We start from the raw sequence: 267,277 nt of genomic DNA, 5'->3' as shown, positions 1-267,277 counted from the left end.
AATTTTAAGGGTTTTCCCCCAAAGGAAACTGGAAAAAGTGAGATTATGATTCCTAAAAGCTCCTCCCCTTTGGAGCCGGAGCCTCCGGATTGGTGCCAGCAGTAGAGGGAAGATCGCGGCTACGCTCCACGTCCACCCTCCGTATCCAAAGGGCTGGACTGGAGCAAAAGGCTCCCTTAAAAGGAAAGGACACCACATTCCGGGCTTTTAGAAACGCGTGAAAAACGTGCATAACGTGCTAGAACCCAAAGGAATCATTGGGAAGCAGAACGCTGGAATGTTGGAGGAGACCAGTGAAATCATTAGGCATTAGAACCATTAGTGTCAATTTTTTAATGTCAATTTATTTAAAGACCAACCACCTCCACGTCCTCCTCCTCCCAGGAGCTCAATGTGATGCACTTGATTCTGCAACTCTCCGTTTTAGTCTCACAACAGCCCTGCAATGGAGATGAAGCTGACAGGCAGCGACTGGTCCAAGGCCCACCCCATCATGTGGGCGAGTGGAGAATACTGTCCATTGGGTTTCCAGTTGACAGGCCAAGTCGGCCCCCTCCCTGGCCCGCGGAGAGGCTGCTTTGCTAGGGCGGCCCGTTCCGCTCCTCCGGCCGGCCCCGCGCAGGGAGGCGCCTACGCGGAGCCGGAAGTCAGGGCTGCGCGGAGCTGCCTCACTTGCCCTTCTCTCTTGGGGAGCGCCTCCCTGGCCGGGACTCAGCCGAGCAGAAGACGCGCGCTCTCGCTCTCCCTCTCCCACCGCCACGTCGAGATGGGGCCGGGGCGCGTTCACGTTGCGGGTAGGAGCGGGCAGACGGGGGGGGGAGGTTCAAGTTCAGGCCTCTCCGGGGTGTGTGCTGCGGAAGGGCCCCCCAGGACTGGCACCGTCTCTCCCCATGGCAAACGCACCGCGGTGGGGCGAGGAGGGCAAGCTCTGCGTTCCCCTCTTTTAATTCCCCCCTGTCCAGTGCAGCGCTGGACTGCTCGCCTTTGAGAGTGAGAGACAACCCGGGATAGCCTTAAGCAGTGCTTTTTCTCTGGGGGGACGCAGAGGTACGCATACCCCTAAACATTTTGTGAATCTAAGTTTGGCCTCATTGAGGGGTAGTATTTCAATATGAGCAGGAAAATGAGAGTACTTCTAAACATGTTTTAAAGAAAAAAAGCACTGGCCTTAAGAGAGTTGTGTCTCACTGGTCGCTGCTTTGCCCTTTTAGCTAGCAACCAGATATGCTTTTTATTTTAAAATAATAAGATCAACCATATATGTCTTTTAAAAGCTTAGAATAATAGAAATGTAGAGTTGGATGGGACACCAGGGGTCATCTAGTCCAACCCCACGCAATGCAGAAATCACAGCTGAAGAATCCCTGACAGATGACCATCCAAGCTCTGCTTAAAAACCTCCAGGGATGGAGGGTCCACCACCTCCTGAGGGAGTCCATTCCACTTCATTCACTTTTATGGGGGAAGGAAGTAAAGGGTGCAATGGAGTACAGTCTTGGGGGGGGGACTGAACATTCTACACTCCCCCCACCCCAGCTCAGCCTGCTCCTTCCTGCCTGGGCTCTGTCCCTTGGTCACACCAGAGTGTAAGGACAAGACTTGGCCAATATGTGCAACAACGTAAAGTAGGCAGCAGGGGGGGGGGGGGATTTTATCAACGGCCAATTTGAACTTGCTGTGTGTGCCTACCAGTGTGCTGGTTTTCAAAATGCAGATTCTCCTATTCCTTTGCCGTTGGCAACCTCTGGTCTCTTTAATTTGTGAGGCACCAGAATTATACCAGCAGAGGCTACTTTTCCTGTTAGAAGGCAGTAGCTTCCTCTGTCCCCAAGTAACAGAAAAAGTAGCCTCTGCTGGCATAATTCTGGTGCCTCATAAATTAAAGAGACCTGAGTCAAGCTGTCTAGGGCACCATCTACATGAGAACATAGAGAGAGCCTGCTGGATCAGGGGGTTGCTGAAGGACTCTCGGCCTTCACCCTTCACAAACTGCAGCTCCTGGGAGTCTTTGGGGCAAGCCTTGACTGCTTAAAGTAGTTTGATATGGCTTTGCTCAGTATTGTTCAGATTTGGGTCCATCTCAGTCGTACTCAGCAATTCTGGGATTGAACTCAGGGCTATTGCATGCAAAGCAGATGCTCTGCCGCTGATCCACGACTCTTCTTCTTCCTCTGGGGTGCAGCTGCCATCCTTTTCATCTTATTTTTGCAGGCACTCAGATGTCAGAGTCTCCCGCCAGCCAGAAGAGGCACAGGAACAAGGAGGAGCCACCTGGGTCCTCAACCCTCTGCAGCTGGACCAAGCGCCTCCTGGGCTTTGAATGGGCCGATCTTTCCAGCTGGCACCACTTTGTCTGCTTACTTAACAGGCCGACTGACCCTGCGGCGCTGGGCATCTTCCGCTTTCTCTTTGGTGAGTCTCTTGCCTTTTTGAATCTGAGTCAAGAGTGCTGGCCCTGGGAGGTCGGTGTGGACTGGAGAGTGCTTGTAGGCACCTCAGAGTATTGAGATGCTTGATATCTGTAAGGATAAATCCTTTTGGCATAGGTGTAGTTTAGGAAAGATTCCAGGATGTTAACTGCTTTCAGAAAGATGCTGATCTGTGCCCACAGCAGCAGCTTTCCACAACCTAGTCCTTTTGGGATATTTTTCGGATTACAACTCCCCTTAGCTAGTGGAGCACAGACTGCATATTTGCTATCAGGATGGATTTAAGCTGCTCATTTTGGTATATCAAGCCCTTGGTAGCCAACCTGCTACTTGAAGGAGCACTTTGCCCCATTGCTTACCTTAAGGTGGAGAGGTAGTGCTGATAGTGTCATATCTCTAATATAGCAGGGCCTCCTTGGTTACAGCTCCCAGGATATGGAACACCCTTTCCTTGGAGATAGATTTCCTTTCTGATGCATTCAACACTAACCTAAAAAAAAGAACAGCGACAGCAGCAACATCTGGAGGCCACCAGGTTGCAAAAAGCTGATTTACAGTGTTCCAACAATTTCATATCCGCAAAGCTCCCTCTCCTTCCTCCATGTGTGTCTAGGCTTGAGTCCCAGTTGACACCTGAGGTTCTGCTCCATGTTGCCTTCAGCAGTAAAGCTCAAGAAACAGGGTCATTGGGGTCATGGTGCCACACGTGTGGCATTCCTGCCCCAGTTGCTGCCTGTCTCTAGGAGCAAGGGAAACATCTCATCTGGATCTTCAGAAAAGCTGCTGGAAAACCCTGCTGGTGGCAACCATCATTTTCTTTTATAGAAATAGGAAAGCAATTATAACACTAAGAGTAAGGTAAAGGTAACGACTCTGGAGTTGCTTCGCTCATCTCGCTCTATTGGCCGAGGGAGCCGGCCTACAGCTTCCGGGTCATGTGCATGACAAAGCCGCTTCTGGCGAGCCAGAGCAGCACATGGAAACGGCGTTTACCTTCCCGCCGGAGCGGTACCTATTTATCTACTTGCACTTTGATGTGCTTTCGAACTGCTAGGTTGGCAGGGGCAGGGACCAAGCAACGGGGGCTCACCCCGTCACAGGGATTCGAACCACTGACTTTCTGATTGGCAAGCCCTAGGCTCCGTGGTTTAACCCACAGCACCACCCGCATCCCAACACTAACACTACAACATGGTAACAAAATAATAATAATAATAATAATAATAATAATAATAATAATAAATAATAATAGAACAGTGAAAGTACAGTTGCTTAATAATAATAATAATTTTAATAATAAATATTTTTTATTATTTATATGCCGCCCATCTGGCTGGCCTTCCCCAGCCACTCTGGGCGGCTTCCAACAAAATATTAAAATACAGTAATCCATCAAACATTAAAAGCTTCCCTAAACAGCTTCTATGAAAAGGATCAGGTCCATTGCAAGGAAGTACAAGAGGGGAACTCGGATAATCTGGGGGTTTAGAGGCTCCCGTCTTTCTTCCTTGAGAGAGCACTGCAGAATTAGCAGGAGAACATGATGCAGAGGACACTTGGCATCATATGCCATCTTATTTGTGAACTAAGGGCCTCCAAAAGTTGAGGTGTGAGTCAGTAGGCTGGACATGACTATCTGCCTGACTAGCAAACACCAGAAGAGGCCACCAGGTCCCATCAGAGCTGGGATTGTTTCTTTGTGGGCCTTTCCTTTCCTTTCTGCTGTCCTGGAAATTTTAAAAAATGGTATGTTGTTTCATTCTCTGGTACCCTCTTGTCACAAGCCACGCGCTTGGTCCTTTGAGGCTGAACATGGAGAATGAAATACAGGTACAAAGCCTGGGGTGGGGAGGACAGGTGAGCAGCGCAGGTGCAGAGTGTGCACTGGTCACTTTCTTGCTCTTGTCAGGAATTGATGCTGAATTGACCCAGGCAGGCTGAAGATTCCACATTTGCAGGAAGGTGCAGGAAGTCTTGGAAGAAATGGCACTTTCCTTTCCAAGGGATGCTTCTGAGCACCTTGCTGCAAGTGCAGGAAACTCATCTGAGTCTGCCCTTGGGCTGGCAGGCATAAGATAGTGCTCCCTGCTAGTCCACTCTGTGTGCTTGGTCTTCCTGATGCATCTGAAGTTTGCCACAGTTGAAGCCAGGAAACATGGCTAGATTTATTTGATCCACCAATGCTGATGTTGTGCTATATGCTCTTATCCTCATTGCATCATTTGATGTCCACTGCTTTCTTTGGAGCCTTTGAACTTGTGAGGATCTTGAATGCACCCTGTATTAAGATGTAAATGCATTAAGGCCTAGAAAGGGTGATGGGTAGAGTTAAGAGAGAGCATGGCCATGTTGAGACCAGGAATGGATGTCCTCCTATCCTCCTATCCTCCTCCATGCTGTGTTTGTGACTTTTTGGGAGATGCTGGGTGCAGGATTCGTAACTGCTTTTTCTCTGGATGTGATGGGCACTGCTGCCCTCCTTTCACACACTCTCTGCCATATCTCTTGCAGAAGGAATGTCTGTTCCTACACGCCTCCTTCTTTTCAAAGCTGCCCACAGGGCCTGTTTGCCAAACAAAATAGACAGGCTGGTTTTCCTGAGAGCTGTAGGGGAAATAATTTCATGGCAGTTGCAATCCAGTTCAGTGCACAGGATGTGGAGGAATGTGCTGCTTTTTTAAGCTGTGGTGTTTCCCTCCTGTACTGGAGCCAGCTGGTTTTGGTGGCAGCTACAGAGATGCCACATCCGTAGCTGGCAGCAGCTTTTGGCTTCTCATTTTGGGTCATTGCTGCTGGCCTCTTTCTTATCAGCAGTGATGGGAGACTTTGGACTTGGCTAGGAGAGATCAGGGTGTGATCCCATCATGGGCTGCACTGGATGGTTAGTCCTAAAAACTAACAAGGTGTGTGTGTGTGTGTGTGTGTGTGTGTGTGTGTGTACAGAATGACTGGCCTTTCCTTTGAATCACTGCTGCTTTCAATGAAAAAAAATTCTACTCTGTGTTTTGAAACTCTCTCTCAGCCTCCTTCACTCTTCATTTGTGGCACACATCTGACAGTTCCACCGTTATAAGTCCACATGACCCTCAGCATTTTCTGGAGTGGACTGCAGTAGCACATAATGTACCAATGTGGTGTACTGGTTAGAGTGTTAGAGTAGGGTAAGGTAAATGTAAAAGACCCCTGGATTGTTAAGTCCAGTCAAAGGCAACTATGGGGTGCGGCGCCCATCTTGCTTTTCAGACTGAGGGAGCCAGTGTTTGTCCACAGACAGCTTTCCTGGTCATGTGGCCAGCAGAACTAAAGCACTACCAGTACTGGCGCATGGAGGACCATGACAGAGGCCAGAGTGCTTGGAAACGCTGTAAGAGCCAAGGGCTCAGATCCTCACAGCATACCTACCTGTTTCCTTCCAGTGTTTGACCCCATTCCACCCCACCTCATTCTTCTCTCTGACCCTTGCTTAGGTTTGTTGATGGCCTTGGACATTCCCCAGGAGCGAGGCTTGAGCCAGCTGGACCACAAGTACCTGGATGGGCTGAAGGTGTGCCGCTTCCCCCTCTTCAACTTCCTGGAGCCCCTTCCGCTGGACTGGATGTACCTTGTCTACACAGTGATGCTGCTGGGTGAGGACGCTGGGAGAAGGCTGGGGAGGTGGGGTGGACCACAGAAGCAGTGTTGGCTCCACCTTGTTTCCTAGGCTTTTGGGCCTTGTTGGGTTGAGTCCGGCTGCAGAAGGTGCTCGGGGGACCTGACCTTGCCTGCCTCACTGCAACAGGTGCTTTGGGGATCATGTTGGGCTGTTTCTACCGCCTCAGCTGCCTGCTCTTCGTGGTGCCTTACTGGTATGTCTTCCTCCTGGACAAAACAACATGGAACAACCACTCCTACCTCTACGGCCTCCTGGGCTTCCAGCTCTTGTTCATGAATGCAAACCGCTACTGGTAAGGGCTACCCCTTTCCTTTCCTTTCACCCAACAACCCTGATGTCAGGTTTTGCATTGCCTCCTCTTTGCTCACAACATGCTTATGCCAAGTAAACACCTTTCCCGGCATTTCAATTGCACAATTTCAGTTTGACACTTGAACAGCTTGTGTCAGGAGCAGGTCAGCAATGAAAAAGCACCAGTGTCAGGGAAGTTTGCTCTTTATTCCAGGAAACCAAAACAGTGCAGTGATCACAGCAGCTCCTCCCAGTAGGTCTTGCTACATTCATGGCTGTTGTGAGGAGTGAAGGTCCCCGGGGCCTTCCCAGTGCCTCTCTAAGGTCCCTCTTCCCCCAGTTCCTTCCCCAGCAGCCTAAGGCTCCTTTGTCTTGTCTCTCTTGGCTCCACCCTCTTTAGCAGCTGGAGGAGGAACATGAGCAGGCCTCTTACTTGCTTTATCTCATAAAATTTATATGCCACTTGATTGGAGAAAGAAATCTCAAAGCGGTTTACAAAAAAAGAGAATTAAACAGTGAAATAATTGGTAGAAATAGTTAAAAACAGCTATTCAAAACATTTTAAAAATAATTAAATGATAAGCTGAATACCAGATTAAAACACCAGCCAACGTTCTACATACAGTATCTGAGCAGGCTTGCCAAACAAAAATGCTTTTAGCAGGAATTGAGAAGTGCACAGTGAAATGCGCTTGCCTGGTGTCAACAGGCAGGGGGTTCCAAAGTGTGGGTGCTGCCACACTTAAAGATCCATGTCTTGCATTTAGTTTGTAACTCATAAATCTTGTGCATGTCGACACCAGCAGATGTTGGTCTTGCACTGCAAGGCATTGGCCACATTTCACATTAAGTCACAGTTGAACATTAACTACGGTTTAATGTGAACAAGTAACCTGCTGGCGCGCACTGCTCAAGGGCTCAAGGGCGTCTGCTTTGCTGCTTCCCAGCTCCTGCCTTTGCCTTAGGAGAAGCAAAGCATGTGCCTTGGCTTAGTGTTATGTGAAAACCTGACCTTATTTCTCTCTGTACAAACCATAGGTAGTAATCCAGTAGCAACCCTTGGCTACCACTCATGGCTTGCTTGGAGGGCAACAAACTACAAATCTGGATTCATGGGTCATGGCCTGGAATGTGCACCTTCACTGCGCTTAGTTTGCCCATGGCCGTCTCCAAACTAGCAAAGACAGATTCCAGGTGCCAGCTTTCTGAATGAGTCAGGGTGCTCATTAGCTTTTCCCACCCCTGCTGCCACTGGAGAAGTGACTGTGGCTTCTGGGTTTCAGAAAGATTTTGTGGACCTCTTGCAAGACCTTGCCAGAAACTGAATAATGCAGCTGTGTGAACCTAGCAAGCAAGGCTTCAGTGGGGGTGGGGGGTGGGTGGGAGAGGTGGCAGATTCTCAGCAGGCAACGGAATTGGATGGGCTGCCCCTGACAGCACCACCTTTTAAAAAAATCTGTGTTGCTGAAAATAATATTTCAGAATTCTTAAGTGCCATCACTCAGGAGGATGCCTTAAGCAGCCAGAACGCCTCTGGTACTGACTGAGCTGATTTGAACCCCCCCTTGCCTCGATTTAAAATGGTCCGTGGGTAGCTTCTCAGTCCCGCTGGAGGCCCCTTGGTAATGCCTTTCCTTTAGGTCTATTGATTCTTTTAGGTCTATTGAATCTCTTTCCTTTAGGTCTATTGATGGCCTCTGGAATCCACAGAAGAGAAATGCGCATGTTCCGTTGTGGAACTACACACTGCTGCGCACACAGGTAAAGCGTGGCTGTTATTTCCCCCTACCCCCCACCCCAGTGTGCAGACTCCTCTCAGTGTCTGCACTGATGTGTCCTCTGGAAACAAGGCAGCCTCTGTAGAGGGATGAGCCAGGACTCCCCACCCCCACAGAAGCAGCCTGAGCTCAGCATTGACACAGACGGGCTGTGACTTTCTAGGTTTGCAGGCCAGAGTCTTTCCCAGCCCTCCCTGGGGATGCCAGGGATTGAACCTGGGGTCTTAGGCATGCAAAGTGTGTGCTCTGCTGCTGAGCAAGAGCTCACCCGCTTCATTGGGGGATATGTAGCAGGGTCCTTTCCTCACCCTGAAGGTAGTTTGGAGATGGGCACTCCTTTGCTCCTGCCTGACTAGTTTGCTTCAGAATCTAACTCACAGGTTCTTGGCCTTGTTCCCGAGCAGATCTTCATTGTGTACTTCATTGCGGGCATCAAGAAACTGGATGCGGATTGGGTAGAAGGCTACTCCATGAGCTCCCTTGCTAACCACTGGCTTTTCAGCCCCTTCAGGTGAGGAGGAATGAGAAGGAGGGAGGGAGGGAAGGAGGGAGGGAGGCGGAAGCAGGGAAGGAGGAGAAAGGTCAAGGAATCACACAGGTGGAAGGTTCCAGCCCCTCCCTTTTGCATCCTTGATTTGGGAGGGTGGACTTCCCATGAAGGGTCTGGCTTCAACTTGGAATAATTCTTATTAGTTTTCAATTACAATCCAGTAATAACCACATTATAACCATACCAATTTATAATGCAATTATTAATACCAATTGTTCAAATACCAAATTACATAATTTAGATAAACTGGCCCCTGTGTGCTAGATTTGATGAATTGATTATTTGCTTTATTTCTGTGTTCCAAAATCTTATTAATTTCCATTACATTCCAGTCATAATGATAATCCCTTATACAACAATTGCAATATTAATAACTTCTATTTGTGTTGACACATTCAATGATTTATAAGTCTACAAGTAAGGAACTCAAATTATATCCTTGTTCTTCCTGTGTGTGGCAATTATTCTGTCTGTGGTGTTTCTTCCTGTCCTTGTAAGATGTTATGTCTTTCTTTCCCCCAATTTGTTGCTGTTTTCCATCATGCCTTGGGCGGAGCTGATATCCCATTGTTCCAGAAATTTCTCCATTGCTCTGTCTTGTGCTTTGTTGTTTTACAACTTTAGCAACAGCTGCAAAAGTCACTCTGTCCCAAAAAATAACCTGTTTTCACCATTTTCCCTCTCAGTCTGGGAAGAAGAACGGTCTGTTGAACTGCAGATGACTGAGTAAAGAACCTTATCAGTTGGCAGTTCACAGACACCTTTCATCCTTCCTTCCAACTGAAGATATATGAAATATTATACTTCCAATTAAATTAAATTCCAAGTCCTCTTAGCATTATTCAGTCCTTGGGGGGAATTTGCAAGGATAATTACCCTCAATCATCCTTGTTTTTCCTTTTCCTGCTGTCGTGGAGTCTGGCTCCATTAAGGCAGAGCGGAACCTGAAGCCCCATGGTTTTAAGCTTGCTAATGAGTTAAAACCATGGAGCCACCTGGAATGAACAGAGACATAGGATTCTTATCTCATCATACATGATCAAGCTTTCCTTAGCACTTCAGCCCTTGCTCCCCCCCCCCGCAAGACCAGTTGCAGTCATTAACAGTCGTTAACAGTCATCAACAGGTTTACCACTCCTATCAGCCCATCACCCATTCCCATCCCCCACCCCACCCTCTGAATATACATAAGGGTCTAGTTACTTCTGTTTCAGTGTATCTGATGAAGTGTGTATGCACACAAAAGCTCATACCAAATAAAAACTTAGTTGATCTTTAAGGTGCTACTGAAGGAATTTTTTCATGCCAGGTAACCCAAGCAGACATGGTGTGAAAAGAGCTTGGTTGAAATCATGTGAGTTAAATGCATGGACGATTTGATCATACTGTATATTTAAACAAATATCTGCATGGGCTTTTTTTTAAAAAAAGAAGAGACTTGTGAATAAACACATAGAAATTGACATTGCTGCGCATCCCTAGTCCTGAGCATAGGCTGTTCACCTCCACCCCACCACTTCTCAGTTCTGCTGTGTCTTCTATCTCAGGTTGGTGCTTTCAGAGGAGATGACCAGCCTGCTGGTAGTGCATGGTGGGGGTCTCATGCTGGACTTGACTGCTGGCTACCTGTTGTTTTTTGACGCCACCCGACCCATTGCTCTTGTCTTTGTCTCCTACTTTCACTGCATGAACTCCCAGCTCTTCAGCATTGGTAAGTTCTCCAGAAGTCAAAACCACTCTCTTCTTCACAAGAGGGTCAGGAGCCCATAACTCCTTTCTTGTTTGGCTTTGGCTGTTAACTCCTGCTTGTAAGAACCACACTCCTGCTTGCCTGTGGTGATTAGGAATCCCTTCCGGGTTTACTAGGCAAAGAAGTTTTTTTCTGTTTGGAAAAAAATGTGGGTGGTTCCTCACACCACCACCCTTCATTTGCTACCAAGGAGTGTGGTGGAGTCTCCTTCTTTGGAGGTCTTTAAGCAGAGGCTTGACAGGCATATGTCAAGAATGCTTTGATGGTGTTTCCTGCTTGGCAGGGGGTTGGACTGGATGGCCCTTGTGGTCTCTTCCAACTCTATGATTCATAGTATTAACAGGCTGCAAATTGCTAACATAGGTTCATGCAGAGAAACAATCTTTTTTGGGGGGAGGGGGAGATTGTAGCTTTTGCAGATACCTGCAAGCCTATGTTAATGCCATTTGGTAATAAAAACTTCCTCCTTGTCTTTGTTTTTGCAAGGTGGTGGGTGGGAGATGGCAATTGTACCTAACCTTAGCATTGGGCTGGTATTGCAAACATCTCCTTCTCTGGCCTCCCTGTCCCAATCCATAGATGTCCAATTTCCTGGCTTTATTTCTTGCCCACAGGTATGTTCTCCTACACCATGTTGGCCACCAGCCCACTTTTCTGCTACCCAGACTGGCCGCGCCACCTGATTGCCAAGTTCCCTGCCTGCTTCCAAAGCCTCCTGCCCCTTTCAGAGGCTCCACAGCCCAGCCAGGAGTGTGTGTATGGAGGAGCAGGGCAGCAGAGGTCAGGCAGAGCAGTCCAGAAGCTGGGGCTGCGGCAGAAACTGGGGGCCATCTTCACAGTGCTGTATGTGCTGGAGCAGCTATTCCTGCCCTACTCCCACTTCATCACCCAGGTGAGACAGGCCTGCTTGGCAGAAGCAGCCAACATGGTGGTGCCTTCTTCTGGATAGCCTTGTGTTAATCATGTTAATTCATAAAGCTCTAAACAACATTAGCCAGACCCCACCTGGAGTCCTGGAACAATTTCTGGGCACCCCAGTTTAAGATGGATATTGTCAAGCTGAAATGTGATCAAACTGAAATGGAGGCTGAATGAGGAGGTAAAAGGTCTGGAAACCAAGCCTTATGAGGAAGAATGGTTGAGGGAGTTGGGGGTGTTTAGCTGAAGACTGAGAGGTGATAAGATAGCCATCTTGAAATATATAAAGGGATGTCATGAGGAAGATGAAAGAAGTTTACTTTCTCCTGCTCTGGAGGGTATTGTGGGGTGTTTCTTAACTTGCAGGTGTGCATATATATGGGTCTTGGAGCAAAAGGTGCTGGATGTTGTCATTGGACAGATAAGATTTTCCTTGACGTGGGTCCTCTGGGAAGCAGAAGATGATGGATCGGGGCTAACAAAGTGGGACCCCACCTGAGCCAGTGCATTTCTTCCCATGGTCCATTTCTTTCCCAGCATTCCTGCAAGCTCGAGAGGTTCCCTGGTCCAGAGCTACATTGAAATATATTTGTGCAGGATAGTAATGGCAGAATCTTAATCAGGATTGTGAGGTGGAACATCTGGTTGCTGGTAGCTTTTAGTCAGAAAATAATAGTCCAAAGTGGCAGCTCGGTGCATTGTCCATGACTGTCAGGCTGGGAGGGTGAAGGAAGAGGGAAAACACCATCCTTTCTGGGAAAAGTCACCAGATTCCCCTCAACTCCTTGTGCAGGGCTATAACAACTGGACAAATGGACTCTATGGCTACTCATGGGACATGATGGTACACGCACGCTCCCACCAGCATGTGAAGATTACGTACCGTGATGGTCTCACTGGGGAGATTGGCTACCTGAATCCTGGGGTCAGTTTCTCTTCCTTTTCATTTGAAAGGGGGGCAGGGGCAGCTTTGGGCTACTTTACTTGGGCTGCTTCCCACATGGCAAACTGCAAATCAAATACAGTGGAGCTTCAACTTACGAATTTAATCCATTCCGAAGGCACCTTTGTAGGTTGAAAAATTCGTAAGTCGAAAAGCACCATTGGAAACACGATTTCCCATAGGAATGCGTTGGAAACGGAAAAATTCGTAAGTCGAAGCAACCCCATCTAAAAATTCATAAGTCGGAAAAACCCTATCTAAAACCACCGTTGTTTCCGTTCAGATGTCGAGAAATTCGTAAGCGTGCGGCCATTTGCCCCACTCGTAAGTCGAAAAATCCGGTTGCCGATTTGTTTGTAAGTCGAGGTACCACTGTTAATAGAATTGTAGAGTTGGAAGGGACCCTGAGGATCATTTAGTCCTGCAAAGCAGGAATACACAGCTGTTCCATACAGGGATTGAACATAGGGATGTTTTTTCCATGCAGGGAATTGCATGTCAGGAACAGAGGCGCCAGCTTGCGAGGGCAATAGGGGGCGGGTGGGCAACATTGCAGGTGTGACATCCAGGGCCATCTTAAGCATATCTGGCATCGTGGTGCAAAGCTCCCTCCGGCACACCCACCCCCATTTCCCAGAGTTGCCCACCTTTTTTTTAGGGAGGATGGTGCTGCCGGTGCAGCTGGAGGAGGCGGGCAGCGGATGGAGGGCGGCTCCTCTGGTGGGGAAGAGGCGGAGGCTGGACGCGGTGCCTCCCGGCTCAGCTGGACGCTTCGTGCAGACGGAGGCTCCGGGCACGGCGCTGCTTTGGTGCAGCATAGCGGAGGTGGGCGAGGGCGGCGAGCCTCCGCCTCTTCCCTGGCGCCCTCCAGAACTTGGCGCCCTGCACCACTAGCCTCTATGGGTAAGACACCCCTGGAAACATGACTAATTAGTGCAAGTAATAATCATAATTGGGAGGATCACTGCACAGCCCACCCACTTGAAAGTGGTTTCCTGAGGATCCCAGGAGATGGGAAACCTCCAAATAGTACTTACAAATAATTACTTGTTGATGCTTGTGGGTTTTCTGCCATGTTTATATATACACACAAAAATACATGCTGTTTCTTAGACCAAGATGCATCAATCTGGGATGCCTAACTTTCTTTTGGAATAAAAACCCAGCTTTTAGAGATAATAATAATAATAATAATAATAATAATAATAATAATAATGCCACCCATCTGACTGGGTTGCTGCAGCCACTCTGGGTGTTTCATCAGCCTCAGCTCTGAGGTCCATGCAATTGGAGCCAGACAGTCGATAGCCCTGGTTAACCCAGGGTTAATCCAGTGTGCCACCAGGGAATCGGCTGAGAGGCCATCAGAAAGGGATAATGCGTCTCCTTTGGAAGCCATTTGGATCCATTAAGTGACAGGGGCAGACCATTTGAATTGGTCCCATCTCCCTGCGGAGGGGAAGGGTTGTGGAGAAGTCTAGTTGCACCGGGACCATGGCACTTCTTTTGTTCCATTGAAACTTCATGTCAGATCACCCACATCCACAGAGGTAAACACCAGCTCTAAGGTGTGTTCATGGCTATGAGTAGGGCTTTCCATGAAGTCCCAAGCAACCCCTTGTAAGGCCATGTCAGCATGGATGTTAAAATCAACCAGGATCACCAAGCTAGGTGTCTCCAGGAGAACATCCAACATGACCTGAAGCCATTTGGGCAGGGAATCCTTGGTGTAGCAGGGAGGTCAGTACACCAAAAGGAATCCTGTACTGCCCCTATTGCCCAACTTCCAGAACATACACTCAGAAAACTGTGTGTCCCTAATAAGATGCCTGGTGAGAAAGAAAGACTTCCTAAAAATCACTGCACCCCCCTCCCTCCCCACCCACATGATCTGGATTGCTGTGCGTAAGAGAAACCTGGTGGACAAGCAGTAGCAAAAACAGGCTCATCTACCTTGTCCAACCAAATCTCTGTTACACATGCCAGGTCAATTCCTCCATCAAATCATGGATGGCAGCGGTCTTCTGAATCATTGACCTGGCATTGCACAGTACCACCTTGGAGTCTTGTGGGTCACCTGTAGCCTTCTCGTCAGGGCCAGACCTGGAGGTAGGGATAGTCCTCAAACAACTCAACCTTCCTCGGCAATGATGTGGTCTGGTCCAAATTCAGCAGCTGCAACAAATAATGCATCTTAAGTGCAGAGAGGTGAATGTGCATGAGCTGCATAATCTTTGAAATCTTCACTTTTCTAGCTGCAGAACTGTTGGGATTTTGGGTACTGATTGCTAGACTTTGCTGCTCTTAAGACCTCTCACGGCAGCAAGCCTGTCCTTCTGCCCTCCCATTCTCCTCTTCCCTGCACCCCCCCATCAGCCTGCCACCCTTCCTGTGTCCCACCTGAGACTTGCATCTGTTAGGGCAGGTCTTCACCCAGAGTCGACGCTGGAGGGACCACGCAGACATGGTGAAGCAGTATGCCACATGTCTCAGTCAGCTGCTGCACAACTATAACATTTCAGAGCCGGAGATCTACTTTGATATTTGGGTCTCGATCAACGATCGCTTCCAGCAGAGGTGAGTGGGCTGTTCCAGCAACTGAAATGCCCTTGAGATTGCTGGTTGCAATGACAATAAAGCAAAATTGGGGAGCTTCCAGCCTACAGGCCTAATCAGGTTCTTCGGTCTTCCCCAGCTGGCCTACCAGGCTGCTCTGGCCTGGCCATGCCAGCTGTGTGGCTGGTAAAGACATGGTTGAGCCAAAAGCGGGGCTGCCAAGCACTTCCTGTCATCTAATCAATGCCACCTGCAAAGCCCTCTGCACTGTACAGCTGATCACTGGAGCTTTCAAAGCACAGCGCCTTTGCCTGGTTGATTTGATTTCAAACCAGGTAAGGAGAAGCAGGTCATTTGATGTCATTGTGACATCAGGCGATTGGCAGGTGAACTGTCTCTTCACCTGTCATACTTTGCTCATGGGAGGTGGGGAGGGGGAACACCCTACCCCTGCAGTAGGGAATTATATAAGCTGCCCTAACAATTCCAGTAAATTTGGAGTGCTGTACAAGTGTTGAGGGAGGGAGCAGGTGTTGGGGAGGGTGGGGGTGGAAGTTAGGATGTGGCTTCCCATCATGCAGTTCCTTCATAATCTCATTGAGTTTGAGAAGACACTGGATAGAACACTGAAGGGCCGTCTGTCCTTAAATGAGTAAACCTCTTATAAACTCAAGCTGAGCCCATCCTGCACAGCTTGGTGATGAGCCAAATCATTGTGGTCTGTGACTTTTCAAATAGAAAAGTGGCTCAAAAGATATTCTGGAATTGAGTGCATGGAAGGAATGACAGCCATATTGGATCAGAGGAACAGAGCCATGAAGGCAGAGCCCTCTCCCTTGCTGGTTATATTGACAACTAGCTGTCCCAGCCACGCGTTGCTGTGGTTCATCCCTGTGACTCCCCCCCCCCAACTCTGTCCCGCCCCATGACCTATTCTGTCACCCCCCAACCCCCGGCTCATCCCTGTGACTGGCCACACCCTGTCCCCCTCGCAAACCCCTGCAGCCTGGCCGGTTCCCCCAGGTGTTGTTTTCTGTTAAAGGCCCATATTCAGTTGGTTGGAATGTTCTGTTGTGATGTCACTGATAGTATGCAGCCAATGGCAGCAGGTGAGGTGTATGTTCCTTTGACGTCCACTGGAGGGTGCTATGGTTTTTTTTGGAGAAAATTCTGTTTTGGCACGTGTGGAATCTAAGGTTATGTTGGCACTCACATATTGGTACTGGACGCTGTGTCCAAATTTGACCGCAATCAGTCAAGCGGTTTCCGAGAAAAGTGGAAAGTCCCAAACATGGACCCTTTACGTTTTTATATATATCAATGGCTGGGGTCCCTCTGATTTGGGTATCTTCACTTTGCCCATGTCACTCCCCTCCTTAGACTCTTCGATCCACATGTGGACATTGTGAAGGCTGAGTGGTCCCCTTTCCAAAAGACAACATGGGTGAAGCCTCTGCTGGTTGACCTGTCACCCTGGCGGAAAAAGCTACAGGATATTGAGGACTCTCTGGACAACCAAACCGAGGTGGTCTTCATTGCAGACTTCCCAGGTACGTCTGTGCTGTTTGCCTTCTCCTGGAAACTGTATCCCTGTTTAAGCCAAGTCTACACAGTACTCTTTGACATGTTGCCTTTTGCCTGTGTGAACATGTTGCCTGTCTCCAGCTTGACCTGCTGACTGAGCCCCTTTTAACTGCCTGTGTAGGGAAGCCATTGCAAGAGACTGGTGAATCCTCACCTGGGGGTGATCTTGGGGTGTCAGAGCAGCAGTGGTCTTGGGGTTGCTCCTAGGCGCTCTGTTGAATCCCAGCTGCTCATCTCCCAGTTGTCCCACATGGCAGGCCTGCATCTGGAGAACTTTGTCAGTGAGGACCTTGGCAACACCAGCCTCCACTTGCTGAAAGGGGAAGTTGCAGTGGAGATTGTCAACACGCAGAAGAACCACACGCTGCAGGAAGGAGACAGGATACAGGTGAGGAGAAAGAGAAGGCTGAGAGGCGATATGATAGCCACTTTCAAATATCTGAAGGGCTGTCCCATGGAAGATGGAGCAAGCTAGTTTTCTGCTGTCCAGAAGGGAGGACCTGAACCAATCACTTCAAGTTACAAGAAAGGATATTCTGACTAAACATTAGGAAGAGCTTTCTGACTGTTTAACTGTGGAACGGAGTACCTGAGAAGGTGGTGGACGCTCCTTCCTTGGAGGTTTTAAAGCAGAGGTTGGATGACCATCTGCCAGGGATTCTTTAGCTGTGATTCCTGCATTGCAGGGGGTTGGACTAGATGGTCCCTGGGGTACCTTCCAACTCTACAATTCTATGGTTCTGTGAGGGCCAAGCTGAGCCCTCAGAATTGGAGAGCAGGAGAGGGGAAGCCTTTTCCAGCTTCCTCCAGGACCATCAATTATCCTGATGCTCTGCCCCCAAAGCACAAAGGAAAGGCAATGGGCATCCAACCGCCTCTCGCCCACCACACACACCCCGAGCCCACTGAAGTATTGGAACTTTCACCCCATGCACAATATTTGCATGCACTGTTGAAAGGCTCAGACTTCATGGTCAGGCACATGCTTTGCATGCAGCAGGTCAAAGGTCCAGTTCCCCAGTATCATCTCAAACAGCAGCAGGGCTGGGAAAGACCTCTGCATCCTGGGACCCAGGAGAGCCACTGTCAATCGGGAGGGGGGCAGCACTGGCTCAGATGGACCACTGCTCTGTCAAGCCCCACTTCCACTTGTCCTGAGCCTAGAAAGGATGGGTCTGAATGGTTTTCTGCTTAACTAAATGCTTTCTAGGTATGGGCCTGAACACTTTCCATGGGAAAAGCCTCTCTTGAGTGTCAAATTAGAGTCAATGACCACACTAAACTGCTGCTATATCATAAAAAGCTGACTATCTCAACTTCAATATAGCCCATTTTCTCTTTTGAACTGAATATAGCCTCTCTTGTGCCTTGTGGCAACTCAGAATCACAAATACAGGACAAACAAACCACGACCAAAGGAAATAGTTTTGAAAGTAGTAGGAGCAGAAAAGCTTTACAAAGCAAGAAAGGTGTTTTGCTCTAGGCTTTCGCCTGGTCAGTCATAAATAAGCAGTTAACATGCTTGGAGGAACCTGCTCCAGCACTCCTCTGCCTCATAGCACACACACCCCACCCCAGTAATAGGGAGTACTGCCCATTTCAGGAACCCCTGCTGTGGATGGTGGGGCCCGAGCAAAATGAGATCAGGGCCCCCTGTTGATATTTCAACTTTGCTCTCTTCCTCTTGGACACAGCTGCCACCAGGGAAATACCACAAAGTCTTCACAGTGTCCCAGGAACCATCCTGTTACATGTACATGTACATCAACACCACAGAGGCGGCTCTCGAGCAGAATTTCACTCGGCTGCAGGAGTTGCGGGAGAAGGTGCAGAATGGGACAGGTAAGGCTGGTGGGGCAAATGAACAGGGGGCCTCGGAAGCCTCTGTTGACACAGTCCTCCTCTATTTCATGCCTGCTGCTGGGACAGGCCAAGGACTGGCCTTGGGCTCTTCAGTCTCAAGTAGAAAGTTCAAGGTGCCTTCAGGTGCTTTCAGAAGAAATCATGAAAAGACTTGCCGGTTTCTTCCATCCAGTCCAGCATCCTGTTCTCGCAGTGTCCAGCCAGATGCCTGAAGGGGAATCCCACAAGCAGGGCAGGAGTGCAGTAGCCCTCTGTAACCTGCTCCCAATCTCCCACAAACTGCCTCTGAGGTGAAACATAGACATTGTGGCTAATAGCCATTGCAAGCCTTACGCTCCATCAATTTCTCTAATCCTCTTTTAAAGTTGGTGGAGATCACTGCCTCTAGTGGGATTGAGTTCCATTGTTTGACTCTGTGCTGGGTGAAGAACTCCTTCTTTTATCTGTCCTGAGTCTTCCCACATTCAGCTTCATTGAATAATGAAGTTTATTCATTGAATAATGAAGTTTTAGCATGATAGGAGAGGGCTCCCTGTCCACTTTCTCCACACCAGAGATAATTTTATACAACCTGCCATTTCTATCTCTCTCTCTCATCTCCCCTCCCTGCCGAGTCCCAATTTTTTCTAAACGAAACGGTCCCAAACACTGCAGTTTTACTTTGAAGAGGAATTGCTCCATCCCCTTGATCATATTGCTTGCTTTTTTCTGAAACAATTTCCTTTTTTTTAGGTCCAGCACCTGAAACCACATAGAGTATCCCAAGTGCAGTCACACCGTAGCATTATCACACACATGATAGCATTATTTCATTTTCAAGTGACTCTCAGTCTTCTGATACTAAGTCCTGATATTGCCCCCCCACCCCCAGAAACGGAGCCCCTCCCTCCAGAGCTACAGCCCATCTTGGACAGCTCCATAGAAAACGTGACGCAGGTGGACCCTGTCGTCGAGGCCTTTCTTCGCCGTCAGTGGCGCATGGAGGAGCTGCAGAAGCGACGCAATGCCACACTGGCCGAGCGCTTCCACCGTTTCATCACCAAGAAGTACTTTGTCTTCCGCAGGAGGTGAGAATAGCCTTCTCTTTCTGCACAACGTTTGCCCATCCCTTCCATTTCTTGCTGGCTTAACCTGGTCCACTTTCTGGCTTTGGCAGCTGTGGGTCCCCTGTAGTCTGGCTGCCAGGGTGACTGCGATCCTTTATTTACTTCATGTTTTTGATATCCTGCCTTTCTTCCGATTCAAGGTAGTCTCCAACATTTAAAAATGTTGTTATAAAATACAAAGTAATAAAAGCAAACTAGTTAAAACCAAAAGTTAAAATACACCAGAACACATTTAGAGCCAGCAGTTAAAATATAGTCTGCCCTGACAGCAGCCAGTGGTCAGCATTGTCTGCACATTGTCTGGTTTTTAAAAAAGGCCTCTCTAAACAGGAAGGTCTTAGCCTGCTGGTGGAAGGATAACAAAGAGGGAGCTAGCCTAGCCTCTCCTGGGAGGGAATTCCACTGTCTGGGAGCAGCCACAGAAAAGGTTCTCTCTCGTGTCACCTCCCCACTGTGCTTCTCCTGCTGATGGGACTGAGAGAAGGTGAGCTCACCCAGGCAGGTTCATATAGAGAGAGATGATATTTTGAGTAATCTGGTCCCAAGACATATAGGGCATAACCAGCACTTTGAATCGTGATTGGAAATGGCCTGGTAGCTGGCAAAAACGCTCAAAGGGTCCTTTGCTTTTCTGGCAGTTCCTCTTCACAGTGTCTGTTTGTCTTACATTTTAGAAAAGGCCCTTCCCTAGGCACACATGGTGGCAAAAATGCACAGCTTATTCTAGGGCTGGGGAACTAAATCCTAACCTCCCGCACAGGCCAGCTTCAGTCTGTGGGTGGGACTGTCCACCTGTCAGTCACCAAACGTGATGCCAGCGGGAGAACAACCTCAAGGGGGCTCTGCTGTCTGAGAGCACCTGGCCTTCGCTGAGAGCAGTCTCACTGGCTGAACCAAATGGGCAGAGCTTTCCAAACTTTTCAGGATGACGACACACTTTTTAGACATGCATCACTTTGTGACACAGTAGTTCAGTTTTAGTAGGAAACCAGAGCTTAAACTAAGAGCATTCGCTCGGCACACCTACACATTGCAGCCAACGGACTAACGTGTTGTGGCACACAGTTTGGAAAACTCTGCTCTAGGGCCACAATGTCATATGCTGATATTATAAAACAAAACAGCAACAATGAAACCCTCAAATCAGTTTACAAAACAGATAAAACAATACTTATCTCTATATGCTAAGAACCAGAAGGTAGCTTTGAGACTTTTTCAAATGAAAGTCCTCCCCCTTCTTTTGGTGGGTATCTTTTTGGGCTCCCGTAGGGATTTTCTGAAACTGGATTCAATCCAAACGAGATTTCTCAGAGCCATTCTTAGGATTCCTCTTTCCGTAGCGGGCGCCGGCTATGAGACTGGAGGTCGGTTGGCAAGCCCTACGGTATGTAGCCCTGAAGACGAAGCTTTGGCTACGGCTCAAGCTTTCCTTTGAACCAGTGGGTATCGCCCCCTTGATTTTGAGGGATGATTTTCAATCATCATGGGAAAGGGAAGTCACTAATGAGGTTCAATCCTGCGGATTGTCACACCTTTACTTCGAGTCTATGGTGTACATTCAAGCCAGAGCTGTGATCACCTGGAGACTGAGTGATAAATCTAGGCATGAAGATATAGCCCAGCTAAAACCAGGGATGTTTCTAGGGGACCAGATCTACCAGATCATACCAGCCCCCTACCTTGCGGAAATCCACTATGTCGAATACCGTAGACTTCTTACAGTGGCTAGATTAAATGCCCTTGATTCTGCGGTACCGTGGGGAAGGTATGGGGGCGTACCATACGCCCAGGGAACTTGTCATTGTGCCATGGCTGTGGTTGAGTCCACCGAACATATTCTCCTAACTTGCCCTTCTTACACAAAGCTTAGGCAAAATCTTATAGCTCCACTTCTACTCCAATTTAGCTTTCTACCCAGAGAAAATCAGGTTTTATACTTGCTGAATAATGCCACTAGAAATGCAGCCTCCTTGGTGGCCAAATTTCTTTTTTTTAGCTTTTCTGACTGGCGGTCGAATAAAAGGATGATGATGATGATAATTATAATTATCAGCAAAAATTAAAAAAACTTTTAAGACTTTCAAAATGTTAAAATACTAATATATTAAAAGTATATTAAAACCCACATCAACTTACTAAACATCTGCATAGGCTTGTCTAAACAAAAATGTAGTTAGCAGGCACCAAAAAGAGTACAGTGAAGCCACCTGCCTGGTATCAATAGGCAGGGAGTTCCAGAGTGCAAGTGTTAGAATATTGAGTTCTAACAAGTGTGGAAAGGGTCCTATGTGGCACCTGTTCCATTGATCTAAGCAGTTGACTGGGCATGTACAGGGTGAGACGATCTCACAGGTAAACCTGTCCCTAATTCTGAAGGGCTTTATATACTAATGGCAACACCCTGAACTTTTGGCAACTGATGTAGATATTTGAGCAGAGGTCTTATATACTGACAGGACCCCATTCCTATCAGCAACCGTGCTCCAGCATTCTGCGCGTAACAATAGCTTCTGGATTAAGTGCAAGGGAAACCCCACATAGAGAGCATTGCAGTAGACTGCTCTTGAAGAAACCATATGTGGTGATGAGGTGAGTTCTTTCTGTTTCTCTGCCTTCTCAGCCTCCTGATGACCTGGATTTCTCTGCGGAACTTGTTGCTGGGCCGCCCACCCCTGGAGCAGCTGGCACGGGAGGTGGCCTATGCCAACATGCAACATGAGGAGGTCCAGACACCCAGCAGTCCAGACACAGTGCCAAAACAGCCAGGGCGTTCTGAACTCTGAGCAGCAGCCGTCGCTACCTCAGGTGCCAGCAGCAGCAGCAGGGAGACTCTGCCAGTGGGGCCAAAGGATGGGAAGTTGGGGGGAACACTCTGAGCGTGCAAAAGAGCCACTTGCTGCACTGCGTGGCTTGCCTTCTCTCCCTTTTCTGGACTTCTGCTCTTCAGCCAAGGCTCTTGTACTGGCTTGCTGAGACCCATTGCCAACTGCCCATCTCTACTAGCCTCTGCCGCTTGGAGACTGGTGCATTAAGGGGCAATGCCCCACCAGTTCCCCCTTCTCAGTCTCAGTGTTGCCTTTTGTAGATTCAGCATGGAGGAAGATGATGGGGACAAAGCCAGCATTAGTGGCATAGATTTTCACCGTCCTTTTAAAAACACCCAGAGGTAACCGCTGTCTTGTTCCAGAAGAGAAAAAAACTCCAACAGCCACAAACTGGGCAATGCATTTGCAGGACCAATGGAAATGCTGCAAAAGAGTGAGCATGTTTTTGAGGTTTCTAGAGCTGTTCATGAACCTAGATGTTAAGCCCAACTGTTAAGAATGTTGAGAGTTTCCCAGTGTTACTACCTGAGATTATTTTTCAGCTAATGTTGGTTGAAGTTAAAGGGGGGGGGGTTTGCCAGGCAGTGGCCTGGCTGGGCCTGATGGGAGATGTAGCCCAAAATATCTGGAAGTGTATTAGGTTGGGGGGTGGCTGCTCTACCACTTGAGCTCTGGACACAAAGAGTTCCAATTTCACACAATTGGAAAGGAACTGGCAACCTTCACTGCCTTCCGGGTATCTATTACAGTAGGAGTCCTCAGGTTTGTCTAAGAGCCTTATAACTAAGTCTAGAAAAGAGAAGGTCGTGGCGAGCTCCAGTGTGACCAAGATTAAAAGTATTCAATTTCTATTAAAAAGTACATTTTATGAACACGTGTGTGTCATTGATTGTCTTCACTGCGAGAGCTCTTCACTCACCCTCTTGAGAGGTGGTTTGACAGCGCTGTAGGCAAAATTGCCACTCTGGGTCTTTGTGGCATCAGGAAGGGTGGCTTGGCTTGTGGATACCATCCCTGTGTATACTCTGACTCCATGCGTGGTTCCTACTAGTGGCTTATACCTCTCCTTTTGTGTGCGGTGGGTGTCTGTGCTGTGGCATCCCATGGCAACAGCTGCTTCGTAGCACTTGAATTCGGGACCACCCAGTGAAACTGGATTTGGGACAGAAGGGAGGAAGTAAGTCTTAGCTGCAGTCCTAACCATGTCCATTCAGAAGCAAGTCTGTTGAATTTAAGGAGCTTCCACTCAGGTAAGGGGTTAGGATTCCCACTATGGGAACTGAGTGTCAAGTTATGAGATGACCATTGGCTTAGATGGCATAGAAGGGGGATTGGACAAATTTATATCACCTGTAACTCTTCACCATTTCTGTGCTGGGTTGGATGTTGAAATGAAACTAAGTGGTAATCTATGTGTGAGAATGGAATGCTGATTTAAAGAAACAGGTGCGTATTTCTGGAAGCAAAGACTGTCAAAGGGGAGAATAATAAAACCCAAGATGGCGAAAACACTGCTGAACACTGCTGAGCAAAAATTATTAGATGGACATCTGATAGATTTAAGAGTTGTGTGAAATGTTAAAGGAGATTAGATCAGAGAAATATCAGACTAAAGAATGCACAGGACCTGTGGAAAAGGTGTTGATCCAGAACTGCCTGAACATGAAAAGGTAAAGGCAAAATGGACCGCAGCAGACGTTGGAATGGAGTGGACATCCCCACAGCTGTCTGGAGGACTGGATCCGGCAAAGGATGCTGTTGTGACTCTGGGAGAAGTGAATGGAATTATGAACAAAAGCAACTGGAGATGACAGAGGCTGAGAGAGAAAGGCCCTTGCGTGCAAGCTGAAGTGAACACAGAAGAAAATGCTCCCAAGATTTTGGTGCCTGGCTTGGAAAAAGAATGTGAAAAGGGGGAGGGGGAGGACTTTCCCTTTTTTCTTTAAAGCAGGATACGGAATATGGCCAACAGGAAATGGGACTGGAATATATTATTGTTACATACATATAAATGGCAGACGCAGAATTAGAAGCCCCTTCAGTTCTTTTTCTATCTTTTCTATGTGTTTCCTTTTTCATTAACTCTAGATTTACGTTTTGTTTTGTAATTTGAAGTTCTCTGTCTTGGCTAAAGGAAGATACAGGATGGTGATGAACAGAGAATGAAGGGCCCTGAATGAAGGGCAGAGGAGAAAGGGTCTCCCAGGGTGGGAGGCCGGGGAAAGAGGGGGAAGCTCCCAGGAGAGAACTGAGAGGGTTCACTCTTCTCTGTGTGAAATAAGGGTCAAGATTTAATCTTGATAAAAGGATTTGTAATTCCCTTTTGTTCATCTCTTCTTTCTCTTCATTTCTTTCTTCTTTTTTCTATTTTTCTTTTCTAGATTAGTATGATTTTAATTGTATTTTAGGTTGAAAACTTTGAATAAAAATGATTTTAAAAAATCAATGGCTCTTCCCTGAGAATTATAGCTTTGTGAGATCTGAACTTGGACTTTTGAACTGGGACTGCCCATCACTTTATAGTCACTTTCGAATAGTCAGATTGTTACGGTTCAGTTACCGGTAGTTATAATCTTTTCTTCATACAACGTAGGGTATTTCTGGTTCCTTTTTGCCAAAGACAATTTTATTTATTTTCACAGGACCCATAGTCCAGAAAGCACGGTGCAGAATTCTCCCTCTCCTCAAATAACAGAAATAATTACGAATATCCTCCCTATCTGCTTGTGTTGGCCAGATTGTGTTTATAACACTTGCTTTTATTTTTTTGTTCATGCAGCATAAGGCCTTACCTGAAAGCAATTCCTTTCAAGGCAACTAGTACAAGCAATGAAGACTAATACAAATGGCCAGTATTATGGGGGGGGAGGGGAGGCATTCATTTGCAAACCAGAAATTTAGGTTTACAAAAAGAAGACTAACACATTCTGACACAAAAAATCCACTTTCTTTTTAAAGTCCCTTTTCAGTTAAGAAAATGGCAGAGAAATTGAACAAAAGGTATAAGATAAACAACTGATGAGTGGAAAGATGTATAACCTTCATACGAGCAAATCAAGATGAATGTCCATTGGGCTATAATTTCCCTGCCCAAAATCAGAATGCTTGCTCAATAAAGATGGGATATCATCCAAGCTGCGTGCAAGTAAATCTAGGAACACAGGGAACTGTTTTATACTGTTGGTCCATTTAGCTCAGTACACTAATTGACAGCAGCTCTGCAAGATTTCAGGCAGGAGATTCTCCTGGTCCTGCTTGGGGTTGAACCTGGGACCTTCTGCTTGCAAAGCAGCCCTTCCCTAATCTTGCTCAATAAACAGGCTGGAGGAGCCTCTCATGTTGCACTTCATTGGCTTCTCCCAGTCTACAGGTTTGTTTCCAAATGTGTGATTTATGGCCAACAATCTTCACTTGCTTCTGACTCTGAGGAATCACCCTGGACCGGTTTGCTAGGATATGGCTGATGTTAAGGTCAGGGGGATGTAGGACATGGAATTTACATTCTTGTTTAGGACAACAGTTGCACTAGATGTAATGGGAAGGAGAGCTTCCTTCAAAGTCGGGCTGTTGCAGCTCCAGCAGGTGCTGCCTGGACAGCTGCTTAAAGCTACCACAAAGTGTGCAGCATTTTGTTATATCCTCACCATAACACAGCTAATTATGTGGTGTATGGCAACCTGGCCAAATGAATCATCTGTCAGCTGTGAAAGCAGATCCCAGAACGAAACCACTTTCACAAGGGGATTACAAAGCACAGGAAATACAGGTGATTACTAGCAGGTGCCTTTGATACCTACATCCGTCTCTTCTTCTGGCCCTTTGAAATAGCTCTGATATACTGCAATTAGGGATTGCTGGGAAGAGATGGAAGGTGGCTGCTGCCTTCCTCCTCTCCTCCTCCTTTGTTTTGAAGTTGGGATCAAAGGGATTTGGAGTGTCTGGGGGGTCTGGAGAGGAAGGAAAAGTGAGGAAATGTGGCTATAAATAAGGCTGAACTCTCCAAGGTGCATGCTTTAGGTGCGAAAGGCAATCGGTGGCTTCTTCTGACAAGCAGCAACCCACAGGTTCAAAATACGGGGGTGAAGGATGTGTGTTGCTCAGTGACTTTTACCTGAGGAAGGAGAGCAGAAGGTGCTTTGCTGTCTTCTAGGGAATATAGACGATACTCTGAGCTGGGAATGGAGGCGAGGCTTCTTCTTGGGATCACTTGCCTCTGCTCCCCATTGACTGCTATGGTTCTTGACTTCAACACCATCAGGGGCTCAGCTGAAGTATCCAGCTCCAAAAAGGTGAGCACTTTGGTGTGGGCTGTTTTTCAAATAACATTTGCCAGTTAAGAGCTCCAGGATAATAAGTAACAGGTTACTCATTATCTCTGGACCCGAAAACTCTGCAGGCTATATCAAATGCTACAGACAGCTGTGAAATCTGCTTACCCAGCAATTGGAAATAATAATAATAATAATAATAATAATAATAATAATAATAATAATAATAATCTTCCCATCTGGCTGGGCTGCCCCAGCCACTCTGGGAGACTTCCAACACACTGTTCTGTAACCCTCTGACAATAGAAGACTGGTTTTGGGGTGGGGGTGGGGAGGGAAGGTCCACTATAGAAATGATTAAAATGATATAATTTAGAACTGCTTTCAATGAACAACCAAGCATGCTTTTTTGGAATGATTGTTGGTAGTTGTTATGTTCTGAAATGATTGATTTGATTTGCTATATTTCTATGCTGCTTTTCAGTCAAATTAATCCCAAAGTGGCTTACAAACAATAAATAACCATAACAAGTTAGAACATCACAAATACAGCATAAATCATATAATTAACAAATTATCACAGAAATAATTACAATCTCTGTTAACAAAGCAGCAACTAAAAAAAAGCTCAACAACTAAAAAGCAAGCCAAACATCACAATTAAAAGTAATATAATATGATAAACAAAAATCAAGACAACATACATCCCTATAATCCCTGCAATCTTGTAAATATACTTTTTCCTTTTTCTTTTTTTACAAAGTTAGGAAGCTAAACAATTGTGCAGTTGAACATTAATTCTACTGGTTAATATTTTTCACTTTTTAAAAAATAAAATAAAAAATATATATATGGATGAGGTTAAGTTTGGCAGGAAATACCATTACAGCCAGAACCTTCATATGCTGACCTGGAAGTTTAGTGGAACATATTTCTGATACGGAAGAAACTAGACTGGGCTGGTACTGTGGGAGTTAGAAACTGATGTGGATTTATTGAATGCAGTGGTAGACTGAGAGTAGCCCCAAACTCTGGTGGCTCTGACAAATTGTCTGTTATTATGGAACTGCTGCTGTCTCCATACCGCCTCCTGCCCCTTCCTTTGGTAGAAGGGACCTTTCAGTGCTATAACTTGGTCTCCTGCTGGCTGTTAGATGAGTGCAGGCGTGAAGAACCTCTTACCCAGACAGTCCTCAACTATGACTCCCATCAGCTCAAGCAAGCACACATAGCGCTCAGGGATGATGGGTTCAGTAGCATTTGGAGGGTCAAAGGTTCATACCTGAATTAGTGTTTGCTAACACAAAAAGTGCCTGGGCAGAGGGTGGGGAAGCAGGGAATAGAGTAAGCTTGTGGCTGATCAAATTCCCCACCCTGGAAAATCTGAGAAAATTGGTAGCATCAGCTTTCCAACAGGTGAGGTACTTTCATTCTCCACATCTTGTCTGGTCTGAAAACTTTGCTACTGGTACTTGAGCAGCTGAAACTTAACTTCCCTTTCAGAGAGCTGGAAGCCCCTCCATCCCTTTTAAACTACAGCCCTGAGGCAGAACTCCTTGTGCCTAAAGCTCCCCCTGTAGGAATTCCTTTGACAGGATTCCATCACCTCTCCATGCCGCTAGAGCTGTTTCCCTTCGATCCAGCTTGTAGATTAAACTCATGATATCTTGCTCTAGAATTCTAGATCCTCTTTGGGTGTAAGGATCTAAGGAGCAATGAGCATAGCAGTTGTTTCCAAAGGCAACCCTTCCGCAATGCACACAGAAAGAAGCACCTGAGTTAAAAATGAGGCCCAGCACAACACATTTTGCTGCCTGTGATGGACACCAGAATAGCCCGGCTGGATCAAGCCAAAGGCTCATCTAGTCCAACACCCTGCTTTGACCAACCAGATGCCCTGAAATTAGGACCCGAGAGCATCAGGACTTGCCCCACGTGTTGCTCAGCAACTTTTATTCAGAGGCATTTGCAGCCTCCAGCAGGGGAGGTAGAACTGAGCCATGGTGAGCAGGTCCCACACGTGGAAGCAGACTGGACATGTAGTTGCCCCTTTCTCCAACACTGCAACTTCCTTCAGCCGCACATGAAGCAGCAGACTTGTTTGGGTGGGGTGTAGAAGAAAACAAGCCATGTAGCAGATGGATCTCTTTCCACCAACAGAAGAGGCATAGCCAGCGGGTTTTGAAGGAACTGCCTAGCCCCAGCATTTGCTGTCCGAGGTGGTTCTCTCACTTAATGGTAGGTAGGGCAGGCCTGGTTGAGACTGTATTGCAGCTCCATCTCTCTCTCCCCCCCCCTTTCTCTGGACCCTAACATGACCGTGTCTTTTTCTCCACAGAGTGCCCAATGCTTCACAGACAAAGACTGCCCAGCTGGGAAGTTCTGCAACAAGGCCTGGGAAGAGCTGCCCTTCTGCGCTGCTTGCCACGGGCTACGGAGGAGGTGCCAACGCAACACCATGTGCTGCCCAGGGATGCTCTGCCTTAATGGTAAGCAGTGGCTGCAAGGCTAGGGGAGGAGATTGTTAGATGTTCCTGGCCTGCATTGTCGCCTAGCTAAACACCACATTTAGATATGCTTTTATTTAATTCATAATTGTGCTTGTTTTGCTACATTGTTGGGCTCCATTGGGAGGAAAGGACAGAAATCTAAATAATACTACTATTTATTACATTTATTTATTTTCTCCAAGGAGCTCAAGGTGGTGTACATGGTTCTACCTCTAGTCATTTAATCCCCACAACAACAGTGTGAGGCAGGTTAGGCTAAGGGGCAGTGAATAATAGCCCAAGGTTTTCCAGGTCCTAGTCTAACCACTGCACCACACTGGCTTTATTCTTGAATGGAACCTGAAAAATAGGGGAGAAATATCTGCAGAGCAACCTGTAATGTAAGAAGTCCATCTACTAATTACTGCTAAAGTCTGGTGGAGGAGGGAGTGTACATGATGGCCTGTGGTGGTTCAAGCAGGAGAATCACTTGCCGGGTGGGGCAATGAGTGAGGCAATTGTCTAAGGTTAGAATTCCCCATCAAGAGCGGAGATGCTCCACGTGACCACATTATATAGCAGTAATGTGGGTCTCCAGAGGTTGTTGGACTCCAGGACCATCAGTCCCAACCAAGCATGAGTAATGGTTGGGAATGATGGACATTAAAAAATATATCACTATTCTCTTTCAACTCAGAAGTGTGCAGTCAGACTGAAAAGATGACTCTTGTTGAAGAAAAGAAGTGTGAGAAACAGGCTGGGTTGAGTTCAAAAGCCGCAGTCCAGTGCCCGGTTCCAGCAAGCAACATCCTGAAGAAAGGAAATACTCAAACACCAAACAACAAAGGTAAGAGAAGGAGAAGTGGCAACGGCTGTGCAGCTAGGAATAGGGATGGGTCTGCCTTGGGTACAGTGCTTGCCTCCTCCTGCCTGCAGGCAAAAGGAAATCAGGTGACACTTCAGATGAGTGTATGGGATGCTAGATATGGTTCACCCTCTTAAAGTTGGTTCGATAATTCCCTAGAATCTCTATATACAATCTGAAAAACGAGCCCAGCTATTTATTGCAAAGTCAGCGAGAACGTTGGGTCGGAATTTTTGCATTCTCCATAGCTGGCCAGGGCAGCAAAATGTCTGAAAGCAGCCAAGAAAGGTAAACAGGGCCTCATCAGAGCTTTAGGGAGCTAATATAGTAAAGATGGTAGGCAGTCAGTGGGCCTGTCAAGTCTTGTTTATCAGTTTCATCCTGCGTTTATGCTCACAAAACCTGGTGAGGTAGCTTAAGGGAGGAGAATGGCATAGGGTCACCCAAGGAGTGGAGACTTAAAGCCAGGTCTCCCCAGTCTTATATCCAGTGCAAGGAGCCTTGTACCACACTGGCTTGCAATGCAAGCCACTGAGCACTAGCAGAGAATCATGTAACTTGTAGAGTTAGAAGGGATCTCTGGAGGTCAACTATTCCAATCCCCTGCAACGCAGAGCCAGAACTAGGTGTGGGCCAAAGAGCAAAATGAAGACTATTCTTATTACCTACCTTTCTCTCTAATATCTCAGGGCAGGTTACAACAATTAAAATACAATATTAAGAACAGCTTAAAGAACTTGCAATCACAGAAATAAGGTGGTTCATAAAAAATATACATGTTGTGGCAAAAGTAAAGAAGTGCTTAAGACACATCTTCTGAAAGCTGTAAAATGAAGGTGCCTGATGCACCTCTGTGGGAGTACCAAAACTTAGGGCTGCCACAGAAGAGGCCCTCTTAGGACCATGCCACAAACTTCGGAGGCCAAAGGCCAGTGGAACAACCCAGAGGACCCTCTGTGCTTATCTTGGCACCCAAGAGGGTCTGTGGGGAAGGAGGTGGTCTTTCTGGTTAAGCTAAGCTGGAAGGTTATGGGAAATAGAACATGAGAGCATAGCTTAGCAGGGCCAGTGGCATCAGAAGTTCCTTTAGTCTCTCACCCTTGCCAGTTTTCTCCTCTGGGCTTACTGAGGGAGAAGGGCAGGTAAGCAAGGTAGAGGCAGTATCTGCTGCTGCCCCTTGCTCCTATTTGCTCACCCATCCACCTAGGGAAGATCTTGCCACTCCCAGGGCCTTGGCAACTGCCCTCCCTTGCTGACCCCTGCCTGGCAATGGTCCTCTTGGGCGGCTATGCATCCTGCACAGGTTAAGAGCTCTCAGTTGGATTTCAATTGTGCACAATTTCCCTGCAGTTGAAGAGGGCGAGAGTTGCCTCCGCACCTCCGACTGTGCTGCGGGACTCTGCTGCGCTCGCCATTTCTGGGCCAAGATCTGCAAGCCTGTTCTCAAGGAGGGCCAGGTATGCTCCAGACGAGGACAGAAGGATGGCTCTCAGGGACCTGAAATCTTCCAACGGTGTGACTGTGGCCCAGGACTGTCTTGCCAACTGCCACTCAGCCGAGAGTCCCAGCGATCACGCTTACGAGTCTGCTGGAGAAACTGACGTCACTTTTATCAGTCAGCTAACACCAGAGTCCTCACTCCACCCAGTAGATCTAAACCCCCAAACCACATATATTTGCCCTCCTTACACTGCTGCTACTTTGTAGGGTAGATAAATGGCTCCCTTCAGATGAGTTGTTGCTCTCCCTGATGTGCGGCTTATTTTAGCTTTTGATACTTGAACAGTGCCTGTTTTAATCAAGAGGAGACTGGTGTTGACACTCAAAGGGCCTTGGCCTTTTGTCTGGGACAGGGTACCTCAAGAATCTCCTCTTCCTTAAGCTTGACTTTGGGTGGTCCCACCACTGATGGGAAGTTGGGTTGGTGGGACAAAGGGCAGAGGAGCCCTTTTGATTGTGTCACCCGAATGACAGAATGCTCTTCCCAGAGATGTGCTTTTTAACAGTCTGTTTCAACAGTCATCATCTGTTCTGTTTCAACAGTCATCTTTTTAAGTGAAGACCTTTTACGATTTATCGTTTGATTTTTTTAAATCACTCCTGTGTACAAACATTGCAGTGAAAGGCAGGATAGAAAATTGGTTATAAACATGTTGATAAAGACACTTGGCCATAGAAAATTGTCTAGAGGGGTTGTGGCACATGGGCAGGAAGCTGTTGTATGCTGCTGTAAACTGCTTTTTTGTTTTGCTAAAGTGTTGTACAGTACAAATTTTATGAAATAAATTATCTGTGCATGGCAAGACAGGTGCAACAGACTTTTAGATTACATGGAATGCATTTATCATGATGTGCTTCTATAAGCATGCTGGCTACATTTCCTTTGGATTTAGCATGAACTCTTAATTTTCCAAACTGACAAAGAGATGGGGTTAATAAAGGAGAAAACAAAATGAACACAAGACCTTCTTGTATGTTGATGGAAGTGACTAGACTTCACCTACCTGCAAAAAACAAAAAGGCAGTACTAAGCCATGCAGGAAGGTTTTTTGGTATCACATTTCCATAATACTCTGGTTTCTCTTCACATCATATGCCTTTTACCATAATGTGCTATGTAACATCCAATCTTTTTTGTTCTGTTTACATCTGTTAACTTTGTTATTTGTCATGAGAGAAAAATAAAAAAAATAAAAAAGGAGTATATATAAGGGGCAGTTCTGACCCAGGCATTTAGTTGGTAGAACTTCCACATGTGGACACCAGCTTAAACTTCATCCCTGGCAATGGGCTGGCTTAGGTGGCACAAAGCAAGCCGCGTGTGGCACTGGAAAGCAGCATTCTGATGCTCAGGGTGGATGCCAGAGCAAGGAAGTAGTTAAGAGCTGCCAAGGAGGTCCATCAAGTAGGGCAAGGTTGGGAAACATGTTGCTGAAATACGCCTATCAGCCAGTGATCAGAGGATGCAAATTGCAGTCCAGCAACAGCAGGAGGGTCATGTGTTCCTCACCCAGGAGCAGCTGCTGCCAGGCATGTGCATCTGGCAAGCCTACAGGATCACAGAATTGTAGATTGGAAGGGACTCTCAAGGGTCATCTAGTCCAAACCCCTGCAATGCAGGAACTACAGCTGAAGAATCCCTGGGAGTTGGCCATCAGACATATTTAAAAACCTCCTTACTCCTTACTTACAGCTCTTATTGTCCTAGTGTTTAGCTGGAATCTCCTTTCTTGTCATTTGAATCCACTGATTTGGGTCATTTTGAAAATTAAGTATGGGCAGAATATGGCCTCAATTAGATTGTTCCAGTGAATTGAATGAAATAGGGTTGACTTTGTGGACAATGTTTTTTCACACCCCACTTGAAAGAGAGGTAGAGGCCATAAGACAGTATGTATCCAGGACCACTTGCAAGGTGAATGGCATGAGAAGGGTAAAGTTCATTCAAGGATTCTGATTCTCTGTGTATGCAGAACTGAAATTGAGTACCTAGGGCTAGGGAAAGCAGTATCATATTTATTTTAGATGCAAGTCTTTACCTCTGCACTACCACCTGCCCTCCAGTCAGTCAACAAGCCTCTGTGTTTGTACTTGAATGCTGAGTCACAGCACTGGGCTTCAGCTCCCAAGCCCCTACTTGCTCCTCTAATTAAACTTTTTGAAGTTGAACTGCTAATTAGTGCTGCAGCTCTGTGTTGTGTAGCAGACCTCAGACTGCTATGTGAAAGCCTTAACTTTTCACTTGGGTCAAAAGACATCTCTTAAGCCAGATCTGGGGAATCTGTAGCTTTGTAGAAAGAAGGTAAGTCACAGCCGCTATACACCAGCTAGCATTTTAATTACAGCACACACTGATGCAAAGTTTCAAAGGCATTTAAAAATGAACCACACACCCACTTCCTCAACAGGATTAAGCAATAAATTACAGTCTCAGGCTAGATTGCCACCACCTCAACTGCAGAAATTAGCTTTTCAAAGTGCCTGGGATTGGGAGAGCAGTTATTCACTCCGCTCCTTTGGCTCGCGATACTTCCACTGGATGTAGTCAAAGATGTCCTTCTCACTGTTGACAAGGAGGGGCTCCCCAGCAACTCCTGAAAACACACACAGTGCAAATGGGGATGGGTGAGTTAAGTCTACTGGTAGGATGGCAGGTTTATGGCAAAGTACTACACTCCACACCCTCCAGAGTTAGAACATCAGTATTATGTGAACAGTATAGAAAAGGAATTGCATTTCTTGTGGACACAAATGCTATTTAGCAAAAGCAGAATCAGCAACAGATCAGCAGGTAGTGGAACCAGCTCTGTTAGAGCAGGCATAGGCAACCTTGGCTCTCCAGATGTTTTGGAACTACAACTCCCATGATCCCTAGCTAACAGGGCCAGTGGTCAGGGATCATGGGAGTTGTAGTTCCAAAACATCTGGAGAGCTAAGTTTGCCTATGCCTGTGTTAGAGGGTAACACTCCCAAATGCAAAAAGTGAGGACCAAGGTGTGGGTGGGTGGAGGGGGAGACAGGATACAAACGATAAAGGGAGGAGGGGTCATAGCTCGGAGGCAGAGTTTGGATGCATGCTTTGGATGCAGAGTTCCAGATGAAATCCCTGGAAGACTTAGGCATGAAAACCTGGAGAGCTACTGCCAGTCAGTCCAGGCCAGCCTTCCCCAAGGTGGTGCCTGCTAGATTTTTGGACTACAATTCCCAGCAGCCCCAGACAGCATGGCCAATGATCAGGTATGATGAGTATTGTCGCTCAACACGCACTGGAGGGCACACATGTTGGCAAGGCTGGCGTAGACCAGTGGTTCCCCAACTCCACCCCCACCAATGGATCACTTGCTGGCCCACTTGGGGATTTTTCTGCCTGTTGCAGCAACTGGACCGGGCTGTGCTAGATGCTGTATCATTTTTACCTGTTACTTTATGGATTCTTTTCTTTCTTATATATTGTATTTCATAGGATTCAAATTGTAATATAATCATATACAGTATGTAAGAAAAGAAGCAACAGAAGCACAGTTAAAAATCATTTTGGATATTTAATGCAATGAATGTGCCGTCTCCTGTCTTCAATCACAAATTCACAGACGCCTTCAGACCACCAGGATAAAGCTTGTGGGCCACTGGTGAACCACAGACCAATTTGGAAACCCTGCTGCTAACAATCTTCACCTAGAAGGACCAGCAGTCCAGGGAAGTGAACAAGCCCTTTCTTCTGGACACTAGAAACATGACCCTGTCCTTACCTACCATTTTTCTTCACTATCTCTTTGCAGCCACGAGAGCTAAATGTTCATTTCCAGGAAGCAGACAATGGAACCAGAAGCCAAGATTCATGGCACGGTTGCAGTCGAGACAAAGAAACACAGACAGTCTCAAATCCCGTCCCCTAAAAGAGCAGAGATGAGCACTCACCGGTGATACCCAAGGGCCGAATTGTGTATTCATTGAGGGTGAAGCCCATTTCCAGAGCATGGGTTCTCATGTTCTTGTTGAATATGTCGCTTCCAGTGAAGTACAGAACTCCACAGTAATACTGATCCCTGGGAATCAACCTGTAGAGCACAACCAAGAGAGGAAGCACAATAAGAACCTCAGAATAGCCTGCTGGGTCAGATCAAAGGGGGCCCATCCTGTTCTCACAGTGGCCACCCAAATGCCCCAATGGGAAGCCTGCAAGCAGGACCTGAGCACAAGAGCACTCTCCTCACTCGAGATTCCCAGGGGAGGTCACAGCCATCCTGGCTAGTAGCTATTGATAGGCTTGTTCTTCATCAACGTGTCCAATCCTCTTTTAAAGCTATCTAGATTGGTGGCCATCACTGCCTCTTGTGGCAGCCAGTTCCATAGTTTATGTGCTGCGTGAACAACACTTTTATTTGTCCTGAATCTTCTAACATCCACTGGCATTGAATGGCTGTCTTGTGCAGAATGGGGGCAGCATGTTGTCGAGCTTTGCCACCCTTCAAGAAAGCACCAACAATGCCACTGATACCTGATGACCATGACTGCCAACATCACTGTCTAAACCACTTTACAGCTTAGAGATTATTGAATTTAGCCATTCAAGAGTGGGATTCTAAACGTGGAGGAGTCTGTACCACCTAAATTCTCCGATGGTGTTCTCTGATAAAGTCACCTTTATTCTCTGATGGAACATTATCTCTGAGCATGAGGTAAAAGCAGTCTCATTCACCTTCTACTGTTGCTGTGTTTTAAACCATGGGCACTACAGCACCTAAAATGAATCTTTGGCTTTGCCAATATTAAAATGGCTATGTTTCTCTTTCCCCGACTCAGGCTGGCCGTGGCCGTGGTGTGCAGTGTCCGTGTGCCTCTTTCCCTGGCTTTGCAGATAAAATCGCTCAGATTTGGAAAGAGGTAAAGACTGCACCGTGGCAGCAGGGCCAGGGCTGGAGAGGGCCACAGCTGTCTAGTCAAGTTGTATGGGATCAGAGTCAATCTGCTACCACCAAGGATGTGGACAGGCTGCTAGGACAAGTGAAACACTGACCACCTGTCTCTTTGAGCCTTGCCCATCCGGGCTCATAAAAGCAAGCCAGGCAGGGCTGGACGCTGGGCTTTGTGGGGTAGTGAATGATTCAGCGGGTGAGCTGGAACCACTCCAAACACACCTGAAGGGTGCAGACTATTTGGCCCCCTTCCAATTGGGTTCAGTCCTCATCATAGGACTAAGTCTGCCCTGGTCACACTGGTTGATGATCTCTGGCGGGCTAGGGACAGAGGTGGAATCGGTTTCCTGGTCCTGCTGGATCTCTCAGCAGCTTTTGATACCATCAACCACAATATCATCCTGGACTGTGCTGGAGGGCTGGGAGTTGGCGGCACTGTTATGCAGTGGTTCCACTCCTTACTCCTGGGTTGTGTCCAGAAAGTAACTGTGATCAGACCTCTGGGGACGCACTTGTGGAGTGCCTCGGGGCTCCGTCCTCTCCCCCATGCTTTTTAAACCGCGGGGAGGGATCGTTAGGGGGTTTGGACTGGGTGTTCACCAATATGAGGATGATACCCAGCTCTAACCTCTTCTTTAAATCAGAACCACAGAAGGCTGTGGGTGGGTCCTGTGTGGGTGCCTGGAGGCTATTGGAGGGTGGATGGCAGTTAACAGATTGAGGTTGAATTCCAACAAGACAGAAGTACTGTTTCTGGGGGACAGGGGGCGGGCGGGTATGAGGGAACACCCTGGTCCTGGGTAACTGTGTTCCTAAAGGACCAGGTGCACAGCCTGGAAGTCATTTTTGACTCACAGCTGCTGTTCATGAAGGTGCAGGTCAATTCTGTGTCCAGGGCAGCTGTCTACCAGCTCCATCAGGTATGCCGACTTGAGACCCTGACTGCCTGTGCACTGTCTCCCACTTGGGACTATTGTAATGCTACCTTTGAAGGTGACTCAGAAACTACAACTAACCTGGAACACGGCAGCCAGACTGGTGACTGGTGAAGTGAGGTTACAGGGAATCTGGCAGAGGGCCTTCTCGGTAGTCACGCCCACCCTCTGGAACGCCCTCCTATCAGATGTCAAGGAAATAAACAACTATCTGACTTTGAGAAGACATCTGAAGGCAGCTGAGTATAGGGAAGTTTTTAATCTTTGATGTTTCACTGTGTTTTAATTTGCTGGAAGCCGCCCACTGTGTCTGGGGTAACTCAGTCAGATGGGCGGGGTGTGTAGTTGTACCTTGGATCCTGAATGCCTTGGTACTGTGACGTTTTGGCTCCCGAACGCCGCAAACCCGGAAGTGACTGTTCCGGTTTGCGAATGTTCTTTGGAACCCGAACGTCCAACAGGGCTTCCACGGCTTCTGATTGGCTGCAGGAGCTTCCTGCAGCCAATCAGAAGCCGCGCTTTGGTTTCCAAATGTTTTGGAAGTCAAACAGACTTCAGGAACGGATTCCATTTGACTTCCCAGGGACGACTCTGTGTTTGTGTGTGTATTACTATTTATTCCATCTAACATACCAGTGCAGTTACCACCCCCTGTCCTCCTTGAGATTTACCTGATATCAATCCTCCTGTAAGGGTAACCAGTTTCCTCATCTTTGCTTGGGAGCTGACATACTCCCTATAAGTTAAAGAGAGATAACACACACACATACATACATATATATATGCAAAGCAAGGAAAACACCAAAAATCATTAGGCACCCTTAGAGCCCAACACCTTTGATCAAACATGCCGTCCCCAGTGTACCCCATACTTGGTGTCATAGGACAGAAACTCAGTGTAAAAGTTAAACAGCTTGTGGAACAGCTTCCTCCAGAGCAGATTTTCCTTCCAAACAAATATGGCTGGGATTGTAGTTTTATTTTGCAGGTAAACCTACACTCTTCAGTTCAGCAATTCTTTGGCTTCAAAAGAACCATATGGTGATTTTCTGAAACTGTTCACGAATGCTGGGATCTGAACTGGCCTCAGGAGCACTGAAGATCTCTGGGGTGGTTGGGAGAAACTGCTTACAAAAGCAGGCTGCGGGGCTGCTTGTTTCAGAGATCCATTTGGACAGGTACAGGCAGCAACTGCAGGCTCACAATTTTTGTGCCGTGGAGGGCCAGCTAGGTTTCTCCCAGACATGTACCCTGCTTCTGAGCCATGACACCAGCCCACTAGCTTAACATAAAAGTAATAGGAATGGAACAGTATGTCAACTGAAACATGAGTTTGCAAAGGTAATAAAAGGGGGGGGTGTTTTTTCACACCCATCACATAAAATGCATTTTCTTGGTCAGGATTTAGGACAGAGGGCTCAGTCTAAATGCAGCCATTTTAGCACCACTCCCAATTAAGACATTGAGAACAAGATATCTGAGGCCTGCAGAGACACACCTAAACTGGATGTGAAACTTGATAGCACACATCCGGAGCAGGAGAACACTTGATGGTCTCTTGCCAAATAAATGATGCTTTCACCTTGTTCTTTGTGGCAAAACCCACATCAAAGGGGGATTAAGTATCTGCATCCTGACAAAGAATCTGTTGCTGAAACAAAAAACCTGAGATTTTCTGCAGCCAAAAATTCTTTCCCTACAACCCCCCACAGCTGAATTTCATAGGAACCTTTTAGGGAATTGCACTTCCACCCGAGGTCAAACATGAAAGGGGGTTTCCTTGACTTCAATACAGACATGGAATTTTAAAACTTGCTAGCATTTCAAAGAAGTGGCAAGTCTGGGCTCTGGGCTCATAAATTGGCATTCCAATTGTCAAGGACTAAAAAAAGGAGGCAATACTCAATTACTTGGGATTCTCTGTCTTCTCCTCCTGCCGGTTTGAGCATCTTTCAAGACTTGCAGAATAAAAACACTCACCATGAACTTGGTGTCTCCCTTCGAAAGCGTATCTGTAATGAAGTGGATGTTTTCCAGTTGTTCGACCACTTGATGCAAAAGCTTTGGCTTCAGAAGGAATAATATTTGTCATCATTGAGTAGATAACAAAACACACTTGTAATGTTTATTCAGATGCCTCACAAAGTTGCAGTCAGCAGGAGTCTAGAAACTGTTTCTCCTCCTGCACAGAATATTTGAGGGCTCCTGGGAGGCTCTTTTCTTGGGAAGAGCAGCAACAACTTAAGAGCCTCTGCCCTGTTGAAGACTCTTTTGCCTTGAAATAAGGCCTACTGCAGGCCATCTGGTTTCTGGTGCTTACTACAACAACTTTCCACTCAAACCTTCCTAGATCAGTTGTTAGGTATGCACTATGTTGCATCTCAATAGTCACTGTGAAGTCTGAAATACATTTTATGCTGTTTTATCTTGACTGTTGGCAGGCTATGCCTTTTTTCCCTTGTAGATGGCTTTGAGATTGATAGGTGCTAAGCGGTCTAAAATATTTACAAATAACTAAATAGAGAACAGGGATAAGGCAAAGTCATTTTACTGCCTGAGGTGGAAAGTCTAAGGAAATCCTCCTCTGGATCACAACCACTAGGAAGTTCTTTGGCACAAGCATCATTAAAATGAGGAACCCATTTCAGAGACTTTTATGTAGCAGATCTTCCCAGTGGAAGGTGCCACAATGGAGCAGATTTGTCCTTTGCCTGCTCTGGTGACTCTTATTTGTTTTGGAGGCAGCTGCAGCAGCAGCTTGCTTTTCCTACTTGTATAAGGCAAGATTTGAGGCACAGAAGAAAATTGTTCCTGCTAAAACTGGGGATTCTGGTTGTCTTATGACTGTGTTAGGCAGCAGTAACCAACATGGTGCCCCCCCCCCACTGTTGTGAACAACTCCCATCACCCATGACCACTGGCTGCGCTTGGGAGTTGCAGTCCAACAAAATCTGGATGGCACATCTGTTGGTTACCCCTTGTATTAGAGATTGGGAAGAAATATTATTGCAGGGCAGACTTAGGATCTGTGATGCCTCACCATTCTTAGGCTGGGGCTGTCCTGCCTGTCCAGATGCAACTCATGAAGTATTATGTTGGCACACCAGTATTTGCTGCTTTTTTATGAAGTCTGTAATCCAAACTCATAAATATATGTTCTGAGTGGTTTTTTAAAAATGTAATAGACAGCAGAAAGCACCTGTTTGGAGGATTCTGAAGTGAAGTTTGGATGGGTCAAAAGAATATCCATGTCCCCACTTGATTCTGCACCTGTCAAAACCAGAGTATAAGAAAATAAGAATCCTGCTTTCCAGCCAAACCTAGAAATTTTGTTTTTATTTCCTCACTTCTACCCTTCAGCTCTGCTGTGGTCTGCAAGGTTAAGTTAGATCTGCAGTTCAGGTAGGTAGCCATGTTGGTCTGATGCAGTTGGAAAAAATAAAAATACAAAATTGTCTAGTAGCACCTTATAGACCAACTAAGTTTGTTCTGGTATAAGCTTTCGTGTGCACAGGTATCTGTTATTAGACCTGCAAGTTTTACAAGTTCCAGGTCTGCCTCAGTTAAGTGACATAACTAATGTTGGGATTTCAAGGATGTTAGATTCCCCCCCCCCCCGACTAATAAATACTAAGCAGTGTAGAAGTCACCAAGAAAACACAAATAAAATTAACAAAGTTTTTAAAGACAAATATACATAACAAGGTTACATGTCCTTGCCCCAGTCAGGCATTACAGAAACCTTAGAATAAGCCAGAGAGGAGACAATTTCCCACAACAGCAAACAGAGGATGCTAAAACAACATGGAAGACCCACCTCGACGGAAACTGCCACACACTGTAGCAATATATGTGGGGTCCACTTTCTTTACCTCGCTCAAAACGATTTCCTGTTTTGGACAAAAAGAGATCAAGTCAATTGATCTTTCTTCCACAGACCCCTCATTGCCTTTTCCCTCAGCAAGGAAGATGGTGCTTTAGCTCACCTGCATCTCTAACATCTCTTTACGAGGAATTCTTTTCTCAAAGTCTTCAAAGTACCTGCACATGCAAAATAAATGAGGATAAGGAAGCAGCAGTGACTGTGTTCCTGGGCACACCAATTTTCAAGTTCTTTTGAAATTTAAATCCACTGACTCTTATAAATCCCTCCCAGTTACACAGTGCAAATTCAGGTATAATTCAAGTACTAATTCGCATATGTTCTGCTTTGCTGCCCAAGTTATTTTTACTGCTGTTTTACAGGGTGTGCTATATGGATTTTTGTATGGTTCTTACTGTAATGCATTGTTTTCTGAGATTGTTGTGCTTAGACTCTTCATGCAGCAAGTGACTAATACCAATAATTTGTCCGCTTTAGAATAAGTACTGAACAAAACCTTGTATCACCTGATAGATATAATATGCTAAAGCTATTGTTTAAAACAGAACACGTCTGACACAGGAGCAAGCAATATGCCGCAGCAAAAAATATCAGTGATACATGAATGCTGCTTCTCAACATGACTGTTATAAACCTTCCTTTTTCAACAAGCCTTTTAAGGGGAGGTTTTTTTTTTAATCTCTGTCTGTATCTGCACTGAATTTTGAAATTGTTTTTATGTGTTTCTATTGTTGCTTTTTTATTATTAATCACTTTGGGATATTTCATTTAATTTATGATTCACTTCCCACAAAACGAATAAAATAAACACACCATTGACTTGGTCAGCGGCACTACCGACCATACAATGAATGTTTCACTACTAATGGCCCATTTTGCAAGTAATTCAGTATCACAGAATTTCAATCAAGAAACCATGGAGGGCAAGTCAGACCCTCACCAACACCACAGACTGCTAAAACTAAAGCTAGCTAAAACTTCCTTGGAGATTAACATTTGGCAACAAATGAAAAATCTGCCAGTGTTGCTTCATAATGTATTATATTAAAAAGCTCTATGCAAGTGTGCCATCAAATAACTATAAATGTCCATAACTAAACCTTTAGAGGAAGAAAAGATGCAGGTCTTACTTCAATCCAATTCGCTGATGATGGTTCAGTTTGTGCTCATTTTTTTTTAGATCTAGAAGGAGCAGAGTAATGCAATCAGTTAAGCATTTTATTAAATGATGATCTCTTCCAGATGAAGCATTTACCGAGCAACTGTCCTGATTTGCTCTCACAAAACTTGCACAGAGGCTATATGCCATCTTTGTCAAATGGTTGCTCTCCTGAACAAATTACTGTATTTTCCCATCACTTTTCTGACTACAGAAGTCCAATCTTTTTCAGAAGTGTATTTGTTGTGTTGCTCTTGCTATTTATATTGTACTGTGCTGTTGTTTTATTCCTTAAAGTTGGTTATGAAGGTGTACTCTTATGATGCAAACGGCACATGGGGGCCTGTGCAGTCTAGAAGCACCCCTCAAGTGAGGAGGAAATGTTTGGCCCAACTTTCCTGGCACTGGATATATCAACAATCTGGGATCTCTGGGTTGTGATCCCAAGGAGACAGACAAAAGGGAGAAGTGGGTCACAAGCCTGATTACTGCAGAACCAATTTGGTTTCTCCCTCAAAATGTAATAGCCCCTGAAATACAAATAGTTACTTGCATTAGCTTTAGAAAGAATATTCTCTAAAATTAAGTAAATAAAATAAACCAACCATCAGTCATAGAAACAAAGAAAAACCATCCAGTTGATCTAAATGAATTCAGCCAGAGGCAAAAAATCCAACTTGTTAGTCCAAAGCTGTCCTGAACAAAGAGAAGGATCTTTGTCAGAGCAGCTTCTGAATCATAGAATCCTAGAGTTGGAAGAGACCACAAGGGCCATCCAGTCCAACCCCCTGCCAAGCAGGAAACACCACCAAAGCATTCCTGACATATGGCTGTCAAGCCTCCGCTTAAAGACCTCCAAAGAAGGAGACTCCACCACACTCCTTGGCAGAAAATTCCACTGTTGAACAGCTCTTACTGTCAGGAAGTTATTCCTAATGTTTAGGTGGAATCTTCTTTCTTGTAGTTTGAATCCATTGCTCTGTGTCCGCTTCTCTGGAGCAGCAGAAAAAAAATCTTTCTCCCTCCTCTATATGACATCCTTTTATATATTTGAACATGGCTCTCATATCACCCCTTAACCTTCTCTTCTCCAGGCTAAACATACCCAGCTCCCTAAGCCGTTCCTCATAAGGCATCATTTCCAGGCCTTTGACCATTTTGGTTGCCCTCCTCTTTACACATACCAACTTTTCAGTATCCTTCTTGAACTGTGGTGCCCAGAACTGGACACAGTACTCCAGGTGAGGTCTGACCAGAGCGGAATACAGTAGTACTATTACTTCCCTTGATCTAGATGCTATACTCCTATTGATGCAGCCCAGAATTGCATTGGCTTTTTTAGCTGCTGCATCACACTGTTGACTCATGTCAAGTTTGTGGTCTACCAAGACTCCTAGATCCTTTTCACATTCTGGTTGTACTTCAGATGGCAAAGACCATCCTAATTGCTGGGGGCAGGGAGGGGGCACACATTGTAATGGGAGGAGGAAACTCACTTCAGTTTCCTCAGGCCAGATATGAAATGGCAGGTTAGAACATATAAAAATCCAGCACCCCCCCCCCACCCATCACCCCAAAACAATAATTCACATACCAAACACCAAAGGACACCAAAAGAAATCCTTCAGTTTTCAACAGAGGTGCATCTTCAGCAACTGATAGTGTGCTGGAGCCAGATGCTCCTTTGGGGGAGGGAGTTTCACGTCCTTGTTGCTATCGCTACGCCCCCTCATTAACTGCCATCCCTCAAACTCCTGATGGTGGCAGAACAGAAAGGAGGGCCTCCTCCACTGATCTTGACCCCTGGGCTGATCTATTGGAAAGGGTGATGGTACTGGGAGACAGTACTGGATGATGGGGGAGATGGATAGGGCAGTAGAGCTATAGTTGCAGAGTCCCCCTAGCCCTGCCTAGGCATTTCCAAAGATGGAGGCATGTTGGCCTAGCAGATAAGCAGCTTGTTCCCTCAAACCCAGAGAGACAGCCGCAGCGGACTCACCTTCCAGAGTTTTAATTCCTTCGTCCACAAACTTCCTGGCAGCCGCAGGCCTACAAAGCAACAAGGTTGCTCATCACCAGTTTGAAGAGAATCTCCAGCATAACATCTCATGCAAAATTTCACTCCATGAGGATGTGTCTGCCATGGGACAGATTGCTGACCCAGGGCAAACAGTGGAAGAGTTTAAGAATTAAAATGACAAAAAGAGCAGAATCTTGGACAGCGGAGGCAGAGAATGTAAAAGCCTTCCAATGGGGAGGAAAGAACAGCTGATGGGAGTTAAGAATCCAAAAATATCTGGAGGGCACCAAACTGGGCAAGGCTGGATTATGAAACTGGGACACTGTCAATAGCAGCACCAGAAACTGTATTTCAATTTCCTCAAATTTGAGCTCAAATGCATTCAGGAGACCCAGTTTCAAAGCTCTTTTCTACCCTTGGTTTTAAAAATGCACACACATTTACCCTATGCCGCTGACTCTGGTCAGGAAATTGATAGAAGAGCTCGTATCATCCTGTCGAATCTAGAAGGAGAAAAAGAACGGGCTGTTTCCAACTACACAAATGAAAAAGATAGTCAGATTATGGCAGGGAAACAGTTCCTGTGAAGCCTGAGTGAGACATTGCTTGGTTCGCTCAGCCAAAGCAATGCCTGCCTTTGTCTCTTCCCTGCTACATGATGGGATGTGGGAGCACAGAAGGCAGCAGAGACAGAAGCAGCGGGAGGAGATTTTCCCATGAACTGTGAAGAGTCAGCTTTCACTTAAGAGCATACAAAGAGCCTGCTGGATCAGACCAATGACCAATCTAGTCCACCATCCTGTTTTCGCAGTGGCCAACCAGATGACTGTGGGAACTCGCAAGCAGGATTCGAGCACAAGAGCACTCTCCCCTCCTGCGGCTTCCAGCAACTGGTATTCAGAAACATTGCTGCCTCCAACTGTGGTGGCAGAGCTTAGCTACTGTAGCTAGTAGCCATGGATAGCCTTCTCCTCCATGAATATGTGCAATCCTCTTTTAAAACCATCCAAGTTGGTGGCCATCACTGCCCCCTGTAGGAACGAGTTCCATAGTTTAACTATGTGCTGCGTGAAGAAGTCCTTTCTTTTATCTGTCCTGAATCTTCCAGCATTCAGCTTCACATGAGGTAGCCGTTCTTGACAGTGTTTGGGAATCATTAAGGTGCCGCATGGAGGACAGATTTGGCCAAGTAGTTTCAGCAGTAGAGCAGATGCTTTGTGTGCAGAATGAATCAGGTTCTGTCCTGGGTATCTCCAGGTAGGGCAGGGAAAGTCTGCCAGTCAGTTTCACTTGGTATGCAAGGCAGCTTCATATGCAGGCATTTGGCACCACCCACAGGAAGTTTATTTTTATTCATTAAATAAATGTTTCTTAACTGCCTTACTTCAAGAGATTCCAAGGTGGTGTACGCAAGTATTAGGCAAACTATTCGCCCCGTTAAAAAACCCAAAATGACACTCCATACTCTTTTAGTAAACCTCTTTGTGGTTTTATTACAATCAAGTGGTGTATAAATGTTGTGGGTAGGAAATTTAGAAACAATATAGAAGAAGGCCAACTAAGTTGCATAGGTATACGTGAACTTTGCATATACAGTGGCACCTCTACTTATGAATAACTCTACTTACGAATGTTTCTACTTACGAATGGAGCTCCATCTGCCATCTTGGATGCAGTTTAGATAGGATTTTTTCTACTTACGAATTTTTAGATAGGGTTGCTTCGACTTACGGATTTTTTTCTCCCAATGCATTCCTATGGGATTCGACTTACAATTTTTTTCGACTTACAAATGTGCGTTCGGAATGCATTAAATTTGTAAGTAGAGGTACCACTGTACATACTTTTGGGGTGAAATATTATACCACTTGTACAAAACAGAGTTATAAAAATCCAATCAGTTACCTTTTCCAGCTTTCGTAGTTTTCCAGTAGATAAAAACTCATCAATCTTTTCTGCAATTTTAGCTCCGACTCCATCCTTTAAAAAAGAAAAGAAAAATGAAAAAATGGGAGAGCTATATATTAAACTCAGACACTACACAGGAACTTAACTTACAACAGCAAGCAGGAGAGTGAAGCACATAAAACAATGTTGTAAAGAATAAAACATTTGCCATAACAACATGGAGGGCAAGTCCTCCACCTGTTTGGGACTTGCATTCCCATTGTCCCTTGGTCAGCAAAGCCAATCTAAGTGCAGAATCCACCAGGGGGGTCTTCTGTGCTAGCCCCACTGAGACAATCAGAAGAGCACAAGACCATTGGCTTTGTTTTTAAGTTGCACTGCGCCTTTAAAACATGCTACTTTCACACATGAACATGCCCAAAGCAGCTCACAACACAACAGCAGCAATACAGGAACAGTAATGTACATCAAAACAGCATTACTACTATGGTCTGCTCCCGATAAGCTTCAAAACACAATATAGCAATCCAATAAATGACAATTCTACAACAGTTTATTTCAATCAAGCAAATGTTTAAACAATGTTCCAAGTAAATTGGAAGTTAGCATCAACAACTAAACCACAACCAATTTTGCATATTAATTGTTATAATAAAACAATACGCTAAGCCACAGCACAAATCCCCATTCTTTTTTCTCACTGTGTTTTTATTTTTTACTTTGGCAGATTAGAAGCCATAAATTTGAATAAATTTGTAGTAAAATTTGTAAACATATACAGAATCTGAAGATGAATTTTACTGATTCTGAATTATTCGCAAAAGCAATGGGGAACTGCCTGTTCTTAAGGGACTTACCAGCTTCTTTGCTTCAGCTCCACTTTTGATCTTGCTTGGATATTTCGATATCACAGAGGCTGCCTTCCTGTATGCAGCAATGAAAAATCTACAGTCAAATTTTGGCCCCCCAAAATTGCCACAAAGCATGAGATACCCACTGCAGTTCCACTGAAAAGCAACACCTTTCCAGAAATTACAGTGAATTAGAGAGAAGAAGCAGAAGACAGAAGTTCAAATATAGGATCTCTCTCCTCAGAAAGGTGGCAGACAGCAACTGTATACATCCAGGCCACTCACTTTGCAGATCTCCCTACTCTGCTCCAGTGCAATCCTGTAAAGATTTCTATTGGGCCAGGTGTCATGGTCTGCTGGCAAACAGATTATTATTTTCTTTATAGGCCACTTCATATTCCAACAGAAGTCTCTAAGCAGTTTACAAATCCCAACAAAAAGGAATGAGTATAAAAATATGATATAAATTAGACAGGCAAACCCAACATCTATTACTGCTGCTACTACTACTACTAGATTCCACATTGTTAGTACACATATCTCTTAAAATGTAGATAAATAAAATAAATCATATACAAAACATCAAAATATACCGTAATGCAAATAACACATTGTAATTACAGTATCCCATTATTAATGTTATAAAAACCCCACAATTACCAAAACCATTCACACTACATAAAACTAAACCCACAACCCACACAAAGACAATAATTCAACAGACTCCTAACACCCACTGTCACTCCATCCTCTCACTTTAAAAAGCACCTAATATTGAAATAAAGAACACTATATTTCCACTTCTGTACAGGGTTTGTATTTTGCAAAAGTAAAGATGTTCCTATTACTTTATCTCAAGAGGTGAGACCGAGTTCTCCTAAGATGCTGTCTGTTTTGCACTGATTCCTGGAGACTCAGCCATATTTTGAAGGGGAGATGGAGATGTGCTGTGAAACAGAGTCAAAATCTGGGATGGGGTGTCAAAGTACCACCATTGCAAGAAACCAAGCCCACATGCTATGAAATGTCCTTATTTCGAAGCCCTCTGTAAAACTGCTTTGCCAAAGAACCAGCGAGTTTCCAAGCCAAGGCAGATCAGATGATAGCAGAGATCTTACCTGTAAGCATTGTACTTGTGGATGGCCCTGTTCACATTCCTCTCATAGTTGGCCAGTTCTGAAAAAAATATGCTGGTTAATTATGAACAAAGTCGCATAAATTGGGAGATTCGTCAACCTTTGAATGCCTGTTGAAAACTTTTCTAAGCTGCCAGGCTTATGCAGGCCATTTAGAAAATATATTTTTTCATAATAGTCGTACCTTGGATCCCGAACACCCTGGAAATTGGATGTTTTGGCTCCTGAATGCTGCAAACCCAGAAGTGATTATTCCAGATTGCAAACGTTCTTTTGGAAACCAAACGTCCAACAGGGCTTCCGTGGCTTCTGATTGGCTGCAGGAGCTTCCTGAAGCCAATTAGAGGCCGTGATTTGGTTTTCAAACATTTGGGAAATCGAATGGACTTTCGGAACGGATTCTGTTCGCCTTCCAAGGTACAACTGTAGTTTGTTAATAGTCTCAGATTCTAATTTTGTACATGCTTTTATTATATACAGATATCACGTAAACAACTTTGATACGATATAGTGGTATATACTTTAATAAATAAATATAGGGCCCAGCTCAGGTCAAGGTCAGTATGATTCAGTGCCAATCATTTAAATGACAGAGATAAGTGACCGCTCAACTCTACTTCAACTTAAACGCATGAAAAGAGGGTGCTTTGTCTACACTGGATTGTGCCCATCTACACTGAAAACAAAAAAAGATATATATAGGGGGTGGGCATAGCAAATAAAAAGCAGAAAATTAAGCAAGCATAAACACTAAGGCCAGACCAAGAATATAAAAAGTGAGGACACAATTTCCCCTGTTGCATGTGACTATGCTGGACCACTTGCAGAGCTACACCACACATTTAAAGCACATCCAATGCATGTGACTTTCCCCAAAGAATATCGGGGACTGCATGGTCCCCCTCATAGAGTTACAATTCCCAGCCTCCTTGGCAAACTACAGTTCCCAGTTCTTAAAATGCAATTGGATGGTGCAGATCTGCTGGGCAACTTCCATCATTCTTTAGTATCAGCCATGCTGGCTGAGGCTGATGCAAGCTGGGAGTCCAACAAGCCTGCAGGGCCACAAGCATCCCTCCCCTGGGAGGAGCCTAGCCGCACTTGAAAGGCTTAAGAGGTTTTATGATGGCATAAACATCCATAGCTGTCAACCCTTATTCCAAGCCACAGCTGTCAACCTTCTCTCTTTTTTGCTGGAAATTCCCTTATTCCAGCGCTGTTTCCTGCTGCTATCCTGGATTGTTAGATATACCATAGACTGTCCCCGGGACAGGTGAGGCTGCTGATTTTCAAATCCGAAAGTTGACAGCTATGTAAACATCTGTGGACTGGAGCTCATGTAATCCAGTTCAAGAGAAAGCTTGTGAACACTCCAGAGGCATTTGACTAGCTGCTGTGAGAAACAGGTTGATGAACTGGATGGATTTATGGTCTACACCAGCCTTTGCCAACCTGATGCCCTTCAGATGTTTTGGGCTGATGGGAGTTGCTGTCCAAAACATCTGGAGGGCATCAGGTTGGTGAAAGCTGGTCCCCAGGGTACAAGTCTCACAATGAAGGCACAGCCACGAGGGGGTATGTTACTGGTTTGTTTTTATTCTTGTTTTCATTTTATTATGTATTCTAATTTTATATCTTTATGTTCTGAATTACCCTTTGACCTTCAGATTAAGAACGGTGTACAAATTTAATAAATAGTAACAGTACTACAGTAATTGTTAAAAAGTGGAATATTTCAGCACCTTGCACCCTCTTCCTACATGAAAGCCCCCCCATGCAGCCTGTTCTGTCCTTGACCGCTTCTGCCATTTCTTCCGCCTTTTCTGCTGGTTTCTCTTGATGACTTGCCTTTAATAACTACATAGTCAGGAGAGGAAGTGGGGCTTGCCAGGCGCAAGCAGCCCTGCCCTGCAGCTTTCAAAAGCCCAGAGCAGTGGTTCTGAAACTTCCAGAATAAAAATTTGCTTGCAGCACACCAATTTTTTTCTCTTATGAAATGCAGTAGAAAGTGCAACAAGGATTGTGCTTGGTATCACTTGATGCTCCTGCTCTCATTTTGAAAAGATACCAATCAATATTCTGCAAATAATAATAACGATAATAATAACAACATTTCTATACTACACCAAAGTACTTATAACCATATATGTATTTTAGATACTGTAATATGTAACACATATACCTATATACTAGACAAGCGTATAAGAAATTGCAGTTTTGCATACATGGTGATATGTTATACTTTTCATGTACTTTTCATTTTCACTTCATTTTGTTCAATTGAAGTACTTTCAATGTACAACTAAAAGAGCAGGATCGGAACACCGCCCTCCGCCCCCAGGCCTGCCCGCCCTCCACTTATGGCTCCACGGGGAGGGGCGAGGCCTTCTTCCCCAGAGAAGGGCCCCCCCCGGCAGAGAGGCCTCCACAGGGAGGGAGGCGAGACAGGCCCGCCGCCGCCCGGCCACGCACCGCTCAGGAAGTCCGTGATGCCCTCGTTGGGGTTTTCCTGTGGCACCTTCCTCTTGCTCATCGCGGGGACCAGGCCGCTCCCGCCCCGGCAGGACTCGCAGGCCCGAGGCGGCGGCGATGGGCACAGGCCCCGGCACCCTTCCGGCGGCGCTCCGAGGAAGCCGGCTTCGCGGGGCAGCTAGGCAAATTTAGACCAGTCTTCCTGGCAAACGGGGGGCCTTCCAGGAGCTTTGGACTACGATTCCCATGAGCCGCAGCGTCATTCGGTTGCGCCAGAAGGCAGAAGTTGCCTATTCGCTCCTATGAGGTTCGCGCCTCTCCTTTCTTATCTCTATGGGAGGTAAAGGAGAGAGGCGTCCGGAAGTGACGTAGGCACGGTTCAGGAAGCAGGAGCGTCAGGAGCTGCCTGAGGAGAAGATGTGAGTTCGCTGGTCTCCGCCGCCTCCTTCTTGAGCCGTCTCTGTCTGCTGTACTGCCTGCCGCTAACCGCGCTCTGTCTCCCTTTCCCCCCTCGCAGGGCCAAGGTCACCTTTAAGGTCACGCTCACCTCAGACCCGCGGCTGCCTTACAAAGTGTGAGTCCCCCCCTCTGTCGGCTACATCTCGCTTCCCGGGTGCGCATGCGCGGGCTACTGTGACACATCATTCTCTAGCGGGCGGAGGGGCGGGGCGGGGCTTTTCTCTGCGACGCTACAGGGAACTCTGCCGGGAACCGCTAGAGGGCGCTCCAAGACGGCTCAGCTGGTGAAAGTGTGTTCTGGCCGAAAAGGCAGTCTCAGTATTCTTGTAAGATAAGTCAACATTATTCCACATGCCATATTGTATTTTGTTGTGGCCTGTCTTCTCCAAGTAATTTGGGGAATTAGGTTTTGAGTGGAACTGGCTTGGCCTGCCCTTTACCTTAAATATAGTGAAAAAGTGGGATATGCAGGAAGAGCAAGTAGCAGCCTTTATTCTTCCTCCCTGCTTTTAGACCTGTGGCCGACTTAGGGAAATGTATTGGGGAAATCAGCTGCTAACTAGAGATTTGTAGCTGCTGGAATGCTTCTTTCTTATTAGTTGGGGAACTAATTAGGAAATCTTATTTATGGTTTTCTGTAGACTGAGTGTGCCTGAAAGTACACCATTTACTGCTGTCTTGAAGTTTGCTGCAGAAGAAGTAAGTAAGGTTCTTGCAACATCCAAATTGCACCTGCTATAGCATTTCTTTACATTTTTATATTTTTTAAAAATGTATTACATTTCCTTTTCAACTAGTTCAAAGTGCCTGCAGCAACAAGTGCCATCATAACAAATGGTGAGTGTTTTTCCCCCTCTATAACTTAGGAAACTTTGAGGTAGGCCTGGTGCCAGCGGCCAAGATGTTCAGGCATCTCTTCAGGTGTCCAAAACTAATCCTAGTGCAGGTTCCATCTATTTTAATAGGAGTAATGCAAGAGAAATTCCAGTTTATTCTGCCTAGGAAGTTCATGCTTACCAATGTTTGTAGGCTTCTGTGATGCAACAGCAAGCTTCCTTTGGTTATTGAGAGGAGTTGCTGGTTAATACTTACATGTGTTGATTGACTTATTTACTTCCCCCCCAGATGGAATAGGGATAAACCCTGCACAGACAGCTGGTAAGTAGTTATTTGCAGTTAGATTTTTAAAAATGTTTTATTTTTCTATGTGAGTTTTTTAATAGTCATTTCCTCAAAAGGATGTACAGTCATAGGAAAAGGAAAGGAGACCCTCTTTGAATTCTTTGGTTTTTACATATGAGGACATAATAACAACCATCTGTTCCTTACCAGGTCTTAAAATTAGGTAAATACAACCGCAGATGAACAACAGCACATGACATATTGCACTGTGTCATGATTCATTTAACAGAAATAAGCCAAAATTGAGAACCCATGTGTGAAAAACTAAGTACACCTTATGATTCAATAGCTTGTAGAACCACATTTAGCAGTAATTACTTGAAGTATTTTTTTTCTGTATGACATACCAATTGCTCAAATAGTTGTGGAGGAATTTGGGCCCACTCTTCTTTATAACATTGCTTCAGTTCATTGAAGTTTGCTGGCATTTGTTTATGCATAGCTCTCTTAAGATCCCGCACAGCATTTCAGTTTGGTTGAGGTCTGGACTGGGTCATTGCAACACCTTGATTTTCTTTTTCTGATGATAATTGCTGATGATCAATTAAACAAGGGCATTTGATTAGCAGCAGCTATCTGCTACAGTACTTAGTCTCTTAATTCCTCTGGAAGCAGTAAGGGTGTGCTTAGTTTTTCACACATGGCTTTTCCATTTTGGCTGTATTTTTGTTAAATAAATCATGACATGGTGCAATATTTACTTAATTTTAAGTAAATAATATTATTAAGTAACTATTACTACTAAGATTATTTACAGGTAGGTAGCTGTGTTGGTCTGCCATAGTCGAAACAAAATTAAAAAATTCCTTCCAGTAGCACCTTAGAGACCAACTAAGTTTGTCATTGGTATGAGCTTTCGTTTCTGAAGAAGTGTGCATGCACACAAAAGCTCATACCAATGACAAACTTAGTTGGTCTCTAAGGTGCTGCTGGAAGGAATGTTTTTTATTTTGCTAAGATTATTGTTATTATGTCCTCATATGTAAAACCACAGAATTTAAAGAGGGTGTACTTTCATTTTCCCATAACTGTATGCTGCAGATGAACTATGCAAGTGACATTAAAAAAATCTAAGCTAGACCTCTTTAGCTTTCCTGTAACCAATCTGGTAAGAATCTTTTGTTTTGTTATCTCTGCTTAGGCATTAGCAAGAGAATGCAGCAAAGGTGTCTTAACATATTACAGAGAACTGTTCACATGCATCTGCTGTAACCCGTCAGACAGGCATCCCCAAACTTCGGCTCTCCAGATGTTTTGGACTACATTTCCGATAATCCCTGACCACTGGTTCTCTTAGCTCTCATAGCTTAGATCATGGGAGTTGTAGGCGAAAACATCTGGAGGGCCGCAGTTTGGGGATGCCTCGACTAGAACAAGTTGCCTTCATGGCTTACTTCCAATAGCAGCAAGTCATTTACCCAAAGCCTTACATTGGCTTACAGTGATTTATGTTTACCTTTTTTATGTACTATGATGTAACCAATTTCTTTCCCCCCTCCCTCATCAGGAAACGTCTTCCTTAAGCATGGCTCAGAACTACGGCTTATTCCCAGAGATCGTGTTGGGAAATGTTAACATGTGTACTTATTAGATAAGGTAAATAACAGGCAAAAAGGATCTGTAAGCTTATTCCCTTAGGAATTAACCTACTGTATTATAATGCAAAATACATTGTGTTTCCCTGTGAAATCATCATGCATCAGCTGTCAACTCCTGCCAAGAAAAGAGTGGCCTCAGAGGTTGGATGGACTGCTTAGAATTGAATGACCCACAGAAATTTTATTGAAAGACTCCTATAGAGAATCGTCTTACGGAGTGGCTGGATTTTCTTCTGAGGAAACAACTTTACAAATGGAAGCTTATTTCCAGTATATGGATTGTCTTTGACTTGATCCAACGGTTCCTTGCAAGCATGGAAGGACCAGTTTGCACCAAAAGCTATCCCATTCACTAGGATTGAGCAGACACTGTCATGTGCAGTGGAAATGTGTGCTGAGCTTCTTTCTCCATTGAAGTAAACTGGGAAGTCTACTTCTGGGATCTTCCCATATGCACTCTAAGGAGGTTAGAGCCTGGCAGCTGCCATTTACAGCCATAGCAGATTGTTTGGATATGTAGATGTGATCATGTGTGTAAGACCTAGTAACATTAAATACCTGATCATAAGGAGCCCAACTAAGTAATATCACTATTAATCAAGTAACAAAATGGGAGATGCTCCAGTGTTTGTTTCAGTTACGGAAACTTGTTTGGACTTGTATCAGAATTCCAGCTCATTTTCCATTCCATTAAAAGAAATCATTTAAAGGCTGTTTGGGGACAGAAATGTTAATAGCGTTTGTATGATTTAATTGTCTCAGTCTTCGTCTGCTTGTTTTCTTCAGAATGGCATTGTCTAGCTTCAAGATGGCTCGTTTTACCCCAGATGGATAATAAATTATACTTTATATGATTAACTTGGCAGGCCTTTGCATATCAACACAAGAACCTTGAACCTGGCTCACTAGCATATTGCCTTGTAGTCAGAAACCAGGATTACCTCTACTTATGTTTTCAGAAGTGGGATTGGGGTTGCAAATATCTGAGCTCGTTTGCCAAGTTAGTCCCACATCCAAGCCTTTCTGCTGCTACTCTCCATCCTCTGACAAATGAGGTGTCAGTGAACAGACTGGCAAAAGATATTTTCCTGCAGTGGGGAGGGTAACTTTTTTGCATAGGCCTGGCTAGTGGAACAAGTGGTAGGGGGCAACACATCCAAGGAATCCCTCCCCTGCAGAAAAGGAACCTCCACAGGTTTAATGTCACATTTCTAATTGTGGAAGATGAATAAAAAGCACCTATTTGGGTAGTAGAGGCTCTCTGCACACATTGTTTTACTGTTGTGGGCCTGTCTTGTTCTTTAATGTAGGTCTTTGACACACCTAGGTAGTTCTGCAGCAAAAAAGGGATTGAGTACACAGATCTGTTAAATTCAGATAATGCTTTTTGTACTTGAGCATTATGGAGGTGGGAATCATCAGCAAGGCATGCCAATACTGCTGCTTTTAGGTATCCTACTCAGCCATGCATAACCACTAAAGCCTTTCTGTTTGGAGAGTCCTGGCAGCATGGCCTCATGAAGATGCCCCCTCCACTTTAGAACTTACTAGCTCAGGGGACAGGAATCAAGAACTGATATTCTTAATACTGCCTGTAAGGGATGTCCAGTTAGGCAAAATGTTTTGCTCCCCGTACGAGGTAAAAAAACATTTCACTATCTGTAAAATGTTTTTGTAAGAAACAAACCTAGAAGCACCCAGCAATCTACATTCAGCGCTTGTGAAGATTTCAACATTTTCCCCTTAATAGATTAAAGAAAGTTATGTACACAAAAAGATACGTTTATTAAAAGTGACAAAGGAACAAAACAGATGAATGGTCCTCTTGTCATGAAGGACAGGAATGAGAGAACAATACCCCTGCTTCCGTTGCAAAGGCCAAACAGTTCCATGGTAGACTGGCGTGATGCCTCCTTGCTATGGCTTCTGGCTGAGAGCAGGCCCAGCTGTGGCTATGATGGAAGAGCTGGTCAAGTTATTGCCCAACGTGATAAGTGTGGTGCCAGCTCCAGTGGACAACATGCCTTGTGGAAGTAAGTGTCTGTTTGCAAGACTCTCCCTGGTGTGGATGATGGTACTGCTGTCGTCCATGACAGAAGGCACCCTGCCCAGGGTTTCCACAGTCCCAAGTGCATGGCCTTTGGTCAGATTAACCTTCTCCACCCTCTGTCCTAGGGCTCGGTCACCCTTCATGGCTGTTAGTGTAGAAGTCAGTATCACCGTCTTGGATGTTGTCTGCAGAACAGGTCCCATTTTGGAATGCACAAGGCTGCAGGGTGTGCTGGCTGGGGTGGAGGTGGCGAAGGTCACAGCTCCCATGGGGGCTGAGGAGGAGCTGGAGGAAGCAACGGCAGTTTGGACTGCTGTGGGCTTCACAGAGACGGAAGCGGCCTCTGCCATGACAGATTTTGTGAGTGCAGACAGTTTGGCATCTGACATCACATACAGCGTCTTCATGGGGCTTGTGGTTACTATGCAGGAAGAGAGACAAGAAAGGAGTATTAGTTGGTGCCTAGGTAATTAAACATTTCTACAATCAAGCACCAGGGTGTCATTTACCAGGCACCACCTGCACAGACACAATTTTAGGAGAGATCCATTATCTCACTATCCTGTTGCACTCAATCTCAGACTGACCACAACCAGTGACATTCAAATCAGTGAGACAGTCAAGGCCACTATGCTCTCTAGCAACATATAGACACTTGTCTCTGATAATTTTCAGAAGACAGTATTCTCAGTAATATTCAGGGAAACCCCCAAATGGTGCAATGGGCTGGGTAAACATGAAAGTGGTAGCATTCTCTCCCATATAATTTTCTACCTTTCTAATACAGTATTGTGCCTTGGGCAAAGAGCAGATTGTAAATACTAGGGATTCACATAAAAATCTAATATGCTTTTGCAGACTCTAGAAGGTTACTTTCTAGGTACTGAGAGGGTACCTAGAAATGTAAGTGGTGGAAAAAAAACTGCCAGGAAAGCTGCTGATGTTTCAGACTATGCAGGCAAGATAAATTTGAGAAGCACTTTAAAATGGGAGGAAACCAGCCCCCTGGCTCCTAAGCAGCTCCATGCGTCGATACAGACACTTCACGTAGAATTCCTTTATGGCAGGGGTTGGCAACCTAAGGCCCAGGGGCCACAAGCAGCCCATGAGGGTTGTTTAACCGGCCCATGAGCTGCCGCCCACTTGGCGAGTCCCCGCGTGCTGCGCTAAACTGGCACAGCATGGCATTGGGACCCGCTTCTGTGGCGCTGGAAATCGCGTCTGCACAGACGCCAGAAATCACAAGTGCACATGCGATCCGGCCCACGGAGAGATCTCCGCTGGAGTGAACTGGCCCAGGCGAGGTAAACCTTGCTGACCCCTGCTTTATGGTTTATGGCAGTGGTTCCCAGATCTGGCTATACTATCCCCTGGAAGGGATCACCTTGGGGGGGGGGGTATTGTTGGGAGATTGCTGAAAGTGAAAATGACTATCAGACTTTGAAAAGTTTGAATCACTGGATCAAGGTCATTGAGTTTTAATTGTATTTTGAGTAAATGTGCAATTGTTGCCGTTTTGAATTCTACCATGTCATCTTCCTTAGTAGGTCATGCAAACCATTATTCTGCATAATACTTTTTATAAGGTATAGGGCACTAGGGATGAGTTTGTGGAACCAAAGGGGCACTGGCTCAAAGTTTGGGAACCTCTGTTCCATGCAGTATATGGGCTTTCCTTCTGCCTAGTCTAATGACAAGTATTATGTTTTAGATGAATGAAAGAAACTAGACTGAGCACACGAGCAACCTAGCTATTTGGATTGTTTCATATTCAGTTGAAATGAACATCAGTGGCCATCCGCCTAAAAAGAGGACAGCTGTTCACCGATGACTACTAAAACCAGTGACCTGCTACAAGATGTACCCCTGCAACTGGATTTCTAGACGTTGCTCAGATGCCACCATTTCTCACCTACAGATAGTGCTGGTGGTGGCGCTGAGGTTGGTTGAGATGTTGGTTCAGTAGGAGGCATCTCTATGCCGGCCTTGGCTTTGCCAAGTTCCCCCTGAGGCAACAACTTGCTGGAAGGAGTGGAGCTGGAAGCTGCACTGGTGAAGTTTCCAACTGCACTATCTGCGATCTGAAAAATGTAAACACAGAAAAAGAAGAGAAATGGAGGGCAAAGAAATGACATTTCTAGCCATAAGCAACTCAAAAATACCAAGAGTTATGAGAAAGAACCACCTATAATGCTATAAAAATGTTGTGCGGCATGTAAATAGAATTATGCCAAAAATTTCGTTATTAGGAGAGAAAGCCCTGCTTGAATGCTGTAGAAGTGCATAGCAAACAAAAGTTTCCCAAGCATACTGTTCTTAAATCTGTTTGTAAGCCTTAGTAGTGCTACTTAGGGGGTAAAGGTAAAGGGACCCCTGACCGTTAGGTCCAGTCACGAACAACTCTGGGGTTGCGGCGCTCATTTGCTTAATTGGCCAAGGGAGCCGGCGTACACCTTCTGGGTCATGTGGCCAGCATGACTAAACTGCTTCTGGCAAACCAGAGCAGTGCATGGAAACGCCGTTTAGGGTGTAGGGATACCCTTTTAACATTGTGCTGCAGTTCCAACTTGTGCATTTCTGATTCCTGGGGATTTGCCAGAGGAGGCAAAACCACCCAGGTGGGTGCTGTGGTAAACAAAGGTGACAAAGCTTAGCTTGGAGGTAGCTGCCGCTACTAAGCCCATAAGACTGGCTGGAAAACCCTTAGAGCAAGAGAGAAGAGGAGAAGGCAGAGTGCCCACGTCAAGGCTTGAAGACAGTTCTGTGACTGTTCTGTCCCTAAAGCTAGAGCTCCAGCAGGCAGAATTACCTGGGGTGGAAGTGGGGGTGGTGGGGACCGTAGTAGCAGCTGCTGCTGCTCTTCCAGATGGGGCTGGATGCTTCCCATGGCTGCCTGGCTGAGGGTCGTGACTCGGCTGGCCTGTCCCCGCAGAGTCACTGTGATGGTGGTTGGAGCTTTTAAGCCTGGTGGAAAGGAGGGGAAAAGTCACGGATGCAAGTTGCCCCAGGAACACACATATACCAGAATTGGCAGCCACAAAACATAAATTAGGAGTTAGGTTTACAATTGCCCTTCTAGGGGCAGAGACTTTAGAGACTGACATCATCATTGAGGGATAACCAGCCTCATATAACCAAAATGCTTAAGTCTAATTAATACATGAATAGGTTAATGCCAGAGTAAGATGTCTGGCCACACTTAGCTAGGTCACACCCCATCACCTTGGGAGGAAGAAAGTAAAATCTATTGTTTCCTTCAGTCTCCCATGTGTGTAGAAGTCTGAGCTCCGTGGCTTTTCTACAAACCATCATTGTATTCCTGTACCAAATAAACCAGGAACTTTCACTACTCTGGAACTAACTTAAGTTTTGCTACCTGTGTTTTCTGAATGGTGTATGGAAAACACGTGAATCTGACCTTTGAAAGTTAGTAAGTGAACCATTTCTAACTTACCAAACATGGGTCGTTTTCTATACTAGAGGAAGTTGGGAACTTTGGAAGGAATTTAGAAGGGCCTATTTTAAAGTTATAATACCCTATACAGTGGTGCCTCGCAAGACAAAAGTAATTTGTTCCGCGAGTCGCTTTGTCTTGCGGTAATTTCGTCCTGGGAAGCACATTTTGCCGCGGCAAAAAAACCAAAAAAACCCCGCCGAACAACTTTGTCTTGCGAAGTGCGGCCATAGAAAACGTCTGCTTGCGAAGCGCTGAAAACATCGCAAAACGCTTTCATCTTGCAAGTTTTTCGTTGCGCGAGGCATTCGTCTTGCGAGGTACCACTGTATTTACTTTGCTGCATGTTTCGTGATTTTAAATCTCTGCAGGGGTTATCTCACCAAAGAGTACTTGCCCCAAACCTGTATCTTGGGGCATCCAGGGAATTCTCCTTTTTTATACCTATTTTTCCCTTGCCAATCAACAGTTATGAGGCTAGTGAAGGGCAAAGCCTCAGGTGGGTTTTTTGTCGTTTTTGTTTTGTAGGCTCAGTGCTGGAAAATCACAATTGTATCTCACCCTTTCTTCAAGGAGCCCAGGGTGGTGCAACTAGGATTAGGCCACTTAATCTTAAACCTGTGATAGCAAACCCAACTTACCCCAAACTACCCAGTGAGCTTCCAAGCTGAGTGGATATTTTAACTTGGGTCTCTGCAGTCAAACACTCCGTGATGGCTCTGTTCATCAGGGTCTGCAGAAGCATGAAAGCCTCCACCAACCTCATCAGCTAATAACTGCAACACTTGCAGTTGCTGTTGACCCTATTTATACATTTATTGTTTTTGCTACTGAATTCTGATTCACACCAATGCAAGTTTCTGAATGAAGGAATACTATATCATCCTGGCTCCATGCTTGTTGTAGTTGGTGTTTTGGCTCCAATCAACTCGCTTCCTCATCAGTATTGCCATAATGACCTCAGCATACCCACTGGTGAAGCAATAATCCAAGGGAAAATGACACTAGTCACCACAGAACATAATTATTCCCTGTTCTGCCATTACAGCTGGACTCTTACCTGTCCCCTGACCAGAGATGTGAGCCAAGCCAGGAAGGCTGCTTGCAAGTTTTGCCAGCCCCCCATTGGTAAGCAGCTGGTGAATAGTGGTGGGCTTCCCACTTGCCGAGCCTCCAAGAGATGCCAAGGTTGTGGCAACTGGGATGGTGCGGACAATGGTGCCTGCACTTGTGGTGATGGTGCTCAGGTTCTGGAGTGGGGCTGAGGTCTTCAGCGCTGAGGTCTGCAAGGTGGAAAAAGAGGAACAGGTTACAAGAATGAAACATCGCTGGGCAGGAGGCCTCTCCCTTTTCCCTACTTCATACTAAGATATCTAAGGGGTTAACCACGTTTGCTCAAACTTGGGTACCCAGCTGTTGTTGGACTACAACTCCCACCATTCCTGACCACTGGTCCTGCTAGTGAGGTATGGTAAGGTAAAGGTAAAAGTAAAGAACCCTTGGACAGTTAAGTCCAGTCAAATCCGACTATGGGGTGCGGTGCTCATCTCCACTTTCAGGCTGAGGGAGCTGGCGTTTGTCTGTAGACAGCTTTTCCGAGTCATATGGCCAGCATGACTACACTTGTTCTGGAACACCGTGACAAGTGCCAGAGTCCATGGAAATGCCGTTTACCTTCCCATCACAGTGGTACGTATTTACAGTGGTACCTCGACTTACAAAGGCAATCCGTTCTGCGACGCTCTTCGTAAGTCGAAACCTTCGGATGCCGAAGCGTCCATTTTGCGCATGCGCGAAGCGTGATTTTGCGCTTTGCACATGCGCAGACCGCGCACGCCGCTTCTGCGCAGGCGCAGAACACGCGCACGGCAAAAATACTTCCGGGTTTGCTGACTTCGTAAGTCGAAACCTTTGGAAGTCGAGGCATTCGGAAGTCAAGGTACCACTGTATCTACTCATGCTGGTATGCTTTAAAACTGCTAGGTTGGCAGGAGCAGGGACAAAGCAACAGGAGCTCACTCCGTCGCAGGGATTCGAACCACCGACCTTATGACTGGCAAGCCCAAAAGGTTTGGTGGTTTAGATAGGAGTTGTAGCCCAACAGCTGGGGATTCATGTTTGAGACTGTTGGCCCACTGGTTGAGATCCAACCATCCCCTCAGAAGCTTTGTCGTCCCCAAGTGTTTCTGTCCCGCTGGAATGGGATGATAACGCCTATTTGCCTGAATAGTAGAGAGGGCTGTACATGTGTGTACAGAGAAACAACTGGCTTTTGTGTGGCTGCAATGTAGCTTACTGTGCAAAAGCAATAGTCCCATCATTGGTTTTGCCCACTTTCACCCCTAGTCCCAACCACCACAGACAGGCAGCCGGCAGGAGATTGCTCATAATGGAATGCAGGCTCTGGAATGAAAAAGATCCCCACACCCCAGTTTAAACTAAGGTCCACCTAATCTTGTCATACTAGCTGCTCAGGCCCCTGCATCACATCCAAAAAATGCCACGCATGGACATCCTGTAAAAGGCACAACAAGAGTCACTGCACAGAATGAGAAGAAAACACAACCTCTTGAATTCACCGCCCCATAAGCAAATAAATAATTGCTTCCTTATTCCCTAACCTCACCACATCTACTTCACATAAATCTTTCCAAGTTGCCCAATAACTACATGACCAAAAACCATATGTTCCTTTTTAGCAAAGTCCTTGGCTAATAGTTTCGAGTTCCTGCTATTATTATTATTAAAGTCATTTTCATCTTTAAACTGTTTAACATGGTTGCATTGAGATATATCTTTGTTTACATCAGATAATAACATGCACAAATTACATAAAATTTAAAATCAAAATAAACACTCAGATAAACATTTCTTACTATATTAACAAAGTTAATACCAAAATCGTTAGTTATTGCTGATATGAAATTATGTATAATGATTGTATTATGTATAATGATGTGTATTGCTTAGATTGGTGACCATAAGTAAAATGTATTTTGTATCAATAACAATTAGAATTTATTTATAGGAAGGGGGAGGAGGGAGAAGTTTAAAAATAAATAAAAAATCTGTACTTCATGCACACCTGTAAACTATGGTACAGTTCTACCATATGACTCATTATTTGTGTAATTAATATAGTCACACCAGACTGCACTATTTTTTCATATGTCATTGTCTCGTGGCTTAAATTTTAACCTGGGAATTTGTTTAAAAGGACCTTAATTGGTAGCCTAATAGCCATGATATTTGAACATTTTCCAACTGAATTTGAATCTCGTTAATTGTAAGCTGTTGTCCATCTTTGTAAGAATCTTCCAAATAAAACAATTATTTTTGCTTTCACATATCTATACAGTGGTACCTCTACTTACGAATTTAATGCGTTCTGAACGCACATTCGTAAGTCGAAAAAAAATTGTAAGTCGAATCCCATAGGAATGCATTGGGAGAAAAAATTCGTAAGTCGAAGCAACCCTATCTAAAAATTTGTAAGTAGAAAAAATCCTATCTAAACCGCATCCAAGATGGCGGACGGAGCTCTGTTCGTAAGTAGAAACATTCGTAAGTAGAGTTATTTGTAAGTAGAGGTACCACTGTATTATAGACTTTATATTTAATTTTGAAAACTGGGTGGAACTGTAATGGAATAATGGGTGAGAGGTTTGGGTCCAGAACCTTTGCCCATTTTGTCCAAATCTTGAAAGTTGTAGGTGTGAATGGATTTGATAAGCCAGTGTAAAGAGGTATTACTTTTATAGGACACCATCTATTTCCAAGTCCTCTAATGTGCTTCATTGAGTTCCCTTATTGCCAGACATCAGGGCTGTCGTGTTGCTGAGCTGACATGCATTGCAATGGCTATCTGTATTCAAGAGTCCCCATCCTCCAACAGCTGGGTGAAGACACAGCAAATATTTTTTAAATGCATGGACCTGCACTTTATTTCAGTGTAGGAGGCTGCTGCTGCAACCAACTTCAGTGTGGTTTGCACAAAACAGAAAAGTACTGGCTTCTCTTCCTCTCCATATCTCACCCCACATAAGGGTCCATTGTCAGTTGCCACCTCTGCTTTCTACTGATGTGCTTTGCATATTTCTGTTGCATAGCCCTTTGGAAAAAATTGGTTGGGAAGTGTTTTACAAATCCATACGCAAGACAAAGCTCTGTTTCCCACCAATTATTGACCAGGGGCCCCACAGGTTGCTCACATGGGCCTACCTGAGCCAAAGGCCCTGTAGCAGCAGCAGCAGCAGCAACACTTGTTGAGAGAGCGGCTGGCTTTGTGCCAATGTCCTGCAGGCTGAAGCTCAAGCCTTGCAGGAGGCTGCTGGCAGAAGCTGCCCCTGGAGATAAACCAGAGAGAAACAAGAGGGTTATTCATTCTGTGCTTCAAGAAACAAATTTGCTGTCTGAACCAACAATCTGATCCTGTCAGGCAACTCAAGAACAGCTTTGGGGTGAACAACCCAGGGTAGCCAGCCTGATGCACACTTCTCTCCCCATTCAACTGATAGGTCTGGACTGCACACCTGAAGCCACCCCAAGCCTCTGTGAAATGCAAGTGGAGGCTTCCTACTCATGTCACCCAGCAGCTCTTCACCAGAGAGGCTTGCCTTATGGAAGGAGAATAAAAAGGAGGGGCGTTGAGCAGGTGAAGGCTGGAATGTGAAGGTTGTGTTCGCAAGAGAACCATGAGAGAAGGATGGAACAACATTCACAAAGGAACTACTGCTATAGCTGCTGAGGACAAAGTAAGGAGAGAAAGAGAAAGGAGAGAAAGAAAAGGAAGTTGCTATGCCCTGTGATTAAAGCATTAGAAACGAGGAGAAGCTATTGTCATATATGGACACAGCTTCCCCATTGCTTGTAAGAGCATAAACGCTAGTGCTTTTTTCATATCTGGGGTGTCACCCCTCAACTACTTGCCCGTTGAGGTTGTGTCTCACTGGCCTTACAATGCCGAAATAAATGTCCTGGGTTTGAATCGATATTTCCCCAACAGCCTGGCATCAACACCATTGTCTTTTTGGAGTGGTGCCAGGTGGAAAAGGCTTTTTAAAAAGCACTGTGAAGTTTTTTTTGTATCAGCTCACCCTTATTTATTCCATTATTGATCATGTCTTACCTGCTATCCTTTTCAATTGATGGCTTACATTGTTTGTTTAATTGTTTGCTTTTAAACCTTTCATTGTTAGCCACCCTGGAAGCACCATTTGCTGAAGGCCTCCAGGGCGGCAAAGTATCCAAAAACTGAGGTCTTCTCAATCTACCTTGATGCCAGAGTGCACAAGTACTAAAGGCACTCTCAGATGCAGGTCAGAGGCAACGGTTGCTTTCTGAGGCCTGGTGGGGGTAATCTTGCCTTCTCACAGAAAGAGAGTCAGTCAGGAGTTACCTTGGACAGCGTTGCTCGGCTGGGCCTGCATACAATGTGTGCCACTTGCCACCAGCCTGTTCTGCAGAGCATGGAAAGCACTTGGGGCTGTGCTGCTAGGGATCGTGGCCAAGGGGGTGGGACTGATAGAGGGGCTGTCTGCAGCAGAACTTGGCCTGGGCAGGGGAGGGAAAAAGGAAATTCAGTTAAATAATCAAGCACACACACACACACACACACTGCACACAGATCTTGGCATGGGGTAACTGGAATTGCTAAGCCACAAATGAGATTTGCTTTTCCTGCATGCGGCACCTGGAGCCACTTGCTCTGCAGGTGCCCTTTCTGGGGTGTGTCTGCACCAGTGCTTGCAGCTTGGCTTGCATAGTTTCTTCTGTGCCATGCTGACTGTAGGCCACTTCACAATTGCATGCACTTTAAGAATGAAGTGAATAAGCTTTAAGAAGTTTTTCTCCCTCTTGTATAACACTAGCACTAGCGTGCATCCAATGAAGCTGAACAGTGAAAGATTCAGGGCAGATAAAATAAAGTCCTTTTTCACACAGTGCATAGTTATCGACTATGGAACTCCCTCCCACAGGAGGCAATGATGGCCACCAACCTAGATGGCATTAAAAGAGGATTAGACAAATTCATGCTGGAGAAGGCTATCCATGGCTACTAGCCAGGATGGCTATGCTCTGCCTCCACTGTCAGAAGCAGCAGTGCTTCAAAATACCAGTTTCTGGAAACCACAGGAGGGAGAAGGCTCTTGTGCTTGGATCCTGCTTGCAGGTTTCCCTTTGGGGCATCTGGTTGGCCACTGTGAGAACAGGATGCTGGACTAGCTGGGCCATTGGTCTGATCCAGCAGGCTCTTCTTAAGTATTTGGGTAGTCCTGCTGGACCACACCAATGACCGGGCTTGTCCAATTTGCTCTATATCCCATATTAGCCAGCTAAGTGCATATGAGAAGCCCATTATAAGGGCATTAAGGGGCTCTTCCTACTGCTTCTTCACAGCACTTAGTGTTTAGACCAGGGGTCCCCAAACTACGGCCCGGGGGCCGGATACGGCCCAATTGGTCTGCCAATCCGGCCCGCGACGACCCCCGCTGCCCGCCGTCCGCTCTTACGGCGCGCAGCGCGGCAGCGCTCTTCTGGGTCGGGAAAAAAGCGCCAAAAATCCTTTGTGCGCATGCGTATGGGCCTCTCCCGACCCGGAAGAGGTCATTTCTGGTGCACTTCCGGGTCGGGGGAGGCCCATACGCATGCGCACAACGGATTTTCAGCGCTTTTTCCACCCTGGAAGCGCGCCACCGCGCCAGTAAGCGCCCGTGCGCATGCGCACAGGCGCGCACTCCCCCGCCCGCCGGCCCGCACAGGCGCGCGCTCCCCCATCCTCCAGCCCGCCGCGCGTTCGGCATGGTGGGAACTGGCCCAAACGCCGGTAAGTCTGGGGACCCCTGGTTTAGACTCTGGAGGGAACAGGTAAGTCATCATGAGGCCCAGGATGGTATTGGTAGGCCCATCCTCCATAGATGTGTAAAATCTCCTCCTAAGGGTGGGATAGATTATTGTAATCATTTATTAAATTTCTATATCACCCTTCATCCAAAGATGACAGGGTGGTTTACAATATAAAAACACAAAAATACCTACCATATTACAATACCCCCACTGAGCAACTGACCATCATTATTACACACACTGTTTTGCAAGGAAGGGAAGATTGATTTTTAAAATGAATGAATGAATGAATGAATGAATGAATGAATGTACCGTGCATCAATGAATTCCACAAATGAAGCATTTCTCAGAGTTGGGTGTGTGAACTGATTTCCACGGGGAAAACACTGGTGATTTGAGATTAGCAAGGCAACTCTTTATGACAACTCATTCACAAATGCAGCCTAGCCCCCAAAAGATGCATGAATTGATCCTAAATGCATCGAAGGCCAGCAGATACTCACTTGGATGTGGCAAGCAATCCAGGCACCTCCTTTACAGCCAAGGTGGATGGTCCCAAGGTTGCAGCAATAGGCTTCCCTGCAGCTACTGCAAAATGAAAAAAAGGAGTAAGAGGAGTCAGGTTCTGTTGCAGTATGTCTGAAGGACTGAAAAAGACCAAGCATCAACCTCCAATAACCCATAACCTGACACTGCCGTGAAAGATGCAAGAAACACCACATCACTATGTGACTCACTCAGCACGTACAGCAGAGTAACAATTGAACTGGATTCTAGACTCCTAACAGCTTCCCTGCCTCCAAAGCACTATGCCTTCAAGTTTGGAAGCAGCAATCAGCACTCCTGCCTGCTGATTTAATTTATACTTATTTCCCTTGTTCTGTTATGCCAAAGCACCCTTCTTTCTTTGCTACCTCTTAGCACTGGCCAATCATTCATAGCAGGGCTTATCTTAAAGCATCTCTCATATAAAATACACAGGAACAGAAGCAAGTTAAAATCACGCGTTTATTGCAGTGTTTTGGATACAAATGAAAATCTGTCTTGCACATTCCACCTGTCCACGTATGGTAAGAGGGAATTCTTGTTTGGTTCAAGTTTACTTCTGCATTTCATTATTGTCTGTGAAAAGAAATAAAGTTTGGATAATTAAAAAAATTAAAAAAGACAGAGACTTTCAAAGCTGATAAATTTATGCCCCAGTAATTAAACAGAGATTAGTTAATTTGTACAGTAAAAATAAATAAATCTACTGTTGAATTAACTAAAGGGAAGATTTACAAAAGTATAACATTTTACAGCTTTGGAAGTCTCCATGTCCAGATGTGCTCAAACTGATCTGTTCAGTCCTGTCCTATGTGAAGCCTTCTTCGTAGAAGGGTTGGCTCGATAGCCCACTCTTACTTCCATTTTAAAAGCCTTAGCTGATTTATCCCCAATCAATGTTTCAAGTGTGGCTATCCAATCTCCTGGTTCACATTGAGCTTTGGCACCCATGCAAATCACTAGGCCACTCTAGAAGGAGGTTCCCATTTAGCCATGTGATGCTGCTATTATATCATGTGCTCATCAGCCAATACAGTCATTCCCATTCAGGGTCCTTCCCTCCTATGTGAGGGCAGCGAACCAAGATGTGCAATAGAGTGTACACTCATTCAGGGAGCTGTGGCCACTCCCAGCCTCATACCAGCATACTTGTATAAGCCATGCACACATCCACACAGTTGCTGCATCCAAACATGCTACAGGTTAGGAAATCATTTGCAATCAACTACATATTTCAGGCCATGAGAATGTTACAAAATAATAATCACATCTGGAAGCTGGCTATGCCAAGAAATTTGAAATCACAAATCTTCCAGTGGAAGTCAGCATCAGTCCTAGAAAGAGCTTTTCCTATGGGGGATCTTGAGCTCCCAGGTGGAAGATTTTGTGGGAAATGCTTCAACCTGTTAGTTTTGGGAAAGCTAATTATATTGGCTCAGAAACCAAATGCCATGGACATCAGAAAGAATAATATTTTTAAAAATTGAACAGACCACTGGCCAGGCCTTTAAAAATCAACATGCCCTAGACATATTCCACAAAGCTGTTTTCTGCCTCCCATCAACCAGAATCACATTTTCTGGGGAACAGCTATAAACTTAGTAGCCATGGCCCCCTGGTTACCATGCACTATGACAAGGGTAAGAGGCAGCCTTGCAAGCACCTTCCAGTGTTAGCTGAGGGCTTTCTTGGAGCTGCTGTTTGTGCCTTTCTTGCTCTCACTTTGCAGTGCAATATGCAGAAATCCATACAAGGGGCCTCAATTTTGTGATGGCCATGTCTTTCACGGCAATGCTGAGCTAGTTTAGCTCACAGAGCAACTCTAACATAACTAGATCCCAACAAAGTCTCCAACTCTAGCTTCAAAACACACCTGCATCCAAGAAATGTTAGAAAACAGTGCAGTTCCTCTTTTGTTTATAATGCTACTGCAACTCAGAGCTGCTCATGAAAAATATTAGCTAATTATTCCCTGGAACTAATACAATGGCCCAAACCTTGCATGTCAGATTGTATCATGTTTTACACACTTGCTCTGCACTGTCCTATACACTACTAGACCAAACCAAACCATTAATCCACCAACCTAGTCTAGCACTCTCCCAACCAAAGCACCACTTAAGACGATTTACACACATCTCCTGTGACCTTTAGACCCTCCCTCCTCACCTCTGGGCTATAAGTGAGCTATAATTCCCAGGACTCACTTTCTGGTGGTGCCTCTAAGGGTGCTCCGTTCCCTGTGTCAGCAGCTTCTCCATGGGAGACGATGGTCACCTTGATTTTGGCTCGCTTGGAAGATTTGCTGCAGTGAGTTGGACTGGGGGCCTGGTGCCTCTTCAGCTGCATTCGCACATCTTCTTTCTCCCTGGCCTCTGACTGCTGCTCTGAAGAGACTGAAACCAGAGAATACAAGACAGCTTGCTTGAAACTTACGTGCACAGGGGAAACCTCACAACACAAACCTGTGCTTGAGCCCAGACACATCCCTGCAGTTTCCTCCATGCTACCCTGTGCAAAGTGTCATTTTGCCTCGCAGGCGACATGAGCCCTTCTCTTTCTTTGAAGCTGTCACCTCACCTGCCAATCATCAGCATTAAATAGAAATTAATCAGGGGTGCCATTCAAGCTGCAGACTAGGAGAAGGGAAGGAGGACTTGTAGGATATGGATGGAGGGGGCAATAGGTAAAGGAAGAAGAGATCAGCTAATGGAGAGGCATTGTGAGCTGCACTCATGAAATAGATGGACTTCATTTCAAAACACATAAGCTCTTTCCTAATGGATGTACCAGATTCCACAGCAGGGCTGCAATCCTAAGCAAACTTACTTGGAACTAACTCATTCTGAAATCACCAAGACTTCAGCCTAACAATTTGTTAACTTGGTATTAATCTTATTGCTTTCAGCATGATTTATGTGCAAGTAAACATGGTTTACTTGTCAGATTCCCTCTGCTAATGCCTTCAACACACAACTCATGCTGGCTAGGTACTTTTTCCTTCTTACTGCAACACTCAGGCTTAGAGATAAAAGAGTGGTGTGTTTCAAGTCCCTAAAACCACACCCCTTTAGCAAAATTCAGAGCTCTCTTCCTGGGTCAGACCAAACAGCAAACTGGACAGATGGCTTCATTACTGGATCTTTCTGGGAACCAAATGAGATATTCACAAGAACCAACAATGTTGAACACCTTCTTCTCTGAACATCTTATAAACAGGGATTTTTTTCAAGCTTAAAGTCTACTCGCCTCCAATATGTTATTGGACATATTGTGCAGATGATAGAGAAGCCACAGCATTGAATGAGCGATGTTTTTGCATTGTTGGGCATTGATAGCTAATGGTACCAAGAACAGCTGAGAGTAAAGCTCAGTATTTGTTTGTCCTGGATGAGGAAACAACCCATGAACCTGATTCATGCCAAGCAGCCACTTTCACCAGGGCCATCAGCATGAAGTCAGTTTTCTGTTTACTAAGACAAAAAGGTAACACATTGCTTTGAAACCTGGTGCATGCTCTGCTGCGAAGTCACTTGAGACATTTTGCTGAGAATGTGGAGAATCATATTAGACAAAGCTGCAGAGGTGTGTGTGCGCGCTCAAAGTAGTTCAAAGCAACAAAGTACTCCACACACGACTCCAGAGGTGACTAGGCATCTGTGATGCCGGCTGGGGCAGATGGGAGTAGGAGTCCAAACACACCTAGAGGTTAGCCACTCCTACTCTCCTCTGTTCACCAGCAGCTCAGAGCCACCAAATTTAATGGAGCAGAAAGTGAATGCTGAGCCTGTCCCCAGGCAGAGGCACCCCCAAGAATTCTATGGGAACTCTGTTGGCTTTGCTGCTGCTCTGAGGTGAATGAGGATACCATTTTGAGACTAAACTTGTTTGTCTAGATCAGGCATCCCCAAACTGCAGCCCTCCAGATGTTTTGGCCTACAACTCCCACGATCCCTAGCTAACAGGACTAGTGGCTGGCGAAGATGGGAATTGTAGTCCAAAACATCTGGAGGGCCGAAGTTTGGGGATGCCTGGTCTAGATGGATCAAAGAAAGAGAAGGGTGTGAGAGTCTGTGTAGAAGCTAGGCTACCAAACAAAGGTAAAATTTACATTTATTGCTCCACCCGCTTTTGGATCTGGCCCTGCCAACCAGTAGAATGTGGCCCTTGGAAGGCTGCCCAGAAGGAATCACCCCCACCTCAAAAAACCACCCTTATCACCACAAGGCCCTACCAGAAATGAATTGTCATGCATTTATCAGGCCACACTCAATCACAATGAAGCTTGGGCAAGGAAAAAATCCTGGCGGATTGTAGCCCATGATGGGTCACGATCTGTCTACCAGATCTGTCCCACTTTGCCATCTTTAATTTCCAGAGTCCAAAACCCACCAGGACCAGGTGGCAGGCAGCTAGTAAAGCTGGTAAAGCTAGCCTCACTGCAACACCCCAAATTGCCCCAGCCAACTGGTCATCTCCTGCTTGTGGTAGCAGTTTGCAACTTTCAGGAGCACCATGGAAAAAGCAGGGCTGGAACAGCTGGGCCAGGCCAGGCAGAAAAGAGTTTTATTTAGGCCCACTGCAAAAACTGCCTCCAGCAGTGATGAAATTTTCAAAGCTATGTAAAAAAGTGGGGTGGGTGGGTAGGAAGAGAAGGTGCTTCATACTTTTAAGTTGTCCTCTTTAGCTACTTTACTTCAGCTCCTGCTAAAGCAACAGGAAGAGTGGGAGAAGGCAGAAGAGGCCCCCAAACACTGCCAAAGCAGTGCAAGGAGGGAGAGAGAAGGAGGGTGATGGAAGAAGAGAGAGGCAGCAGAGGCAGAAAGTGAGGAGATACTCACCAAAGAGGCATGAAGAGGTGCCAGGAGGAAGAGATTTCCTCACCAGCATGTTTTGTTTCAGAAAGGCAGCAAACTGAGCTGAAATGAATCAGAGAAAATTACAGTCCTGCAGCTCATGGGTTTTTTTTTAAGGGGGGGATCCCTCTGACCCACCATGAGAAAAGAAACTCTGTGGCTGGCTGGCAAGTAGATCCAAGAAGCATCTCTAACAGGCATGGCTGTAGCCCAGCCTCCCCCAACCCTTCAAAGCAGTGCTAGCCAGGGCTGATGGGACAGTCAACAGTTCAAAAACATCTGAAGGGCACCAGTTTGGTGGAGACTCCTATAGCATATTGCCTGTCACTGGGGCTTTGAGATCACCCACTCCACCCTGACCAGCAGAACCGGGCAGCAACTTCTGTCAGAGACAGCAAAAGCAGGTTTCTGAGTTGTTCTCTCTCTCCCTCAGTGACTGCACTTTCAGCTATTGCCTGAGCAGGGTCACTTACTAATACAAATCACATGAAGTCATTTCAGACATACTGTATTTAATTATAACTGTAAAACACTTGGCACAAACAACACGCAACACATTAGGAAGCAAAATGTGACTGCTGATTGTCATTGTTTGGGGCTCAACACAGCAGCACTCCAAGTACCCACTCTTGAATGGAGGTATGTGGCATAAAGCCTGCTAGCACTGGCCAGCTGCTACAGTAAATTTACGGCTCCCTTGAGAGTCTGAATTCTAACAAAGCAAAGGAGTGACATGCACTTATTTTGATCTGCTGCTAGGATGTGCCTAAATCTGTACAGTAATTTAGGACAATCAAAGCATAAAGCTTTATTTAGAGGGTGTTAGCACTTAACTGCTGCTTTTCTGAAGGAGTGATGTTTTCATATACAATTCAGTTTAGGTTGGCTGACAGCCACAAAGGCCAGAGTGACAAGGACCATAGGTGATCAAACAACAGGGCAATCTGTTTCAACCCTTGAAAAAAGCTGTCTCCCCCCCCCCCTCCCCATATCCTCATGTAGAAGAACAGAGGCCAGACGGAGAAGGAGGGGGACTATGAGAATAATAAATTGCTCAGCCAATCTGGCACCAGCAATTTCCAGCTGCATTGGCTTTCACCAACCTGGTGTTTTCCAGGAGTTGTAGGAGTTTTGGATGAGAGCTCCAATCAGCCCAAGTGAGATCAGGCAATAGGATGCTGGAGCTGACAGGAGTTGTAGTCCAATATATCTGGAGGGCAGCAAGTTGGCAAAGGCTGAGCTGCGATGCGCAACACAATATCATCACAGGACAGTTGTTGGTCAAGTGGCAGCCAAGGTAGCCCAACTAAGAACACAGGAAGCTCCTTAGTTCAAGTCAGGCTACCGGTCTATTTAGCTCAGTATATATTGTCTACTCTGACTGGCAGCAGCTCCCTGGGGTCTCAAGCTTTCCCAGACCCACCACCACAGCTTCATTTTATCTGGAGGGGGTGGAACTGGGACCTTTTGCATGCATACTGTAGCTCATTGAGTAGCTCATTGAGTAGTGACTCTCCACCCTTCTCTGATCAAGTTTCCTGTCCAGTTCTAATTGAGGGGATGACTGTAATGAGGATGGTATTGCTCCATTACCCTGCCCATTCACTATACAGAGTGAATGGCAGCTCATCCTCCCTCCACAGCAGGCATGAAGCAAAGAAAGGGCAAAGCTTGGCAGCGCTATAGCAGAGTCTGGGTTGAAACTCAGCAGAGATCTGCAATTAAAAGCTCAAGGGAAAGGATCTGTATTTTCAAGGACAAAGAGGAGGAGTGGTCGCTACTGGGAGCTGGCAGGTCTGTTGAGCTGCACTGGGCACACAGAAAACCAGATTGAAGATGAGAGAAAACTTCCTGCCCTGCCCTCCGCCAATCTATCATGTGCCTTTGCAATCTATCATCGGTGCTGTTCTCTGCCCTTGGAGTCACCTGAATTCATCTCACAGACCAAGCCACAAAGCACAGCCTGCACAAGCTTACCACCAAGTAGGATGAAAGGCACCTGTTGAATATCTCCATCCCTCAACATACAAGACCATCACATATGCTTCTGATACTACATTATACAGTCAACTAATGAGGACACACAAATGTATCTGCACGGGCACATTATAAGCCTACAAAAGGCACACTCAGCAGCCAGAGAGCAGGAAGGAAACAAAAGCTACTACGTAAACAGAAGACTCCAAAGGCCCATTAAAGCAGCTGTTTCTGTTCTGGAGGAAGTGACCCCTTTCTGAAAGTGGTGTTGCTTGGAGTCAAAACCTGGAATGTTGCCTGTTGTGCAGGCCCCAGTCTAAGCATTCCCAGGATGTGAAAAGCTGCCCCACAAAGACAAACAGGCAAGCTTACCTTGAGCCTGCTTGTGGGTCAGCGCTGCTGCAGCAGCCTCTGTCCGCTGCATGGACCTCTTCAGCAACTGGGTAGCCCCAATCTGACTGGATTTCTGAACTGTTGACACAGTGGCCATTTTAGCCTTAGGACTGGAGGTGGGGCTGCTGGATACGCTGGAGAGATCCTGCCCAAGGGAAAAAGCCCCCCCCCCAAATACCATTATGGGTGCACTACAATGAACATGTTTAGTAATGCTTAGGATCATGGACTTGGAAAACTAATGACATGGCAAGCAATGTCCATGGACCCCACACCTCCCTGCTCTCACGACTGAGTCCCATCCCTGCTACTGGCTCCTCTAACCCTCCAAAGAATTCTGAATCTTTGCTTCTCTACCCATGGGTCTCACTATCAGCCCCCCTCCACCATCCTTCATATACAGGACTCATTGCATCCCTCAATTCCATGCTCACATCCCACAAGTATGACAAGTAACAAGTGCCCTCAGAACCTAAGTGCCCCTTATTATAAAAGCTGGAAATTTGTTTTTTAAGAAAACTAAACGTGAGAAGGAAGAGCAGACTAAGGTGAGCACATTTAATCCATGTTTCCAAATGTGGCTGACCATGCTCCTGTGGTATAGTGTTCCAAAGGTGGTCCTGAGAATTGTGTGGACAATGCCTGGGAAAATCTAAAGCTGCACTGCGAAGGTGCCAGAATCTTGCATTCATCCAACACTATCTTTCACTTAGCTATAATTCCTGCCTTGGATCGGATGACCCTTCCAACTCTACAATTCCATGATTCAAGTTTTGTACCCTGTGCCTTTTCTTTCTCTTTTTTTTTGGCACATTCTGCTGTTGTTACTGCAACCGTTCAAGCACACATGCTTTCCCCACCACTGTCATTACCTCTGACCCAGAAGGTGAAGCCGGGACCTTGGCTGCAGGGGAGGCTGGCCGGCTGCTTCTTTCTGGCATGTCAAAGGACAGATCCCGCCTGGCCAAGTCACGTGTCGTTTTCTTCTTCTTCTCAGCGTCTAGGTCCCGTGGGTCAGAGCCCGAATGGCTGTCTGCCCGGGTGAGCACTCCAGTTAGGAAGTCAGCTATCTCATCCTGCAAAGGCATGGAGGGTTAGGTTCTTAAGAGCATTCACAAAGTAAACGTGCAAATGGTCTATTTAAACTATTTGCCATCTCTCTCTCCATATATATATATATATATATGGCCACAATTCCCTTTACACTTTACTTTTACTATTCTTATGCCAACAGAAAATTTAATGCCCTGAAATGTGCTAAGGGGGCCTTCAGAGGAATAGAAAGGATTATGTGCTGATCCCTGCAGAAGGACCTCTTCCAAAGAGGGCAATGTAGAGATTTGCTTTCCACTTTGTGACAGCACAGCTATGAAAACGCAATGCAGCCGGAAGCTGTACGAAAATTAGGGAATTACGGCAGGAGCGACCAGCCTCTCGGTAGGCTTCCACACATGACTGAGTGATGGCACTTTTGCACCCTGCTAAAACAGGAAACAGTCTTATGCTGGAGGCCTGAAAATATTTTCTGCCCAGGCACAGCATTGTTGCCACCTGCGACAACCATGGCTCCCTCCCAGCAGTGCTTACACCACTATGAATAGTCCCACTGAACTGAATGAGCACGACTAGCAGGTGAATAAATTCCAATGAGTCTACTCTGAATGGGACTGAGTTGAATAAAATCATAGAATTGTTGAGTTGGAAGGTACCCTCAAGGGTCACCCAGTTGAACCCCCTACAATGCAGGAATCCCTGACAGAGGGCCATCAAATCTGTTTAAAAACCTCCAATGGAGAAGAGTCCACCACCTTCCAAGGCAGCCCATTCCACTGTTGAAACTACCCTCTATGTTTTGGACCGCAACTCTCATCAGTCCCAGCACCATATGGCAGTACTGGCTGCAGCTGATGGGAGCTGTAGTCCAAAACATCTGGATGACATCAGGTTAGGGTTGGCTTTTTGCCAAAATTATTTAGAACAGAGAAGTGATTAGGGTCTCATAATTTATGTCATGTACTTGAGTAGGGAGATCTATTTACCTGTATACACCTGTCCACCATGCTCTGAGTCAGGCCTTCTGATTTCTTTTTGGCTTTGCTAATCCTATTATTTAAAAAAACAGAAAACCTGTCAAAGCACACGCTTTCTTTTATTTCCTTCTCCTTCCCAATTCAGTCAGAAAGCTAATAGTAGCAGATGACCCCTGAAGGTCAATCTGGTACTACAGATGTATTTGTCAACTCTGGACAAACTAAGCTGCTCTGGATTTATAAGAAATCAAGGCACTAGAAGCGACACTTGCTTTTCACCAAATACAAACACCAAGAATGCTGATTAAATCTACTGGCAAATGCCAGAGGACTAAGCTTGCCTGTCCACTATGAACTACACATCCCATTCTTCAAACTGATGTTCACATTCTGTGCCCTCATTTTCTTGTGTATCTTAGCTTCCTAACTTATGACAGTGAATTATGGGCAGATGCTTTTCGTACAGAAAGTTCCAGGTCCAGTGCTTGAACGACACTGGCAGATGGATGGAGGGACTTATCAGTCTGACTCAGTGTTAAGGCAGCTTCATGTGTGCGTTGGTGTCATTTCAAAGTTTAAATCAAGGCATACATGCCAACTCCTAGGGGCCGAGGTCCCTATGACCCCCCCCCCACAGAATATCTGAAGGGGTGGGCTACCCAAAGTTGCTGGGCATTGCCATTCAAGTGGTGTGCATGCGCCACTTCATGTGACTGATTATGAGCAACAGGGCTTACCTCCACACACACACACACACACACACACACACACTTGTTGTTGACACTCCTGAATCAAGATTTGTTTGAGTTTCTCTGCAGCAGGGGTGGGGAAACCTCCGGCTTTTGGGGGGGGGGAATGGGGCACTCAAAGCTTTCCATCACACTCTTTCCCCAGGCCACAGCCCTTACTGATCCTACTTTGCACCTTTCTTGAGAGTTTGCACCTTTGGACTCCAATAATGCCTTCTGCTGGCCTGGATGAAGGATAGAATATGTACATATAGGCTACTGTGCAAAGGTAAGATTTACATTCCTTGCTCTGGCTCTGTCCACCAACTGGCATACAGCCCCCAAAGATGGCCCAGAAAAGAGTGTGGTCCATGGGCTGAAAAAGCTTCCCCAGTCCCATTCTAAGAACCTGCTGGATCAGGCCAATGGCCCACCTAGTCCAGCCTCCTCTTCTCAGTGTGGCCACCCAGATCCCTGAGGGAAACTTGCACAAGCTCATTCTCCCCACTTTGGGTTTCCAGGAACAGGTATTCAAAAGTATTGTTGCCTCCAACTATGGAGGCAGAGCATAGCCATCATAGCTAGTAGCAACTGACAGCCCTCTCTGCCATTAATTGTCTAATCCACTTTTAAGGCCATCACTGACTCCTTGGAGAGGGGGCAAGTTCCACAGTTGTATTCATTATTTATTTATTTAATAAAGTTTATACACTGCTTGATTGTGAGGGGAAAACCAAAACCCTTGAAAGCAGTTTACAAAAGTGATTAAAAACCTCTAAGCAGGAAGCAGTTTTAACTTTGCAGGTCAACGTACAATATCCCTACCAAGGTTCTTTTTTTTAACAAAGAACCTCACGGTCTAACAATAAACTCGCCCTGACTGAACACACCTCAGATTATCATCAGCTCCTCCAACCACGACTAGGCTGTTCTCAGCTCGAAGCTTCTCCCGGAAATCTTCCATGGCTTCACTATTGCACTGGAGGGAGTTCTGACCAATCACAAAAAGAACTGGAGTCTTCATGTCCAGAAGTGGGTCATCAACATCCTGTCGCACAAAACAACACATCTGTTAGTTTTAGAAGGGGTAAGGAGGGGACACTTGGCTGCTGGTGGTGCTACTGCGCAGATTGTAAGAGCAGCCTTCATATCTGCTACATATTTTTAAAGTAGGGAACCAACATGCAAAGCATTCCTGGTATGTTGTTGGTAATGTAGCCAAAAAGCAATCCACTCCTCACGCCATGCTATAAAACCAGCTTAAAAAGGTAAAGGTAAAGGGACCCCTGACCATTAGGTCCAGTCGTGACCGACTCTGGGGTTGCGCGCTCATCTCGCATTATTGGCCGAGGGAGCCGGCGTATAGCTTCCAGGTCATGTGGCCAGCATGACAAAGCCGCTTCTGGCAAACCAGAGCAGCACATGGAAACGCTGTTTACCTTCCCGCTGTAGCGGTTCCTATTTATCTACTTGCATTTTGACGTGCTTTCGAACTGCTAGGTTGGCAGGAGCTGGGACCAAGCAACGGGAGCTCACCCCCGTCACAGGGATTCGAACCGCCGACCTTCTGATCAGCAAGCCCTAGGCTCAGTGGTTTAACCACAGCGCCACCTGGGTCCCACAAAACCAGCTTATTAGCTGAAAATTTCAAATTTAGCAATTTCATGCTTACCCCTCTGGGCCCATCCACAGTTAAGAGAGGGAATCCAAGACACACAACAGCACTGACATCCTCCATCACTGAAACCTAGACATGGAAGCAAAGGGGTCATAATTCTATGACTACTACAGGATATGTTTAGCCTGGTAAATAAAAACAAACAAACAGAGGAGATATGATAGCCATCTTCAAATATCTCAAGGGTTGCCACATGGAGCTTGTTTTCTCCTCCTCTGGAGGGTACGACACAAACCAAGACTCCCTCGGAAGGTGGTGGACTCTCCTTCCCTGGAGGTGTTTAAGCAGAGGTTGGATGGCCACCTGCCATGTATGAACTACATTAGTTGAGATTCCTGCATTACAGGGGGTTGCACTAGATGACCCTCGGGGTCCAAACCAACTCTACAATTCTATTACTCTAGGACTATGTAGCTCAACTGGCAATCCCTGTCCAGTAGTCAGGAAAGATGATTCTGTGGCTAATCTGTTACAGTTGTATTTGCTTTTCAAGTACAACAAAGAGTAAAACCAGACTTTTCCTTCCTAATGCATGTGCTCACTCTTTCCAAAATGCAGTCAGTACAGTACACTTAGAATCTTTAAGGCCTTTATATCTGCACTATACATTTAAAGCACTATCATGCCCCCAAAGAATCCTGTGAACTGTGGTTTGTTAAGGATGCTGAGAGTTGTTAGGAGACCCCTATTCTCCTCACAGAACTACAATTCTCAGAGTGGTTTAACAGTTAGTTCCTCTTCCAAGAAACCCTGGAAGTGTAGCTTGCATCATTAGAGGAGCTTAAGGCTAACACGGTGTAACACAGCTTTCCCAAATCTGATGCTCTCCAGATGTTTTGAGCTGCATCCAAGGGTACTAAAGGAGCTTGTGGTTGTAATCTCAGACCCTGTGTCTATGATCTTTGAGAATTCATGGAGAACAGGTGATGTCCCTGCAGACTGGAAGCAGGCAATTGTTGTCCCCATCTTCAAAAAGGGGAGGGGGAAGGAGACCCAGGTAATTACCGACCAGTGAGCTTGACAACAAAACCCTTCCAACTCTACAATTCTGATTCTATGAAGATTCTCTGCTAGGACAACCAAGCTGTGGTGCCCTGGGCTGATCTGTGTTGTTGTCCTAAGCAGCTGGAGGGTATCGGGTTGGGGAAAGCTGGGGAGCAGAATACTTTCAGGTCCTATGCCTTGGTTTCCCTTCTGGATTTTATCCTGCACGTACCAAACTGCTGCGCTTTCCTGCAGTAAACTAGTATAGTAACACTGAAGGTAAAGACAAGAGAGCGACATACATGACAGGCCACCAGAGCTCCTGTGTTCCAGCCAATGAGGATTACTGGTTTGTGAGAGAAATGGTTGTGGATCTGGAAAAGAAAGGGAAGACGGGAAATTCAAAGTTAAGTAATTTCCAAACTGGAAGCCACATATACCCAAGTGAAAAGTTTTGCATTTATAGAAGCTTGGGGGAAGTTCAACAGCACTACATGGATTTAGCTACTCCTGTACCCACCTCCGTAACTTTGCCTCTCACAGCACCGATCATGTGCTCCAGGCATTGCAACACTCCAACACCACTGCCGTTATTCATTAAATGGGTAGCAACAGGGATCACCTGCAAGACAAGCAAAGACAAGCAGATTAAACAGCAATTCCATCACAGTCCAATTTATAACGCAACCAAAAGTTACATCTGCGAATTTCATTGGCGGGGGGAAACACAAAGATCTGGGACTCTGCAAACTGTTGAGTTTATAAATATCTGGAATGTCTTACTCCACCTCAATATGGTTCTAGCTTTTTATATGGTGTTGGGCTGAATCCCCCCCCCATAACAGACATTTCTTGCCTGATGTGGGATTACAAATACCCTACAGAACTGTGGAATTGGAAGAGACTCTAAAAGTCATCTAGTCCAACCCCCTGCAATGCAGGAACCAAGGCTAAAGAATCCATGACAGATTGGCCATCCAACCTCTGCTTAAAAACCTCCAATGAAGAGCAGTCCATCCCCTTCTTAGGAAGTCCAGTCCACTGTCAAAAGAGTTCTTACCATCAGAAAGTTATTCCTAATGTTAAGTCTGAATTTTCTTTCTTGTCATTTGAAGCCATTGTTTCGGATCCTACCCTCTGGAACAGCAGAAAACAAGCTTGCTCCATTTTCCATGAGACAGTGACAGCCCTTGATATATCTGAAGAGGACTATCTCCTCTCAGTCTTCTCTTTTGCAGGCCAAACACGCCAACTCCCTCAAATGCTTGTCATCAGGCTCTTTATCATCTTGGCCACCACCTTCTGCACATTCCAGCTTTTCAATATCCTTCTCAGACTGTGGTGCCCAGAACTGGGCATAGTATTCAAGGTGGGGTCTTACTAAGGCAGAACAGAGTGGTACTATTACTTCCCTTGTTCTGGATACTATACTTCTGTTGATGCAGCCTAGAATTGCATTAGCATTTTTTGCTGCTGCATCACACTGTTGACACGAAGCCCAGAAATGTCCCCCATTTACCTGTTACCTGCCCAGGGTATTTCCCAGTACTTCCACTTTCATGTGTGCCTGATCTCCCTCTCCCTCAAATGGTTATTCTACACTTGCTTTCCATCTAAATCCAATCCAAGAAGGGAATGCGAGTCTACAGGAGTCTGTGGGGTCCCTACAATTGCACTGAAAGCGGGGGTGGGGGTGGGGAGGGAGGGGACATAGCCTGCTGTAGGAGAATGAGAACAGGGTGGTGAAGAGACACAAACCTTTCCCAAGCAAGAGAGTTGTGACTGCCAGAACCGATGCCGCCGAGAAGTAGGAAACATTGAATTGGAGGGTCCAGAAGATGCTAACAGGATAAGAGGAGAACCAGGCAACTTGCTCTTGGGAAAACAAACAAAGCCAAGAGGTTAAAAAAAAGAAAAAGCTGCTTCTCCAAGAGGCGCCACCCCCTTCAACAACCACGTCTCCAAACATGGTTGCTCTACTGATCAACAGTTTAAGTCTTGACAACCAAAGCTGTCTTCAGCCAAGGGAAGGCATTCTGCCTTTGGGATTTTATAACCACCAGCCGTTTCCCAGTTTAGCAGCTAAATATCTCTGCTGCCCTCCCCCAACTGACTGATTCAGAGGGGAACAAGCAATGGCCTTTTTAAACCTCAATTCTTATCTCTCTTATCTGCTAGATCTCAGCCACCTCCAGCGCTCTTCCGTCTCCTGGCAAAAGCCCACTGCAACAGAGTGCCCTTTCAGCTCATCTCATTATCTAAGCCAAGGTTTGGCTTAATGTGTTGTCTGAACCTTGTATTGTGGCTTAAGCTCTCTCCTCACTAACCACAAGCTGTAGCCAAGAATAAGGACCAGGAAGGGAAAAAGTGGCTGATAGCTCCATTCCAGGAGCTGGCATGTTTGCATGTGAACCTGCTCTTAAAATACAGGTGAAACTCAGAAAATTAGAATATCGTCAAAAAGTGCATTTATTTCAGTAATGCAACTTAAAAAAGGTGAAACCAATATATGAGATAGATGCATGACATGCAAAGCAAGATATGTCAAGCCTTTATGTGTTGTATTTGTAATTATTTGTCATTATGCAGGTCAATTATAAATGGAATATAATTAATGTAATAGCGATGTTTATTTTTGTTTTATTGTAACTATTTGTTTTATTACTGTGGAATTTCCAAAAGAAAGTGTTTGTAAAAATTTAAAGAAAAATAAATAATAATAAGTTGCATTACTGAAATAAATGCACTTTTCGACAATATTCTAATTTTCTGAGTTTCACCTGTAAAAATGAAAAACAGCAACAGCACAGAAATAAAACCCAGGACCCCCTCCTTTTCCTGATGGCCCACAATACACTTACTGGTTTGTTATGTGAAAGGACACCTATGGCTGGATCCCATGGACGCTTCAGCAAGAGGGAGAGGGCCTCAGCTCCTGCCGCTCCTGTCTTTGCAGTTGAGGACAACAGCATCCGATCAATGAGGATGGGAATCTGAAACACATTGATAAACATGTGATGGAACTCCAGAACACAGACATTCACTCCACATACCAGTAGTGCCAGGAAGACATTTGGACTTAAAGCTGGTTCGCTATTATTAGGACATCAATGGTTAAGGGCTGCTAAAGTGGGGCGGGGGATGATGATGACTAGAGACCTCCTGAAGCAAAAAGGCTCTCTAGCTTCCACTTCCCTTATAAGGGATAAAAGCTGAGAGATTTATACATGAGTAGCTCATACATGAGCATTACTCCCAAACAAACACACACAGAAATTCAAACCTACAGCATCTTAAAGGAGAGAGAGATTTGTGTTCACTCTTTTCCTAGCACTTAAGTAGCAGTAACCTGAAAGGTCAGCATTGATTTATAATTAGAATGATATGGAATTCAAATTGTGGTATAGTATGATCGTTACTTTCACGGGGGTTACGTATCACAGATGAGATGTATATGCAAAAATGTGCATACCCAAACCACACTCCTGGAACTTCCCCCATGGAACCATGCTTACCTTCCAAGCTCTCTACTTTGCTTACCAGTCCCCAAGACATCTTATGAAAGCATCCTAGAGTCCTGTAAGCAAGGCTTCTTTTTGTGCCAAGTTTTGTGTGCAATTAATTTGTGGGATTTCAACCTACTGCCTTTCGACCACACAAGGTTGAAATTATGCAAATTAATTGCATACACAATGCAGTCATACTGTACAATAAAATACAACTTATAAGAAATAAAAGCAATAAAAATACAGTTTCAAAACCACGCAACATCTAGCACAGCACATTACAATAGCCCCAACAGACAGAAAAAGGATGAAGTGGTCCACCAAGACCTTCAGAAAATTTCAAGTGGTTGGGAGGGGGAGTTTGGGAACCGCTGATTTATAAGGAAAAGAGAAGTGGCACCTTCTTTTAAGTAGAATGCTTTGTCTAAATAAGAAACATGGAAAGAAGGATTAAAAAGTGTTGGGGGGGAAACCCCCTCCCCAACATGTTCATTCACCTTTCCTTTAAGAGTCTGCAGGGCATCTAGGTAAGCAGCCAGCATAGGCAAACTAAGGGTTTCCACCAGCGTTGAGTGAAGCCACTGGATCAGCTTGGTATCCCAACTGATGCTTGCCAAAGCCTGACGGACACGCCGGGCACATTTGTCCACTGCTATCCTCCTGAGCACTGGTTCGTTGCAAGCCTGTTGGAAAACAGAGGAGAAGGACCCAAAGTGAGGTTGCATAACAAAGTGTGCCGAACGCAGAACAAAGCAGCAGTGACAAAGCTTGGAGTTACAATGCCTATGTCTCAGATGTCAAAGTAGAGATGAGACCTTCCCGACTTCATGGGACAAAACACAGAAGTGCAAAGGGCAACACACATTTAATGAAACAGCCAACCTGTCAGAGGGACTAGAAGCTCAGAAGTGGGCAGAGCAAGAGCAATGCTATTCTTACCCCTTCATTGGCTAACCGGGCCAGCCTGTCAGATTGTAAAGCTTTGAGGATTTTATTGAACAGCTTATTCTGGGCTATTGTCCAGCCAGATCTGCAAAGGAAAAAATCAACTTAGCAGTTCACCTTCCAGGTCAGCCTGAGGGCAGAATTCTCACATGCAAATCATGGGTAGAAGTACAAGCAAACGTAGGTGGAGCAATTCACATAAATGTTACTTTTGTAGAAAAGGACAGTTTCTAGATACATTTGAACACACCTCTCTATTCTCAATCCAGGCAGTCAAAACACATTGTGAGAGTTCAAAAAGACATTTCAGCCAGGCAAAAGCCACCAAGGAGGTTATGCAGTAGGCCAGTGAGGGTGTGGCCTGGGGGAGTCCCAAGGGGCAGCTAGAGAGGCTTGGAGGGCCACCTTCAGCCCCCAGAGCCTGAGGTTCCTAACCCCTGCTCCTGTTAAACAAAACTGCAGCTGGAGGCACCCAAAGAGTACTGATTCCTAAGTGTGGCCTAGATCAGTTGGAAGAGGAAACCATGGTTTGATGCTACAAGAATGGGCAATTGTGAGCCCTGGACTTGACCACTCCCCTGCACCCTCTCCCATTTCGCCTGCCAAAAATGGAGAGCAGAAGCCTGTGCTTTTAAACTAACCAGAGTTTCCTGTGGCATGTGCATAACTACAGTTGGCAAGAACAAGCCAGGACTGAACCACAATCTAAATAAACCACAGTTTTCATTCATTGATGTGATATCCAGGCAGGAAATCATCCTGTATGAAGCAGATGCAAGTTAAGCAAATGCAAAAATGTTTGGTAAACACACACGCACTGTCCCACGGCCCACTGCTAACCCAAAATGTCGACACACACATCTTGCAACAATGATCTGCATTCACTACCCAAGTATTTTGGAATTAAAGCCAATTTGCAGAACCCTGAACACTGCCTGGTCCCAAATTATCTCCAGGCTCAAAAAGCAAAAAAAGGAAATGGCACCACCAAAGAACAGGCACCACCAGTGCATAAAACAACCTTCTGTCCACTCCCCAATTTATTACCTGTTCATATGCTCCTCCCAGTCATCAGGTGGAGGTGGCGTATCAGTGTCTGTGCGGGCAAATATCACATGGCGCTCACACTCATTCATCACAGTGCGGGCCTTCTGGTTGTCGTAGAGTGGCACAGGTGTGGGTGTCACTGTTTCCACATCAATGGGAACATCTGCCTCACTGAAAACAGACAGAGCAATCAGCCTCCGTTTCCCACCCCATTAAAGCTATACATACCTGCAATACATTGAGCAAAAAGAGAGCTCTGGATAAATGGGTAAGCTGGGGTAAATGGGAAGCTGAATCAGAACAATAGTCCTGCTAGCTCAGCTTTGTCTACATTGGTTGACAGTGGATCTCCAGGATTTCAGACGGGGAGTCTTCCCCAGCACTCCCTAGAGATGATGCCTGTTGTGGGTTATTTCTTGCCAGGGGTGGCCCTTCCCATTTCACCTCAGGTAGATGCTGCCCTGTACATACTATGCACCCCTCTTGCCGTCTCTACCAAAGCTTTGCTTAGCAGTGTTATGCAGCTGTGGCTTCCAGCGAAATCTCACTAGAACTCAGAAGCTGCCACAGCCTCTTCTCCTCACTTCTTCAGTGGCAAGGCCCCTTGGATTCTGCTACCCAAGGCAGCTGCTTCAGTCTACCTCATGGATGGGCCAGCCTTGTGCCTGGGCCCTTCGGCAGGCAAAAGCCGGCCTTCTACTGCAGTTGTAACTTAGAAGTCGAACAGAATCCATTCCAGAAGTCTGTTCAACTTCCAAATCAATCGAAAACCGAATCATGGCTTCTGATTGGCTGCAGGAAGTTCCTGCAGCCAATCAGAAACCGTGGAAGCCCCGTTGGACATTCGTTTTCCAAAAATAGTTTGCAAACCAGAACAGTTGCTTCCGACCAAAACGTTTGGGAACTAAGCTGTTTGAAAACCAAGGTACGACTGTACTGAGCTTTGCCCCATCTCCTGGTCCAGCATAAGTGTTGATGCCACTGCTCAACCTTTCAGCTTAGTTTGAAAGAAGCACATGCAAAGCCTCAAGAAGAAGGGGGGCAAATAATGCAATTACAGATACCTGCACACAAAATATCCCTATGTAACTCTCACATAAGAGGAAAACAAGTGAAACTCACATGGCGTTGCTATCTTGGTGTCTCTTGGGAGTGACGAACAGCAGACGAGTGGGACGGGCATTGCTGGCATCAGGGTGGGCGCTCCATGGCTTGGCATAGCTGTGGTCCAGGAAGACCAGGTCTAGTTCTCTTTCATGGACTGACAACTGGAAAAGCAGAGAGGTCCCCATCCTCCGTGCCGAGGTTTGGAAGTCTCGCTCAGTGCCTCGGTAAGACATGTCTAGATCGTATGTCTCTGCCACTAGCAGTGGCACAATAAACTCTTACGGCTCCACATTCTTGCTGCTAGGGAAGGATAAACAACAAGTAAACAGTGTGAAATAATCTGCTTCTAACCCGGTGTTAAGCACATGTTCAGCCATCAAACGAAAACAAAAATGTGCATGCCACATAGAAGGCCTTTACCACAGAGCCAATGCCCAACCTCGTCTTGCCCCCATTTTGCTCATTTACTCCAATCAAGGCATTATCTCAATGACCTATGAACCAGTCACAAACATTGACACAAAACTATACACCATAAAACTGACGCAATTAAAAAAACCACATGCAGAGTTTTGTGTGCATCTGTTTATGTGCATATTTCTGGGGAGGGAGTCTGTGGCTTTTGCCACATTCTCCAAGAGGCCTGTGCCCAGATCAGGTTAAGAACCACTGGGTTAAAGTATCAGGCTAAGGCTGGGGAGACCCAGGTTAAAATCTCCAAGTTCATTGGATGATATGGGACCAGTAATTTGCTTTCAGCCTAACCTACCTCAGGTTGTAGCTAAAAATTATGGGATAACCCCGCCGCTCACTCCAACCTCTGACCAAGGCAACTGAAGCCGCTCAGAAACAGCCGAGAAGCGCACCCAAGTTCGAAGGGCTGCAGCAAAAAGAGCCCCTGAGCATGTACGAAGCGCCCAGAGAGTCTTCTGCCCCTCCCCCCGCCAAATCTGGAGCTTCCGTCAGAAACGAGCGCTTGATTTCAGAACCTCTTTCTGGACCCAGAGAAGGAGCAGCTATTCCTCACCCACCTCCGGCCAGAGAAAGAACGCAAGGGGCTCAACGCCGGCCCGAAGCACCGGAACCTCTCGCCAGAATCCAACCAGGGTAGGCCTCAGGCCTCGGGCGCATTTGCGCATGCGCGGCGCCCTCCCCTGTCCGGAGCCTCCCTTGACACTTTGGAAGGGACGGGCCGCGGCTGGGCGGCGGGAGAGAAGGAAAACCCGGCCGATGGATCCCGCGCTGAGTGAGGGGAAGCCTCCCTTTGGTCGGGAGGCAGGGAAGGGAGGACGATTCCAGGCACCTCGAACGCGCATAGCTCGGGCGGCCTCTTAGCCCCCCCTGGTGAAGAAGGGACTAAGATTTGCAGGCGCAACTGTTGCTGCTGGTTTTGTTCAGCGAAAGGCATGAATCATAGAATTGTAGAATTGGAAGGACCCCCGAGGGTCATCTAGTCCAACCCCCTGCAATGCCGGAATCTGAACTAATGCATCCCTGACATATGGCCATCCAACCTCTGCTTAAAAACCTCCCATGAAGGCAAGTCCACTACATTCTGAGGGAGTCCCTTCTACTGTCAAACAGCGCTTACCGTCAGAAAGTTCTTCCTAGTGTTTAGCTTGCTCCGTCTTCCACCATGTGACAATGAAAGCCTTTGCAGGCTAAACGTGCCAACTCCCTCGACCATTCTTCGTCATGGTTTCCAAACGCAGCAGAAAGCAGGCCCGCTGCTTTAGCCCTCCTCCCTTTGCTTTTTTCTCGGCCTAACTCGGTAGGGACCCCCTTCCCAGATGAACCGAGTTCGAGAGGAAGATGATTCTCGAAGCCAAATAACACCAGTGAGGGGAAAGCGACGTTTCGTCTCTGTCCTGCGAACCAACACCATTCACACATTGCGATTCCCGGCGGAGAGGTAAAGGCGCAGTTCTCCGAACTAGCCTGCAGGGGCCGCTGCTGGAGGCGGGCGTCGAGAAGGGTGTCCCCTGCTCGACGGCCCGCGGGATGACGTCATTCGAGCGCCGGGGCTCGTCGTTGCTTTGCGTGGAAACCGGAAGTGATGCAGCTTCCCGGCTCGGTAGCGGGTGGCTTGGCGTGGAGCTCGAAACGTTTGGGGGCCTCAGAGCAATGGGGAAGAAGAGTAAGAACGAAGTCCCGGACAGGTGAGCGGTACCTGCCTCGCCGGGGGGGGTGGGGTGGACGGGGAGCCCCCGGACCGGTCCTTCCGCGCTCCCTTATAGTGAGGCGTTGGAGCTGGTGCGTGAACCTCTTCCTCCTTGGTCAGCCCCTCGGGTGGGAGCTTGTATGTACTGTATGTGTGTACTGTATGTGTGTATGTTGTATACCGCTCTTTATCCGAGGATGACACGGTGGTTTACTATACAAAAACACATAACGAAACAAGGAACATAACACGAAACAAAACCAATAACTACCCCCCCAAACACACACAATATAAAAAGCCATAGATTAATTAGCCAAAGGCCTAGGATAAGAGGAATGTTTTCCTCATCTAGTATGGCCTTTGAACCACATATATGGCAGGATTCAACCATTTCTCCCAACAGTAGCAAAGTGCCCCTATCCTGCCCATAAAGTTCCATTGTCACTTGACCATACTGGGCACCGAAAAAGAAAAAACAAGAACTTGGTGTTTCCAACGGGAATTTTGCAAATGTTGACTACAGTGGTGGCTCGGTTTATGAACTTAATCCGTTCCGGAAGTCCGTTCTTAAACCAAGGCATGCTTTCCCTACTGTGGTCTCCCACTGCCGGTACCCTTCCACCATTCGGATTCCGTTCTTAGACCAAGGTAAAGTTCACAAACCAGGACACTACTTCCAGTTTTGCAGAGTTCATAAACTGAATCGTTCATAAACAGGACTGTTATTTCCCATCAGTGCCATAATGTCATTTCATCCAATCACACCCCAAAGCAGCCACATAATGATTCCTTTTAAAAAAAATTTTTTTAACGTTAGTAATTAGGAAAAGTATTGCTTTCATAGGGGTACGTTGTTATTGTTATTATTAAATTTATATACTGCCCATCATCTGAAGATCACAGGGCAGTTGACAGTATAAAAACACAAAAACACATAGCTGTGTTTTCCTCTGGAACACACCAGTGAGCCTTGTCATCTTGGCAGCCCAGGACCTGCATACAGGTAATCCTCATTTTGCACAGGGGTTCCGTTGACCTGTTTTTGAGGGTCAAACTTGCATTATCTCTCCTCCATCCTAGGGTGTATTTTATGGTTGTCTTACAGAGGAATAGATTGGGATATAGCTTTTGCATGTATAGCTGTCATTTAGATGCTGTTAGTGTCAATGGTGTTTTAATGTTACGAAAAAAAAGTTACCTGTTGAATTGTGTCTCCCTCACTGCTGTCCCCATCATATTTATGCAGAAGCAGTGAATTTCATTTCATTTCACTTTTAAGTGTAAGGTCTCTCTTCTAGATGGACTCATTACATACCTCTTGGAAAGAGAATACCTGGAACACGCTTTATTGCTTTTAAAGTTCCACTTAAGAAGGTAGGTATGGCGTGCAGTTTTTTTGGGTGGTTCTATGTGTTATGTAAATGTAAGGTTGCTCTTATGGGACGCGAGTGGTGCTGTGGGTTAAACCACAGAGCCTAGGGCTTGCCAATTAGAAGGTCGGCGGTTCAAATCCCCATGATGGGGTGAGCTCCCATTGTTCGGTCCCAGCTCCTGCCAACCTAGCAGTCAAAGTGCTACAGCGGGAAGGTAAACGGCGTTTCCATGTGCTGCTCTGGTTTGCCAGAAGCGGCTTCGTCATTCTGGCCACATGACCCGGAAGCTGTACACCAGCTCCCTCGGCCAATCAAGCAAGATGTGTGCCGCAACCCCAGAGTCATCCGCGACTGGACCTAATGGTCAGGGGTCCCTTTACTTTTAAGGCTGCTCTTGATCTGTTTGCATTGTGCTTTAGTCCAAATTCCAGATCTCATGTTTTCATCTGAGCAAAGTTTAGTGTATAGCAGTGGTTCCCAAATATTTTTGGGCCATTATTCCCTTAGTTCCATAAACATCCACAGTTCCCCATAGCCTATAAAAAGCAATATTCTGGACAGAGGTTTGCACAACCCACCAAGGAAAATAGGAACTGTTTGAATAAATTTCAAGACAGTGACAATTAATTGCACATTCATTCAAAATCAATTAAAACTATTTAGTTTAATAAATTCAGCAGAATTGGTTAACTTGATCCAGTGATCATTTGATATAGGCTTGGCATACGTCCAGATTTCCCCAGGCATATCTGGAATAGTGCAGTCGGCAGCAGTGTTTGGGCAGAAATCAATAAAACCGCTTCTCCCGCCGCTGCCCGGCACAAAGCCGACATCGGACGGGGCTTCAGAAAGGCGCAGCGCTTCTCCGAAGCCCCGTCCTATGCTCCCAGGTGTCCATGGTGTGGCGGTGGGGGGAGAAGTGGGGGAACGGATCCGTTCCTCCACTTCTCCCCCCCCCTTTCTTCCCGCGCTACAGCTCTTTATGTTCCGCTGGTCTCTGCCAGTTGCCCCTCACCGGCAGAGACCAGCGGAACACAAAGGGGAATCAGCTGCAGCGCAGGAATAAGGTAAAGGAAGATCAGCTGAGAGGCACTGACAGCTGTCAGCGCCTCTCAGCTGATCTCCCTTTGCCTTCTTTCCTTGCTACAGCTGGTTCCCCTTTTGCTAGACGAATGCCCCTTTCGCTAGGTTTTGCGATCGGAGGTTTTTATGGCCACACTTTGCAAGACGAAGCAGCAGCCATAAAAATCCTCATCGTCTTGCGAGGCAACCTCCAATCGCAAAACCTATTCATATAGCGGAAAATTCGTCTTACAGGGCATTCGTCTAGCGAGGCACCACTGTAGTCTAATTTAGCTTATCTAGTCTTGCCAGTTCCCAACTGCAGTTAAACATCCCAGTTCTTCTTGTTGTTGTTTAGTCGTTTCCGACTCTTTGTGATCCCATGGATGCCAGCACTCCTGTCTTCCACTGTTTCCCACAGTTTGGACAAACTCATATTCGTAGCTTCGAGAACACTGTCCAACCATCGCATCCTCTGCCGTCCCCTTCTCCTAGTGCCCTCAATCTATCCCACTTCTTATGACTGGCCTAAAACTGTAAAACACACACACACACACACACACACACACACCAGGTCACAAGATATTGTGATTACTGTACCATTATTTCTGGTAATTTTAGTCCAGTGTAAGATTTTGAGTGTCTTAGACTGCTGAAATATCTTTAATACTATGTGTGGTAAACGTAAGCAATACAAGACTATCCAAATACAGTTGTACTCTCCTTTGGATGCTTGTCAGGGGGGTCTAGATGCAGCATCCAGTGAAGTTCCATTTGTGCAAGGATTTCTGCCTGTGCAATGGAAAATTCATTATGCAAACTGAAATCCTTGTGCTACTTTGTTAGACACTACCCTTAGAGTTTAACAGCAACCTATAACTGTTGGTTGAATACTCTACTTTCTTTTCAGACTTTTGATTGGAAACTTGCTCCAAATGAACGTTTTTCTCCATTAGACCTTATTAATCAGGTTACAGAACAGAAAGAAGAACTTGGCTTGGTCATTGACTTAACATACACCACCCGCTATTATGAGCCAGAGGTAAGTTCAGTTTCCCAAACTTATGTGAAAGGGTCAGATCAGGGGTCCCCAAACTAAGGCCCGGGGGCCGGATGCGGCCCAATTGCCTTCTAAATCCGGCCCGCGGACGGTCCGGTAATCAGCATGTTTTTACATGAGTAGAATGTGTCCTTTTATTTAAAATGCATCTCTGGGTTATTTATGGGGCCTGCCTGGTGTTTTTACATGAGTAGAATGTGTCCTTTTATTTAATATGCATCTCTGGGTTATTTGTGGGGCATAGGAATTCATTCAATTTTTTTTATAAAATATAGTCCGGCCCCCCACAAGGTCTGAGGGACAGTGGACAGGCTCCCTACTGAAAAAGTTTGCTGACCCCTGGGGTAGATACTGTCTTTGGTAGCTTTCTCAATGTGGAATTAATTGTTAGCACTAGAATCTTGTTTGTTGAAAAATTGTCCTGCTAAGAACTGAAATGAAACTTTGAAGAAATGGATTAAAGTTCCTTTTCAGCATGCAGTAGCTGTAAACAGTGCCATGTGGACTTTTTAAAATGTGGTATGTATTTAGGGGCTTAGATGTCAAGTAGATATGACACTCTGGGGTTTTTTTTGTCAAGATGGGTGGAAGTATTCCTCTGATTTTCATTCCTCTACAAGCACCATCACAACAGGCTGAGTTTTCTGCCTGAAAAGTGGGGTGGGGTTTATAATCTATCATAGCCATAGCTGTTTTCTAGGAAGCTATAAAAAGCACGTTGGTTTTGGTTATATTTATATGATACGGTCATGTGAACAGCTGACCTATAGGCTATAGGAGTATCATGTGACTTTGCATCATGGTCTCCAGACCTGCAAGAACACTGCATGATCCAGTAACTGACCTACATAAGATGGTGGATGGCTTTAGGGCAGGTCTGGCAAACCTGCAGCCCGTGGACTAAATTTGGTTTACTGCACTGTTTGCCTAAAACCACACCCGCCTATCCCACACCTGATGTCATACACAACATCCTGCAAAAAGGAGAATCAAGCTCTGTTCTGGTTGGTCACAATCTCACCTCACCCCTGTGGGTTAACTTTGACATCTGGGTTAATCACCCACTTGTCAAAGGTGGCCCATGAGGAAGGGAGTGATAAAGATCTGACCTACCGGGCCAAAAAGATTCCTCACCCCTGTTTTAGGGTAGTGGGCAAGGCTACAGAATGAGTATTTAAAGGGTGAATTCCTTTTGTGACCCAGGGAGAATTTCTAACAGGTTTGCTGGCTTGAGTATTCAGTCAGACTAGGTGGGTGATGGGATTCCATTCTGAGCTGCCTAGGAAGAAAGTGAGTGCTGAAAGTATGGAGATGTGCGCTGCATTAAAAAAATAATAATCTCTGCATTTAAACCCGGGAATAGTCCTGTGTGGTTGGCTTGTTTGGTGTTCATTGCAGCTATTTGTGTTTCATATGTCCTTGCAGGAGCTCCTAGGCACGATGCAGTACTGTAAAATTTTAACTGTTGGCCATGAAGTACCAAATAATGAGACAGTGTTTGAATTTAAAAGCACTGTTAAAAAGTTCCTAATGGAGAATCAACATAATGGTGAGCATGATCTGATGGGTTGAAACTGGATTTATCTAAGACAGCAGAGCAGTTATGAAGGTAGCCATTAGCGATTGTGTGGCATTTCTTTTTTATTTTAGTTGGATAGATGCTTTAGCTGGTTGGCTGGCAGAACCATGCCATGGTGGAAATGTACATGGTGGAAGCAGGCAGGTTCCTGCCCCCACCAGTTTGCAGTTTAAAGGTGGATATTGGGAAAGGGAGGAAGGAGGGGAGAGAAGAGGAATTGTTCTCTTCTTGAAACATGCCAATCTACCCTTGGCAGCCAACCTGAAAGCTAAGTTCCTGCTCTTTTTGAATGGAAGCACTAGGGTACTCTTTCTACCTTCTGATGCATGGCAGAACTTTACATGAATTTGCTTTTTCAGAGTCGGTCACGACTGGACCTAATGGTCAGGGGTCCCTTTACCTTTATGTATAACTATGTTTGTGCACTGCAGAGATTAATGTTTCATCTAACACTTGACTATAAATATCATTATCTCCAAACAATTGTGGCAAATGTCAGACAGTACCTGACAAGCAACTTGATGAAGAATAAAGTTGCCTCTGCAACTGAGCCTTTGTTAAACCAGTTTGTGCTTCCAATTTCCCTAGACAAGCTTATTGGAGTTCACTGCACACATGGTTTGAATCGAACTGGTTACCTTGTTTGCAGGTAAGTTGCTCTTGAAACAAATCCAGGTCAGCAGTCTAGTTTGATAGTTGGAACACGTTATAAAAATGAATAATTGAGTATCTGCCACAAGGATTCTTGCTTCAGTGTAAATTCAATAAATCTTCCTGGATGGAAGTGTTCATTTGTTTACATGTTTATATAAAAGGGCTGTCTTCCATGCATTAGTCGGTTAAACTGGTGGGCTGTGACGTGAAGCTGGATCATAGCTTGACCAAAGATGGGTCATGTCAGCAGTCTGATTATTTCCATGTAGTTTTAATAGTTTTAAGAAGAGAAAGGAGAGATGACCATAGGCAAATTTGATAAATATAAAATATGGGCCCTAAGTTGCAGCTTGGAATTAAAGGTATGTTCTGAGTTTAAAAAGGTTGGAGAAACTTTCTTAGAATGGTTTTGTGGATTTAGCCAGTCTGTCACTGTTATCCAACAGGGTTTATCTCAATTTTAAGGTTTTTTTTTAAGCCGCCCAGGAGACCATGGAGACTTCCCAGCTGACCCCAAAACATAGATTCAGAATACCCTTCATTCAAAGCTGTATTAATACACTCCTTCAGAATAATTATGAGAGGGGATTAAATTAACTTTTACTTAGAGTAAAATATTTAATTATTTATACCCCGCACATCTGGCTGGGCCTCCCCAGCCACTCTGGGTGGCTCCCAACCGGATATTGAAAACACAATACTGTGCAGCATTAAACCTTAAAAACTTCCCTAAACAGGGCTGCCTTCAGATGTCTTTTAAAAGTAAGATTGTTGCTTATTCCTTTGACATCTGATGGGAGGGCTTTCCACAGGGCAGGTGCCACTACCAAGAAGGCCCTCTGCCTGGTTCCCTGAAATTAATGGCCATGGCTAACTTAGGTCTATTAATTTCAGTGGGTGTAGTAAAAGATAATTGACTACGACTCATGGCTTTTACTTTAAAATAGAACACAGCAGATAGCATGGTGTAGGTTCCTAAAACACTGCTGTCATTTAATTCTGTTTTGAGTGATGTTTTAACTGTTCCATTATGTGCTGTATTTTGAATGTTGTTAGCTATCCTGAGCTTCCTTTCAAGAGGAACAACAGGTATAAATCTAATGAAATAAGTTTGAATTCTATAAATTTAGCATCCATAGATAATCAAGACAAGTTTTAAATCTTAGCATGCTCTAATACCATGCTGTTTGGGTGATCAAACCAACATAGTTGGTTTAGATCTTACAAAAAAACCAGATATGTAGTCTGAAGTGATGAATAATACAACTCTCTGGTATGTAGGTATAACTCTCTTATAGACAATTCTGGGCCTTTCCCCCTTCTATTATCTGATGGTCCAAAGTGCAGGGCAGTAATCTTGGGTATTAGCATGCTAGTATTCTAGAGAAATACAGGTTTGTTGTTTTTAAAGAAATTACATACCGCCTGTTGCCTTCAAACTTTCTATCACTGACTTCTGTTCTTATGAATGCTCATTTTTCTATAGCTAAAAATCTTGCTGTTCTCTTAAGGTACCTAATTGATGTTGAAGGAATGGAGCCAAACATGGCAATAGAATGTAAGCATTGCATCCTTTTTTGTTGAGTTGGAGCATTTGATTGTTTCCTCCACCACACCCCAAAGCTGCCTCATTAACTTCAGGATGGAAACGGGTTCAACATAACTCTGTGTTAAACTAGAGCTTTGTAGTAGATACCCACAGCTCTCCTCTTGACACTGAGACTTTACTAGAAGGACACATGTAGAATTTATATTGCATTGAGTTAAACAGATACTGTATTCTGGTAGGGACTGATACACTCTTCCCAAGTTTTCCATAGGTCTCTTCTCATATGACCTGTTTTGTTTTGTTTTTTGCTTGTTTCACTTGGAACGGGAGCATTGTGCCATTAAAAATGGATTGAGAGCTGATGCCATAAGTGAGCTGGAAAGTCAGGTTTCATTTCAGCCATAAACTTTTAAAGTGGCCTTAGGCAAGCCACATTTCTCAGTGCATCTGCCCACCTGCATTTTCCAATCTGTACTATAGGGATATCTGATCGTTGGATTAATTACGATAATATAGTAGTTCTCAGGCATCCTGCTTTCAGGAAACCATTTCCGAATCCAGTCATCTACCAAGGAACTGGTGTGCATTTCCCCTTGGCTGAGGATTCAGGGACATTTCCCTGGGTACATAAGAGTGCTGGATAGGTCTTTTGGGAGTCCCATTGCCCTTAGCAAGTCTAGAATGCACCTAGACCACAGACCCAGCACTCCATTGCAACTACTATTGATTGTTTCATTGGGGAATCACTGGACTCCCTGGAATCTGCTTTGACAGTCACAGCCTTTGTGTATGTGGGAACGCTCTTCAAGTATTTGAATATTGGCAAGTAATAGCCTGATGTGGTGCTGCTTCTGGTTAAAGTGACTTGATGGGAGGAATGGGGTCTTTTTTATAGAAATAACTGTTGCCACCAAATCCTGTGTGTGATGGGGCTTACTTCAAAGCAAATGTGCATAGAATTGCACTGTAAACCTTGTTTTCTCCCTTAGTGTTTAACAGGTGCAGAGGGCACTCAATAGAAAGGAAGAACTACATTGAAGCCCTTAGGGGAGGATCTGGCAGAAGGCAAGTCGTTTTTTCTGTTCCTCTTGCTTTATTTAAATATTGCTTTTGCTTGGAAGAAGCAGGAATTAGTTGCAGAAAAAGGTTCTGTTGTAGCATCTGTCACTAATTTTGCCATCTAATTTTCCCATTTAAATGAGCAGAATACTTGTTCAGGAAACTACCGGGGTTGTAGGACCCTCAAATCAAAAGCCCTACAGGGCCTGAGTTTGGATCCCCTGGCAAATCAACAATTCCTCTTGTCTTGTGCCACAGACACAGGGCAGGTATTTGTAACAGAGGAGTTTACTAGAGAACAGACACGGTACAGTGTGCTGCAGAGGAAGTCAAAAGGGACACATTTGTAATGGGCAGAGGAAAGGAGGACACACCCCTTAAAAACCTTCCCAATCCCAGAAGGCCATACTGAGAATGTCATCTGAAGGCCTTCTAACACTGAGGATTGTTGATGTTTTACTGTCTTTGACACTAGCTATTTTTAGGTACTGTAATCCACCCTGCGGGCTTATGATGAAAGGGAGGATTTTAGATTTCTAAATAAAGGAAACAGGGTAAAAAGGTAAAGGTAAAGGACCCCTGGAGGGTTAAGTCCGGTCAGATTCAACTATGGGGTACAGTGCTCATCTGCACTTTCAAACCAAGGGAGCTGGCGTTTCTCCACAGGCAGCTTTTCTGGGTCATGTGGCCAACATGACTAAACTGCTTCTGGCGAAATAGGACACCATGACATGTGCCAGAACCATGGAAACACCATTTACCTTCCCGCAGCAGAGCTACCTATAAATCTACTTGCACTGGCATGCTTTCAAACTGCTGGGTTGGCAGGAGCTGGGACAAAGCTACAGGAGCTCACCCTGTCGTACAGATTCAAACTGCCAACCTTACAATCAGCAAGCCCAAGAGGCTTGGTGGTTTAGGCCACAGTGTCCCCTATGTTCCCTAAAGGGGCAGTTGGAAACCTGTTTGAAAGCATTTCTTGTTTCCCATAACTGTTTTAGAGATCCCTTTTTCAGAACTTTACACCACAAATAGCCCTGTGTGCTAGTAAAGTCATGCCAGTGCTTAAAATAGTCAAATTGACCCTGTCCACACGAGCAGCTAAAGTATTCACATGTATGGGAGAACCCCAGGAATTGCAGAAATACAGAAAACCTTTAGAAGGCAGATGGTTCAAAACAGCCCAGTGAAGGCTGAGCATCCTCAGGGGCAGAATGCTGAGTGAGGAATAGAAGTGGAATGGAATATCCCGAATGAAGTCTGGCTAGAAGAACATAAGCACACCACACTGCTACACGTGTGGCAGGTCCCACTTGTTAGCCTCACAACTTCCAATGGAAATATCTTAATGGCTACTCCAAGGGTTCTTCCCTCCCCATATGAACCAACTCCATTGTAAGAGGAAGCCAAATGAGACGTCAGCTTGCCAATATGTTTCTTCACTGTGGTTTCATGTATTTTTGTTGTAAACCGCTTCGATATATTTTCTGTGAAATAGCAACCTATAAATAAACAGGACCACAATGACTGCCTCTCCCCATATGAACAGACCCCACACACTGCAATCATCATCTGAGTCCCTTCTTCATGTGCCTCCTCCATGAGAAATTGGGAGGGAGGGAGGGAATATGAGAAAGGGCCTTTTCTGTGGTGGCTCATCTGACACCTTTGTTACATATATTTAGGCACCAGGCAAAAACATTCCTCTTCTCCCAAGCCTTTGGCTAATTAAACAAACTATGGCCTTTTAAACTGTGTATTTGGATGTATTGTTTTTGTTTGTTACTATGATACATATTTTTGTGTTTTTATATTGTGATCTTTGGTGTAAAGGGCAGTATAGACATTTAATAAATAATAAGAATATACCCCTATGAAAACAGTACTTTTCCTAACTACTAACATTAAAAAACACTTTTTAAAGGAATCATCATATGGCTGCTTCAGGACGTGGTTGGATGAACGGGTACTATGGCCCTGTTGCAAATCCTGGATTTCAAGCAACTACATACAGTCAGCGACATTTGCAGCAGTTCCCACTGGAAACACCAAGGTCTCATTTATTGCTTTCTAGACATCCAGTATGGTCAAGTGAAAATAGAACTTTATGCGTAGCATAGGGACACCCTGCTACTGTTGAGGGAAATGATTGAATCCTGCCATTTACATGGTGCAAAGGCTACCCTTTATGAGCTGCCATCTCTTCAGCTCCTAAGTAATATGGGTTAAAGCCAGGGTTGCCTTGCAGGAATGCAAAAAGCAACTTTGCTCTTAGGCTTAGGCACTTGGGTTTAGGCACTTGAACCATACCGTTCTTGCGGTCTTTCTCATTCTTTCTTTTACAGGCACTTCCCACCAAGGAGAGGAAGGGGTGGACAAAACCCACAGAGGTAAGAAAGTGGGGGTTCCAGGGAACTTCTGAACACATATTGTGTCTAGTCAAGGGCAGTTCATGTTCTGCAGGACAAAAAAATTACGTTTCTATCCTCGGAATAAAGCATGCAAATAATATTGGAATATGTCAGCTTAATTTGTATAAGCTGTTTCTAAAAGATGGGTTTCCTGGAATATGTATCTACATGAAATGCTGGATTTTGTCCTTGTGTTGTAGAATTTTGGAATGCCCAGAATACACTTAACCTTGCCTAAATTGCTGTCCGGTCTACTTCTCAATTGTTAATGGCAGTGTATCAATTGGACACAATTTTATATGTGCTATGCTAGTTAAAAGAAATGCAAAGTACTGCAAGGTATGAAAACTGAGCTGCTGCACTAACAGTAGATACTTTTTGCCTAAATAAAGTAGGCAGGGAGTAATGAATTGGCTCCTTTCCTACAAGCTGCAGTACTTTATTTGCACAGATATAGTTTTCCCTGAGGCAGTTCACGGACAGTGTGGAGGAATGGTTTTGTTCTGGGGTAAAGACATCTGAAATTGATCACTGACAATGAGGACCTCCTCTTAGCAGCTGGTTCCAGAGGGTGGCCATCTTAGCCTTTTGAACCAAAAGCAACAGTCTTGTGACACCTTTAAGACTAGCAAACTGGCTTTTCTTTCCCCTCGGCATTGGTTGGTAAAGCAACTGCCTGTACCAGACTCAGAATTACAGCTGAAAGCTTGTCTGTTTTAGCGTTGCTCCAATCTCTCTGCCCTGGTGAACTGCACCCAGCTCAGCTGGTGAAACATACCGTACTCTCTCAGTAGTGTAAGTTTTAAGAAGCAGACTTAGAAGGCTCCGATTACAGCATGGGCTGGAGTGTTGTGGTGCAGGCTTTTCAATACCACTTGGCTCTGCTCTGAAATTTGGTGCTTTCTCTTTCAGAAAACCCTATCATACCAGTCACAGAAACCTCATCAACTGTTATGACAGTGGTCAGCCTGTTTACCATCCTCAGTACCTCCCTACAGCTGACATCACTCAGCAAGGATTGGATTACCCTGTTAGGTCCAGCCAGGGGCTACACTATTCATCTTACCACCAACAGTTGCAAGGACATGCGGGGCCTCATTTTCCAGTGCAGAGTCCTCATTATCCACAGCAGCAAGGACGATATAAAATTGACAGACGGCACCATTGAAAACTCTGTTGATGGAAACCTAACAGCCGAGGAGGACACAGTCTCATACTAATGAACTTAAATGAATTATTGCCTTGTGATTTAGCCAGCAGATGAGACCCAACAGGTTACATCGTTATTGTTGTTTATTTATTACTCACCTTCACACTGTGGTTCCAGGGCAGGACTACTTTGTACCACATTACACCAATGCTGCGTAGTTTTCATTTTGTGATTGCTTACCAGCAAGATGTAGCCATTCCAGCCGTTAAATGAATTCATAATTGATAAGAAGCACTTATTGGCTGGTCTCCTGAAATGTCTCTTATTAAAGTCATGTTTGGGAGTTATAAGGCTCCTCAATGCAGAAGCTGCTTCCACAAACGTTAGCAAACTGACCTCATATTTTGTGTTAGATAAAGATTACTTTCCCCTGCTCTTGACATGACCCTCCCAAGAGGGAAATGGACTTGGTCCTTTCAAAATGGATTTCTGCCTCATAAATCAGTTCGACTCCAGTTTGTAACCTGATTCAATTAACTAGTTGCTGCTTTCTCCATAACCTGGGAACTCTTCCTGGGTGGTCCAGTCCTATAGGGATGCTGTCAGTTGTACCAATCATAATGTGTTTTCATATGTAACTAAAGCTGTGTGGGTCTGGAACCAGTGCTACCCTATAATGATACAGTAATCCCTTGTTTTATGCATGGGTTTGGTTCTAAGGATCATGTACATTCATCAACATCATGTATAGGACGTGATTTTTTAAAAAGCTCTTTGCACACCTGGTAACCCCAAATGAATCTGGCACAAAAAAGGCTTTTAAACTTTCTGCCTTGCTTCAGACTTGAGTTGCCCAATTGACTTGTTTCAACAAGCTCACCTTCAACCATGTTTGGCTGAAACTGTGCAGGTCAAATGTGTGTAAAATGAGGGGTTACTGTACCAGGTTTGGGAATTTTCTAATCTTGGGTGTTTCTTTCCTTTTTCTTTTGCCTTCTATTAATTACATAACAGGTGTCTCATTTGCATTGATCTATTGGAGTTGATATTTCACATATACTGTATTATTATGTCGTGTGGGTGGAGTATCTGCTCCTGATACTACCCTCAAATTTAATTGTCGTGTGCAAAACTTTTGTAAGCTGCAGTGAGAGCCTCTTGGGGCTATGGAGCAGAATATAAATGCTGTATTCTAAATAAATAATAGCTGTATTCTCCATGAATCTGTCACCTATCACAGCTAGGGTGGGAGCTACCGCCAACTCTTCTGGAAGTGAATTCCATAGTATTAGTTATGTACTGGATGAAGGACATATCCGGTGCTCATTGTTCAGTGACATTTTGGTTGGTCCCAATTAGGCTAGCCATGGGCCCTGCTTTGCAGAGGATGGGCCTCAGTCTGAAGATCTGTCAGAGGAGGACAGGCCCTCTAGTCTGGTTTAAAGATAACCAGAAGGAAGGAAAGCACAATTTTTTGAAAGGGTGGTGCTCAAAATTATCCACCACCCTGGAGAGCAGAAAGAGCATTCCTGCATCTTAGACACCTGCTCCCATTCTTGGGTTGCATTCTGCTTTTCCAACAACAAATTTTGAGCTCAAAGCAGCTTATCATCATCAATTTATTATTTGTACCCTGTCCATCTGGCTGAGTTTCCCCAGCCACTCTGGGCAGCTCACAATAGAATATTTGAAACATGACAAGACATCAAACATTAAAAACTTCCCTAAACAGGGCTGCCTTCAGATGTTTTCTAAAAGTCAGGTACTGTAGTTGTTTATTTCCTTGACATCTGATGGGAGGGTGTTTGCTCCACATATTCACAACAGCATTACCAGTAGGAGGTGGAATTGTAAACACTATAATATCAAAACAAAATTTAAAAATTCCTTCCAGTAGCACCTTAGAGACCAACTAAGTTTGTCATAGGTATGAGCTTTCGTGTGCATGCACACTTCTTCTGATACACTGAAACAGAAGTCACCAGACCCTTATATATAGTGAGAGGGTGGGGAGGGGTGTTACTCAGAAGGGTGGTGGGAATGAGTGATTGTCTGATAGGTGTGGTAAACCTGTTGACTGTTAACGATTGCAATTGGTATTAAGGTGTTACTGGAATGAATTTAAAAATTTGCAATCCCCCGAGCAACAAAAAAACCACCCCTATTTCTATGAGCCACTTTCACCTCCGCACGGGCATGTGTGCATATGGGGAAGGGGAAGCGCCTATCGACACTAAGTAGCGACCCTTCGCCTAAATATATACTGTATCTCTCTAGAAATACAATGCGGCATCTCTGTGGCAGGAGGGCCGGGCTAGAGAAGCCGGAAGTAGCCTCCCGGAAGTGGCTCCTGTTCCGTATCTGCCGCCGACCGTCGCTGGCAGGTCTGTGCAGCCCAGCCAGGACAGCCGGCCCGCGCCCCCAACCCCAGGTGAGTCCGAGGCTTCGAAGGCGGCCTAGGAGCCCCGCGAGCCGTGGCTCCTGCTTTGCTGCTGCCCCGCGAGCCTTTCTACCCCACCCGCCCCGAACTCTTCGCCGCTTCTCTCGCAGTCCTGGGGGCGGGAGGCGTCGGCGCAGCAGCCCGCCTCTGACCGGCTCACGAAGGCTCCGGGCTCAGCTGCCGGGGAGGGAGGCAGGACTGTTGTTGTTGCTTATTTGCTTACTAAATTTGTATGCCGCCATTCCCTCGAAGATCCCAAGGCTGTTCATAACAGCAAAATGCATAATAAAACCCTCCAGGAGTGGACGCCCGCCACCTACCACCCAGCGGTGGCAGCCTATGGTTAGGGTGAGGGGAGCAGTAAGAGGACAAGGCAAACCTTGCAGCCGGACCAGATCAAGGAACCGCCTAGTCCAGGACCTTTTTCTCACGGTCCTTCAGTGCCCATCAGACGTCCAGAGGTGGATTTAGAGGAGCTCAAGTTGCTCAGTAGCACTGGGCGTGGAGCCTCAAGGGCACCTGCAGCAGATGCCACAACAGTGATGTACTGTAGAATGAAAGACGAGAGGTGGGGGTGGGCGCAGAATTTTGGCAGCACACAGGGTACCCCTGTTGGACCATCACCCTTGATCGTTGGCCATGCGGGCTGCAGGGAGTTGGGAATCCAGCAGCACCTGGAAGGCATCATGTTGACTAGCCTTGCTCCAAGCTGTTGTCCTAATTGGAGTGCTGTCATTCAAAGGAGCCACATCAGCACACCCTCTGCTCACCAGAAATGATTTTTCTCCAGCTCTGCAGATATCATGACAATAATCATGTGTTTATTAGAAGGATCTTATAAGATCTCAGCAGTGAGAGAGCCAGAGTGGTGTAGTGATGAGATAGTTGGACCAGGCCAGGTTCAAATCCTCACTTGGCTTTGAAGCTCCTTGGCCAGTTACTCTCTGACAGGCTCACCACGGAGCAGCCTGCTGGATCAGGCCAATGGCCCATCTAGTCCTGCATCCTTTTTTCAAAGTGCCCAACTAGATACCTGCCAAGAATATGCAAGCAGTACATGAGTGCAACAGGACCTCTCTCCTCCTCTGGTTTCCAACAACTGGTATGTGGGGGGAAAGCATAGCCTCCATCATGGCTAGTAGTCAGTGGTCACTACCTTCACCATGAATTTGTCTGATTCTGTTATAAATCCATCCAAGTTGGTGGCCATCACTATCTCCTGTTGCAGCGAATGCCATAGGTTAACTTAACTGTAGCCCAGCATCATGTTCAGGATTGTGGTAGGAGATCCGTGTGTGATTTCCTGGCATTGGAACAAGGGGCAGTGAGTAGTTGCCCAAGGCTTGCCTGTTGTCTTGCTAGCAGTGGTAGGACTTGAATGCCATATCGAGTTTTCTTTCTAATCCTCAACACCAATTTAAATACTCCCTGTATTCAACCTGATGTTCTCCAGGTGTTTTGGAATATAACTCACAGTTTAAGCCTAAATTCACAGTTTAAGCCTAAATTCATTCCAGTAGCACCTTAGAGACCAAGTTTGTTATTGGTATGAGCTTTCGTGTGCATGCACACTTCTTCAGATACCAGTTTAAGCCTGTGCTGCTGTATGATTCTGGGCCTGATGGAAGCATTAGCTATGCTGGTTGGGACTGATGGGAATTGTAGTCCAAAATATCCCAGGTTGATCTGGGTGCCTTCAGTTGGAGGATCAGTCTGGACTTCAGTGCAAAAAGACTTTAGAAAGACGATTGTGTAATCTCTGTAGCAGAGGCACCAAGAGTAGTGTGTATAGAATGCTCATCTAGTGAATGAGAGGTACAGCACAAGTTGAGTGTCACAGTTTAGTATAAAAAGCCCACATGCACACATTACCTGAGGCAAAGCTATTTGGAAAGGTTGCTTATTATCAGCAGCTGAAAAAGGGAGGCTGGTTGGAAGTCACAGCTCCTAGCATTCCAGCATTAAAAAATGAAGGGTAGCATCATCCGTTTTTGTGCCTGCAGCAAGCTGACTACACCAGGTGGAACTATACTTAAAGGCTGCCTTTCTATCCAAGGCAGTGAACAAAAAGTACATTATTATAATAAAACATTAAAAGTACAAAAAATCCCCAATATATTAAAATATAATTTAGTCCGTATAAAAGCTATTTCCTGACCTGCAGCAATATGATTGGGGGGGGGGGGGTTCTAGTAGCGAAAGGGAGGTTTCCTACTAAAGTTAATTTAGCATTTCCTTATAATTTGGTCTCTTAAACAACTTCTTGTATCCAGTTCCTGCTTCTGAAGACACAACTGGTAGTGGAAATGCTTGTTGATATGCTTTTTATAATTAATACCTGAGGCACTGACCTTAAGGCTTATTGGATTATAGTTATAAGATGTGTTTTCACCAGCATTCTTCAGTTACACAAGTATTAGAGCTTAAGTTTATATGACAGTCCATGTCCCCATATATCTTCCAGAGATTTCTGTTAGAGGGTTTATCTGGATACAAATGATCTCAGTGCCGGTCATATCAATTCTCTCTAGAGACTGACCCCCTATGCCTGACCACGCAGATGTCAGCCTGCCCCCAGAGGACCGGGTCAGGGGTCTTATCCAAATGGGCAGCAGTGTGGAGGTGAATGAAGATGTCCCACCTCGGAGGTACTATCGTTCTGGACTCGAGATCATCCGGATGGCAACTATCTATTCTGAAGAAGGCAACATTGAACGTGCCTTTATATTGTACAACAAGTACATCACGTAAGAAATTTGCATTGCTCAGTAAAAACAGAAGAATCTCTGTTCTGATAAGCCTGTTAAGTACCTTTGTATTGTAAACCTGCTGGGCCAGATGGAGCTTAGATTCTTGCTCAGTTACTTATTGTGACTCAGGTGTGCCAGTACTGGCTTCTTCCCTCACCTAAGTTTTTAATCAGCAAGAAGAAGATGACTTTGTCTCATCCCAACCCTGAGCCTAAGGGTTTATCTAAGCAACCTGTCAAATCAACCCTCGACTGCATTTTAATCTTTGTGGATAGTTCTGTAAATCTTGATTCAAAGATGAGGCAAGTGTCCAGCCTGGTAATGGATGTGCATTCAGTGCTCATAGGTAGAACATCTGCTTTGCATGCAGAAGGTCCCAGGTTCAACCCCTGGGTTCTCCAGGTATTATTGTTGTTGTTGTTGTTGTTTTGTTGTTATTAATTGAATTTATATACCACCCTATACCCAGAGGTAGTGATGGGAATGTTGCCTGTCTGAAAGCCTGGATAGATGCCACCAGTCAGTGTTGACAATACTGAGCTAGCTGGATCAACAGGCTGGCCTATGGGATGTATCAAAAGTTAGTCCTACTTGGAGTAAACCAATTGAAAATGAAATACATGACTAACTTAGGTTCATTCATTTCAGTGGTCTACTCTGAGTAGGCCCAAGTGTCCTTTACCAGCTTTGTCTGGTTCTCCAGCTGCAACCATTGGACATTGGACAAGAATTGCCTGACCAACGTAGTCCATATATTTGTAACCTCAAGACTAGATTACTGTAAAGTTCTCTACTGGAGCTGTCCTTGGGTTTGGTTTGGAAGCTCCAGCTGGTGCAGAATGCAGGGGCCAGACTGCTGGTGGGGGCATTGGACCAAAAACATGGGACACCTTTGTTAAACCCATTGTCGTAAAAAGACTGGCAGTGATCTACCCAAAGTTGTTGAACATTTTTTAGGAAGCCAAAGTTGTGGAGCTTTCTAGGAAAGGCAAAGTTGTTGAGCTTCTTTTAGTAAGACAAAGTTGTGGAGCTCTTTTTTAGCAAGCCAAAGTTTGTTTGTTTGTTGCTTTTTTTCTTCTTCTTTGTAAGGAGATCACGGGGGGAGGGGGGATATCTAACAGGAACCCCCTGATCTACTGGTAGATTGCGATCTACCTGTTGGACATGCCTGTTATATTTTATTGCTGTAAACCACTTTAATGCAGTTTCTTTTATGTCATAGCAATATAGAAATATTTTTATAAACAAAATAAAATATGGTACAAGCACAGTGGGGATGGGGAAGATAAACGAACATGTCACTGTTGTAATGTCTTGGGCATGAAAAGCACCATGTTTTGCTCATCACTCCCAATAGTCATTAATACAACAGCTGTGGGGGGTTGGGGCTGTGTGAATGCTGTAAAAATTACTTCTGTGGGTGGGGAGAGGGACCTTATTGATTCTATTATAAGAGGATGAAAAGTCAAATGAGTTTCTTTTAACCCAGAAAAGTAGTTTTTGTAATTATCAGCAAGCAGGCTCAAGGGAGGTCTCTACGCCAGGCATCCCCAAACTCGGCCTTCCAGATGTTTTGGGACTACAACTCCCATCATCCCTGGCTAACAGGACCATTGGTCAGGGATGATGGGAATTGTAGTCCCAAAACATCTGGAGGGCCGAGTTTGGGAATGCCTGCTCTACGCTGTAGCACTGACTGCCAAACTAACAAAAACTAACTTGCCTGGATTGTTGAGTATCAAAGGATCTGCCAGGTTTGTGTGTTTAATTTATTAATTTATATCCCTCCTTTCTCCCAAACTGGGATTCAAGGGAGCTTGCAACATTTGAAAACAACATTGTAAAATACCAATGTTATAGAAACAAACAAGTTGAAAACAGTAATTAAAAAACTCTCACTGAGAGAACTGAGATTACAGGGAACCAGGCAAAGGGCCTTCTCAGTACTTGCTCCTGCCCTGTGAAACACCCTCCTTTCAGATGCCAAGGAAATAAACAACCATCTGACTTTTAGAAGACATCTGAAGGCAGCCTTGTTCAGGGAAGTTTTTAAGGTTTGATGTCGTATTGTGTTTTAATTTGTTGGAAGCTGCCCTGAGTGGCCGGGGACATATAAATAACAAACTATCACCACCACCACCATCAGAGCACATTTAGAACCGGCAATTAAAGTGCAACTTGCCCTGACTGTAATTGTCTGCACCTTAAGTTTTTAAAGGCCTGTCTGAATAGGAAGGTCTTAGCCTGCTGGTGGATGGATAGCAAAGAGGGAACCAATCTAATCTCTCCTGGGAGGGAATTCCACAAATTGGATGCAGCCACAGGAAAGGCTGTCTCACCAACCGACCTCCTTAAGTTGATGGGACCGAGAGAAGGTGCTCACTCAAGAATCTTAGGGAGAGACAATCTTTCAGATAGCCTGGGCACAAGCCATAACCAACGCTTTGAATTGTGCTCAGAAACAGACTGTTAGCCAATGAAGTTAGCTGTCTGTAACTGGCCTCAAACAGCTGTCTGCATGGCCACATATATTGACATGTAGCTTCAGTTCCTCGTTCAATTCAGCTTATTTCTTACTAGGCCAAAAGAATCCTCCTCCATTCCTCCCCTGGGAAAGAGGACCTTCATTTTCACTTGCTGGCATTCACTGATTATTGAGCCGTGAGGTTCACATTTCCCCTTCAGTGTTTGAATGAAAAGCTGCTAGCTGGCTTAGAGTTGCAGTTTAAGGTTACCCAATCAAAGGCCTGTTTTTTATTGTTAAGATGCCACATATCTTCTAAGTTTGCTTTGAGAGATCTGGGAGTCAAAGCAGGGTGGAGGAGTGGGAATCTTCATACTCCTAGGAGACAATATCAAATTTCTAGTGAGCTGTGCTGTTGGGGTTTTTCCAGTAACATTAAAAGTTGCTTTACAGTTCAGCCAGTTTTTTAGTAGTACCTCAAAATCCTCCCTCAGGATCCGGATTCCACAAGAGCAGCCTTCCTTGTAGCCAAGAAGGGATATTGGCACTCTTCATAGGTGGTGATGTCATGCATATCGCAGGAACCTCCCATGCAGTTACACGCTTTCACAACCTTTACATTCATTCAGTTCCCAAGCAAAATGCCCTTTCTTTCTTGTCTTGGATGTGTTTGGCTGCCTTCCTCCAGAGTCCAGTATATTGCATTGAGCTCCTCCACCCCACCCCACCCCCTTTAGTGCTGTGGGCTAGTTTGTGGCCTCTGGGCGTTTACTCAGAAGTAAGTCCCACCAAGTTTGTTAGGGCTTACTTCCAAGTAAGTGTTCATAGGGCTGCAGCTTTAGGGTTTCAGGTGCTGTTGAAATCCTTTAATATGCTGAAAATCATCTTCACAGTTTGTTTCAAAACTTCTCTAAGCGAATGTTAAATTCTTGGTAGTTCCAAAAATGGGAGTAGGGGGCTGGTATGCGCAGCCTTCTCTCCTTTCCAATTGCTGTGGCTGCCACCATTACCCAGGCATCTTCTGTGCACAATTTTCCTGCTCCAGCCCCATTACATTCAGTACATTTTTTCCTGATTAGCATCACCTTCAGCCTTGCTTAACCTTCCATGCTTCCTCTTTTATGGGCATTTCTGGGAAGAGAAACTGGCCAAGGGACCTGCTAAGTGTAAAACTTGGTGGATCCCTTCCAGCTCTGCTCCCTCTTGGCAGCCACGTAAGCCTCCTTTAACTAAACAAATCCTCAAACTGTGATTCTGCCATTGCAGTAACAAATGCAGGAACAGTGAGGAAACTGTGTGGATTGCAGTATAAATGGTGTTTCTGTTTTGTCAGGCCTCGTACCGGGCTGTCCTTACTGTGAGGGAACTCGTCTTGAAGGACTAAGCATAGCTTAGCCTAAATTATCCATTTTTGGAGGGTTGCTCAGTAATCAACCTGATCCCACCAGGGATGCTCAGACTTTTGAATGAAGTTGGCACAGCCATGGCCAAGTGCTTCATAGGTGCAGAGCAAATTTGCTTAGATGATGGGAGGTTGTACTGTAATGGGGAGGTACTGAGAGGCAAATGTGCTTCCCAAAGGGTCCTCTCCAGAAGGCAAATGCAGTAGCAAGACAATAAAACTGAGGTAAACCTAGAAACATTTTTGTTTACTGTGTTTTCTTTAGAATTTGGAGGGGTTGGATAAAGTTGTTTGGAGACTGAACTCCTGGTTGACCAATCCTGGCCTAAATCAGCATCAGAATGAAAGTACATTTAAGTTGCTAAAATAAGATTGCAGCTGAAAACTGAATTGTCCATTATCTGCAGGAGCTTGAACCATTTCCATTTATGCAAACTTGTGCCTGAAGTAGGCTTGAGCTTTGCTTTGATGCTACTTGGCAGGCCAGTTTTTCCCTTGAACAAATAATCCCCATGGTCTTTGCTTGTGTGGAGGAACAGACTATCCAGATTTGCAAATTATAGTCTGCTCCAGTACCTGACTGGTGACCATTTCCATTAGAAGAAGGAAGTGACAGAAAGCTCAGCTTTTGCCCAGGGACTGTTTTGTATGCAGAGAGCCAAATTTCTCTTGGGGAGCAAGATCCTGTGACCCAAAGCTCTAGATGTTATATTTTGAGTCTGTTTGTGATGCAGTTTCCTATGGAGTGCCTCTGCTGGAAAAGGGATGTCTTTAGTTTGTGGTGGAGAGCAGGATTGTGTCTTGGAATTCTGCTGTAGAAAATGTAAACTGAAATTCTGATCTAGAGTCCCCCCGTGATCAGGGTATGTAGGCCTGATCTTAGCCACACAGGATTATTGTAACAGAATAAAAAAAATCATTCCAGTAGCACCTTAAGACCACACCTATCAGCCAATCACCCATTCCCACCACCCTTCTGAGTAATACCCCTCCCCACCCTCTCACTATATATAAGGGTCTGGTGACTTCTGTTTCAGTGTATCTGAAGAAGTGTGCATGCACACGAAAGCTCATACTAATGACAAACTTAGTTGGTCTCCAAGGTGTTACTGGAAGGAATTTTTTTATTTTGTTTCGACTACAGCAGACCAACACAGCTACCTACCTGTAACTAGGATTATTGTATTGGGCCTAGAAATGCTGTAACATCCCAAGTTTGATCATGGTTCTCCTTCCTACATCTCAGCTGCCTGTTCTCACTTGCTTTGTCCTCTCTATTCCCAGGCTCTTCATAGAGAAGCTCCCGAAGCATCGCGATTACAAAACTGCTATCATTCCTGAGAAGAGAGACACAGTAAAAGTGAGTGGCCACACTGGTCGTAATGGGGAACATCTGTTGTAAGATTTTCCTAGAGAAACGCTGCTGCACTTCCCAGGTACTGGCAGTGAGGAAGAAGCTGTTAGTCTATCACAAGCATATATAGAAACTATTTTGCAATGAATTATGTTGCAAAATGCAGGCGTGCAGGCACCCGAGAGAGAGAGAGAGAGAGAGAGAGAGAGAGCGCTAGCGTTAAGAAGTGTGTCACCCTTCCTTGTAAGTTTCTGTGCTGATTCCCTCTCCTTGCTGTGCTCTTGCACAGCTCTGATTTATTTTAGTGGGGCTTGCCTAGGGAAACATCTTGGCAGACTGTCCCAGGCCCCTCTAATAATGGTTCATATTGTCACACTGCTACTGATAGCAGCTTCAGTTTGAGTTCTAAATAACTTGATTTTCATCCTTACTTTCTCTCCACCCAGAAACTAAAAGAAATTGCATTTCCTAGAGCTGAAGAGCTGAAAAAGGAGCTTTTAGAAAGATACAACAAAGAATATGCAGCGTACAATGTACAAAAAGTGAGTAACAGGAGGAGAAATGCATGAGCTCCAAATTGTGCCTCTGAAGACCACAGCTTGCAGGGAATGATGATTGTTTGGGGTCTGTTTGTGTTTGGTCCTGGTCAAACAATGAAGCTGACATGCTATCCCAGCACTGTACCCCAGCCAGGGGTGGACAAAGGCATTCCGGCACCTAGGACGGCACCATGGGCGTGCACCTGGGGGCGGGGCATCGCCACGCAGCACGCATGTGTGGTGTCCCCGTGCAAGACACGTGCATCATACGTGCATGACACATCCACCATACACAGCGGCTCCGCACATGCGTGCTACACAGCGGAGCCGCTGGCTAACCGCCTGAGTGCCGTATAGGGATGCTGCTGCCCAGGATCCTCCGCTCGCGGAGCCGTGAGCGGAGGATCCCAGCACTAGAGCCTGCAGCTTGCTTGCTCACCGGCTTGGTGCGCGCTTTGCTTGTTCCAGGGTGAGGGGCGGGCCAGAGCACGTCCGCCCCAGCAGGAAGAAGCAAAGCGCGCTCTGAGCAAGTGAGCGAGCAGTCAGCCGCCAAGCGAGGCTTTTACTGGGCAGCTGCTCGCTCGCGGGGAGAGTGGAACCTGGGGCACCCCGCCCCCATCACACACCCCTTGCTACGCCCCTGACCCCAGCTACCCTTGGTCTCTCTCCCTATTCCAGCAACTGGTATTCAGGGGGGGAAATCTCTAATACTTCCATCTTCATCCAGAGTAGCTATGGAGGTTCCACTCTGGTATCTTGAGGTCAATAATGGACTGGATGGGGGGGGAACAAATTTGAAGTTAGCATAAATGAGATAGTCTTGCTTATAGAAGTTTAGCCTGTTGTCAATGGGAGTAACACACCCCATGAAATCTCAGATTATAGCCTGAGCGTTCTCCTGAATCCAGCCTTGAGCCTGGATGCTCAAGTGATGGCCACAGCAAGGAATGCCTTTCCCCAGTTTAGGTTGGTACACCAGATGTGCCTGTGCCCAGAAAATGCTGGTTTGGCCCTGGTGACGCATGCCTTAATTACACCTGGATTATAGTGATGTGCTTTTCCATGGGGTGGCCTTTGAAGAATTGTCCATAAACTTCAGCTGGTCCAGAATGCAGCAGCCAGATTTCTTTTTAAATCTGCTTTTGCCTGTGAGACCCAAGGACTGCAATGGGCTGCCTGTGTTGCAACTTTTCTCACCTGGTTCCCTTGTCTGATGTTCCTGATGCAGAAGAAGCAAGAGGAAGAGTTTGCCCGCAGCCTGGCTCTGCAGCAGCAGCTGGAGGAGGAGAGGCAGAGGGTAGCCAGGATGAAGCAGCAGCAGGCCGAGCAGGAGCAATTCAGTGCATTCGAGCAAATGATCCGGCGCCAGGAACTGGAGAAGGAGCGCCTGAAAATCGAGCAGCAGTTTGGGAAGCCAACCCCCAACACCTCGGATTGCCCCTTGGTACCTGGCGTGCTCAAGCCCTTGAGCCCCAGTGGAGGAGGAGGGCTGCCCAAACCCCCCACTGTGGACAGGTCTCTGAAACCTGGAGCTTTGGGAATCCCAGAAACCAGTGAGTATGCCTTGACCCACCTTGTTTGGCTATTGGGTGACAGATCTTCTTCCCTTCCACATCAAAACATGAACAAACCCCTCACCTACAATGTGAGAATGTTCTAAAACTAAATTACACCACTTTTGTACCACTTAAAACCCTGCTTGTGACGACCCAGATTTCTGTATTGTAGAGTGTTGACTAGATGAGTGTTTCCCAACCTTGTGCCTCCAGCTATTTTCGGACTACAATTCCCATCATTCCTGACCACTGGTCTTGCTAGCTAGGGATGATGGGAATTGTAGTCTCAAAACATCTGGAGGCACAAGGTTGGGAAACACTGGACTAGATGACCCTTTGGGTTCCTTCCAACTCTACAATTCTGATTCTAGGATCTGGTATGTTCTCTGCAGAAGACACAGATCCCTCTGCTACTATTTTGCCATCTGAAGCTGAGCCACCTCACAAGCCTGTCTTATTTCCTGCCCTGCCCTCATGCTCTAGAGTGACCATAGGTGTGCATGCACGCGGGGCTGTGGGAGCCAGCCCCCCAAATTTTCACTGAGGGGGCCGCCCCCCTCTATTCTGCAGCATGATGGGCTCTGTTGGGCTCTCCCACAGCTGTGACTAGGCCCCATCGGGCCTTTGAAGGGGCACAACGGGCGCTGTCAAGCCTCCTCCCACTGTTGGGTGGAACCCAGCGCAACTGAGTGGCCAGTTGCAGGGGCAGGATGTGACAAGACAGCTGTTCTCCAAGGACCCAACAAGTTTGTGGGCTTCAGTGGTTGATTGGAGAAACCGGGGTTCTAACTTAATCCTTGAATATTAGCCCACCTTTCATTCTCACCGCCCCTAAATTTTCCTCCACCTGCTCACTGAAAATATTACCTGTTCTTTCAGAAGGCAGTCCTAAAATAAAGAGAATCCTGCAACATAGATACATTTTTGCAGTGGAACGATGGTCATGCGTTCTGTTAGTCGGTCCCTCCCTGTGGAATGTAAGGGGTGACACACATATTGGAAAGGGCTTTTGGACCTTATGCAGCACACCTGAGCTTTTTATTTCCAGATGTGCATCCACTTACCAGCAGTAACTTTGGGCTACCTCTTAATTCTGTTTGAAATAACCACTGGCCCTTTTAAAAAATGCTGGTCTCAAAACAATCTTCCTGCGGCCTATTTTTCCAAACAACAGATCATGTAGTAAATCTGTGTCTGGACCATTCAGTTCAGACTGCAGGCATTGACTCATACGTTTGAATGCTTCCCTTCCTCCCTCCCTCCCTCACACACACACACTCATAGTGAACTAGCAGTTCAGGGTAAAAGCTTAGCCTAGAACCAGGCCTGATATACGCCTGTGAAATGGCACATCAAAATCTCCTCTCCTCTCCTCTCTGCAGATACTACTATGGAAGGACTTCGCCATGTGACTGTCCCCAGAGAACTCTGTCATAAATTCCTCCAGTTGGCGGATGCAAACACTGCAAGGGGTGTAGAGACATGTGGAATCCTTTGTGGGAAGCTGGTAAGGTGATGTCTGGGATAATCACATGTCAATATTTGGTAGTCCCCTGTTTCAAGACTCTCAAATTGCTGATTTGATTACTTGGAAATATTATATTACTTGGAGATTATTAATATTAACTTGCTTTGCATCACTTAAAGAACATGGGTGCATATATCAAAGCTGTTGCACATATGTAAAACTGGTTGTGCTGATGTGAAGTCATGGAACGTTCATGAACACTCTTTCTTGCAAAAACTCACCCTGAGAAGATACAAGTTGCAATAAGTCAGCTTTGTTGAGGGGCGTCTTTTGGAGGAGACCTTGTATAAGAGTTAGAGCAGGGGTCGGCAAATTTTTTTAGCTGCTGGTTGGTCCACTGTCCCTCAGATCTTGTGGCGGGCTGGAGAAGCAGCATGGGGCTGGGGGCTGGAAGAAGAGGCGAGGGGGGGCCAGCCACTGCGCTTATGTTCCCAGGGGCGTGATCCGTAGCGCATTTCATCTCAGTGGGCTTGAGCAGTTCTTCAGGCGCTGAACAAGCGGCCTTGAAACGATTGTGGCTTACTTGCAAGTAAGCGTGTCTTTAGGGCTCTTGGTGTACGTGCATCCAACGGCAGGGCAGGGTGTGGCTATGCGCTGAGACGCAGCATCTCCTAGCGGCACAGGTGGAAGCTGGCGGGGAAGGGAAAGCGGACTTCCAGAGGTGGCAAGGCGGGAGGAGCCGGAGCTGGCGGTGGGCGCTGCCTTGCCTTCCTTTGGACGGGAGGAAGAGGCCGAGTGGCGGCGGCTCTGCCAATCAGATGCCACGCCTGGTTTACCTCAGCATGGCGCGGGGACGTCTCTGCCAATCAAACGCCGCTGAGGTAAACTGAGGCGTGGCGTCTGATTGGCAGAGCCGCCGCCGCTTGGCCTCTTCCTCCTCTCGCCATCACTGGGAGTCTCAGCTTCGTGGTGGGTTCTGGCTTTGTAGTGCAGGCCGGATTTACAACCTATGTGGGCCTGATCCGGTCCATGGGCCTTAGTGTGCCGACCCCTGAGTTAGAGACAAGAGATGGTGTGTGCTGTCAGCAGGAGTGGTGGAGAAGCAGCAAGACTGAGTGGGCAGCAGGGCTAAGAGGTAAAAGACAGCCCAGAGGCAGTGGTGGTGATGTTCAAATATTTCACCAGTGGCAGGAGCCTATAATACCACCCTAGACTGATGCTGCCCTGGATATTGGATTGTACAGCTTATAGTTTCACACCTTCGAAGGTTATGGTGGCTTCAATGTGTTTTGGTAAAATGATAAATGAATCTTTTTTAAAAAAAATGATGTACTGCAACCTTTGCTTTAGTTTGTAATGCATTAGGACCACTTCTTTCAATTTTTTAAAATGAAGCTCTTAAATATATTTGCAACATCCAACACTTGAGGGTGTTTTTTTTTCTCAGCTTGACTTTTATATTTTTACACTATAGCCAGAAAGCCAATTTTACCCATTTTTCTTTACCTTCAGCCTCCCTTAAACTTCTCTAGGTGGGAGATTAATCAATCTAGGCAGATTTTGCCCTTTTAATCTATCTAAAAATGTTTCAATGTTCTCTGATTATGGTATGACATGTTGCTGTCTTTTTATACCGGATATTTCTAAATTTTATTTTATCTATTTGATTTATCTACTCTCCTTCATAGGAGGTTTTTTAAACAGGGGTTGGGTGTCCATCTGTTAGTGATTCTTTAGCTGGATTACAAGGGGTTGGATCGGATGGCCCTTGTAGTCACTTCCAATTCCATGATTCTATTCCATGACATGTTATATCATTGATCGTGGGTTGCTCATGTTATGGGAACGCCGTGTATAAATGCTGGTGTCGATCAGTTAGCCACATCTCAGTCAGTTTCTGCAGCCCCAGCAGGGCCCACAAGTGGTGCCTGCCTTGAGCTACCCTTCAGATGCATTTTTGCATCAGCAGCTGCATCCAGGTGCTGCACAGTGCCCCAAACAGAGCATGGGAAGTATTCTGAAGAATTGTGCATGTACACGAAAGCTCACACCAATGACAAACTTAGTTGGTCTCTAAGGTGCTACTGGAAGGAATTTTTTTTATTTTGTTTTGACTATGCCAGACCAACATGGCTACCCACCTGTAACTAGAGCATGGGAAGTTAATGTCCCAGGGGTGGGAGATGTGTCTGAGAGCTGCCATTTTAATTTACCATGGAACACCACTATCTTGGAAGCACTGCGGGGAATTTGAATGGGCACTCCTCCAGAGTATGTCTGCTGCCCACTGCCTCAGTCCCTACTGGAGTGTTGGCGGGTGAGGGGCATACCTGTGGGGGCTGTGCCATGGGCTCCCTCCTACCTAGATCCCTGCTAAGAGAAAGGGAATAAAAATATGGGTGATAGAGGAGGCAGGGAATTGGAGGGAAATCCTTACACAGCAAGAGGAGCGTGGCATTTTTATCAGAAGGGGAGGTACAGCCTAGTTCATAGAACTGTGGCGTTGGAAGGAACCCCAAGGGTCATCTAATTCTGTCCATTGCAGTGCAGGTGAGGCTGGTAGGATCGGCAAGAGGGCATTGAAAAATCAGACCAGGAAGTGAGCAGTAATTGGAGGAGGAGGAGGAGGAGGAGGAGGAGGAGGAGGAGGAGGAGGAGGAGGAGGAGGAGGAGGAGGAGGAGGAGGAGGGAAAGCTGAAATTCCCTAAAACATCCAAGCTGTCCAGGTCTCTCATGTCTCTGAAGCTGGAAGTGTGTTGTTGAGCCATTCCATTCGTAAGCCATTATGTTTATGTCACAGGGGCTGTGTGGTGTTTGAATGGAAGCACTGTTGGCTGTTGCTAATTCCTCTTCCTTGCCCCCTTGCCCTTCTTTTTTGTCTTGCAGATGAAGAACGAATTCACAATAACCCATGTCATCATCCCCAAGCAGCACGGGGGCCCTGACTATTGCAACACTGAGAACGAGGAGGAGCTCTTCCTGATCCAGGATCAGTACAGCCTTATCACTCTGGGATGGATCCATGTAAGCCTTTGCTCAAGGCCTTCCAGGTGCAAAAGCCTGTCTGTGGGTGTACTTGTTACGGGCTGAGTCTTTGCCAGGTTCTTGTGCTTTCCCCGCAAAGCGATTGGCTGCTGCCCGCTGTAGAGCAGAAGACAAATTCAGAGATTTGTGGAAGGTCCCAAAGCAACCTGCTGCTGGGGGGTGCAAAACCCTAGTGTGCTCCTCTTGTGCAGTAGAACTTCTCAGTGAATTGTGACTATACTTGTATGCCTGTGTATGGTGGGGAGGGGGGTGGAATTACCAAGTGGATTTTCTTTGGTGCTTATCACACCCAGGGCCAGCTGTAGCACTGGGCAGAGTGAGGCAGCTGCTTCAGGCAGCTAATTTGGAGTGTCATGAAAGGGCAGCAAACTGTTGTTGTTGAATTGCTCTGTGTGGGTGGGTGGGGGGTTCTTGTGGGATTTTCTGCCTCCAGTTCCAAAATATCTTGACATAGTGGGGACAATTATTTGCGGCCTCAGGCAGCAAAATGTCTTTGGTTGGCCCTGACCACACCCTCGCACCCATCCGCTGAATCTGTCTGATCCCAGGGCTACCATCCTTGACTATGCTCTTAGTCAGCTCCCATTCATTTCAGTGGAGCTTACGTAGGAAAACTTCTTTGCAGATTGAGCTCTGTGTCCTAGTCTTGGTGCAGGACGACATTTCAATTTACTTATCGAGCATCCAAATATTTGGGGTCAGCAGTGGGTCAGCCCTGGACCTGCTTATTCTCTGCTTCTCCCAGTCTGGCCTTAGATTGCTGGGGAGGGGGTGGGGAAGGGGATCACTCTGATAAAGAGCTATGAAGGGTCGTATTGATGTTTCCTTAGAGAAGCAGGAGCTTGATTTTAATTTTTCCCTCCTTATTTAGACACATCCTACCCAAACAGCTTTCCTTTCCAGTGTAGATCTACATACGCACTGCTCCTATCAGATGATGCTGCCGGAGTCTATAGCTATTGTTTGTTCACCAAAATACCAGGAGTAAGTGTTCAATTTATTTGTATTGCAGACTAAATACATGTGCTACCGTATGTTCATTCCATTGGGCACCGAATTCTAACACAGGTTTGGTGCTTAGGCCAAGAAGAGAGGGCAGGTGAGGCCTAGGAGGAATGTAGAAGGGAATTTTAAAATAATATTAACCAGGCCTTTTTTTCAGCCAGAACTCACAGGAACTTAGCTCCGGCCCCTCTCAGGTGGGTGCCATTGCTATTCTAAGAGAACAAGGGAGAAGTTAATGGAGAGCTCTGGCACCTCTTTTTCTAGAAAAATAGCTCTGATAATAACCATAAGAAATGTAGATAACCCAGGCTGGACTTCAATAGAGTTTAAAAGATTGTGGAAAATTGGGACAATTTGCCGGGGGGGGGGAATTAAGGGTGCAAGGAGGAGCTAGATTCTACTAAGGGGGTTATGCACATTTAACAGATGAATTTGCATCCTTGTGCTTCCATCCAGAACATACGTTCCTCACCCCACCTTGGAGATTGTGTTAATAATAAGCGGTTCTAGGATTTCTTTCTAAATAATTAAATAAGACTCATTGACTGCTAGTCATAGTAACATAGAAATCAAAAGAGGCACCAGGTCTTTGAGTACCGCTCCTGGGAATCACAGATGGGGGGAATGCTGCTCTTGGGCTCCTCCTCCTGCCCGTGATCACTGAGATCTGGTGTCCTCATGTATCTCATATTTATGACAATACCATCCTTCAGTATCTTCTCACCTTCCAACATTCTTCACCAGACAGAGATGAAATCTCCTTTACTGTCTTTGCCAAACCAGCGCCTCCCATTGCCTAACCCTCCTGCCCATTTACTCCTCCGTGACAACCAATGCTGTTATGCAGCCATTTCATCACAATTTTCTCTTAAATACTTAGCTATCAGATAAGAATTTCCAAACTTCTTCTGGGATTTCCATCTGCAGATCTCTCTCCCGTTTTCCTGTATCTATGTGATTTGCCTTCCAATTTTTATGAATTAGTAGGGCTCTTATTGGGACCCAGGTGGCGCTGTGGTTAAACCACTGAGCCTAGGGCTTGCTGATCAGAAGGTCGGCGGTTCGAATCCCTGTGACGGGGTGAGCTCCCGTTGCTCGGTCCCAGCTCCTGCCAACCTAGCAGTTTGAAAGCACGTCAAAATGCAAGTAGATAAATAGGAACCGCTACAGCGGGAAGGTAAACAGCGTTTCCATGTGCTGCTCTGGTTCTCTCAGAAGCAGCTTTGTCATGCTGGCCACATGACCTGGAAGCTGTACGCCGGCTCCCTCGGCCAATAATGCGAGATGAGCGCGCAACCCCAGAGTCGGTCACGACTGGACCTAATGGTCAGGGGTCCCTTTACCTTTAGGGCTCTTCTTATGCTATGTTCTTTTCATGACTTTCTGATGACTGTCTGGTGGTGGTGGTGGGGGTGTTTGTGGTGTTATATGCACTTATTAGTCACTTCTTCTTTTACAAAACGTAACTCAATAGTACAAAAATTAAAATCAGAATGGAGATAACCCTAAAAACACATTCATACATATAAAAGGCATGTCTGGTTCATCCCATCCACTGGAAGAGACCACAGATACCGAAAATATTCTATGTATACTATTTATTTTAGTGTAGTTCAGTTCGGTTTAGTTTATTAAATTTATACCTCACTTGATTGTTTAAAAAACAAACAAAAAACCACCCTTAAAAATGTACAAAAAACATGTAGGAAACCCAGAAGTGCTAATGATTTGAGCTTTAAATAAATATGTTACAAAAAACTTGTCTACCTAAAACCTGCTATCAGTTTTGAGGCCTACAAGTGATTTTATTTACAATCTTTCTAGGACTGGGTTCTTTAAATTGACAGACCATGGCATGGAAGAGATCTCTTCCTGTAGGCAAAAAGGGTTCCATCCACATAGCAAAGATCCCCCACTCTTTACAGTAAGTATATCCAAAGTGCATTGGCCTGGTTCCTGCTGATTCCCCCAAATCCTACCTGTACTGCAATGGCATGCTGACAGGAAAGCCTTTATCCAATTTCTGTTTTGATGCCTGCTAGGATCAGAGAATGTCTCCTCTTTCTCTCCCCACTATTTGAGATTCTTTCTCTGTGTAGTGCTGAAAACTGCCAGTGAAGCAGGACGGTGTGGCTTTCTCTCCAGCTTAAAAATAACAGAATTTATAGTGGAGTCCTGATGCCTGTTTAGGAGTTAGTCCTGTTGAATTTAAGGGGGCTTACTCAAAGTTTTGATGCGGGTGGCACTGTGGTCTAAATCACAGAGCCTAGGACTTGCCGGTCAGAAGGTCGGCAGTTCGAATCCCCGTGATGGGGTGAGCTCCCATTGCTTGGTCCCAGCTCCTGCCAACCTAGCAGCTCGAAAGCACGTCAAAGTTCAAGTAGGTAAATAGATACCACTCCAACGGGAAGGTAAACGGCGTTTCCGTGTGCTGCTCTGGTTCGCCAGAAGCTGCTTAGTCATGCTGGCCACATGACCCAGAAGCTGTATGCCGGCTCCCTCAGCCAATAATGGCAGATGAGCGCCACAACCCCAGAGTCGTCTGCGACTGGACCTAACAGTCAGGGGTCCCTTTACCTTTACTCAAAGGTTAGGATTGCAGCCAGGAAAAAGAAATTCCAGGGGGTGCTGGAGCTTTTGACTGCAGAAGATATTCTCAGCACAAACTCTTGCAACAAATGAGAGCTTCTGAAGTGCTTTACTCTCCCAGGGCTAGCCCTTGCTCCCATTCCTATTCAGGGAATCTGGGATGGAGCCCTGAGGCAGAGGCAGCTGGGAGTTGGGTGTGTAATGGGAACCCAGATCAGCTGGGTGGGGAGCACATTGTTCCTAAACCTCTCACTGAAGGGGAAATCTGCCGGTGACGTTGAGGTACTTGGAATACTCTAAGACTGCCATGCACCATGTACAATTAGTATCACTTTCTGCCTGTACATTGTGTTGAATTTAGTCACCCCACCTGCTCTTGACTGCTGTGGCCTTCATTTTCTTTCCTTTTTCCCTTTCAGACCTGCAGTCACGTGACTATCCTGGGGCAGGAAGTGATGGTACTGGACCTTCGATAAAGCAAATGCCTTCATGCCTTTTGCAGCCATTAGCTGTCCTCTACGTTAATTTATGATGACTAATAATACCCCCTCTACGCAGCAATTTCCAAGGCTCTCCCTGTAACACCACAAGAGCTTCACATTCTTTCTGATCTCATGCAGTTATTAAATTAGGGAGGAGAGAGGAAGTTAGGAGATATCACTAAACTTAATTCAAGTAGTATTCGGCTGCTCACTGATCCTCTTCAGGCTTTACTCTGCTGAACCTTAATCAAAAAATCAAGCAAATTAATAACCTACGGTATAAAAATCTGTTTGCGATATGCTGAGCGCATAGATTCATCTGTTTCCTCCCTTTCAAGCTGCAAACATAGAATTTTCTCCAAAGCTCATAAACACCGATGGAAGGCTTTGGTGGATTCCCCAAGTGCTGTGCCAACAGCTCAACTTCTTTTGAGCAACAACAAAATGATGTTTACGTTGGAAGGAAATGAGCATATGCAGGAAGATTGTGTTTTTTGTTGTCAGGAATTCTTCAAAAGATAAATAAATCACAAGTTCTTCCAGGCTTCCGTTTCAGGGAGAGAGTTATAGGAAAAGAGAATCCAAAGGAAGGGATTCCATAAACAGCCTCTTGGTTCCATTCTTGGCATGGTTTGCCAAAGGATGGATCTGCACTTGATTTGTGCTATGAACTTTCAGTTCCAGCAAGTGCCGATATGCACTGAATCATCTAACTCAAGTTGGACAACCCCTTAAGTAATGCTTTAAGGCCTAGACCAGCAACTTATAGGCCTAGACAGGGTTAGTTCGATGTAGAGATTTAAAAATGGGTTTACTGTTGGAAAAATGACTCTGGTACCTGTACCCTGTCCTCGTATCACATTGCAATGAAGGGCAGGTTTAAAATATTTTAAATAATAAATACACCTATAAAAAGAACATAAGTGTGATGTCGCTTCTCTCTTTCTCAAGCAGGTGTAGCCAATGTATGTTCCAGATGTTCCATGACTAAACTCTCATCCACCCCAGTCAGCATTTGCCCAATAGCCAGGGATGATGGGAGCTGTAGTCCAGCAACATCCCAAAGGCCACAGGTTCCCTATCCCTACCCTGCAGGTTGTGTTTCGTCACCCCGCCTTGTCACTTGATTGCAGGTGCTTCTTCCAGTCTGTAAACTGAGAACAGATCAGTGGGTGAGAAGCATCATTTACAACTCTCTGGCATGGAATGCTTACTGGGAGCGGAGGGGAAACTGGGGAACTGACTGCTGGCTGGGAGGGGGAATAGAATGGAGAAGATGGGAAGGGAGGAAGAGACACAAAGATAAGAAGCAGACAGAGAAGACCCATCTCCTTGTCTGCATAGGCCGTGCCCTGGTTCACATTGAAAAGCCATCTACAAGACTCCCAGGTACAGAAGTGAGTGCTACCTGAAGAAGAAGAAAAATCAATGGAGAATTTCAATATTTTTATTATTTTATTAGTTGGCTCCAGCGCAAGAGTGTGTAACCTCACCCCCAATACCCCAAAAGATAACAGCAAAAAGAAAATATATTTTAAAAATATATATTTATTTATTTATATTTATAAATAAATAAATATTTTATCTTTATTTTATTTTTATATATATTTTGACTGCGTCAGAGCAACATGGCTACCTCCCTGAATCTAGCAAAATGAAAAGTTCCTCTTTTTCCTATTCAGTGTGAACCGCACTGCAGGGCTGTCATTAAGCCACTTTCCCACCAGAGGCCCTTCCTATCTGCAGTATGGAGAATGAACTGGAGTTGCTCTGGAATTTGCAGCAGAAGTTGTTTTAAAGCACGCTGAGTAGGAATTGAATAAAAAGTAAGTCCCATAGTTTAGCCATGCACTATGGGAAGAAGCCATTTATTTTATCAATATTTGCAAAGCTTACAAACTATGGCTGTGAAAGCAAGTGAGAACCGTTGGCAAGAGGGGCTCCTAGGCTTGGGAGCTCCAGGAGATGAAGCCTATTCCCGTGGCAGCTTCTTAAATCTCTTCCCATGCAATGTGAGTGTGTGTTGGGTGAGGCCTAGCTGGCCTGGCAAACACCCCACATGAATTCTGTGTGCATCTAGATCAGCCTTCCTCAACCTGGTGTCCTCCAGATGTTTTAGACCAGGCATCTCCAGATGTTTTGTACTACAGTTCCCATCTTCCCCGACCACTGGTCCTGTTAGCTAGGGATCATGGGAGTTGTAGGCCAAAACATCTGGAGGGCCGCAGTTTGGGGGTGCCTGTTTTAGACTCTAATTTCCACCAGCCCCAGCCAGCACAGCACTGCCCAAGTAATTTTGCTTCCTGAGACAAAGGGCAAGATGGTACCCTCTCATTCCCCCTACAGAATCTGATCAGCAGTTGAATCTTACTTCGCCTTTGGTGATGGGTCAGCATCACAGAACTGTAGAGTTGGAAGGGGACCCAAAGGGCCATCTGGTTCAACCCCCTGAAATGCAGGCATCACAACTAAGGAATCTCTACAGGTGGCTTTCCAACTTCTGGTTAAAAACCTCCGTTCCATTAACCACATTGGCAGGCACGGCAGGAGGACCAGCAGAAGACAAATACATTGTAAAAAAAAGTAATAAGAATTCAGAAATAGGTAATCAAATGCAGGTTTGGTTTAAAAATAGTTGCAAACCTAACATAAATTTGTACATGAAAAAACTTTATGGAATCAAATGACAATTAAGATAAGATATCTTTATTGTCATTGTCCCCTTGCGGGAACAACGAAATTACTCAATTAAATTAAAAAAGGACAATGTATATCTGCCTATATTCAAAGCAAAAGAGCACAAACACAGCATACTGACAAAATATAAACAATGGGAGCAGATGATGGTGATGATTGCTATTATTACCATTATTTATTACCCAGCCTTCCCTGTAACATCCCAGGGTGGGTTACAACAGTTTAAAAATACAGCATTAAAACAAATTGAAAAACTTACAAAAAATACAATCGCAAAAAAAACATAAAATCACTAGCATCTAATAAAAAGTAACAAAAAATCATAGAGTTGCTTATATTTAGATTTCCAGTCTTTCTGCATTAGAAATATTCATGGCTGTTTTTCTAAAAAGATATAACTCACAAAGTATCACAGAACCCAAACATGTTCGGACCTCTGTCTTTCTCAGTGGTCTCTGTACTCTGGACACAAAAACTGTTTGGTGTACAAGTACATATTTTGTGTGTGTGTGTGTGTGTGTGTGTGTGTGTACATATGCACACACATGCGTAAATTGAGGCGCTCCCCCCACCCCAGGCACATGCCACCTGTGCCCCAGAATCCTTTGCACTGCAGTGCGGTTTCACAGCAGAGAACAGTAGTTCTTTGGCCAGCTTGTGGCGTGGCACGGGGTTCCTGGAAAGCACAAACCTTCTGAAAAGTGCTCTCTAGTGTGAGAGGCTTGGGAGGCATCGCCCAGTGGCAGCTGCTTCCCTGGGCCAGTCCCCGGAAGTGTGGTTTTACTGCTTTTGGAGCTCAGGCTATGAACCTGGGAGAGCAACAGCCTCCTCCCCCCCCCTCCCCGCCTGCTAGGAGATGCCAAGGATTCCCTGCAGCTTCTCTTCCTTCTTCCATGCTGGCCTGTTTTGTGTCATGGGTTTCTGCTGCTTCTCTTGGTGCTGCAGCTGCATTCCATTCCAGTGGCAGATGCTGGGATACCAAGCGCCCGTGGTGCGGCTGCGAGGGGAAGCTGGATTGGCTGCCTGGGTCAAATGCTTCCTTATTAGGCTGTCCACTGCCTGTCAGGGTTTGGGGCTTTCATGTGCAAGTGTTGTCTTTTCGCCCAAAAGCTCCCAGGGTTTCTATGAAGGACCCCCTTCTTGTTCAGCTCAGTGGGTGTTGGCTTCCTTCTTTGCTTGAGCACAAGACAGCCTAAAAGCCCTCCAATTTCAGGACTGCAGTGGGCAAGGTGGTCCTGGAAAGCAGGGGGGATGTCTGGCACCCCTGACTAGGTAGATCAGGGGTCAGCAACCTTTTTCAGCTGTGGGCCGGTCCACCGTCCCTCAGACCATGTAGTGGGCTGGACTATATTTTGAAAAAACAACAACACGAACAAATTCCTATGCCCCACAAATAACCCAGAGATGCATTTTAAATGAAAGCACACATTCTACTCATGTAAAAACACGCTGATTCCTGGACCGTCCATGGGCCGGATTGAGAAGGCGATTGGGCCACATCTGGCTCACGGGCCTTAGGTTGTCTAACCCTGAGGTAGATCTTCCCCCAGAGGAAGGACTGTTGCTCAGTGGTTGGGCATCTGCTTTTTACGTAGAAGTTGGATGTAGAAGCCACATGGAGCAATGGACTGACTTGGTGCAAAGCTGTAGCTGTGGATGGGGTGGGGCTAGCCAGGTATTTTTCGCCCTGGGTGAAGCCTCTACAGGTGCACCATTGAAGCTCCCAGCCTCTCTCTGTGTGTATGCAAATGGCCGGGGGGGGGGGTTTACCAAACTGAGTTTTTGACCCAGGTGAAATAAAGCCTAGCTTTGCCCCTGAATAAGGGGCTTCTTGTGTTCCTATTATAGATAGCAAACTGGGAATGGGGCTGATCTGAAGTGGAGTGGGCCAGCTTGCAAGTGAAATCATAGCAAAAACAAAGAGAAGTGTATAAAGAACATCTACCGTAATGCTTCACTTGCAAAATGGCTGCTTCTACCTCAGCCGCACTTCTGAGGTGTCAGTCTGAGGGTTCCAGGCACCTACTCAGGGTTGGTTTCCTTAGAATGCAGGCGAGCAGAAACAGTGGCGTCTTCAGGATTTATGGTTTTATTTACACATATATACAAGGTGTGACCGGAACGTTCGGTGAATGGTCACAGAAATCGGACAGCAAGAAATATTCGAACATCCAATTGGCATCGGAAACCCAGGGAATGCTCACAATTGTGGAAGGAGATGAAGCTGTAACTTGAAAGACAGTGTATGAGTGGTGTAAGCATTTCCGTGAAGGGCCACAAACCATTGAAGATGATCCTCAGTCTCGCAGACTGCCGACAAGCAGAAGGGCGGCAAATGTCAACAGAGTTCATGAGTTATTGATGTGGAATCAGCATTTGTCCATCCGAATGATGGCGGAAGAATTGCATATTCTGCGTGAAATTGTTACTGAGTTGTCCCACCCTCCATATTCTCCCAGTCTGGCCCCACTGGATTTCTTTCTTTTTCCAAAACTGAAATCTGCACTGAAAGGGCACACAGATTTTCCAACATTTTCACACATCCAAGCTGCTGTGATAAGGGAGCTGAAAGCAGTACGAAAAGAAGTTTCCAGCAGTTCTACGATTGTTGTCAACGATGCATTGTGTCAGAGAGGGCCTACTGTAAGGTGTGTATGTTTGAATATTTCTCACTGTCTGATTTCTGTGACCATTCACCAAACTTTCCCGTCACACCTTGTACAACCTGAGCATAAGGTGGAGGGGCTCACACCATTAAGATGCCATTAGAACTTGATTCTCCATTTGGATCCAGCCCAGAGCAAGCAGGTCTCTGGGCTCATCAAGACTTCTGCTTGCCCCATGCTTTCTAGACACTGGTGTGAGCAGTTTTGCATGCCCTGCAGCTTTCCCCAGGAAAACACACTCTTGACCACTGAAAGGGTTTTTCCATGAAAAACCCAATTGCCATTTGGTTTGATTCATCTGTAAACCGTGGGTTTTCCTGGGGCAAAGCAGTGGGGCAAATGGAGGTGTGGCTGAGCCTGTACAGCTTCCTTCCTGTTTCCAGCTCAGCTCACCCTTGCTCCTCCTGGCTCTTGTTCTTCTACCCAGCAGCTAGGTGAGGGGGGTGGAGGAAAGACCCACCCTTAGCCTGTAGGCCCCCTCATTCTTTTGGGATGCTAATGAAGACACTTCAGCAGCCAGCTAAGCTCAATGCCTTACAAAGACATTTGTCTGACAAGTCCGGCAACCTCCTCTGTTAGATTCTAACTCTCACTGGGTACCAGACCACCAGAATGAGAAGGGACTCAGGACATTTCCCAGATGGATCCCCCAAACCCACAACACTAATTAGAGAAGTCAGATCATTTCCAAGCTGTATGATAAGCCTATATGGAATCACGTAATTAAGAGGTATTTTAGGATACCCATCCCCTCCGTCAACTGAATGGGAGCATAACCTACAACTGCTGACCCGCTCCTCCCCACCTGGCATGGGGTTTTTAGTTTAGGTTGCTTTTTGATGCTGTGTTTGTTTTATTGGCGTTAACAATAGCAGCAGCAGCAGCAGCAGCAGCAACCAAAACACAATAAAATAATGTTTGTTAAAAATGGCTCTGGGTTGTATCCAGTGTAGTGCTATGCTAAAGTCATTTTGATTTATACTTGCTCCATGGGTGAAATATTTTGCGGAAGATTGTTGCACAAGAGAATGCATAAGCAGGTTGCTGCACTGTTGTTTGCCGCACCATAGATTGTGCAATCTGCTGCATATTGTAGATCCCTCTGCCTGTTCCCAGGTCACAAGGAGGCTTCCTTTTGCCACTGTCAGCTATCAGCATCTATCTGCAAACTCTTGCCTCTCTCATTTGCGGCGGCTGCTGCTGCTGCCCACTCCTGGGAGGCTCTGCCCGGCTACTGTGTACATTTATTTCCCTTAAAAAGGCAGCAGGGAGTTTCTCAGCCTCTGGTTGGATCTTTCAAGGCAGACTTCGCCAACCTGGTCTCCTCCATATGTCTGGGGTTAAATTAAAGCAACAGTTTCACACAGTACAGTAATTCTTTACTCACCACACACCATGCTTATATTATGTTTACTCGGAAGTAAGTCCTGTTAGCAAAGATCCTCTGCAACTTTAGTGAGAAGGATTCTCCTTAGTGTTTTTGCATCTAGTAGTAACTTCCTGCTCCATAAAGGAACAGAAGGATTGCTCCTGTCAAACTTACATTGGCAGGGAGTACCACAGGGCAGCCCCCCCCCAAAAAATTAAAGGCTCAGGCACAATAAATACCAACCAAACCTCAGGGGAGGGGACCCAGGTGGCACTGTGGTTTAAACCACTGAGCCTAGGGCTTGCTGATCAGAAGGTCAGCGGTTCGAATCCCTGTGATGGGGTGAGCTCCCGTTGCTCGGTCCCAGCTCCTGCCAACCTAGCAGTTCGAAAGCACGTCAAAAATGCAAGTAGATAAATAGGAACCGCTACAGCGGGAAGGTAAACGGTGTTTCTGTGTGCTGCTCTGGTTCACCAGAAGTGGCTTTGTCATGCTGGCCACATGACCTGGAAGCTATATGCCGGCTCCCTCGGCCAATAATGCGAGATGAGCGCGCAACCCCAGAGTCGGTCACAACAAAAATCAGGGGTCCCTTTACCTTTACCTTAAACCTCAGGGGCCCGGGGGACCACCAAAAGTTTGGCAAAACTTGTGCTACTGAATTAGTTGCCCTGAATCAGCTGCCCTGTTATGCTTATGTAGTCATTACATTGATTTGTTAAAGCATTTTAATTTTTTTATATGTAATTGCTGCTTGTTTTTTAATTATTATTATTTATATGAGACATAGTTTTAACTGTTTTTAAGGGAAGATTGTGGCATTTGCTCTGAGGAGGCTAAGTTTATCACATGATAAGATTTTTATAGAGTCACAGAATTGTGGTGTTGGAAGGCACACAAGGGTCATGGAGTACAACTCTTGCAATGTACAGTATGTAAGTCATGGGTAGGCAAACTAAGGCCCAGGGGCCGGATCCGGCCCAATTGCCTTCCCAATCCAGCATGTGGGTGGTCCGGGAATCAGCGTGTTTTTACATGAGTAGAGTGTGTGCTTTTATTTAAAACACATCTCTGGGTTATTTGTGGGGCATATGAATTTGTTACCCCACCCCAAATATAGTCCGGTCCCCCACAAGGTCTGAGGGACAGTCAACCGTCCCCCTGCTAAAAGTTTGCTGACCCCTGATGTAAGTTATTGCTTCATACTGTATATGCTTTTGCTGCATTGCAAATTGCACTGAGATGCCTCGTAGGAAGCGATTCATTAATGAAATGTGACCAAGTCTGCTGATAATAGCAAATGGATCAGCACAGTTAAAACAAAGAGAGGTTGTGAAATGCTCCAGGGACCTAGTGAGGTGGGCATCAAAGTGGCAAAGTACCCGGCTTCATGTATATGCTAAGCTGGGTCTTGGGGTTGTGACTGATAGCTTGAGGAAAACATTGGTGCAGTGGTACCTAGAGATATCATAATGCCATTATATATACCCAGGGTGTGACTCCACTTGGAAGGCTGAGTTCAGTTCTGGTCCCTGCATCTCAAAAGCGGTATTCTAGAGCTGGGAAAGGTGCAGAAAAGGGTAGCTAAGATGGTCAAGGGGCCAGAGCAAATCGCTCTTGAGTGCCATCAGAGTGGCACTGCCAGTCAGCTATAGACAATCCTGTACTAGGTGCCCAAGAGGCATTCAGTGCCTTTCCTTGTCATTTCTCTTTCTGCACAAAGCCTGATCTTTGGGGGAAGTTGGTTGGCCTCCCAATCAACTTCAGCTATGCAACCTGAATTGCATGTACGTGACTGAATCCTCCTGGAAAATAGTGATCGTCTGAAAGCCCTGCAACTAGTCAAGAGGGGCATCTACCTTGCTAGTGCTGAAACAGCTTCCTGGGTTTTCTCCCCAGGCCCATCTAATAATAATAATAATAATAAATACATAAATAATAATAAATTATTTATACCACACCCATCTGGCTGGGTTTCCCTAGCCACTTTGGGCGGCTCCCAACAGAATATTAAAAACATGATAAAACTTCAAACATTAAAAACATCCATAAACAGGGCTGCCTTCAGATGTCTTCTAAAAGTCAGGTAGTTGTTTATTTCCTTGACATCTGATGGGAGGGTGTTCCACAGGGCAGGGGCCACCACTGAGAAGGCCCTCTGCCTTGAATACCCTGTGTTGCTTGGAGCCAGGGAACCAGGTGGAGGACCATCTTGTCCGCCATGAGCTTCTGGGGCACTTGGGTAACCTTTGCAAGCTCTCCTCCAGGGACCCCCAACATGTGAGGTAGGGGGCAACTGAGGAGTGAGCCTGCTTAGTGGTAGCACCACAGCTGTGAAACACTCCTTGCCCCTCAGGTGCAACATATTGTGTTCTTTTGGTGCCACACAAAATCCTTTTTATTCTTCCCACTGGTGGTCGGCAGACACTAGGAGGTCTTCAAAACCCACCCAGGAGGTTCACGGCATCACTCACATAACAAAAACAACCATAGAGATATCAAAATGTTCAAAAGAACATTCAAAAGTCTATGCCTTGGTTTTTGAAAAACAGGTGTCTGCAGTACTAAGCTAATTGGGAGCCACTGCTCCAAGACCTTTTACCCGCCGTGGTTTCTGTCTACAGTTCTGGTTGCCTCACCTCAGAAAGGGTATTGCGAAGTTGGAAAAGGTCCAGAAAAGTGCAACCAAGATGATCAAGGGGATGGAGCGACCCACATATGATGAAAGATTGCAGCATTTTGGACTTTAGGAGTTTAGAAAAATGGTGAGTAAGAGGCGACATGAAATAAGTTTATAAAATCATGCATGGCATGGAGAAAGTGGATAAATAAAAGTTTTTTATCCTTCTATCCTTCTATCAGAAGGATGTTGGTCTGAAGCTCAACATCAAAAAAACCAAGATCATGGCCACTGGTCCCATCACCTCCTGGCAAATAGAAGGGGAAGAAATGGAGGCAGTGAGAGATTTTACTTTCTTGGGCTCCTTGATCACTGCAGATGGTGACAGCAGTCACGAAATTAAAAGACGCCTGCTTCTTGGGAGAAAAGCAATGACAAACCTAGACAGCATCTTGAAAAGCAGAGACATCACCGTGCTTACAAAGGTCCGTATAGTTAAAGCTATAGTTTTCCCAGTAGTGATGTACGGAAGTGAGAGCTGGACCATAAAGAAGGCTGATCGCCGAAGAATGGATGCTTTTGAATTCTGGTGCTGGAGGAGACTCTTGAGAGTCCCATGGACTGCAAGAAGATCAAACCTATCCATTCTTAAGGAAATCAGCCCTGAGTGCTCCCTGGAAGGACAGATCGTGAAGCTGAGGCTCCAATACTTTGGCCACCTCATGAGAAGAGAAGACTCCCTGGAAAAGACCCTGATGTTGGGAAAGATTGAGGGCACTAGGAGAAGGGGACGACAGAGGACGAGATGGTTGGACAGTGTTCTCGAAGCTACGAGCATGAGTTTGACCAAACTGCGGGAAGCAGTGCAAGACAGGAGTGCCTGGCGTGCTATGGTCCATGGGGTCACGAAGAGTCAGACACGACTAAACAACAACAACAACAACAACAACAACAACAACAACAACAACAACAACAATCAGAACATGAGAAGTCCTCAACAGAAACATATGGTAACTGCTTCAGATCATGGAGGCAGAGCATAGCAATCGCAGCCAATCGCCATCAAAAGTCCTCTGCTCTATGAATCCGCCTAATCCTATTTTAAAGCCATCTAGGTTGGTGGCCTGTGGGAGCGAGTCCCATAGTTCAAGTGTGCGCTGTGTGAAGAGTCAGACCCTCCAGTCAGTCACATACTGGATTTAGGGCAGTGTGGACACCCCACCCCTAGCTCAACAACAACAACAACTTATATTTCCATGGGTTCCTATTGAGAAGATCCATAAAAAGCAACTGTGAAAATAAGAAATATTTAGGGGCGTGCCAAATATTGTCTTTGCTCAGGGTGCCATATTATTACCCTGTCCACTCCTGTCTCAGTGGATTGGGCCCTTGATCATGAAAAGGAAGGGCGTGCATTTGGATTTCCTGCTCGTGGAACCAGAATGCCTTGGTCTGACTCTGGCCATTCTTGGTAACTTTCTCACCTCTGTCCCTGAAGCAGCTGCCACTTCCACTCCCCATGCAGCTTATAAGGACTTGCCCCTCACTTGTTTACTGAAGCATAAAAGGAGTCAGTTCACAAATGAGGCGTTGCTTCCCAACTTTTTTCCTGCATACATTTTTCTTAAGATAATAATTCACTGGGCTCTGTTCTACCACCAGCCCAAGGTCAATATAATGAAATAAAACACCTTATATGGCTAACATACTATCCATTGGCCTTTTTAGGGTCTTGGCTTGGAGAAGATCCGCCTCTGAGGTTTTATAGTCTCGCTGGTATTTATACCAAAGGCATCGTCAGAACAGAGTCCCCGAGGAAAGGAGTTTTCCTGTACACTTGGTGAGTAACTGCAGAAAGATTCTGCTTGCATGAACCTTCTTCTTGGAAACTGCCACATTCAGGGGCAAGGCAGGAGTCGCGCATGGCAAGGGAGACTTGGGAGCCACATTGCTGGCTAGCCAGGTTTGGAATGCACCCTGTGGGTGCCTGTTGGAGAAGTGAGTGGCATTGAGCAACAGTTCAGCCCTAAGCTCTGCCACTTCATTGAAGGTTTCTGCTGGTTTCTGTGGGTGCCTGTCTTTGTGCAAGTGTTCGTGTCTGTGGCTTGCCTCTCTCCATTGCACACTTTGGAGGCAGCGGGAAAGACTGTGACTTCTTGGGTTTATGGTCCAATATGCATTCAGGGTGTCAAGTCGTTGCTGTTTTTTAAAAACACAGCCTGGTGTTTCGGATAACACTTTTGGAGAAAGCCAGACGTTTCTGACTATTATTTCTGTGGATGTGAAATGATTTGAGATTATCTGTCACATGTTATTGATTGCCTAGGGCTAACCCCTTCCCCACCACCCAGTTCTTGATTCCATACAGCTGCTTTATTTTCAACACCAGCTGAAATCAGTATTAGCTGTTCTAAAGATGTGACTCTTTCATCTTTCTTTATATGATAAAAGTGTGCCTGAATCTGAAGGAAATATGTGGGGAGGGGCCTTTTTTCCCTTTCGAAGCCAGGGGTTGGAGAGATTATTTCCATTTTTGGGAAAAGCTTGTGAGAAACCTCGTGTTTCTGTTTACTCTCGCCCAGAGTCCTGGCGTGGGATGCCATGCTTGTTCTCTGATTCATGCCTGCAGCTTGTGGAAAATTTAGAAAAATTCCAGAGGAGACAGAACAAGGCTTGTGTGTTAGAAAAGGAAAATATAAGTATGTGATACAATTGCATCTTCCAGGGAAGGAAATCTGAAGTAAAGTGATCCAAAATCTCTGGTGTGTGATAACTATTGTGTAGAAACCCAGCATGAAAGTAACTGCACTCTGCACCTGCTCTGTGACACCTCCCTGTGGTAAAATCCTGGAATTAGGAAAAGAATCAGAGTCTGAGCGTTGGTGAGCCCAGGTCCAGTTAAGTCATGTTCCTTGGGGGCCCACTTTTATTTAGTATTTATTATTTTTATTTATTCAACTTATATACTGCCCTTTATCAAAAGATCCCAGGGTGGTGTACAACATTAAGAACACACTTTAAGACAGCCACTGTGGTGGAGTAGCTGGAGTGGCCTGACTTGGACCTGGGGGACCTTGGGCCAGTCACTTACTCTTAGCCTGAACTACCTCACAGGGTTGTTGTGAGGATAAGTGGGGGGTGGGAGAACACCTTGAGCTCCTTAGCGGAAAGGTGGAATATAAATGCAAGAAAGAAAGAAATTAAATAAGATGAGACTCTTGCCACCTGCTCTGCAGATGCCCTGAGATATATAGTCATTTCAATCTTGGCTTCTTTGGAAATGGTCTCATGTACAGCACTCATAAAAACCTCAAGCTCTAAACCTGAGTGGCATTTGAACCAGAATGTGTAGAAGCTGAATAAGCCATGGCAATAGCAGGGAAGTCAAGGCAGTTGTCTTCTGGTCACGATAGCACCTTAGGCAAGGGATGAGATGTGAAGGGCAGGGTGTCGGATGTGGAAGAGCTGGCTGGAAGAGGGGAATCCCCCTGGATACGCAGAAAGAACATAAGGTCTTCCTTGCTGGATCAGGCCAAGCGAGGCTCATCTAGTACAACAATCAGTTCGCAAGAGGGGCCACCCCCAGGCAGTTGTTGGCCTGGCTTTCCCCTGTTGATTTCAGCATCTGGCATTCAGTGGTATACTCAAGGCTTTTTTCAGCTGGAACTCGCTGGAACTGGGTTCCAGCCTCTCTCAGATCCATGACATTGCCATTATAAGAAAATAAGGAAGGGATTCATGGTGAGTTCTGGCACCTTTTTTCCAGAAAAATAGCACTGGGTATACTGCCTCTGCACAGAGTCTCCACATATGTATTGTGGCTAATGGCCAACCCCGAGTCTCCGTGAATTTATCCATTCCGTTTTCATAAGCGAGAGTGGATGCTTCAATCATTTCAGCTGCTTCCTGCAGCTTGCCGTTGTTTTCCTGGCTTTTGTGAATGGAAACAATCAAAGGAGGGTGCTATTTGTATTGGAGTCATCTGTCCAGAGACCAGCTCCCCATCAGCTCCGCTTCATGACACATGGGGCTCACTTGCCATGATTCTCCTGCTCACACTAGTATTGCTAAAGGGTTTTCTGTCTGGCCTTCTGTGTCTCTGCAGTTTGCTCCAATGGATGGGTTGCATCCCTTGATTTTCTTTTGGTTGGTGCCTTGAAAAGGTTGCTAAAGCAGACTTGCCCAGCCTTGGGCCCTCCAGATGTTCTGCACTACAACATCGGCCCCTGTATACTATGATGGGAGTTGTAGTTCAAAGCATATGGTGGACGCCAGGTTGGGTCAAGGGGACAAATTCTTTCTGATCACAATAGCTCCTTTAGCTGTTTTATGCCAGCAAAACTATCATGGCTCCCCTCAAAGAATCCTGAGAATGGCATTTTGGTGAACACCCTGGTGATAGATTTAAGTAGGTAGCCGTGTTGGTTTGACGCAGTCTCTCTCTCTCTCTCTCTCTCTCTCTCCCTCTCTCTTGTCCAGTAGCACCTTAGAGACCAACTAAGTTTGCTCTTGGTATAACCTTTCGTGTGCATGCACACTTCTTCAGATACGAAGAAGTTCTTATCTGAAGAAGCTTATACCAAGAACAAACTTGGTTGGCCTCTAAGGTGCTACTGGACTCTCTCTCTCTCTCTCTCTCTCTCTCTCTCTCTCTCTCTCTCTCTATATATATATATATATATATATATATGGGTGCTGTTGCGGCTACGCTTGAGTAACAATGTCCGAGTCTGCTTTGTCTTTAAAAGTTTTATTGTGCATAGAATTTACAGTCAAAGATGGCAAAGAACATGACCTCTCAGTCACTCGCAGAATCCAGGAGTGGACGCCTCCTGTTACGTGTCCAGCATAAGAACTTGGGAACCCCAAAATGCCGCCCCACCCTTCCGTTTCGGCGCGTGCCTTAAATCAGGCGACGGAAGCGGCTGCCTGCTCTCTTCCACCTGTTGGTCAGGGCGGTGCAAGGGCTCTCCTACATCGCTGAGCCTTAACTGCTCCATCCTGCTAACTTCCTCATTTCCCCCACCTGACCCGCTACTGCTGCTGCTCTCACTGGTCGAGGTGCTGGTGTGGAGGATGGGCAGAGGCTCCCTGTACTGAGGTCCCTGACAATATATATAGTATATATCCTGGTGATAATTCTGCTAGCCATCCACTCTCACAGAAGTACAGGCCCCAGAGTAGGTTCCTTGCAGAAAGGAAATGACTGTTAAACTAAATCTGCACTGCAGACATGCTTTATGGGGTATCCTCTCATGGCTGGATTCACTGGCCGCCTTCAAGTCAGCTCTTTGGTCAGTCTCTGTGTTTAATGCTTGCAACATAATTGAATCCCCTTCTGCCTGTCATTCATTCAGGGTTGCCTGAATGAGATTCCAAGATTCCAACTCTACGATTATAGCATTTTATGATTAGTGCAAATTTATCCTAATACTGTAAACATATTTTTGTATGCAGTTTGACTTATATATGCAGCAACATCCCCAAATAGGATGCATTTTTGTATGTCATTTTCAATAATATATTAATTTTTATCTACACTTTCCCTTAGTATATGCATTTTTGTAAGCACTGGTTGGCAAACTGCATCACAAAATTCAGATGAGCATGAATTCTGAGCGATGTTTTGGTTCGCACATTGTTTTGAAAAGAGCAGATTTGAGAGCTTCAGCTTGAAGTGCATCTTGAATCGAGTTCCTCCTCCTCCTCTACCTCAGAAAGAAAATGGGTTTTTCAAGGAATGATCTACCCACTGTGTAAAAAACACACATGTGTGTTCTCCCCAGATATGCAGTAACTGCCCACTATAATAGCAACTCCCACTCAATACTGGTGAGAGGACAGCAGGCTAGCTTGGAGGGCAAAGTGCACAGATATCTCCATCTTGAAACCCCTCATTGCCACTCCCTATAGCATCTGCTGTCTGATGCCTTTCCCTAATGGTAGGGCTGGTCTTGCTTTCACCAGCAAAGACCCATCCTGCACAGTCACTAGATCTCCTTCCTGATATTCCCTCTTCCAGGTCTCCTGTGTCCCTGCACCACCTTCAGTCGAAGCCATGTGTGAAGAGGAAACAACTGCCCTTGTTTGTGACAACGGCTCTGGGCTATGCAAGGCTGGTTTCGCCGGTGACGATGCCCCCCGTGCCGTTTTCCCATCAATTGTGGGTCGCCCACGTCACCAGGTTTGTGCACAGAGTTTTCTTTGGGTGCTTTTAATCAGGGGTTTTTTTCAGCTGGAACTCACGGAATATCTCAGGTGGACGCCATTGCTATTACAAGAGAACAAGGGAGGCATTCATGGTGAGTTCCATCACCTCTTTTTCTAGAAAAATAGCACTGCGCAGAGCTGGGACTCAATTAGACTGGTAAAGAAAAAGCAATTTATATGCGTTGTATGTGCGATATAACATTGTGCCACCAAATGGCAATGTGGAATCCCGTTTTTCCCTACCTGTTTTCCCTGTTTAAATTTACAACGCTTTAAACTGGATCCAGCCTTGGATTATGGACTCAGCTGTACAGCCGCAAATAAAACATTTTAAGTGTGTTTTAAGTGTAATATACAATATGGCACTAGGTGGCGATGGTGAGCCTTATGGAAAATTCAATGTGTTTTTTTAAAAGCTTTTAAAAAGGCATTTTCAGAATGGTTTTTATATGTGTGTAGATTCCACCTATAACTCCCATCAGCCTCAGCCAGCATGCTGGGTGGGGCTGATGGGAGCTATAGTCCAAAACCTTTGGAGGGCACCAGCTTGGCAAAGACTGATGCATGGCATATACATGGGATAAAATTTATTATTACCAAAAGTATAAGTGTACAAATGAATTATCCAAAGAACACAAGATGAAGAACTATAAATCTTCAATCAAGAAGAAAAGGAACACTACATTTTATTAGGAACCATCAATAGAATACCTATTCAAAGGTCATAGTTGGAAGTAATTGTACAATTAAATATGTTTGGATGTAAGAAACTGGTAGTTTCATAGACCAGTAATTTCTCATATAAGATACGGTAGGACCCCATATTCCATCAGCTACATGCGCCTTGAGATTTGCTGAAAGTCTGGCAGCTTTTTCACTATTAGAGTATCCCAGAGCTTTGCAAAGTCTCTCTCCTGCCCCCACCTTAAATAACTGGTAGAGCAAATTTACCAATATTTGGAAAATACCAGGGTAACAGAACCAAGGGAGTTCAGAGCCAGCCAATTCAGAAATTCTGCAGGGAAAAGATTCCAGCAAATTATTCAATTGAATAAGACAGAAGAGGATCTGTTTTGAATGTTTTGGTGACAAGCAAATGTTTGCGGGAAAAGGACTGACAGCCTAAGGTTTCCCGTGTGCAGTGTTTTTTTTCTGGGGGTGCTCAAGGGTATGCAGTACTGTACTGGCACCTCCTCCCTCCCTCCCTCCCTCCCTCCCTCCCTCCCTCCCTCCCTCCCTCCCTCCCTCCCTCCCTCCCTCCCTCCCTCCCTCTCTCTCTCTCTCTCCCCCCCAGTGGCACTCACTGTAACTTCAGGGTGAGTACCAGCACCTTTAAAAAAAGGGGGGGGGAAGCAGCACTGCCCATGTGAGAATCCTTGGAAATGGCTCACTCTGTAGCTGAACTGGCCATGGCAAGTTCCCTTGACTCTTAATTTTCACAGCTATTCATGTATGTGACTGCATTAATGCCACGCAGGAAGTGACAAGGTGATTGCCAAATGAGAACATTCCCATGTTTGTAGGGAGGAAGAGTAATTGATGTTCAAGATTTGGTCCTTGTCATTCTATCTGTGAGGCTAAAATAGTCCATATTCTGGGAAATGAGACTTGTGAAGGCCAACATAATTCTACCCATTTAGCAGGGTGGAATGAAGAGGGCTGTGAGGCAGAATGCCAAAATTTGCCATGAGTGTGTGATCAAGTTGAGATTTGAATTGAGGATTCTCTGGTGCATCACACTCCCGTCCAAGATAAAATTTCACCTTCTTATTATTTATTTGCTTATTCATTGAAAAAGGTATTTTCCGGTCTGTCCTCATATAGTTCTAAGTGGGTTGGAGAAGGGTGAATTCTAAATGGTCTGCAGAGGGGAGAAGTTATGTTGGTGGCAGACGAGTGGGTGTTGGATTATGCAGAGTTTGTTTCCCTTTCTTTGAATACCTCATGCCTGGGGAAGGATGAAGAGGGGAGTTTATGATGTTCCTCTTCTTGGTTCCTAGGGTGTGATGGTGGGGATGGGCCAGAAAGACAGCTACGTCGGGGACGAAGCCCAAAGCAAGAGGGGGATCCTGACCCTCAAGTACCCCATTGAGCACGGCATTATCACCAACTGGGACGATATGGAAAAGGTGACAAGCTCTGCTCTTTGTTAACTTTTTGATTCAGATTTTGAATGGGAGGTTTTTTTTTTATTAAAATAGAAAAACACAGACAATAGCCAGGAAATAAAATAACTTCTCAGAGTCTTGTACAATGTGTAGATTAGCAGAGCACCTACTAAACCTTCCTTCTCCAGCCTTGATGTTTCTGCGAGTTTGTAATAATATTGTATCATTTGATATAATCAAACAAATAATAGGATAACATATGAATGGCAATTGATAAATTTCTTGCTAGATTCCGTGGCTTTCCAATTGCATTCTCAACCAATTCCAGAAGTATTGTAGGAAATAGAGGAATTTCATACATAACAGTGGCTAGAGAATAATCAGTCATTTAGCTGAGCCAATGTGATGGTCTGAAGACACGGCACAGCAAACTTAATGATGTGATGATGGCCTGAATCTGCTCAGTACCTACGGTACTTCTATTTTATAAATAAAGTGTTTTGCTGCTCTTCCCCACCAAAAAAACTTTAAAGGATTAGTGTGTATAGTCACCATCCTTTGTACTGTACTTCTTTGGACCCTAGTGTGTCTGATCTTAGCAGCTGGGGTGACCAGACTTTATGGCTTGGATCAGGCATAGGCAAACTCGGCCCTCCAGATGTTTTGGGACTACAATTCCTATCATCCCTGACCACCGGTCCTGTTAGCTAGGGATGATGGGAGTTGTAGTCCCAAAACATCTGGAGGGCTGAGTTTGCCTATGCCTGGCTTGGAACCTAAGATCCAATGAGGTCCATGTAAGGAAAGCAATTCTCCAGGCCGTTGCCCCAGGTCCATGTGATACTGCACAATCTGATCTGTATTCAGGCTGCTGGGCTTTATGATACAATTAGTGCCATTCAGTCATAAAAGATTCACAGTTATGGAACATATGTGTTTGGGCATTATGGAGGAATGACAGTGGCATTGGTCTGAGGAATGACTTTGCTTCCTGAGCAACTCTCATAGAGGCAAATTGACCAGGTTATTTTGCTTTAAGGGAACCTGTGTGCCTGATAGCACTAGCATACAAATAAAAAATGGCTTATCTGAGTCAGCAGCACCAGCTGGGCATGACAGGCAAGACCCAAAGATGGAGGTAACATTATGGAGTCTTTTCACAATCACTGGCCAATCTGAACTAGAGCTTGTGACGCACTGAGAATGAAGCGGCGAGACAAAGCCTGGCACATTGAAGGCAACTCTTGTTTGTCCACTTTGCCCAGATTTGGCACCATTCTTTCTACAATGAACTGCGAGTGGCTCCTGAAGAACACCCCACACTTCTGACAGAGGCACCCCTGAACCCTAAGGCAAACCGAGAAAAGATGACCCAGGTAAAACCTCCTGTCCTGCTCAGCTGGACAATGTACTATGAACATGTAGTACCATGATGCATCTGCTTCAAGCGGTGGGTTTTGGAAGCCATTAAGGGAGGTGAGGCAAGGTGGGGGGGTTCCCCACACAAGCCCCATTGCGATGCCTTCTGCAGCTCCTTTTCATTTCAATAAGATTTGTGCAGGAGAGCAGAATGTGCCCTCTTCCCCGTTTTGATTAACGGGGGACAGGTCTTGTTTGGGTTCTCTGTGCCAGGCCCCCAAAGTCTTGCATGACGAGCGTTGCCAGAGGAGACACATGTAGAGGGCCTTGGAAACAGAATGTGGTTCAAGAAGAGATCGAAGCCTCTTCTACCCAGCCTTGGAAGAGTGGCGTGCCATTCATTCTCTCTTTTCCCCTCCTAGATTATGTTTGAAACCTTTAATGTCCCTGCCATGTATGTCGCAATCCAAGCTGTGCTGTCCCTCTATGCATCTGGCCGCACCACCGGTGAGTGCTTAGCTTCAATTGCTGAGTCTTCAGAAGTCTGAAATCCATGCAAGTCCACAAAAATTTGAGAGCCAGTGTGGTGTAGTGGTTAGAGTGTCGTCCTAGGACCTGCGAGACCAGGGTTCGAATCCTCACTCATTCAGGAAGCCCACTGGCACAATAGTAGAGGTAGCCTGGAGTTCATCCTGCTCCTGATGACCAAGCACTTTACAATTCAGTGATATGGATGGTTGGCAGCTCATTTGATTCCCACAGACAATGGAGTGGGACTCCAGGGTTGAACTCGAACTGCTGGAGAATCACAGCACCTTGCAACTGATAACTTGCAACTGTTGCCTCCCAGGCTTCTTGCTGTGTTAGCAGTACCAAAGTGACCTCCCATGGGGCGCAGGACTGAACAATGTGTGTGGAGGTCCTGGGCTGCCCAGACAAAGGGCAAAGGAAAGCAGCATAATACATTTGGCACAGACTTGGCTGCTGGAGTTGCCAGAAGGAGGCGTACAAGGTCTTAGAAACCCAACTCCAGATTTGTGTAGGGTTTAATCCATGGGTAGGCAAACTAAGACCCGGGGGACGGATCCGGCCCAATCACCTTCTAAATCCAGCCTGTGGACGGTCCAGGAATCAGTGTGTTTTTACATGAGTCGAATGTGTCCTTTTATTTATTTATTATTATTTATTATTTATACCCCGCCCATCTGGCTGGGTTTCCCCATCTCTGGGTTATTTGTGGGGCATAGGAATTTGTTCATTTTTTTCACCAAAACATAGTCTGGCCCCCCACAAGTTAGAGGGACAGTGGACCGGCCCCCTGCTGAAAAGGTTTGCTGACCCCTGGTTTAATCCTTAGCCTTTTCTTCTCCCTAAGATGTCCCACAAGACAGTGGGTAATATTTTGACGTAAGAAGAGTGAAATGGGGGTTGGGGACCCACAACATTTGTGTCACAGTCTTCCTTCCTCTTCCTCTTTAGGTATTGTTCTGGACTCTGGTGACGGCGTCACTCACAACGTGCCCATTTACGAAGGTTACGCCCTGCCTCACGCAATCATGCGTCTTGACCTGGCTGGCCGCGACCTTACAGACTACCTCATGAAGATCCTGACAGAACGGGGCTACTCTTTTGTCACCACTGGTAAGGAGGGGCTGGATCCTTGGAGCTGACAGCAGGGACTGCTCCAGCATTTCTTTACTTTTTTATTTTTTATTTTTTTAGATAAGCTCAGATAAGCACTTTTATATTGTCATGTGGCTCAGACATCTTAGCGTTGTCTCCTCTTTGCATTTTTTGGAGGAGGGGAATTGAAAGTAAATGGGGAGGAAAATAACACATTTTGTTAGATGGGATTGCCTTACCCCAGGCACCCCCAAACTTCGGCCCTCCAGATGTTTTGGACTACAATTCCCATCTTCCCTGACCACTGGTCCTGTTAGCTAGGGATCATGGGAGTTGTAGCCCAAAACATCTGGAGGGCCGCAGTTTGGGGATGCCTGCCTTACCCCATTCATTAGAATCATAGAATTGTAGAGTAGGAAGGAACCACAAAGGTTAATCTACAATAAATTATAATAGTACAATAAAATATAAAAGACACATGCACACATACTGAGGGGAAATGGATAGAGAGAGGTGTAGTAAAAGAAAACTAATAGTACCGGTAACAACAATAATAACTAAGATAGGGTATATAAAACAGAGGACACCAAAGAAGGGACAAAGGGGGAGGAGCAAAGAAAGGACGAAAGAAGAGAAAAAGGAAAAAGGGAAGGAGAAAAGAAGAAAAATAGGGAAAGGGCAAAATGTGTGTGTGTGTGTGTGTGTAAAGCAGAGGAGAGGTATTCAGAAGTCAGGTAGTTGAACATAGGTAACAAGGGGAGATGTTATCTTCAACCCTTTCATTCCAATAGCTTATGAAAAGGACCCATCATTCTAGGAACTTGTTCTCTTGTTGGCTTCCGACTTCTCTTCCTGAGTATTCTATTTGAACAGATGTTAATGTTTGCCATATTTTCTTTAGCCATTCTTTCACTTGGTGGGGTGCGGCAGTCACTTCAGTCTTCCAATATTTAGAGATGCAAATTCTGTCTGCATTCTCTTTTCTGTTATGAAGATCAGCTTAAATATTGCATGGTGCTTGTGTGGGTGTGTGGAAACATATGGTATGCTCCCCCCACAAATTAGAAGGCTGTACAAATGGGTGTGTTTTCTTTTGGGTACGTGCATTGTGTGACTTACTGTTCAACATCATGCCTAGCTTTGTTAACCTGGGGCAGCCTTCCCCAACTTGGTGCCCTCCAAATGTTTTGGACTACATAGCCCATCAGCCCGTGTCAGCGCAACCACCTCTGGAGAGAACCTGGTTGGGGAAGGCTGACTTAGGGCATACCTTCACTGCAAATATAAGTGAGTGCTAAGTCGCTTTTAACTATTGTGGCCTTTTTCACTGTGAGGAGAGTTCGCTAGGAGTTGTCTTTGTGGGATTGTGCTGAGAATCTTGACAGAGGACATTTCCCAAGGTTCGGTCTCCTGGGGAAAGTAAATTAAAATAATTTAATTTGGTAGGTCTTAGTTCATCTACCACCATATCATCATCTTCATTCATTAATTTATATACCACTTATAAGGTGGTATAACATGCCTCTGTCTTTCACAGCTGAACGAGAAATTGTGCGTGACATCAAGGAGAAGCTGTGCTACGTCGCTCTGGATTTTGAGAATGAGATGGCAACAGCTGCTTCCTCCTCATCCCTGGAAAAGAGTTATGAGCTCCCTGATGGGCAAGTCATCACCATTGGCAATGAGCGATTCCGTTGCCCAGAAACTCTTTTCCAGCCTTCCTTTATAGGTGAGTCTGCATCTCTGGAGTCTGGGGTCAGAGAATCTGAAGTAATGCACGGGAAACAGTATTTCCTTCTCTCTTGGGGCTCTATTCTTTGATTGTGATATTTCAACCTGAAAAATCATTTTTTGGTATTAATATTTTATTGAAAAGGTTTCAATTATAAATAAATAAAGTGATGCAAATAAAAAAATTAAAAGGCACAAATAGGTGTAGAATCAATATACGAATATATACAATATACGAAAAATACCCTAACCCATACATTCTTGTATAAATTAGATATTATTGTGCTAATATATATGTAAATATTAATAGTCTACTACATTTTGTATAAATTCATTCCAATTTTGTCGTATTTATCCAAGCAGTCTACGTCTGTAAGCAGTCTGTTCAGAAGTTGCAAGTGTTATCATATTGTCAATCCATTTATTAAAGGGGATTATATCTTTATTCCAGTTGATCAATATCAGTCTCTTGACTATCATTAGAGCACATAGAATCTATTGTCAACATCCTGTTGTTAACTTCTATACCAGACCATAGCTGTCACGTTCTCCCTTTTTTAAAGGGAAATTCCCTTATGCTGAATAGGCTTCCTCGCGAGAAAAGGGAAAACTTGACAGCTACGTACCAGACATAGGCAAAATTGGCCCTCCAGATGTTTTGGGACTACAACTCCCATCATCCCTAGCTAACAGGACCAGTGGTCAGGGATGATGGGAATTGTAGTCCCAAAACATCTGGAGGGCCGAGTTTGCCTATGCCTGTTCTATACAATAGGTATATAGTTCAGAAGAATGTAGTTCAGTCAATCATGAAAAGAAAACGGAGCCTTACTTCTTACATTCAATTTATTCATCCCTTGCTTCTCCCTCCGAAGGGAATCCCAAAGCAACTAACAACACCATACAAAAAAGTACAGTATAATCATCTCAAAAGACAAAGGAATATTTTATTCGACAAAAATGCTAGTACTTAAGAAAACAACAGTTCAATCAACAATGCAAAATCCATAAACAATGGAAGAAAACTGTAAATGAGAATGAATTCTTCCCATTCCTATTATATAATTTTACACTACAATAAAATTAAAAACCGTGGCAATTTTTAAGATAAGGTAGCATTTAAAGCCCAGTGAAACAGCAACAGCTCTTAAAGGCAAGCCAACAGCAGTAGCTTTTGCCAGTTGACTACAAAGGCTCTGATGGGAGAGGATGCAAAGATGTTTGAAATATGCTCTCCAGAAAGGAACTTAATTCCAAAGTTTCATCAAAGCCAACCATAGCTCAGTGGTCGTGACCCTTGCTTTGCATGCAAAAAAGAGAGCCAGCATGGTGCTGTGGTTAGAGTGTGAGACTAGGACCTGGGAGAGACCAGGGTTCAAATCCCCACTGGGCTATGAAGCTCACCTTGGGTCAAGCTCTGCCTCTCAGTCTAACCTACCTCACAGGGTTTGGTGGGGATAAAATGAGAAGGGAGAGAACCATGAACACCACTTTGAACTCCTTAGGAAAAAATGGTGGGCTATAAATGCAATAAAAGAAATGAATAGCCCAGGTTCAGTCTTTGGGTTCTTCAGGAAGGGCTGGAAGTCTCCTCTGTCTGAAATCTTTGAGAGCTGCTGCCAGTCAATATAGGCAATACGGAGCTAGATGGAGCAGTAGTCTGACTCAGTGTGAAGATTTCTTCCTATGTGCCTATCAGTTGGGTAGTGATCAGTGCTGAACTGCCAGAGGACGTTAGTTTTACTGAATTCCCATGGGGAGTGGGGACAAGCTACTGATTTTGGACCATTCCTCCTAGGCATGGAATCTGCTGGCATTCATGAGACAACCTACAATTCCATCATGAAGTGCGATATTGACATCCGCAAAGACCTCTATGCCAACAACGTCCTTTCTGGAGGCACCACCATGTACCCTGGAATCGCAGACAGAATGCAAAAGGAAATTACAGCCTTGGCTCCCAGCACAATGAAGATAAAGGCATGTCTGCCCTATTTTCTTTCAGGGTTTGAAATATTGTCCCTTAGTAGCCGCCCGGCCCCATCCCACCTGCAACCTGGCAGGACAGCACATATTGATGGGAACAAAGATCCATGAGTGTGATATGGGAGGGGATTACCTCTTCCAATGGCCAACCACAGGCCCACTGACATGTCTATGGAAATAATCCAAAATTTAATACTATCTGTAGTAGTTGGCATATATCTGATGATATATTCCTCAGGTCAGACCTGACATTTTGTTTGTGCTCAGTCTCACACCTTACTTAATCAGTAGCCAAATGACCATCAAAAATGTCACTCATTAACCCTCTTCTACAAATGTTTTCACAGATCATTGCTCCTCCTGAGCGTAAATACTCTGTTTGGATTGGTGGTTCCATCCTGGCTTCTCTCTCCACCTTCCAGCAGATGTGGATCAGCAAACCAGAATATGATGAGGCTGGTCCTTCAATTGTCCACCGGAAGTGCTTCTAGAGGCCAGAGCTAGATTCTTCTAGAGCATGGAGACTCCTTCCTCCTCCTCCTCCTCCTTTTGCAATTCTTTCTAACCCTTCAATAAGCATTAAAACGTTTTTCAAACTCTGCCTGTAGCACTTTGTCCCCTGTTGTTGTTGCTGCTGCTGCTACTGTTACCTGTCTTGCACCCTAAGGCTCAGGGCAGGTTACAACAATTTAAAATACCATTTCAAAACACACAAGAGTTTTTTAAAATCACAAAAAACCAGTTTGGGGTCCTGAAAATATACATTTTAGGTGTCAAAGGTGCTAGGATAAAGAGATGTGTCTTCAGCATACAATGGAAACTCTATAGTGAAGGGCCAGGTGTACCTTGTGTGGAAGGAATGCCACAACTTAGACGCTGCCACAGTGAATGCCCTCTCCTGGCCTACCACCACTCCAAAATTCTGTGGGATGTGGAACTACCAAGAGGACCTACTCTGTTGACCTTGACACCAGAAAACTGTTTGCAGCAATGAGGTGGTCTCTTTCAGATATTTGGGGCCTGCATCCTTTTGGGCTTAAAGTGTTGATGCGATGACCCTGAATTGGGACCAGAAATGAACTGGCAACCAGTTCAGTTGTTTCAAAACAGCAGCTACATGAGATCTAAACAGAACCCCAGCCAATAATGTGGATGCTGTATTTTAGACCAATTGAAGTTGCTGAGTCGTTCAAGGTCAATCTCACGTACTGTACAGCACATTGCAACAATCCAGCCTGGAAGTTACCAGAGCATGGTGTACAGTGGTTAGGTCTTTTGTGTGCCATTGATCTTCACATCTGGCTCCTTTGAGTAAACTTATTTATGTTTCATAAAGGGAAGGTATGCAATTCAGAGGAGTGGGGGTTGTTCAAATGAAATACACCTTTACCTGAAAATTCAGTACTTCAGATGCTGATGAACTGTGCTAGTCTGTTGCATGAAAAACAACAGCCATGCGGCATCTTAAGAGGGCTGAATCAAGACCCACGATAGGCCCTGGGCCAGCAGCCTTTAGTGGGTACCTACTCTACTCCCACTCTACATGTACAATGTCTTGGGCATGTGAACATACACACTCACACAAATAAAAAGCATGTTATGTGCAGCAATGGGGTGGTTAGCTTTATCACACTCAAGTTAATGGGCCTAAGTAAGTTATGTCCGTTGATTTCAGTAGGTTTACTGTGAGCAGTGCTTAGTTGGATACAAGCCATGTGGGAAACATTTCTACATATCTTAAAGCAGGGTTAGACAATGTGGTGCCTCCCAGATGTTGTTGGACTGCAGCCATTTGCTGACCAATGCTTGCTGGGACCAATGGCAACAGCAGCCCACAACAACTGGCGGGAACCGAACTGGCTGCATCTTCTGCACTTCACCAGAAGCAAGACTGGAAAGGCCCCTTCACACATTTGTTGTGCCAAGGGGTCTTCTTCAGTGCAAAGTACTCACCCCAGGTGCTGCACGGCTTTCCTGGCCCTCTTCCAACCTGCACATGCTGAGCGTGGCCACACCTGCCTCAAGGAAAGCCCACCTGTTTCCCCTGCTGCCTATGTCCAGGGGGTGGACATTAGGGCGGAGCCTGGGGCAACAGCAGCATCTGGAGCAAGGCCAGCAGCATGTTCCTCTGGCCCCTTGCTCTGGTGGAGACCCCTTTGCACAGTTGACACATGAAGGGGGCTTAACGCAACACCCAAGGGAGCAGGGGCGAAAGGGGATTGTGCTGCCTCCTGCCCCCACCCCAACCCCCTTCCATGGGCAGGGCACAGCATCTTGCTCTTCTGCTGCCTCAGGCGGCTGCTTCATGCCGCCTAATGGGTGGGCCGGCTCTGATTCTTTGGCAATTTCTTCCTTCTCTAGAATCCCTGTTTTTACATCTGCGGCACAGAGCTGTGAAATACCACTCCAATGCGTGCCAGGAAATAGTCCGGGCTGTTTTATATCCCAGAGAGGCAGTTTGCCGAATGGCACCCTTTCTACTCCTGAGTTGTGAGAGGAAAAGTGGACTCCCTTGTGCTTTCTTGTTACACGCTGCAGAGAGAGGTGGTTACGCTACCGAGCACCGCAGGTGCGCCTTACTCCCGAGGAGACATGCATGGGGTGGCGCTGCAGGCGCCTGATCCTCTCAAAACATGACTCCAGGGTGCCGCATTCAACAAGCACACCCTCCTGCCCCTCAAATGGCCGTCTGCGGGAGTACTGCTGCACCTAGGTGCCGGAGCCCAGCGTCGGAACAAAGTGAACTGGGCCCCTTTGGGCGCGGCGGACTCCGGAAAGACACGAGGGACTTCGGCAGGGCGGTGGCGCAGGCGCAGTGGCTCGGCTGCTCCTCCCGACAGCTGGGCGCTTGCTGGTGCTGCTCTGCGTGATGGCTGTGGCGCGGGAGGCCGGCAAGAGGCTCGCCATCGAAGGGAACATTGGTAATGGGTCTGGGGAAGGGGCTCAGGAGGAGTTAGGGGGTATTTTCTTCCATTTTACGTAGGCAGGGCCACCCTGCGACTTGGAAGCGCCTGTCCAGCCGGAGGTGGCGGGGGGGGGGGTAGAGAGAGAGAGGGAGGAGCTCTGCACTTGCTTAGAGGCAGCCTTATTATTGCCTTGGATGCACCAGGGCTCGGGTCCTTGCACGGTTCCAGGATATATGCATTAGTTAGGAGTAATGTTCTGCCCCATTCCACGTGCTGCAGCAGTTGGGGAAGACACGCAGTCTCAGGCTTTGGCGAGCCTCCAGGGAAGATCTTGGTTGGGTGGTGATTTATGTATTTACTATGCTGCTTTTCATTCAGATGAATAGCAGGCAGTTAGAAACAGTAAATAACTAGAACATAATAGAACATTCCAAACTCAACACAAATCATATAGAACAGATAACAAATCACAAGTACAGTAAAACAATTACAATCCATAGAACACCATCAACTGAAAAATAGGCTAAACAGCAAATGCCATATCACAGAATTCACAAAGTACTACAGCTGTCATGCTAAAAGCATGAACTGGTGTTCAGAAATGAATGGAACTTGGTTGTTGTTGTTGTTGTTGTTACAAGAGCGCTGTTGGGTTGGGTGGTATTATTATGGCCCATAATATGCAGAAGGGGAGTGGGGCCAGGGTGAGGTGTCAAGTGGGTCACATGCACACCATATGTTTGAAGCACATGGCTTTCGAATCCTGGGAACTCTGGTCAGTTAACAGTGCTGGGAATTGTAGCTCTTTGAGGAGCAAACTACAGGTCCCAGGATTCTTTATGCAATGAAGCTGGTTGTTGGACGATTCAGGACAGAGAAAAGAATGTCCTCCATGCAGCACATAGTTTAACTATGGAACTCGCTTCCACAGGAGGCAGCAGTGGTCACCAACTAGGACGTGGCTTTAGAACAGGATTGGACAAATTCATGGAGGAGAGAGTTGTTGATGGCTGCTAGCCTCCACAGTCAGACACAGTAGTGCCTCTGAACACCAGCTTCTGGAAACCACAGGAGAGGAAAGTGCTCTGTTGCTTGAATTCTGTTTGCAGGCCTCACAAGCACCTGGCTGGCCCCTGTAAGAATAGAATGCTGGACCAGATTGGTTTGTGGCCTCATCCAGCAGGCTCTTCTTCTTATGTTCTTATTTTGTTTATTTCATAAAATTTATATACCGCTTGACTGAAAACCTCACACACCCTCAGAGCTGTTTGCCGAAATGATTCTTAGGGGGAAGCCATGTGCTCCAAGTGTGTGGTGTGAATGTTACATCCCATCTCCACGGCTCATTCTCTGCACAGCTTAAGCAGAACGAGGTTCCTTTTCCTTTTGCTGATATTTGGAAACACTGTATAAGGAGGAATGTTGGCTAATGGGCATGCGTGCTTTTTGCTCCCCCAGCAGTGGGAAAGTCAACGTTTGTGAGAGTGCTCAGAAAAGCCTTTCCAGAATGGTCCATGACCTCGGAGCCAGTGTCCAAGTGGCAGAAAGTTGAAGCTGCTGGTCCCCACCAGGTAAGGGTCCAGATGTAAAACTTGTTAGGTCTGTAAGGAACTGAGCTGTTTTGGTTCAGAATCTTGTATTCAATCAACTGGCACTGGTAGGTTTGCAGGCCTGGGAGTTCTTCTTCAGTACAAGAATTTTGAGCAAAGGGGAAACTTGCCTTCTTACCAACATAATCATTCAGATAACATAACCATTCACTCTCATGCAACTTCCTTTGGCAACAAAGAGTAGTCACCCTCTTTGTGCTAAAGCAGGCTTCCTCAAACTCAGCCCTCTAGATGTTTTGAAACTACAATTCCCATCAACTCTGACCACTGGTCATGGGAGCTGTAGGCCAAAAACATTAGGAGGGTCAAGTTTGAGGAAGCCTGTGCTAAAGGTTATAAGAACTTCAGTAGAGCCTGCCAGATCAGGCCAATGGCCCATTGAGTCCAGCATCCTGTTCTCACTGTGGGCAAGCAGATGCCTGTGGGAAATGACTACAAGAGCAGCACTCTCTCCTCCCGTGGTTTCCAGGAGCTGGTGTTCAGAAGCGTTGCTGCCTCCGACTGCAGGCAGAGCACTGCCATCCTGGTTTATAGCCATCAATAGCCTTATCTTTCCTGAATCTTCCAACATTTGGCTCCCCTGAATGCCTACGAATTCTAGTGTTCTGAGAGAGGTAGAAAAATGTTAATCTATCCACTTTCTCCACACCATGCATGATTTTATAAAGTTCAAAAAAACTTCTACAAAGATCTTTAAAGACTCCACCCACCCCCTGTGCTGTTCCTTATGTGCTGTGCTTCCATTTATCCCAGAAGAGTACTTTATTACGGCCATAGGCCCATATCAAGATATCAACACAAAACAATGTACATCGTACAACAGAACAAAACAAAACAAAAGTAAACAAAATAAATTCCATTCATAAAAATCCTATCCCTATAAATATTATAAAATTACAATTACAAGGTAAAAAATATCACTTAGATCATCTGGCCACCACTATAAATCAAACATTAGGGCAAAAAATAAATAATCATAAAGTAACCCATTTTTCCTCTTGTAGGATAGAACTGCAATCAGGTATCTAGCTACAAGGAGTGATCTACTTGGCTCATTATCCTGTAACAGATATGTTAACTGGGATTCCGAAGTCTTATCCAAAGTTTCAGATATTAAGGGGGATAAAAATCTGGTCCGAGGGACCATGTGCAAGGGGCAACAGAATAATATATGATGGAGGGATTCTATGGATCTGTTGTCACATGCACACAGAACTGAACTCTGGCCTTTCGAGAACCTATTATTCACAACATTGCAAGGAAAGACATTAAATCTTGCCTTAATAAAGGCAAACCTATGGGCCGCGACTGATAGGGATGTCAAATAAGATGGAATCTGCGGGGAGGGCACTATGCCGAGGTTTGATGGTGAACAGGTACCACTTCCCATTATGACATTTTGCTGGAGGTCCATCTCCTCTAGTTTTTGTTTGAGGGTTCTTTTAGCTGTGGCAAGGTCTAGTTTCAACAAGTCCGAAGGGGACAGTCCATAGGACACAGTTTTAGTATGGATCGTTTTTGCCCAGGGACTAGGAAACTCGTCTCGCCAAAGACATTGAATCAAATAACGATTCGGAAGCCTGTACCACTTATCCCAACTTGCTGGCTGGGGCTGATAGGAGCACCAAGTGGGAGAAGGTTGAGCTGGAGGGAGGCAAAGAGAAGAGGAACCTTGCAATATCTTCACATGGCACAGGTTCACAGGCCCTGCTGTGGCGTCCCCCCAGAAAACACACTCTTTGTTTTGTGGTTCCTGTTCCATTGGGTTCTTAAATGTGTGTCTCTTAAATTATTCCTTGTCACAGGCCTCTCCATCTCAAAGCTTTGCAAACCTGCTTCAAATGATGTATCAGGAGCCCTCGCGGTGGTCCTACACATTCCAGATTTACTCATGTCTGAGTCGGCTGAAGGCCCAGCTGGAGCCCCTGTCTGTGAAGCCCCTGAAGATGTGGGACCACGTGCGGGTTTTTGAGAGATCTATATATAGTGATAGGTATGGTGCCACAATCCTGTTCCTGAAGTTGGCAGCAGCAGCAGCAACAGTGAGATGGGGCCACATGCCAAGAGAAGTGGGGAGATGTTTACCTTTTGAAATGTTCTCAAGTATTCAGTGCCCCATCTCCATGTGCAGAGTGCTCTGCAGTTTCTTCCCACACTTTCAGTGTTGCTGAATGTCCTTGCAGTTCTTTTCAGCTTAAATCTGGAGAAACTAAGGACAGTGCCCTCTTAGCAAGGAAAGCTTTGCCACTCCTTCCATTGGAGCCTCTTCCCCACGAGAAAGAGGAAAACCTTCCATTTTGTAATGATGAATGGATGCCAATTGCAAATACAATATTTGGGAAGCTTGGCAGTTTCGCATTTATCTCTGACTTGCATGTTCTTCTTCCTGTGTTTGTTGCTCTGCGGGTGGTTTAACTGCATGGTTCTTCCCCAGGTACGTCTTTGCCAAAAACCTGTTTGAGATTGGCCACCTGGCAGAGATTGAGTGGGCAATTTACCAGGACTGGCACACTTTTCTCCAACAAGCATTCAGGGACCAGCTTGACATCCATGGCTTCCTTTATCTACAGGCACCCCCAGAGGTAACTGAAAACTACTGTTATATTTATTAGTCACTTCGCCACCTCCCACCCTCAAAAGTGAAAGTCAAAGTGATTTACAAAAATGAAGATTGAAAGCAAGTGGTCCACTCATGTAGGAGACTGCCTGCTATATCTTTGTCTGGGTCATTGCTCTGGCTGTCTTACCTTCTACTCAGCTGAAGGCAGGTAAATCGGCATGCTTGTTGCATTGGATGTGAATGGATCCTTCAAAGTTGGCGCCCTGGGTGCACCTTCACCCAGTCAGGAAGCCCTTGGCGCTGGATCTCAGTGTCCGGGCTGAACGATGGGGGGGGGGGAACACTCCTTCAGGACCGAGGCCATTTAGGGCTTTAAAGGTCAGCACCAACACTTTGAATTGTGCTTGGAAACGTACTGGGAGCCAATGTAGATCTCTCAGGACCGGTGTTACCGTGTTTCCTTTATTTTAAGACGTAGTCATAAAATAAGCCATAGCAGGCTTTTAAAGCATTTGTGAAATATGAGACACCCCCTGAAAATAAGCCATACCTCCGCGCTGCACAGAGCGAGCGCCCAGCCAGCCAGCGGGACCCAGCATGCCGGCCGCAGCAGGAGAAGGAGGACATCTGCCGAGTCAGCGCCTGGAACTGCGCCGCAGCGCTGCGCGGAAGGAGAGCGCTGAGCCAGTAACAGCAATGCCGGCCACGGCAGGAGGACCCAGCAGCAGCGCCGTCCTTGTCCTGCTGCTGCTGCTGTTGCTGCGGAGCCAGGTGGAGGCGAGGCCGCTGCTCGCCCCTGGGGGCCACGGAGGAGGCTGGGTGGGGACAGCCAGAGCCCACCCAGGCAGCAGCAGGAGGACGAGGACGGCGCTGCTGCTGGCCGCGGTAGGAGGAGACAGGCACCCGAAACCGGCGCTGCTGCAGCCCCGACAAAGCACACAGCAGCGCCGCTCGCCCCGAGGCAGCAGGACCCAGCAGCAGCGCCATCCTCATCCTCCCGCTGCTGCTGCTGCTGCCGGGTCAAGCGGAGGCAAGGCCGCTGCTCGCCCCTGGGGGCCACAGAGGAGGCTGGGTGGGGACAGCCGGAGCCCAGCCGGGCAGCAGCGGGAGGACGAGGATGGCGCTGCTGCTGGGTCCTGTTGCCTCGGAGCGAGTGGCGCTGCTGCGTGCTTTGTCGGGGCTGCAGCAGCCACCAGTTCCGGGCACCTGCCTCCTCCCGAAAAGGAATGGCCCACGGCGTCACGTGACGACGTGCGGACGGGCCCGAGCCTCTGATAAAGTCGGAAGCTGGGATGGTTCTGGACCTGGGAGTTCGTGCTCACGCCCCACCTCGGCAGTGTTGTGGGGAGGGTCTCTGGGTTGGCTGGGCGGGGGAGTTGGGCATGGTGGCCCCAGGAGGAGCGCAGGCAGCTCTGTGCGCACTCCTGGCTCTGACCACGCTCGCTGGGCACGTAGCCAACGAAAAGGTATGCGATGTCCGTTCCCGTGGTGGTCATGCTCCCTCTCCCTCCACTGAGTCCTCCGGCTTCCTTTCCAGTCCCAGGATATCTCTGCATCTATGAGGGAGTGGCAGCGGAAGCCCCACTTTCTGGATGGTTATGTACAAAAAAGAGCTTATGTTCAAAAGGCCAGAGCTTGTCAAATCCATACATTTAGGGAATAAGGCGCCTCCGCTTCCCCACCACCACCACCACCCACAATGCTGGGGCTGTCAATCGCACCCAAAGGGACCGGCTCCAAAGTTCCAAATGTAAATTGCTTAATAAAAAATACCCCCCCCCAAAAATAAGCCATAGGCTTATTTTTTTGAGTAAAATAAATATAAGATGGTGCATAGGGGAAACACGTATATGGTCCCGGCGGCCGCTCCCAGTCACCAATCTGGCTGCCGCATTCTGGATTAATTGCAGTTTCTGGGTCACCTTTGGATCAGGTTTGCAAGCCAGCTGTTTGCTCCATTGGGTATGAGAGTGAAGTGTGTCTCTCTGGCAGAACAGGAGGTGTGGGGCTCTGGCGTTCATTGCACTGGCCAATGAATTTCCCGTTCCCTCCTTTCAGATCTGCATGGAAAGATTGCGCCAAAGAGGGAGGCCTGAAGAGAAGGACGTCCAGCTGCGCTACCTGGAGCAGCTTCACACTCAACACGAACATTGGCTCGTGGAGAAAATCACAGAGTGAGTCACAGGCGGAGCAGCAGAGAGCTGGCTTCATTGGGAAGGCAGTTGTGGCTCTGCAGGCAGTGTCTGCTCTCTGCGCTTGAGCCTCTTCTTTTTGATCCCACACGGTTGTGTCAAGTGGCAGGTGTATGTTGGTGCCAGAGCACCTGCTTGATCCCACACTGAAGAGTGGAGCCTGGAGCCAAGCCACAGTTCCCGTCACCTGGAGATGAGGATGACGATTTACCTTCTTTCCTTCAAGGAACTCAAGGCGATGTATGTGGTCCTCTCGTTCCCTGTTTTATTCTCACAGCAACTCTGTGAAGTGGGTTAGGCTCCAAGACAGTGACTGGCCCAAGGTTTCTGAGTGAGGATTTGAATCCAGGTCTCCCAGGTCCTTGTCCAACACCTTAACTGCTAAACATTACTGCCACTGGGCTATGATGCTGAACAGCAAGGAACCAGGAAGTCATGGTAACACAGAAATGGGTGGGCTAGAGACCACAAAGTGCAGGAGGGCAGCTGTGTACAGACAGGTGCTGTGTCCTGAGCTGTGCACAACTCTGGGCCCAAAATAAGATATGTGACAGGCAACGTTTGGATCCTTAATGACCAGTCTCTTGCTCACCAGACACATTTAGTGGGCTCTGGATTACTCTAGGGCAGCTTTCCCAACAGTAAGTCAGGCCTGATCCAGATTACTCTTTTGTGATTCATTTGGGCATCCTTACTGGCATAATTTTTATTCTTTCCCATTGTCACAGTTTACAGGCCACTACTGTGTTAGTTGCAGTGTTGTTGCAAACCAGAGAGACGCTGGAAGTTTCCGTTCTGCAGTGGGAGCGATGTGTGAAATCACAAGCTAGCTCAGCCTTCTTCAAGTTTGTGCCCTCCCCATGTTTTAAGCTGCAACTCCTATCAGCTCCAGCTAGCATGGCTCTGCTCCCATCAACTCTGGGGCACTGGCTGGGGCTGATGGGAGTTGAAGACCCAAATCTCTGGAGGGCACCAAGTTGGGAAAGACTGCTCTAGGGATTAAGTCATCATCATCCTTTATTTTTTATTCATTCCATTCCATTTATGAATGCTCCCTGTGGTGACTAAGAATAAAAACAAGTTTGTATGTTTAAAACAAGTTCAAATCCAATGCATGCACAGACTGGGATAGAAATCTCTACTGCACTTCTTTTAAACCTGCCAGATGTATGTTCTCATTCTGCATGCTTTATTCTGAACACATTACTGGGGTTTTCCAACTGTTATTTAGCAGGAAGAGAGGCAGGAAGGAATTATTGTTGCTTTACACCAGCAGTTAAGGCAACTGCAACTTCACTCTTCCACCAAAAAGCAGAAGAGACTGTAAAGGTGCCCAATGTTATCTTCCTTGCTGTTTAATCAGTAAACACATCTGACAGCCTTGCATATTGTGCTCACTTACAACTGAGCTTCTGGAATCCAGTGAGTCTTTGGGTGGTGTTGACTTCACTCAGCTGAGCTCTCTAGCTGCACAGAGCCTGTCTGTCAACTTCTGAACCTCGATCAGTGGAAGCAAAGGAGGTGAACTTCCATGCTTTGCCTTGGTCTTTCACCCCCAGTCCTCTTGCTCTCAACCTGTAGTTAGTCATGTGCATCTTAAAGAAGAAGTGTGTTTTCCAGTTCTACATTATTAGTTTTCAGAACCAAGCTTTTTGAAAGCTTACATCGTTGTATAGTACGGGGGAAAGCAGCAGAGTAACTGTCAAGCACAATCAGAACATGGGACTGTCTGACCTCCCCTTTACACTGCTTGTGAATTCTAATGATTTAATTCATTTTAAATGAAGCCCAATTCTATATCCCTACTTATTCATAAATGTGAGGCACCCCTCCTTTCTTATCCTGACATGTTTCTTCTGATGAGGATGCAGACACTTGCCCAAAACTCTGTCTCCCTCACTTGTGTCCCTCTTGATGTTGCATGTAATACTAAACAGTAGTCAGAAACAAACTATGGATTACTGTTAATTTGTGTCTTCATCCACCCAGTTCAAATTGCACTCACCCTTTGCCAAGCTGGGAGTAAACAAAACCACAGTGCTAGCTTAGCAGTTTGTGTGAACCAGCATTAGTAGTTTGCATCTTTCCAAAGGAACTGAGTAGTAAGTCAAGAACAAACCTTGACTTCTGCCCATGGTTTGTTTGGATTGCACACAACTCTAATCCAGCACTGTTGTTTGTTTCCTCCCAGTTGGCAAATGGATGAGCAGAGTGGGCGTGATTTGAGCAGCATGTATCGGCTTGCTAGCACATTCGTAGTAAGCTATAGTTTGTTTCTGACCATGACTTGCTGTTAGGTGCAAGCCAGGTCATTAACTAGCTTGTCCCATCCTTCCTCTGTAGCCTACAAACACACACCATTCCCTGTATCCTAAGTGAAGGCGAATAGAGAAAGCAGAGATTTGGCTTGCAGTGAGGAGGCCAGTGACCTGTGGTGTTGTGAGCCTCAGTGTTACCTTAGACAAAGAAGTTTGGGGCTGAAAGACGGAGGCAGAGCGTGGGTGCAGGGAGGCTAGATTGTTAAGTGAGCACATTGCAGAAAATGCTTACTGCTTACATGATGCAGAAATTAAGGTTGGTACCTTAAGTTACAATTTCTACATTTTGGGATGTACGTAATGGAATTAGTAAGTGCCTTAACAAACTTTTTAAATCTGAAGGTATAATGTATTTGGCTTTGTTTAAAGGAAATCCATTGAATTATATGAGTCATGGTGACGGTGCAAGGCAGCAAAATTTAGCTTCACTGTGGGTGTTTAATAGGCAACATATGCACTATGCTGTAAGATGTTGAAAGCTCGCTCTCTATGTGTGTGTAATAATCTTTAATCCTTGCATGAAGCTGCAAGAGAGGCTGTTTTTTAAAAATTATTGCTGGTTTTATTAACTTCACAGTGTGATCAACAGTTCAAGGAGCAGATTTGGTGTATAGTATAAGCCACTGTTATCTCCAGATTGCTCTGGGATGGCAATATGGTAAAGCTGAGACAGGGGATTACAACAGGGACAGGAATTTTTGGGCCCATAGAGAGAATGTGCCTCTCTGTCTGACCCTTGGAACATTCCCCAGGCCACGTCCCTCACTGACCCTGCTTCACACCCTTTTTTTGGCCTGGCTGGAATGTAGTATTGAACTCTTGATTGTCTGGATGGATGATGGAGGTGTGTGTGTGTGTGTGTGTGTGTGTGTGTGTAGAAACTACCCTACTGCACAAGGGTAAAATTTCCATTCATTCTTCTGTCACCAGTATGTGACCCCCCCCCAGAAGATTGCCTAGAAGGGAATGTGGCCCCTGGTCTGCAAAAAGTTCCCCTTGCTCTGGCTTTCAACAACCTTGGCATAATTATAGCACACTGAAGGGAATGAGGTGAATTAATGAGACAACTCAAAGTCAATGCAGATGAGGTCATTCAAGGAAGTGAGCTGAACTCCCCACTGTAACTGAAGCCACAATATTGATTGTGTAGTGAAAAGAGTTAAGGAAATAACATTCTTATTGCCCCCACAGGATTCATTCTGAAAACATAAGAAATGCTCCAGTCTTGCTGCTTGATGTCACAAAGGATTTTGAGGATGACACAAATGAACAAGGGAGGCTTATGTCCCAGGTAAGATTTCACTTCTGTGAAATGTGAAAGCTTTGGTATAATGCACAAAACTTGCATATTCTTCCATCAGATTAAAGTTGGCACCGTAAGCTACCAATTTGCCTTAACTGTGTGTCGCTTATTCCCTGGAACTAACATGGCAACAACTGAACAAGCAATTGTTTGGATTTTATTTGAAGATCTGTTTCCTCTTTTTGCAGGTGAAGACTTTTATAAAGACTCTCTCAGGGGAGGCTTTCCCTTCTGCGTCTGCCGCTGCCTCCTAGCCCAAGATCTTAAAGCAGGCTCCTCTGAGTGGATGGCCACCAAGAAGAGGCCAAGAGAAAGCACTCCTTGATGGTCAACTCCATTGGGAGTTAACAGCTCGGGCAGGTCAGAGGTGCTTGCAAGAATTAAAGGTCTCTCTGCACAGTATTTGCGGGGGAAAGAAGCCCTCTGGGCAGCAAAATCCCAACCTAATCTACAGATAGAAAGTAGAATTGCAACAGGGCAAAGATGTTGGGGGCAATTTCACTTGGGCTGGGTGAGCTCAGAAGTCAGGCAGAGTCCTGTGTTCACCCAAGTGAGAGATCAGTTTAATAGATTTAATGGATTTGGGCAGTGGGGCATCTACTTTTTTGTCGCTACTGGCTACCAGTGACTCCCTTGCCATGATTCTGGACCTGCTCCCTCCCCAACTTCTGCTGCTGCATTTTCTCAGGGTGTGGAGTCTCAAGTTGTTGAGTCTATATGTGCCCTCAGTTCCTGCTACTTACTGTGACGTGGAGTTACAGCAATAGACACCTTGGGCTCACTTCTGTAATATATTATTTTTAAGCACCCTGCACTTAGACACGCACTTGAGTTTCCTAGGTGCCATGGGACCGTCTAACAGTGCCCAGTTCCATTGTCTGTCCATCAATAGCCTCCCCCTTGGAGAAGAGAGATTGGAAATTGATTGACACTGAAACAGTTCCGGGACCAACCAAGGAATCTGGAAGGTTCAGAGTGTGAAGAATTGTGTACAATTCTGTACAATTGTGTTAGTGTCTGTATCTGGCAAAGATGAAAAAAAACAGACATGTACTTGAGCTTTTCAAGGGGCTGTTGTCTTTTCTGCTGCTTCCCACCCTCAGTGCAACTTTTACTTATGTGATGGAGGCCTCCTGGGCTATAGCATCTCTGTGCATGAAGGCCACTGCATGGTTGATGTCACACACAAATATAGCAACTGTATGTTGTTTTCAAGAATACTTTTCACCTTCTTTATCTGCCTTTATCACATTTCCATCAAATTTATCAAGTTTGTCCTACAACCATGGCCCTCTTCATTCATTGCTTGTGCAAAGGGGCAACATGGATACAAAGGTTTTTAATTTTTTGTAGATTTTCCTTCGGCACAAACATCTGCCAAGTTCCTTTAAAAAAATGGAATAAATGGGATGTCTATCTATGAGCAGTCCAGTTTAAAGTTTAAGATAACCCTGTGGTATAGTATCTTAAGATGCTAGAGGCGCACACATCACCATGAATTTTGCAGAGAGGATATGCCCAGTGCCTCTTTGTAGATAGTAAAGTTCACGAAGTTGACCTTGGGAAACTGGAATATGGATGTCCAAGTATTTCTGTCCATGTATGTTTCATCCTTTTCTCCTCAAGAAATAGTCCTGTTGTGTTTGATGTTACCTTTCCAAGCCTCAGTAAACCTATATATGCAAGTTCATCAGCAGTAGATGGAATGACATGTCACCCCCTTACTTTTTATACATAGCATTAAAATTCATGCATCAATTAAAAATAAGCTACAGTACAAAACACTTCCTTTTTAATGCAGTGCTTTTTACAATCAACCATTCATTAGCTTTCAATGATGGGCGTTGTCAACATTTAATTTATCTCCCTTCTAATGTATAAAATTATTGTATTTTTTTTAAGGCTGCTGTGTGTGATTATGGCCTGTGTCCAATGGTCTGTTGAAGTTCAGAGATTCTGTTTCCAAAGCTGCTTGCAGTATCCTCAGAAAGTTTTGGAGAAACCATTTCTGCCACTGGGCTATTGTCCTTATACAGTGGTACCTCGACATCTGAATGACTCAACTTACGAAGGTTTCGACTTATGAAGTCGACAACCTCGGAAGTCTTTTCATCATGCGCACGTTCTGCGCCTGCGCAGAAGCGCAAAATCGTGCTTCGCGCATGCGCAGAACGGGCGCTTCGACAACCGAAGACTTCGACTCACGAAGAGCGCCGCGGAACGGATCGTCTTCGTAAGTCGAGGTACCACTGTATGCTCAATTGCACTGGGGACATCAACATTTACTGCAGCTGAAGAAATGTGTATGGGGGGGGCAGCTGCTGGAGATCCCCTCCTCACAGTGTTCTTGAATGTTGGGTCTCTGGGTGTGGTTGGATTCTCAATTCCCATCATTCTCAGACAGCTTAGCCCAGTGGTCAGGGAGGAGTAGTCCAGAACACTTTTCTGTCCCTGTGCAAGGATATCATTAGCATGTTACAAAATCCTCTGGTTGCAGCCCTCTTTGTGTTGCGTCTATGTAAACCTGCAGTTGACCCTGAAGGACATGGGCAGAAGATGTACGTGCTTCTTGGAGTTGAATGGGAGCAACCACAGAAGTGGTGTCAGCCATGTAGACTCAAGCTCATCTTAAGCCAATTCTAAAAAGAACTGACTTCTGTGTTCCAGTCTTCTACTCATCTCAGCCTCCCTCATTAAGAGGAAGGCTGCTTCTGTACCACTATAATGTGCTTTTTAAAAGATTCAGTACGCTGATAAACCTTTCATTTGTAGATAACTGCATTCTTCTTGAATTTGTAAGATGCTACAGTTAAATCAAGGTCCGGATATATGGTTTTCCCAGTAGTGATATATGGAAGTGAGAGCTGGACCATAAAGAAGGCTGATCACCGAAGAATTGATGCTTTTGAATTATGGTGCTGGAGGAGACTCTTGAGAGTCCCATGGACTGCAAGAAGATCAAACCTATCCACTCTGAAGGAAATCAGCCCTGAGTGCTCCCTGGAAGGACAGATCGTGAAGCTGAGGCTCCAATACTTTGGCCACATCATGAGAAGAGAAGACTCCCTGGATAAGACCCTGATGTTGGGAAAGATTGAGGGCACTAGGAGAAGGGGACGACAGAGGGCGAGATGGTTGGACAGTGTTCTTGAAGCTACCAACATGAGTCTGACCAAACTGCGGGAGGCAGTGGAAGACAGGAGTGCCTGGCATGCTCTGGTCCATGGGGTCACGAAGAGTTGGACACGACTAAACAACAACAACAACAACAACAGTTAAATCAGTAAAATGAGTAACTTTAAAACACAGAGAATGGGAGTAAATAAAAGTTTGCCTTCTTCTCGTAACGCTAGAACTTGTAGACATCCAGTGAAGCTGGAAGATTCAGGACAGATTTTTAAAAGTCGTTCTTTACACACTAGGGAACCTGCTGCCACAGGAGTCATTGGAGTCAGCAATGCTTCTCAATGCCAGTTGCTCAGTCTAAGCCACAGGAGGGGAGAGGGCTGTATGCGCTCATGTGCTCCTTGTGGGTTCCCCTTCTGAGAACAGGATGCTAGATGATCCAGCAAGCTCTTCTGATGCTCTTAGTTCTTGTTATGCTGGTGACGGTGGTGGAGGGCAGGACTGGAAAAGCACCGTTTCATTTCATATTATATGGTATATAATATTTTTGCAAGGGAAAAGTGGTCATCATGCTGCAGTTCATGTGGCCACCAGTTTCTTGCTGCTGCAAAATACAGAGTGAGGACAGACTTAGGCTGGCTGGGCAGAGAGTGGGGACGGGCAGGAAACCTCCAAAGACACTGCTCTCTGAAGGGAAGGGGAGAGAACAGCCTTCGACAGCCCCCTTTTCCTTCAAACTTCTGGGGTTTGTGTACAGAGGGGCACTAGAAGGCATGCCCCCACCCCACAGCTGATAGGCAGCAGGGAATGTGCTGACAAATTCCCCACATCCCCCAGCTGCATTTCTCCTTCAGACCTCTGAGGTTAATTATATACAGTATACACAGACAGGTATCTTTTCCTGGGTTGCATCCAGTGTGGTGTTAAGTACAGTAACTTGTTCTATTAGTGCTTGTGTGATGGAAGTCCTCCACCCTTTGCACCCCCCTGATTTGTTCCAGAGTTCACTCCAATCTTCTGGAGCAGATTTAAGGAGGGTTTGGGGCACACACAGGGGCAGGAGAGAGGGAAACCTTTGTTGTGCTAATGCAGGCACCCCCAAACTGTGGCCCTCCAGATGTTTTGGCCTACAACTCCCATGATCCCTAGCTAACAGGACCAGTGGTCAGGGATGATGGGAATTGTAGTCCAAAACATCTGGAGGCCAAAGTCTGGGGATGCCTGTGCTAATGGAACAAGTACGTTGGGTGCAGTCCTTGGTCCAGCCAACTCAGTATTGTCTACACGGACTGGCAGTGACTCTCCAGAGGTTCAGACAAGGGGTCTTTCCCAGTCCTGCCTGTGGATGCTTGGGTTTGAACCCAGGGACCTCTGCAGGCAGAGCAAGTATTATTGAACTAAGGTCCTCTCTAGTTGTAAAGGTGTTTCTATAGTTAATATGAGGCATAGGAAAGTGATAGCAACAAACACTCTTTACATTGAAAAAAGGCAGTGGTTTCTATCTTGAGTAGATGTAAGAGTGGACTTTGCTCATAGCTCCCCCCCCCCGCCCTGTGCACTCCTGGATGTGGGCTTGCAAAATCTAGGTTTGCACATCAACATAGAAAGCTGCCTTGCACTGAATCGGACCATTGGTCCGTCTAGCTCATTATTGTCTACCCTGACTGGCAGTAGCTCTTGGGGTTTCAGACAGGGAGTCTCTCTTTCCCAGCTGTGGTTTATAGCAGTGATTGGGAACTTAAAAGAGGAGAGGAACGTGGCTTGCGAAAGCCTTGGGGAGCCCCCCACCTCGATTCCCTTGTCAGTCCCTGATCTTACTCTAATGTTAAAGGGAATGTGGGCTTGCAAGATCTGAGAGAATTGACCCTGAAATCTCTTGCCACTTTGAGATTGGGGTGCATCATGCAAGAATATGCTCCCTCCAAGTTCAGAGGTGGATGCCTCTGAATACTGTTCCTGAGGACCATGTGCAGGGAGGGTGACCATGCACACCGATCTTGTTCATGCACTTACCAAAGGCACCTAAAGGTTGGTGGCTGTGGAAACAAAACTCTGGGCTTGATGGGCCTCTGGTCTGATCCCAAAGGTGTCCTCCTCTGCCATTTCCCTGTTGCTGTCTCCGAAGAGCTGCTAACCAGCCAGGTATTTCGTTTTGTTTCTCCTCTAGCCCCTCATGTCATGTGCATCCAGCAGTTCTGACTTAAAAATAACACTTTTGACTGTCGCTGAAAGAGTTCCCTGCTTTCTGGCCCAATGGCTTTTGAGTGTGTGCAGCCTGTTCTCTAAAGCAGGGGTGAGAATCTGGATCCTGCCAACAGGAGTAGAACCTTCTTGCTCTTGCTCTCCCCCTCTGTTCCTCTCTCTTTCTCCCAGCCGCCCCCCTCACACACAAACAAATACACCAAGCCAAGTTTGACAGGTGGGTGGGACTCTCCACATACCAATCACCTGATGTCACAGTGATGGCTGCTGGCCAGTTTCTGTCCACACAGTTGGAAAGCAAATGGTGCAGGCTAAGGCACAAGCATGTGTGAGTGTGGTGTAGTGGTTAGAATGTTGCACTAGGGCCAGGGAGACCAGGGTTCAAATCCCCACTCAGTCCTGAAGCTCACTGGGTGACCATGGGCTAGTAACGCGCTTTCAGCCTAGCCTACCTCACAGGGTTGTTGTGAGGATGAAATGGGGAGGAGGAGAGATATGTTTGCCACCTTGAACTCTTTGGGGGAAAGGTGGGATAGAAATGTAACAAATTAACAGCAAATAAGTGTTGATGGCCAGCTGAGTTTAAAGTATTTACTGTTGTTGTTGGCACTTATCTGCCTTGGGAGACAATGGAGTACCTTCCTAATTTAGTTAAAAGGATAGCACAGAGCCCTGCAGAACACGACAAGTTCACAGCACTCTGGAATAAGATGCCAGTGAAGGGGAAATGCCTTTTAAAAACCTGCCTCTCGATTTTGGCGATGCAGTATGTACATAGACTGACTCTAAAACCGCTTTGCTGGGGAAATAACTATTTGAATTCGGTGGAGTTTCACTGGTCTGGTAAATGCATTTTAAAAGTTCAAAGCTGTGGCTGCACACTAGGCGGTGCTTTATTTCAAACTCACTTTCCGGACACTAGAGTTTAATTAAGTGCTTCAGCTCAAGAGCCTAACAGACTCTGGAAGAACACAGCTCTGTCCCAGCATGGGAGTGAAGCGCTGCTAGTCTGGGAGATGTCTTGGAGTCAAATGTTTTTTCCTACCCAGATCGGTGTGATAAATTAAATATTTTTGGTTGACTGCTGTCCACATGGTTAATCTGAAAGCAAGGAGGCTCATGCTCAGAGGAGCTGGTGTTCAGACCAGGAGAAGCTGGCTGCTCCTTTACATTGAGGGTTTTTTAAAAATTATTTTTACAATCTGGAGGCTGCTATGCATACTATTTGTTTAACGAATTAAGAATCCCTCCCCACAAAACATCCCAAAGTGAATAACAACAAAAAATAATAAAAATGCCAATAAAAACTTCAACACTTAAAAAAAATAATGTGTAACTGGTACATAAAGAACTGAAGTGTTTTATTGTTGGCAGCCTGTCAAGTTATAGCAAGTTATAACATAAGAATTAAGGGGGAATCAGCAAGTTCCAAAGGTGTGTCCGACCTAATGCCTTGATGGGAAAGCTGACCAAAGAGCTGAAAGCACCGAAAGGGCATCCAGGTGGTATTGGTTTTGTTGCTGGTGACTTTTGCTTTATAAAGGTAAAGGTAAAGGACCCCTGACAGTTAAGTCCAGTCACGAACGACTCTGGGGTTGTGGTGCTCATCTCGCTTTACAGGCCGAGGGAGCCGACGTTTGTCCACTGTTTTTCCAGGTCATGTGGCCAGCATGACTAAGCCGCTTCTGACGAAACCAGAGCAGCGCACGGAAACGCCGTTTACCTTCCTGCCGGAGTGGTACCTATTTATCTGCTTGCACTTTTTGGCGTGCTTTCGAACTGCTAGCTTGGCAGGAGCTGGGACTGAGCAACGGAAGCTCACCCCGTCATGGGGATTTGAACTGCTGACTTTCTGATTGGCAAGCCCTAGGCTCAGTGGTTTAGACCATAGCTAAAGCATCCCTGAAATATGACCATCTAAGCTCTGCTTTAAAAAATCTCCAGTAGGGAGTCCATCACATCCCAGTATTGTGTCAGAATTTACTTTCCTATGATTTAAATCCATTGGTTTGGGCCCTCCCCTCTCTGGAGCAGGCAAAAACATGCTTACTCCATCTTCTGTGAGACGGCCCTTTATATATTTGAAGGCAGCTATCCCATCACCGGAGTCTCCCCTTTTCAAGGCTAAACATTCCCAACTCCCTCAACCATTCCTCATGAGGCTTGGTTTCTCTGGGAGTTGTGGTTAAGGGTGCTGAGAGTTGTTAAGAGACCCCCTTTTCCCTTGCAGAGCTACAGTTCCCACAGTGGTTTAACTGTCCTGAGGGAACTCTGAGAATTGCAGCTTTGTAAGGAGAACAAGGTGGTCAACTAGTAGCTCTCAGTATGTGGGCAAAGATGGAGACAACCCTTCTGATATGGGTATGGGGGACATGGGTATAAAGATGCTTTAAGAGGAAACAATAAAATGCCAGGGTTCATAGAATCATAGTTGGAAGGGGCCCTGAGGAACCGCTGGTCCAACCCCCTGCTATGTAGGAATATGCAGCTGTCCCATATGGGGAGTTTAGTGAGCAAAGCCAAAAGGGAATAAGGAGTAGAATTTCTGCCTCTCCTATCTTTCCCTCTGCTGCTTTCCCCATCTCTTCTATATGTGCATGGTGCCGGGGGGGGGGGGGAGAGAGAGAGAGAGAGAGAACTGGTGAGTGTCGCACTTCTCCAAGAAAACAAAAATAAAAATAATTTTCCTTGATAAAAATGAGTGTGTTGAGTGTGCATTCCATAGAGCTGAGGGGCAAGGTCATATTCTTTGCAGTGTTGCCAGATGACAAGAACATTGCTATGATCCTCCTACTCACTGGCAAGCCCCACAGAGCAAGCCCCACAGAGCAGCACAAATCGAGATGCAACTGATTTAACTGCAGTGTGTGATGAACAGCTGTACTGTTTGTTGTTGTCGTTTAGTCATGTCTGACTCTTCGTGACCCCATGGACCAGAGCATGCCAGGCACTTGTTTTATGAGATAATACTGAACTACGGTGGACCTGTGATGCTGTGCGTAAAGGTAAAGGGACCCCTGACCATTAGGTCCAGTCGTGACCGACTCTGGGGTTGCACGCTCATCTTGCATTATTGGCCGACGGAGTCGGCGTATAGCTTCCAGGTCATGTGGCCAGCATGACAAAGCCGCTTCTGGCAAACCAAAGCAGCACATGGAAACGCTGTTTACCTTCCCGCTGTAGCGGTTCCTATTTATCTACTTGCATTTTGACGTGCTTTCGAACTGCTAGGTTGGCAGGAGCTGGGACCAAGCAACGGGAGCTCACCCCGTCACAGGGATTCGAACCGCTGACCTTCTGATCAGCAAGCCCTAGGCTCAGTGGTTTAACCACAGCGCCACCTGGGTCCCCTGATGCTGGGTCCCCTGATGCTGTGCGTAGCTGGGGGTAAATCCTGGCTACGCCCATGATAATGTGCAGATCATGTAACACACCATCTCCTCTTCTGAGCAAAAGTTTTGAATTTTATTTTTCTTGATTTTTCACTTACACTGTATGTATTTTTGGAAAGTCATGCTCCCCCCCCCACCTTCAAACACTTCATTGGGAAAGGGTACATACGCCTGGTTAGAAACACTGCCCTAACCTAGCAGTGGAATTTGCTGCCAAGGAGTGTGGTGGAGTCTCCTTCTTTGGAGGTCTTTAAGCAAAGGCTTGACAGCCATCTGTCAGGAATGCTTTGATGGTGTTTCCTGCTTGGCAGGGGGTTGGACTGGATGGCCTTTGTGGTCTCTTCCAACTCTAGGATTCTATGATAAAAACCCAAGAAGAGTCTGCTGGATCAGCCCAAAGGCCCATCCAGTCCACTTGACACTGAGATGGTCATGGTGTGATTGGACGGTACCACTTTAATCTGCAGGTTGGTGGGGGGGGGTGACCTGTAATTGAATGGATGCTCTTCCAACCCTCAAGAATTTCAGACACAACAAAGTAATATAGTGGCTAGGTTACATCTCCCCCGCGATATGATGTTATTATTCTGTCGTGCATGAAGTTTAATCACTTGAGCCCCTACTGGACGGCTGGAGTGGCCCAGCATGGCCACACTTCTACTCCTTCCCCCTTTAAAACGCCCCTGAAAGCTGCGCCCCTTTTGCCCCTTTCCAAGGTGGGTTTAGTTGGGCAGGAGCAGAATCCCTTCGCGCTCATGCCAAATAAGGGCCCTGGTGGGTGCACGTGTGAATAGCTCATGTGGGAACAGGCTCGGCTCTTCAAGAAGCTGAAGCATTTGAGCCATAGCTGCCAAGTTTTCCCTTTTCTCGCGAGGAAGCCTATTCAGCATAAGGGAAAATCCCTTAAAAAAAGGGATAACTTGGCAGCTATGATTTGAGCGCGAGTGTGGCCCAAACAAGTTTTTAAAATGCCCGTCGGCGGTCCTCCGGCTTCCTTTCCTACTCCCCAGCCCTTCCCTCACCCCACGAGAGAGGCTGAAAAGCGCAGCTGAGGCGTCTCGTGTGAAGGGGCCGGGGAGGAGGGCGCGCCGACGGCGGTAGCCGGGCTGTGGCCACGCGACTGCACCCAGGGGACCCTGGCCCTCCCGCTGGCTTGCGAGGAGGTCCTTCCCAGATGCGCTCGTCCGGGTCCCTTCTTCCGCGCTGAGGGGCGCCAGCAAGCGGGGACCCCCGTGGGCAGGAGCGGGTCACGGAGCGCGGCCGGCGGAGCTGCAACTTGGCGAGCCCGAGGCGCGGCGGCGGCGGCGGAGCATCCAGTCCGGAGCAGCGCTCGCTCGCCCCGCCGCCAGTGCCACGCGCCCCTCCGGCTGGCATCGCGCGGGCGGCGCTGAGTCAGCCCCGCGCCGGCAGCAGGCCGCTTGCTGCTCCCCCCGGCCCGGCCCAGCCCCCGCCCAGCAACCGGCGGGGGGAGAGAGAGGCACCTCCAGAACAAAGAAGCAGCAGCAGCAACGTGCGCTTCCTCGTGCTCCGCCGCCTTCCAGATCCTGCTGCTTCCCTCCGCCGGCCCCGCCGAGCAAGCTGCAGGCGGGGGCTCCCTGCCCCCTCCCCCAAACGGGCCCGATCCTAGCGGTTCCCCTTCCCAGGAGGCGGCGGCGACAACAGCAGCGGCAGCGGCTCGTGCTGGTGGTAATAATAAAGGGCTCCTTTGTGTCTTGGGCGGGGGGCGGCGTTTGGAAGCTCCTTCGGGGGGCTTGACCAGCCGAGAGACTAGTTTGCCCGAAACACAATCCCCTCTTCTCTCTTGCGGAATGAGAGTCTTTTAGAAAGCAAAAGGAGGAGGGAGAAAAGTTCTCTCAAGCTTTGCCTGCGAGGCTTCAGGAGGAAGATCCTTCTTTGACGCAAAACGTCCATCAGGGAGTGGATTCCCGCTGGGATCTAGCGTGGAGGGTGGGGCAGGGTCGCGTTTCTAAAGTTTTTAAAGGGCGTTCCCAGGGAAGAGCTTCCTTCTCCTCAAAACAAATAAAAAACGACACTTTTTTTTTTTTTAAATTGCTGTCTTGGAAACCCAAGAGTGCTGTTTTGCCACCAGTTTAATGTGGAATGAGCTTGGGCTGTGTATCCAACCTTGATGTGCATATGGAGGGGGTGCTGTGAGTAATGACCCCCCCCCACTCCGACCACATTCCTCTTTAGAATACTTTGCTGAGGAAGGCTGGCTTTGGACCACCAGGTGTGGAGCCTCGAACTGAACTCTTTCTTGATACTCACCCTGTCCAAAGTTCTTTTCTCTCCAGGATGGCCACGTTCAGAGCACCTCTAACCTCTGTTGTCCTAAAAATCCCACCATTTGGGGGTGTAGCACCCTGAGAAGAGAGAGAATATTGGGAAAGAAATGTAGATGAAGTACAGCAAGGAGAAGAGTATATCTTTTTTTGTTGTTGCCTTGAAGCGAGTTGGACTCATTAGGTAACTCAAATTATTCACCAAGGTGTTTTTAAGATCTTTGTTCTGAAGAGGCACAAAGTCTTGCGCAGCTTCATGACAGGGCATCTCCCAAAGCTGGCTCCATTGCCGTTCCCTGCCACTGCAAAGTCATGAAAAAGATCCATTTAGCACCGCCACTTAGCACACTGGAGGGGGCCTGTCATAACCCTGACTACAGTGAGATGCTGAGCACAGCCAGCGGTGGTTTCCCAACAACAGTGCAGAATGAGGGTTGCATTGGTGTGGACTCTGCCTCCCAATCCCAGAAGAAACGAAAGCGCTGTGGGCTCTGCGCACCTTGCTTAAGGAAGGAAAATTGTGGAACTTGCACCCATTGTGTGAATCGAAGAACCAGCCACCAGGTCTGCAAGATGAGGAAATGTGAAGCTCTTAAGAAAAAGAAATTGGGGTGCATGAGAGAGGTAAGTGTTCCTCTTCTTAGAAGTTTTCTTAGATGTTTGTTTGAAGGGATTCCTTCTGTTGCCAGGCTGCTGTGGCACTGCTCAGTCTGGGAGTGACAGGAGCCCTGGGACCCTTTGCAGTATTGAAGAGGATGTGCACTCTTGGATTGTGCCCAGTTGCACATGATCTGTGAGATGTGGCTCAGCTCCCACTGTGGCGCTGGCAGAAGTGTGGATCTGGGACCACCTGTGGGTTTCTTGCATACTTTCAGATGCTCTGTGAAACAGTGAGGAATAGTGTAGGGCAGTGGCTGAAGAGCGAGAGGTTTCTTAGGAGTAACCTGAGAGACAGCCCACTTTTCAGTGTAAACTTTTAATGTTTAAAAAGAAGTGGCTGCTATCCTCTTCTGCAAGTGACTGTGTTCAAAGAATGGAAGGGAGATGAGCAAAACTGAATGGACCAGAATTTGATTCCTGGGTGGGATGCATTTGGACCAAGGCACTTGTTGAACACCGTCCCCACCTGTTATATGGTGATGGTCTGCAAAAGGGTGAGCAAACTAGAAGTGTGGTTGACTGTATAGAACATAGTTGGAAGAGCCACAGCTGTGTGCCTTTTTGAGGGGTCGTCATGGGTTGCACTCCTCTTATTGTGTTTTGCCTTGTCAGTCTCCCTAAAAACATGTATCTTGAAATGGTTGCTTGTATAATTGGGCCAAAACCCTCTTGTGAAAGCCTCTAAGTCTTAGAATGATAGAATGGTAGAGTTGGAAGAGACCACAAGGGTCATATAGTCTAGCCCCCTGCATGCAGGAATCTTTTGCCTACTGTGGGACTTGAACTCATGACACTGAGCTTAAGAGTCTCATACTCTACCAACGGAGCTATGCTTGCTTTCTTACTGCCAAAGTGAGTGGTGGGAGCTGCTAGAGAGCAGCTGCCTGCACCTCAGTCTGGATACTGTAGCTCATAGCTGGGTACCTTGAAAGAGTCTGCTGCCCTTCCTGCAAGCGAATATTTAATAAGGGATTCTGCCCGTATAAAGGTTGTTGTCACATCATGGTTAGCGATTAGACACATGATGTTCAGCCAGATGGGAGGTGTGTCATGAATATGCTTGCTAGTACCATGACATAATAGCAACTCATGTGGGTGGAAGACTTTAAGCTGCTTCCTCTTATCAGTATATGGGAAACTAGAAGCAGCAAAAGCAAACTACACTGAAGAAGTGTGCATGCACACGAAAGCTCATACCAAAATATAAACTTAGTTGGTCTTTAAGGTGCTACTGAAGGAATTTTTTTATTTTGCTTCGACTCAGACCAACACGGCTACCTACCTGTAACTACACTGCTGCTAAACACCACTTCTAAATTAAGGCAATGCACTTTCAAAGTTGCTTTTACTGGATAGTATGGTAGCACTTGCTAGAGTTCATTGCTCTGTACTGTAGCTGCTTTGCATGTGATTCAATGTTGAGATGCGGCCATGGGAAGTTGTAATTTGCACAAGACTCTTTTCTGTTCACTTTTTTCCATGTGAAGGAGCTCTCCGTGCCAGTGTTAGAAATTAGTCAGATGTGTTTTGTGACCACATGGAGATTTCTGGATGCCAGGTTGCTGACTGACGTCTCCATCTGGCAGGTCCTTCCAGCTTCCTTAATCATAAACAGAATAACTTATTTATTGCATTTATATCCAACCTTTTTATCCAAGGAATACATACGGTAGTTTACTCCCCTCCTCAGTTAATCCCTACAACAACCCAGTGAGGTAGGTTAAGGGGCAGTGACTGGTCCAAGGTCACCCAGTGAGGTTCATTAAAAGTAGGGATTTGAACCCTGATCTCCCAGGTTCTAGTCCAACACTCTAACCACTACTCCACACTGGCTTCCTGGAGTACCTCTGCTATGGGGCAGCTATGTGAATTAAGTAAGTAAATAAATAATGGGGAAAGCAAAATGTAACTCAGAGAAGGATCTGAAATATTTTCCTTGAAACTGGAATTTGTTTTATTCTGGATTATTTTATTTTATATTTCAATGTGTTGTAAATGGCGTTGAGATTTTTTCTTTAAAATATAAAGCAGGATATAAATGAAATGAAGAAGAAGAAGAAACTTCATTGGTGAAAAAATGGCACCTAGACATTCTGTTGCGGCGACCGTAACCTCAGTTTAAGGTGTCATTTGCTGATTAGCTGATACTTATGAGTTTCTAACACTGCTCCTTGCCCAACAGAGCAGGTTTTAGTGACTTAATTTTTCTTCATGGAAGATTAAGAAGTAACACCTCGTCCACCTTCAGCATCTGGCTCTTCTTGTAACTATTATCATTATCATTATTATTATTATTATTATTCCATTTGTTACCTCAGGTGTCAAGGTAAAGAGATGTGTCTTCAGCATTCACTAAAAGTCATCTAATGAAGGTACCAGAGGCATCTCTGTGCAGAGTGAATTCCACAGCAGGGGCTGCCACAGAGAATACTACCCCCAAAGAGGAAGAACTACTATGTGGGCCTCCTCTGCTGTGCTTAACACCCCAGAGAATCTGTAGGGAAGGAGGCAGGTTTCCAGTTATTTGGAGCCAAAGTCACTTTGGGCTTTACACTCGAGCATAAGCACTTTGAACTGGGCCCTGAAATGAACTGGCAGCCAATGCAGCTGTTTGAGAATGAGGCTATATGAGGCAACCACAACCAGTTAACTGACCACTGCGTTTTGAACCAGTTGAAGTTTCCAACCCATCTTCAAGGGCAACCTCACTTAAAGCACATTACTGTTACAAAGCACATTACACAAATCTGAAAGTTGCTCCCCCCTAGGATGGCAGGGAGTTGGTGGGTGTGTCTATAGTTGCTGGTACACTGGCAGGCATGCCAATTGTCTGGTCAATAAAACCATAGCAGGGAGTTGGGCCTAATGTTTTTTGAAGCAGTGAGGGTTTTGTTTAAGTGTGTGTGTGTGCAGGTTGTGGTTAAGGGTTCCTCGTCCTCTCACTGGCCTTGCAGCCACGAATTGCCTCCCTTGTAGCCTTTTGAGGTTGGAGGAGGATCTGCCATACTCACCACCTCCATATGCTCTCTGGGGGTTTCCCCCTCATTCCCTGACCTATGAAAACTGAGACATTGCTGCTGCTGTTCTATTCTTCTATGCTAGAAGTAGGAGGCATGTGGAGAGAGAATTTCTGTGAAAGGGAGACTTGAAACTAAATTTAAAACCCCTTGTCACACTTCTGCATTATGTAGTTCTGCTTCTCAGAGAAAGGAAACTCCTCTGTTGGTGCTTTTTTGTCTTGTACGCCACTGGTTGGTGCTGGCCTTCCTGTCAGTTAGTGACTAATTTTCCTATTTTTGCATGTTGCATTTGTGCAGCCAGAGCAAAGAAGCACAGGCAGGAACTTCTGACTGACAATGTTTACCTACTTGGGAGGAGAGAGGGAGGAAGGTGCTGCAACGCCTAGGGCCACCTTCACACGTTATGCCACGTGGTACCCACCTAAGGACACCAGAAGAGCCTAGCTGCTGGATCAGACCAAAAGGACCCATCTAGTTCAACACCCTGTTTTCACACCGGCCAGCCAGAAGCCTTCTTAGCACAGCAGACACTGTATCAGTCCTATAATCTGAAGGTCCTGAGTTCAAGCCTCAGAGAAGGCAGCTTGCAGCTCTCTCATTTGGACAGCCAGTGTGGTGTAATGGTTAGAGCTGACCATGACCTGGAAGACCAGGGTTCAGGTCCCCACTTGGCCATGAAGCTCACTGGGTGAGCTTGGGCCAGTCGTCATCTTTCAGTCTAACCTACCTCACAGGATTGTTGTGGGTACAAGATGGGGGGGGGACCATGTAAATCATCTTGAGCTTCTTGGAGGAAAAGGTGGTATATACATACATACATACATACATACATACATACATACATACATACATACGCCAGCCAGCCAGCCAGCCAGCTAACTAACAAGCCCATTATGTGAAGCCTGCAAGCAGGACCTGTGTTTCCCAGTCACTGGTAATTTGAAGCATGCTGCCTCTGACACTGGAGAAAGAACATGCTCATTGTTGCTAGTAGCCATTGATGGTCTTGTCCTCCATGCATTTGTCTGGTCCTCTTTTAAAGCCATCCAAGTTGGTGGCCATCACCCACATTTAGTTGAAGTTTGACTTGCATGTGCCCACGAGTCAAGTCCCCCAAGAGAGAATGCCACTCTAGAGTGCTCCACAGCACCTGTGCAGGTCTTTGGGAGGCTTTGTCCCAATGCTTGTAATCCAGGGAAGAAGAAGCAGCCCAACACTGTGGCACAACCTGGCCTGTGGGACCCCTTACCCATATTTGTGTGCTCCATCCATGGAAGGTTCAGAGGATGGCAACATGAGAACAAGCCTTTATGGTGGTAGCCCCATTTGTGAAATGCTCTCCCCAGGGAGGGAATGATGCCTGTTGCCATCTCCATATACCGGTAGTTTTAGGTGCCAGGCAAATACTTTTCTTTTCCCTTGGACTTTCGTCCCTTAATTTGAGGGACATTGTGGCTGCTTTTAGTGAGGTGGGACACGTGGTCTTGTATTTTTCATATAATTATAGAGTTGGAGATGGAAGGGACACAAAGGTTTATCTAGTCCAGCCTCCTGCAATGCAGGAACCTCCGCTGTTTATCTGCGTTTTCCCGTCATTTTTATACTGGTGGTGTTGATAGGTTTTTATTGTTTTAAATTGCTTTTAAAGTAAGTTGCTTTGAGTTACCTTTGTAAGAAAAGTGACAAACCAATACAATTAATCATCATCATCATCCTGCAGATTTGCCATGCCTGGTCTTCCTGCTAATGCTGCCATTTTGCCATAGAATCACAGAACTGTAGAGTTGGAAGGGATCCCATTGATCATCTAGTCCAGCCTCCTTTAATCACAGTTAAAGAATCCCTGACAGTTTGCAATACAACATCTGTTTGGAAACCTCCATGGAAGGAGAGTCCACCACCTTCCCAAGGGATTCCATTCCACTGCTAAACAGCTCTTATTGCCAGAAATTCCTTCCTAAAGTTTAGTTGGAATCTCCTCTCTTGTCATTTGAGTCCTTTGGTTTGGATTGTGCCCTCTGGAGCAACAGAAAATGTGCTTTGAGCATGTTCCCCCCCAAATGCTGCTTGCTGAAGCATGCACTTTCCCTATGTCAAAGTTGGGGACACACTTTTACACCAGAGAAAGCTTGTTTTTTTTGGGGGGGGGGTTAGAAATGACCCACCTGCAGAGGAGCTCCCCCCACCCAGCACGTCTCAGCATGACTCAGAATTGCTCTGACATCCAGGAGCGCACTTTTCCCCACTGTATCACTTGCTCTTGAACACGGTGGCTGCCGACTGTAGGTGGGGGTTGGGGAGGAGCCAGCGTAGTTGGGTTTAACAGGGTATGTGAAATGATGCACATGAATTCACAGCACTGCCAACACATTATCCCATACTTACTAAGCTCACTCATCAGAAATATGCTACACTGTCGGTTACCAAATCCACCCACACAGCAGATCTGTGAGCAGGTCAACACTTGCCTTTAAAAGCCCAGTTGTGACGACAACAAGCACAAGAAGCTTCTGTGGCTGTTTTTGCCTTTTTTCCTCTTTTTCCCCTCCCCCCTTTCCCTTCTCTTTTTCTTCCCAACCAGAGGCAGCCAAAGGCATTTGGCTCCTGAGGCAGAAAATCTAAACGACATCATCTCTGCTACCCCTCCCCAAAAAAGTTAAAATAATGAACTCCATTATTTGGTGGGGAGGGACCCTTTGCTCAGTGGCAGAAAACATGTTGTGTGCACAGAATATTCCGGTTCATGCCTTGGCACCTCTGGGTCAGGCTGGGAAAGATTGAAGCCAGAGACTGTGGGGAGCAGAGGCTGCTGCTGATCGGTTTGGATGAAGGGTGGGAATGGGCCACATTCTGTTTGGGGCAATGTGATGTGGGAGGGGGAGGGGTCCAGTGGGGGGGGGGAAGCTTTCAGAATCATCAGCTTTCAGTGTTACACACACACACACACACACACACACACACACACACACACACACACACAGAGAGAGAGAGAGAGAGAGAGCTTCCATCCATTCACCTTCCTTCTCTCTCTCTCTCTCTCTCTCTCTCTCTCTCTCTCTCTCTCTCTCTCTCTCTCTCTCTCTCTCTCTCTCCTTCCCCTGGAGTGGCAATTAGGGTTTTGTTTTCAGTTTTAAATTTAAAAAGCTCCCATTGGTGTCTATGGAAGCTTCCCACCCCCTTGCCCCATTCCTAAGCCTGATCAGGGCCGTCTTAAGCGCCCCCGGCGCCGTGGAGCGACTGATGCCTCCGGTGCCCCCCGCCCCGTTTCCCAGCACGGTGGGCGGGCGGGCGCAGTGCGCAGCGCGGCTACCACAAGCGCTGCTGCGTGGCGCCGCGGCGGGCGGGCAGGCACAGCACGGTTGTCAAACCGGCGGACCGGGCGGGCGCAGCTCGCGGCGCCCTCCTGGTGGGCCGGCGCGTGGTGCCCTGTGCCACCGGGGGTCTACCTAGAGCCGGCCCTGAGCCTGATTGCCACACTTGGGAGTTGGGTGGGTTTTTATCGTGTTGGCAATGTGTGGCAGGGTGGGGAGCAGAGGGTTAACATTGTAGATCGAGTGGAGGTTGGAGCTGGGAGCATCTGTGGGGTAACTCATGACAAGACAGCTGCCTACATTTTGAGCACAATTGCTGACAACTGGCTCTTCCCCTGCCACCCCCAGAGGCAGGCCACCTCAGCTTGCCTTATGGTGCACTCAGTACTGTCCCCAGATTCGTCTCATGTTCTGGACATGTTTATGCTCTGGCTCTGGCTCCCCCTGCCCTGCCCCAAATCAGCCAGCCATGGTGTTTGGAGCCAGAGAAAATTTAGTCTGCCCCAGGTCTCCCTCCAGCAGCTCAGAGGTGTGGAGTACAGTGGCTTGCAGGCAGAGGGAGCAAGATACCTTCTCTGAGATCTGGCGCTGTCATTGTTTTGTGGGCCTTACACAAGTGTCCAGGATGTGATTGTTCAGTGGGTTTTGTGCCGGTGACTTGGGAGCTGGCAGGCAGGAATTCAGACCTGGTTCACCACCAATTGTATGATTGAGTCTTGATAGTTGCAAAAGGCTCACCAAGTCATGAATTGACGTCCTCCCAAGTCCTCCATCACTTCTGTTATGGAGACACAACCTCTTTTAAAGCTTGGGGACAGAGAGGTGTTCATTAAAGATTTAAGCCAGTTGGAAAGCTGTTTTAAATAGCATCCTTTTCCCTTCAAGGAACTCTGGAATTTGTTGCTGTGTGTTGAAACTTTGGTAAGCTATTCACAGCTACTGGCAGGTGCCCAGTTTTCTTAGATGGGAGCCATGATAGTTGATAAGTAGTTTTTGAAAAAAGATTTCAGTGTGTGGTGTAGGCATGTCATATGGCCTTTCTTCCATGGGAGGTCCAGAGGGTGGCAACATGAGAAAGGGCCTTTTCTGCGGTGGCTCCTCACTTGTGGAATGCTGTCCCCAGGGAGGCTTGCCTGGCGCCTTCATTGCATATCTTTGGCCACCAGGCAAAAATGTTTCTCTTTAACCAGGCCTTTGGCTGATTACCATTCTATACCATTTTAAATGTGTTTGCGGGAGGGGGATTATTGGTTTGTTTTTGTTTTTATTATGTATTTTGTGGTCTCATTTTGTATTTTTATGTTGTGAATTCCCTATGATCTTTGGGTGAAGGGCAGTATATAAATTTGATGAAAAGTGAATAATGGTTGTTGTTGTTGTTGTTGTTGTTGTTGTTGTTGTTGTTGTTGTTACAGCAATTATACACTGAGCTGTGCTCCTTCCTGTGGAGCAGGAGGAAGGAGGATCCACAATGAAGCCTCTGTTTCCATTTGGCACGGTTCAGACATAGTGGCCAAGCCATAGCTTGTTGTGTTGTGAACACACTACAGACTCACCTGCTCCAATCTCTTTCCAAACCTCTCCCCCCCCAATCCAGTTTAAATAAGCTGAGGGTGGCAGACCACTGAATTTTTTCTTCTTCCTGTTGTAGCAATTGTAACGCACTGTGCTAGTTGCAGTATGACTTTTAATTGTATTTTTAATCGCCTCTTTTATTTCTTACATATTGTGTTACAATTTGAATTCCAGGGAACCTTTTCCAAGTGTCTCTTGATCACCCTGGCCATTTCTAGTCTATCCTGCTCATCTTGTGGGCAGACTGGGCTGCTGAGTACTCCAAGATGCTCTGCAGAGCACCTGCATAAAGCTCATGGGCCACAGCTTATCTGCAGGTTTGGGAGCTCTGGTGTAAACCATAGTTTGCATTATCCAGATTGGGGAAACCATGGGTTGCTTAAAACAGGAAGGGAATTGTAGCTCATGGTGTTGGGAGAGGGAGTGCTGTAGTGCTTTTATGACAGCCAAACCATGTTGTTTGAACCAGGCCTTACTTTTGTCTTTTAACCATTTGTGAAAGTTTATTTGCTGGTGGAGGTAAGATATTGTCAGACAGTTTCTGCAAATCAAAATTTTTGTTGAGACTGCTTGCACTGAACTGCATATGTTTCAGAATTTGCATATGTGACTTGGAAAGCTGTCACAGATTCATAGTTATGGGTGCCATAAATATTTTAATAATATATTGCAGGGAAGAACTATTTAAATAAGAGCCACCAGAGAAGGATTGAATACGCACTCCCAATCTAACTGTCTTTTTCTGTCATTAATAGGTATTTGGCTTAACCCTTGGCCTTACATGTATATAGTGTTAAAATCATGGGGGCTTACTCCCAAGTGCCTGGTTTTTTAATTATTATTTAAAGAAAAGAATGGTGTGTTTAGCACGCTCCAATCGTAGGCCTTCACCTCCACCTCGCTTATGACTTTCTTCCTGATTCTCTTGCCAGCCAACTTTTAAATTGCTGTTTTTCCTTCCTTGCACAAAGTTCCCTAAGTGCATATTGAAACTGTTAGAAATCCTCACAGGAGGCAAAATGGGTTAATTCGCATTTATAAGTACACACCAGATATGCAGCACATTGAGACAGGGATCAAAGCTCATGGAAGCTCCATCATCTTTGGTCCAGTACCAAAGGAAATGTCTAAGAGGTGTTGATAGCATCTATTCCTCCAATCTAGCTGCTTTGTCTGAGGTGAACCATGAAGTTAAATGGTTTAACACAGCAGCTTTATAATACCTTTCAAAGCGTGGGAATACTATACCCTCATTCTCAGCTCACAAAAGGTCAGGAGCCAATTCTTGCCTTCTGATCAATATTAAATATCAATATTGCCATATGACTCACCTTTTTGAAAATGCTTTATGTTTAAAAAGTAATAATGCACACATGGGTTCTGTGGCATCAAGGCCCTTGTGCTCCTGTTTGAAGGATAAGCTTGAACCCCCCCAAAGCATTGCTTCTAGCATCATAGAATAATAGAACCATAGATTTGTAGAGTGGGAAGGGACATTGAGGGTCATCTAATCTAACCCCCTGCAATGTAGAAATATTTTTGCCCAGTGTGAGGCTTGAACCCATGACCCTGAGATTAAGAATACCATGCTCTACCAAATGAGCTGTCAGATTCTTGTCAGACAGCCCATTCCCTTCATGTCCTCCTTGTGAGCTTCCCATGGTGCATCTGGCTGGCCAGTGTTGGAAACAGAATGCTAGATTATTTGTGTAGTCAGTTAAAAGCATTTTTATCCTGCTCTTTAGCAAATAATAAAATACAAATGTGATTAGGTGGACCCACCTTAGTGTGGCTTTTTAAATAGACAACAGCAGTTTACTACAAATCCCAGCTTTCAGTTGCCTTTTGTGGCTGCTCATTCCAGGGCTTGAGCATCCTTGGCGAGGTGCTGCTGTTTTCATCTGTACTTTACTCTTCAAACAGTGCACAGAAAATGCTCACTTTCAAAAAGCAGTTCTCTGCAACTGCCCATGAGTAGCAGTATTATCCCTACAAATCCTTGCGAGGCTTTCTGTTGTTACTTCCACATCTCTCTCTGAAGCCAAGAGATTTCTGCAGAGATTCACCACCCACTTCTCCCCATCTTGCTGCATCACTGACGTCCCTAGCTGTTTTGAGAGTGATGCTGTAGTTGGGAAAGTACGAGCTGTGTTACCATGCCGACAGTGATGATATTTCAAATTGTCTAAAATTGCTTTTTTTCCCCTGGCAAACTCATATTAGTGTGGCGGCTTGGTGGTGTCATGCCAGTCAGTTTACAGGGTATGCGTGTGAGTTTGCCAGCTGCATAAGGAATGTGAAAACAAGTTGGGTCCATCTTTGCAAAAAATTGATAGGTGGTGATTGTGGCTTGTATAAATTTGCTTTCATTTCTGTGTCTAATTGTCCTGTTGAACACTGCCATTATATAAACAAATGAAGAATAACTTGCATCTGAACTTCTGTGTGTGTGTGTGTGTGTGTGTGAGAGAGAGAGAGAGAGAGAGAGAGAGAGAGAGAGAGAGAGGGAGGGAGAGAGACATTTAATAAACCATAGTGAAAGTACCATAGTGAAAGTACTATTTTTGGAGTGGATTTTTTTTAGTTGTTGTAGTTGTTTTTTTTAATAAAAGAAGTGCAGTGCCAATCCTGTTCTCACACATTTCCTAAGCCAGGATTAGCCAAATGCCCCCTAGATGTTGTTGGACTGTATCTCCCATCATCCCTGACCATTGAGCATGCTGGCTGCAGGTCCAACAGCATCTGGAGGGCACCATGTTGACTAACCTTGCTCCAAGGAGCCGCATCAGCACACCCTCTGATTGCTGTGTAGTTTGTATTGACCAGAAATGATTTATATCCAGCTCTGCAAATATCATGACAAGAATCATGTGTCTTCTGCTCTCTCTATAAGTGTTTTATTAGGTCCCAGCAATGAGAGACCCAGAATGCTGGACCACAGAAGAGCCTGATGGATCTGACTAATGGCTCATATAGTCCAGCATTCTGCTCTTAAAGTGCCCATTCAGATGCCTGTGGGAAGCCTGCAAACAGAACCTGAGCACAACAGGACCTCTCCCCTCCTGGGGATTCCAGCAACTGCATACCCTCCAACATTTCTCTGATGAAAACAGGGATGTCCTATTTAATAATAGCAATAACAATAATAATGCCCTGCCCATCTGATTGGGTTGCCCCAGCTCCCCTGGGAAACTTCCAACGTATATAAAAACAGAATAAAACATTAAACATTAAAAAAGCTTTCCTATATACAGGGCTGCCTTCGGATGTCTTCTAAAGGTTGTATAGTTACTTATCTCCTTGGCTCAAGGGGTCAGATAATGCCATATGCTCCAACATTTCTCCAATGAAAATAGGGACATCCTAAGGAAAAGTGGGAAATTCTGGGATCCAATCAGAAACCAGGTTGGCTTCTTTAAATCCGGGTCTGTCCCTGGAAAACAGGGATATTGGGAGGGCCTGCAACTGGTATTCAGAAGCATAGCTGCTTCTGACTGTGGGGGCAGAGCATAGCCCCCATCCTGCTTGTGGAGTTCCTATTAGGGCACCCGGTTGGCCACTGAGAGAAAGGGTAGATGCTAGACTGGGTGGAGCATTGGCTTGATCCATCAGGGCTCTTACGGTAGACATATGCATCACCAGGAGTTGGATGAAATTGTAACAGAAAGCCAAACTTTGTTCCAAAATTGTTGCTCTCGCTTTTGGAGTGACTGTGTAACCTTCCGGTTATATCTGCTCCTTAGTCTTAAAACTGTTGGGTTAGATGCCAGCCTTGACACATAAAAACAGCTGTGATTTATGTTCGCGACTGGACTTAACTGTCAGGGGTCCTTTTCCTTTACCTTTTTTAGTCCATGCCTGCAGAAGAGTTCTGTGTAACTCAAAAAGTCACTTCTATCATTTTATCATCACAGTGCTTGCTCTGTGTTTCTTCTTCTGCTGGACTTTGGGGCTATAAAGGGTGGGTTTTAGCAGAGCTCTTTCAGTGGGGCTGTCACGGGGGTTGTTTAAATGCAAGGGGAGGAGAGATACACAGTGTTTCTGTAGTGAATAGGGGTGAATTTCAGCTGCTTGTGTGTTAGAGGCAGGCAGGGGCCATGGACCTCTGCAAAGAAAAAGAGGAATGGGTCCCGTCCCCACCCCCCACCTGTATTGTTCTAGAGGTCACTATTGATTAGAGGGGAAAAGGTGAATGATCATGGCTTTTATTTATTACAAAAGGTCACAGTGGGGGATCTTCACTGCAAGAAGCAAGTACTCACTGACCCATGAAAACCTGTCCTCTCCCCCACACCCTTTCCCTTTTTACTGCAGTGAGACTTTCTCATTTAAACACCAGCTGCTGTCCACATTGAGGTGCTGGTTAATGACCAAGCAGCTAACTCTGCCCCAAAGTGACTTCATTACTTTTCAGGTGATGGCAGTTGGGGCAGTGGTAAAGCCCATGTCTGGAACAGGACGTACGAGCCATTAGTGTTGAGTTCTTTGTTTTTGGTGGGTCCAGTTGCTCTAAAGTTTGGTTGTTTGTGTGGTTTTGAAACCTACCCAGTTCATTGCAGGGACAGTAACTGATTGAGATCATAGAATTGCAGAGTCGGGAGAGACTCAAAGGGTCATTTGGTCCAAATCCCTGCAATGCAAAGATACTGGTTGTGATTGAAGCCTCTCTCCAGTGAAAAATTGTTCTTCAGCTAGTTTTGATTCATTTCCCCAAAATTCCACCCCAGATAGCAGAGCTATAATTGCACTGGGAACTTTCCACCAGTGGTTAAGTTCACTTTTAGAGTACAGTAATAGTAATATTCACACTTTCTCTTAGCAATTGAGTGTTAAGTGCTTCACATTATCTCTGTCAGTGGAAGGCAACTTTGATTAGGTTAAGGCAGCCTTTCCTAACCTGCTGCCTTCCAGATGTTTCTGACTACAAGAGCTGTGCTCACTGAGACTGATGAAAGTTATGTGGTCATATCCATACCATATATTTAAAACACTCTTAAAACACCATAATAGTCATGGCTTCCTCTAATTTATTTTATTTGTTGCATTTATACATGCAGATCAAGGTGGCTTACATGGTTCTCTTCTTCCCCCACAACAACCCTGCAAGGCGGGTTAGGCTGAGAGTGAGTGACTGGCCCAACGTCACTCAGTGAACTTTGTGGCCAAGTGGGGATTTGAACCTTGGTCTCCCAGGTCTTAGTCCAACCCTCTAACCAGTATGCCATACTGTTGGTTAAGGGTGCTGACCTCACAGAGCTCTGACACCCCCAACAAACTACATTTCCAAAGAATCTCCATGGCTGGTAAGAGTACTTTAAATGTGTGGTGTTGCTGTGACTATATTCCAAAACATCTGCAGGACACCAAGCTGGAAAAGGAGAAGCTAAGGATGGCAGAGGAGTGTGAAAGCTATAGGATTCCTCATTGACCGGTTTAATACACGGTAGCTTTCCTGCTGGTGAAAATTGCTCTTGAACAGGCTTGCAAATGTGTCCTTTGCCTGGAGCAGGCACCCCCAAACTTTGGCCCTCCAGATGTTTTGGACTACAATTCCCATAATCCCTGACCACTGGTTCTCTTAGCTAGGGATCTTGAGAGTTGTAGGCCAAAACATCTGGAGGGCCGCAGTTTGGGGATGCCTGGCCTGGAGGAAGTTTTTGCTCCTTCCACACAAGTTCATAGAGCTGCTTCCTGATTTCTCTTTTCTTGCTTTTTGGCCTTAGAGGCTTAGATGGCTAACAAAGAATCACTATGTTCTGGTGGTTAAGAGTTTTGGATCAGGCCTGGGGAGACCCTGATTGAAATCCTGATGGCACTTGGCTGCATGATCCCTCTCATCCTAACCTGCCTCACAAGGTTGTTGTGAAGATAACATGGTGGCAACCACATATGCTGCCCAGTCTTCCACAATCCCTCTGGAAGGGATGTCATGATGAAAGATATGTAGCCAGGGTGATGATCAGAGCCTCCACCTCCTCTCCTGCTTAGAGGCAGGGTGGGGGCAGAGGCAGCTGCATTGAACTTATGGATGTTCAAAAGTTGGACACAGCTGCAGGGGGGGGGGAACCCTACCCACCTCTTCAGCTTCCAGTTGGGGCTTCCTATTTGTTCCACCACCTAGAAGAGCCATAGCCTTTCTTTTGGACTCCTGAGGAGAAGTCTGGAGCTCTTCACTTGCCCAGTGAGTGGCAGAGATACGCTGCTTCCTACTGGTAGCACCAAAACAAGGCAGAGTTGCAGGGTGGAAGGGGGAGTGGGCAGGTCCCCAGAGTGGGCAGGACTTTGAAGACCCTGTGATGTCTGGATCTGCTTGGAATATAAGCATAAGTGGGCCAGTTAACTTTTTCTGTGAGCTCAATTGTTTCAGACCCAGGTTCAATGGCACCCAATTGTTTGTGGGTTTTTTTCACCCCATTTGTCAATCTTTTTCCTTCCTTTATAAGACTCCAGTACCTTGCAATAATAACTTATGGTTGTTTATGTTGCTACCCAGGGCTGTGCTTCAATTAATCACAAAGGAAAAGGGGGAAAATAAAACCTGAACTTTGCAACCTGTATACATTATGCATATTAAGCCGCTTTACCCATATTATCTTAGCTGGCATAAGGCCTTCTCCTTCTGCTGGGCATGCAGAGAGCAGTGGACAGGGGTGCAGGGCATCAGGCAGTCTCACGACCTCCTGGTTGCTGGAGCTCCTCCTCAGCCTTCTTTGGCTTTGGACATTTCATTCAACGTTTCCAGTGCACTCTGATCACAGCTGCCAAGTTTTCCCTTTTCTCGCGAGGAAGCCTATTCAGCTTAAGGGAAAATCCCTTAAAAAAAGGGATAACTTGGCAGCTATGACTCTGATCGCCAGTGTTTTCAGCATCACTGATGTCTTTTCTGTCAGAGGCTCCCAGTGGCTTCCCCTTTCTTTCCTGGAGGCAGCTTTATCAACTGGGGTTGGGAGTGTGTAGTGTGTGTGTGCTTGCTTGCATGCAGTGTGGGCTCAAGTACTGTGTGAATATGGGCTGGCCATGCCCACTTTTGCTTTGGCCACACCCACTGCTGGCATGCAACCCTTGGAGGGTTGGCTGACAGGAGAGGCAGGCCTCCAGCTGAAAAGGCTAGTCACCCCCTTGCACAGCACCTGTATGTAGTCATGAGGAGCATTCAGCCTCCGGCATGCACAAACAGGTCTGGCAACCAGTTTACTTGCATCTACTGATTCCACAAATGTGCTGGATTGTGGTAGAGTGAATTCTTTTCATGTAGGCAGATGATTTTAATCTGGGACGGATTTCTACAGATAATGGGACAAGTCTGTGCAGATCTTGTAGCGCAGAATGTGACTGGGCACGCAGCTTTCCCTTTAAGAGCACATTTCCATGTATTTTGCATGTCTGCATGAATGTGCTTGGCTGTCTGAGATGTCCGTATGCATGAGGAATAAGCTATGAAGGTTGATTGTGCAAATGTGTTTCGGAGCTGGGTGTCACCCTTTTGTGTCTGCTGTGTTCCTGTAGGGCCCTCTGTTGCAATAAGGGACACACCTTTTTTTCTTGTTTGAATGAGACAACAAAGACCATTCTGAGAGGAATGATGTTAGTCCTGCAAACATTGCCTGCAAACTGTGATCCATCAGCCGAAGTATGACATGCCTAAGGAAACATAGTCTTTATCCTGAGATTGCTTAGTCAGTAGAGCATGGACTCTTAATCTCAGGGTTGTGGGTTCAAAAGATTCATGCATTGCAGGGGTTGGACTAGATGACCCTTGGGATTCCTTCCAACTCTACAATTCTGTGATTCTATGATACTATGAAGACCCACATTCCACACAAACCCTGCCACCTAGATCAAGTTTATAACCTTATACTTTCAGCAGACTCTTGAGTAGCAAAAGCTTTGTTGGACTGCTCAGTTTCGAGTTGGATGTGAGGAATTGCATATTAGAAAGCCTACTTGCCAGGGGAAAAAAATCTGTTGCGAACTAGAAGAGCCCCACTGAATTGGACCAAACATCCACCTAGTTCAGCATTTGGATTACAGCAATGGTAATCCAACACACCTCTTGGAACTCACACATGGGCCAAAAAAGGTCTTCTCCTCTTGTTTGTTTTCATCCAGCACCTGGCATTCCCAGATGTACCATCTTTGTCTCCCCAGTCAGCGGCCCTCCAGATGTTGTCAGCCTCAAACAATGGAGCTGTAGGATGTTGGAACTAATAGGAGTTGTAGTACAAAACATCAGGAAGGCACCAGGTTGGAGACTGTGGATGTAAAGGCTGTCATGGCTGATAATCATGGATAGCACTCTCCATGAAGTTTTCTTACCACCACCCCCCTTTTAAAAGCCACTTAAGCTGGCTATGTCTTCTCTTCATTAGACAGATTGCATCTTGCATTTTTTAACCAGGGTTTTAATCCCTACTCAGCTTGTTGGGTGACCTTGGACCAATCTCTGGCTCTCAGCCTAACCTGCCTCAGGGTTGTTAGAATAAAATGGGAAGGACCATGCTCTTTGCAGGAAAGGTGAGATATAAATGTAATAATAATAATAATAATAATAATAATAATAATAATAATAATAATAATAATAAAAAAGAATATTTGAAAGCATAGTCGTGAAAGAACCTAGCAACTATCATTTTATGGTAGCAGAGTGCTTCCTTTTATCTGAACCTTCTGATAAGAAAATGATTGCGTTAGAGTGAGGGGTTCCTTGGCAGGCTGCTTTGGAGCAAGGACTGTTTCCCCACAAAAGTGCGGAGGAGAATTGATACATGAAATGCAGACCTGCAGTGTAGGGAATATAAAGGGTGACCTACCTGACCAGGAAGCTGAATCACTCTGAACACTACAAAATGCAGAGCATTGCTAGAAAAGGTTTGGGATCTTTGCTGTAATGGCAAAATCTATGACGTGTTATTTGTGAGCAAAAGAAAAAAACCCACCAGCAATAAAATTGGAAACCATTTGTTGAACACTGTGGCCGGGGGTGGGTGGGGAATACATTGCTTCCCCAGTCAAAGGGTGGCTTTGTAATGTTTCAGGTGTGGATTTGAATCCTGATCTCCCAGGTTCCAGTCCAGCACTCTAACCACTACACCACACTGTTTCTCATGATTACATGCATTGCATGGTTCCTAAAGAGTTCTAATAGGAACAATTACTGATAAGTAAGTCTTTGAACTTTAAATCTTTTGAATTTCTTTCTTTGTATGTGGTTTGTTTGTGGGTGCATTTTTCAATCTGTTATTAAATTTTTTTGTACTGTTGCAATATTAAAAACTGTGGTGGTGGGGGGACACCGCAGAAAAATGCACAGCATTATTTGTTTCGTGCAGAGCCACACGCGGCCGTGGTGCCCTTGCCAGGCATTCATGGCATTCTTGGAGATGCCTGCCTTACTCCTTGCCAAACTGGCCCTGGCAGGCGCAGTTCCTCCTCCAGGAGAACCGGCCCACGTGAGTGAATGGCCTTATCCTTGCTCTGGACTTCCTCCTTCGAGAGCTGCTTCCCTGAGTAATGTGTGCATGCAGGGGAAGTACGGTAGCAGAGTCCCATCTCCATCCCTGGTGGGCAGATCTTGGCCGGAGTGGCACTGGGTCAGTAGAGCAGTGGAGACAGCTCTGGGTGACCCTCCTCGTCCTTCTCTTTGCTTTGGACTGCTGCCTCTGTGAGGCAGGTGAGAGCTCTGGAGAGGCAGCTGCAAAGCCCTGCCCACCCTCACCGCCCTCCTGCTCTGTCTGCTGCTGGGAGGGTTGGGTTTCCCCCACCCCACCCCTCCCCTCCTCCTGCCCCTCCTCCTGTGAGGCAGGCAGGCAGGCAGGCAGGCAGGCGGAAGCCTGGGCATGCATGTCACGTCCACCCTGCTTGTTTCGTGGGGAGGGGGGGGAAGAGGGCTGGGAGCTCAGCAGTATGATAATGACTCTAGCGTCTGGCAGGAGAAAAGCCCCTGACTGCACCAGGGTGTCTGTAACGCTGCTTCAAGGAGAATGAGGCAAGATGGCTGCTTGGTAGCGATGGAGGAGGCTTGCTGGGGCTGAAGGAAGGCTGGCTTTTGGGGGGAGGCGGACTGGCTGGGAGGCAGCAAAGGGAAGCGGGCCAGCAGAGTGCGAAGCTGCAGAAGGAAGGTTTTGGGTGAGGTAACAAATGGATTCCTTTCTTATGTTTATGTTCAAAGACCTTTTTTAAAAAATGCAAGCCTCCCGCACCATCCCCTTCCTCCTCCTCCTTCTGAGAGGATTATTGTAAATGGAGGATGAACATTTAAATAATCCACCACAGGCCTGGCAAATTAAAGCTCTCTCGTATCTTGCTGGATACCTCATTGTTGTTTTGCTTCGGCTGTTTTCTAAAATTTAGTTTTGATAGTTGTTTTCTTTCTTTCTTTTTATTTTAAAAAATTCCTCTGCAGGTGGAAATAAAGGACAATAAAGACACCAGCACACAGGGTCGAAAGCCAGCGGTGGAGGTACTGTTTCTTTGTATATGTACTTTTAAAAAGACAAAAGCACTGAAGGGGGATTTGGAAGTGGAAGCACGGCCAACTGTGAAAGATGATATTGTGTGTGTGTGTGTGTGTGTGTGTGTGTGTGTGTGTGTGTGTGTGTGTGTAAGTAATATTGCACTGCTTCTCATCCACAGTTGGTGTGTATGTGTTGGCTTTCTTTGAGTTTCTTTGGAGTTTCTTTGCGTCCAAAGAGCATCAAAAAGGTGCCCCAGGTTTATGACAGGCAAGCCATGATTTCTCTCTCTCCCTGTTCCCAGATCTCTGTATGAGCTTGTAAAATTATCAAAGGAGACGAGACTCTTTGAAACAGGTGTGACATCATCCTGATGTAACCATGGTGACTGTCTTAACCTTTCTGTGATGTGACTTGAAGTGACCGCTTGGTAGCGATGGTGCAAAACAGGAACTTTCCCTCTCCTAATTTTGGGGAGGCATCAAAAAGGGGGAAAGCGGGTGAGCAGTTTGATCATTTGCTTGTTCAGGACAAGGCCAGTTTCTGCCTCCTGTTATGTTGATCTTTGCGAAGAGCAACTTGACAACTGAAGAGCTTTTCCCCCATGCGCTCCCCAATAGAATCTGGTCTCATGGGCTGTTCCAGATCTGAGAGCTGCTTCGTGGGAAAATCCCTAAGAGGAGGCAGTTATGGTGATGATGAAACACCAAGCTCAGCATTGCAGCTTGTGGCGGTTGGGAGTTCTTGGTAGATATGAGAGGGAGGGGAAAGTGAGTTGGAGAGGCTACCGTTTCTGACTGGTCCGATAGAAGGTCACACAACCATCCCGTTGTTAATCCGGGAGGATTGCTCTTTCAGGGCTCTGCCATCACCATCAATCACCGGCATTGAATGTGTTGGCCTAGTGTGGGGCACCAAGGAGGGCTTGGCTGTCTGGCTGGTGTACCGACCACCCAGCGCACCAGCAGCCACCCTGTCGGACCTGTTGGAGGTGGTGGCCGGCTGGGCCTTGGAGTTCCCTAACTTATTGGTTTTGGGGGACTTCAACATCCATGCTGATGCCACCCCCTCCTCACGGGTTCTGGACCTGGTGTCTTCCATGGCGACATTAGGGCTCTCCCAGTTTGTTTTGGGTCCCACACACCAAGCAGGCCACACGCTGGATTTGATTTTTGGTGCAGGTATAGATGTGATCATGTCCCCAATTATGGAAGTGCCATGGTCTGATCACTACGCTCTGAAAGCCAGGATTGACTTACCGCCTCTGCCCCGCTTGGGTGGTGAGCCGATTTGGGCTCGTCCGCGAAGGCTGATGGATCCTGATAGATTCCGTCAGGCTTTACGGGACCCTGCTCCCCCTGGTGGCTCGTTAAATGAGCTGGTCGAGAACTGGAATAACCGGCTCTTGGCGGCCATTGATGAGATCGCACCTAAGCGCCCTCTGCAACCCCGCCGAAACCGGGCCCCTTGGTTCACCGAGGAACTTCGGAAAATGAAGCGGGACCTCAGACGGCTTGAGCGAGTATGGCGGCATACTCGCGACGGAGCCTCAAGAACATCTTATAGGTCGCTTATGAAAACCTACGAGATGGCGGTGAAAGCCACAAAGAAGTCTTACTTCTCAGCTTCCATCGCATCCGCTAGCTCTCGCCCGGCACAACTTTTTCGAACAATCAGGTCTCTAACAACCCTTGAGGATCAGTCAAATTTAGGCACTAATTCGACCCATAGCTGTGAGGCATTTGCGAGCTTTTTTGCGGAGAAAGTCTTGACACTTCGCCGTGACCTTTCTGCCAATTTTGATACAATAGCGGAACTAGAGGCCCCTCGACTGTCTTCGAGTTTAGTATTGGACCATTTCGACCACATACTCCCCGCTGATGTAGACAGATTCCTCCAGGCTGGGAGGCCCACCACTTGCTCCCTAGACCCCTGCCCGTCCTGGCTGATTAGAGCGTGTCCAGACGAGGTACGGGGCCCCCTGGTTGAGATTATCAACTTGTCTCTCAGTTCAGGGACTTTCCCAGAGGAGTTGAAGGAAGCAGTGGTGCGTCCGCTCTTAAAGAAAGCATCGTCAGATCCGCTAGATCTATCCAATTATCGCCCTGTTTCAAATCTTCCATACTTGGGTAAGATAATTGAAAGAGCGGTTGCCGAACAGCTCGGTAGGTTTCTGGATGAAACATTGGCTTTAGATCCATTCCAGTCCGGCTTTCGTCCCGGCCACGGGACCGAGACAGCACTGGTCGCCCTAACAGATGACCTCCGTAAACAGCTGGATCAAGGCGGGTCGGGGCTGCTGATTCTTCTAGATCTGTCAGCCGCCTTCGACATGGTCGATTATGAGCTTTTAGACCACCGCCTTGCCGACGTGGGGATTCAGGGTACAGTCCAACAATGGCTGCGTTCCTTTATCTCAGGTCGGGGACAGAGGGTGGCGCTAGGGAGGGGGTTGTCACCGCGGCACTCCTTGGTGTGTGGAGTCCCGCAAGGTGCAATCCTTTCCCCAATGCTTTTTAATATCTTCATGCGCCCCCTTGCCCAGATTGTCCGGAGTTTTGGGCTGGGTTGTCATCAATATGCTGATGACACCCAGATTTATCTGTTGATGGATGACCGTCCTGCCTCGGCCCCGGACACATTGACCAAGTGCCTGGAAGCTGTTGCTGGATGGCTACGTGGGAGTCGGCTGAAGCTAAATCCTTCGAAGACAGAGGTCCTCTGGCTGGGTCGGGATGACATGGGGCGGGGGGGCCAACTTCCATCTTTCGCTGGGGCCCAATTAGTGTCAGCCCCTTCTGTCAAGAGCTTGGGGGTAACCTTGGATGCCTCCCTTTCCATGGAGGCACAGGTTGCAACCACAGCCAAGGTGGCATTTTTCCATCTCCGCCGCATTAAGCAGTTGGTCCCCTATCTCTCTCAACCTGATCTAGCCACAGTGATCCATGCGATGGTCACCTCTAGGCTTGATTATTGTAATTCGCTCTACGCGGGGCTGCCCTTGAAACTGACCCAGAAACTCCAGCGGGTGCAGAATGCCGCGGCGAGGCTCCTTACGGGGTCCCGGCTGCGGGATCATATTCATCCAGTGCTTTACCAACTGCACTGGCTCCCGGTGGAGTACAGGATCAGGTTCAAGGTGCTGGTTTTGACCTTTAAAGCCTTATGCGGCTTAGGACCCTCGTACCTACGGGACCGCCTCTCCCGGTATGACCCACAGAGGACATTACGGTCCACAAATAATAACATATTGGAGATCCCGAGTCACAAGGTGGCTAGGCTGGCCTCGACCAGGACCAGGGCCTTCTCAGTACTGGCCCCGACCTGGTGGAACGCTCTGTCCCAGGAGACTAGGGCCCTGCGGGATTTGTCATCTTTTCGTAGGGCCTGCAAGACAGAGCTGTTTCGTTTGGCCTTCGGACTGACGCAGTCTGACCCCACGGTTACCCTCCCCTAAGGTTTTATTTATAATGGTTTTATCTTATTCGTAGATTTTTAATTTTAAAATTGAATTTTAACATTGTATTATTCTGTTGTTTTAACTGAAATGTTTCTTTTATATTTGTGTTGATATTATTTGTTGTTAGCCGCCCTGAGCCCGGTCTTGACTGGGAAGGGCGGGGTATAAATAAAAATTATTATTATTATTATTATTATTATTAAGATTTGGCAAGAGTTGCCGTCCTACCAACCGCAGGTGATGTGTGGGTTGCATCTCTCTATTTCCTGTTATCCAAGGTTTTGTCCTTTCGCAGGCTGTCCTTACACTACACACTCAGGTTCCTCTTGAGTTTGGTCTATTAAGTTTCCTAGACACTTTATTCTAGAGAAAGGCTCACAATGTCTTAGGCTGGTAGTCTGAAGATATTGGAAATTTCTGGAGGGAGCAGCAATAACCACATGATATAAGGAAGTCTGCCAGTTAGCACTTGTGAAAAATATCTGACTAAAAAGTTAAAATTAGTGAGGGGATTGAAACAAAAGGACACATTTTCAATGGATTGGTGCGCCTCGACTAAAGAAGACATGCTGGAGCCTCCTCCACACTTCAAAAGTTGGTTGGTATAATTTTAAGCTATAATCTGTTCTGATACATAATGGGCACTGATCTCGGAGTACTCTGTAACCATGTATCCTGGGGCACTTTGGGGAGGTGGTGATGGTTCTGTTCTTGACCAGTAACGTAAGAAAAAGCGTAATCACCTCATTTGCTGAGGATGAAAAGGTAAAATAGAGCTGTGTGTTGCACTGTTGACAGAACATTCCAAGCCGCTTGATGACCCCCACTTTGTTGGAAGCCACCCAGAGTGGCTGGGGAAACCCAGCCAGATGGGTGAGGTACAAATAATAAATTATTATTATTATTATTATTATTATTATTATTATTATTATTACTCAATGGTTTCATGCAGATGTTAAATAACATGGGGAATATCATACTGGGGAATCAATGGGCTGAGCAATATCCCATCAGCACTACCAGCTGGAGCTACCCATTCAAGTAGGAGTGGGACAAGTGCAAAGCAGTGTCCACACCCCCAATTTTTTATAGTCCCTGCTGAAGGATATAATGGTTGATGGTATGGAAAGCTGCTGACAGATCAAGGAGAACCAACAGGGTCAGATTCCCCCACCCTCTCCTGGTACAAGGTGACCAAAGCAGTCTCTATATGCCAAAACTAGGCCTCTTCACCAATTGAAATGGCTCCAGAAAATTGGCTGGTTCAAGGAAGGGGGAATTTGCCAGTGTCCTAAAGTTGTTAAAGTCTTCCAGGTCCAGGTCCAGGGAGGGTATCACTGCCTCTCCCTCCCACAAGGAGACATTGAGCCATCACCTCCTGGCTGGATTTTAATGAGCCACAAGACACAAGCATCCAATACACAAGTAATTGCATGAAGAAGAATTGCACTTTGTCCTTGGGCTTCACTAGCAGAAATTCATTCCTGTAAAACCAGAGAGGAGATACTTCTCTAGATCTCATGCTTGCTGCTGTAATAGTGGGTTCCAATCCCTAGTACATGCAAGCTGTTTTATCTTTGAAATATCTTACAGATATGGTACAAGTTACAGGTATAGTGGGCATTATTCAGCTTCCTTTGAGCTCCAAACTACCTGGAAAAGTTCAAGCTGGCTGGCATAAAGAGGATGCAGTGGAGGTGGAAAAGAGGGTTTTTCATGACCTCCATTGCTACTTGGTGGGCATGAAACATGAACGCAAACCAGTGTTTGGTTGTCTTCACTGGAATTGTTTTTTCCTACCTGCGCTCACTCTGTCTCCCACCCTGGTTCATCACTCTCAGATCTGGGGGAGACCAAAGAGCTTTCTGAGCTCTGCCAGACAAGGAACCCTCCAGATGTTTTGAGACTACAATTCCCATAATCCCTGACCACCAACTCGTCCCGCTAGCTAGGGATAATGGGAGTTGCAGGCCAAAAACATCTGGAGGGCTGAGTTTGAGGAAGCCTGAGCTGAACGTTAGAAGGAACTTTCTGGCGGCAAGAGCTGTTATACACTTCTATTATTCTATGATCCTATGATTCATAGTAAGTGCATGAAATAGTCCTGGTCAATAGAGTACTGGTAATTGATGTTTAAATACAATGACTTTGAGATTCCATGTATGTTGATTTCTAATTGCTTGGGTAGGGCTGGGCAATATCTGGTTTTCAACACAGCAACATATCACTAGCTAAACATTGCAATTTAGTGATATACTGTATAATGATGTCTGAAACATTGGACTACCTCTGGGTATAGGGCAGTATATAAATTCAATAAATAATTCTCATCATCATCAGGCGAAGGAACAGCCATGGGGGGGTGAGGTGGGGTGAAAGAGCAGTGCAGGTGGGGAGTGTGTGAAGGAGCAGTCTTTGGAGATTGTATGTGTGGGGGGGAGATCAGGTGTGCTGGAGATTGGGCAGGTGGGAGGGCATGAAGATCAGGCATTTGGTAAGTCAAGGACACACAGACAGAAGGGAGCAAGGGAGGAAAGAGGCTGGAATGACACAGGGCTACTTACCCTACTTACTTTGTGGCATCTCAGCGACTCAGCATCGGCACTGGCTTCAAGAAAGTGTGCTTTCTGCCAGCTGCTTCCAGGCAAACATACATTGCATGCATGCACATGCTGTGATCCGTGATGTATTTCCACATCAGTTATTTTCAAATGGTTATCATGATGTAGTCTAGAAACCAGTATTGGATGATCAATATCAATATATTGGCCAGCCCTATGCTTGGGTAAAACTTTTTCAGTTGGGTTCCAATTTCTTCTGTGCCTGCCATCACATGTGGTGATCCAGATGTGTTTCCTTCTTCTGAAACTTCCACCATCAAGAACAGGAGTCTTCCTTGTTCTGAGTCAGAACGTTGAACACTGACTGGCAGCGATTGTCTCGGGTTTCCCTACCTAGAGATGCTGGGGATTGAATCTGGACCTTTTGCATGCACAGCAGATGCTCTGCCACTGAGTTACGACCCTTCTCTGGAAGAATATTATTCATCTTTTGGGTCTGGATTAAAATACCCCTTTCTGAGACCTGTTCCTTTGCTGTGGCTCAGTGGATATTTATAGCCCCATACTTGTAACATTTGCATGTTAGACTGTTTTTTCTTTTGAAAGGGGACCATAATACTTGGTGCAATGTCTTGCGCTAAGCCAAGGTTTTGCTGCTCATGATCCAAGAGTTGGATGCCTCTTATGAGCCGAGCATTTTCTGGGATGTAGCAAGAGGTCCTGGAACTTTCAGAGGTTTTGCTTGTGCTTTCAGAGGTTTTGCTTGTGCTCCTAAAATATATAGTTGCCCCAAGCAACTGTTTAGGTTGCTTGTGTAATTGGGTCAGTCCAGGAGAAAATATTCAAAATTTATATGTGTTTGACAAATTATTTTCAGTCGTTTATTTGCAGTTGTCAGGAAGCAAAACACAAAGTGAGGGCAAGAAAGGCCAAGCAGTGTAAGGGTGTTGCTGAAAATTGAGCTGGTTCCACAGGACTGAACACCTTGAGCCCCCTATGTCTGTATTGTAATGCTGTAAGGGATTTTCAGATGAAAGAAGGCAGAGGAATGTCTCTTTGCCACTGGCAGTCTCCCTTGCATCCTACTTTGTGGATACTTAACTCCCATGCAATTTAACTTAATGAGTGAGATAGGAGGTGAAGGTGACTCCTCCACTTTGCTGTCAGGAGAGGGTCTTAATTGTGATTGCTTTGCTGATGTGTGGAGGCAGCAATAATCTAGACTCAGACAGGAGCAACATCCTCCTACTCATTCATCTTTGACTCCTAAAATACTTGTTGTGTTGCAAGGTCACAAACTGAGCTGCTGGCATGGTTATAGATGAAGCTGCCTTACCTAGTTGGACCATTGGTCAGTACAGCCCAGGTTTCCCTCTCTGATAATGACTCTGAAGGTCCAGGTAGGGTCCTTTTGCAGCCATTGCCTCCTGAGACCCATTTAACAGGATTAGATGCTGGAAATTGAATCTGTGACCTGGTGCCTACAGAGTCTGTGCTTCTGCACTGAACTATAGCTCCTCTCCGACTGAGACTACAACTCCAATGATCCCTGATCATTGACCATGCTGACTGGGGGTGATGGGAGTTGGAGTCCTACAACATCTGCTGGGACACTAGCCTGAAGGAAAGTTTCTCTGGTGTGAAGTGTCACACAAAGACAAGGAGTTGGTGCAGGATGAAGCAGAGATGCTGGAAGTCAAAAAGACATCAAATGCTCTTATAAGTCCAGGTGCTGCTGTTAGGAGGAGAGGCAGTGGGTGTGTGCTCAAAAGATCAAAGGCTTGTTTTAAGTTGCAAAAGACTTTTAATTCTTCAGGAACCATCCCATCGTGCAATCCAGCTCAAAGCAAGCTATGTACACTGCAACAGACAAGTAATAATCTCTCAAAGTCCAACTATCATAGTTTCTCATCAAGGACAAATAGAAGTGAAACAAGTCGGGGGTGGGTAGGAGAGAAAGAAAGAAAGAAAGAAAGAAAGAAAGAAAGAAAGAAAGAAAGAAAGAAAGAAAGATGCATCCTCTTGTCTCCTGGAGCTAGACCCAAGGCCTGCTAAATATGTGTATGTATGTACTTTTATAACCAGGGCTTTGTGGGTGCTGCAGCTCTGGCCCAGAAGGGAGTACGATGTATGATATTAATACCGAGCACAGAAAATGGCTTCTTGAAAACCTCAGTCCCACTCCCTTCTTAAAAAAACGCAAATCGCAAAGCACGTCTTCTGAACCAAGTTTGTGGACCATATGTGGTGAGACGTCGGAATCTAACTAGGGGGTGGGGTGCAGGAGTGATGAATTCCAGTGGCAGTGGGGGGGGAGGTGTACTGTTAGTGCCTGATGCAGACCCTCCAGGCTTTTCTCATTGCAAGTGGATCAGGATAAACTATGCAGAACAATACATATATATTAACTTTAATTTACAAAGCTGATCCAGGTCGCAGAATCCTGCATTTCATATAATTGTGGAGTTGGAAGGAATCCAAAGGGTCATCTAGTCTAACCCCCTGCAATGAAGGAATCTAAGCTGATTTTCTGGTATAGGATTTGGGTTTTCATATTTTTAAGTACACATCCTTCATTGTCCTCTGCAACTCAGTTGGACAGAAGCATCTCCTTATCTCATATGTATCCTCTCAGCAAACCTATGTGGGAGGTCACCAGCATAATTCTTGTTTTACTTCTGTGGAGAAACAGGCTAATTTGCTGGAAATGAAGAAGTCCAAAGCAAACCTGGGTTTTTTCTTTTTTTAAATAGAGGTTTGAATGCTAAGTTAAAGCAGAGATAAGCAAAGTTTTATGAAATCTACGAATTACCCCCAGTATCTTCTTCAGCCATCTGTGATAGTCTGCTTCTGGTTGCTGTCTCTGATTCCTGGGTTTGGACTGATCCTGTCCCACATATGAATCGGACGCTGGTGTTTGGTTGGATCTCTTAATTCTTCGAGAGCCCATATCGAAATGTGATGCCCAGCTGGGAAATCTGTGACCCTCTAGGTATTGCTGACTACAATCACCACCAGCCCCAGCTAGTTATGGCCAAGCAGGGCCGGCCCTACAGCCCGCCAGGGGGGCGCCACGCAGCTGTGCCTGCCTGCCCACCCGCCGTGCAGCAGAGCTTGCGGCAGCTGAGCCCGCCCGCTGTGCAGCAGTGCTCACCCGCCGTCCTGAGAAACGGGGGGGGGGGCGGAGGGATCCGTCGCACCACAGCGCCAGGGCGGGCACTGTGGCCAAGGGTTGGGTGGGGGATCCTTGGCAGAGGATCATTAGTAGTGCTGTATGCTCATGAGGTTTTGCCTTATGTCTACAAAGACCAGGGCTTTTAGTGTGGTAGCACCTAGAATCATAGAATCATAGAGTTGGAAGAGACCACAAGGGCCATCCAGTCCAACCCCCTGCCAAGCAGGAAACACCATCAAAGCATTCTTGATAGATGGCTGTCAAGCCTCCGCTTAAAGACCTCCAAAGAAGGAGACTCCACCACACTCCTTGGCAGCAAATTCCACTGTCAAACAGCTCTTACTGTCAGGAAGTTCTTCCTAATGTTTAGGTGGAATCTTCTTTCTTGTAGTTTGAATCCATTGCTCCGTGTCCGCTTCTCTGGAGCAGCAGAAAACAACCTTTCTCCCTCCTCTATATGACATCCTTTTTATATATTTGAACATGGCTATCATATCACCCCTTAACCTTCTCTTCTCCAGGCTAAACATACCCAGCTCCCTAAGCTGTTCCTCATAAGGCATCGTTTCCAGGCCTTTGACCATTTTCGTTGCCCTCCTCTGGACACGTTCCAGCTTGTCAGTATCCTTCTTGAACTGTGGTGCCCAGAACTGGACACAGTACTCCAGGTGAGGTTTGACCAGAGCAGAATACAGTGGTACTATTACTTCCCTTGATCTAGATGCTATACTCCTATTGATGCAGCCCAGAATTGCATTGGCTTTTTTAGCTGCTGCATCACACTGTTGACTCCTGTCAAGTTTGTGGTCTACCAAGACTCCTAGATCCTTTTCACATGTACTGCTCTCAAGCCAGGTGTCACCCATCCTGTATCTGTGCCTTTCATTTTTTTTTTTGCCCAAGTGTAGTACTTTACATTTATCCCTGTTAAAATTCATCTCGTTTGCTTTGGCCCAGTTGTCTAATCTGTTAAGGTCATTTTGAAGTGTGATCCTGTCCTCTGGGGTATTAGCCACCCCTCCCAATTTGGTGTCATCTGCAAACTTGATCAGGATGCCCTCAAGCCCATCATCCAAGTCATTGATAAAGATGTTGAATAAGACTGGGCCCAAGACAGAACCCTTTGGCACCCCACTAGTCACTTCTCTCCAGGATGAAGAGGAGCCATTGATGAGCACCCTTTGGGTTCGGTCAGTCAGCCAGTTACAAATCCACTGAATGGTAGCATTGTCTAGCCCACATTTTTCCAGCTTCTTTACAAGAATATCACGGGGCACCTTGTTGAAATCAAGATAGGCTACATCCACAGCGTTCCCTTCATCTACCAGGCTTGTAATTCTGTCAAAAAATGAGATCAGATTAGTCTGACCTGCCATTGGAATGTGCTCCCAATGAACATCAGGTGAGCATTGGCATTTCAACACCCACTGAAGACTCGTTTGTTCACCCAGACTTTCTTTGAGGGTGATTCAGTTGTGTTTATGTACGAGGGGCGTTCATTAAAGATTTTCCCTGACTCACTTCTGGTTATCATAAAAAAAGGTAAAGGTAAAGGGACCCCTGACAGTTAAGTCCAGTTGCAGATGACTCTGGGGTTGCAGTGCTCATCTCGCTTTACTGGCCGAGGGAGCCGGCGTTTGTCCGCGGACAGTTTCCAGGTCATGTGACCAGCATGACGAAGCCGCTTTTGGCGAAACCAGAGCAGCGCACGGAAACGCCGTTTACCTTCCTGCCGGAGCGGTAACTATTTATCTACTTGCACTTTGACCTGCTTTCGAACTGCTAGGTTGGCAGGAGCTGGGACAGAGCAACGGGAGCTCACCCTGTCGCGGGGATTCGAACCGCTGACCTGATCAGCAAGCCCAAGAGGCTCAGTGGTTTAGACCACAGCGCCACCCGTTACATAACCTTATTGGCTTCTCCTATATATGCACCTGGGTAAAGTATTACAATACGCAACATCAATAATTTATTGCTCTGCAGAGCTACAGCTTGAATTTGCCTTTCTTTATCCATGGTATAACTATTTCATTAAAGGCAAAATCAAGAGAGGAAGGAAGGTGCCTTTTTAAAATGGGAGAAGCTTTCAGATTCTGCATTGGCATTGTCTCCCCTATTGGTTTCCTAAGGCCACAAATCTGGTCAAATCTGCAGAAGCACTTTGGATAATGGGTGTGCCTCATTTTAGAGTGTTTGGGACATTTGAAAGAGTATCCTTTCTCCTCCTCCTCCCACCTGCCTGGAAATGAGGCCTTACGGCAGCGGTGGTTGGCAGTCAAAATTACCAATTGGTTCTTGCTGCAGTCTGCTTGCTTGCCCGCCTGCCAGCACGTGGCTTTTAGGTTTATAAACATTGCAGGCTGTGTGTACACCTCCCTGTGAGTCAGCGAACTTCAGCATGGTCCTAGGGCTTGCAGATTGTGGATGAGAAGCTGGAAGAGAAGGGAGAGCAACATTTTCTTGCTTCTTGGACCCAATCCCTGAAATGATGGTGGCACCAAAACCTATCTTGCTCTAAGCAGGTTCCTTCCCCTTCCCCTTCCCCTTTCTCTTTTCCAATTGATTCATTTGGCTACCTGGGAGACCCAGCAGGAAACTTGCGCAAGTCATGGTGAGGCCAGAAAGTGTGTGAGATGCTCCCCTGCATAAGTGATTTGTAGAAGCAGACCTCCACTTGCCTGCCTGTCAAAAACTATTCAAGTGCCTGCTTTTTGCAAATTTAATCTTAAGTTTTGGAACGACACACTGGGAATGGAAAATATGAGGGCTTAACGCTGGACCCACTGTTATGGCTACATAATGGGGGGAAATACATTTCCATGTTCAGCCTGCTGTTTCTGTTTTTTAAAAAAGCAAATTTTCATAAAAGCATTTTGGAAGATGGAAGTGTGTGCTTTTTTTGGGCATCAGTTGGGATTTAATTACTTTGGCTATTTTTAAATTTATTTTGTTGCCTTTAGAGTGACTGGAAAAGGGAGCTGAGAGATTGGGGGACAAAGAAGTGGAAGAATGCTTCATATCAGATGAAAATAATGATGCACGGCCAATTCTGGCAAGCAAGGCTACCTAGTAAATTGTGTCCTCTAGAGCCAGCTAATTTAGAAAAGAGGGTGGGCAGGAGATACCACCGCAATCAAAACACACCAGTTATTTGAAGGGGAGATGTTTGGTGGGTGAGTGTTGTATTGGTTCAGCTTTAGTATGTCAGCAGCTAGTAGAGCTCTCTCCTCCCACTTCCTTGCCGCTGCATTTGAAGAGTGCCTTTTCCACAAGGGCTATTTTTAGCCACCCGTCTCCAGGCATTAATGGCAAAAAGAGTGACGCCATAGCTCTTGTGCGTGAACAAGATTTCCCCTGCAGCTCACTCACGTTTGATCCTCTGGCACTGGGGAGGGGAAGATGAGAGGAGGGTTGTTAAAACTAGATTTGGGGTTTAGCCAGAGATCCTTTTTTTATCTCAATAATGCACCAATATATTCTCTCTCTCTCTCTCTCTCTCTCTCTCTCTCTCTCTCTCTCTCTCTCTCTCTGTGTGTGTGTGTGTGTGTGTGTGTTGCCTGATCTGCTGGAAGAGAAGAATATATTCCCTCCTTAATGGAAACAACATGACTATTGAGAGAGACGCAGAGGAATTTCTCTGGCATCCATTTCTTGGAGGCCTCTTAGCCACATTAATTCTTGAAGCACACTGAATGCATGTTGTTTGATTTACAGATGTGTTCAGATTTTGGGAGCTTTTTTGTAAAAAAAATAATAATCAATACAAATCTGGCATTCAGCCCCACTAACAAAAGCTCTTCCCCCTAACAGAAGCCCGCCCCCCACAACAAATATCCTGGCTATGCCCATGTCAGCCTTCCTCAGCCTTGTGGCTTCCAGATGTATTGCAATTGCATTACACCTTCCATCAGCCCCTGCCAGCAATGCCTAGATCATGTCGAAAAAGCACTTTAAAAAAGCAGGGGAACGGGCTTTTTAGCAGCTGTGTGTATAGTAGAGGCCCACCATTGCATGGTGTCAGCCCATAAAAAGTTTCCCTTCCCTTTCAGTTTGATATCAAGCAATGACTTGAGATCAAGTTTTTGTGATCTAGTAAATGCATCCAATTCATGTGACCTTAAATATGATTCACACTATAGGACACGTTTGGAAAGTGGAGTGGAGAAAGTAAACAGGTCTCACTTGATACAACTTGCCCTAAGATAACCTTTGCTAACCTGGTGCCCTCTAGATGTTTTGGAATACAATTCCCATCAGGCCCAGCCACCCTGGGCTTGCTCCCACCAGACACAATACCACATGGTTGTGCTCAATGGTGAGTCTTGTTGTCCAAACATATGGATGGCACCAGATTGGGGGAGGCTGGCTTAGATAGTTACATAGCTTTTACATAGCGCTTGTCCATGTTGCATTACGTTTACTCAGTGCCTGAAGTAGGTCCCATGCCAGTATTTTGGGTAGGATTAACCAGAAGCATATTTGTTGCTTCTGGCTATGATATCAAGTGGCAACCTGTGTGTGCCAATGGGCTCTCACAGATCTGTTGTCCCTCATAAACTTCTGCATTGTCCCAGCCATTGTGATTTTCATGTGCACATATCCGATTGCTGTTCACCAAGGTGAGAGCCGTGAAGTGGCAAAAGATGTCAAGGTTCCTTTTGCCTTCTCCGTAGCCATGAAATGGTAAATAGAAGTTCAGCAAGCACTGTTCCTATGATGTGATATGTGAATCTCCAAATTCTTGGAAGAAGGCTAAACTATGCAGGCGGGCCAATTAAACTAGTTGAGAGAATGCCTCAACTTCTGTACTTCTGCAAAGATATATGTGCTTGATTCAGGAGCAAATCTTGAAGTCAGTGGCGGAGCTTCATGCTCTGACTCTGGGGGGTGGAGAGCAGGCGGGGGCGGGGCTGGTGCGTGTCCCAGGGGCATGGTGCGCCACCCACAGGGGTGTGGTGCCCAGTGTGCGCAGGGGGGCAGCCGCGATGGCACCCCACCGGGATCACACTGCTGGGGGTGGTGTGCTCCTCCTGCACTCCTATTCCTCCACCAGTGCTTGAAGTTGCACATGGGGGGGAGGGATGTCTTATTGGGAAGGGGATTCTGTCAATCGATCCTGGTAGGAACACTCACGAGCAAATTGTGTCAGGAGCCCATTGAAGTGCGATGTTTTCAGGTGTGCACTCCCATGCAAGTCAGACTCAAAGTCAACCTGAGCAATGGAATTTTTTGCATTGGTACTGGCCCCAGAATGCTGCCCCAGAGTGCTACCCTGCCTAGGAGAGCCCCTCAACTTTAAATTATGGGGCTTGGAAGTCCTTTGGATCTCGTTTTAAAAGTTTGTTATTTGTAAAAGGTAAAGGTACCCCTGACCGTAAGGTCCAGTTGCGGACAACTCTGGGGTTGCGCGCTCATCTCGAGGGAGCAGGCGTTTGTCCACAGACAGCTTCCAGGTCATGTGGCCAGCATGACTAAGCCGCTTCTGGTGAACCAGAGCAGTGCACAGAAACACTGTGTACCTTCCCGCAGGAGCAGTACCTATTTATCTACTTGCATTTTATGTGCTTTCGAACTGCTAGGTGGGCAGTCCCGAACAATGGGAGCTCACCCTGTGGCGGGAATTCGAACTGCCGACCTTCTGATCGGCAAGTCTCAAGCTCTGTGGTTTAGACCAGTGTTTCTCAACCAGTGTGCCTCCAGATGTTTTGGGACTACAACTCCCATCATCCCTAGCTAGCAAGACCAGTGGTCAGGAATGATGGGAGTTGTAGTCCCAAAACATCTGGAGGCACACTGGTTGAGAAACACTGGTTTAGACCAGGCATCCCCAAACTTCGGCCCTCCAGATGTTTTGGACTACAATTCCCATCATCCCTGGCCACTGGTCCTCTTAGCTAGGGACCACGGGAGTTGTAGGCCAAAACATCTGGAGGGCCGCAGTTTGGGGGTGCCTGGTTTAGACCACAGCGCCACCCACGTTTTGTTATTTGTAGAAGAGTGGAAAACATTTTGGGGCTCTGCTCCTGAAGGCCCAGGTAGAATTTTATAACTTAGGAGTGTTAGACATACATGGCTTGAATGGCAAGTCTGCTGTGAATCACTTTCTAGCTACAACTTTCTCAGAGAAGACAACTTTCAGGCAAACTGCTCTTCCTGTTTCCAATAGAAGCCGGCTGTGAAGAGTACTAATTGGCTGTCCCTTGTGACAGTCATACAGTCCCTCCCCCCTTCCTTTCCTGGAGCTGTGTTTCAAGTAGCGGGGAAACTGGCTTTAGAAAAAGGGTGGGTGTGATTTGTGAAAGTGCCACCCATACTGGATGAGTATGCCAGACACCTGACTTTTGGGGGCAGGGAGGGGAGAGGGGACTCCCAAAGCCTCTCTGGATCAGCTGGATTTGGAACTGGGGTTGTGCTGTTGTGTGCATCTGGGGGAGCAAAGTTGAAAAACATTTCAGGATGCATTCCTGTACATTGGTAGGTACGTCAACTTCAGCCACTTCTAAAGAAGGCTAACAGGACCATTGTGATACAGTAGCCCAGCCTATCAGTTACCACATGATCTAACAGACTCTATGTGGGGCCATTGTTGAAGATTGTTTGGACACCTACATTGGTTTAAATTGTGTCCCCATGCCTTTGATGAGAATGAGCCAGAGGTATTGCAACACATGTTTGAAATAGCCTATCATTCCATTTTTTTGGTACTGACCTTAAAAAGCAGGCCAGGGTTCGTGATAGCTTACGGGCTGTTCCCGCCTTGTCTGTCAGCTCTGCAATGCATTGATGTCATTAGGTGAAAAGGTTCTAATCCAGGTACTGACCTTGTTTGAGTCCAGGCTGAAGGGCAAGGGCCTTTTTAGTGGTGGCACCCTATGGTCTATTCTTTATGGAGGATCGTACAGAAGGTTTCTGTGCTCCGGCTGTATTGGAGGGGGTGGTGGAATACAGTAGAATTTTGGACTACAAGAATATTTTCCTTGAGGGTGGATCTGTTCCTGGTTGCTTTGCTGCTGGTTGTTTTTGGTTTCCCTTCTGCCTTATTTATATTGTTGTTGTGCTTGGATTTTGGGATTTCTGTGTGCTTTAATGGCAGAAGCTGTTTTGAGAACTGAGTGAATGTGATATCATTTCAAAATAAAAACAGCAATAAGGATGCCTGGCCCTCTTGACTTGTTACAAATACTATCTGTGCAGTTTCTCCCCAACCTGGTGTCCTCCAGATGTTTTGAACCATACTGTCTGGGGCTGATGGGAGATTCAGTTCAAAACATCTGGAGGGCATCAGAGTGGTGGAGACTGGCTAAGAGGATTGAGAGCTAAACAGTGTGGAAAGTGCACAGCTGCCAGAAGTATTGGAACGACACAGGAAAGTTTGGAACATGATAGTAGTCTTTGCATACATTTACCCCTTTGCAGGGGCAGGGGGATTACTTCTGGGGAGTGTAACTGCCACATTGCGGGGAGAACCTGGGAAGTGGACTTCTGTAGATGTATACAGTAACTGTTCAGAAATGTTACAGATTAAATATCAGGAAATCATTTATTTAAAGCAGTGGTTCCCAAACTGAGTGGTAGTGCCAACTGCGGCAGAGGGCAATAGGGTTACCTAAGGTAAAGGTAAAGGTACCCCTGACCGTTTGGTCCAGTCGCGGACGACTCTGGGGTTGGGGCGCTCATCTCTCGCTCTAGGCCAAGGGAGCCCGCGTTTGTCCGCAGACAGCTTCCAGGTCATGTGGCCAGCATGACTAATCTGCTTCTGATGAACCAGAGCAGCACATGGAAATGCTGTTTTTACCTAGGGAGACACTAAGAGGCAAGGGGGTGGCAGGAGGGCACTGGAGGTGTAAATGTCTATCAGACTTGAAAAGTTGGTGTCACTGGATCAAGTTCATCAGTTTTGTTGAATTAATTAAATAGTTTTAATTGGATTTTGTATAAATGTGCAATTAATTTTTTGGTGTTATTAACTGCCTTTGTGGACCATGCAAACCATTATTCTGAATAATGCTTTTGATAGGATAGGGTAGGATAGGATAGGAGGCACAGAGAATGAGTTTATGGAACCAAGTGGGCTGTGGCCCAAAAAAGTTTGAGAACCACTGATTTAGAGCATTTTTACTTTGCTTTTCAAGAATAGTTTGATCCAAGTTTGGAGGCTCTTCTGTTCTTTTGGGGGGTGTCTGAACTCGTAATTATTGTCATTCAAAGGCCTCCTCACTACTTTTGTTTAACCCCCCCCCATTACTGCTAACCTGGTATAGCCACCCTTCCAAGTGTTTGCATAGCCAGAGGAAGAATGGATGGTTTGTTTTAAGCCATTCATTCCCTTCCCTGAGTAAGTGTTGGAAACATCAGTTCAGAAGCTAAGAGTGCTTCTGCTAGGGGAGACAGCTGGTCTAGATGTAAGGAAGAGGACTGACTCCAAGTCTTTTTATTCCCTTGGAACTTGCTCCATCAAGTTCTGACTCAAACAGCTGCTGCAAGGAGCTTGGAAAGCCCCAAGGTTTGTCCTGCCAGCTGGCTTCCCCCTGGACATACTTGCTTCTGCTGTGCACTGTGTGGATACTAGGATGGGGAGTTCAAGTTACGGTTTGGGCACCAGCATGAATGGCTGTGTTCTTGAAGACACTTCCTTTCCCTGGCAGCCCTTTTCTCTGACATCGTGGTTTCACTTTGTCACCGGAAGGTTTGTGCGCATTATGCAATTTACAGCAAGACACATCGGGAACTTCCTTACTGAGCTGAAATAAGGGTCCATCTATTGAACAAATAAGGGTCCATCTATCTACCTGAGTATCATTTGGCTCCCAGCTACTTCCCAGGTTTGTGGCAGAGGGGCTTTCTTGTTGGAGAATTAGGGGCCTTGCATGGAGACTACCAAAGGTGTTTTGCATGAGCATGCTTAGGGGTGAGATTCAACTAATGAGCCCCACCAGTGGAAGCGTACGCAAGGACTTCCACTAGTGCAACAGGGCTTCCCTCCACCACCTCCTGCAAACTGGCTCTGGGGAGAGAACCCCCAAAACAGTGTGCAGGAGGAGAAGATGAGAGATGATTCTGTCAGGCAAGCAGAAACAACAGGCAGAGCAATCTGCTTAGCAGATTAGACTGAATTCCTCCTAACTTCTGTAGACTGCTGTTCTTGAGGTTGGGCTGGCTTTGTGGGCAGCTTCAACACTGGTGTTAGCAGATCAGGAGAGCCTTGCTGGATATTAGCAAAGGTCCATCTAGTCAAGCACCCAGGAGCAGGGCATGAAGGCAACATCCATCTGCCAGCATTGCTCTCCAGGTGATAAAAGACCTGCTGCTTCCACTTCTTGAGGTCGTGTGTAGCCATTGATAGACCTCATCTCCCAAGAACACTGGTAGAGGTGGTGGGGTGATGGGAGTTGCAGTCCTGGTGACGTCGGAGGCCGAGCCAGGGCACCCGTGGCCGGCTATGTGGGACTTGGGCTCACGCGGACACAGTGCGGGCGGCAGCGATGCGGAGCCTCTCCCGGCGGGGCCAGTAGTACCGCGCGGGCGCCAAGGCTGGGGAGGCGTTGAGGGGCGGAGGGCGCTTCCTCCGCATGGCGGCTCCGGCTGCGCTCCAAGCAGAGAAGCCGAGGGCAGGAGAGGTGGCCTCGCGGCGGCGGCGTCAAGCGCCCAATCTCGCCAGCCTGGCAGAAGGCCGGCCTCGCAGCGGCGGTGAGGCCCCGATCCTGCGAGGCCAGCAGAAGGCCCGCCTCGCTGCAGCGGCGAGGCCCCGATCCCACAAGGCTGGCAGAAGGCCGGCCTCGCGGCGGCGGCAAACACCCGATCCTGCAAGACTGGCAGAAGGCCAGCCTCGCAGCAGCAGTGAGGGCTCGATCCAGCGGTGGCGGTGAGCGCAGGGCAGCGAGGGAGGTGAGGCTCCCGAACGAATTAATCCATTCCCAATGCATTCGTATGGGAAACCGTGTTTCGTCTTACAAATGTTTCTACATATGAATGTGCATCCAGAACGGATTAAATTCGTAAGTAGAGGTTCCACTATAGTTGTCAATTTCTGTCATGCCCCCACCTTAGTTGCCTGTAGTGTGTGCGGTGCTGATAATGCTGCGTCTCTGCACAACTGGCTGGATCCATGTGATAGGCAGCTTATAGAATCATAGAATTGTAGGGACCCCAAAGGTCATCTTGTTCAATCCCCTGCAATGCAGGAATCACAGCTAAAGAATCATTGACAGATAGTCATTCAGACTTAGCAATGTTGTGGCTCTTAAGTTGGTGGATGTGGTTTTCAACAGCCTTCAGCTCCCTAGGGCAGTGTTTCTCAACCTTTTTTGGGCCACGGCACACTTGTTCCGTCAAAAAAATCACACGGCACACCACCATTAAAAGACGGGGCAAATCCTGGGGGTTGGGAATGGGTGGGGGACTGAGGAATAGGGAGGGTGGGGAGACAGGGGGGAAAGGAAGTAGGTCGACCCACTGGCACACACACACACCCCAAAAAAATGAGACTGAGAGAAGTCATTCCCACAACATTTACCTGCTTTGCCAGCCCTGGATGAGGTTGGTGTACTTGCTGAGAGAGCCCTCGAGCACCGCCTCCATCGTCCTGCCTGCCGCCAGCCCCCCGCTCCCTCCTGGGCTGGCCGCGGCTGAGCTGGGGCTGCTGCTGCTGCCGCCACCGCCGCCTCCCTCCGGCCTCCCCGCTGGTGTAGCCGCCGCTGCCGCTGCTCCTTGCCAGCCCGAGAGCCCTCCCCGGCTGGCGGAGGAGGACGGCGAGGAGCCCGCCGAGGTGGGGCTGCGGCTGCTGCTGTTACTGCCGCCGCTGGACGGGGCTGCTGCTGCTCCGGAGTCCCCACCGCCCTGCGCCGCTGCCGCCGCTGCCTTCTCCATGGAGCGCGCGGGGAGAGCGCGAGGAGGCGGCCTCGGCCATGAAGCGCTGCCTCGCTCAGGGAGCGAGCGCGAGGAGATGACGGAGTAACACCCTTTGCGCCCTCGCGCCCTCCAGACTGACCCGGCCGGCTTTCTTTCCGGCGGGTCAGCGCTGCCTATTGGCGGCCGCAAATCGCCCTTCTCGTTGCCTCACGTCGCGGCACACCAGCCACCGTCTCGCGGCACAGTAGTGTGCCGCGGAACAGTGGTTGAGAAACGCTGCCCTAGGGATTGGGACTCAGCATCTTGTATTGCAATCTAAAGATATTTGGGACTGATGACCAAGTGAGATGTGACATTGGGAACCTAGAGTGGTTTGTGAAACACTCAGATGAAACAACACAAGATACAAATGGCACAGTTATTTAAAATATATGAACAGAGTTTGAACAGAGATATCGGATTCTTATCTCATTATACATGATAAGCGATCTTCAGCCATCTCAACCCTTGCTTTTTCATGCAAAACCATTTGCAGTCGTTTTCGGTCATCAACAGCTATCAGTCAGTCAAACACCCACTTCCACCACCCTTCTGAGTGATCCCCCCTCCGCTCCCCATCCCCACCCCTTCTCTACATAAGTGCCTGGGGACTTCTATTTCACTGTATCTGAAGAAGTGTGCATGCACACGAAAGCTCATACCAAAATAAAAACTTAGTTGGTCTTTAAGGTGCTACTGAAGGAATTTTTTTATTAAAATATATGTTATTCATTGAACCCAGCTTATTCACAGTGAAAACTCTCTAACATCCCAGCAGCGACATAAGGAAAACCAAGGGACTTTTATGTATCCATTTCCCCCTAAAGGTCTGGGTAAAAACGTCTGACTTGACACTGGAAGATTGTCAGTGAAGGAGCCAAACAATACCTCCAGAGGATGAGAGCTCCACAATTGGAATGCCACCACATTGCCACACGATGGACAATGCCTGTTTACAGAACCACAAGAACCATTTCCTCTATAGATCTCAAGGTTTTGAACTCTCCAGGGAAAGGATGGGCCAAGATGGAAAGAACAAGCACAAATCCTTCCGTTTTAATACACAGAGTGTATTATAAATATATGAAGAGCAGTGCAGGAGCTTGTATCAGTGCTCTCCTGTCAGGGACTGGCAGGAGTGTGCACTAGGGGAATGGGGGCTGGAGTCTGACTCAGGAGGGAGTGCCAGTGATTTGTGGAGGCAAGAGTTGGAGGCAAGGGGTGTTTCAGAGCTGGAGGCTGAGCACGGGATGGGTTGGAGGAAGAGGTAGGTCAGGCAAGAGGCAAGCCAGCTGCTTCCCCAACCTCTCCTGCACCACTTTCTCCCAGAATCGGGGGCGGGGGGGCGGGCGGACTGAAAAAGGATGAACAGAGGAAGTTTCCACATAGGCGGAGTCTCTGGCTGCATGTGCACAGCCCACCTGGGGAAGGTACTGTACATAAGCTGGTGGAAGGGTGGTGGTCCCCTGTTGCAGCAACTGCTCCATAGAGTGTTGACCTAGGAATAGCAGCCTAGATGCTAGATTGGTGTGCATAGGCATCCAGAGCTGTAGAAGCAACTGTGTTATCTTTGACAATCAAGAGTTAACTATCTGCCGTGTGCATTCCTTTGGCTGTGAAGGCCTAAGATCCCCCCCTCCACACACACACCAAAAAAAGCAGTTTGGAAGGCATTTTTGAGTGGAGAAAGAATAAGAGGCATAGCTGTCAAGTTCTCCCCTTCTTTTAAGGGAAATTCCCTTATGCTGAATAGGCTTCCTCGTGAGAAAAGGGAAAACTTGACGGCTATGATAAGAGGGAGCAGACTTAGCAGTTCCTCCTTTCTAATGTTCTTTTTCTTCCAATTAAGGATGCATTTTCACTACAAAATAAAATAAAATTGGAAGACTGATATGCACTCATGCACCATCTATATACTTTGGCCCTGAACCAATGCCCTTTCCATTACATATAGTCTCTTCTTGTTATGGTATACTGTATATAGGAATCACCATTTTAAAGAGAGTTTTCTCCTTTACGCACAAAGAAAAATGGCAAATTGTGCAAAGTAAGAAATCATGCCATAGGATTTTGCTTTTCTTGGCATAGAATTAGAGCAGCAGGCATGCAGAAACTTAAGAGAGAGAGAGAGAGAGAGAGAGAGAAAGAGAGAGAGAGAGAGAGAGAGAAAGAGTACACATGCAAGCTCCACACCATCCTGCCCTGGGACAAGGAGGAAACCAAGATTAGATTAGGCTCCTGTCCTGCAGATGTGCAGGCAGGCCTTGCAGCGGGTCATGTGGGAAGAGCACTGACTCATGCCCAGCATCATGAAACTTCCAGTATTCTCTGGGTTTCACTGGAACACATCTGATGCCCAAGAGAAGATGCCCAGCATGTGAACTGGGCATAGCAGTGACTACACTCTTTGGGGCTTGGAGCTCTGGCCAGTTGGTTGTGCTGCTTTGAGTTTTCCAGACTTTTTTTGGAAAGCATACAGAGCAGATTAACCACAGGTGTCTGAAAATGTTTTCCCTGTGCTATGATGACAACCAAAGGGGACACAAAGCCCTGTGCTTACTCTGTCTGCAGTTACTCTTCCTCAGGTATCTTCGGAACATTGTCCTCCTTCCATTTGCACAGTTCTGAGGTTGCATTCTTGCTGGGCAGTTCATGAACTTACAAGCCTTCTGTGGTGAGAGCATGGTGGGGCCAGCGAAGCAAATTGAACAGTTCAAGGAGTGTATCCATCTTAGAAACAGGATCGCCAACTCATGGCCTTCTTTCCACCTTCCATGAACAATGTGAAGAACCACGGGCGAAAAAAGCTAACACAAAGGAGTTCAAGCAAAATTAAAAAAATCCTTCAGTAGCACCTTAAAGACCAACTAAGTTTTTATTTTGGTATGAGCTTTCGTGTGCATGCACACTTCTTCAGACTTAGTTGGTCTTTAAGGAGCTACTGAAGGAATTTTTTTATTTTGCTTTGACTCAGACCAACACGGCTACCTACCTGTAAACAAAGGAGTTCAGTGGAGCACACTGCAGGGCTCAGGCTGCGGAAGTCATGGCACTGATCAATTCTTATCAGCATCACATTTGATTAGTGTTGGATACAAATTGTCCCGCAAGAACCATCAGGGCACCTGAGGCAGATCCCAAAATGGTGCCCCCTTCCCTGCGAGGGAAGATCTACACCAGGAATAAAAAAAAGGGGGGGGAGAAAGATTGACACTGGGATCTGCTGCCCCTGTGGGATGATGCCACTGACGCAAATGCCTCACTTTTCTGTGGCAGAAGGAGGAGGAGGAGGAGGAGGAGGAGGAGGAGCCAGCCACTGGAGCTGTACCAAGCTTGCCTGCATGCTTCACCATTGCACTTTTTGGTCATGGAGGGGCCCCGGTCCCTATTCCAATAATATTCAGAGCGGCAGCCAAAAGGGCTCAGCCCCCAGGAGCTGGTGCCCCCTGTGTGTGGCTAGTTCTTCTTACATAACTTCTGTTTCTGGGAAAGTTCCTGTTGGGTTCCTCCCGCCCCAATGGTTAAACCCACAGCACTTTGTTTGCCTCCCATCTGCAGTCCTCACAGTGGCTTATTTTTCATTTGCCTCTCGAGTCTCTTGCTTGCTGCTTGTCTGAGTGTAATATCAAAACCGGCTGGTGCAGTCCCAGCCCACTATAATGTTTAATTTCCCTTTGTTTTCTTTTGGGGAGTTGGCAGGTATGCTCTTTGGCTCTTTAAAGATTCAGAACCTGCTGAGGCAGCTCCAAAGTCTCTCTCTCCCCCTCTCTTTCTCTCTCTCTGATCCAGTATTTGCATGTGCCCTTAAAAAAGTAAAATAAATAAATAAGTGAGCTATTAACAGACTTAGTTCAGCCTCAGAGCTGTGGTTCCAATGTTGCTCCTGATTAGAGCCATGTGGTGAAGGAGGGGATTGTTTCAAGGCTACATAGCCAAGCCCTTTCGCTCACTACAATAGCCAAGTCCTTCCAGAGTTCTCAAGACGGGTTTGTGTGCAAATCTTGGAAACAGCTCTTAAAATGCCTTTTAGCAACACTGACACTTCAGAAGAAGACAAGAAATATTTATTCAGAGGATTGTAGAAGATTTTTTGGGGGGAGCATGTACACACACATCTCCTTTTTATCTTTCTTAGGCAGGTTTTGCCTGTTTGTGTTCTTTCAAACCAATTGTGAAATGGGAGCAGGCTTTTAAATCAGGGCAGGGATAATCAGTAAATAAGTGAATGGTATTACATGATAAATACAGCACATGGAACCATGATTTAGCTGCTTGGTTGTGTATGTATGTGTTTGTGGTTCTCCTTGGCATGTGAACTAGGGTGTCAGAAGAATGTCTCTAATTTTATCTGTCAAAAGCTGAAGGATTGGCCTCTGAATAATTGGGTTTGTGCGCCTCATTCATTCATTAATTGACTGGGGGTTTGAAATGGTTAGGATACTTCACCATCATAGAATCATATAGTTGGAAGGGACCTCAAGGATCCTCTAGTCCAACCCCTGCAATGCAGGAATCTCAACTAAAGCATCCAACCTCTGCTCAAAATTCTCCAAGGAGAGTCCACCACCTTCTCCATTCCACGGTCAAACAGCTCTTCTTGATGTTTAGATGGAATCTCCTTTCTAGCTTAAACTTCATATAGTTGTTGTCTATTAGAACCATCTGGATATGTGACATTTATTCTGGCCCTTCAAGATGGGGGATTCAGAATGTGCTCCGAAATGGTTAAAGAGATACTCCCAGTCTGAGCCCTATATTGTATGAGACAGCAGCACTTTTTGCACCTTACAGTTAAGAATAGAGGCATGATACTTTCCTCCTAACGGAGCATGAGAACAAGCCAAGCCAAGTGGGATAGGCAGGGTCCTTGCATTGAGATTTGAGACAGGGGCATTTGCAGTAGCAGCCAGTATTGTACATTTGTGTAAAAGCTTCACTTACTAGAGTGTTACAAGATAGGTAGCCTTTGATGGGTAACAACTTGACTCTTTGATGCAACGAAAACTGCAATGGGAAAACGTGTCACTCCTATAGCTGACTAACACTTTCCCCTTGCTGTCATTAAACTTAGTTTGGCGCTTCCCACCAGCAGTGAGGAACTGAGCCTGGAGTTGTGTGACCCAGGACCGCATGCCCCATGAAACGGGGTTGGAGATGCGGCCATGTAGATGTAGGGGTGGAGCAATGTCTCTGCAGTACTGGGGACTTCTGGATCGTGTCAGAGGGATCATTTATGAAATTTATGAGAGAGAGACCGGGGATGGGAGGCAGGTTCTTCGCTGTTCTTCGCTGCGCTTACCTTGGAAGGGATTTCGTTAGGATGAGACGATGCTCTGACGTCAGACTTGTAGTACTTGGATGGGGGGGGGGAGGGAGCTGCAATTGGCCACAGCCATGTTTCTGCGCTTCTCTTGCAGCGAGCGCAACTGGTTCCTTTTAACAGAATGGTCAGGAGGGTCATCCGAGGTAGTTTTGTAGATGTCTGCAGTAGTAGGAAAACACAGCACTTGCAAGACGCAGTGCTTTTAAGAGTGGGCGACTTCTTGTGCATACGTCAGTTTGTGGAATTAGATTTTATTCTTTTTTAAAAATACGTATTTTCAAAAGACCCTTTGGAAAGGTGAAGGCCTTCCTCCTCCAAGCCTGCTGGGGTGTGGCTTCCCCCACCCCTCCCAGGGGGGGAAGTCTCTTCCTGTCTCCTGCAGCAATCCAGTCCTCTCTGACTCTATGCAGCACTGCAGCCATCCTGGGGATGTACGTGCAATGTGCAGGAGGGATAATGGCCCCCACAGCTGTTCGGAGAGGGGAGGGGGAGGTCTGTGTAGGCTGAACAACTAGATCACTGTTACCTCCTCTGCGATCAGTCTTCAGTTGTGGTATATCTCCTTTTCCTCGGGATTCCTCCATGCTTTGCTTTTCTTCTCCTTCACCGTATTTGGTTCTCTCTTGGCGAATTCTGAAAATGTAAGTGCTTCCTTGTGCTGTTTTCCCCTCTTCTCCCCCTCTCCTCTCTTGCCTGCCGTTTTCCAAGATGTCTGTCTGTCTCCTTCTTTGTGCTCGCTGGAGAAGTGATTGACTGGTTTGTTCTTTGCACAGAGCACTTAGCCAAAGGCAGCTTTTTCTGCACACAGGATGGGCTTGCCCTCCTGTAAGCCGAGTTCACAAATCTGGTGTGTAAGGCAGCAAACACACATGTCATTTTTAACAAACAGGATTTGCAGCACTGTAGCTAAACCGGAGGAGAAAATTGGGGCACCATTAGGGGAGGCTGAGTGCACTTTGGAAGCACTGTGAAATGCGAACCTTTTGATGCCTCTGTCAACATTTTGCTTGCTGTTTCTGAATCATGGCAGTGCCGCTGTGCAGGAAGGGTTGAGGCGCGAAGATCTGCAGACAGAGCCCAGAGAGGGAGGCAGATGCACTTCGAGGTGTGGAGGATACTCTGTCATTTTGGTTTATTGCTTTTTTTGCACCTTGCAGCTTTGCAGTGGAGTTTTCCCCATAATTGCATCAAACCACAAATGGCTGCTAACTTTTTGAAGTTGGATTTGAAACCTTTGCCAAAATCCTTGAGTTCATTTTTCCCTTTAATGTTGGGAGTTCTTTACATTTTTTGTTTTAAATTTTAAAAGAATGTAAACCTTTTGTGTTGGGGGTGGGGTGGGAAATATGTGACCCCCCTTCCAACTTTCATTTTCCTCTTGTATTGCTATTCCCTCCCCCCAGCCACGGTGAGGTGTGGTGGGGGAAATGTTTTATTATAAAGCATTAGGGTGACTTTGTATTTGGGGTGGTGCTTCCTCCAGGAACATTTAGGCAGGGGGGGCATGCCACATAAATGATCCTTGCTCTGGGACCAGCATGTCCTCCAGGGGGATCTTTGTTTGCAGAGGAGGAGAGGAAACCAAAGGGTTTGTTCGGATCATGGAGTTTTTGCAAGGGAGCTGGATGGGAGGGGGATGAATGCACAAAAGGCTCTGGCAGACCCTGCTGCTACTGCTGTGCTGGGAAAGAACAAAGGAATGGATTGGAAAACACAGGAATGGGTTAACAAAAATGGGCAAATTTAATCTGCAAAAAAATAATACTTGTAAAAATCAGCAGCGTTCCATAAAAGCTGGTGTATTTATCTAGAATTTTAGAAGTTGGCCAGCCTAAGTTAGATTGTTGTGATTTCAGGATAAGGTAAACTTGTCCCAGCTTGTTGCCAAGACTGGACTCAAATTTGCTGCTGCTTTTTTTTAACACGGGCTGCAAGCATAATTGGGGGTGCATTTTATTTCTGCTCCTCCTGCTTCTTGAGGGGGGAATTTACTTTGCAACCTGATGTTTGTCCACATGCAGTTGCACCTGAATGTTGGAAGATTCAGGACAGCTAAAAAAAACACAAACTTCTTCATGCAGTACAGAGTTAAACTGTAGAATTAACTCCCATAGGAGGCAGTGATGGCCGCCAACCTAGATGGCTTTAAAAGAGGATTAGACAAATTCATGGAGGAGAGGGCTATTGATAGCTGCTAGCCATTATGGTTACACTCTGTCTCCACAGTCAGAGGCGTATGCTTTTAAATACCAGTTGCTGGAAACCACAGGAGGGGAGAGTGCTCGTGCATTTGGGCCCTGCTTTTGTGGGTTTCCCACAGGCATCTGGTTGGCCACTGTGAGAACAGGATGCTGGACTAGATGGGCTGTTGACCTGATCCAACAGTCTCTCCATATGTTCTTTAAGCAGGTACACTGACACTGAACAATGTCTCTTCCCCTGAACACTTTTGAGGTGTAGACACACGTGCTCCCATTCCCAACACATCATAAAAGCACTGGGCAATGGGCTTTGTGGGGTGGTGAATGCTTCCCTCTCCCATCTTTGGACCTGGCCATTATGGCCAATTATCACCCAGTCTCAAATCTTCCATCCTTGGGCAAGGTTGGTAGTCACTGAACAACTCCAGGCACATCTGGAGGATGCAGACCATTTGGATCCCTTCCATAGCTGCCAAGTTTTCCCTTTTCTCGCGAGGAAGCCTATTCAGCATAAGGGAAAATCCCTGTAAAAAAGGGATAACTTGGCAGCTATGATCCCTTCCAGTCAGGGTTCAGGCCTCATCATGGGACTGAAACTGCCTTGGTTGCACTGGTTGATGATCTCCAGCGGGCTAGGGACAGAGGTAAAAGCTGTTTCTTAGTTCTGCTGGATCTCTCAGCTCCTTTTGATACCATTGACCATGGTATCCTTCTGTATTGTCTAGGGGGGGTTGGGAGCTGGGGGCGCTGTTATGCCGTGGTTCTGCTCCTTCCTCCTGGGCCATGTCCAGAAAGTGGTGTTGGGACCCCTGGGCACCCCATGCTTTTCAACATCTATATCAGTGTTTCCCAACCTTGTGCCTCCAGCTGTTTTTGGACTACAACTCCCATCATCCCTAGCTAGCAAGACCAGTGTCAGGAATGATGGGAATTGTAGTCCGAAAACAGCTGGAGGCACAAGGTTGGGAAACACTGATCTATATGAAGCTGCTGGGAGAAATCATCAGGGGGTTTGGGCTAGATGTTCATCTATATGTGGATAATACCCAGCTCTACCGCTCCTTTAAATTGGAACCAGTGCAGGCAGTGAATGTCCTGTGTGAGTGTCTGGAGGTGGCTGGAGGATGAGTGGTGGGTGGTGGCTAATGGATTGAGAATGAATCCTGACAAGACAGAAGTACTGTTTGTGGGGGACAGGAGGCGGGCAAGTGTGGAGGACTCCCTGGTCCTGAATGGGGTAACTGTGCTCCTGAAGGACCAGGTGCACAGCCTGGGAATCATTTTGGACTCATAGCTGTCCATGGAGACACAGGTTTATTCTGTGTCCAGGGCAGCTGTTTACCAGCTCCATCTGGTATGCAGGCTGAGACCCTACCTGCCTGCACACTGTCTCTCCAGAGTGGTGCATGCTCTGGTTATCTCCCACTTGGGCTACTGCAGTTCACTCTACATGGGACTGCCTTTGAAAGTGACTCAGAAACTACAACTAATCCAGAATGTGGCAGCTAGACTGGTGACTGGGAGCAGCTGCCGAGACCATATAACATCAGTCCTGAAAGACCTACATTGGCTCCCAGTACGTTTCCGAGCACAATTCAAAGTGTTGCTGCTGACCTTTGAAGCCCTAAAAGCCCAGTATACCTGATGGAGCATCTCCACCTCCATCGTTCAGCCCGGACTCTGAGGTCCAGCTCTGAGGGCCTTCTGGCAGTTCCCTCACTGATTATGTGAAGTTACAGGGAGCCAGACAGTGGGCCTTCTTGGTAGTGGTGCCCACCCTGTGGAACACCTTCCCCTCAGGTGTCAAGGAGATGAGTAATTATATAACCTTCAAAAGACATCTGAAGGTTATATAAGGAAGCTTTTAAATGTTTAATGTTTTATTATGTTTTTATATTGGTTGGAAGCTGCCCAGAGTGGCTGGAACAACCCAGTCAGATGGGCAGGGTACCAACAACAACAACAACAACAACAACAACAACAACATATTATAGGCTGGAATGTGGCTGGTTTTCAACTTGCAGTAGCTCGAGTAGCCAGCATGCCGAGTGGCCTGGGGTGATGGGAGCTGTTAATCATCAACATCTGCAGGGCCGCAGGTTCTCCATCCCTGAGCTAAAATGGGGGGGGGGAAGCAGTGGTGTTGCCTGCTGCCAGTTGCTCTCTCTTCCTCCCTGTGTGTGGTGGTGAGGATTGTGCTGAGAGAGAGATGGTGGCTATTGTTGTCTGGGCCGGAGGGAGAAAGTGAGTAGCCAGTGAGCAGCAGCCGTACTGAATGGTGTACCCCTTGCTGGGTTTGAGTCTGGCAGGTGCTGCCCTAATGATACCAGTTGCTGACAGGTTTGTGCCTGGAATAGTTCACCTACATGAACACCCCATGACTTTTCTCTGAAGTCTATTGGACAAACAGGCCAAACCCTACGCCAAAGGATGAATGGACATAAATCTGACATCAGGAATCACAAGACAGAAAAACCAGTAGGAGAACACTTCAATCTCCCAGGACATTCTATACAAGATCTCAAAGTAGCTGTTTTATTGCAGAAAATTTTCAGAAACAGGCTGGAAAGAGAAGTTGCTGAATTGCAACTCATTACCAAGCTTAAAACCACGGAGAGACCTGGTCTGAATAAGGACACTGGATTCTTATCTCATTATACATGATAAAGCTTTCTTTAGCACCTCAGCCCTTGCTTTTTCCTGCAAGACCAATTGCAGTCGTTAACAGTTGTTAACAGTCAGCTGCAGGTTCACCACCCCTATCAGCCAAGCACCCATTCCCACCACCCTTCTGAGTAATACCCCTCCCCACCCTGACTATACATAAGGGTCTGGTGACTTCTGTTTCAGTGTGTCTGAAGAAGTGTGGATGCACACGAAAGCTCATACCAATGACAAACTTAGCTGGTCTTTAAGGTGTTACTGGAAGGATTTTTAAATTTTGTTTTCTCTGAAGTCTTTGACACATAGTAATAATAATAATAATAATAATAATAATAATAATAATATTTGGCACAGTTATTATCTCTGCAGCCCACTGAAACCTTTAAAAAGTCCATGTAGCTGTAACCAATGGGCATTCTTTCCCTTCCTTGATCTCCTATCCCTTCCTTTGTCAAGTTTTAAATATACGTTCTGTAAGGTTAGGACCTGTTTTCTTTGCACAGTAACTTTGATGGTGTGGTATAATAAAGTTGATCACAAATAGCATTTTGGGTTCACAGGTTGGGAAAGAGGTTGGATTTGTACCTTACAAGAACACAAGAAGAGCCTGCTGGATTAAGCCAGTGGCCCATCTAGTCCAGCATCCTGTTCTCACAGTGGCCGACCAGATGCCTGTGAGAAACCCACGAGCAGGATTTGAGCACAAGAGCCCTCTTCTCTCCTGCAGTTTCCAGCAACTGGGATTCAGAAGCACTGCTGCCTCCAGATGTGGAGGTAGAGCATCGCCAACATAGCTAATTATCTCCTCCATCAATTTGTCCAGTGCTCTTAAAAAGCCATCTAAATCATTGGCCATCACTGTCTCCTGTGGGAGTGAGTTCCATAGTTTAACCATGCGCTGCTCCCTGAAGAAATACCTTACTACTCCCAAAGCCACATATCTGCATTCCTCTCTTGTCCCCTAGATTATCTTCTCTCAGCTCTTCTCCCTTCATACCTCCTTGGCAGCTCCTTTCCCCCAAAGGCCTACCTTTTAAATCTGGCACCTACATGAATTGCCTCACCAACCCAGTGAATAAGCTGCATGGAAAGAATTAGAAATCTCTCTTGCCTATTTCAGAGTGTTGTAAGAGCCAGGCATTGATTGTGCTCAGCTAGGATTTCTCCAGATTAATAATACTAGAGCAATAGGGTGGCTGAGGCAGCACAGTCAGGCAGGCAAGCAAGCAAGCAAGCAAGCAAACAATACTAGGTAGTTAAATATTTTATTCTATTAATAAGTTTCTATACTGCCCTTCACCCAAACTGGTCACAGAGTGGTTTACAAAAGCAAGCATAATAAATGGAAACATTAAAACATTCTCATAAATGATAGAAGTGGCATAGTTAGAAACACCATAAAAATTACTTGACCCCATCAGCCACTGAAAGCCTGGTGAAAAATATGAGGTTTTGATCTGGTGTCCTAGATTGCAGATGGTCAGGGCTCCATAGTATTTGACTGGCATTGGTAGCCAAGCCACAAACTGCAGTTATCAGGATGCTGCTTTTCCACTGGTCCCCGTCTTTGCATCTCTGCTCAGTATCAGCCACTATGCTACCTCAGTTCTCTTACAGCTGAGGTTTTCAACCTTTTTGAGTCCATGGCTCCCTTGACCAACTACATTCTTTCTGTGGCACGCTGTGGGGCTCAGGAGCCCAGTTAGGTCACCCTTTGCCGTCAGAGCTGGCAGCCTCTCACCCTTTTCCGGACACCCTCCCTTGTGGAGGGTTCCCTCAGCCTCCTCCCCTCTCCTTGGGAGTCCTCCAGGTAGCCGCTGCTGCCACCCCTGGTCTCTGAGCTGCCTCCCCTCCCCCAAAGAGATGTGCCTCCTCACACTGCCCCTCAGAGGCCTGGGAAGCATCCCCTGACCAGCCCCAGAGGAGCTTGTAGCCAGGGCTGCTGCAACAAACAGCTGTGCAAGCAGAGATGCAAGAGGGCATCAAAGGAGGGAGGGAAGGAAAGAGGGACGGAGGCCAGTGTTGCCTGTGGCACCCTGGACTATCATTCAAGACACCCCGGGGTGCCACAGCACATGGGCTGAAAACCCCTGTCTTACAGCATCCTTCGCCAACCTGGGGTCCTGAAGATGTTTTGGACTACAACTTCCATCAATCCCAGTATCATATGGCCTTGGTGGCTGAGGCTGATGGGAGCTGTAGTCCAAATTGTTGAAGGCTGCTTCACAACCTTAATTTTTGAACTGTGGAATTAAACTACTAAGAGGAGTGAAACAAAGGGAGCATTTCTCTCCCAAAATGTTTGTTCATTTGAGCTCCTGAAGTTAACTGATGCCTTCTCTTTCTTTCCTGGTTACACACAGAAAATACCGTTCTTCTTTTGTTGCCCTTTGTTGACTACTTTAGTTTCCCCGAATACCTTCTGGTGAGAGATTTTGTCAAAGACTTTTAGAAAGTCTAAACCTGCCTTATCAACTGAAACAGCCTTAGTTGCAAGAACATTGAAAGCCATGATAAACTTGATTAAATTTGTCAAAGGAAGGGAGAGGAGCCGAGGAATTTTACTCCTGAAATATTTTAGGTTGGCTTCTTGGAACCTGAAATAGTTTTCCAGCACTTGATAGCTTCTCTACAGCATAATCTTAATTTGGAAAATATTCAGTGGTTTTGCTTGTAGTTGTTTCAATTTCTTTTTTGGGGGGGGGATTATGTCTGTGCTTTGAAGTGATGGCTTTGAAGAGGGGTGCGCCTCCTCTGGGTCCTACCAACAAGTTTCTTTCTAATGAAATGGCTTTCAGATGTTTCTTGGCAATATGTTTAGTGGACATAATAGACTGCTTGTATGACTGGTGCTAGAGTATTATAGTATGAAATTCAAAGGAGGAGCAATGGTCCCTCCTAACCTTCAGGGCACTTGATCAATTGTGAATTTTCCCAACATGGGTTTTGCAGGAGAAACAAAAAGCAACTCATGGATCAGTTCAGCTTTTAGGATTCTGAAATAGGCTTTACTTAGGAAACTGCCTTGGTCGTCCTGATGATTATTTTCTTCTTGGCTCAGAAACAAAACTGGTGACCAGTACATGTTCAAGGTCTCTGAATAGCTCAGCTGTCGGAGCATGAGACTCTTAATCTTAGGATCGTGGGTTCAAGCCTCAGGTTGGGCAAAATATTCCTTCATGTCAGGATGTTGGACCAGATGACCCTGGTGGTTCCTCCCAACTCTTCGAGTCTATGATTCTATGATTCTTCCTGCCTCATGAATTACAGACAATGGGGAGTCACTGGGCTTTTCCACAATGGAGCTTAGAAGTTGCTTGTGCTGTTTTTGTTTTTTTGTGGCATCTACAAAACTTCCTCCTCTTCCAAATGGCAGCCCCTATTTTCCCTCTTCTAAATTTGGATTTTCTCTATCTACAGATAATCCAATAAGGGAAGAAAACCAGATAGAAACTTGCATGTTACCCAACTGTGGGTGTGCTGAAGCACATTGTGTGGTTAACGTTGTGTGGTGGCATTTTTCTGGGTGCCATCTATCACTGCACCTGCTATTTTAATTTTGTTTCCATCATGGAATCATAGAGTTGGAAGAGACAACAAGGGCCATCCAGTCCAACCCCCTGCCAAGCAGGAAACACCATCAAAATATTCTTGACAGATGGCTGTCAAGCCTCTGCTTAAAGACCTCCAAAGAAGGAGACTCCACCACACTCCTTGGTAGCAAATTCCACTGCCGAACAGCTCTTACTGTCAGGAAGTTCTTCCTAATGTTTAGGTGGAATCTTCTTTCTTGAAGTTTGAAATTAAATTAAATAAAATAAAAAGGAAATTAAATAAAAAGGAACAGGCTGCCTTGGTTTCAACTGAGCAACCATGAAACTGGTGGGGTGGGTGAGTATCTTCCATAAGGGGTGTCTGGCTTGTGTATGTAGTTTTGCTTGGCAAATGCATAGGGAAGGGACAGCGAACCTCTTTGGAGTAAACCAGTTGAAAGCTGTCTGTACTGCCAGGCGGTGTTTCATCCGGGCACATATGGAGGAATGCTAAGCTATGAAGGGTCAAAGCTGCTGAAGCTGACTTTCCCATTACGTATTTTCAATTCCACAGCATTAGGCCTCATCAATAGGTTGGGAGCAGACTCTAACTAACTGGCTGCAATATAAACTAGCAGGGAAGCAGCCTATAACATTTGCTTGGTTAGAGACATATGTGGGGTTTGCAGGACAGGCACAGCCAGTGTTGTGGTCAACCAGAAGTATCCACAACCCCCACCTTCCTGCCTGTGCACAAACTACCCCAGTAAACACTGGCAGCCATGCTTGTTTCAGGAATGCTGAGCAGCCTTTGCGAGAGGAGGGTTGAACAGCTGCTGTATCCTTGACCGACTTGGACGGAGCCCAGGCAGCTTCCAGACCTGCCTTAATCTGCTCTCTGAGCAGGGCTGAGCTTCACATTGGTAAGAGCTCACACAGAGAGGGGGGGCTGCATGCACACCTGTAAGTGGGTTTATGTGCAGGGTAGCAAAAGACTGGTTTACAAGACAACCACAGGCAGCTTCTCCAAGAAGAGGCTTGTTGGAGCTTGCCCACTCCACTGGCCTGTCAGTGCAGAGCACAAGTTGCTTAACAGGCTTCTGGTCTACAGTGGCGACAGCAGCAGCACAGGAGAGTGAAATAAAAGTGGGAAATCTTGCAATCTTTGGAGAGCTTTCCCATATTAAGTTACAACTCCCAGACAGAGGATTTCTCAGGTCCTGGGTACACAGTTTCAGCACTCTGATACGTAACTCTGTTCTGTGGCTGGGCCCAAGTTGATGTGTTAATGTTGGCTTAATGAGAGCCAGTGTGGTGCAACAGCTAGAGTGTTGGACTATGACCTGGGAGACCAGGGTTCGAATCCCCACTTGGCCATGAAGCTCACTGAGTGACCTTAGGCAGTCACTGTCTCTCAGCCTAACTTACCTCTCGGCTGTGAGGATGAAATAGGAAGGAGAAGAACTATGTATGCCACTTTGAACTCCTTGGAAGAAACGGTGGTATAAAAATGTAATATATAATATTATATAATATAAACTTACGAAGTCCTGAATGATTTGGGACCCAGGTACTTGATGGAGTGCCTCTTCCCATACTGGCCAGTCCAATGATGGGAACAGCCATAGCTCATTGGTAGAGCATCTGCTTTGCATGCAGAAGACACCACGTTCAATCTCTGGCATCTCCAGGTAGGACTAGGAAACATTCCCTGCCTGGGATCTTGGAGAGCCACTTCCAATCAGTGCAGACAGGACTGAGCTAGATGGGCCAATGGCCGTGTTCAGTATAAGGCAGCTTCCTATGTTCCTAAGGCTCTCACTTCAGCAGAGGGGCTCCTTCTCTTTGCACACCAGCAAGTGTTGCTTGCTGTGTGTGGGTGCAGGATAGGCCCTTCTCCTTAATTCTTCTCTAGCTGTGGAACTCCCTCCCCTTGGAGGCACAGATAATCAAAACATACCTTTGCAAATAAATACTCAGGTTTTGGAGAGCTATTGTGAACTTTAGCCAGCCTAATTTCCCCCTTGCAGCTGTTGGCTACTCGTGTATCTCCTTTGTGATTTCCCCTTTCTTCCTGTCAAGGGGGTTGTTGTGGCTACTCTCGAGTAAAAATGCTCCTGTCCGCGCTGTCTTTAAGAGTTTTTTTGTGCATACTATTTACAGTGCAGAGATAGCAGAAAACATGACCACCTAGTCACTTTCAGAGTCCGGCAATGGCTTCTGTCTGCTTTGGGGCCAGCATAAAAGCCTGGGCACCCCGAAACGCCACCCCTTAGCTCTACATGTGGGTGCGCGCCTCAATTCAGGCGCCAGAAGGAGAGGTCTCCCCTCTTGCTGGCTGGGGCGGTGCCCGGGCTCCTACGTCTCGCTGAGCCCCTCCTCCACTGTCCCCCAACCAGAGGCTCTGACGCATCTCTGAGCCCTTCCTGCCCGCTCTGTTCTCCAGAGTGTTGCCAGGGCTTGGACAACTCACTGAGCCCTCCCTCCATACCGCTCCATTCCTCATTCCCTCCTCCTGACTCGCTGCTCGGCTATCGCTGGGTGAAGTGCTTGTCAGGATGGCAGGGGGGGGGGCTCCCTGTAGGGAGTCCCCCTGACAGTGGTCTAAACCACTTAATCTCTTGGGCTTGCTGAACGGAAGGTTGATGGTTCGAATTTGCACGATAGGGTGAGCTCCTATTGCTCTGTCCCAGCTTCTGCCAACCTAGCAGCTCAAAAGCACACCAGTGCAAGTAGATAAATAGGTACGCTGTGGCAAGAAGGTAAATGGCATTTCCGTACGCTCAGTCTGGCTTGGCGGTCTATAGCAGACACACACAGTAAGGTCACTGTTGTTTCTCTCTCCTACAATTTTTACCCATATACTCTCAATCTGCTTTTCATGCTCCAGGTCATGGATTTATTCAGAAGTGTGCACATCCTTTATATACAATGCTACTCTACCTCCCTTCCTGTTTGGTCTATTCCTTTTGAACAGGCTTTAGGGATTGTAGGTGGCTGTGATGGAGAGAAGACAGCAAACTTTTCTTCCATAGACTTGCTTAAGTTAACATATCTTAGAACCTAAGAGCATATGCTGCATCAGGACAGTGGACCATCTAGACTAGCATCCTGTTCTCACAGTGGCCAGCCTGTGAGAAACCCATAAGCAGGATTTAAACACATGAGCATTGCTTCTCCCAACTGTAGACGCAGAGCATGGCTTTCATGGCTAGTAGCCATTGATAGCCCTTTCCTCCATGAATGTGTCTAATCCTTTTAAAGCCATCTTGCTTGGTGGCCATCACTGCCTTCTGTGTCAGAGAGGTCCATAGTTCAACTCTGTGCTGTGTGAAGAAGGACATTCTTATGTCTGTCCTGAAGCTTCCGCCCTTCAGCTTCTCTGGATGTCCACAAGTTCTAGTGTTATGAGAGAGGGAGGAAAACTTTTCTCTATCTACTTTCTCCATGCCATGAATAATTTTATAAACTTCTGTCATGTCACATCTTACTTTCTCTAAATTAAAAAGTCCCAAATGCTGCAAACTTTCATTGTAGGGGAGTCTTCGTAGGGTAATGGTTTTTAACCAGAGTAGCAGCGGTGCTTAGGCCCATTTTGAATGGCTGTGTGGGGTCAAGGAAGCAGCCTTGAAGGCTTGTGTTAACTTGAATTAAAGGATATATTGACTAAGTATCTCTGTTTAAGGGATACAGTTGACATTATTAAAATGTTTCCCTAAAACGAGATACTTAGTCAATATATTCTATTGGGCAATGCTACTAAAATAACAGGCCTTTCTCCTATGTGTTCATATGGATGGTGCTACTTGCATAAAGCAATAGTATATAAGGAAATGAATGTCAGTTGAATAATTCACCATATATACAGCAATGGCCTTTCCTGGAATGGTGAGATGGGGAAGCACCTACCTGGGTGCTAAATTTTCTGGCTGTTTATTTAGAGCACCACCTTCTTCCTAGTTGAGAGGCTCCAGGTGGACGAGTGAGAACCCAAGTGGGACATACAGTATAGCCCACAACTTACAGAGCGGTTACGTTTTAGTTGTTGTTGTCGTTTAGTCGTTTCCGACTCTTCGTGACCCCATGGACCAGAGCACTTCTGTCTTCCACTGCCTCCCACAGTTTGGTCAAACTCATGTTAGAAGCTTCTAGAACACTGTCCAACCATCTCGTCCTCTGTCGTCCCCTTCTCCTTGTGCCCTCCATCTTTCCCAACATCAAGGTTTAGAGATCACACCTAAAGCCAAAATTGTGTATAGTCAAAACTCATTGGGTTCATGGCAGGTGGGATTGCCAAAGCTTTCTGCCCCTTTTTATTATGTTTTTGCCAGGCACGTAAAGCTGAATGTGCGTAAGCTATATGTGCATAAGTTACAGGCTTACTGCAATAACTCCTGCACTGTCCGCTGTGAAATGGAGTTGTGGTAGCTGCATCTTGTAGTCACCTTTTGTGATCCATTTATCACATTTTATGGAGCTGAATTGCATAGGCAGAATGAGCTCAGTGGATGGAGCCTTGGCAAAAAAGAGGGAGAAGACAAGAAGTATAGGTTATAGGCCAAATCGATCACTGTGATCTGCAGGTGAGGGCCTCCTGCAGATGTCATCCTATCAGGAGGTCCATTCTACACAATGTAGGAAGCGGGCCTTGTAGAGTCTGCCCCTTGAAATCTTCTCCCCTGAAATATGAGGCATTGTCTCTTTGTCCTTTCAGTTCCTGCTGAAGACCTTCCACTTGAACAAGACTTTTAACTTGAGATCTTTCCCAGTCTGCATCTGTATTGAAATTGGTTTTTTAAGGATTTTTTGAAATTGTTTTATCACTTTTTGCTTGCCACCCTGAGCTTCTCTGGGAGAAAGGGGGGGATATTAATTTGATAATTTTTAATAAAAAAACCCCCCACACACTAAGGTTAAGATAACTGAACTGAGCACATAAAAGGAACAGAAATAAAAGGGGGAAGAAGGGAGGGGCTTTAAATGGCTGCCTGCCTTGGAGGGATCCTTTTAGAGATCCAGATTTTATGTTTATGTTTATAGGTAGGTCATATAAGTTTGGCACTTAAGTGCTGTTGGCGCATCTGGAACCTTTTTTTTTTTTTGGCCATTTTCTTAATAGGGGGGCTTTTCCTTCCTAAGCAACACCACTCTTCCCCAGAAGACCTTCTTTAATCTACACCCAGGCATTGCATGATATGCCTGTGTTCAATCCACAGGAGTTGATGCCAAAATATTTCATCATCATTATCAATGTTTATTTGTATGCCACCTCTCCATAGTTAAAATCATGGTGGCTCAAAACATGAAAAGAAATACCAGCAAATTGATCATCTCCTAAATTTAATCTTGACCACATAAAAAAAAACCAAACAACACCCCATTCCTAAGCATCTGCCCACCTTTGTGCACCTTCAGAGGGCCTTCTGACAGTTCCCTCACTGCAAGAAGTGAAGTTACAGGGAATCAGGCAGAGGGCCTTCTTGGTAGTGGTGTCCACCCTGTGGAATGCCTTCCCATCAGATGTCAAGGAGATAAACAATTACAGTCGTACCTCGGGTTACGAACACCTCAGTTTGCGAACAGTTCGGGTTACAAACTGCGCAAACCCGGAAGTGTTTTCGCCGCGCGCGTGTGCGCAGAAGCGGCGTGCGCGGTTTGTGCATGCGCAAAATGGCGCTTCGGGTCGCGTTCGGTTTACGAACTATTCGAGTTACGACCTGCGATCCGGAACGGATCGCGTTCGTAACCCGAGGTATTACTGTATGCTACTTTTAGAAGGCATTTGAAGATAGTCTTGTACAGGGAAATTTTTAATGTTTGATGTCTTACTATGTTTTTATAATTTGTTGGAAGCTGCTCAGGGTGGCTGGGGCAACCCAGGCAGATGGGTGGGGTACTAATAAAAACATCATCAACATCACCAATATGCTACTTGACTTTGGTTTGTTTGCTCCGCTAGAACTCATTATTTCTGTTTTTCTTCTCTCATTTCAGACTGGTTTGGAGTGCAGTTCAGTTGATGGACCCAAAACAGGCCAAATGGAAGAAGGGCCATTTAGCCATGTTGAAGAAAGAAGGTTGAGCGAGGACCATATGACTGGCCTGGCCAATGGAGGAGGATCCCAAGCCGCTGGAAGAGGGGCCATGCTAATGGAAACACCTGCATGGCTCAACAGCTCCTGTGCTGAGCAGAAAGCTAACTGGGAGAGGCTGCCATCTGCCCCAAGCCAGGGAGACTCCTCCAGCAATGCCAACTTGGAGGGCGCTCAGAACTTGGTGGATTTCTCGGCAGCAGCAGAAGCAGCCATGTCCTCACATGGGATGGTGCCTCTGCGGTCACCTTCCTTGCTGAGCATGCAGCTGTATGAGAAATTCAACGCCGAGATGAATCGCAGCAGTGGGGTAGACAATGACATGGCAGTGCCTCTTTCCAGCACCTGCTCTGGCAATGAGGACCTGACTGCTCTCAAAGCTGCTCTGAATTATGCAAAGCATGGCGTCAAACCACCCAACTGCAACTGCGATGGACCCGAGTGCCCAGACTACCTGGAGTGGCTTGAGAAGAAGATCAGATTGGCCACTGGAGAGGACCAGAGTTGCATCCCACAGCCTCTCAGCCAGGAACACCAACCCCCCTTAGACAATGGTGCTAATCATAAGCTGATGCCTGCTACAGAAGAGAAGGAGGCTTCCTGTTCCCTGGAGGCCCTCCCTCTTACAGAAAATGCACTGAATATTGCAAAGGAGAAGAACATCAGCCTCCAGACAGCCATTGCTATTGAAGCCCTCACACAGTTGTCATCTGTTCTTCCTGAGCCAGCCCAAGAAACTCCTCCCCCTCCCCAGAGTCCCCTGCAAGCCATGGCATTCATCTCCAAGGAACAGCTGGAGCAGCCTTCCCGTTTCCCGGCACACAGCCACCCCAACTCGGTGCTATCTGAATCCGGTGCTGAGCTGTACCAGAGCCAGGCCTCGAAATCATACATGAGCCACAACCTGCTCCAAGCTCCTGCATCATCAGCACCATCTTCCTGGCAGCAGGGAGCAAAGGTTGCTCAGGATATGGCCCCCTATTGCCTTGATCGCAACAACGGACATCTGGAGCCATCAGAGCTGTTCCCCAACTCCTCCACCCCACAAAAAGTGGAGTTCCCTGAGCAGTGGGGTGATGAAGGCAAGCTGAAGAGCAGCCTATGGGGCCTGCATTCCAACACCCCTCCTTCTCCACTGGTGAGTGATCCCATGGCTGAGCTGGAGCAGCTACTGGGCAGCGCCACGGACTGCATCAAATCCGTGTTTAAGCGACCTGAAGCAATGCCTGGCAAAGCCAAAGCTGCCAAGCCAAAGCAGGAGCCATTCGGCCAGAAGGACGACAGCCCCAGCTACCCCAAGGCAGCCTCCTCCAGCCCACAGCTATCACAGCTCCTGCAGGAGACGAGCTTCCACAAGAAGACCCAGAAGGCTCTGCAGCACCACCTCCACCATAAGCGCAGCCTTTTCCTGGACCAGAAGACACCTCCTGGAAGCCCCCAGGAACAGATGCCAAACTGGTGGGCTCCCAGCACCCAGGCCCAGCCACCACCACTACCAAAGCCATCAGAAAAGCCTGTCAAGGAGAGGAAGAAGAAGGTCCAGTCTGATAAAAATACTCCAGCCAAGCCGCTGCGCAAGCAAGTCCAGATCAAGAGGACCAAGCAGAAGGATGCTCAGCCCCTCTTCCTCCCTGTCAGCCAGATCAGCTTGGAAGGACTCCGCTTGGTTGCCACTCCAGAGCGTCCAAGCAAAGAGATGCCACCTGAGCAGCTCCTGATCTCCAGCACCCCTCCCAGGCTCTTGCCTCCTCTTCCCATGCCACCCAGCCCTGCAGAGCAGTCTCCATTGCAGAAGTTACTTGAAAACAGAAGCCCGGCTCCCAACACTCAGGAAACATGCTGCCCCAACCAGGAGGAGAGCCATTGCTACTACCCTGAGAACTCTGCATGCAACACTGCTTCCCTTGCCGCTCCTGTGCCCGGCTTTGCCCCTTGCTCATCCTCTGTGGCCTGCAGCAATGGGCACGAGGAAGCCTTCCACAGGACTGCAAACGCAGCAGACCACCCTCTCTTCGCCCACAGTTCCATTGCTATGGATGACAAGCTGGAGGAGCTGATCAAGCAGTTTGAAGCGGAGTTTGGAGAAAATTTCAGCTTTCAGAATTCTGAGCTTCCTGCCCCACTGCTCCTTGGGGATGGGCCACTTTCAGCCCACCCTCCTCCTCCTCCTCCTCTGCCCCCATTGTCTTCTCTGAGCCATTCTCCAGAGCCTACAGTGAGCTTAGATGCAACTCTCCAGCCTCCGGCTAGCAAGGACTGCCCCCTGCCCCTGACAGGTGCTGCCAATGTGAGTCACAAAACGTTACCCCTCTTGTCAGGGGCTGGGCAGCCTTTTGAAAACCCTTTTGCAGCTCGGTCCCCTAAGCAGATAAAAATCGAATCTTCTGGTGCTATTACCGTGGTGTCCACCACGTGCTTTTACTCTGATGAAAACCAAAACACAGATACTGCTTCCATGGAAGGGACACCAACCAAGGATAATGTGCCGCTCATGCCTACTCTCAGTGGATTTATGGAATCTCCCTTGAAGTACCTGGACACGCCAACCAAGAGCTTGCTGGACACGCCTGCCAAGCGAGCTCAAGCAGAGTTCCCGACTTGTGACTGCGTGGGTGAGTCATGTGATTTCTCTGCCCCCTTGTGTCTTGCATGGGAATAATCCTGATTTCTAAAAAACGAAAACAAGTGTTGCCTGAGGATGGGTTTCAGAAGAGTGTTTGTGTCTGTGTGCGCGTGTGCGGAGCTGCATGACATTTGCAGTCTCCACATCAGGATTTTGTGCTCTTGCAAATAATGCTGAGGCTTTCTGTGTTAACTTTGGCACAAGTTTGAAACAAAAAAGAATCTGCAGCACAGGTGCGAACCAGCCTGTATTGCCAGTCCCTTCTAAAGGATTACTTTTCACAAAACAACTAGCTGAGTCATTTTAAGTGACTGCTCTTCTGGTAGAGTAATGGGGCCTAAACTACTTGTATCTAAGTCAGTGACCATCACCACACCTTGTAGCAGTGAGTTCCCTCAGTTAACTCTGCATGAAGTGAACAAGTGTTTCCTTTTTATCTTCTTCAGAAGCATGGGACTTGTTGCATTTAAGGAGTGCAGGGGCACCATTGCCACCATTGAGGAAGCTTTAAAAAAGTTGTTTGCCCACAATAAGGAACTGCAAGGCCATGTTGCCTGCACGGCATCCGATTGTAGGTGTGGGATTAGCTGTATGGGAAAAGAGCCTTCAGCTGAGTACAGGTGAAGGGAAGGGTTTTGAGCTGACAACTCTGCCCTTTCCCACATCTTCCATTTATGACCCCTGCAGCAGAGGTGCCAACTTGGGCCCCAGATTGTGGGTGCCCAGCAGCATGACGTCATGGCGTCCCTTGCGTCACCATGGGGCACCCACTGCCTTGCCTCCGCTGGCTCTCTGGTGTAATGGCAGTGACTGGGACAGGGCCTCTGTTGGCCCCATGGAGATGGCGCCTATGTCATGCCATGTGATGTCACACACACAATGTTTGGGGTTGCCTTTGGGTTGCCTGGCTGTGGAAAAATCCACAGTGGAATTTTTCAGGTGCCAAGGCCCCCCGGCCCCCCAAAGATGGCACCTATGCCCTGCAGTGTGGTGGCTGTGAGCTGAATACGCCACATGGAAAAGTCAGCTCTTTGTGCTGTGTACATCAGCTTTCTCCATATGGGGGAGAAATAATGCAATAAGAGAGAAGGCAGCAAAGAGGAGTTACTAAGGACTTATGCCATCAGCTGCTGGTGATAAAACCAGACAGCGCTGCATGTCCATTATTGGTCGTTTGTCTGGATGGCTGCTGTCCAGCTGAGATTTGTTTTCTCTTTCTCTTGGCACTGGGCCACAAAGATGTGCTTGGAATAAAAATTAGGGTGGTGAGAAAAGGGCTGTGATGGGGGATGCAGGAGTTCCTTTGTCCCTCAGAAACCTTCAAGTCAGCGACTTCCAACTTTGAGAGTGCTATAACCCCTGTGGAAAGGAGCCTATGCCAACATGGCACACTCCCAGGGGGCCATAGGTTGGGAATTGTAGTCCAAAACATCTGGAGGGCATCAGGTTGGCAAAAGCCAATGTAAAGTTTGTAGAGCACCAGCCATGTGTTGTACTGGGCAAGTTCTGAAGTATCTCCAAACTCTCTTGCTACGGCTGCCACAATGTTTGAAGAAGCTGTACTTGGTGTGATCTCCGCCAACACTGTGCATTATGCATAGCTGCCAAGTTATCCCTTTTTTTAAGGGATTTTCCCTTATGCTGAATAGGCTTCCTCACGAGAAAAGGGAAAACTTGGCAGCTATGATTATGTAGCAGAGAATTCTGATGGTGGCTACAGGCCTCAGCCCACTTACTGGCCCTGTGCCAGGTGCAGCTAATGTTGGTCCCTCCAGATGTTGCTGAGCTGCAACTTCCATCACCCCAGACTTTTGGCCAGGCTGCCTGGGGCTGATGGGAGTTGGGATCCAACAACATCTGGAAGGCCTGCTGTCAATCACCTCTGCCTTTCATAGATATAATATATAAATGATGTTGGTTTTCCTTTACCATGGCTATGTGTTTAGTTTGAATTCCTGCTCCATAGTGACGTACTGGCTGCAACTCTGGGGTGTGGGGACCTGTGCGTGGTCAGGGCCCAACAAATTCATAAACCAGCCTTTGTAAGCATGTTCAAAGTTATCTGTAAGTTACCAAGTGGCCAAAACTAGAATATATGGTGTTAAGCCTTCCAGCTAGCAGCAGCAGCAGCAGCAGCAGCAGCAGCAGCAGCAGCAGCAGCAGCAGCAGCAGCAGCAGCAAAAAAGCAATTCTAGGATGCATGTTGCTACCATTGGCTGTGCTCAGCGGGGCTGACAGGAGCAGAAGCCCAACAATATCCAGAGTGCATCAGTTTGCCTAACCATGCTTTGCATAGAATCATAGAACTGTGGAGTTGGAAGGAATCCCAGGGGTCATCTAGTCCAACCCCATGCAATGCAGGAATAACAGCTAATGAATCATCGACAGATGGCCATCCAACCTCTGCTTAACAACCCCTCCCCCGGTGAAGTGGAGCTCATTCCACTGTCAGACAGCTCCTACCTTCATAAAGTTCTTCCTAATGTTTAGTCAGAATCTCCCTCCTTCTCATTTGGTTCGGGTCCTGCCCTCTGGAGCAGCAGAAAACAAGCTTGTTTCCTCTTCCATGTGACATTCCTTCAGATATATGAAGTTGGCTATCATAGCACCTCTCAGCTTGTCTGTTCTCCAGGCTAAACAGACCCAACTCCCTCCATTGTTCTTCATAAGGTTTGGCTTCTGAACCCTTGATCATCTTGATTGCCCTCTATGTTTTGGCCAACCTCTCTGGCCTTCATGCTGTCTGCTCTTGTGAATATCTTTTGTTTGTATTTTTACATACATTGATGTCTTCCTCTGCCAGCTTCCTCTAGCAACCTCTCCAGGCAGTGATGCTTTCAGAGGTGCCACTGAAATTCCCTTCTCCAGCTGTTTACAGTGAGCCTATCTGTGTTATCCTGCTAAGTCTCTTGGAATATTTTGTTATACAGCAGGTCATACACCTTCAATTTGGCAGGGGAGTTGCTTTTCAGGTTAGACCTTCAGCCCTGCCCTGGACCCAGTCCAGTAAGGCTGTCCTTAGCTTCCCAACAGTATTAGCAGGCATAGGCAAACTCGGCCCTCCAGATGTTTTGAGACTACAATTCCCATCATCCCTGACCGCTGGTCCTGTTGGCTAGGGGATGATGGGAGTTGTAGTCCCAAAACATCTGGAGTTTGCCTATGCCTGGTATTAGGCTTAGTTTTTCCACCTGGAAAACATAGTTTCTTCCTTCCTCACTGTATTTTCAGAGGAGTAATGAGCACTCATCGAGTCCCCCCCCCCAATCTGAAAAAAGGCTCAATGAAGGGATTTAATAATGAGTGACTGGTTGAATCAGGCTGTAAGTAGCTATGTACAGTACCTGGTGAGTAAGAAATTTTGCAAGTGACCAGTGAGTGGACCTGGGCCAATGCCAATTGTTTTCTTTTAGGGTATATCTTACTAACTTAAGGACCTCTGGGCAGGTGGGTTTGCAACTTTTGTGGACTTGTTTGCAAAACAATTTTACTGTTTTAACAGTTATAAAGCCATCTTACATGTTGCTATGTCACTGATTAACTGATCTTTGGCTGGCCACTAGTAGCTGGGATCAGGCCATTTGGTCAGTATTTATAGTCCAACCATGCTGGTGCATTTGCATTTCCTGCCCTAGCAATGGAACTGGCCAAGATTTAAGGATTTCTGTTTTGGGTCTTTTGTTATTTTAAAATAGCTTGGCAACTGAGCCAAGTGTAGTCTGGCCAAAGCCAGTCTCCATCAGACTTCAAAGAAAAGACCAGCTGTGTTTACACCCAACAAAGGGCAATCCTTGCAGCCTGTAAGGGAAAAGAGACAGTGGAGCAAGTCTCACCTTACTGGAGGGTTTGGTTGCTTTTTTTGTTTCCTTGTTTCAAGAACAAATATGGAAAGAAGGAGATGATACTTCACAATTCTGGAAAGGCAACACCATAGGTGCAGCTTCCAACAATTGCCACAAAGCTGAAGTCATGCTGCACCTTGGTTGGTGGCTTTTGCTGAATTGGTTTTGATGAGAGCCAAGCACCAGTGTTCTAAATTCCCAGGTAGGTACCAGACTCATTTTGCTACTGGCACAGATCCAATCATGGCTACGTGGAGAGTTTTGGGCACCAGGTTGGCAACTGAGCCAACTGACTTGCATGCAGTCCTCCATCATCATGTTATAAGAATTTTGAGGTCATATATATATATATAATAATTGTTCATAAAACATGTACATGAATGTACAGAAACATGTCTGAAGCAGCACAGGAAAACAGGCCTGACTGACACCATTTTGACTCTCTCTGACCAGGTGTTCCTCTGCAAGGAAGAAGTGGGGTGGGGGGAACCTTCTCATTGTCTCAGGAATTAAAGTGATAATCCCTGGCATCCTGATACCTGGGTGCCAGACAAAAGGGTGTGATTAACTTGGCTGGGAAACAGGGAAATGTAAATATCTCTCAATTTTGTTGATTAGGTTTTGGGGGCAGGGGGCAGGGTCCAGGATGCTCAGATTACTGCCACCAGACCTCCCCGTTCATGATGTGCCTATGATGAATCTAGGGAGGGGGGGTCTTGGGCTACACCCCTTCTGTGACATATGGATGATGCTTCTGGGGGGTGGGCTGAAACCAATTTCAAATCTCTTTTTAAGGGCAAGACATCTTTGTTTGGGGTTCCTTCCTTGTTCTCCTGTGTGAGAGGAAGGACCCTGTTGCAACAGCGAAAATAAAGGCTTTGCTTCTCAAACTTCTCTGGTTGGCCTCTGTTATATTCTCCAACCGATGGAGAACCCAATAAGGGAATAAAGGCAGATTTTTGCCTATATCAGTCACATCAAGGAAAGTAGGGGCAGGGCTGAGTACAGAGATATTTGACAAAGGGAACTCACAAACCCCTATTTAAACACCTCTGCCTTTTTTTTTTTTTTTTTAACATACTTTTTATTAATTTTACAAAATACAAAAAAACAAAAAAACGGTACATACTTAAACCCCTTTTCCACCTCCTTCCTACCCACCCACATGGGTCCTCCCCTGCCACAGAAGTATCCCATGTTTGTGAACAGTCAGAAATGGTCCATTTTATGCTTGGATTTCTGTCCTCCTCCCCCTCCCCTGACCCCAAAGCTCCCCCCTGCCACCAGGGAGCTCCAGCAAACCAGGGCAGTACGCAGGAGGACATCCATCCAACCATCTATTGTTATACCAAAAAAAGAGAAAAATAGATATAGGAAAAAAAGGGGAAAAAGAAAGGGCGAAGAAAAAAAAGAAAAAGAAAAAAACAATACAAAACAGAAAATTTTTTCTTGCATTCATAGTTGAAAAACCATATTTTATGGGCTTCCCCTCCCCCCCTTCCCCGGTTTTCATCCCTTTTTTATCATCTGCAACAGTTTCTTACTTTATAAAAATACACCTTTGTATCTTATACAACTTATAAATCAATTGTTAACATTTTCATCTAATATTCAAATCACTGAAAATTCAAACTCCCATTTTCTCTTCCCGTGCCTAATTTTTTTTTTCTCCCTCTATAAGCCTCCATATTTTCACATTTTCCAAAATCCATTCACTTTTAAAACTATAACTATTCTCAATTTAACCTTACATCCCCGATTACCGGCTCCACCCCCCTCTGCCTTGTTCCATAGTTAATATCATTTCCATTTCCATTGTGTGTGTTTCTCCATCTTGCATACTGGGACAAGTGAATTGTTGTAAGAGCAAGCTACAGTCAAGCAATGTAGTTGAGATCACAAACATGTAGAATTGTAGCATTGGAAAGGACCCTGAAGGTCATCCAGTCCAAGCTCCTGTGAACCGACATCCTCTTGTGGTGACCATAACCTAGGTTTAAAGTGCCATTTGGTGCCCTGCTTATATATCCAAGTTTCCAACACCACCAAACACTTGCTTGATTCAGTCAGTTAGGATTGCAGGAGCCTTTGCTGTGATAGTTGGCTGAAAGGGACTGTGAATCCCCCAGGACCTTCTAGGGCTTGACAGCATGAACTGTCTTTTCCATTTACCCTCAGAGTTGAAGGTATGGAAGGTAGCAGGTGGTAGTTTCCAGGGCTTTACCTGCGACTCTGCCTTGGCCTTACACTTGTACTTGAACTGTTGTTTCTGAGGGGAAGAGAGTGGCATAGCAGTGAACTCAACCCAAGGTGGGGACTCTTGTCTTTCCAGGTATGAAGTGATATGGTGTCCCAAAAGTCCACAAGCTCATGGAATCGTAGAGTTGGAAGGGACCTAAAGCATTGTCTAGTCCAACCCCCTGCAGAGCAGGAATCACAACAAAGAATCCCTGCCAGATGGCGTTGGGTCACTGTTGCCAACTTGTGCATGAAATAGATGAGACCGAGTGGGCCAAAATCTGATCCATGGTCAGTGACCTTGGAACTCCATTTAAGCTCTAGCCTTCTCCAGCTTTTGGGGGCTACAGCTCCCATCAGCCCCAGCCAGCATGGGTTTGCCATTGTTCTGGTGACCGATGAGAAGTTGAAGAAGCCCTAGTGGCAGGGCAGTGGGGGCTGAGAACCCTGATTTCATTCTGTGTAATGCATAAAACTGGCCTGAGGTGCTTTTAGACCAGGCATAGGCAAACTCCGGCCCTCCAGATGTTTTGGAACTACAATTCCCACCATCCCTAGCTAACAGGACCAATGGCCAGAGATGATGGGAATTGTAGTCTCAAAACATCTAGAGGGCCAGAGTTTGCCTATGCTTGTCCTAGACCTCTGACAGCTGCTTTCAAGGGGCTTGGAAATAAAGCTTCTGGAGCCCTTTTTGGCATTCATGGAATGTCAGGTGGGAAAGGCTTGGTCTGGTGGACCAAATTGGCGTAATTAAGCCCAAATGCATGGGTAGCAATGTTGCTGTGGCTTTTCACCATCTTACTAAGACCTGCCTTTTCTCCCAGGCCTTTGGAGAACTCACTAATACTGCCTTAGGTCTAGGTGCTTTTGAACACCTCATGGTCTTAGTGCAGTAATGTTGTGTTGTAGTGTATGGAATTGGTTTTAACTGAACTTGGTCTGTTGAACTACCTTCATATTGTTGTACAACTCTTTGGGGCTTCTGGTGAAAAATGGTTTATAAATTCTTTGAAATAAATAAATCAAATAAAAAATAACTTCCATGAGTAGCCTTGTTGGTATATTTGAAAAAAGATCCCAAAGTCATAGGAGAGCAATAAATTGATTAGGACTAAGTGAAATGTCACAAACAACATGATCATTCTTTCTGCAGGATTTTTCTCTGTGATGTTTTGGTTGGCCCCAGACTGTTTTAACAGATCACTGAGGCTGCTACCTTTAATTAAGGTTTAAGGATGCAGTCCTAACTAGGGCTGGGCGATATCTGCTTCCAAACATCGTTATATATCGCCAGCTAAACTTCACAATATGGCGGCATATTATGATGTCAGAAAGGAGATGGGGAGGAAGGTAGCAGTTGCCAGCCCTGGATGCGATTATCATCACTGTGTGCAACTTCTGCCTCTTCCTGGCAAGGCTGGGCAGGTGATGCTACCCTGGGCAGAGCACAGCAGCCAGGGCACCACATGGCATGGCATGGCATGGCACTGGAACTGCCAGCCCAGTGATAGTCTCTCACTGTACAAGGGGCAACTACCACAAACCACTGTTCTGCTCTGCGCAAGGAGGAATGGAGGGAGGAAGCAGCCTGCCAGCACTCACATGGCCAGGGAACTAAATGAAGGCACTGGCTTGCAGGCAGCCAAACCCCACTCCCGAGACCAGCGGCTGGGCTGTGTGTGGGGGAGTGTGTGTGTGATCAGGACCAGAGATTAGTGATACATTGTCTGATTGGAAATTATAAAATCGCTCTCGTGATTTTAAATTTAAACCAGTTTCAGACAACGTATCGATACATTGCCCAGGCCTAGTCCCAACCATGTCTACTTAGAAGTAAAGTCCCATGTAATGGAGCTAACTCCCAGATAAGTGAGGTTAGGATATTTGCAACTTTAGCTAATTAACTGGTGAAAGCAGTTTCAGCTGAGAGAGGCTACATAAATAGCTAGCTGTTGCTATTTTGGTTCCAGTTTGTTATTGTTATAAATATAACATTATTTTATTAGGAAATAGAAGACATTGGCAGGCAGCCTCTTTTTTCCAACAATGACTTGTAGTTTTTGTTTACTAAATTGTAGTTTATCTTATGACAAAGGCCGCAAGAAGGGTAAATCTCAGCTCCCAGCTAGTTGGTATGGGATTCATTAGAACTGGCTTATTAAGACGGGCGGGCATGTGGACCATTTGGGAGCCTTTCAGAGATGCAGAGCTCAAGGCATTCCTGTTTTTCAGTCAGATGCCTTTGTTGTGCTCTGTGGAAACAGAAAACAGAAGCACTTTGTTTTCAGAGCTGGGAGGGAGGAAGGAGAAATAAGTTTTGAGCTCAAGTCAGGGTTGCCATTTGAGCAGTGAAGAATTTTGTATTTGTAGCTTACCTTAATTACTAGATCAGCAGACCTGAGATCTTAACCAGGAGGGCTTTCCCGTGATCTTGCTTAGGGCCTCTTGCACTTTTGTCTGGGGTTGCAAATATCAACCTGGGACCAGTCCTTTTTGCTAGTCCCAAGTAGGTGAGAGGTCCCTGCCACTTTAGGATCTCTTGCATGTCTCTTTAAGGCATTTGAATGAATATTATGAGATACACAGCAGTATTGCAGAGGGAGGATGCACATCTTTTAGCTTGTACTTTTGCTTCTTTGACACTACTTAAATATAAAATGCCACCAGCTCTCAAGGAGCCGACAGGGAGAACAGGTCATTTGCAGAACAGAGAATGACAGTGGCACGGCGGCTAACTTACAGTTAGTTTCTTTATTAAGGAAGCAGAACAGAGAAAACACTGAGACTTCTAAGGGTTGGTGCTATCTAGATAAGGCATCCCTAAACTCGGCCCTCCAGATGTTTTGGGACTACAATTCCCATCATCCCTGACCACTGGTCCTGTTAGCTAGGGAAGGTGGGAGTTGTAGTCCCAAAACATCTTGAGGGCCGAGTTTGGGGATGCCTGATTTAGATGAACCAGTTGCCTGGATTGGCTTGTAACTCCCCCCACTCAAACTCTAACCCTCTGTGTCAAGCATCTTCCTCTGTCTACAGTGAGCCCCAAGGGACCCTCTCTGTTTCTGCCTGGCTCTCCGCTCTGTGACATGCAGTAGATGCCTTGTTCTGGCGGCGGCAGCGGGAGGGGGGGGGAGGGCTTGCAGGCTGTCAGCAGAGAAGCTGGGCACTCGCCTCTCTTCCATCTGTTGAGGCAGAGCATAGCCATTGTGGCTAGTACCCATCTCCCTCCCCTCCCTGGTCAGACTTGGAATTGAGCTTGCAGAAAGAACCCACAAACAGCAGAGTTCCCCTCTTACTTGGCAAATTAGTATAACGCTTAGCCTGTTCTTGATGATGTCACGGGGAAGACAACAGGGTCAGGTGTCTCCCACAGCTTCTTCTATGAAACTCCAACCAGCCTGCCTGCCTAATTGACCTTTCTTGCTGCTGTGGTGGCAGCAAGGGAGTAGTTTGGGACTGGGGGACCTCCAGCCAATAACCTCCAGTTATTGGACTCTGTCAGCCTCAGCCGGCCTGGCCAGTGAGTCAGGATAATGGGAGTTGTAGTCCAGCAACATCTGGAGGGCACCAGTCCTCTACTCCTAGAATAAAGGAAATTCATTTCTTTGAAAATAATTTTAGGCCACTTTTAAGCATAAGCTTCACAAAGTAGTTTGTAATTTATCATGTTGTGTGAATCACAGTGCAGTTTAAAAATCCCAGTTGTGTTTTGATGAGCCGTGCTTCTGCTCTCTCCCTTCCCACTCTTCGTTTTTGCAATTTCAGTGGGGCATCTGACCAAGGGCTTCATTTTGCCCACCTTCAGCTTAACAAACTTTCAGTTGCACCTGTTCCCTTTGCTATAAAAAGGTGAAATAATTCATCTGGTTTTGTTTTTAAACAGAGCAAATAGTGGAAAAAGACGAAGGGCCCTATTACACCCACCTGGGATCTGGACCAACTGTGGCATCCATCAGGGAACTCATGGAAGAACGGTAAGTTGCAAAACATGTGCAGTTTCAAAAGATTTCTTCTCTTTTCTCTTTTAGAATTCTTGCATCAACATAGATAACCTTCAGCACTTTGATTCTGTGATCACTGTAACTCCCTGTAAAAGGGAGACAATAGGAAAAGGGTGCAGGTGCCCCATAATTTTTAACAAAGTTTTTAAAACAGGTCTTTTGGGCAGAAGAGGTATTGCAAAAAAAACAGCTGTGTTAAAAATAGAAACTTTTCTTTGTCAGGTATAGGAGGTGGGGAAGGGAAAGGGAAAGAAATTAAGAATAAGGTTTTCATGCAAGTGACCCCAAATCCTTGCCTGACTTGGAGTGACACAAATTTTATATATTTACTGAAGTTCAGTGCAAATCTGGAATATTGAAAAACTTACATTTAAAAAGAAGAATGAAAAGGAATGTGTGCCTGACAGGTATGCAGATACCTGTGCACATGTCCACAGTAGACTTTTCTGTGATTCTGTGGGAATCTGGAATATTGGAAAACTTGTAGTTCAAAATTAAATTAAAGAAGTGCTTTCACACAAAGAACCAAATACTTGCACACGGTGCCCATAATGGGCCTCAGACTTTTGGAACTTACAGTGTGTGGGGAAGTAATATTTGGGAGCCAGTGTGGTGTAGTGGTTAGAGTGCTGGACTAGGACCTGAGATCCCTACTTGGCCATGGAGCTCACTGGGTGACCTTGGGCCAGTCACTGCTTCTCAGCCTAACCCAGGCTTCCTCAACCTTGGCCCTCCAGATGTTTTTGGCCTACAACTCCCATGATCCCTAGCTAGCAGGACCAGTGGTCAGGGGTGATGGGAATTGTAGTCTCAAAACATCTGGAGGGCCGAGGTTGAGGAAGCCTGGCCTAACCTATCTTGAAGGGGTGATGGCAAATAAATGAGGATGGAGAGAGAACCATGTATGCCACCTTGAGCTCTTTGGAGAAATAGGTGGGATATTAATGCAATAAGCAAACAAACGAGGGGAGGGCACACAGCAGCACACGGCGTGAACACATCCCATCAAGTGCTACCCACTAGTGTGGACAGGAAGCACCAAGATGGATTTGGAGGCATAATAATTTTGAAAGTGCTCATAGATGGATGAAGGTATACAAATGTGAATGGTGAAACAGTGACCCACATATGCCTGAAACCATGAATGTCCTAGTGTTGGTGCAGACTTGGTGGAGATTCCTCTGCCTCTGGACCTAGTTGAGGCAAGGAGAAATAACAGACATCTCTGCCTCTTTTCCTTTCTGCTTTAGCCCTTAGTGCTGCAGGCGTACAGCCTCAGTCCTCTGTTTTGACTGGCAGGTCCATATATGCTGAGTCAGGCATTCAGCCCAAAGACAAAGGGTCTGAGCAGACCTCTTCATCTTCCTGTTATATGGCAACTTGCATTGTATCTGAAACCAGCCAACCCAGTCGAACTGATCTGGACTTGTTTGTGTGTTACTGATGCTGATCACTTTTTCCTACCACCTAGACTTTGCAAAACAGATGAGAAAACAGTTTAAACATACTAGCAAATTGGTTTCCTCCTTTAGAGAGAAGGGTTTTAATATAAATTATACTACACAAATTATATATGTGTATGTAAAAGTAACAATTGTTGAAATGTGTTATCTCTTAGTTGGTTGCCTCCAACTAAGTTCCATTCACAGTAGAAGCATTGAAACTAATGGGTCTGCGTTAGTCATGTCCATTCATTTCAATGGATCTTCTCTGAGTAGGATCCACTGATATTATTTACATGGGGCTGGGGGGGGCACCACACATCTTTTTTGCATATTCGGATTCAGTGAAAATAAACCCTTCAATGTAAATTTGGTTATTTATTTTTTTTAAAGGGAAGATATACCTCTAATTTTTAGATTATCATAAACCTCCCAAATTAAGGTTTTCTTTTTAAAAGGTTTAATAATTGCTTGTGAAACGTGGTAGAAATCTATTGGAAGACAACACATGCCCTACTTCTCAGGGTTGGTGTGGGGATTAAATAAGCAGGGGGAGAACCATGTACTTCACCTTGAGCTCCTTGGATAAAATGGTGGGATATAAATACAATAAAGTAATAAAGTCCACATGAGTTTTCTGAGAAGGGAGGAGGGAGCATGTGGCTTGTTTCTCATCCTCCAAATCATGGTTTGGAGAATTGTCTGAAGACTGCCATGTTTTTAAAAAGGGAAGGCTGGGCTGAGGCTCACATCCTCTCAGCATTAAAAATGTAAGACGTTCAGTTACTTCTTTTAATTGCTGCCAATAGAAGTGTTGTCTCCCTGGCTCATCCAGAAGGTCATTTGAATTTTAGGTATAACATACAAGAAAGAGGTGCTTTTTCCTATTGTTTCCATTGAGGAGTTTTACCCAGGCAGCAGGGAGGGTTAGTGCTGCAGACTGCTTGCAGGGGGGCCAACACATGTTCAGACTGATTAGGTTACTCCCCTGCAGTTGACTCATAGACTGCTGAAGAAACTGAGTCACCTCTAAACACATTGCCACTGAATCACCATCACAGGCAGCACAACCAGAGCTGGGAAGCTGACGGTCCTAAAGGTGGAGGTTGGAAAAGAACCTCTGTGCATCAATAACTGATATGAAGAACAGCTCCCACGCTAAGTGAGTTCTTTTGAGAAGCACGTCTCCTGCAATAAAGTGAAATGCAACCTTTTTCCAGTGAATAGCAAAGCCCCGGTCTGTGACCTCCGGTATCCTGGAGATGCTGCTATTTGGGAAGGTTGAGTTGCAATTAATAGAACTAATGTAGGAAGTTTTATTTGCCTGTCTCTTAGCTATGATGCCCCGAAGCACTGGGATGGCAAAGCAATAATCACACCAAGCATTTTAGAGTACATGTTGGGTGAAACATACACAAACCAGTCCTGGCTTCGTAAGCCTTGCACTTGCATGTAGCCTCCCTTTGCTCTTCCTTTCACACAAGCAGCTGAACAAGTCATGTTTCATTTCCTAACCACAGCTTCCTGTTGCATCCAAACTCCTAAACTATGGTGAACAGCTCACAAACAAGCTAGAATATTAAACCATGGTTTTGAAGTTAGCTTACTATCCTGGCTAACAGGACTGTCTTAAGCATATGCGTCGCTGGGGTGCAAAGATCCGCCCGGCGCCTGCCCCCCCCCCAGGTTGCCCTGTCCCAGGTGCGCAGGAGGGTGGAGCCGTCTGTCCGTCTCAGCATCTTGCTGGCTCGGTCGCCCCTGAACTCATGGCACAGAGTCGCCTGCAGCAGAAGAGCCCACTGCGGTGCTCCAACCAACGGGCGGGCACCCCTGGGAGCCCGGCGCCCAGGTGCCCCGCACCCCTTGCGCCTATGGGTAAGATGGCCCTGCTGGCTAGTTTGAAAGCCATTTGGCAAGTGGAAGCCTAACCCACCTTGTAATCTTTCTCCAGTCTTTCAGGAAGAGGTTTCACTCAGATAGTCCTCCAGAGCAGAGCTCTCAGTCATTCGCCCTGTTTGTCTTCCTAATGTTGTGACTTTTCCAACCAGGTATGGTGAGAAGGGAAAAGCCATCAGAATTGAAAAAGTGATCTACACAGGGAAGGAAGGAAAGAGCTCCCGCGGCTGCCCCATTGCGAAGTGGGTAAGTGGCTGCCCTCCTTTCCCCTGGCATTTAGCATTTATCCCAGAAACCTGGCTGAAGAGCAGTTTCTATGCAGTCACACAAGAATGTTATCAAATTCTGCCAAAAAGACCCTCAACAACTCTCATGGCAGGAATAGCGGAAGGAAGATACCAGTTCATAGTGGATGAGGAGGAGGAGGAGGAGGAGGAGGAGCGGGAGGAGGAGGAGCGGGGTAAGAGCTCTCACTTAGGATGCCACTTCACTCCAGTTGCTTGGGCATACCAATGGAGGAAGGCTTCTACAGCCCACTTATGGTCTTCCCAGAGGGATCAGGCTGGCCATCATGGGAAACAAGATGTTGGACTGAGTGGGCTTTTGGTGGTCTGATCCAGCAGTCAGGTGGCTCTTAGGTTCAGGCATGGGTGTGGAGACTGTCATCAGCCAACAGAAGTGCAGCACTGCCATGCCAGGGCAGTCAGCAGCAACTGCAGTTCCTACATTTGTATGGAAAATAAGTCTACATTGTGTCACTTTGCCCCATTAATGTTGACTTCTCTTTGGGCAGTTCTGCCCAGGAGGCTGGGCAGCACTACTCTGGCCTCTTTGGGGGAGGATGGCAGGGTGAGGTTGGAGGCTGTATTTTCCTTAACCAAGCAATATCCTCTCCTGTTCCCCAGGTCATCAGGAGGGACAACTTAGAGGAGAAGCTCTTGTGCTTGGTGCGACACCGTGCTGGTCATCACTGCCAGAATGCTGTCATCATTATCTTGATTCTGGCCTGGGAGGGGATCCCTCGTGCCCTGGGGGACACCCTGTACCAAGAGCTCACTGAAACGCTCACGAAATATGGAAACCCCACCACTCGGCGATGTGGGCTGAACGACGAGTAAGTTCCTTTAGCCCTGGCCAGGCTGCTGGAGACAAGAGGCTGGTGGGACACAGCATTTTCTCAGAGATCTATGGAATTGATTTACTGAAAGGTTCCTTGGACTGGGGAGAGGCGGGTCCTTTATTGACTCCTGATTTCTGCTTCTGAAGAGGTGAACATTTTACCTCAAAAACTAACAAGTTTCTCCTGCTTTCCCTCCTTCCTTCTCACCCCTGACTACCATTGATTAGGGGCCAAATAGAATATCCTTGGGTCCATATCAAACTTGTCCCCTCCAGGCCAACATTTTCAGCTCCTTCCTGCTTCAGATTCAGTGATAACGGGAATTAGCAATCCTTTTTAAAAAACAACAATCTTGACATGAGACAAAAAATACTAGAACTACACTGTTGGAACCATCCCCACCAGAGCACTTTTACCTTCTGGAGCTGCTGTGCCAAATGGGTCTTAGCCCTCCCAAACAAGGCAAAGTTTTTTTAAATTTTTTAAGTTCTTCGCCTCATTTACCAGCTCCATGAGGCTCTTGTAGGGATGTGTGAGACATCATGAGAGCCTCCCAGAGCCCACACGAGGGCCTCCTAGAGTCCAGTAAGCAAGATAGAGAGCTTAAAAGCTCTTTCTGTGCTGGGGAATACCCTGTGCAAAAATAGCTTTAAAGCTCTCTGCATTCTGTGCATTCAATTTGTGCAGTTTCAGCCAGCCAGCCTTCAGCCAGGTAAAGTTGAAACCGCACATGTTAACTGCATATAAGTTGTGAGTTACCTGTACACGATAAATTGTAGCAATGTGTTAGAAAGCTCCCATGATTATGAATACTTATCTAGAGAAAAGACCATAAGATTTAAGCTCATTAAAATATTGCAACATATTAGCCACCGATAAGACATGCATACATAACAGTTAACACACTACGTTACAAGCACATTAAGAGTTAATCTTGGGAATAAAGTTCACATCACATTAATATGAGCACAACCCATACAGTGAGGGGGGAAATTATTTGATCCCCTGCTAAATTTGCCCGTTTGCCCTCTGACGAAGAAATGATTCTTGTTGTTATTCTGTCTCTCACAGCTACAATAAACCTACCATTAAAATTATGGACTGGTCATTTCTTTGTCGGGGCAAACGGGCAAATATAGCAGGGGATCAAAAACTTTTCCCCCTGACTGTACCTCCCACATTTTCAGAAAGGAAAGGAAATCCTTTTAACTGCTTTATAAGTCAATCCTTTTTAGAGGTCAAGTGTTGGTTTATGGTTGTGCTCCCGTGATGGGCATCTCCTGATGGGGGGATTTGGCCCTCCCAACTCATTTGTGGTTGACACCTTTAGATTTAGTGGGTTGGGAATGAGAAGAGCACAGGCCAGTAGCTCCATTTGGCTGCTGTGGACAGCATCTGAAATGCCTTCCTTTGTATTCATTGCAGCCGGACCTGTGCATGTCAAGGCAAGGACCCCAACACCTGTGGTGCCTCTTTCTCCTTCGGCTGCTCTTGGAGCATGTATTTCAACGGGTGCAAATATGCTCGAAGCAAAACGCCCAGGAAATTCAGACTTCATGGAGACAACCCCAAAGAGGTTCGTGAGACACCAACCCCCCCCCACCTCCCTTTGTTTTGCTTGTTCATTTTTCAAGGGGGATTAGGGATCCAGGGTTCACCAGCATCTCTTAAAAGGGAAGAGCAATGACATGGGACTCTGGCAAAGTTTACGCGAGACTTCCCCCAAAGTATGCTGACCAAATACCTACTTGCATTTGGTCAAGCAAGTCGTTGCTTCCTCCTTGTAAACGTGAAAGGGCTGGAAAGTAGCCTCTACAAACCATACCAAAAATAAGTGGATGGAAAAAGTTTTGGAATTTGTCCTAATGGCAAAAATATTTAAGAACTGAAGGAGGGGGGCTGGTGGCGGCACTAATAGGGAAACTGCTTCACGAATTGCAGCCATAGCCATTGTACTGATTACTCCAGAATGAATTTCTTGCTTCCTCATTTGAAACGCGTTCACAGTTCTTAGAAATAATATAGGTTATTGATCACTATGGATTGCATCCAACTAAGTTCTGCTCAGAGTAGAACAATTGAAAGGAATGAACCTAAGCTTGTCATGCCCATTAACGTTGGTGGGTCTACTGTGAGTAGGACTGGCATTTGGCTACAACTCTATGGTGCTAGCTCAGGCATCCCCAAACTTTGGCCCTCCAGATGTTTCGGACTACAATTCCCATCATCCCTGACCACTGGTCCTGTTAGCTAGGGATCATGGGAGTTGTAGGCCAAAACATCTGGAGGGCCGCAGTTTGGGGATGCCTGTGCTAGCTTTTAATATTTGGTAGAAAGGATTGGGTCTTGGTGAAACTCCCTTGTTTTGGAAATGTCCTTGCCGGCAGTAGTTTTTGATGCAGCTCATTTGAAACGCTTTACTATGGATGCATTTTAAAAAGGTGAAGGGGTTAGAGGCTATAGAAAAGTCTTCCTGTAGAAAAGTCCCTGCTTTGTGTGCAGAAAGTCCCAGCCTGAATGAATCTCTGGCATCTCCCATGAAAAAGGATCACAGGTGCTGACAGCAAGGTAGGAAATGACTCTGGTCCTCAGGAAGATGCTGTTGGCTGCTGGGCACAGGAGGCAAGATTGAACTAGGTAGTCTGACTCAGCAATGAGCAACGCTGACTCTCCCAATCTCTCATTGCAGGAAGAAGTTCTCAGAAGAAGCTTCCAGGACCTGGCCACAGAAGTCGCCCCACTTTATAGTAGGCTGGCACCCCAGGCCTACAAAAATCAGGTACCTGGAATGGCCCACTGTACAGCTCTTGTTATTATTGTGTTGCTGATTTAAGTATGGATCACAGTGGTTCTCAAACTTTTTTCTCTGGGCCATATTTCAGAACAAAATTTGCTTGTGCCACACTGAATTTTTGACCAGGGGTGGGGTGGGGACCAGCTTTTAGCAGTGCTTGACTGGTAACATTGAATACATCTACTTTATATGCTCACTCATGGGACACCCAGAAAGTATAAAACAATGCAGCTACATAAGAACACAACTCATTCCAAAATATTATTATAAAGCACCTCTTTCATACTGTATGTACCCCACAGTGAGAGGTGTGAGCTTGCAGCATCACTTGATGGCTCTTGCTCTCATGTTGAAAAGATAGCTATCCATATCCTGCAATAAATAAATGATACTATACTAGGTATACTGAAATGTTTAAATGTTTCTTTGGTTATCCTCAAATCTTCCCACCACGCTTGCCATCCTCTCCTGCTGGTGTGCCACAGCCTTTAAGAACCATTGACCTATCCTGTCTATGAGGCTGTTGCCAAGGTCTGTTGCAGGAAATGCTCTGATTCGTTGTATACTGGTTTGATTGATTTACAGCAGTCTTTGCCCAGTCTGCTATCTTCAAGATGTTGTTGGACCACAACTCATCTCCCAAAACATTGGCCAGCACTGCCTGGGGCTGACGGAAGCTGGAGTCCCAGCAACATCTGGAGAGAACCAGATTGGCACTAGGAGAAGGCAGTATAAAAATATTGAGCAAACAAAAGATGGAGCCTGAGGTGGGGCTAGGTAAATGAAGGGTCAGGTCTTTGTGTAATCATAAAATTCTAGAGTTGGAAGGGACCCAAATGGCCATCTAGTCCAACCCACTGCAGTGCAGCCTTGTTTTCAAGGAGAGTCCAGTCTTGGACTGCAAGTCCCATCAGCTCGAGGCAGCATAATGTTGGATTCCAGGGCAGATGGGAGGGTGGCTCTGGTGGCTGGGGCTGGTGGGAGTTGGAGTCCAAAATGTCTGGACAGCACCAGGTTGAGAAAGACTGAAGGAGTCCATTGAAAGTGTGGCTGTTGCTTTTGTCTTGGCCCTCAGATTTTAGCTCTTTGTCCCTTTACAGCTCTAACAAATGCCCCCCTCTCCCAGCTTGTGGAAAGCTGTCCCAAGAGAAGCATGCTTTTGCCCTCTTTTAGATTTCAGGCAGGGACTTTTACCTTTCTCCAGCCTTTTGGTCTCTTCTAGTGGTGCGGGAGCTGTACTGCCTCCTCCCCCTATCTAAAGCTATGTTTTTAGCATTTATTTGTGTTGCTGTGTTTTTACTTGTTTTTTATTTTGTTTTAATGTAAGACATTTGAGTTGCTGCTGCTGCTGCTGTTACATTTACATTTATTTATAGCCCGCTTTCTCCCAGGTGGCTTACACAAATTAAAATGACACAGATAAAATACACAAATCTAAAAATGTATAAAAGACAATTGTTACAAAATAATTAAACTCCATCTGATGTCAACTCCAGGGTGACTTCAGTATCGTCTTATTTTTATTCTACTCCTGACTGTGTTCTGTGGGGAGAGGGAGGGTTAGGGAAATTAGGTGAGTTTTTCTTGTTTTGTTCAACTTCATGCTTTGTGCTACCTAATAATAATAATAAATAAATAAATAACAACAGGTTATAAAAGTTACATATTAATATAATAAACAAAAAAAAACCATACATCTTTCCCAAGGTACTGCTGTAATTTAAGTTGTTGCTGTCTTTTCTCATCAGGTTACAAATGAGGATATAGCAATAGACTGCCGGCTTGGACTGAAAGAGGGGAGGCCCTTCTCTGGTGTGACAGCCTGCATGGACTTCTGTGCTCACGCTCACAAAGATCAGCATAACCTTTATAATGGGTGTACTGTGGTAAGGAAGCATCATTGCTAATTTTATTATTTATTCATTGCATAAATGATACAATAATTGCATTCATTTTCTACAAGGAGCTCAAGGTGGCATACATGATTCTCTCCCCCCCCTCCCATTTTTATCCTGTGAGGCAGGTTAGGCTGAGAGGCAGTGAGTGGCACAAGGTCACCAGGTGAACTTCATGGCCGGCTGGAGGTTTGAACCCTGATCTCTCTCTCCCAGATCCTAGTCTAACATTCTAACCACTACATCTCTCTCTCTCTCTCTCTCTCTCTCTCTCTCTCTCTCTCTCTCTCTCTCTCTCTCTCTCTCTCGCATTTCTCTCTCTCTCACATTTCTCTCTGGAAAATTCCACAGGGGTGGCTGTCTTAGTCTGTTGCAGCAAAGATTCTTGTAAGCCATTCTTCACCAACATGGAACTTTCCAAATGTTTTGGACTACTGCTTCTATCAGCCAACTTAAGATGCGTCTGACTTTTGACTAAATGAACTCTAATCCATGGAAACTTTCTTACGTAATCAACTTTAAGGTGTCACTACAGTTGTGGAAGGAAGAGTAGGGGGCTTGTTGGCTAAGCAAAGATACTTTGCCTTTATTGTGTGAAAGTGAAGCAGAAACTGAAACACAGCTCAGGGAGAGGAGACCCAAATTAAAGGACTACATGGCCTTAAGATAACCTTTGCCAACCTGGTGTCCTCCAGTTGTCTGGCTACAACTCTGCTGGTTGGAGCTGATGGGAGTTGTAGTCCAGCAGCATCTGGTGGGCACCAGGTTGGAGAAGGGCACGTTAAGGAAATGAAATAGGATGGCTGAATGAGGATGGATGAATGACTCTGTGATCCATGTCATGTTTGCTGGTTGGAAGATTCATGGAGGAGAAGGTTCTTGATGGCCACAGTACATGATGGCTCTGCAGTTGGAGGCAGCAATGCTTCTCTAAATACCAGCTGCACCTTTAAGACCAACTAAGTTTTTATTTTGGTATGAGATTTCGTGTGCATGCACACTTCTTCAGATACACTGAATTAGAAGTCCCCAGATGCTTATATGTAGATTTTTTGGGGGTGGGGTGGGGAAGGTGGAGTTTGTGAGCTGCAACGTGAGGCACCAGTGGCGGGAGGCAGCAGATGGCGGCGCGACGTTGGAGGTGGCAGTTTCAGGCGGCAGCTTAAAATGGCGAACAGGCGTTTGAGGTGACGACTGTAAGTTGTCGCCTCGGGAGGTGTGTGCCATTGTCGGAGAGGCTTTGCAGGCAGCAGCGTGCGATCAGCCTTGCTATTGGATGCTGCTGGAGTCTTCAGCGGTTCTGCTGGTGACGTGTAATAGGGGCGCCACTTTTTTGTGTTTAATCATTATTTTAGGTGTGGTTTTTTGATAATTTTTAATGCTAGATCCCTCCCTGATGGGCAAGGTATGTTGTGGCCAATTCGGTTCAGCGGTTACGGTGAAAGGCTGGGACATCCGCGCACGCAATGCCTACATTTTTTTATATAGATGTAGCCTGCCTATCATGGCATATATTATAAATTCCTACTACACTATCCACAGCTCTATCTCATCACATCAGTTTGACCTAAATATATAACCCGTGATTAATTGGCTCAGGTAAAGTGAAAGTATTTGTTCAACCAGCTCTCAATAGATATGCCATCTTGAAATTCTCAAGCTTCTAGGCATGCCTGAAGTCACTTTTTAGACTCTGGCCTTGCCCTTTTGTGTGTCCCCATTGAATTAGCTAACTGGGACTCCCTGTGTGTTGTCTGCCCACTTCTTTAGGTGTGTACCTTGACAAAAGAAGACAATCGTACCACTGGGAGGATCCCTGAGGATGAACAGCTGCATGTCCTTCCACTGTATAAAATGTCCCCCACCGATGAGTTTGGCAGCGAGGAGAATCAAGCTGCAAAGATGGGCACGGGGGCAATCCAGGTTCTCACCTGCTTCCCCAGAGAGGTGAGGAAGCTTCCTGAGCCAGCCAAGTCTTGCAGGCAGAGGCAGCTGGAAGCCAGGAAGGCAGCTGCTGAGAAAAAGAAAATGCAGAAGGAGAAGCTGATTACACCTGAGAAAATCAAGCAGGAGGTTTTTGAGATGCCACCACTTCAGCAGGATGCAGGTGAGGCCGGCAACAGGGGTTGGAAGCTGAGAAGGCCACTTGTCTTGTGCTTTTGATGTGCTAATCTGGTTAGGTTTCTTACACAGCTGCTGTTGGGATGCAGTCTGATCAATAGTTTTCAAAGTTTCTGCCTTTTGGGAATGCTTTATTAATCAATGTCTCTGTTGAGGCACTGCTAGGCACAAGCAAAGGATTCCGGGACATATTCTTGGGTGGCAATCAGATTATTAGCTAGGCCATTTGGGCCTCACCATTTTCCTGTGCAACCTGTGTACTCTCTATCAGCTTTTTCCAGCTTGGGACCCTCCAGACATTTTGGACTACAACTCCCATCAGCCCTAGCCAGCACTGCCTTATTGGCATGGCTGTGCTGGCTGGAGTTGATTGGAGTTGTAGTCCAAAACATCCAAAGGGCATCAGGTCTGGGAATGCTACTTTAGAACAATATTTTTCGAGTTAGTTGCATGCTACCCAACTTACTCTGAAGGCACCGCCAATTGGAAAGCACTGCTCAAGAGCATGACAAACAAACACTTTCTGCACAACTTAGAGGAAGGCTGGTAATGGTAGATGAGTCATTCCTGGAAGGTTGCTCTCCTCAATTACTATTTTCATTTGTAAATTTCTTTTCAATTCCATACTTCCTCCAAGCAGTTCAGGTCAAGCATTCATGGTTCTCTCCTCATAAGAGAAAACCTTGTAAGGAAGGTTAGGCTGAGAGATAGTGACTAGCTCGAGGCTTCCTCTAGGTTGAGTGGGTTTTTGAACTTGGGTCTCCCAGTCTAATACTCTAGCCACTATACCACAATGACTTTGTTGATGGATCTCTAAAGCAGTGTTTCTCAACCTTTTTTGGGCCACGGCACACTTTTCTATGAAAAAAAATCCCGCGGCACACCAACTCTGTGCCGCCCTATATTTAGTTTAGTTTGGAGGGGAGACGTACCGGTAAAGCATGCCGCTGAAGAACTGCTGCGCGGTAGCCAGGCGGACCCACCAGGCGCAGAGCCTGCGGAGCGAGCGGGGACAGACCCCAGGTGGGCAGACACGGGCGCGCAGCTGCCGCCGCCTCCCTCCCAGCCGCCCCAGGCAGCCGCCGCCGCTCTGGCCCGGCGAAGGGAAGCCCTGCGCAGCCTTCCCCGCCTGCCTCCTCCTCCCCAGGAGGGCGATTTGCATTGTCACGTGCCTGGCGGCCGCCAATACACAACACTGACCCGCCGGAAAGGAAGCCGGCCGGGTCACGACGCGAGGCCGGGTCAGCGACGTGACAGTGCAAATCGCCCTTCTCGTCGCGGCACACCAGCCAGTGTTTCGCGACACAGTAGTGTGCCGCGGAACACTGGTTGAGAAACGCTGCTCTAAAGTTGCCAGGAAAGCAGAGGATTTCATGGAACCTAGGATGATGATGATGATGATGATGATGATGATGATGGTGATATTTGCAAATTCAGCAAAGAAAGAAAAAAATTAAATTAAAGAAGGGGGGAAACAAAAAATCAGCATAATCATCATAATATACTAATAATACCAATAATAGTAGACCATCATCCTTTCACATTGTAGATACAGTTACCATCAGCACACAAATCTTAAAATGAGGCATATAAGTTAATACAAGCCATCCAGATGTCCAAGTTGGTAACCATGTGAAATTGATGACTATATGAAATATGTCTGAATGTAGCCAGGAGAGTAAGGTAATTATGTAATTATGTAATAGATGTAATAAACCTTCCAGGTTTGAGGTATAAGCCTCTTAGGCTGTCTTAGTTTTGAAATTATCAGCATTGCTAATTAATTATGGTGTGAATGACCACTGTTGGTTTGGGTGGCAGAAATCCTATTGAGAAACCTTATCTTCAGTGCTGTGAGAAGCCCCAGGGCAAGAAGCGAATGGCATGCTCCATGAAAATTCTGGAGCATGACAACTTATGCTTCCTTTGTTTGTGTGGTGGGGACTGGATTGTAGCACTGCTGCCACCATCACAGGATTTGTCAGGAGGATTTTGCAAAGGAAAATAAATGTGGTTGGAATGTGCTTTGCAGGATGATTTGAGATTCCCTCACCCACATCCTGTCTTTGGGGGCAGAGATATATCCATGATGCAACACTGGTGATGTGTCTTAGGCAGTGCAGTCACACCATGCAAAGGCCATGCACAAGTCAAGTGCACAAAGAGAGAGGATTTCTCAGTTTTCCTGAAGGTGGTCAAATTTTGCCACTTAGGAGGATAGTGCAGACTATCACAATGTGCATGTAGCTACTTGGTTAAGTTCCCCCCTCCTAAGTGGTGTTCTTACGCACCAAGGCAAGGGACAGAAAGTCTGCTAGTGTAAACAGAACGCTAACCAGAAGAGTGGCCCAGATCTTCAAGGTCTTGTGGCAAAGAAGCAATCCTGTTTCTGCAAATTAACATTGGTTCTTGTTTTGCATCTGCAGATATGGCTTTGAAAAGTGGACATTCCCAGCGGTCAGCCAAACCTTCCATCAAAGTGGAACCTCAGAACCACTACAACAATTTCAAGTACAATGGGAACGCTGTCGTGGAAAGCTACTCGGTGCTGGGGAACTGCAGGCCCTCTGACCCATACAGCATGAACAGTGTTTACTCATACCATTCCTACTATGCACAGCCTAACCTGCCTTCCATGAATGGGTTGCATTCAAAGTACTCTCTTCCATCCTTTGGGTATTATGGATTTTCCAGCAATCACATGTTTCACTCCCAGTTTTTGAATTACGGTGACACAAGGAATGCACCCTGGGCAGGCACCAGCTACGAGAAGAAGCCTGATGTCCAAATGTTGCAAAATAACTTGAGCCATGGTTACAAGAATTCCGAACATTTAGATGAAATCCCACCCACTGTACGAAACAAAAATCACCACCAGCGCACCTATGAGAGATCCAGCAGGAATGGAGGCAAGCCCACGGCTGTGCCCCAGAGGTGTAACTCTGTCCCTGCAGAAGCCCTGTCATTTGCACAAAACACAAACTGCTTCAATCACCGAACAATCAAGCAAGAGCCAATGGACATGGAGTCCTTTCAGAGAGCGGCTGCTATTAATGGCCAAAATCCAAATCTGAACCTATCTGATTTGTCCATGTCGTCTCAGAATGGAGGCCCAGAACAACAGTGGAGCCCTTACAAAGTCAACAGAAATGAGTCCCCTTCGGACAGGACTGGTCATGCTGAGAACCCTTGGAACATGTTTACACCCAACGACAATGACGGCGTTCTCAATGCAAACACACAGAATAAGTCCAGCTTGTTTGGTTCCCACTCAAATGCTACCAGGTTACCACAGCCCCACCTCTTGGAGAAACAGTGGAATATGTTTCCTACAGAAGGACAGCCTTTGCCACCTGGTCCTGATGTGCTGGGGAAATCATGGAGCCCTTGCAAAGTCAACGAGAACTCTTCAGCCTTTTCAGTGAATTCAAACCTTCAGGAGAAGCCCTGGAACTTGGGGCAGCTGAATTTTGGTTCCATCAAGGGAAACTCCAGACTTCAAGATGAACATTGGGGTTCTGTCAAAGCAGAGGACAGGAGGACTCCTACACCGGGCACAGGATTACCCAGCAGACCATGGGCTTCCTTTGGCTCATTGCCCTCTGTGGCATCAGGTGTGTGTGGGGAGAAGCCATTCCCTTCCTTGAAAGCCGACGGTCGTACAATGCCTCTGGGTGCTGGCCAGGAAGAAAGGCCATGGGACTCATTCAGCTTAGATGACAGCATGGAAGAGACACCCGAAAAGAACATCAAGGAGGAAGAGGAGGAGGAGGATGAAGAGGAGGTGTGGTCAGACAGTGAACACAACTTTCTGGATGAGAACATTGGTGGGGTGGCAGTGGCTCCGGCCCACGGCTCCATCCTCATAGAGTGTGCAAGGCGAGAGCTACATGCCACCACCCCGCTGAAGAAGCCCAACCGGTGTCATCCCACACGCATCTCCCTGGTCTTCTACCAGCACAAGAACTTAAACCAGCCCAATCATGGACTTGCCCTCTGGGAAGCAAAGATGAAACAGCTGGCAGAGAGAGCCCGGGCAAGGCAGGAGGAGGCAGCCAGGCTTGGGCTCCAGCAGGACATCAAAGCCTTTGGCAAGAAGCGGAAATGGGGAGGCAGCGTGGCCACTGAGCCCCAGCAGAAGGAGAAGAAAGACACTGTCCCTACCCGGCAGGCCCTGGCCATCCCAACAAACTCAGCTATCACTGTGTCCTCTTACGCCTACACCAAGGTAACGGGGCCGTACAGTCGCTGGATTTGAACAGAGCGCAGCTGGCGTGGGGCCATTTTACCTCAAAGTCTGCAGCACTGAAACGCAGTGCTGGTTTGTGGTGCTTTTTCCTTCATGTGTCGGAGAGAAATACGAAGCCAGGCCAAGTGTGACATTTCCAGTATATTATCTGCACTTGGGAGTTGAGCTGAAGAAACTTATTGCTGTTAACATTTTTCAGTAATCTAAAAATATTTATATCTGTGCATTTTTAATCTGTACATCACGATAATGGCAAGAGAAATTTGTAGTGTCCTTTTGCAAAGGAGACCTTTTTAATTCCATTCAAAATACACATGTGTATATTGGATTTTTAACAGAAATTATTACAACTCTGAAGGGGATTATGTGATACAGAAGCAAAATTTAAAACTCAGCTGCACCCTCCTAAGCCAATAAGAATCTGCACCACCCATCACACCCAAGTGGGATAGAATTCTCACTTTAGAGACCTCCCAGAAACCAAGACTTACAATTAAAGTAATTGTATAATTTGCTGTGTGATGGTTTCTTAGAGATTTAGTAGATCTCTTCCAGGAAGGTGGTGGAAGAATTAAGTAGAGAAGACAAGAGACTACAAATAGGCAACAGTTTCCACCTCATTGGTTTTGAACAGAGCATAAAATGTTGTGTGACACTTCTCTTAACTTGGGAGGGGGCCCCAACAGAATAGATGGATTCACACAGTGGGAAAGCTGTAAAAAGCTGCCCCAATTTGCCTGTTTCAATCCTCAACACAACTGAGTCTGCCTAGAGCATCTCAGGGGAGTCCCAATCCTCTGGCATGAGTGCAGCTGGCACATGTTGCTGTCTGTGTACAAATCATGTCGTGTAAACCACTGCAAAGTCAGGTTTGCTGTGAGCTTGTGACCTAACTTTAACCAGTTTCAGAGGAGGTGGAAATGAAAAGAATGAAGATAAAGATATTATTTCTGCCACTGCATGTGGTTACATTTTTATTTAAAGGCAAGTTCTTGAATGAAGTTCTTTTCCCGAGGCAAGAGGCAGTGGCTGTGCAGCCTGTGTAAAATTAAGCTAGTTCAACTTTTCTCCATCAACTGTTTTGGCATAAATATCTAACCCAGTTAAATTCATGACGGAAGGAACTGAGAAAAGGATAGATTTGAGGAGAAGAGGTGGAAGGGGAGGTGAGGAGGACTGCAAGTAGAAGAGAGCCATCATAAAACAACATTTGGAAGGCGCTGAGTTTGCCCAGGAGGTGAACTTTCAATTTTCATGTCTCTCACTCTGTGGGACTAACAGAATAGCACTTAGCAATGTTTCGGTTCTTGCCAAATTTATCATACAGTGTAACCAACCATACTTAATTTTTCTGTAGGCCTGACTATTTCGAACTGATGCCCGCCTCACTTTTGAATCTTTTATTCTGTAGTAGTAAAAGAAAAGCCACCCTGGAAACAAAAGAATATCGCGTTGAGCTCCTGTATCTTTAAGAAACCATCATGGCAACCCTCTTTTTAGCATATTCTCTGGTGCAGAGTCCAATGAAAAGAAAGGACACAATAGATCTCCTTTGTGCTATGTTTTCAAAAGGTGCATGCTTACCAAATGAAAATGTCCACACACACCAACCTTTACACGTGGACATTTTCAAATGCAAAAATGAAATTGGCTTATTGTAAGTTTTATTTTATTTTTCTGGTGCCATTTTTTTAAAGAGGAAATATCAATGTTATGTGATAACTGATTACTGCAAGACAGCTGGTGCTTTTAAAACTTTGAATCACAACTTTTTAAGGTTAACCTCCCTTTCCCCATCAGTAATGCAAGTTGTCTTAAGAATAGCTGATTCACATAAGTGGCTACACTCTCTGAAGCCAGGCCTCCCCTCGACAGAAGCATTGTGTTGCTAAAATGATGATAGGAAATCTTCCCAAAATTAGGATGAAATTCACTCTAATTCAGAACCCTTGTACTATTTAAACTACACCAAAAAGTTTACTTATATCAGGGTTTGTTGGTTGGTTGTTGTTGTTGTTTTAAAAAATCTTAATAGGACAGGGCTCAAGGACAGAAGTATTGTGTAAGAGGAAGTTTGTGTCTGTGGTTCTTTTCCATATTGTGTGAATTTCATCCTTTACTGGGAAAACGTTAAGTTTAATGATGAAGTCCCTGCTGGGCTTTAGGTGCTCTCACTAAATTTGCTCAGAAAATCTCAATGAACTTCCATTGGAATTGGGGGTAGAACCTTCCAGCCTTGAGGCAGTACCTTCAAAGCGTCTCCTCATCCTGAAATGGGTGCCATCTTCAGATCGGGTGGCGGCAACTCTTTTGGCAATGGGTGCAAGAGTATTTTGCTGCCTTATACTACGGGTCTTTCTGTAGAAAAAATGGGAGGTCTGACTCCCTCAGCAGAGTAGGTCCCCTATGGCTTTGATAAGCCTGTGCATGTGATTTCTCAACACTGCAGAAGGCCAGAAGATCAAACATGTTAGAGATCTGAAACTGATTATTCCTTGGCCACCTCCTTCTGCACTTAACAGGTGCCTTTTGAGAAAAAAAATGGCTTGCAAATTAAAACCTGTACATAGCATTTTGTTTACTAGGGAACCGTCTCAATCCTCACGCGCTGGAACAGGAAAAAAACAAAACAAAACCAGGATCTCTATACAGCATCCTGAGTGTTTTATGTGGTTCTGATTTTAAACTGTAAATAGAGAAAGATTTTTTTAAAAAAGCACTTTCACCAAGATTTAAAAGAAAAAAAAATTACCCAATAACTTGAAGAGCAGTATGTTTTAAAACAGATTATTGCGGGAGAAATGTAAATAGAAACAAAATATTTAACATGATTTTCCGTCCTTTTTTGTTTTTACTGTATTCTGTAAATATTTTTTTTTTGCAAGGGGAAAATCAATGAATGATAATTGATTTCATATGCATACCCATGAGCGTATCGTGCTTGTTAAGAATTGTTTCAAGTCAGATTTATAGGAAATGTTCTGAATGTCAAAGGATGATAGTGATGTTGTCCCACGCAAGGCCTGATCCTCCACTTGTGTAAATCAGTCACTGATTTCAGTGGGGCTGCTCTGAAGGCCATTCTACATGTTTGTCAAATCATGTACTAGTAGGCCTGCCTAGATTATACCACTTCAGGCTTCAGGTGGGAAAATCACATTTCTTTAAAGATTCATGTGGTCCCTCACCCCATAAACAACTACACGAAGTGGAACAGGTTTCTCTCTATTATTTTAGATTTCTGCATGCAGGGAGGGTTGTTTATTTCTATTTAATGTTGAGGCATCTGCTATCTGAAGTCTGAGGTGGTCCAAATCCAGGAGGTCTCTGCATAAACATGTAGGTCCAGCCCTCAGTTAAATCAGCACATATTCCATCTTCTCGGGCTTTTTAGGCCAATGGCTGCTTTCTATTGACCAATATAGGATGGATCCGTTAACCAGCTGTAGTTAGGGGAAAGCATTGGACTTGTATCTCTTTCCAAAAACATTTTAGTTTGGCTTTTTTGTTTCTGTAATTCCTTGTTAACGTCTCATTTGACTTTCCTATTTTAAAGGTGTTGCAGGGGTGCCTTGGAAGCTTCATTTGCATGACTTTAGAGAGCAAGAAATTGTAATATATGTGGGAAGGGAGGTGTTTCGTTTGGAGGGATGTGGCTGTGCATCTGACCTGTTGAAATCCTATTGTGTGTTAACCTTCCGTTTAGGGATTTTTCTGAGCTGTCTGATCATGGCATAATGTGGCTCTGAAGCTGTAACTTTCTGACCTAGCAATGGTGCCCTTAAGATCTCTGGATGAGGGAAATATGTTTTTGTAGAGGCAAGTTTAAAGAACAGGAACTGTTTTGTGAGTCAGAAAGTGGCAACACAGGAAGACCCATGAATTATTCCAAATTTGCCTGTGTCCATTTCCACTGTTTTTTCACAATAGGAATAGCGAAAAGGAGAAAAACTAATTGGCAGGGCAAATCCTTTATTTGTCTCACACAAATAGTCCAAAGGACCAAATGGTGCTTTCCCTTCACACTGACGCAAGTCCAGGGTTATTAAAACTGGAATAATTGTTCCCTATTGAAATTGTGTCTCTAAGGCAAAATTCTCATTTGCTTCATCTTAGATGGGTTTCTCCAAGACTTTTGGACTGAGATTTTATCTTTTCTTTCCCGTTTTTTTTAAAAAATCTGGCTCTCCAACCCCATTTTGCCAGGTGTTTGCCAGTATAATTGGTTGATCTTGGTGCAGATAGGAGGCAATCCACCTGCTATTTGATTCTGGCAATGGCAGTATTAAATCTATAGCAGCAGTATGTGAATGCCCACCATCATTTTCCGCAGTGCATGCATTATATATACATATATAAACCCGTGTGTGTGCGTGTGAATGCGTGCTCATGCACCACACATGCACACTTTAAAACAAGGCTGCTAGAAGTAAAGGCAAAACTCCTGACTCTCAAAATCATGGATAAATTGATGTACTTAGTATATACAAGTATACTTAGTATACAAGTTTGGTGCAATCTGAGGTTGTTTCTCACTACGTATATGACCTACCTCGAATCTCAGTTGTTGGGAAAAAGTTACCATGCCTCAGATTTATGAGAAGTATAGAACTGCATGATTACCTACTCCTGCTTTAAAAAAGAGAAAGAGAAAGAGAAAAAAAAATATTCGGCAGTCATCTTTTTGCTTACACATGGACAATTACAGCTCCTGTTGTGGTCAGGGTCGTTCAGAAAAGCAAATGGAAACAGGTATGTATTTATTTACAAAGGTGCTTGTAAAAGGTGTCTTAAGGGCACCATGTTGGCCCGACCATACAAAAGCCAATGGGGTAGTGCTAAAAAATAATGACACTTCTCAGTCATGGGATGTTGGATGTGCCATTATGGCAGCTATCCCTCAATCTGGAGCAACATTTGTGAGCTTAATTATGCTGTTTGTTGCGTAGAGCAGCCTTCCCCAGTCTGGTGCCCTTGAAGGACCCATCAACCCCAGCCAGCACACTCCATGGTCATAGGTGATGGGAGCTGGAGTTCAGCAACATTTGGAGAGCACGAAGCTAAGGCTGCCTTAGCTCGTACATCTCTATATGCCCACTGAACATCCTGTTATGAGGTGCGGGAAGCCAAGACCACCAGGGCCTTGAGCATCATGTTGGCCTTTTCAGAAATCATGAATCCTGACTGCAGCCCTTGTCCGGATGTGTCAAAGGCAAAGCAACGTCTGTAGGACGGTAGTGAGAAATTTCTTTGAAATGCATTTTTTTGGGGGTAGTGATCTGGAACAAGTTAACAGCAATTCACCCTCAATCATAATAGCTGATGGTGCTAAAATTACAAACAAAACTATAATCCCTGGGGGGGAATCTTGAAAAAGGGGTGCTCCAGCTGAAGTTAATAGCAAACTCCCCTTAAACTTCTCTGGGAGAAAGTTTGGGTCGGTTAAGGTCCCTTCTTTAAGTGGGTTCTTATTTCCTCTGTATGTTTTGCTGAGCTACTGGGCCACCATGAGTGTCATCTGTTTAAAAATATTTGCTTTGGGGTGCTTACTCTCCTGGGTCAATCAAGAGCTCAAGCAGATCATGGTAAATAATTATTTATGAAGAAAAAATGCATGGACCAAACAGTATAGAAGGCAAAGGAACAATTCTGCACACAGGGGGTCCAGTTTGGGAAGGTGACAAAAAGGCTCATTGCTTGTGAACTTGCTATGAACTTGTGTGCGTGTAACAGGAATGTTGTGTTGCTGTCTCTGGTTAGCAGACGGTTGAGGAGCTGCATCAGTGAGACACAAGGTTATCCCAATATATCAGTAGAGTTAGAGAGCTCCCTTCTTTCTATTTATCATAGGTTGTAACTGTGTCCCATAGAAAGGCAAAGAGAGAGAAAAATGAGCAAAGAAGCCCTGAGCTGCTTCAGCTGAGGCAATCTCTGCACTGTAGGCTAAAGATGTAATTTTTAATAACCGAAATCTTCTGATGAAATGGTGCTATCTTGGTGGGTTTGTTTTTAAAAAGGGTGTTTGGATTGGTTTGTTTTTGCTAGATTCCATAGTCTATGCTCTGAGTCTTAAATTTACAGCTACATACGGTAATTTTTAGCTCATTTACATGTGTGTAGATCCAGCAGAGGTTACTTTGGTATAAATGACAACTATCCACATCCTAAGGCTAGATCCTTAGCTGATATAAATGGAGCAGCACAGCTCAGGATCAGATGCTGAGAGTTATCTTTTTACTCATTCAAGTAGTCCTGCTTTGCTCGATGGAATCAGGTGCTGGCAAAACTACCACCAGTGAAAAGGGCTTCTGGGATTAAGCTCAAAGGAAGTTTAACTATGAATAAGTAAAATTTAAAATGCTTTCCTTAAGCAGCTGGAAAATAAGGTACTACAAACTACTTTGAGATAACACTTGTGCCAATTTAGCAAGTGTGCATGGTGCAGGTATACATAACATTCTGTATTGGTAATTATGCAAAAACAATGGGTGCTGAATTGGAAGTTTTGAGGTCACTCCAAGACAGAGCAGCTATTTATAAAGCAATGTAGTTGTGTCTTCTCCAGTTTGCTTGCTTGCTTTTATAGTTAACAGCAAAAAGTTATGACTTAGTCCTGCATTCCTTAACCAAGGAAAAATCCCTCTTGGACCACATCTGCATCTCAGTGTAAACAGGTTTATTCTATAGATGTTAATATTGAAAACGGGCCCAACCTGTTGAAGGTTCATAGTGGAGAAGGGAACCAGGATCTGCCCACACATGGAATTGCTATCCTTTAGTCTAAAATGCCAGCTTCATTCTGCTACCTTATGATGGCTTTTTCTTTGTATATTGCTATTTGTGAGTAGTTGTGTCTGAAAGTTTTACAATATACCTTTTTGGTGCTATTTATTTTCTCTCTCACTCTGTCTTTCACTTTTTCTCTCCCTTTTGTTCACAAGACTTGTTTTAAATGTGTATAGAAGCCAGGTTTTCATCATATAATAAGCTTACTGTTATCACAATACATACAAAAAATACCTCAGAAACAGAGTATTGTGGCAACCTGTGATTCAGTTATAGCTAATGGGATTGATACAAATAATAGAAACAAGGTGTGTATTTTATTACGTCAACACTGTACTTGACATCTTATAAACTGTATGGCCTTTGTAGTTCTATTCTTGGGCAAGTTCTCACTTTCAAAATAATGAAACATAATGAGGAATCAGTGTACAGAACTAATAAAAAGGTGAAATGGGAGAGTGGTGCTTTCATTTCAGTAAACAGTAGATTTTACTGAAGTACCTCAGAACAGCGAATGGCCCACTTGGGAAAGCATTTTTAGAAATAAGATCTTAAGCAGCTATATTATCAGTAATCAAATAATAGTTTCTGCACGTTTGGTTAAAAAAATCTGCCCCAATAGAATGTTCTCAAACTCTTTTTGCTGCAGAATTTGCAAATGTTTCCAATGATGTTTTGATATGGGAACAGCAAAATCCTGACTTTATTCATCACCACCCCTCCCCCCCCCCGCCAGCAAAAAGTGCATTATTTTTCCAAATATGCCATCCAGTTGGATTACTCCGCTAAGTAGTTTTAAAAGTGCAGAAATAACAATGCTGGGTGGACAAAGAAACAGATTCCAGGGGCAAAGATGAAATGTTGGTACTAGATTGGACAGATCCCCCAGCATATTGCTCTTAGAGCTATACCACTTCATGCCGTTTCATAGACAGTATGTGACTTGTTTTTGCAGACAGCAAATTATAAATCTTATGGTAACTAGCAAAGGGCAACATTCCTGTATTCTCTTATGAAGGCAGTTCTCTGTGGAATGCAACAAGAGTCTTGCCTGCATTAAGAATATTTCATGGTCAAGATGTGAATTGTTGTTTCTCTTTTTTGCCTAAGAATAGTAAAGCAAATCGGCCAATTTTGTCTTCTGCTCCAATATCAGGGATATATTTTACAAATGATTTTTGTTTGCCATCCTTTCCCTCCTTTTTTGACACCTGTTGTTAAGAGTTTACTCACTGCTGTTCAATCTTTGGAAAATGTCTGCTGTCCAGCTGGCTTTTTATTTTCTTTTTGCGTGTAAAACTAATTAAAAAGGTATAAAGCTGACTTCTAAATACATATTTTTTTTATTTAAGAGAAATGAGGAAAAGAAACAGGTTGGATTTGGCAGACTAATTCAGTTTAGTTAACCGAAGGCTGTAACTTCTCAATGTATTTGATTTCTTGTCTCTTTGAATTCACATTTGGTAAAGGAGACCTCCAGTGGAGGCCACCTTGTGGACCACACTTGAAGATTTCTTTGTTGATTTGTGACTGTGGCTACTTGAAATGAAGTTTTATCTGGGGTTGGTTGACAAATGGTAGATTTTACAATGTTTCAAGGCAATAGGACTTGTGTATTAAACTGTAGATATCCTTAGTATGGTAAATTTATGCTGATAATTTTATTTTGTATAATTTCCCCCTCTTGTCTGTATTTTTTCCCCTTTCACACTTCTCCCTTCAGTGTCTCTGAAAATTTATTTTTAGGATGCCTAAAAATTGCAAATATGGACCCTCCTTTTTTTAATTTGTATTTTATTATGTTACACAACCAACTGGTTTGTGAAATGTATTATTCCTGATATCTTTAAACTATTGTGGGTGTTTTAATAAATTTTATATTTATTTTTTGCACTCAAATTCTGTGTATTTTTTCCCTCTCCATCATCCAAGCTTAAGATTTCTTCTCACATTACATTTAAATGGTATTGAAGTAGTAATGCAAGTCATGAGGCTGAATTGCCATCTCCCTTGTGCCCCTCATGCCCTGGGCCTCAGAGGACAGAATCCTGCAGGACAGAATCCTGCCCTGGCCATGCAGACAAACTCACTTAACTGCGTGGTCCTCCTTCATGGACAACAAAGGGCATGTGCGATGCCTGTCCTTCACCCTTCCTGATGCACAGAATAATGTGGCTGGAATGCTTGCTCAACTCATTTGGCTAGTTTCCTATTATTGAGGTCTAAAACAGCATTGGACACAGTTAGTTTTCCTGGGCATGCATGTGTGCTGCTTACACCTATCACTTTTTTTTGTAAATCCAAAGTTGGTCACCCAGCAACAAACACTTCCCCAAACTCACACACCGAAAGAGGGTTTCATTCTGTGCCAACAGATTTACATGCCAAGTCAGCCTCCTCACCCATGATCCAGTTGTGGGTGACAGGCGTTTAGTTAAAATGCTTTTCTTCAATTTTTGAGAAACCCATTAACAAATCCAACAAAATGCAACTTGATAGTTGTTCCACCAATACTGAAAACAGTCTTGGTCAGTTGCAAAGGAGCATAACTATTGCGTGCTAATAAGTCTCCCATGCAGTTGTGGTGGTCTTTGAGGGATGGTGGATGTTTTGTTCCCAGCAACAGCAGAAGAGCAAGCCAGCTGCCTGTGGGGGCGAGGCCAGCTGCCAACGGGGAGGGCAAGCAGGGGCAGGACGATCCGCAGGGCCTCTGAGGTGTATGCCAGCCTGCCGTCTCCCACTCAGCCACCCTACAGCTGAGGGGGAGGCGGCGGCCGGACTGTTTGGGGCAGCGCGGAGCCTGCGGGCACCCAAGCCGCTGCATCACTCCCAGGAGAGGCACGTGGCTCTGGTGCACTGCAGGCCCTGTGGTGAGTGCCACCGGGCATTTTGTCAACCCTCCCTCAGTGGTGACATCCGGGGCAACCCACCCCCACTGCACCCTTTTCCTCCGCCCCTGCTCAGCAAGCCTGACATTTGGCACCCACAGTATCAGAACAGGAGGTCAGCTCCCCCAGATAGAGTGGGGGGAGCAGAGGGGGAAAGAGCATTGATGTAACTAGCCCCCTTCCACCACTCTGCCTACCACTACGGAGATGGCAGCCTCGCTCACCCCGCCCCCCCATCCTAGACACATAATTCTATCTCTAATCACAGCGATGGGACACAGCCAAAAAAGGAAAGATCCAACCATCCCAGCCAAAAACCACCTCACCTGTCACCTGGCGTGTTGCAAGCACACACCCCTGCCTCTCATCTGGCCCAGGGGGACCTTCCCACACCCCACTACAGGCTCTCACTTTGAGGAGGTCAGGTAGGTTTGTGTAGCGCTCCACCCTCTACCCACCAACGCTTGGGCTACTCCGGGCTATTCTGATCCAGAAATGGCTGTACCAACCAGAGCAGGTAAATGGCAGGCCTAGCCACTGGTGTCATCTCAGACGATGGACCTGTCCCTTCAGAGGGAGTATGACCCCATCCATTGCAGGCAATTGACCAATGACCCAGAGTCAGGAATCGCCCGCCCACAGTGCCATCATCTTGTCAGGATTTAGGGTCAGTTCACTGCCCCTCATTTAGCCCTCACCAAGCCCAGCATCTCCCAATTTGGATGCTGCAGAGAAACACTGCTGAGGAGGCATCATCATCAGACTGAGAATGCACCCCAATGATCTCCTGCGAAATGATCTTTTAGTCTTCATGGTTGCTGAAAACAGCTCCACCCAGCTCCTCCAATTCTTTGCTACATAGCTACATTCCTGACATGTCAGAGTGAAATAATAATTGAAAAAGCCACCTGGTCATCCTAACATTATATACTGAGAATAAAAATATAAAAGGTGCACCTGTAACCATGTACATATATTGAAAAACATCGCTGGCTCAGCAGTGTGGTGGATCATGGCATAG

At 46.1% G+C, this 267,277-nt stretch overlaps 10 protein-coding genes across 31 annotated transcripts; 8 read left to right on the top strand and 2 right to left on the bottom strand.

Annotated features, from left to right (window-relative positions):
• The first annotated feature begins 235 nt into the window (after window positions 1-235).
• On the top strand, window positions 236-23,117 carry GGCX (gamma-glutamyl carboxylase). 3 transcript variants are annotated; one of them, XM_035118645.3, is made up of 15 exons: window positions 236-794; window positions 2,212-2,412; window positions 5,897-6,055; window positions 6,208-6,373; window positions 8,055-8,133; window positions 8,555-8,661; window positions 10,248-10,411; window positions 11,065-11,342; window positions 12,162-12,293; window positions 14,737-14,888; window positions 16,248-16,417; window positions 16,709-16,839; window positions 18,146-18,293; window positions 19,186-19,381; window positions 22,041-23,117. In XM_035118645.3, exons 1-15 carry the CDS (start codon window positions 446-448, stop codon window positions 22,201-22,203), a joined length of 2,595 nt encoding a protein of 864 aa, XP_034974536.3. In that variant the 5' UTR covers window positions 236-445; the 3' UTR covers window positions 22,204-23,117. The 3 variants fall into 3 exon arrangements, with proteins under 3 accessions (XP_034974536.3, XP_088526975.1, XP_088526976.1); XM_088670849.1 differs by lacking the exon at window positions 22,041-23,117 and adding an exon at window positions 21,894-22,025; XM_088670850.1 differs by having other exon boundaries at window positions 707-1,047.
• A 1,511-nt stretch (window positions 23,118-24,628) lies between these two features.
• On the top strand, window positions 24,629-32,160 carry DKK4 (dickkopf Wnt signaling pathway inhibitor 4). Its single transcript, XM_035118651.3, has 4 exons — window positions 24,629-26,534; window positions 28,852-29,002; window positions 29,700-29,849; window positions 31,218-32,160. The coding sequence occupies exons 1-4, from the start codon at window positions 26,424-26,426 to the stop codon at window positions 31,466-31,468; spliced, it is 663 nt and encodes a 220-aa protein (XP_034974542.3). The 5' UTR covers window positions 24,629-26,423; the 3' UTR covers window positions 31,469-32,160.
• Window positions 32,161-33,688: 1,528 nt separating this feature from the next.
• POLB (DNA polymerase beta) lies at window positions 33,689-50,974 on the bottom strand. 3 transcript variants are annotated; one of them, XM_035118649.3, is made up of 15 exons: window positions 50,648-50,974; window positions 48,158-48,215; window positions 47,046-47,112; window positions 46,186-46,260; window positions 44,725-44,783; window positions 44,260-44,309; window positions 42,232-42,283; window positions 41,205-41,259; window positions 41,036-41,108; window positions 40,418-40,488; window positions 39,199-39,285; window positions 37,890-37,954; window positions 37,300-37,399; window positions 35,286-35,425; window positions 33,689-33,961 (listed from the first exon to the last, which is right to left on the bottom strand). In XM_035118649.3, the coding sequence occupies exons 1-14, from the start codon at window positions 50,706-50,708 to the stop codon at window positions 35,315-35,317; spliced, it is 984 nt and encodes a 327-aa protein (XP_034974540.3). In that variant the 5' UTR covers window positions 50,709-50,974; the 3' UTR covers window positions 33,689-33,961; window positions 35,286-35,314. The 3 variants fall into 3 exon arrangements, with proteins under 3 accessions (XP_034974540.3, XP_034974539.3, XP_088526977.1); XM_035118648.3 differs by lacking the exon at window positions 37,300-37,399; XM_088670851.1 differs by lacking the exons at window positions 37,300-37,399; window positions 37,890-37,954.
• A 43-nt stretch (window positions 50,975-51,017) lies between these two features.
• Window positions 51,018-54,744, top strand: UFM1 (ubiquitin fold modifier 1). Of its 2 annotated transcripts, XM_035118653.3 has the most exons (7): window positions 51,018-51,066; window positions 51,165-51,221; window positions 51,748-51,805; window positions 51,904-51,943; window positions 52,232-52,264; window positions 53,796-53,884; window positions 53,992-54,744. In XM_035118653.3, coding segments are annotated over exons 1-6 (258 nt in total). In that variant the 5' UTR covers window positions 51,018-51,064; the 3' UTR covers window positions 53,864-53,884; window positions 53,992-54,744. The 2 variants fall into 2 exon arrangements, with proteins under 2 accessions (XP_034974544.1, XP_088526983.1); XM_088670857.1 differs by having other exon boundaries at window positions 53,796-54,744.
• Window positions 54,745-55,647: 903 nt separating this feature from the next.
• On the bottom strand, window positions 55,648-87,965 carry KANSL3 (KAT8 regulatory NSL complex subunit 3). 12 transcript variants are annotated; one of them, XM_088670846.1, is made up of 23 exons: window positions 87,625-87,965; window positions 86,049-86,333; window positions 84,927-85,097; window positions 83,874-83,964; window positions 83,432-83,617; window positions 82,290-82,421; window positions 81,187-81,303; window positions 79,949-80,050; window positions 79,731-79,802; window positions 78,439-78,513; window positions 77,657-77,814; window positions 76,048-76,111; window positions 74,881-75,084; window positions 73,988-74,153; window positions 71,624-71,701; window positions 68,990-69,178; window positions 66,740-66,824; window positions 64,789-64,943; window positions 63,612-63,736; window positions 60,451-60,673; window positions 58,746-58,900; window positions 57,853-58,017; window positions 55,648-56,357 (listed from the first exon to the last, which is right to left on the bottom strand). In XM_088670846.1, exons 2-23 carry the CDS (start codon window positions 86,264-86,266, stop codon window positions 56,355-56,357), a joined length of 2,934 nt encoding a protein of 977 aa, XP_088526972.1. In that variant the 5' UTR covers window positions 86,267-86,333; window positions 87,625-87,965; the 3' UTR covers window positions 55,648-56,354. The 12 variants fall into 12 exon arrangements, with proteins under 12 accessions (XP_088526972.1, XP_034974529.3, XP_034974532.3 ...); XM_035118638.3 differs by having other exon boundaries at window positions 57,849-58,017; window positions 87,625-87,963; XM_035118641.3 differs by having other exon boundaries at window positions 57,849-58,017; window positions 86,049-86,330; window positions 87,625-87,939.
• Window positions 87,966-88,071: 106 nt separating this feature from the next.
• On the top strand, window positions 88,072-101,308 carry DUSP11 (dual specificity phosphatase 11). The gene is made up of 10 exons (XM_035118635.3): window positions 88,072-88,192; window positions 89,493-89,568; window positions 91,540-91,671; window positions 93,115-93,238; window positions 93,857-93,917; window positions 95,434-95,480; window positions 96,461-96,536; window positions 98,455-98,583; window positions 98,876-98,920; window positions 99,854-101,308. Exons 1-10 carry the CDS (start codon window positions 88,158-88,160, stop codon window positions 100,107-100,109), a joined length of 981 nt encoding a protein of 326 aa, XP_034974526.3. The 5' UTR covers window positions 88,072-88,157; the 3' UTR covers window positions 100,110-101,308.
• Window positions 101,309-102,457: 1,149 nt separating this feature from the next.
• STAMBP (STAM binding protein) lies at window positions 102,458-122,108 on the top strand. The gene is made up of 10 exons (XM_035120357.3): window positions 102,458-102,522; window positions 105,063-105,278; window positions 110,432-110,507; window positions 110,948-111,043; window positions 112,269-112,593; window positions 113,979-114,103; window positions 116,951-117,088; window positions 117,981-118,093; window positions 119,939-120,038; window positions 121,123-122,108. The coding sequence occupies exons 2-10, from the start codon at window positions 105,076-105,078 to the stop codon at window positions 121,177-121,179; spliced, it is 1,233 nt and encodes a 410-aa protein (XP_034976248.3). The 5' UTR covers window positions 102,458-102,522; window positions 105,063-105,075; the 3' UTR covers window positions 121,180-122,108.
• A 10,235-nt stretch (window positions 122,109-132,343) lies between these two features.
• On the top strand, window positions 132,344-146,153 carry ACTG2 (actin gamma 2, smooth muscle). The gene is made up of 9 exons (XM_035118320.3): window positions 132,344-132,377; window positions 136,560-136,721; window positions 138,748-138,876; window positions 140,121-140,231; window positions 140,637-140,721; window positions 141,694-141,855; window positions 143,375-143,566; window positions 145,367-145,548; window positions 145,902-146,153. Exons 2-9 carry the CDS (start codon window positions 136,596-136,598, stop codon window positions 146,043-146,045), a joined length of 1,131 nt encoding a protein of 376 aa, XP_034974211.1. The 5' UTR covers window positions 132,344-132,377; window positions 136,560-136,595; the 3' UTR covers window positions 146,046-146,153.
• A 1,849-nt stretch (window positions 146,154-148,002) lies between these two features.
• On the top strand, window positions 148,003-160,227 carry DGUOK (deoxyguanosine kinase). Its single transcript, XM_035121075.3, has 7 exons — window positions 148,003-148,475; window positions 149,919-150,031; window positions 151,876-152,063; window positions 152,505-152,652; window positions 154,689-154,804; window positions 158,332-158,431; window positions 158,632-160,227. The coding sequence occupies exons 1-7, from the start codon at window positions 148,424-148,426 to the stop codon at window positions 158,695-158,697; spliced, it is 783 nt and encodes a 260-aa protein (XP_034976966.3). The 5' UTR covers window positions 148,003-148,423; the 3' UTR covers window positions 158,698-160,227.
• Window positions 160,228-168,653: 8,426 nt separating this feature from the next.
• On the top strand, window positions 168,654-265,267 carry TET3 (tet methylcytosine dioxygenase 3). 6 transcript variants are annotated; one of them, XM_035121066.3, is made up of 11 exons: window positions 168,654-170,069; window positions 188,414-188,470; window positions 228,261-230,970; window positions 240,948-241,038; window positions 244,556-244,649; window positions 245,309-245,517; window positions 246,949-247,099; window positions 248,213-248,302; window positions 250,066-250,203; window positions 251,983-252,319; window positions 254,760-265,267. In XM_035121066.3, exons 1-11 carry the CDS (start codon window positions 169,758-169,760, stop codon window positions 256,589-256,591), a joined length of 6,021 nt encoding a protein of 2,006 aa, XP_034976957.3. In that variant the 5' UTR covers window positions 168,654-169,757; the 3' UTR covers window positions 256,592-265,267. The 6 variants fall into 6 exon arrangements, with proteins under 6 accessions (XP_034976957.3, XP_034976961.3, XP_034976965.3 ...); XM_035121070.3 differs by lacking the exon at window positions 168,654-170,069 and adding an exon at window positions 187,797-187,996; XM_035121074.3 differs by lacking the exon at window positions 168,654-170,069 and adding an exon at window positions 187,797-188,136.
• The last annotated feature ends 2,010 nt before the right edge of the window (window positions 265,268-267,277 follow it).

Source organism: Zootoca vivipara, chromosome 6 (genome assembly GCF_965207765.1).
Source record: "Zootoca vivipara chromosome 6, rZooViv2.hap1.1, whole genome shotgun sequence".
NCBI lineage: Eukaryota > Metazoa > Chordata > Lepidosauria > Squamata > Lacertidae > Zootoca > Zootoca vivipara.
The sequence above is the reverse complement of the archived record's forward strand: the minus strand, read 5'-3'. Positions and strand labels throughout refer to the sequence as shown.

Excerpts from the sequence above, each read along its gene's own strand:
- GGCX (XM_035118645.3), top strand. The coding sequence starts at position 446 with ATGGAGATGAAGCTGACAGGCAGCGACTGGTCCAAGGCCCACCCCATC. Across the intron at positions 6,056-6,207 it reads CTACACAGTGATGCTGCTGG|GTGCTTTGGGGATCATGTTG; the intron begins GTGAGGACGCTG and ends TCACTGCAACAG. Across the intron at positions 8,662-10,247 it reads TGGCTTTTCAGCCCCTTCAG|GTTGGTGCTTTCAGAGGAGA; the intron begins GTGAGGAGGAAT and ends CTTCTATCTCAG.
- DKK4 (XM_035118651.3), top strand. The coding sequence starts at position 26,424 with ATGGAGGCGAGGCTTCTTCTTGGGATCACTTGCCTCTGCTCCCCATTG. Across the intron at positions 26,535-28,851 it reads AAGTATCCAGCTCCAAAAAG|AGTGCCCAATGCTTCACAGA; the intron begins GTGAGCACTTTG and ends TTTTCTCCACAG. Across the intron at positions 29,850-31,217 it reads TCAAACACCAAACAACAAAG|TTGAAGAGGGCGAGAGTTGC; the intron begins GTAAGAGAAGGA and ends ATTTCCCTGCAG.
- POLB (XM_035118648.3), bottom strand. The coding sequence starts at position 50,708 with ATGAGCAAGAGGAAGGTGCCACAGGAAAACCCCAACGAGGGCATCACG. Across the intron at positions 47,113-48,157 it reads CACAAGTACAATGCTTACAG|GAAGGCAGCCTCTGTGATAT; the intron begins GTAAGATCTCTG and ends TGCTGCATACAG. Across the intron at positions 35,426-37,889 it reads TACAGGAGGATTGATATCAG|GTTGATTCCCAGGGATCAGT; the intron begins GTAAATCTCAAG and ends TGTGCTCTACAG.
- UFM1 (XM_035118653.3), top strand. Across the intron at positions 51,806-51,903 it reads TGAAGTTTGCTGCAGAAGAA|TTCAAAGTGCCTGCAGCAAC; the intron begins GTAAGTAAGGTT and ends CTTTTCAACTAG. Across the intron at positions 52,265-53,795 it reads AAACCCTGCACAGACAGCTG|GAAACGTCTTCCTTAAGCAT; the intron begins GTAAGTAGTTAT and ends CTCCCTCATCAG.
- KANSL3 (XM_035118638.3), bottom strand. The coding sequence starts at position 86,266 with ATGTCTTACCGAGGCACTGAGCGAGACTTCCAAACCTCGGCACGGAGG. Across the intron at positions 83,618-83,873 it reads CCCGGTTAGCCAATGAAGGG|GCTTGCAACGAACCAGTGCT; the intron begins GTAAGAATAGCA and ends GTTTTCCAACAG. Across the intron at positions 82,422-83,431 it reads TGCAGACTCTTAAAGGAAAG|ATTCCCATCCTCATTGATCG; the intron begins GTGAATGAACAT and ends AATGTGTTTCAG.
- DUSP11 (XM_035118635.3), top strand. The coding sequence starts at position 88,158 with ATGGGGAAGAAGAGTAAGAACGAAGTCCCGGACAG. Across the intron at positions 88,193-89,492 it reads AAGAACGAAGTCCCGGACAG|ATGGACTCATTACATACCTC; the intron begins GTGAGCGGTACC and ends TCTCTCTTCTAG. Across the intron at positions 91,672-93,114 it reads CCCGCTATTATGAGCCAGAG|GAGCTCCTAGGCACGATGCA; the intron begins GTAAGTTCAGTT and ends ATGTCCTTGCAG.
- STAMBP (XM_035120357.3), top strand. The coding sequence starts at position 105,076 with ATGCCTGACCACGCAGATGTCAGCCTGCCCCCAGAGGACCGGGTCAGG. Across the intron at positions 112,594-113,978 it reads TTTGGGAATCCCAGAAACCA|ATACTACTATGGAAGGACTT; the intron begins GTGAGTATGCCT and ends TCCTCTCTGCAG. Across the intron at positions 118,094-119,938 it reads TGTTCACCAAAATACCAGGA|GACTGGGTTCTTTAAATTGA; the intron begins GTAAGTGTTCAA and ends CAATCTTTCTAG.
- ACTG2 (XM_035118320.3), top strand. The coding sequence starts at position 136,596 with ATGTGTGAAGAGGAAACAACTGCCCTTGTTTGTGACAACGGCTCTGGG. Across the intron at positions 136,722-138,747 it reads TGGGTCGCCCACGTCACCAG|GGTGTGATGGTGGGGATGGG; the intron begins GTTTGTGCACAG and ends CTTGGTTCCTAG. Across the intron at positions 145,549-145,901 it reads CCAGCACAATGAAGATAAAG|ATCATTGCTCCTCCTGAGCG; the intron begins GCATGTCTGCCC and ends ATGTTTTCACAG.
- DGUOK (XM_035121075.3), top strand. The coding sequence starts at position 148,424 with ATGGCTGTGGCGCGGGAGGCCGGCAAGAGGCTCGCCATCGAAGGGAAC. Across the intron at positions 152,064-152,504 it reads AGATCTATATATAGTGATAG|GTACGTCTTTGCCAAAAACC; the intron begins GTATGGTGCCAC and ends GTTCTTCCCCAG. Across the intron at positions 158,432-158,631 it reads AAGGGAGGCTTATGTCCCAG|GTGAAGACTTTTATAAAGAC; the intron begins GTAAGATTTCAC and ends CTCTTTTTGCAG.
- TET3 (XM_035121066.3), top strand. The coding sequence starts at position 169,758 with ATGAAAAAGATCCATTTAGCACCGCCACTTAGCACACTGGAGGGGGCC. Across the intron at positions 241,039-244,555 it reads AGGGAACTCATGGAAGAACG|GTATGGTGAGAAGGGAAAAG; the intron begins GTAAGTTGCAAA and ends TTTTCCAACCAG. Across the intron at positions 252,320-254,759 it reads ACCACTTCAGCAGGATGCAG|ATATGGCTTTGAAAAGTGGA; the intron begins GTGAGGCCGGCA and ends TTGCATCTGCAG.